The 287,161-nt window shown below is 47.1% G+C and overlaps 1 protein-coding gene across 3 annotated transcripts; it reads left to right on the forward strand.

The window, feature by feature from the left end:
* The first annotated feature begins 5,290 nt into the window (after positions 1-5,290).
* Positions 5,291-223,988, forward strand: NTRK3 (neurotrophic receptor tyrosine kinase 3). Of its 3 annotated transcripts, XM_075100594.1 has the most exons (18): positions 5,291-5,644; positions 38,547-38,621; positions 39,958-40,029; positions 58,872-58,940; positions 66,390-66,547; positions 68,845-68,987; positions 69,570-69,711; positions 71,919-72,215; positions 75,722-75,745; positions 76,628-76,698; positions 78,447-78,549; positions 124,252-124,440; positions 178,740-178,870; positions 182,906-183,078; positions 188,726-188,969; positions 201,142-201,216; positions 220,425-220,583; positions 223,519-223,832. In XM_075100594.1, the coding sequence occupies exons 1-18, from the start codon at positions 5,397-5,399 to the stop codon at positions 223,702-223,704; spliced, it is 2,559 nt and encodes an 852-aa protein (XP_074956695.1). In that variant the 5' UTR covers positions 5,291-5,396; the 3' UTR covers positions 223,705-223,832. The 3 variants fall into 3 exon arrangements, with proteins under 3 accessions (XP_074956695.1, XP_074956696.1, XP_074956697.1); XM_075100595.1 differs by lacking the exon at positions 201,142-201,216 and having other exon boundaries at positions 223,519-223,988; XM_075100596.1 differs by lacking the exons at positions 178,740-178,870; positions 182,906-183,078; positions 188,726-188,969; ... (1 more) ...; positions 220,425-220,583; positions 223,519-223,832 and adding an exon at positions 150,119-152,153 and having other exon boundaries at positions 5,294-5,644.
* Positions 223,989-287,161: the final 63,173 nt, after the last annotated feature.

The raw sequence follows: 287,161 nt of genomic DNA on the forward strand, positions 1-287,161 counted from the left end.
CTTGATTTCTTGACAATGGCTATAATCTGCTCCACATTGTTCTTCCTATTTCTTGGGCTTTCCAAGTCCTTCGTTTCAGTCTTTCTTTTTTTTACCATTGCAGACGTCCTCTGTGGACCATCTCTTGGATATTTCAGCCATGACCAGACCTTTTCCCTGGCTACACACATTAATTCAGGAGCTGCCTAGGTGGGAGAGTGGTTCAGGTCCTAGTGATGAATGCAAGCACAGCAATATTTGTTATCTTCATGACAGGGCTGTTTCTTTAGACCTCACTTGAATATGTTTTCTCCTGAATGTTTTGTTCCTGTTTATTTGAGCAAATGGTTGCTGGTTAGATGCTTTTCCCTACACTTTCTTAGCAGCCTTGGAGCGTTTATGAACAGGACATCCACTGGAATGGTTTCAGCCTGCCCTAACCCCACATGCCCACAGCATGGGCAAGGACTAACCACGGATGGAGTCTCCTACCACTGGCTGCTCTCCAGTCACCTCCCCCACCTGAGACCTTCACCTTTCATCACATGGCTGTTGCTGCCCAAATGTGATTACCCCATGTGCCTCTCCCTCCCCCTGCAGGTTCCGGGGGCCAGGCTGACTCATGTGCAGGATGCGACCTTCCCTGCTGCACAGGGGCTCCTCCTGCCAAGCACCTGAGAAGCGGTACGGCCATCAGATCAAAAGCTGCTTCCAAGCTCTTCCCAGGGTGATGGGAGTGAGGAGCTCTGCTTCAGGGAACAACGCTTTTGATGCTCATGGCTCAGGAGAGAGGCAAGTGCCTCTTGGCTCTGCAGGGGCTGATATTTTCCTCCTGCAGCCCATGCCAGTGATGCTGTGGGAGATGCTGTGCTCCCAAACCAGCCCTGACCCCCTCCCCAAAAGCTGACAGCAGCTTTTACCCTGCAAGATGGACCCTCTCAAAAACTACACTTCTTGGGGTCTCTGCAAAGTGGCATGTGAACCTGCAGCTGAATTCCGAACTCAGGGAATGAAACCCTTCTCTCTGCCTCTCCCGTCAGAGCTCACACCCTGTGCTGCTGCCCGGCATTGTTGTATGCTGCCAAACAGCAGCTCTGCCCGCCCTGGGGCTGGCTGCGTTTCAGAGGTGTGCAAGTGGTCCTGCTGTAGGCAGATTTGCAGATCCTTATGGATGAGAGAGGGGCTAGAAAAATGTCAGCTCATCATTTTCAGTGAGAGGCGAGTGCTGTTCTGGTAATAGGGAGCGGGGCGGTGCATGCCTCAGCGCGGGCCTGCCTGATCAATATAGAGATCAGAGGCAGGAGTGGACGTCGGAGCTTATGATGACTGAGCAGATATTGGACCATGGATCTCTTTCTGGTCATGTGCCAAAGGGCTGTGATATTTGCTGGCCCCAGGAGATAAGCAGTGCATTGGGGAGCCTTTACCTGGGAAGCAGGGTGGCAGGAGGAAAGATTGTCCCTGAGGGATGAGCAGCCCGAGAGTGTGATGCTAAAGGCAGCCATGTAGGTGGGAAGAGCAGAAATGCAAACAAAACAGCTGCCTTTACCTCTTGTCCATGGCCAGGAGCCCCCCGGGTATCTCCCAGCCCTACTCCTTCTTCTGGGCTGGATGTTTCAGTAGCAACTTGTGTCCCCGTGAAAAGGTCAGCTGGGATGGGGTGATGGGGAACTCTCTGCAGAGCAATTGGGCTTTAGTCTCGGCCAAGTGCATCCCATGGAATTTCTGGAGGCCGTCAAAGGCCAGAGGGAACCCAGCCTCTGAGCTCCTGTGGGGCAGAGTTCTTGCAGGAGGCACTGATTTCATCCTTCATGGAGATGCTTCTTGAAAGAGCAATTTGCCAGTATCCCTCACAGCAATAACAGCAAGGCCTCTGCTCGAGATACCATCTCTGCGCTCTGACAGCCCCATCACTCATGCCCTGCTCCTGCCTCCCCCTTCCACAGGGACAGGAGTGAGGGATGGAGGCAGGGATGGCACGTTCCCACCACTGGCAGCTCCCAAATACTCCAGTCCCCTTTTGGGTCTGGGTGTGCTGCCCTGCTGAGCATCATCTTCTGTCTGTCCGTGGACCAGTGAGGGGTGGTGGGTTCAGGCGGGGGAAGCAGGACCAGGGGCTGCCCAACTCTCGTGCTGGGTGAAGGTTGGTGGCCTGTCTGTTCTCTGCAGCAGGGACTTTGCTGTCGCTGCAGTCTCTTCTGCCAGCAAATCGCCAATCCCCCCTGGCAGCCTGCAATGGGGAAGATGAACAGCCCCCTGGTTTCTTTCTTTCCCTGCCTACCTTCCGCCTGCCCTCTGGTCACCCAGCTGGATGCTCCCGCTCCTCCCATTCCCCTGCTTTGCCTGGCCACGTTTCCTCTGCGAGCAGCGGCTTTATCTATTAGTGGCAGAGGAAGCCGTGGCTTGGCACAAAACCTCTTCATCAGCTGCTGAAGTGGGGCCCGCCTGGCACCGTGTGGCAGAGTGGGGTGTGCATGTCGTGGGGGCAAGGGGGCTCCTGCCTCCCCCCACCTGGGACAGCCGACCTGAGACCTCCCCAACTTCCTGTGGGTTAAACTGTGTCTTTGCAAGGAGACTACAAAGCATGTAACTTCCTTGGGTTACAGAGGAGGACCAGAAAGCCTCTCTGGGTGTTTTGTGGTTCGTTAGCTGTTGTGCTCTGCTCCAGGCCAGGAGTCAACCCCATGCCCTGCATGATGGAGGGACACAAGGCAGGGTGCCAGCCAGGTGGGTGAGGAGGGTGCAGTGTGATCATGCACGCAGCCTTGCACAAAGCAGTGCCACCCTGGCACCTCCAGGTGACAGTGGCTTCCCCCAGGTCTTGGCACCGACCTGCCCGAGGAGAACCTTGCTGTGCTGTGGAACTGCAGTAGGTCCCCAGGCGAGTGTGTGTCCCCTGAATGCGTTCCCACCCTGTGACTGGCCCCGCAGTGGCACACCAGGGTAGGCTGATGGCCTCACACTGGTTTCAAGCATGATAGCATGATTGATGTCAAGTGCTATGAGGAGGCTGTGACCTTGCACCAGCTTCAGTATAAAGGAAGCCCTGGTTTCACCCCAGGCACTGGTTTTGCAGGTAGTGTGACATCCCTGTTGTCTATGCTGCTGAGGGATGAGCCCATATGCTGGCTGGGCATTGCAGGGTGACTGGTGTTCCCTATGGGCAGGGACATATGACATGGTGTCCTTCATCAATGTCTTCTCCAGTCCAAGTGCAGTGCTGAGCCACAAGAATGGTATCTGACACTAGTGGGGAAACTGAGGCAGGGAGTAAAAAATATGCCTGGGTGTTTTTCTCTCTGGTGCCTTCCCAGCCATGGTCTCTGTACAGGTGCTTGAGGATGGGAGCTGCTTCTCATGGGGGTGGGGACCCACCACCCCCTCCCCTTCCTTGCAGTGCCAGGCACTCCAGTGACCTCTTTGGATCCAGGTGTCTCACTTCAGTAATTTGCAAGCAGGTGGGGCTCCGGGAGAAACCACCCTTCCCACTTTGGTATTTATTCACTAGATGAGTGCCTCCAGTTCTCCTAGGGAGCCCTGATGAAGCCCCCTGGCACCCCAGAAGCCCCTGCAGGAGCAGGACTGATACCCCAAGTATGTGCAGCCCCTTGCACATCACTGCTGTTCCCAGGGCCTGCAATGTGGCTGTGCAGCAGTGGGTAAGGAGTTACCCAAGTGCAAGCCCTGCTTGTGCCTCACTGGGATGGTGTAAGTGTGTGTGTCGGCAGCCTGCTCCCCACTGAGGGGTGTGGGTGTGTGAATCACGGTTGTCAATCCTCCCTGCAGCCCCTTTTGCCCACTCCCCCCCCTTTTTTACCCCCAAATGCTGTTACTCCTTCTGACTAGTATGGTTTGGGGTGCATAGCAGAGCCTGGAGGTGTTGGTTCAGCCTGCGCAGAGATCCCTCTGCCTGGCAGAAGCAGACCCTTGAAATATTCAGAGTCCTACACCTGTAATTCCTCCCTTCACCCGTGCTCCTGCCTGCAGAACCGTCCCTTTACCACCGTGTCTCTGTGCAGAGGAGCAGAGACGCAAAACTATTGGGGGGGGGGGGGGGGGGGGGAGGCATGCAGAAAAGTGCTGTAGAAAAGCAGAGCAAATTAAGCAGAGCTCTGATCTGCTTGGGTTTGTGCTTGCCAAAAATGCACCATGCATCTTAATTCGCTCGGCTGTTCAGCTCGCACTCACTGCTCTCCTGATGCCATTTCGGTGCTCTGAGCTCAGCCTTTTCAACACTTCAGTCTTCCTCTTCCAGGATTTTTTTTTTTTTGCATGTCTGATTGCAGAATCTGCTGCAGGAGGGAAGGGGGAAGCCAGGGGAGGGAGGACGGGAGCCCCGACCCTGGGTGTTTCTGCCTGCGCTTCCTGGCAGCCGGCTGAGTCCCCGTTGCATTTTGGAGGGGGATGTGTGCATGTATGTCTTTTCTAGAAAGTCCTTCCTGGGTGCTCTCCAGTCGCTTTTTTCCCACCCAGCCGTCTGATCTGCTTCTCGCTAGGATCTTCTAAAGAAAAAAAAAATTAAATTGCTGTAATCCACACTGGCGCTTATTCTCTTCCAGTTCAGTTTAATCTTTGTTTCCTCTCCACCCTTCTGTCCGGGTCGCGGGGGGGGAACCCATCCAAAAACCAAGCGAAAGGCAGCATCGTCCTCCTCCAAAAGACGAAAGAGCCTGAGAAAGCAGGAGCCGAGCCAGAGCCCCTCTGCTCTCCCCCAGCACAAATTTAATCCCAGCTGCAACTTTTCCTTCGCTGGTGGGGCTGCGCTGGGGCTCCAGCAGTGCTGGGGTGTGTTTTCCCCCTCTCTCCCCCCTCCCCTAGATTGATTTTAGCGGAGAGGGAGGGGGGGTGGGGAATCCTTTTTATTGCAGAGCCCGGCTCGCTTTGCAAGCCTTCCTCCTCCTCCTCCTCCCCTGCTTTTTGTGCCCGCCGCAGCAGGGCTGGCCAGGCCGGGGGAGGGAAGCGATGGGAAGGGGAGGTCGCCCCCTCCTCTCCTTCTGTGTGTTTTTTTTGCAGGTGTGTCAATTTTAATTCTGCCCAGTAGGTGGGACTTGGTGACTTTCGCACCGTTTTTTGTTATTTATTTATTTCGCCGGCTGCCTCCCCAGCCTCCCGTTGCAATCCTCCGGAGCGGCTGGCGGGGAGCGGCGGGCGGCGGGCGCAGGCGGCCGGGCCGGCATGCATCCCCGCCCGCTGCCGCTGCCCCTGCCCTAGCGGGAATTACAGCCTCTCCGAGCCAGCTGCCAGCATGATTTCATCTGCTGGAGGATTTTTGCATCTGATCGCTTGAGGTTTTGTCGTGTTTTTATTTTTTATTTTTTTTCTCCCTCTGTCTTTGTTTCCTTCCCCCTTTCCCCCCCTTCCCCTCCCTCCATCCCCCCTTTCCTCCTCCTCCTCTTTTTTAGAAACAGCAATCGGAGATGGATGTCTCTCTTTGCCCTACCAAGTGCACTTTCTGGAGGGTATTTTTGCTCTGGAGCATTTGGGGAGACTATCTGCTTTCGGTGCTGGCTTGCCCTGCTAATTGTCTTTGCAGCAAGACAGACATCAATTGCAAGAAGCCGGATGATGGGAACCTCTTCCCTCTCTTGGAAGGGCAGGATTCAGGCAGCAGCAATGGCAACACGAGCATCAATATCACGGACATCTCAAGGAACATCACTTCCATGTAAGTGGGGGTCCCCCCGGGCTCTCCCGGGGCGCCGTCCCCTCCCGGCGCAGGGTGCGGGCTGGGCTGGGCTGCCTGTGCCGGGCTCAGGTGCCCTCGGCATTGCTGCGCTGCCTGGCAGGGCTCAGCCCTGCTTCCCGTGCAGAGGACGCAGATCCGGCTTTCCCCCTTCCCCCCCCGCACCCCTCCCCCCCCCCAAAAAAAAAAAGGCAAAAAAATAAAGCCCAGCAACAGTTTGGCCAAGGCTTAAGTGGAATAAAGTAAATGAGATCTGCTTCCTTAGGAGGAGAGAGAGCAGCAGGCAAAGATGCTGAAGCTGCTGCTGTTTGCTTCTGCAAGGCGGGGGGGGGGGGGGGGGAGGAGACGGGACGGACCCCACAGCCACATATATACCCAAATTGGGCAAGAAAAGCAAGTTGCGAGCTGCTTGTTCTTTTTCGAGACTTTGGATCCGATGAGAATGTCATTTATTTTTCATCCGCACAACAGAAAATGCTCCCTTCCCTGCCCTGGCTGAGTGTATCTGGGGATCTGCGGTTTCGCCTTTTTAATGGGAAAAAAAAAAAAAAAGGACAGTGAGATGCCCCTTAAGTAGCTTATTTAACTCGCATTGTTATAATTCTGCAACTCGCTGTGGTGCTGCGATAGGATTTGTGTGTTTTCCTCACGGGGTGGTGGCGGTCGGGAGAAGCATCGGAGCAGGGAGATATTTTTAGTTGAGCACTTTGCGTTTGTTTGCATGCTTGTTTATCTGGAAAATCAACTTGAAGTTGCATTATCCTTGTTTGGAGAGGCAGTTAGCAAAGCCTGTGTTAATCTCATCAGCGTGGAGTCGAGAAAGGAATATATTTCCTTCTCCTGAATCCATCATGCTGTGTGTGTGAAAAAAAAAGATTCTCATCTCTTCCAATCTCTGCTTTTTATTTTCCAGTACATTTTTGGGTGAGATGAACTCTGAGCCATTTCATTATTCTAATGCTAATTGAAATGTGAGCATTTAGGGAAATGTAGCCCCCAGAGCAAGTTGCCAGTGGGAGTTGAGCAGAGAAGAGGTGGAATCCTTTATTCTGGCAGTTAAATGAAGCAAGGTTTGAAATGAGTAATGGAGGGTTATTTATTTATTTTTTTTTTTCGCCTCGATCACACAGTTGCACGGAGGGAGAGAGCTTTTCTGGGGCTCTTCCTGAGGCTGTTTTTTTTGGTCACAGTGCAATTGCAGCAGAGCCGTGGAGTAATTGCAGTGCTGCTTTTGCAGCTCTGCTTGTCACCTTTGCTGGGTAAAGATGAGGAGAACCACTTTCCCCACTTGCTTACAGGTTCATGTGATGGCCAGGCAGGTCTTCAGCAGGCATCACTGGCCCTGAGCCCCCAGCCCTGCTTTTGCCTTGAAAGAAAACCTCTGCAAACCCAGCAGGAATGGGGAAAGTATAGGGGGAAACTAATGCAACGTTCCCCTTCCTATTGCCCTATCTTTATCCAGTGTCGCGGTGCTGGAGGGACGTGGGTGATGCTGGGGAAGTCAGAGAAACTCGTGGTTTTTTCCTGCGATTGCTGTTTGTTGTGGTTTGGTTTTAACCCTTTGGGGGGCGGGGAGCAGCAGGAAATGCTGGGAAGGATTTGGAAGCTGCCAGCGTGAGCGAGTATGCGTTCTCAGATGCACAGACACGTCTGAACTGCTGTGAGAGGTAGTATTACGCGAGTCCTTTGTGCCCAGAAAATGCCTTTTCTGCTTTGAAATTGAAAATGCTGATAAGCAGTCTGTAACAAAGGGGGGGAAGATTCAACTCCAGAAACAGAGATGTTGGGTAATTTTTTTGGAGAGGAGCTTCTTTTAAGTTGGGGAAGGAGAAGGTGCCAGTTTTTGCTGGATGTTGTATGCATCTCTGCTCCACACTGAGCAAAGCATGTTCCCTCGACCCCTGCATTGCTGCTGGCCCCACACCTTCCTCCCTGGGCTTCAGGGCCAAGGCACAGGACTGGGGTGAACCCCAAAATGCTGTGAGGGGCTGAGGCTGAGTATGAGGGAAAACTTTCCCCAGGGGTCTGTGCTTCCTGGGGAGGTGGTAGTGGTTCACAGAGAGTGCTTATGGGAGCAGAGGGATGGTTTGGGTGGTGGGGCTGCTTTCTAGCAAAGGAGTCACTACTGGCAGCCAGAGTTGACCCTGTTTCGTGCTCCTGCATGGGAAGCATTGTGTCCTGCACCCTCTCAGCTCAGTGTCAGGCCTCTCCTTGCGAGCTTCCGTATAGTAGGTGCTGGGGCGAGGGGTGTGTTGAAGCCCAGCCTGGTCATCGCTGAATCACTCCTGGCATGTGGGTCTGATTCAGCTGGGCACTGAATGATGCTCCCCCTGCTTGCCAGGCTCACCAGGAGCTTGGCTTCTTCAGGTAGCTTGCCTTGTTTGTGAGCAGCGAGTGGGCACTGGGCTGGGGGGTCAGTAGGGGAGGCTTAGCCCTGTCCCTGCGGCTGGGGGATTCCATGTTCCAGCTGGGTCTTCCCCACAGGTGCTGGGGAAGGTGGTGATGGTGTCTGCTCCCTCCTGCTGCTGGTGAAAAGGTGATGGGATATGGGGCCGTGAAACCACCCTGGGGCCAAGCTGGGCCTTATTCATGTCTGAAAGACGAGCTCAGCTTGGCAATCTGAGCTTGGGTGGTGCTGATGAAAGGCTGCCAGGGCCCATTCGGAGAGCTGGAGAAAGCAAGCAGTGTGAGCTGGCTTGTTAGTCTCATCTGTCTTATCCCCCCCCAAGCCAGGGCAAAGGCCCCTCCATGCCAGCCCACCTCACCCAAGGCAGGTTCCCTAGCACTGGGGGCCAAGCCATCAGGAGCTTTTTTCACATTTCAGCAGCTGATGAGACCCCCTAAGGCAAGGATGACAGAAGGACGACAGGAGATGCCCGGCCTGTAGTGCTGCCCATGGAGGCTAGCAGGGTGGTACCCTATCATCGAGCCTCCTGTTGCACCCCTCAAATGAATGGTCTTTGCTCCATTTGCTGCCACTTCTGGTTTCCCATCCATCCCCCTTCTTTTCAGGGAGAGCAGAGCAGCTGCAGCCAGGGCTGGGTGGCTCCTGCTCCAGCTGGACTGGGGAAATGGTGGCACACAACCTTTGTGCATATCTAGTGGGATCCAGGTCAGTGGTGGAGCAGGGAAAGGGCAGGAGGTTCTTCTCCTGAGATGGAGGAGAAGGTTGGGTTGGCTGCTGTCCCTCTGCCCTTTCCCAGCCTGCCCAGAAACTTATCCAATTTCAGATCACGTCCCTGGGGATGTGGCTCTGCACAGAGATCCCTGTGAGAGCTGCCAAGGGTCCTGTCTAGCTGAGGGGCTGGCTTGACCCCTGGTTGAGATGGCTTTGGTTTGGAGTCATGCTGCTGGACTTCCCCTTCCCAATTCAGGGAGAGGATGACTGTGGGGCTTGGGTATGTTCATGCCATTGCTTTTTCTTGTGCAGCGTAGTAGCCATTGCTATGTTCCCAGCCGGGAGTGACTTGTGGGGATGTTCAAGGTTCCCCTAACACAGCCTCACCCCTGTGGCATGGGGCTCCATCCTTTGGAAGACCTCCCTAAAAAGACCAGATGCACAGGGAGAACTTCAGTCCTGGGGGTCCTGCAGGACAAAACCTCTTCTGCCCCCATGTGTCCAGCAGTTGGGGCATTTTGCCGCTTTGGGTCCTCATCCATGGTACCATGGGGGGTCTGGCCAGTACACAGTGTGGCTGGGCTCACCTGTGCTGCCACATGTCGGGGCGATGGCAGGCACTGCATGCTGGGGGTGGGCCGGGGAGTTACCCTTCTGGCAGCGTGGGCAGCGCCTGTGTGCGCCGGCACGGCGCGTGGGGAAGGACGGATGGAGGAGTTTGCCATCTGGGCCTCCCTACTTCTCAGCTGTTGCTATGGCACTGCAGAGATGCTGCCAGGCAGGCGGCAGTGGCCTGCACTTGTCACCCCTGGGCTCCCTCGAGGTAGGGAGATGTCCCCAGTATATAAAGCCTTGCTCCCTTACACAACCTCACCAGGGGAGAATGCGGCTTCTCATGACAAAATACCCAAATGGGTGGGTTTGCAGGGTTTATTTGTGCAGCTCGTAGCTGCCTTCAACCAGGTGAGATTAATTCAGAGCAACTCAAGAGGAGGTGGGTTGTTGCAGAGCACCATGGGCTGCAGGACTTTGGGCTCTCACAGGGCCAAGAGGAAGCATCTTTTTCCCCCCATGGACAAGAAGAGCAGTCCCACCCTTTCCGGCTGGGCTGTCCCTCAAGCCCATGGCAGCATCTGCTCCATCCTGTGGGCCTGGCCGGGGGTGGGAGAGCCACGTCAGAGCCGGGCACTGTGGGGGGCGAGCGGCAGTGCAGCCCCCACTTGCTGCACGATAGCTGGGACCACGTGGCGTGGGGGAAGAGTGAGGGGGTGCACAGAGCGGCAGCACCCCTTCACTGCTGGTGCTGGGAAAGGCAAGGCACCAGTGATGCCCATGTGCACCTGATTCTGGGAAGGAGGGAAGAAAGAAAGGGCAAGTATCTTCCTGGAAGGTCTGGAGGGAGCAGAACTTGCTTTGGTGGCTCAAACGGCTGGGAAAGGGGCTCCTGTGATGCTCAAGTTGGTGATTGCTCTGCTTTTGACAACAGGGCACAAACTTTCCCCCCACTCTGTGAATCAGTCACAGTGTGCCCAGTGTGTCTTGTGTGCTGCTGCTTTCTGGAGATGAAGGGCTCTGCATTTCCAAAGCCTCCCATCCTGTTGTTCCTCCCCTCTCCTGGTCCCAGAGGCTTTGGCTGCTGCAGGCACCATTCAAAAGGTCCCTAATTCAATCCAGCTTTCTTTTTCAGGGCTCTTGTTTATGCAGATCGGCTCTCCTGAAGCATGTTAGAAGGGGGAGGTGGGTGCAGCATGAGGCTGTGAGGACACAAGAGGGTGCAGAGATGTTTGCGACAAGGAGGTGGGCTGAGATGTGGCCTTGAAGCTCTAGCGGTACCTTAAGCTGTGAGCACTGGTCCTCACTGTCCCTGTATCATCCCGCTTGCATCAGGGGATCAAGTCCACAGTGGATGCTGCCCTGTGCACCAAAGTAGCTAAACCGGCACGAGGGGCACCCAGGGCTGGGTGCATCCCCTGGGCTGGCTGCTGGCTCCTTTCCTGCTCTTATGACCGTTCTCCCTGCTGACCAGTTGTGGAGGGAGGCACTTGCTTGGCACGGGCAATGTCTGGGACCTCCAGTACTTTTACAGCCCTCCAGGTCATGTGTGGGAGCAGAGAGGAAGGACCTGGGGTAGATGTGCTATAAAACGTGGTTTTTGGAGGAGTCAGCCCTCAGGACCAGGTCTCAGCTCTGATTTCCCAGCAGTGGCTGAGATAAGACTGAGCAGAGGACACCAGGCACCTGAGGGTTACAGCCCTGGTTTGTCTGGGACATGGGATTCCTTCTGGGTTGAGTCACCTGTCTTTTCATGCCAGAGTCTGCTGGTGTCTCTGCCTCTCTTGTGCCTATCCCACTGCGGTCCCCAAGTGCTCCCTAGCCATTTCTTCATTGCCTGACTGCAGAGGGCCCATACCAGCTATTTCTCCAGGGAGGATACAATTTTGGTGCCTGCCAAGACCTCCCAGGGATTTTATGAGCTGAATGTGGGACCTGAGACAGGAGGGGCTGGTGACCTGGATGTTTTCAGGGTGCATGTGATGTCTTTCCAGCCCTCATCTCCAGCAGGGTTTGGGGTGGTCTGCATCAGCTCTGCCTGCTGGCTTGTCTCCCTGGGCTTGGAGAGGTGATATGGGGATGCTTCAGGTCTAAGACAGGTGTTTCATGGCAGGGAGAAGCAGAGATGGAGGAGAAGAGACTGGGGAAGGACATACCTTCCTGCCCTTGGAGGCTTGGAGATGTGTTGCCTCTTGATAGGGGCTTTTATAGACCTTAGTTAGGGAAAGCTCTCTGGGTCTGCTCTACCCCATCAGCTCACCCCTGTGGGGCTGACACCCTCATGTGCTTTGGTATGAGGCTGCTCATGGTCTCCCAAAAGCCTGTTACCATCCATGCACCTAGCAATGCTGGGTTCTTTTAGTGAACACCCGGAGCAGGCCATGGGATGTCCCATGGGATCACCCTTGAGGAGTCCTGCAGGTAGGTTGTGCTCAGGATGCTACCCTGGCACACTAGCATGTCCTGCTCAATGCAGTGGCCGTGCTAGGTGTTGCCCATGAGTTCATGGTTGGATTTGGTGCATCCCATTCAAGGGGGGCTGCAGCCAAGCATGGAGTGAACCAACCCCTGAGCCTGCCAGGCTTCCAAAAGTGAGTGTTAATAATGCTTGTAACTCAGTGTATTATTTACTAGGCACTGTGCCATGGCAGTAATTTTGAGCTTTGGGTTTCCTGCAGTGGTTGTTTCAGCAGGTTGTGTAGGCGCTTTCTAAGCAGGTGTGTCTGACAGCAGCATGTGGGCTCTGGTCTCACCCAAATTCTCTTGCCTCTGCACCAAGGGGTGAACAGCAAAACCCCTGCTGAGGCAGTGCTGCGAGGTGAGTTTCTTGTTCCGAGGCTGCAGTTTGTGCAGGCACTTTGTGCCCCATATGAAGAGATGGGGAGCAGCAGCCCCACTTGCCCCATGCGATGCTCCACGTCCTGGAGGACTGTGCACAGGGCACCAGGACCACAGCTGCACTGTGCTAGTCTGCATGTTTTATCTCCCAGTGTTGTGAGGCTGCTCCAGACAGAGGCTATTTGTGCGGGGGTGCTTGTGCATGAGCAGCTCCGTGGATGTGCCATAACCCCCAGCCCCAACCAAGCCTCTGCCCTGCGCCCCCCTCCCCGGGCAGCCGGAGCCTGGCTCGCCCTGGGCACCCTCTGCCCGGCTCAGCTCTGGCTCATCCTCTCCCCGGTTTGAGAGTGGCTGTGCCGCTAGAGGGCAAGCGGCAGCATGAGACAGCTCAGCTCACGGCTCCGCTGGCACGGGCGAGTAGGACGATGGAGCCATGAGCCAGCGGGGCTGGTGGTATCAGGGGCAGCGTGGGGTGCAGGAGCGGCCAGGGGCTGCTGGGGCTGAGGGGTCAAGTAGCCGCTTGCTTGCTGTCAGGCTGATGCATGCCACGCGGGAGAGGAGCCTTTGCTCTGGGGTGTCTGTGCTGCCATACCCCTCTTGGTAGGCTCCCGCCTGCTCCCTAGCTTGGCATACTGGTCCCCAGGTAAGCACCCCACAGGGTCAGATGGTCCCCTGGGATCTGGCTGGGTGCTGGGTCATGGCTTTCTCCTCTGTGCTGCTGCAGGAGGATGCAGTCAGTGCATCCCCATGTACCAATAGCTCTTAACCAGTGCTGCAAGTGGTGCAGCCCCAGCCCATCTGTGAACTGGGGTGATTTGCAGATTTTGTGAAGGTGTTGTGGGGCGGTGTTTCTGGGCTGTTTGAAGTGCTGGACAATAGGTGTCTGATCCAGGTGGTGCACTGCCATCTGCGCCTGGCTTGTGGCTGTGCGGGTCCACAAGGAAGTTCCTTACAGCTCTGCCCATTTTACTGATGGGGAAACTGAGGCACAGAGTAGCAGTGCAACTGGCCTGCAAGCCGCAGAGTGGGGATGGAGGCTCTTCAGCCCAACACTGGCCAAGGTTTAAGGAAAGGCCAAGTGTGGAGGGGGACAAACAGGGCTGTTATATTGGTCCTCCTGTATTGAACATCCATGGGAAGCGTCCTCAGATGAATGTGGAGGCAAGAGGGCACAGGCTGAGCTACCTCTGGATGTTTCCAGGGTGGCTTTGATGCTATTTGCTTCTCTGATTAACCCTTTACTGCAGGAGTAGGATGGAGGACTGGTTGGAGAGCTAAAGAGGCCATGTGCTCTTCCCCAAGTGGGGAAAGGCTGAGAAGAGCCTGTTGTGAGATGGGGAAAGGCCTAGTGGTGGTAGAAAACTGGTTTTGACCCTGCAGTATCCTCCATGTGCAGCTCCTGAGGGATATCTCGTTCTCGCTGGCAGCTGGGTCCAAGATGGGCTAGTTATTTCCTTGCTGGTGATTGCCATGTGCAGCATGGTGGAAGGGCTATTACACCCAGTGGTCCTGCAACGCAACAGCAAATGTGTCCCCAGCATCATGGTATTGGGGTGGATGTGTGAGGGGAGTGGGTGATGGGTGTGGGTTAGAGCAGTGATGTTGCTTGGGGCTTGGGCCAAGAAAAGGAGATTAAAATCTCTCTGGTCCACTTAGAAGGCTGCACTGGAGTCAGTGTCCAGCTAGCAGGGCTTCTCCATGAGCCCTGCTGCATGTGCCCTTGTGCATCTCCATCCTCCATGTACCACTCTGTTTCTAGACCCTATGCGGCTGGGTGTCCTGCCCTGTTGCCCTCTGTGTGAGACCTAGCCCCTGCTTGCCTTGAAGTGTAGCACCAGGAAAATATGTGCTGTATTTTTGGCTTGTTTTCATGGGACATAGCAGCTGGGGAGCTGAAGGAGAAGCCAGAACCTGGCTGCATGCGTGCAGCCAGCTTTCCTCCAGCTGTCACCCAATGCTCCGGTGTAGGAGGTAATGGAGCCTCTTAGAGACCATCCCCATCCTGTATCCCCCCTCCAGCATGTGCCATCACTTCCATCTTTCCCTTCTTCCAGCTTCAATCTGCCTAAATGGAAAGGAAAACAGCTTATTTAATTAAAAATGGAAGTCCCAGCAGTGGAGCAGAGAGGTCAGGAAGGATTCCTAAGGGAGTGTGATGGTGTGATAGCACAGATGGGTGGCTTGGGGTGCTTGTCCTTGACCTTGGTGCTTGTTGAAACGACAACTAAATGGCCTTAGGATCCCAGGGCTCCAGGGAAGGATGCAGAGAGATGCTGAGCACAGGTGCCATCTCCCATGCAGCCCCTTCCCTGCAGCTCTCCTATAGCTCCATGCTGGATTTGGTTGTGCTGGGGAGGGCACAGGACACTGGTGCCTTTGGCTGCCCCATACTGTCCCTGAGGGACTGAGAAGTGGGTAGCAGCAGATTTGAGCATGGTGAAGTCCCCATCCTCCTGGGCTGTGCAAGGCTGTCCTTTAACTGGCTTTCCCTGAGCTTTCCCCAGGCAGTTCCCACTAGGAAATGTTAATTGGGAAAGCTCAGACAGATGCTGGGCATCTGGGTGCTGCTGAGGACCTTGCATGCGCAGGGTTTTGCCAGGACAGATTAGGAATGAGTGCTCAGCTGAGCCACAGTGATGCTGGGCTATAACTCCTGACCTTGCTGGGACATGAAGCCACATGGGGGAGAGCCTGGGTGCCTCCAGCTGCTCACCTTCTTTCTGCTCCTGGAGCAGCTCTAGCCTCATCCCCCATCCCATACTTCCCATGGAAATGCTGTGCAGTGACCTGGGTTGGGAACCAGGAGTCCTGGCTCTTTGGTCTGTGATCTAGCTGTGCAAGTGTTCCCTTGGGCTGCCTGCCCTTGTCGTGGACCACAGCTCTCCTTCTGCCTGCATCTAACCCAGATAGGCAAGACCAGCTTGGGCATACCTCGTGTCCATCCCAGTACAAAATGGATTGCCTCTGGGGAGCTCTGGTGACTTGTGTGGCTGGAAAGATCTCTCTTGCTCACCAAACTTCTTGCCTCTGGAATGTGCCTGGGTGCTCCTGGGGCAAAGATGTGTGTCCTGGTTTTGGATGTCTCCTGCCTTGCCTGTGCTCTTCCAGCCAAAATATATCACAGGAAAAGTGAGCTGAAAACCATTGAGTCACTTGGTGGCTGGTGCCGAGCAGCCTGGGAAGCAAGCAAAGTTCAGTGGGACAAGGATGCTGTTTATTCCTGGCTCCCTGGCCTGCAGAGAGCACCCTTGTCCTCCTGGGGCTCTCCTCTTGCCAGTTCAGAGAAGCTGGCTGTTACTGGAGACTGTTTCCTAGTTTGAGCCTCACATGGGTTTGGACACATCTGTACTGCTGGCAGTCTCACGGGCTGTTCAGGCTCTGCAGTGGGGAGGGAAAAGTAGCACAGAGCCAGGTCAGGATCAGGGCGGCAGCCTGGTGCTCCCTTGGCAAGGGCTGTGCCCCTTACTTCAGGTTGGGGCAGATGCTAGAGGGTGTCCGTGGGAGCATCAGAGCAAAACCTGAGCTTGGGGAGTCCATGCAGGGCTCTGATGTGGCACAGGGATGCTGGCTGGGCAGAGAGGGAGCCTGCGTGACAGGGAGCCCTGTGGGGCCTGTCACCCCGGGGGTTTAAGAGCAAGGTGCATAGTACATCTGGAGTGGATTTGGGAGAAGCAGAGTCTAATGAGGCTGAAGAGGCATCAGGTGGAAGAGCTGAGGTGTGGGCACTGAGGGATGTTGGGGTCTGTGGGTGAGGAAGGCAGGCAGTTGTAGTGTTCCTTACAAGACACTGCAGCAGTGGTTTTGGGAAGAGGAGCTGAAGCTGGGATGCTCTCATTTCGAAGCTGTGTGCATTGCCTGCCTTGGCTCTGGGCAGGGGGTCAGCTGGGAGGGAGGAGGGTGTCTGTAGCTTGTTCCCAGAGCAGCCTTGGCTGTCTGCTTGGTGGTGAGCTGCGGTGATGTGTGTTGCTGCCTGTCTTTGTGTCCTCCCAGCACTCTGCGGGTTGATCCTCTGGCCCTCGGAAGCACAAGCACTTGGCTGCTTGGTTGAAGCTGAGATTCCATCTTGTGGCCAAGAGGCACTGCTTTGGGCAACCCTGCCAGGAAACCCTCATCTCTGTGCTTTGCCCTGCCAGTGTTCTCCTCTGGGTCTTAATGGCCAGAGTCCCCAGTGTCCTCTGCCTGAGTTGTGCCTGATGTTGCTTTGTGTTGCAGATAAGCTCTCCCTTCCAGAAGGTATTTTGGTGGGATCCTCAGGCTTTGGCCCAGGCTTGTCCCCAGCCCCAGCAGGCTGCCCAGCACCCAGTGTGCTCCAGGCTGCCCTGGCCCTGGGGGAAGGATCCCAGCCTTCCAAAAGGCACGGGTAACATAGATTTATTTATTCAGAGCCTTAATTAACATCTTTAAATATTAAATAGTAAACAAACTGTGTCTAGTGGGATCAACATTTACAAACAGGGATTTCCTCCCCGCCCTCTCTGGGATGTGCGCTTGTTTTTTAAGTGTTTGGGGAGGAGCAGCTTCGTGTGGGCTCTGGTTCATGGGCAAGGGAACAACCCCCAGTGCTGCTGGTGAAAGGGGGAGAGAAGACAGGAGTGAAGGGGTATGAACAGACAGGAGGGCTGTGAGAAAGGAAGCAGAGAAGCAAGGATGTGTGCTTAGAGCATGGGTGTTGAGGAACTGTAAAGCTAAGTGCTGGATTTAGGTAATTCTCTGCAGGGTGTGCCATCCCCCTCCTGCCTGGGCAGGTGGAAGGGGACAGGCAGGAGATGGAAGTTCCTGCCATGGCACAGCTAATTGCAATCAAAAGGTGGTGGTCCCTGCAAGGGAAGGTGGTTTGCAACTGGTCTGCATCCTATTATCTCTGCAAATGGAGGCCTGCCTGGTAACGGATTACACTGGGGGTTATTTATTGGCAAAGCACTGTACAGTTTTAATTTTTCCTTTTTGCTTATTCAGGCTTTAGCTCCAGAGGAAAATAGCCTGGGGTGGCTTTGAAATGGATTCTCTCTGCCCCATTAACTTATTCAGTGAGTTTAATGGGCCTTTTTTCTCTGAGCCTTGAAGCCATCGTTAAAAGGCAGAGATTTATAAAAGCAAAGACACTCCTGAGCTTTAGTCAAACTTTGGGGTAGAGGGGTGGGGACAATGGCGTTGCTGCTGCTTGTGGTTTGGGTGAAGATGGACGGGTTTTTGTTCAGGGATATTGTGAGGGTTGGATGCTGCTGTCATACCTCTCTGGAAGTTCTACACAGGGAAGAGAAGCAGGTTGCTATGGGTGCTGCCCTGGTGCTGGTGTGTGCCAGTGTTCCTCTGCTGGGGAGATGCCCCTGAGGAGCTGCAGGATCAGCTGGGTTGTGCTGGGAGTGAGCCCTCACCTATGAGCAATGGGATGTTATCTGGGCTCTTATGCACTGGGACATTGCCCAGTATGACTAGTAACCTGCCTGCACTGCAAAGCTACTGTTTCTCCAAAATGAAAGTAAGAAACTTTTTCTCTTGCCTGTGCAGGCTGCTCACGACTTTATTTTCATCATGTTTATGCTGTGCTGGGCAGTGCTTGATGCTTTCATGGGTGTCTGTGGTCAATACTTGGAGCCTTTCCCCTCTCTCTATTAGTGGCAGCTGGCCCTATTGCACCCCAGAGCCGAGCAACCCAATGCTGTGAGAAATTGTGTGTCCCCTGCAGGGATTGTCCTTGCTGAGCACGTGGTCTCTCGGTGTCTGCTGCAAAATAGGGTCTGGGGAGTGTCTGGAGAATGAGGCAGATGAAATGTCTGAGTGAATTCCCTTTTTCTTGGGCTCCACTAGGACCAAATTCTCCATGTTTTATGTTGTGAACCAGACCTGGTGTCTTTTTGGGGAGCAAATGTAGAGGCATGTAAGAATCAGGTGGCATGTCATCTAGGGGCACCCTCCTGCTGGCACGGTTGAATTTTTGGTCCCTAGGCCATGATGTGTTGCAAACATCACTTCTGCATAGGCAGCCCTCAGCCTGTACCACTGACAGAGAGTAGTGGCAGGGAAGGGCTGGGGGCGACAGGCTTTCCTGGCTCGCTCCAGAACATTAAGTTGAGCTGGTCCTAGCACCTCCTGGGGTGGCAGAGGCCAGCATGGCACCTATCACACTTCCCTGAGTGTCCCACACAGTGCGGTGTGTGCTGATGGGAGGAAGTCACAACGTGGCAGAGTGGAAACCAGAGTCTCGGTGCTGGGACAACTTTTCCTATATATTTCTTTACTTTTCTTACTCCATGTGCAACTCTTGAGATTAACCCCTAGCAGTGTGAGCAGACCAGGCATCACCTGCATGTCTTTGTGCCCAGCCTGGCACCTTCCAGTTCAGGATGCTGGCTGGGGGGTTTGTGACAGCTGGAGACCCAAACATGCTGCCACCCTTCACTTTTGCACTATGCACTCGAGCTGCGCGTACCCCACCAGCCCTGCTGCAGTTCAGGAGTTGGGGGGAAGATGTGGTGGGAGAGGGAAAGGACCTGCTTGCCCAAACCGATGTGCTCAGGTTGCTCATGTAGGGCTGACCCCAAACCCTGGCTCCTGCTGGGTGGCAGAAACAGCTGGAAAATGGGACTGGAGACTGGATGATGTTACTTGTGTGTGTCTGCTGGCAGCGCTGGGATGGATGGATGGCAGACTGTGACCCCTGCCTGCCTGTTGCCAGCCTGGCAGGCCCATCCCGGCGGCGGTGAGGAGCCTTGGCATCAGGAGAAATGCTGCCTCATTGCCAGCAGATGGGCTGGCAGGGAGGGGCTGTGGGGCTTGCCAGGAGGAAGGGCCTCCAGCCTGAGGACACGTCTGAGGATTTGCTATTTGTAGGCTCCCTGGAGGGACTGACCACCAAGCTGGGCCTTGGAGTGCTGTCTTGGGGCGGTGGCAGGACAGGGATGCACTGAAATGACCTTGAGGGTACCGTGTTCAAGCAGAAGCCAGCTGCAGCCACACTGAGACGGGGAGGGTCCCAGATGCTGGCCTATCCATGACCTCTGGAGCAAGGGGGAGGCTTGTTGTAAATCCATCTGCTCCTGTGCCCCTCCCTGGGTCACAGCGGTCAGGGGAAGGAGACACTCATTTCCTAATAAACACCCATAAAAGTATGTCTCCCCTGGCCCAGTAAATCCTTGCCTCCTCAGTGCTACCTGCTGTGTAAATTGCTGCTGACCCTGTAAATCACAGTCTGCTTCACTCTACCTCCCCTGAAACTGGCACTTCCCTGTAAATCCTCTGTCCCATCATTTTTCTGCTGCCAACCCTCTTGCTCTGCCTGTGCTGTAAATCCTGAGCCCTCATGAGGATGGGGGGGATGTAAGGTACAGTGATGGGTTGATGGAGGGCAGCTGCCCCAGGATGGGTTAATCCCTCCTAACAGTGCCCTGGGACTCACTTGCCATGCCAGCGGGAGCTGGTGGAGGACGTTCTGTCTGGCTGCCCGCGGGGAAGGTCATCCTTGTGCTGGAAGCAGGACAGGGCTGGGCTGTCATCTTCAGCCCCTGGGCTGCAGCCAGCTGGGTGCAAACCGGAGGGTGTTGGTGGAGTCTGTGCCTGACCACAGGCATCCCAGCCTTCAAGAGGGCTCCTGGAAAGTGCTGCTCTCCCAGGGCATGTTTCTGAGATGTAAAAATAGCCAGCGTAAAGAGAAAAATCTTCATTTATCCCTTGAGTGCTTGGGGTCATGCTGTAGCTTAGCTTTGCTGTGCCCCTATCTGAGCTTCTTCAGTGAACACTGAAGGAGCTGTGAGCAGCAGAGGTTCCTTGCAGTAATGGAGAACCATCTCCTGAGCTTCTGCTGGATGCTGCTGCCCTGTTTCTGATCCCTGAGTTTCTGGGATGACCATGCTGTGTTTTTTCACCTTATGAAAATGCTGGGACAGCATATAGGAGCTGAGGCAAGGGCTGTGGCAGGGATGTGATCCAGGGGAGGTGTAGGAATCCAAGAATGGGGGCATCAGCCCAGTGCCATGAGCTGTGTCTGTAACCCTGGCCTCACTCCTCAGGCTGGGCATGCTGGGCTGTGCCAGGGAGTGCAAGAGGAGGTGTTTGTGTCTTTGTGGGAAAGGTTGTGGCTAGAGCCGATGGCTTGGCCCGTGTGGGAGGCTCGGCCTTGATCCAGGCTGGTAGTGCTGCTGTTTTGCTGTGGCTGGATAGGACATCCTGAGGGTGTAAACCCACCTGGCACCAAGACAGGGTGTTATTTGGAGTGCAAAATACTAAGCCTTTCTACATCTAAGGACTTAGTGAGCAGAAACCGATTATGCTCCGACACAGCTGCCTTTTTCTGTCTAACGAGCAGGAGTGAGCATTACCCTGAAATACGTGAGCAGCTCTGCCCTGCTCCCATGGAGGTCAGTGGAGCACACAGCAGAAGATGCACAGTCAAAGCCAGGATGGGATCACCATCGTGTTCTGGGATGGTGCTCTCTGCAAAGCTGCTGTGTGCACAAAGTTTAGAGACTTCTGCTTGGCTCCCTGTAGAGAAAAATATTGCAGGAGGTCTGAGTGCCTTGTGATGTGGCTTTCCAGGTGTCCCAAATCCCCAAGGTAAGAGTGGGAAGCTGTCACACCATCCTAGGGCAGGGGAGCACAGCCCTTCCTGACTCTGTCTGTAAGCCCCAAGCCTGGAGGAGCTCCTCAACCACTCAAGTAATTCAGGGTTCGGTTTATAGACGTGCTGGTCCTGACCCACCACGGGCCATGTGTGTCCTCTGGAAAGGCACTGACTGGTGTCTTTTGTGGCTTAACTCTGCCTGATTGCCCAGAGGGTTGTTGCCAGAAGACTTGCAAGAAAAATGAGGTGATGCTCTGTGATGGCTGATTCAGGCATTAATATTAACTGCTCACATTGCTGGCAGTGCTCTGCAATGGACCTGGGCTTGACCCAGCTGGGTGTTTCCTTTAGGGCTTTCTCCTGCTGCCAAACAGCTTTTTTTTTGTTTTTAATTGGTTTTTCTTCTGTATCTTGTGTCTGAGGCGAGTTGTGTATTAACACTGGGGTTATGATACCACTGTGCTCTGGCTTTGGGAGGAGGACAGAGGAAGAGATGTATATGGTGGCAGCACAGGGATGCTAACAGCAATGGGGAAGGCAGGGGGCAGCGGAGGAGAGCAGAGGCAGATTTTCAAAATCCATATAAATAGCAAAAATAAATTTCCAGCAAATGCTTCCAGTCCTTCAGTATTAAGAAAGTGAAGCACTACAGGATAAGGAAAGCATGAGCAATAACAGCAGGGATTTAGAAAGAATAAATCTCGCCAGACAAACCTGATTGCTTTTTCTTTTTGATGGAATCGCAAAATTAGTGGCTGAGCAGAACGTGGAAATCCTAATATATTTGGATTTAGCAAAGCATTTGATATAGTGTCTCGCCAAATCTTACTCTTAAAATTAGTTCAGTTTGCCTTGGATATGACGCTGCCAAATGGACTGAGAACTGGCTTAGGGCCCTAAACAAATAGCAATGGGCTGCGTCTGGGGAGAGGGGGAGCTGCGGGAGCAGAGCTACAAGCTGGCTTTTCTTATTAAACCCAAACATGACAGAGCCCCCCAAAATAATAATAATAAAACCCAGGAACACAGCTTCAGTTTGAGGCACCTTATTACAGGAACATTGACAAACTGGAGAGAGTTCAGAGGCAAACAAGGGGGAAAAAAACACCATCAGAGGGGTCAAATTACCCTTGGAAGAAGGCTGGGGGCTGAGAAAGTCCCAGGACTGGAGATGTTTTTGGGGAGGAGCAGGTGGTGGCCTGTGGGGCCAGGATGAATATTTGGGCTGTTGTTGGGACCTGGCAGAGAGCACCTCAGCCTTCACCCCCATGCAGTGGAGAATTGCTAAGCTGCCCATTTCATGGCCCTTTCCAGATATTATCAAATAAGCAGGGGAAAATATTCACCGTGACTGTCAGAAAGAACATCCCTGACTGGGGGAGCTGGGCACGTTTCCCAAGCACAAGGAGATGGCCCTGGGTGATTTCGGTCTGTAGATGGGGATTTTCCTGGATCACATGCTTGGTTGGGAAGTTGAGAGGTGATTATAGGTACTTCGAGGTGCTGCCTCCTGCAGTATCTCCCTGCACCCTGCAGGCATTTATTTATCAGGAAAAAGGCTGGGAAACTGCTGGTGGGAGCTGGAGTACAGATGTGTCCCCAAGGGAAGATGCCTGAGTCCCTGTATGTGTAGAGGCTTGTGGAGAGGTGGTGGCCCACTGGTTATTTTGCAGAGGTTGGGAAGGATAGCTTGATGCCTCTTGCCGGGTTTTATATGAGGGCTTGATCCCTGTTGGTAGACGTCAGGAAGAGTGAGGTCTTCCAGCAAGTTCATCCATGAAGGGGTCTGTCTGGCATGCTGAGCTCTTGGAGTGCTTTACCACTTGTCTGGGTCCGGGAAGAGATGCTGGGTGTGTGGAGGCGCTTGGTGTAACTGTAATGTTACCAAAAGGCAAGGAAACATGTGTCATTCAGCAATGGTTATCTCAGATCAGTGGGGTGCTAGCAGGGCCATTGCCTCCCGCTCCAGCAGGATGGCTTGGGTGAGCCAGGCCTTTCCAGTTGCCTTTTAAAGCAAATCTGTGCCGTTGGATACAATTGCAAAGAAACTTTCGGTATGGAAAAGGCAGCTTGCTAGAGGGGACGTTGCTTTGTGTAGGGAGCAGCTTGCTTGTACCAGTGAGCCAGTGTGGCAGGGCAGGAATTAGCTGGGCTGAACCAGAGCTAGGGAGAAAGCCATGGAACAGAGCTGGGAACGTCTCCTAGAAGATGGGGTGGCCTTGTGTTGATGTCCTGGTCTCCCTGGGGGAGCACAGGATTTCTTCACCCCTGCCATGGTCCTTCAAGTGGTCCCCCCATTGCATTGCTCCCTGCCCAAGGTTGAGCCTGCTGGGGGGGGGGTGGTGGGATGGGGCTGAACCAGGCAAGGTTCCGGAGGTATTTTTAGCTGTTCTAATTGTGGCAAATAAATGCCATTCTTACTTGTTGGGATTGAGCTACGGCTAAATCACAACTAGTTCTAATGATGATAATTACCGGATTTCAATATTTTTAGAAACGGGCGCTTCCTTCGTATCGGCGGCTGCCGCTGTGCTCTCACCTTCACAGATCGAAACCTTGGCTCATTATCGCTGCAGCTATTTATTTACTTACACATTTTTAACCCAGCAATGGCAATGTATGAGAGATCTGAAATGACTGGGCTCACTAGAGGAGATGTAGTCTTTGGGCAGAAGATGCAAGATGAATAGGAAAGCATCTCCCAAGGACCTACCAGTTGGATTGTTGCATTTTGGACACCCTTGAGAGACGTTCTGAGGTCTGCAAGCTTGCCCATGTCTGCCAGGGCTTAGCCCCCAAAGGGTGGAAGTGGCTGTGCATATTTTTGCATGCGTTATCGTGGTGGATCGCTGCCTCTGATTGCTGTGCATGCCAAAACATGTACACGCTGTAACTGGGACAGAGCTTAAAGGTGAGATGACAAACGGCATGAGTCCTGTAATGCTGGACTTGGAGGAGCTTGTAGAGAGAGGTATGGGAAGTTCCTGCCCATAGCAGCAGCTTCTGGACATCTTGATTTAGCAACATCCCTCTCCAGCCTGGTACTGCAGAAGGGTGGGCACCTTTTGGAGTGTGTGGGTGCAGAGCCATGCACATGGGTGGCATGCATGTCTGTCCCTGATGCCTGGGATGGGAGTGCAGACACCCTGGGCTGTATCAAACCAGCCCTATTGGACCGAGCCCAGACTGTGGATCCTCACGGGCATCCAGACCCATGCGCCCATCAGGTCTGAGACTCCCTCCTTGTGCAAGGTGTAGAAAAGATTCACTTATTCAATTTGCTATCTCTCCAGTGCCACATAAGCTGTATTGATAAATTAATCTTATATTGTTGTGACTAAACAGCCCTGCAATTTTTTACACTGTGCAGTCTAATCTGTCTTGACAGCTGTATCATTAGTTTATATTTGTTGTAATCTTATTCGCTGTGTTGGCTGTGGGGAGTTCTTATTTGAGGCGCTGTGCTGCTATGCAGGCACTGGGCACAGCCAGCAGCTCTCTGCTGGGCAACTTGGGGTGCTGTGGGATGCACCCAGGGTGCACCCAAGCAGCCACCTGGAAACCCTCCCCAGGAGCCAGCCCCAAAATGCTGCTGTGCCACCTGGTAGTAGCATCCCTAGGGCTGACCTGGCCTTGCCAAAGCATCCCTCCTACTGAGGCTTTTTGATGGGGACCCCTGGGTTAGGGTAAAGATGGTGGAAAAGGTGGATTTTGGGAGATTTGCATCTTAAGGTGTCCTGAAAAGTTTGCTATATGATGAGGGATAAGTTGTTTTCTCAGCCTGTGCTTTAGTTTTCTGTGGTATGGGATGACCACAGGTTGCTGTGGTCATCTTTTGGTCATGGGGGGGAAAAGGGCTGCAGGAGTGTGAACTGCACAGCATGTCGCCCGGGCCGTTGGGGATGTTGCATGAGGGATAGTGACGCTCACTGGCGTAGTATCATGAGATGGAGGTGGCAGTGTTACAGTGCCATGAGTGGCTGGCTACACCACCCAGCTCAAGCCTGCATTTGCTGTCCCTGGTTTGAGTGGGGCCAATTCAGGCATCTCTGCTTTCACAGAGAGACCCTTTGCTTTGCAGGGAGCTTTGTATGCAGCTTCTTTGAAAAACAACTCTCCAAAACCATGGAGCAAAATGCTGTGGGCTGTTGCAATGAGATTTCTGCCAGCAGGGAGCAAAAGAGACTGTGTGTTCCCTGGGTATGGGACAAAATGGTGGGAGTGGGAAACATTTTGGCTGCTACTTCATGCTTTAGGTCTTGAATTTGCTAAATCTGAATGGGAAAGGACAGTTGCTAGAGTGCAGGCTCCTGTTCGCAGTATCTCTGACCAAGCCTGTAAGGCTCAGTAACAGCTCAAGCTTGTCGTTCTCTCTTGAGTACATCTTTTTGGGAAAGCATTAAGGTTCTGGCAAGACTGAAGATGTGGATGGCTCCTGAGGTAGATGTGCCCCTTGTAGGCTAATGATGCAAACTGTTATTTAGACCTTTAATTAAGCTTGTGCACCTGTAAGGACTGGCAGGGTCCAACAATGCTTTGTGCTGTGCTCAGATACACCCTGGCACCAGTAACATGTCAGCCCAATGGATGGATGTTCTGTAGTGCCTCATGGTGCCGTGGCGGTGCTGCCTATATACTTCCCCCTTTGCAGGCAGGACAGAGAGTAGAGGGTGGGATGTACTGTGTGACAGCCACAGCAGCTTCGTGTAGGGCTGGTAGAGGGAGGATGGTGAAGCTTAGTGAGATCTGCACAGTGACATCAACGTTGAATGTAGGAAAAACCCTGCTCTAGGAGACAAATGGTTGGGGAAACATACGTAGCCCGCTCATTGCTGCCGCATGCAGTGATGCTTTGAAAGGAGTTTCATGTGTGGTGGTCCACAATGGTGAGGCAAGGGTTTAGTGATGTAACGGTCAACCACACAGCTCAGAAGCTCATTGCTGTGGCACCCGGATGCATTAAGGTTAAACTGCCATTTGAAGTGATCTCATGTCGGGGATGGCTGGGAACAGCCCTCGGTAGTGGCAGAGACCTGTGTTTGCATCCTGCAGCTGAGAGCCTCTTGCTGTCATTGCTAGGGGAGCTGCCATTTGTCATGGGCTGCAGGTGACAACGTGATGGACATCAGCAGCTTGAATATGCCTACTCAGCATGGCTAGAGGTAGGAGGTGGTGTGTACATCCTGGCTGGGCTCCATAGTGTTCACAGGGTGTCATGTTTTCTCTCCCAGCCATGTGGGGTGATGGAGACGGGGGTCCACTTACCCTAAGACCGGGGTTAATCACAGATGTGCTACCTCTGCCAGCATGGCAGTGGCACCTCTGTGTGCACTGAGCACAGCTGGCCTGCTGCCTACTCCCATGAAGAAGATGCGTTTCCCATTCAGCTGGTCTCCAGTTCCTGGGGACCTTGCTTCAAGCTCTAGTGGTAAAGGATGATCCGTTGTCTGCAAAGACCCTGGCAGTGTTTTCAGCAAGGAATCAGCTTGTGTAAAATCTGGATGGTCTGCAGCTGTGACTCTTGGATGGGAGGGGGAGATTCAGGGGGTGAAGAGGGTCCATTGGGTCACATAGTGCTGCCCAACATGCTGGCCTCTTTGTGAATGATTTTTGCTCTGCTCTCCAATCCTTTCCACAGCACTTGACAGTTGCTGTTTGCACCCTGCTTGCTCATTAGCTTCCTATCAGAGGTGGGGGAGGTAGGAGTACAGAGAGGGGGGCAGAAGCCTCCCTGGAGGTCTGCATTGAACTGGTTGCAGGGCCAGTGACAAAGCTCAGCTCTGCTGCTGCTGCCCTTGTCTGTGGCCACCTCCTGCTCATGGCAAGGGTATTGCTGGGGGAGACTGTGGCTTTTTGCTGTTTATAAGCCTCTTGTCCTTTAGCCAGCATGAGGATGTCTCAATTATTATGTTTGGGTTTTTCTCCTGGTTTATCCCTGGGTGAATTGCAGGTCCCTGCTCTTGACTCCCAGATGGGTCTCACCCATCAGTGCCAAGTGCTGCTTTAAGCCCTGGGTATCCCCTGTGCAGCTTGGGATAACCTCCAGTGCTGCCAGTTCCTAGGCACTGGTGTCAACTGGGAGCCACAGGGAGTTTTGGCTGGTACTGCTACGCTCCACCCATACTGATGAGACTATTTCCATAGCAACTACAGGCTTTTTCAAAGGGGAGATAGGGGAAAGATGTGAAAAACCAAAAACAACCCAGCTGAAAACTGTCATGGGCAGAAGCCCTGAGCCCTGGGGGAGGGAGCTGCCCTTGAGCATCCCAACACTGCTTTGGCTCTGAGCTCTACCCTCCCCTCTGGCTTCATCCTGCTTCCTCCTCCTCTGCCTCCTGCCTTTGCTGGGAGCCAGGGAAACAGCTAGAAAGGCTGTTAAATGATGCTTCTGGGGCAGAAAGCTTTGTGAATGTGGTGACAGGCACAAGCCTGGGAGAGTAACCTTGTGTGTGCTGTCCCAGAGGCTGAATCTGAGCCCTGACATTGCAGCAGGAGAGACTGGAGAGTGGCTTGACCCAGTGCTGTTGGTGGGCACCTCTGCGTTGATAGTGGCTTGGGGGCTGCCAGTGGGGCTTTGGGCAGGCCTGCTGGCTGTCTGGTGAGCCCAAAGGTGCCTGGTGGGAATGGTGCAAGGCTGGTGTGGAAAGGCTGTGGATGAGGACATATTGGTGGGTTGAGGCCAACTGTGTAGGTTGGTGACACCTGGTCCCAGCCCTCCTGCTGCAGAGGAGGAGGGAGGACGAAGGCAGCCCTTATCCATCCCATTGCAATATCCATAGAGGGAGAAGGAGCTGGCATGCAGAAGGGCTGTCCGCCTCCAGCTGCTGACCCTGGTAAGCCCCAGCCTGGCACATGGCACCAGGTCTTTGGCCCCAGCTGCTGCAGGCTCAAGCGAGCCAGCCCGCTCCCTGGAGGGCTGCTGGGGGCTGGCGGCAGACAATGTCTGTATTCTTTCTGTAGAATGAACTTCTCTTCACTGATAACACTCTGGGCTCACGTAGTTTGTTCTGAGGTTGGGCTGGTGCTGGGACCCTCCTGTGTCTCCAGCTACCCAGGAGCAGAAGAAAAGTTTGTGTGATTCTTTGCAAAAGAACCAACCAAACAAAAAAAACTAACCAGAAAACAACCTATAAATCCGACAGCAGCAACAACAACAAAATAATCTTGCTGGAAGGGCTTCGTCTGATGATCTGCTTTCTGGCTTTGAAATTGCTCTGTGACACTGAACAGTACCAAAAAGACATGTATCCCATTAGATACATCTTCAACCCAAGTGGTGAAAAGGCAGGCACCATCAGGAGGTGCAACCTGGCTTCCTTGCTCGCTGCATCTCCACAATTACAACTGAGCAGGACCTCTGGATCCCTCAAATGCTCCTGTGAGATTTTAGACCTGTCAGTGTAACACCAGCTTTTGGGAATGCTTCAGAAATAGGAGGTTTGTTTTCAGGAGCACCAAGCTATTAGGCTCATCATGTCTATGCTCACGTCTCCTACAAGGGCATGTGGCCTTGGGCTATGGAGAGGGGCATGCATGGGCTGCCATGGCCTGCCGGGGGCTGGGTGTCATTAATTCTTACCACTGTGGCTTTAAACCTCTGTGCAAACCCCCAAGCCTGGGTGACGAAGATGATCTTCAAACGGTGCGAGGAGAGCCTGCTAGCGAAGGGTGGGGATGTCAGCATCAGGTTAATGAGTTGCCATGTGTTGGCCAAACTGCAGTAACTCACATTTTATGCTCCTGCCTTGCTGCTGGCGTGAAGCAAAATGTAATTGCTTAACAGCCAGTGCAGCCTAACAGCAGTGTGTTTGGATAGCATGAGCTCAAGTGTTTCACCCCACCTTTGGCCCTGGTGAAGGAGGTGCCTGTGGTGAATGAAGGGCAGGGGTGGCTGGTTTTGGAGTGCTGGTAAGCCCTGGCTATGAGTGCTGCTCTCTGCCAAGGAGCTGGGTGAGCAGAGGCTTCTCCATAATTCAGTTATTCCTTTATCTAGAGCAACGGCAGACTGAGCTGCGATATGAAATAGAAACCATCCCCAGATTTGCTGTTTTCCTAGCTGGATCAGCTCAAACATAGCAGCCTGAATAGCAGTGTCTCTGGCTGTCAGTGTCTTCTATAACATTTTTGCAAGGCACTTTTTTTTCACGTTTATAAGAACAAAGTAAAGCACTGGGAGAGGGGCTTTTAAAGTGTCTGTTCCCTCCTTGCTCTCCTTTCTTCCCTTCCCTGCCTCCTCCTGCCTGTGTCATGTTAATGGGTGTGTTGGTTAGCTTTTCCTTTTCAGAGCCTGCTGACTTCCCACAAAATATCTGCAATCCTGGGAAACCTAGAGCTCCGAGTCACCATGTCTTTAATGTGTGCATCCCCCTGCTTGTGAGTGATACTTTTGCTCTTACACCTCTGCAACAACAGCGACCCAGTGTGTAGGAAAAACTGGAGTGGGAGGAAAAGATGTGGGGAGGGGCCTTGGCTGGGGAAAATGCGACAGAGCCCTTCTCATGGGTGATGGAGAAGCCCCTTCATTGCAGCTGGGGTGGGTGGGCAGAGCTGACTGTAATGTATTTGCAATGCAGATGCAAGCTTGGATGGGTTGTGGTAGTTGGCTCAAAATAAACTCTGTGGAGAGCTTGCCTGGTCCTTTGGCTTTAAGGGGAGAAGCTGGTGTGCTGGGTAGGCAGATCTGAGGTGCTGTGAAGGTAACAGGGATCCCAGCAAGTTGTCTTGCAGGTTGGAGCTGTTCTGCCTGTGGCCATCCTGAGCGGAGCGGCTGGGAGCCTGGCCTGTGGCCAGCCCAGCTGGGCATTGCTGCCCACTTGTTTGAGCTTCATAAACATCTGAGGAGCCAAAATGCTGGTGGATCAAAGTTCAGGCTCCTTGGGAGCCTTTTGGGAAAACAAATGCTTCGTGGGAGCGGGATACGAGTCCAAGAAAGATTGGCTCTTCTCTCCCCTTGCTTGGGCAGCAGCTTTCCCTGTGTTCAGGGTGTGTGGGAAAGCTGGAAATGGGATGAGTCGTGCTATGAGGGTGGTGGAGTTGTGGGGGAGCGGAGGAGGATAAAGTGGGATGGGGGACTGAGGGATAGTGTTGGATTCAGCTGCTAAACAGCCATAACCATGCAGAAGGAGAGAGACCCAAATGGCACCTGCAGTTTGCATCTCTGAGCTCTGGTTTCCATGCTGCTTTTGGGATCCAGGCATGGGAGCAGTGGGAAGGATCTGCCTGACAATGTGCAGCTACATTGAAACAGTATTTGGGATGAAAGATGATGTGGATGTTAAAAGCTCCCAAATTTAGACTCCCATAGATGCTGTGGTTTTAGAAAGCGTGTCTGCAGGCTTGCGTGGGTGGGTGGCAGCGGGCAGGGCCAAAAAAAGCAGCAGGTCTGGATTAAGGACTGCGACCCCCATCCATTGTGGCACTTGTATGTCCCTGTCTCTTGCATCTGCTCTTGCTGGAATCCTACTCCTGCCTCCTTATTCCCAGTGCCGTATATCACAGTAACAGCCAGTTTGTGGAAGATTTTTTCTCCTTTTCCTGCTTTGTCCATTTTCCTGTCTTTAAGCACAGCATGAAGTGCAATGCATGCATGTGTCTGGCAGTGCTGCCCTTTGGGTCCTAGATGAGCTAACATGGTCTATCAGGACATTGTCTTGCCCATCACCAAAGCCCCATACCTTTTTGAGGGGGCTCCTTTCCACCACATGTTCTTTGGCACTGTACCGTACCAAGAGTTATTCCTGCCAAGCTGAACTCCAGTGATCCCGTACCTTTAGTACATCTCCTTGTCTTGCTATTGTCTGTAGGCACTGTGCTCCCCAGGAGAGAAACACAGCTGCCTTGGAGCAGACCTTGGAAGCTCTGTCTGCCTGTATTAATTTATATATATATTTTAATTTCTGAAAAGCCCCAGACCTGTTCAGAGATGGGAGTGTGATGGAATCTGACCTTCAGTTTGAAGTTGCAGGGAGGGTTTAACTGGGCAGAATACTGAAGCCAATTTTGACCAGGGTGCTGCTTCCTCTATAAAATGCCATTTGATCTTTGAGGACCACAAGATGCTACACACTGCTGGATCTCACTACATATGAAATCCTATGGATAAAAACATCCTTTCCTTTGACAGGACAGGTGCCTGGGGAGCTGCTTAAAAACAGGAGCTCTTTTGGTCTCCTGCACCTCATAAAGCAAAGGGTGCTGCCTCCCTCTAAGATTTGTACTCAGTGTAAAACTCTTGGGGGAATTGTTTATTCTCCCTTTGGATTGCCTTCTCATTCCAGACAGCTGCATGGCTGTTTTGGAGCAGTGGTGTGATTAGATGAATGCAGGTTGATGTTAGCAGTCCTGAGCAGGAGCCTCTGCTCCATGTACCCCAGATGCATGTCTAACGGTGGGAAGCACCTCTCCAGGCACAGGGGACTGGCTTTGCAGGCTGTCCTGCTGGAGAGTAACAAAAGAAAAGCCCTTTTGGAGAAGTAACATTTTTTTGAGTCTGCCACCCAGAGGAAAACAGGAGCAAGCTAGGGCTGATGCTGCAGGTAGGGGCTGAGCTCTTGCCCTTACTGATGCTTCACTCTGCTGGTTGCATTTGTGTATTTATGTCCATGCCTGTGGGACTAAGGTTCTCCTCTCGTCTCGTTCTCTCTGACTGTGGGTGGTGTCCGAGATTGTGTAAGGGTCAAATAGTGATAGGCAATAAATAAGAGGTGGGGAGAGAGCCTGCAGCAGCTGGGAGGTGTTGAGATGGCAGGCAAGGAGCCAGGGCAAAGCCAGGAAGCCCAGCCTGTACACAGAGGGATTCAGCATCACGGTCCCCCAAACCCTGCTTCCTGTGCAGGAGGTGTTGCAGCTCTTAAGAATTTCCTCCTGAAGCTTTTGCACTGTTGCTCATCTCTGATAAATGAGGTTTCTTCAGCTCTGGGGTGATTTTGGACACCTCAGTTCTTGCTCAGGACCACAGTGCTGGCTTCTCCCAGCACTAGTTGAGTAATAGTGATGGGATATTAAGGAGAGTAATTGTTGTGATGGCAGTAGCACTGCTCCCCACAGAACTTCAGCTCTGCTGTCCCACTTGCACCTATTTCTTGCTTTCTGGAAACAAGTGACTGGGTATAAGCCTTCCTGCACTGAAAAACATTGGATGTAGTTTACAATAACAGGAACATACTGCTAACCGTGTGCTGCAGCAATCTGTCCATGCTGGGTCCAGGCAGCCCACTGTCCTCTAGTAATGCTGACACATTGTCCCTGGAAGGGATGCTCTCTGCTCCGTAAGTCACCAGCCAGAGCTGGTGTGGGATGTAGCGGCTGCCCCGGGGTGAGCTGGAGGCTTGTGGAGATCATAGAGGGGAAATGGGTGAACACATAAACATGGGGCACAGTGCACCCTGTGCCTGAAAGGATCTCATGTCCTCAGGGATAAAAGCAAAGGGTGCGATCCTGGTCCTGTTGGCAGTGCTGTCTGATTTTTTTTAAACCACAGGTCCTTTCCCTATCTGCTTTAGGTACAGCTCCTATACTTCCTTATGGGTGCCAGGCAGCATTGCCTAATTGCAGTGCCTGGAAAAAACATGCGTTTCAACAGAGCTTGAAGCTGTTTCTCAGGGTATCTTCCACAGTAGATGTCTTTATATGCAAATCTTGTTAGATATTGCAGCTGTAGTAGCTCTTCTGCACCTAGTGGTTGCTCCTAGCCAGCCTGGGGCCAGGCAGATGCTGTCAGGGTGAGAGGGAAACTTGTCTGGCCTCATCTGAAAGATGTCCTGCAGGGTAGTCTTATTCTGAACTCCTGGTGCCCTGTGAGGTGCTTGTGGTGTATAGCAGTTGGGTTTCTTCAGGAAGACTGTTGAGACACCACGCTGTAGTGGCTTGTACATGGCTATATTGTTCCCGCAGTCTCCCCAGCCAGCAAGGGATCAGGGCTTTTTCCTTTGCCCAGCTGTTCTGGAGGTGTCTGTTTGGATTTTTGGGTTGGATGTGGCCAGGTCCATGGGATGGGGACTGGGTATATCCCCCTCACATCTGCCACAGCACCTGCATATCTCTACATGGCCTCGGCAAGAGGAGCAGATCTGCTAGTGCAGAGGGAGCTGTGTTGCAGTAGTGTGTTTTATGATTGTTACCATGACGAATCACAATTACACTGTGGGGTTATGCTCGTAATTGTTTCTACAAAGACGGATTTGCTTTCTCCCCCTGCCCCTCCCCCCCCCCATCCCACTGACCTCAAATTATCCTTAACGATGCAAAGTTATCTGCTACTGGGTGACTTCCATGCGCTTTTGGGAAGGGGAAGCCCACATGTTAAATGGGGAAAATATTGCCCTCGTAAGTCTTTATTCAGTTTCCCTTGCCTTTAATGTTTAGTTACCAATTCACTTTTATAACTTCCATATTGAGGGAATCAAGTCCTTCGTGCCTCTGGTTATTAAATGTATGAGAAAAGTACCTTATAATACTGTGAAAGATGGCTGATTCCTTTATGGCTTCCTCAGCCCCACGTGGGGTGCGAGGGATGGATAAAAGGAGCCGCAGTCCCCACTGGGGCTGTGGTTTGCACTGGGGTGTGCCATGGGGTTCCCAGCCTCCAGGGTGTCCCATCAACATCTGCAGCACCTCTGCTTGGAGGAGGCAGGACTTGCTGGTCAAGGGTTTTAAGACACATCTTCCCTCTCTTTGCCCCCTGCAATCAAATTCATATTTGCATGGTCTGGAACTGGTGCGCCAGGAGGTTTGTTTATAATGCTAAACATATCAGGTAATTGAAAGCTAATGCTTCCGTCTGGATTGCGAGGTATAATATGCTTGGATGATGAATCAATTTTCCTGTTGCCCTACAAGAGAGAGGAGAGAAATGCTCTGCTTGCCTTTTATATATATATTTTTATGTAAAATTATGTGTGTCGGGGTGCTGCCTGCTTGTTGGCACACAATTTATTCATCTGCCCAGCACCCAAACATGAGCGATGGCTCTAACAGGGATGTGTCGTCTGCTCTGGCAGTGAATGGAGCTTATGACATCCTGGTGAAAAGTTGCTCCCCTCTGGTGTGGGCTAGATGTAGATTTGGGTAGCATGTGTACACACATGCTATATAATACTTGGTGCTTATCGAGTGCCTTGTTTAGCTATTGACTGGGGTGCTTGAAAAGCTGAGAGAGATTAGATAAATATTATCCCTGTTGTATGAGGAGGGTGAAGGAAGGCCAGACACACTAAGTAGCCTCAAGCTAATCACTTGGTAAATTGGTATTAAGAGGCTATTTTTCACCTCTATTTCATACACGTGGGCTGAAATGAGCCTGGCTGTGTTTAAATCCAGTGCATATTCTAGTCTCCCTTGCTGCATTGGCCCTGGGCTGGAAGGGGAGCATGTGGAGCTGGGCAGGTTTGCTGTGTGGTCTCAAGGTTATACCAGCCTGTGTTGTCAAACACTTCCTTGCATGTTGTCCTTCTGGGAATGAAAGGAACTGCCATTCCCATGGAGATGGTTCTGCTCACCTTCTAGCAAGTGGGGCAAGGTCCTGGCACTTCTGGAGACCAGCTGAAACCTAAACCCTTGACTTGGTGACCATATGGTCACCAGCAAGATCACTGATCTCCGTGTGATGCAGGGGCAAAGACACCTGCCTGTTTACTGGCTTCACACTGTGCCCTGGGATCTGGGAGTGAGACGTGGTGCCCGTGAGCTGCGGAGCTGGCAAACAGCTGTCTGTCACAGTGGTGGTTCTTGCATAGGACACCAATTGTGAGTGTCAGTTGTGCTGGGTCTGAAACCACAAGCAAAATAACCTCGCTACCGGGGCTCTGCCTGAGCAATATATCTCTATCACTTCTGGGACTTGAGTTAGTATCTCTTCAAGGCACTTGAGACAATTTGCCTTGCACTTCACTGCTTGGTACAGACACACTGCCTTAGAAGAGCTGGCCTCATGTAACCTATAAATGATAGCTCGGTAGGTCTGGCTCTTGTAAAGGAGAGAGGAGGAAATTCTGGGAAAGGAAAAAAGCTGCTTTAGCAAAGACACTTTTGACGCAAGAGAAAATGGATGTAAAATGCTTGTAAGTACATTTGGGTAAGAAACGAGGAGAGCAGGGGAATTCTAGTGCAGTGTTTCAGTATGAGCTGGGAGGCAAAGCCCTAGCTACTCCGAAGGTGGACTTTAATCGGTCTGTAGAAGGCACGGTGTAATAGCAGCTCTGCAGTGCAAGGACATCTGGACTAGCAGGACCCTCCAAACAGACAAGAAGTAGGAGAAAGAAATGAATATTTAAACAAACACCCCCTTCTGTCCACTCTTCATCCCCCTCCCCCCCCAAAAAAAAAATAGTGGGCAATCTCACGTGTTAGTGATGCATCTCATATGGTCTCAGTTAGAAGCTGGAATGTGTGGTTGTGCACATGGTGAGCACTTCAGGATTTGTGAAGTGTGGTATTGGTCCTGAAGCTATTGTCTTGCAGAAGAGCAGCTTACCTTAGTAATAAGTGAGGAATGCCACAGGAATATATATTTAGAGATGTTTGCAGGCAGGAGGGAGTAACCCACTGACTGTAATTCATACCTCAATGCCTGATTGTAGAGACCAGGGCAGGGCTGGGAGTTGTCACATCTGTATATGGTGTGAATGCAGCACCTGTGTTCCTGCCAGGTTAATGAATTGAGACAGAGGAGAAGGGAAGGTCTCAGCCTTCAGCAGCAATTGGGAGGATAGAAGATTTCTAGGGCAAGAAAAATCTTTGAAGGAAAAGGGGGGGGGGGAGCTAGTTGAGATGCTGAAGGACATGAAGAGGGACTTAAGTCTTACAGGTGGAGTTTCTTTGCTTGGTTAATTTGCTTTCCTGTGCAACCACTGCCAATTTTGCAATCACAGCTTTACTCCTTGAGCTTTCAGAATATGATGCATTTTTGTTTTCAAAGTGGATTCAGATGAACCCAGTCAGCGTAAAGTTACACTATTCATAAGATCATATAGAATCATTAAGGTTGGAAAAGACCTCTAAGATAATAAATCAATCAATCAACTGTTAACCCAGCACCCCTGTGCCTACATGTCTTTCCAAAGCAATAAGGAACCAAAGCAAATGGTTTTCCTGGTGTATCTTTGAGCTGCCTGTGAGCCAAGACTGATTTGCCACTTCTAGGAGCAAGGGTGTAACTCCCTAAGTTAAAAAATCAGAGGAAAAATGCAAAGAGCCATTTCTGGGAGTCCCTGAGAAGGGAAGTGTCTGTGTAGCTTTAAGGGCTCAAAGTTGCTTGCTGATCTGTGCACCTACTTCAGGATGATGCTATTTCCCTGTATTGCACTCCATGTAAATCAGCTGCTGGGTTGGGGGATTATCCTATAAGTAAGTGTATGTATTTATTTCCACTGTAGATTCTCTCGGCTCTCCCTTTATGGATGTTGCATGTCTCTGTTAACATACCAAAGCATATCTGGCTCAGCAAGCTCATGGGCTTTGTTTGGGAGGCTGAAATGCAGGTTGTGGAGTGGTATTTACAGTCCAGTGTAATGTCACATCTGGGGGGCTTGGCCGTCGGGGGCCCCCAGGTGCCTTGTAGTCCATTGCTGAGTGATCAGCAAGTCATGCCTGTGCATGTTGCTGGGAACAAGCTTGGGTATTTTTCTGCCTCTTCTAGAATGTTGCCCACATGGCTTTGAGTGTCAGGTCAAAAATAGCCTTGACTTTTTTTAGCAAACACAATCAATAAAACAAGAGCCAATCTGGCTGCTGCCTCCTTCCCAGCTGTGGTTGTTCCATAGCTCATGGCTCAGGTCTTGTCTGTTCCTCCCCAAAGGTCATTGTTTGGATGCTGTAGCTTCAGCATGTCCTGGTGGTAAATCCCCATCATCCCATTCCTGCTTTTTCCCATGCTCACTCTTTCTTTTGGAGGACCCTCTCATTTGGTTTGTAAGGATTTGCAGGTGGGAAATGCCTTCAACCTATGTTTCTAGCCTTGCCCAGTGTGGCCAAGCTGTTTGGTGACAAGTCCCAATAACTCAGTCCTGCAATCTTGTGGCCCAGGACCTGAACTTGCAGCCCTGCCCTGTCTCGGAAGGATTTCAGTGAGCTGTTGCATCTCTTGACTGATTCTTCCCAGTCTGTTTTGTTCTGCAAATGTTCGCAGAGGCCTTAGATGTTGGCAGGGAATACGAAATGACTGTAGTAATGTGCTGTTTCTCATTCTGTTGGGGACACAGACAATCCAAGCCAACGAGCAGGTCATTGAGGATGAACTGTAACTTACACTGTCATGCGGCAGCAGGTTGGGAGCTTATGCAGCATCCTTATGCTAACCCCTCTGGGTATGCAGGCAATTATGGAACATGTGGAAAGCAGAGGTGACTCTTGTGGGTCTCTGCTTTTCTTGGATCTGCATGGTGAGCAGAGAAATATGGTTAGATTTAGTCCAGGCTTTGTATTTTTCTTTCTTGAGCTGGATGGTATTTGGGGTATGGCTCAAATAGGTCTGTATCTTCTCTCACACTAATTCATCTGTTCTCGTGCAAGCACAAGGTGTAGTGAGTGCTGGAGGAGGAATGTGTGGCTCCTGTGACTGCTCTGGAAGTCGTCAAAGGTCTCTCTTCCGCTTGCTCAACCTCTGAACCACCACGTGGGGTCCTGCAACCTTCTTGCCTAGAATCATAAAATCATGGGATGGTTCTGTTGGCACAATCCTGCATCACTTGGAAATATTTCCCCTTTCCAGGGCCAAGTCCAAAGCCAACAATTGCATCAAGGCAGATGTGAGCTTGAGTGTGCATGTTCATAAACTAAGACGTTGGGCTTCTTTCACGTATTGTGTGAGGGGACCAGCCAGATATTTTTCCCCCCTTCTTGGTTCACTTTGAGAGATGACCACCTCCACCTGCTTGGCAAAAACCCTCTAGAAAATGTGCTTTCTGGTGGTAGGGTGTCCAGGTTTAATCAGGGAGAAAGCCTGAACTGGCAAAGGACTGCATGGGGGGATGAGGACTGAGCCCCTTCCCCACCACAAAGTACTGCAGCTTGTTAGGAGAGGCCCGTGGCCGTAGCCAGCTGGCCACACTGCTGCCAGCATCACTCCTGTGCTGCCAGTAGCAGGGGACCCTGTTCTCTGGGGCTGTTGATTTGTCACCTTCCCCTGGCTCTAATATTTACTGACTAACAATCCTGCAGTGACAGATGTATTTATGTTTTTGTTCTCTGTAACATACCTGCCAGAGCACCCCAGGCGACTGAGGAATTTATTATAAAGTCAGGGTTTCCAAACTAAGTTTGGTACTCACCTGCCAGGGGCATTTCCAGCCAGCAAAGAATAGGACCCCATTTGTCCACCCCAGTAAGGGACTGGATAAATATATGACTTTTTCTTTTTTTCCCCCCCATTTAGGCCCCAAATTTTTGCTGAGGTTTTATTTACATTCACTCCTCCTGCATGAGCTGTCTCAAGCATATCTTTGTTCTACCGATGAGCAGGGAGGGGCAATGACTTGGGCAAGGATGTTCAATGGATTGGTTGCACTTGTCACCCTCTGAACTGTTGGTAAAACCATGTTCTTTGGCTTTCCCAAAGCACTAGGAAAATAGAATGAAAAGCAGCGTGAGAAAGTACTTGTTTCGGCAGCGTGGTGCATACTGTATGTGTCTGAGGGTGTACATGCTGAAACCTGAGCAGGTCCAATCCCCAGAACTGTTGAAAGAATGTTGTGGCTGAAGGCAGGTGGGAAGAGGTGTGGGGCTGGGTGGTAGAGCATGATGAGCTCTTCCAGTGCTCTGTTCCCTGCATGGGCAGAGAGGCCATCTGGTTGTGCCACAGCTGAGCCTTTCCTTCTTCTCCACAGACACATAGAGAACTGGAAGAACTTGCAGACGCTGAATGCTGTCGACATGGAGCTGTACACGGGACTCCAGAGGCTGTGAGTATGTCCTGAGTGTCTTGGAGGAGAACAGCACTGGGCAGCCCTTTCCTTCCAGCAAACAGCTACAGCTTCCCTCCATCTGCAGTCTCCATGCCGTGATGTTTGGAGCCTGTTTAAGCTACTGGCTCTGCTGTACTTTGCCACAAGACTCTGCAAAATGGAGATGAATTGCTTTTTGGCCTTTGCTGGGTCTGTGAGAGGGAAGATTGTTAGCTCCTGACAGCTCTGTCAACGCACGTCAGCCCTGACCTCGCTTCTCCCCCGCAGTTCTGGTTCTGGGCTTGTGCATTGTTCTGACTCATTTTAGACCCACGATGCAAAATTCCAACTGTTTTCATCCTTTACTGCTGAGCTGTTGGTGCTCATTTAGTGCAGTCACCATCATAGTGCACAATAAGGGAATTGCATGTCCCTGCACAACGCTCTGAGCACCAGGAAAGGTTGATTTTGTGCATCAAGGAGGGGAAACTGAGGTCCATGAGATTGAACGGACTTGTCAGGTGCTTGAGAAGCCTGGCTGAGTAAGGATACCACTCATTCTCTTAATTCCCCCTCCTGGATCTGGGTGTGCCATGGTGCTGCTTGCATGAGATCCACAGCATTTCTCAGGGTTAATAGGGGAGACTGTTAATATTTTTCACTGGGAATTTTACATTATGTACAGCTTGCCTGCAGGCTGGAGGAGAGGTGTACGTTGCTGAGCACTCGATAACCAGCCCCCAGCAAGCTGTACTTTTAATACACTCACCTTGTAAGCAGGCTGGCTGCTGTTGTCATGTCACCTAAGAAAGCAGCAATGGAGTTGGGCATGCTTTTGTCTGCAGCCAATATTAACAAACCCTGGTCATCATGCTGATATGGCTTCTCCAGATCAGGGTGGGAAGAGGATTCCCCCTTCAATGTCCATAACTCTCTATGCAAAACACTTACCCCTCCTTATCAGAGCTGCAAGCAGAAGGGTCTTCTCCTGGGTCTGAGGGAGGGAAGATGGTGGCGCTGGGGGTTTGGTTTGCTGTGTGGCCAGGCAGTGCTGCTCATGAAGATGGAGGGAGAAGAGAGGAGCAGGAGGTGCTCTGGGCCACCCCAGCAAGCCTTGATGGGTGTGTGTGGAGGTCCTCACCCAGCAGCCTCTCTGCACTGAGACTGTGCTGTCACCTTATCAGATGAAGCTGAAAAGGCCAATTTGCTTATAACTCATAGGTGCTGTCTGGGGTGAGATGTGCCTCCTGGCAGGGCATTGCAGGGCTCCCAGTGTACCTCGGGTGCTGAGTGCAGGGTTTTAGAGCAGTCGTCACCCTTGACTCCATCACTGCCCTTCTGTATCCCTTTGCAGGACAATCAGGAACTCAGGACTACGAAACATCCAGCCACGCGCCTTTGCCAAGAACCCTCACCTGCGCTACATGTGAGTGCTAGTGGCTCCTGCCCCCTTTTCCCTCTGCTCCCTGTGGAAAGGCAATCCTGAAAGCAGATCCCCAAAGTGCCCATTGGGGAGAGCAGCTGGAGGGAAGGGGGATGCTGATTGGAAAAGGCAGGGAGAGGCAGTAAAGGGCTGGAGAAGGAAAAGTGAAGGTGCAGGGAAGTGCGATGGGCTGTGATGTGGGATGGGGTGAGCTCCTGCTGGGCAGCTGATGGGTTTTGGTTTCTAGTAACTGCACTGGCTTTGACCGCTGCTCTAATGAACACGTGCGTCATTACCAGCCTTGCAGTGGCGAGAGCACTTTTCTCTTTCTGCAGAGTTTGGGGGGTGGCCATGCACCCCAGCACACAGCTGGAGACTACCCTGCTATTAGCTAAAGCTGTTAGCTTTTAAGCAAAGGGCGGTTTTCCAGCACAAATCCTGGGCTGTGGGGCTGCCAGCTCTGCTTCTAATTATTGACTTCTTAAACTGGTGTCTGCAATGGGCCTGGGGTAGGGATGTTTTGTGCCAGAGAGGCTGGAGTCCTGATATTATGGGATGTTGCACAAGTGTCCAGCTGCTGGGGTACTGTTAGACAGTGGTAGGGTGTCCCAGGGAATTCCCGCATCCTTGAGGCCAAGGGCACGATTTATTTTTCTAGATATGTATTACTTTTCCCAAGGTGATAAAGGAAAGCCTGAATTTCAGGCCAGTGTGCAAGGTGCTCCGTGGGCTTGAAATATCTTGTCAAAGGGACTGTGTCCAGGATCAAACCCCTCTCAGCTCTGGTATAGATATAAAAGGTAAAAAGGGGTTGGTGGAAGGCCACTGGCCTTGGGCATGAGCTGATGCATTGGATGGAGAGCATGTGTATCCCTGCTTTTTGGAAACCAATGCTAGTGGCTTCTTCCAAGAAAAACTGATGTAGTGCTCGTTTGTTTGAGTCTGCAGATGCATGCAGACATTGATATGGGCATGTTCCAGGTGGAGGGAGATAGATGTGACCTGCAGAGCAGGGTAGATTTGTCTTTTGATGTCTGCTTGGAAATTATGTGAACTGGAAAAATCCCCAAAGCTTCCATTTTTGAAAACCAGTTACAGTCGCTATGTGATGGTAAAGAACGTGCTAACTAGGAGATCTGCAGTACCAAAGGGCATGAATAGTTAAGGGTGTGGAGAACAAGCATGGAGTCTTTTTGAGCTTAAAGTCCTTATTTTGTCGTCATAAACCCTCCTTAATGCTGACCACTGGGATTTTCCTGATTTCTGCGCTTTGTTATTTTGATTGGTAGAGTTTGTTTTGTGTTTTCTGTAGTTGTTTTTTACTGGGAAGTGTACTTTCTGAATACTGCTCCCAGTTGATTTTTTTTTTTTTTGGGGGTGGTGGTGGGTGGTGGTGTTTGTCAATTGTGCAGTTGCTGTTTATGCATCTAGCAGATAAAATGTAGAGCATTTGATTCCTTATGAAATTAGGTTGGATATGGTAGGAGTTTAGAAGGCCACGTGTGCTCATTTTGAGGCTGAATATGTTGTTAGTGTGTACACATGCAATTGTTGCTGTTTTTTCCAAAAGCGTTTGTTTTTGTCTTTTGAGATTACTTTTGAGATGGAAAAAACCCACATCCATCTTATGTCAAGAGTTAAGGTTGGTATGTGGTGATGAAATATGTGTTTGTTTACTGCTTGGACCACGTAAGATTGATCATGTTCTTAACATCTTTCTTTCCTTGCCTTTTGAAGCTCGAGGCAAGTAAGTATGTTATTTGGTTAGTGTTTGACAGTGGGTTTTGATGCTGTTCCTGGGATCTGGCAGTGTGGATGCTTGCAAGGTGGATGTCCCTCATAGTGGATGCTGGGTACCCAGGGATGGAGAGCTGGTACTTTCAGGGACGGTGGCTCCCTCTTGCTCCCCAGAGGCTCTCAGGCCATGGTGCCGCGGCTCCCTTGAGCCAGGCTGCTGTTTCTGGGCTTCTCTCTCCCTGACGGGGGGAGCGTGGTGGCTCCCGAGGCTTTGTGCAGCCTGTCAGGCACCTGGTGCTGCCCAGGCTCCCCTCCATGGCCATGGCACTGTGCAAGCGCATCGGGGTGCCTCCTCAGCTGCTCCACAGCTGCTGCCTCCCAGGAAGCTCAGCTTGCTGGGGGACTGACATTTTCTACAGCTGCTGCATGTAGGAGCCAGGGATAAAAAGATTAATAGAAATGCCACTCTGCTGTAAGTCTTGGGCTGCTGTACCCAGGTACAGTAGCTGACAGGAGCAAAGGATACTGTCCCAATCCCCTTGCGGCAAGGCTGGCTGCAGCTGGATGGTTGCAGGCCTGGGGACTGTGGGATGGTGTGCTTAAGACTGATGAGTTACTGCTACATATTATCGCTGCTGCCCTGGTTTTCCTTCTCCTTTGCTGGCTGTTTGGATGGTTGCAGGTGGAGTTGAGTCAATAAGATGGCAAATGTGTATAATAAATGACAGGGATTTCACTGTCAGGGAGGGCTGGCACAGGCTGGTGGGGACCCTGGGCTGGACCTTTGCAGGGTGCTACAAGCTGGGTCTGAGCAGCAGCAGGCACATCTCCACATGAAGCTCATGCACAAATTGTGAGGACTCAAAAACTGGTGTGGTTTCCCCCCCACCCCTCCCTCCCCATCCTGGGTTAAATCCCAACCTCCTGCTGGAGCGAGTTTTTTCCCAGTGCCTTTCATCAAGGTTTCCTCCTCTCAGATGGGCCAGTTAGCTCTGCCTTCTCCCAGCAGCTTCTATTTCTGGCCCTTCCTCTGCATGCACTTGTCTTCAGACCCCAGCTGTGCAATCACAAGCAGATCACTTATCCCAGCTCTAATTGCAGCAGCTCAAGTTTGTGGGGGTTTGTTTAATATAATGGTTCTGGATGAGGTTTGGCTTCCCCACCCCCCCTTCCCCATCACAGAGTCTGGGAGGAAAGGTGAGAAACCCATGAAGGGGATTTCCATCATTCAGCTGCCTGAGTGGTAGACCTCAAAAGTGTAGCCTGGCAGGGTCATGCCTGTCCTTTAAGGTTTGAAATCAGCTGTGTAAATGTAAGGGCCTTGAGGCCAACCTAATCAGTGGAGCAGCAGTGGGTGACTGTGAGCCAGAGGTGTGTATCTAGAAATAGCTTTGGATTGCTCTCCCTTCTCCTAGAATGAGGAGAGTTAGGGCTCAATGGCTTGTCTTAGCAGTGACAAGCTTCACAGCACCGACCTTACAGAGGCAGTTGATCCAAAATATAACAGTGGGTTTTTCAGTGTGGATCTACCTGTTCTGCTGGTAGTTGGGCTGAGGCAGTTGACTCCTTCCAGAACAATGCTGGCTGGATGTTGAATGGTGGTGGATGTGGGTCTGATCTAAACAGGATATTATTCAGTGTCATTTTGTGCTCTCACTGAGGTAGTCTTGCTGGGTAAAGTTGCATTTGTGGGTTCTGTGTTGCATTTCTGTGCAGCTTTGACAGCCTGTTGGCTAATGCAGGGATGGTCCTGAAGAACACCATGCGCTGGTTGCGGGGACCAGCAGGTCTAGGCTGTGGGAAACTGAGCCCTTGTAGCCAAGATTTGTGGAAGTTAGTGTTAGCAGGCGAGGCAGGTGACCATAGGAAATGTTTGGTGTTGACAGATAACCTCAGTCTTTGGCTTGAGGCTGTACAAGAAAACTTTAGGATGATATAGCTCCTAAATTTGAGACACATGAACCATGTGAATATGTATTTACTATGTTGCTGTGTTTAGACAGCTTACTGAGGAAACAGCCTTGTATGCTCTCACTCTCTGTCCTTCTAATAACACTGGAATGCTTTGGCCAACTTATTTGAACTAGATAGAGGATTACAAGTTAAGGATATTGAGTTCCCACATGTATCATGAAAATAGGCAGAGGAATAGTAGAGAGAGGTGGTTGTAGTGCTTTGTGGGGAATGATACAACATTATCACATTCCTTATTAGGCACTGGAAAGTCCTCAGTTTCACAGTGCATCAGGAATCAGTGCACAGGAGAGGACAGGGTCTGATTGCTGCTGGCTGAAGTGTCCAGCCTTTGCTGGCTGTGGGACAGTAGAGCTGTGCATGTAGGAGAGTAGGCTCCCAGCAGGTTGTGTCTAGAGCTAGACAAGTTGACATTTGCAATGCCTGAGTTCCCCTTTTCTGAGAATCAGGTACTTAAGAGACTGTGATTCCCTCTAAATGCTTTCCTGGGCGGCTGCGTACTCAGCCAGCCAGTCAGGAGGCACTTCCTTGTATTTGCAGAGTGTAATTGTGCACACCTTATTTATTGTGTAGCAAAGAAAACAAATTAAGGCTGTGTAATTATAGAGACAGGCACACTTTTAAATAAGGCTTAAGTAGTCAGATTTCTATTTAGAAAATTAATAATTGCTATTTCTGTCTGCATTCAGAGGCTACTCTTAAACTATCTTCTGGAGGTTTATACATGCTTTAAATTGGTTTGTGGGCTGGCCAAGACTGTCTCTCAGTGCTGTCTGCCAGAGTGAAGATCGGGCTGAGGATCAAGCTTTCCCTTCCAGAGTTCATGCAAGGGTCTTAAAGATGGAGACCTTGGAGTGCTTTGCGCTGACTGTTACTGTTTTTTGAGTACAGTATGGTCAGGTCACCTTCTGCTCCACAGGCATTTTTATCTGCGTGATCCTGTCAGTCTTTTTCTCCCAAAAATGAGAATTGAGCAAGATCTGGAAGGTGCTGGCAGGAATGTGTAGGGACCTGCTTTGTCTGGTGAAAGACTGAGCTGGCTTGATCTATGGGCTTGTTTTCATAGGAAAACCTGAGTTGTGATTAATTTGGAGCCTCCCAGAACCTCCTCTGTAGGTTGTGTTGTTTTCTGAGGATGGGGTTAGTTTTGGTGTCCTGGCTGGGTTCATGGCAGTTGTGCAGTGTCATATGAACTGGTACTGGATGTAGTTTGTAGCTTTGACATGGGAATTCCCAGACACGTGTTATGGTTTTAGGCTTTGATAGGAAAGAAACTGGGCTGCACCCCCTGAAAATTGAGGTGGCTGAGGCAGCACAAGGTTGGTGAGTTGCTCTCTGCCCTCTTCAGTGCTGTTTCAGGACAGCACTTGAAGCCCTCCAGCGGATGAGGCCCGTGCACTTTTGAAGGGCTGCAGGCAGCTGTCTTGTAAGGCTGGTAAGGTTCATCTTCTTTACTCTGTGTGTCTGGGAGCTTGATCAAGATCTTAAGATAAAATAAACAAGATATCAGATGCTGAATTACTGCAAGTATAGCACTGTTCCCTCTTGGTCATGGCTTGAGGGTAATTTTCCCCTGCTTTGTAGTTAATGTCCTGAAAGCGCCATTCTTATAAATGAAGCAGGGTTAAACTCTCTCTTCTTGTAACCAGGTCCAGGCCCTGTGACTGCCTGCAACCCTCCTATTGATTCTTGATGTCCTATTACCCTTCCTCCTCCCTCCTGATGATTTCTCCCTGCTTTGTCCTTTCATCACTACACTGCTGTCACACCCATCCTGGCAGTCTCCTCCTAATCCAAACTGTCATGTGTTAATTGCTCTTGATTTCCTGTCCACATTCTTGAGTAAGTGCAGCCTAACAAGTCTGTGTGTATTAGCTGGGTCACAGTATATGACTATATGTAAGCTCTTAGCTCACTGGGAGGGTGAAGTAAAAGGAATTTACCTAAACAACCTACCTGACAGTTTGATGTGTTTTATTTTGTATTTGCAAAGGACTAAATACGAACTGAATTTCTCCATGAGTACAGGCAATATAAGTATGAGAAAGATTTAAACAGCCTCTAATTTCTGTTAGGTGAATGTTCCTTTACTATCCCTAATTGGGCAGGCAGCTTGGGTACCCTTTGATTCCCATTTGTACTGTAAGGATATTCCTATTCCAGCCCCTTCTAGGAGTAAACCTCTGTGCTGTGATTTACTCAGGGAAGCATTTTCACCCATGTGTCTATAGTTCTATAAAATGCTGGGCATGCTTATATCACAGTCACTAAAATAAACAGCAGTAACATCTCCTCTGCTTCCATAAACATTCCTGTTCTGTCCCTGGGATGCCAGTGTAGCGCAGGTCCTTGCTGATATGCTAATCAGCAGCAGTGGTTTGATGGCTTGTTTATTACCGCAGGTGGCTGATAAGCAGTTTACTGCAGCTATTCCTTTTTCTGCAGTGGCAGATGTAGGTCCTGTTTTACCAGCCATTGTGCACAAGGCAGAGGAGAGACCAGTTCCCTGCAGGACTATGCCTTTCCTTCAGGCTGAGTCAAAATCACTTGACCTGCATTCAGAGGGCTGGGTAACTAATTCCTGGCTGCAGGCTGCTTTGCTTGGCTGTGGAGAGGGTTTATAGTATTGTAATAGGAGGTGGAGTGGTGAGTTTGACTGATGTACTCTAGTGGAACCTGAGAAATTAAGTTTCCAACTCAAGCACTGTGCACTATGCAGCAAAACTAGTCCTGCCTCAGTTCCCCATCTGAACACCTGGAATAACATTTGTTTTTTCTGCTTTTATTTGATCTATTTGCAACATAACACCTTGTACAGTTTCTAGTGAAACCTGACCTTGAATTGCGGGATGCTGTTGCAATATAAGATGAGTTATAATAATGCTATCACAAATACTTGTTGCCTGCTTGAATTCTTATGTTATGCCTGTCACTCTGGTACCTGGCTCTCAGGATTTTGCTGTGGCTTTGTCTCTTCTTCCTTAATTTGAAATGAAGAAGTTCTTTGCAGCTGCATTGTGTGCTTATGAGACTTATTTCCTTTTCTGAAGTTTGATCAATTTTCTTTTGGCAGACATGTGCAATGGGCAACTGTGGCTTTGTGAAGGTCGTGGGTTTTCCCATTCCCCCTTTAAAAAAGGCTGCAGACAATGCTGGGGACATTTTGAATGAGGTTGTTCCTACATGTATGTGTGTGTTTGTCTTTTTACAAGCCTTATTTCAGAACTGGGGTAAAATGTGAACTTCAGACAAGCTGGGTTTTTTGGAGGGCTCATCCTCTGTGACATAGTCCTTGCTGTGCAACAACAGCCTGATGAATGTCTTGTGTGAGTTTCCCTTCAAAAAGAGGCCAAGCATTCCTCTAGGATGTGATCCTGAAGATGACGTGTAGTTGTGTCTTGGTTAAACCTCACAACATCTCTGAGATAGCCAGCAGCACAGAATGAGCTGATTTCTGGAGATATGGGCATGACAAGGACTGAATCTTGTTCCTAGGCTTCTGAAGTCACTGCAGCATAGAGGTACTCGAGAAACAATCTCTGTCTGTCTCTTTTCCTTGCTCTCCAAACCCTGTGGCTCAGTTTGTTAGATGTGGTGCAAGGCATGTCCTACTTGAATATGCCAGTGTGAGAGGTGCTGCACAGGGAGGAGGACCCTCCCCAGGAAGGACCGGAGGTCAAGGAAACCTGCTTGAGAGCTGCTGGGAGAAAGTGTGAGCAATCATGACAGGACAAGTGAATTTTAAGTGACTGCAGAAGTTCTCACCTGTCATCTTTCTTTCCATGATACTGGTTTACCAACAGTGTGATTGTAGGGCTGATTTTCCCTTTTTGATGTACAGGCAATAAACACCAGGGCAGAAAAATAGAAACATTAAAATCATATGTTATTTGAGCAATAAGGTATGACAGGACATGAAGGATGGGACATTAATTCATGATGCTGTGTGACTAGGCAAGAATTTAAATGTCGTAAGTTAAGCAGTCATGTGTTTTGTTGGAATTATAAAATTTTATTAGAAAACTGAGTGAGGGGGTGGAGTTTCTCACCATACCCCTCCCCTCATTTGTATTTGTGAAGGGATGAGCTGTGTATTATGTCAGATGCAAGAGACCATGGATTACTTACAAGGCTGCTGGTAAAAGCCAAAGGTTTTTCTTCCCCAGGAGATGTGGGTAACTGTGTCTGTAGACTTGCCTAGTGACTGAGGATGAGTATGTTTCATGTCTTCTGTCCTCTGGCGTGCCGTGAAGTTATGCATGGCAGCTCTACTGGTGCCCACGGGTGTCCCGTCGGGTGGGGCCGTGCCTGGCGCCCCGCGCGGCCGCTCTTCAGCACCACGGACAGGGCCGGCAGGCTCCGTTCTGCCCGCGCCCCCCTTGCCCGCAGCCACCAGCCTCCTGCTTCCAACCCAGATGCTGACCTTCCTGCCTTCCCTGCTTCCCGGCCTCCAGCCCAGACCTAGCCTTCCTGCCTCAGACTGGGCCTCTCTGCTTCCCACCCTCCAGATTTCCAGGCCTCCCTTCCTCCAACTCAGTTCTCCAACCTCCTGTTTTCTCTGCCTGCATCTGGGCGTCCTTGCTGCCAAATCAGCTCTGACCTCTCTGTAGCCTAGAACCAGCCCCAGCCACCCTGCCTACAGCATGGGCACTGGCTTCATCCAGGCCTCTGCCCTCCTTGCATCTCTGCTTGCAGCCTGGCCTCTGACAGGGCAGGCCTCTGGCAGGGAGGCTGCTCCCTGCCTGCACTGAAGCTTCCCAGCTTCCCTGCCTCTTGCTCAGCTCTAACCTGCAGCTTGGCCTCCCTGCCTGCTGCCCCTGCCTCCTTTGCCCTTCTCTTGGAACAACCTCATTCCCCTTCCAGCCCCAGCCAAGCACCCTAGGCCAGTGAGTGGAGCAGTGGCTGTGCACACCTGACTGCAGGTACAAGATGGATCAATCCATCAGGTGTGAGCCCACCTGAGTGATGGCCAGCCTGGTTTCACTGCCAGCTGCACCTTTATTCTTCCATCTCCCCTGCTATGAAGCCAGTCTGCTGAGATGCCTGTTTGACAGATGCAATATAAACTTTCTGAACTGCAGTGGCTCCTGGCACTGGCTTTGTTCTGCAGAGTGAACGAAATTGTCTTGCAGCACTGCTACCCTGCTGCTTGCTGTCTGTGGGTTTCTCACATGAGTAGTTCTCTGGGAGGACTGCTGTCCAACCTCACTGCAACCGCAACCTGTGGGCTTTGGCAAAACGTTTGTTGTATTCAGTTGTGCATGTTGATAATTGCGGGCAATTTGCTGTCTCAGAATAATGAAGGAATGCCTGCTGCAGACTGAAGCACTCAGTGCTTCATGGTGATTAGTCTTTTAATTTGAAAATATTCCTCACAGTGACCAATATCTGAAGATAATGGGCAGGTAAAAGAGACTTCTGTTTAAGTACAACAGGTACTAAGAAGAGCAGGAAACATGTAACTACTGTGTCCAGATATTCTTGTCCTTTTTTGACAGAGCTAATTGTGAAAGACAAAACATGTTTCTGCTTTTGGAATAGTTAAAAGTGAGGAGTGTAGCAAGCAAGCTTTGCTGGACTTTGACTGTATTAAGTCACCAACAGTTCCCTGTCCCCCTCAGCCAAGTGTTCCTGGGGCTGTGATGAGGCACATCATAGCATGGCTCAGGTGTAGCTGCAGGCAGGTCTCTGTTTGGAACGTTACTCTTCTTTGTGTGCTCAGCTACTGCAAATAGGAACATTTCTGCCCAAAAGGCTATGCCCATGCTCAAGTGTGCTCCCAGGTATCTGCTGCCTCCTTACTCTGCATTCCAACCCCATGGGCGCCTGGAGGCAAGCAGCAGCCTGGTGCAAGGCAGCTCCCTGCTTAATGCTGTCTGTCTCCTAAGCCGAGTGTTTTTCTTGCTGTTTGATGAGGTGTAGCTGGAGCACATCAGCCTCACCTCCTGTGGCGGACAGGAGCCTCTGCACAGCATGGGAGATGGCAGCTGCCATCTCCACTGGCTCACGGTGTGGTCTCTATGGTCTGCCATTCCCCATGTGTGCACCTCCCCATGCCTACCCACTGCCCCTGCATGCCTCCCAGTTCTGTTCTCTCGTAGTATCCAGCTGCTGCTCCTGGGCCCCTGTGCTGTGGGTGCAAGTAGCTCTGTTCCCCGCTGAGGTGGGGTGAGTGCTGTAGGCTAATGGCAGGCTTTCTTTTCATTAGCTGGTGTAAACACAGCTCTTTGGCAGGAGCCTGATTTTCTGAGCCCAGGAAGACCATTTTTCCTTTTATCTATAATTTAGTGAAGTGTCAAGCCACAAAAGTTTTAACGATAATAAGCAGCAGAGGAAACTTATTTATTCACTGCAAAAGGTGGGTTTCATTCCAGGGCTATGTGGTTTGTGATTTTTTTTTTTTTTTTTTGTACTCTTCCATCACAAGAAATGTTGGCTGCTCATGCAACCTTCCTTCCAGTGTGTTCAAGTGACCTTCTCTGGGAAGCTCACCACTGCAGTTCCTGCTTGGCTCAGTGGCTTTCCAGCCCTTCTCCCATGCAGGACCTGTGGGCCAAGCAAACTGGGAAAGAAGTAAGGAAAAATATAGCGAGGTGGGAGTATCCATGTGCTTGGTGAGGTATGACTCCCTTTTCTCCTATTGTGAGTTCCCCATCTTTCACTTTCTCCTGCTGCTGTGCATCTTTTGCATCTGCTTCCCAGACCAGCCTTTGTGATGGATTTGACTGCTAAGGAAAAGCAGGGAAGGCCTTTTCTGGGATTATGTGTAGCGCTTGCCTTCTGTCAGCCTATGAAGCTACCAGTGGTGACTAGAGAATAAAAAGTGGATCCATGTCATATGGAAGGACCAGGGCTCCTTCCTGAAGTGCAGAAAGGCAGAGAGTGGAGCTTGGGGCTGGTCAAAGATGAGCAGGGATGGGATGTGGCTGTGGGAGGGACAGGGACCAGTCTGGAGAGAGACAGTTGCAAGAAAGGATTAGAGCAAGAAGTCGTTAGGAAAGAAGGTTGAAACGGAGCAGAAAGGGGATGGTGTGTAGAAAAGGTGATGGGGAGAATGGATCTGGGGAGGGAGGGTTGACTGGGGAAAGGAAGAAGCATGTGTTGGGGGAGCTCTGCAGGAGGAAGCAAGTGTAAGGGAGAAATGGATTTGCTAGAAAATACTTGGGATTGTGCCTTTGAATTAACCAGAACCTTCCTCTCCCCCTTCAATGTGGCTTTGCAGGCAATATTAGAATCTTCCTAATTATTTTTCTTGGACGAGTTTTGCGATCCTGATGATATTAATTATTCTTAAAGGTCAACAGCACTCACTTGAATCCCCTTCTGTTCTATCATGTAATCAGTTAATTAATTGGAAACCATTTAGCAGTGTCTGCCGAGAGCTTAGCCTGCCTTATGCCCTGCTGTTTTGCTATTGCTGGGAGATATATATGTGTGTGTGTATATATATATATTCATATTTGTATCCCTTCCTTTCTTTAGAGGCTCTGCAGAGCTGTTGGTACCATACCAGCCCATTGCAGCCCCTGGCACCCCTCCCAAGGCAGGCAAATCGGAGCTCAGGCACAGCTGTTACTTTTCTCTTTACTACCCCCCTGCAAGAGCAATGTTTGAGATTATTCAGGGCTCATTGATTTCTGGGCATCCAAGTAGGTGGGGATTTTTTTTCCCAACACAAATTTGATGCAAGAGCCCTCTAAAAGCTGAGAGTACAGTTCTAGTTCTGGAGGTAGCAGGAGGACCAGTCCCTGTCCCAGCAGCACTGTGCTTAATGTGTTGAAGTTGAGGCTCCTTTGTGGACCTTGTTCAGCTCTCCCAGTGCCTCCCTGCACATTTGGGGTGATGTCCCAGCTGGAGTGGTACCTCCTGAGCACCTGTCCTTGCTGCTTCAGTGTATTCAAGGTGGAGGTGGTAGGAAACACTCAGAGGCCTGGAAGGGCACGTCTTTGGGTTCTGGTGTCACTGTGTACTTGGAGACGCTGGGAAATGCCCCTTGGACACATCCCTGCACTGTGTCCTTGAGCTGTGCCTCGCTGCAGCACAGAACTCTCTTCTCGTGCATGGAGTGATTTGGTTTGCTCTGGGTCCACTGGAAACCTGTGAGTAAGAGGCATTCCGCAGTCATTCTCTGTTCCTAGCTCAAAGAAACATGCATCTTGAAGCAAACAGGCAGGATAAACCCAATCCCTCACTGGAGATATCAGCCGGCAACCCTTATTCTCAATCGGCATGCATCTCCAGTATTATTTCTGCATGCTGAAGCAGGAGAAAAGCCCAGCATACAGTTATATTCCAGGCCTAATGGATCTAAAATTACTACAGTTTCAGAGAGAAGAGATGGGGTGGGGGCAGAGCAGCCCTGAGGATGTCTCAGCTGGAGGAGGGCAGCCCTGGGGAAGGGCTCTTGCCAGTTGCAGGTTGACTTTTCTTTTTCTTTGAGCAGAAGACTGGCATGTTCCATGGATGCTGCTGGATTCTGCCCTGCAGGGAAGCTGGCAGGCAAAGAGAAAGCAACTGCAGGGCTGACCCAGCTTTTAACCTTTCCTTGGGTCCTCTGAGGGCCCAGATGTCTTTGGATAAGAGCAGTGGAAACTGCACACAACAAGGGAGAGATGAATGTAGTCCAGAGGGCCAGAGCCCTGCATCTGATCCACCTCGGAGCATAGGGGACAATATTACCCACATCTGCTTATGGCTTCCCATCTGTACCATGTGCTGAATTAAAACTGTGAGCAACAGTAAGCTCTGAGGGATGATTTGTCTCCAAACAAAGCTTCATGCAGCTGGAGATGCCTCAGAAGAGATGAATTTGAGGGTGTGGAAGCATCATGGGGTAGGAGATGGACTTTAAAATGGCCTTTAAAGTGTTTCAGGATGGGCTGTGATGAAGGCAGCAGCAGGACATGACTTGTTTCATTGGCAAAGGTAGTGGGAGGAGAGGCGTGGGGCAGATGTGCTGCTGGCGCCGGCTGCGGGAGCCCTGTGATGGAGGCGTGGTGCCTTACGCCTTCCCACTTGTTCTGCAACTTCTGTTTTGTAATGCTACTTTTTAAAGAATAATGCAGGAGACCAGCCCCTTCCACCTCCTTTAGTCCTCTTTCAGTGACAGCTGGGATTTTACAAATTAAGATTGTGCAGCTGGCGAATAGAGAGGGGTTGGTGGTTCTTCCTCCTGCATTGCAATTCCAGGACTAGCGGGTGTGCATGTGGAGTGTCAGGGTCTCTTCTTGCACATCACTGATGATGGTCTCTTGCTCTCCTCTAATGCAGGACGCTCTGAATTTGGGAAATTATTGCAAATTCTGGCTCTAGCCCTGGAACAAGAAGTAATTTGAGGGGATGAGATAATGTGATGGGACATGCTGTGTGACAGATACCTTACAAGGCGCAGGACAGTACCTGTGGACATGAGAAAATAATTACTCTGTCCATACTTACAAAGGAAGATTGGACCTTGTAGGCTTTTTTTTTTTTATTCTGTTGTGTTTGCAGCCAGTAGACCTGGGCATTGCTAAGGGGTTGCCCAAGAAGCAGAACTGGACTGCAGGAAATGCCGAGCCATGGCTGGAAGACCTCTGTAAACTGTCTTACCCTCCATAGCACCAATACACATGTCCTGGTGCTGAGCCTGGACAGGGAGCTAGCAAAAACTGCTAGCAGCTATGAAATCTCAGGCTGACCAACTTAACACCGTGTCCCATTCTGCTAACTCTTTGTGGGCATGCGAGGCTTGCAGGTGCTTGTCATTGCCCGGTGCTTTTGCAGGCTCTATCTCATGCCTGTCCTGTTGGGGTTTTGTGCTGAGCTATCAGAGATTTCAACTGAGTCTAATATTCGCAGATCCTAATTTGTGGGAAGGCCTATGCTGCCATAGCTTCTGGGACTCACTGGGGTAATTTTAGCACATTCATTAAGGGAGGATAGTACATTTTTTCCCTTAATGAGCAAAGCTGCTTACTAAACAGGAAAAGGAGGGGAGAGGGAAGAGGAGGGCAGGGCACGTAATGGGGAGTGTAACATTGCTTTTAGAGGTCACTGGAGTTATCTGGCAGGGACAAGCAAGCTCCAGAGTGACTTTCCAGCATTTCTCTAGTTCAAACCCAAAGTTTTAGCTGCTTTTGCTGCAGAAATGAAGCCTGCATGGAGCTACCTCTACACCTACAGCAGCATGTGAGGCTGCCTGCATCGCTCTGTCCTGCTGCCACCAGCACCCGGTCAAGGCAGCAGTGAGCTGTGAGATGATGGGAAGCACCCATTGTGCCTAGAGCACAGGGGGTATCAATGGAGACCCACGCGGTGCCACCAGGGTATCCAGTGCTGGGAGCTGCAGCTGAGGACGTGTATCTCTCCTCATTTCTGCTAGGCAGTTGCTCATGCTCTCTCAGTCCCAGCTGTTCTACGCAGTTAATCCCTCCCACCCCGACCAGGATTTTCAGAGTGGCACTGTGTTATTAAAACGTGTGAAAAACTTCTGTCATGCAGAACTAAATGTGTCAGGTTGGAAATAAGGGTGAGTGGGGGACGGAGATGTGTGGAGGAGGGACAGGCAAGGGGGGTCCCTCCCCAGCAGCAGTGTTTCTACCATTGCATTGGGCTGAACAGCATAATATAGCTTACAGTTTAATTACAGGGGCTCCTGCTTGTTGGTGTCATTAATGAGGCATCTGGCTTAATTTAGCTGAATAAAAATGGCTTTAATAGTGGAAACACTTTTGGCTGCTGGGTAATTGAGGGAAGAAAAAACATGCTGTCTCCTTTTGCACTAAAGTCCATTTGTTCTGGGCTGCATGGATCCAGACCCCTCTCTTGTCTCATGTCCACTCACCTCTTTTCAAGAGCAGGAGGAGGATGGATGGAGGGAGAGAGCAGGAACCAGGACTTTGCTGTCACTCAGTGATAATGTTCCACCTTTGAGGTGTGTGTGGGCTTGCTGGTGGAGAAGGCTGGTTAGGGATATGGTATGACAAGCTGCCTGCAAAGCAGAAGGCTTAGGAGCATGGGTGCTGTAGCAGGAGGAGAACGGAGTGGTGTTGAGCCTGTGTCACAAGTGGGTTGGGTGTCTGCTGCCCTGGACCTGGTCCAGGCGAGCTTCATCCAACACCTTCTCCCTACCCAACCCCTTTGAAACCTGCTCCAGAGGCAAAAAGGAGCCTGGCAGCTATTTCTAAAGACTGCCTTAGTGGAAAATAGTGTCTTGTGAGTGATGGAGAAAATGTCCTATGGCAAAGCAGTACTTTGAGTGTGCTCCAGTAGCGCTGTTGGCAGGTCTGTCCTGAGAGAGACAGGCTGCTGTTTGCCACTGAGAAATACGCAGGGAAGGTGTTTTGCTTCCCTCATCCTGTGTTTCCTCGACACGTGATGTGCCGTATTTTATTATAGGTGGAGCTGATGCACAGGCTGGTATAAAGGTTGTCTGGCATGCTTTGCTACAGGACTGCTTCCACTTTCTTATAACTCTGCCCAGTTATGATTGATCAGGCTGAAGTTTTCTGTGTTTGGTGTCTGCTCCTGGCTGAATGACTTTTTTTTGTTGTTTTTTTTTTTTTAAATGATTTCTTCCTAGTTTCAGATAAAGTCCTGTTCACATGTTTGACATGGTGGATGGGAGAGGGGGAAAGGGGTTGTTTTGCTTGTGGTTGGAAATACTGGTGATGTTTCTGTTACAAAGCACCTGCATCCTCCTTTTGTGGAGGGGAAGAAACTTTGTCAAAGGGCAGATTTTGCTTGGAAGACTTGATTTTGCTCTGGGATGTTTCCTTACATTGGGACAATGGCTCTTGATCCAGCTGGAGGGGATAAGTTTTGCAAAGAATATTTGAGAGCATATAGGGGAGACAAGGAGTGGCAGCTCTTGTTGGGACACTGGGGGATGAGAAGATGTAGAGGCAGGGAAGTTGATAGGAAATTTGGGCATGGATAAGGAAATTGGTCTGAGAAGTATTTGGGAGTGGCTGGAGAGTGATAAGTAGTGTGACTCAGTGTGCTGGGGAGAAGCAGCTGGATGAGGGGGAAGGCAAATGGATCGGAAAGGAGAGACCTGGGTGCAGGAGGGTGGGGGTTCAGGTAGCTGCAAACAATGGGGATCTGGAGGTGACAATGGACTTCCAGCCTTGGAGACAGTGGCAGGAAGGCAGAATGGACAGCTGGAGCTGGAAGACATTTAGTCCTGGCTGGGAGGGCCTTGATTTTTGCCAGTTCTCTCTATTTATACTCTACAAAATATCGGGAAACTCATTTTCTGGTAAAAGCTGAGGTTTGAGCATGGGGGGAACCTCACAAGTGCTGAACAGGAGTTACAGAGCACTGGAGCTCAGAGGTTCACCCGTGGAGCCGTAATTTAATCTTCTCATGTGCATACGGCCTCTAATTACGCAGTCACACGCTATCTTCCCTGGGAAACCTCCCCCATCCGGCGCACGGGATGGATCTATTCTGGGGAAAAAATCAGTGCTGTGCAGTGAGGTTTTTCCATAGCAGCTCCATATCTTTTGCAGCAGGGGTCGGCAGATATACCCTTTGGATGTGGAAACCCAATCCTGACATCTCTGATTTTTGGCGCATTGGCTTTGTGACTGAAATTGTGTATTTTTAATGTATGTTCATGTGTGCACCCCTTTCTGTCTCTGTTCTGAGATCAGGGACCTTTGCAAGGGTCCATTGCAAGGACCCTTCTGACATTTTAAAGTGTCCAAGATGTCTGTTTCCAATGACAAACATGTTCCTCCCCGTGTGTGTCCTGGTTCATCTGAAACAGACGTTGGTGTCTGTCCCTGACCAGCTCTGCAGGGGTTGATGGTCAGGCTGGATCAGATGCCAGCTTTGCCCTTTGAGAGCATAGTCTCCTGCCAGATGTGTGTGAGTGAAGACCCATCTCCTCTTTTCTTAATACTTGCTGTGGCTGTCTGGGGGAGGAAGAAGGTGGTAGGAGTTGGTTTCCAGGGATATAGTAGATGAGAAGCGGAGCACATCTGCCTGGCAAAGCTCCTTGCATCAGTGGCGATGTTTCCTTTCTCCATCTCTCTGTCCTAAATTGTAATAACACGATCATGCTATTTTTGATTCCCTTATTTGCGTGGAAAGCCTGTTGTTTTTTCTCTTCTCTTTCAGAATCCAATTTTCTCTTGACATTTCTGCCTAATGTAGCAAAACATGACCTTTGAGAAAGGACATTCCATCAAGATTCACTCCCTCCTCTGCATCTCTGCCTCTCTCCCACATCTTGCTGTCTCTCATGCATCCCCCTTTACGGTTCCTTCTTCTCCCTGGGTTGGGGGAGGGAGTTTACTGTCTCATTTTTCAGTAGCAGGGAGCTGCTCCTTCCCCTCCTACTTTTCATCTGTCTTTGCAAAGTTTCCAGGTGCTCAGCGCTCTGGGGTGGATAAGAGAGGGAGTTTCGCAGTATTTTTTTTCCCCCTGCTTATCTTCACCTGCTATTTTTGCTGCCTTTCTAAACTTTATCAGAGGCTGGAAGCAGTTTGTCTACAGCCATAGGAATGGTGGGATCTTAGTCATGTGAAATGAGGTACCTGTGGTTTGCCATGGTTTCCGCAGCAGGATAGTCTGATGTGAAGCAGAGCCAGAATTTAATGATGCAGCACTGTGCCATCGTGGTGTTTAGGCTTATTCTTCTGCCAGGCTTGTGGAGAGCCTTTGGGATGATGGTTTGCTGTGTGAGCGGCAGCGGCTTCCCCACTCCTAATTGCAGGGTTTTGGGCTTTGCCGTATTGCTTGGTGTCAGGTGGGACAGGACCAGAGTTGCTTTTTTCTTGTCGATCCCTGGGCTGTGCCCTCTCTGCATTTGCCCAACATGTGTCTGCCCTTGCTGCAACCCTGTAAGGTGACAAATTAATATCTCATCCAATATCCTCATGCATCAGACCTGTGCTGGCAGGACCCATTCCAGGATTTGTTCTCTTGGTTTTTGCATGTTTCTGCAAATTAAACAGGGATTGTGGGTTGAGCCTGGGATGGCTGGCCTGCCTATTGTCACCTCTGTGCCACCTTGTTCCCTACCTTCTCTCTGGCCTGCTGAGGGTTTAATGAACCTCTAGGTGGTTCATGCCTCTGGCACTTCAACATCCTTTCCAGTGAGCAGGGCTGAGGCAGGAGGGCTCCCGCAGCCTTGCACTGAGCTGCCTTACCTTCCTGCAGCCCACTTGGTGGCTTGCAATGGAGAGGGAGGTGGTGGGGACAACGTTGGATTCGGCAAAGGATGCGAGGCAGCACCTCCTGTGTTTTCTGGAGGCCAGCATAGATAAGGGGGGGTTTGGGTTTCTGCCAGAGCCTGTGACCACCCATTCCTCTGCTCACCCTATGCATTGGTGCCTCGGTTGGCAGCTCTCAGGCTGGCTGGGCATCTCCAGGAAGACTTCCCACTACAGAAAGCATTTTGTTACCATCTTCTCCTGTTATTAGAAACCTGGGGTTTTTCTCTTTCTGCTTAGTCTACCCCAAACACATTTCTTCCTTTTGTTTTTAGTACTTTGGTTGCTTTTATACTCTCTTATCCTCTCTGGCTTTCAGCTGAAGAGGTGATATCTGCTGGGTTGCAAAGCTTTCCCAGGTAGATGAGATTTGTTTTTTGCAAGTTTGGGCAGATGGAGAGAGGGATGGGGAGCTGTTGGTGGCTGTAGCAGGGGTACCCCTGGATGCAAACAACATGTAGCCATACCAGGACACTTCAGGCACACAAATAGTGCAGATCATATGATAACACCTTGGGTAATCATCGTGCTGTCAGTTTAACCTGGCTGTTACTATTTTTAACATGATGTTTGTACTTAATTTTTTTTGTTCAAGGTGTGAAATTAGACTTGTTCTTTCTGCTTATGGTTGGTTGAGCTCCAGATTTATGGGCAAGAATCAGACACATCTTGCTCTGTTTGGATTCTTTTTTTTTTTTTTTACATGGCAGCAGGATAAAAACAATTTTCCCCCTTGGTAAAAATTAAGTAAAATAAGAAACTTCCAATTGGGTTTGTACTCATTAAAATAGCTCATTATGAAATCTAAACTTGGGTCCTAAACTACTTGACAACCTCCCTGTAGAGGAGGACGATGAGCTCTGAGGAGGGCCATGTGCAGGAGAAATTATTTACCATGACTACTACTTTTTTTTTCTTGTTAATTTTCAGAGACCTCTCTGGGAACCGGCTCACCACTCTGTCATGGCAACTCTTCCAGACCCTGCGACTCTTTGAACTGTAAGTCCCACCCTGGAGGTATCTCCTGGGAGAAGAGGGGAGGCTGAGTGGAGGAATGATTTCAAAATAGAGCTATTTTGAAGCCTGTGAATAATTACCTATAACTCCACCAGGCAGCACCATTCTTGGGAGGGTTTCCGGGGTATGAGAGTATGAGAGCACCAGAGCAGAACTGCTTCTCTTTTAACTCTCCAGCACCCGGCTAATTAACGTCAGGATGATGAACAAGTCATGCTTGGGGTAGTAACCGGTTGACTAACTCTTGGAACACATTAGAAATACTTACTAAGCCAAATTTTGAGTGAATCTTCTCAAATACTTGATCCTCATCTGTTGTAGGGTAGGGCTAACTGTTTTTTCCTTAGCTCATGGACATGCTTTGTAAGACACCCCTGCTTTTTAGGTGAATGACTCCCTTGGTCTCTAGCAATTGAAGCACCTCCCAGCTCCAATGTGGGAGATGAGATAGTGTCTCTCCTGGGGCACCGGTGGCCTTCAGCCTGCTGAATTATTGATAGAGCATTCAGCGCTGTGCTTGAAGAATAAGTGGACACAAAATCAATGGAGTGTTGCCCTGATGACCTGTTTTGTTGAATTTTAGAAATAGTTGTTTGGTGGGAATAAAAAAATATATATATGTAGGATTTGTCCCAGAGGATCCTGGGAAGCTCCATTCATCCTCACTGATGATCAATAGAGCTGTAAGCTAGAAGTGACTTATGAAAGAATAAAGACAGTCTTTCAAGTGGGAGTAAGTGTGTTATCACCGGTGTTACTGCAGTGTATTTTATTTCTGTCAAATTGTTAAATGAAAAATACTAATAGTGATATTAGAAAACAGAGAAACGCCCTTCTGATGGGGAATCTGGCTTGCAGAGTTAAAATGCTGAATTTGGAATATGTGTCCTCACTGATTACAGCTCTAAATATTTTTCAAGCCTTGGCTCAGGTTTCAAGTTTAATAGCATGAGTCATTTGTATTCTTAGACCTTTACTTATTGTCATTGCACCGTCTGGCAAAACTCAGATTGATGGTTGTTACCCAAGAGAGACCCAAGAGTGGAGGAGCAAATGGGGCTGCAGTCCTGAACTAGAGGCACTGGCAGAGCCTGGGGTAATAGTGAGCCTGCAGATTAATAGGTATACTTCCACTGGAGCTCGTTTTTATGTGGCTTTGTTCCATTTGGTCATATTTTGTTTCTTCAGGCATGTCCCAGGTCTGCTAGCCCAAGTCTGGCTCAAAAGACCAATACCAAATGCAAAGGGAATTGAGATGCTGCTATTTGGGCAGCAAAGTGAGCTTATCCCCACCTGATGAAGAATGCATCCGTGTTGTCCTGCTTTGGTTATACTGACTGGGAAGCTGGTGTGCTTGGGTGGCTTTGGTGGGTGTCAGCAAAGTCACTTGGGACCAGCGCTCTGCAGCCTGGCAAATGGGAAGGATCTGAATTACTTGGCTCCAGCTGGAGCTGTGCTCAGAGTGGTTTTCTCATAGATAACAAGCCCTGATTGACGAAAGAAGTAACACAGATAGAAATGTGGGAGATCATGGGGCTGGTGGGTAGGGGGATTTGGTGGGGTGGGAGTGCAGCACTGATGTGATGCGTGGTGGCCACAGTGTCCTGTCATAAGGCTTGGCACTATGGGGCTGGAGCCTGGGGCAGACGTCTCCTGCCACTCTGGTGTGAAAGGAGTCTTGGCAAACAACCCCATGGAGAGAGCTCCAGTGATCAACTTAAACCTATGAATGCGCATGCCTGCAGGATCTGGATTACTGTTGGCTGGCCTGGAGTAAAAGCCTGGTCAAGTTTACTTTTTCCTAAGAATTGCTTTGTCACTGGTGCTTCCTGACAAATTCTCCCTTGTCACTAAGGTCCTTCCATCCATGTGAGCACAGGTAGAACAGTCGGTACCAGAACAACAGGATGATGCTGTTCCCTAAAGCGTGACAGGAGAAGGATATTTTAGATGATACCTGCTGGGTTGTAGGTGTTAATTGGGCAGGGGGATGTGCCTGCAGTGTCCTCCCTGGGGCCACGAAACTGTCCTGCTGAGCTTCGGATTTGCTTCAGAGAAGACAGCATGGATGTGTACTCTGAGCTATGGGCTCTGAATAATCATTCACATAAAGATCTTGGGAATTAAGGTGAAGACATATGTTATCTACTTTGGGGTGGTCATGGTCCTGAGTGCTAGAAGGATGGGACCTGTTGATGAGGAAAAGCAAATCCCCAAGATGAGGAGAAATTAGAAATGGATGCAAAAAAGTGGGAAATATTGTATTTCTTTTTTTTTTTTAGAAATGCAGAGGATGGGTGAGTAGAAGACAGATTTTTGGCATGCTGAGCTCCAAGGAGGCTTCCAGAATCTGGGAGGGAGACAGAATACATGGCCCACATAAAGTGAGCGTGAAGCACTGGTGAAAGCTAGTAAGGGAGCTGCAGACTGACATCAGCCAAGGACTTGAAGTTGAGCCAAAACTCTCTGGAAAGGGAGAAGGTGGTGAGCAGCAGAGACCGATGCAGAGGCAGCAAGCCTGAGGAAGGCAGGCTGAGCAGCAGCACTTGTATATGGCCATGGAGAGGCCAGAAGTCCCTAGGGACAGAGATGCTAGCAAGGGTCTGATCTTCTTGAGAGGGTTAGGTCTACAGGGAGGGTTGGTAGGACAAGCAGACGCAGGTCTGCAGTGGTTCTCCAGAGGCACCCTGTTGAGTACCAGTGGCCCAGTGCTATCAGGCAATCATGCATCCAGAGGGAGTACAGTCATTGAAGGCAAAACCACGATGTGCAGCAAGGCAGCTTGGAGCAGCGGAGCAAGTGGGCAGGGAAGTGATGGAAGGATCACCTCTGGGAGAGCGTTCAGAGGAGAGAAACTACAATTGATGTGACATGGAGATTGCCAGGGAACATGAGACCTGACAAAGCCACTCACGGTGAACACAGAAGGAAAGAGCAGAAGACTGATGTGAAGATAGTGCCACGCTATGAAAGCAGGCAGGTGGATAGGAACGTGTGGCTTGAAACAGCTGCCTGGCTGCATTCAGGGCATCTCAAGCTTGGGAAGATGGTATTGCTTTAAAGCAGAGTTTCTTTTCTTGTCAAACAGAGCTGAGCTTTTCCTCTGCTGACTCACTGAAGAAAGGATGGCAATAATGAGGGACACTTCCAAATAATATTATCTCTTTCTTCTCCTGGCCAGAAGCAAGGTTTGGAATGGTTTCCAGTAACTCCAGCCCTAATTCCCACAGCACAGGCTGACCTTGACCAGCAGGGCTCGAGCTAATGTGTGCACAGCTCTCCTCAGTCTGAAGCTGAGTGTGCACAGGGAAGCATCTGACACATGCAACAGCTCATAAACATCGGACATAGAGCCTTTCTTATCCAGAAGTCACAGCTGGTTTCCTCTGTCATGTCCTTGGCTTCCTTTGTCATGTCCTCAGAGAGCTTAGGGCTGATATTTCAAGAAATTCCTTCCCAGAAAGACATAAGACTCTGGATCCAATTACATCTTCGGTTGTATAAAACCTTGTAGTCTTGAACATCTTGCCACTCTGCTGGGCCTATCAGCACTTCTAATACCAGCAGTCCCTGCCAGCTTGCCCTGCAGTAGATTTCTGCAATGCTACAGCAAGAGGCTTTGGTTGGGATGGGGCACAGCAGCATCTCTGTTAATGTTATGAGTCCAACTTAACATCCTCTGAGCCTCTAGCTTAAAAACTTATTTCCACCAACAGTCACACTAATAGAGTTGTAGCTAGACAGTGGGTACTTGCCTGCTCTCTGCATTAGCGTGGCGTGTAACTGCTGGATTAGCATTGCTCCCTGTCTGAGTTCCTCCTTCTCTATCCCATCCCTTTCTGGCAGGGGTTCGGGAACAACAATTCTGGCTGGACTGCCAAGAGAAGCCCTGGTTCTGGGAAATAAATAGAAATGAAAAACAAAAATAGGTTTTGTTCTGTCTCTGTTGGGTGCTTTTTGGTTCTCAGGCTTAGGGAAGTGGTCTGAGTCCCAAGGTAGGAGAGTGTTTTAATTGCAAGTGTAGGAAGCCTCAGCAGCAGTTTTATGTGAATCAAAACAGACAGGGTAAGTGTGGCAAGGATCTCCACTGCCCTCTGAGAGGCTTTAGCTGCAGACAGCTTTGTTTTAGCTGACGAGTGAGGAAGCATGGGACAAAGCATGCATCTTATCTAGCTGCCTAGCCTTAAGAAAAAAAAAAACCTGCTCTGTTAGTATGAGATGTCCTGGCTATCGCAGTACATATTGAGATGCTGATGGTATCCCTCTTCCACCCTGGTGTAGGCTGTCCAGGCAGTTCTGGGAGGTGATGGGTACAGCTTTCTGTGGGGAGCAAAGTTGAGCTCAGCCAGGCGCTTGAAACATCACTGTCTCTGAAAAGTTAACTTGGTTCCTGGGTGGCTCTGGGGTTTCAGCTGTCATCATCCCCTTGAATGACAGTGCAGGGCATGATTGTCCCATGTTTCCTCTGTCCTGAACATGAGTGCCCACTGTGTGAAGGGACTGTGCCTGGAGCATGCCCTGCTGCAAGCCTGTGCTTTACACAGGGGTTGGTGGACAGCTCTGGGTCATGTGTGGGTTTGGTCCCTTTTTGGGCCAACTCCTCAGTGCAGAAAGCAGCTGCTTTTGTACAGAGAGACCCTGGCTTGTTTGTGGCTCTGGTACTTGCTATTTCTCATGGGCATTTCCATTTTTAACAAGGCCTTCAAAGTTGTGGGAGTGTGCACAGCTCCTGAGTGCCTGTAACCAAGTGATGCTTTGGCAACATTTCCAGGCTAAGTCTATATGTGAAAAATGCCCTTTGGGTTTACTTGTCATCTTTGGGAGTAAGCTGTGCTGGATACGTCTTATGAAAGGGAGCCCCTTGCCTTAATTCTCACTGTGGCCCTGCTGTACCCATTAAGCACGTGACAAGAATGAAGACCTTGTGGCTGCCCTGCTGTGCCTTTCAGCACCAGTTTTTATCCTTCCCACTGTGATGGGAGAGATCTCTGCAGCACATGGCGATGCCTTCTGGCCCAACAGTGGGTTTTGGCAAAAAAGTACTTCATGCTTCTCCTTGGAGAGAAGGGAAGCAGAGGGTCATAGGGGGCACATTACAGAAGTCATGGGAGGAAAGGCTGGAAGGAGCTGCAGCTCCCAGTCATCCCTGCAAAACCCCAAGGCTTTGGGACATTGACGGAATCTGAGGAGAGAGTTTAAGTTTCAGGTTTTTGGGCAGGTGCAGGACAACTGTAAGCATGGAAATCCCTGTGCACCTCTCTGGAGAGCTGGCTGGCATGGCAGGGCAGGCAGCAAGTGAGAAGGGAGGGCATCCCCTCTGTGTCAAGAGTGCTTTTGCCGTGCGTGTTAGCGAAAATGGGTTCACACATCTGTACCCCTTCTACCTGCTGTGCCATGCTAGCTGCCGGTGGCACTCAGCACATCCAGCCAGTGATGAGAGTTAATTTGTGCAAAAGCCCCTGTGGGGGTCTCGATTAGAATGAGTAACATCCATGATGTTGGGGCAGGTCGTGGGTAAGTTCTGCCCTGAAGCCTGCTGCTCCTGTATTATTCATGAACCTTCATGAATTAGCAATGGGCCAGGAAGGCTGCTGTCTATTACTTACAGAGCTGCCCTTAAGTGCAAGGACAGCGGCTCTCCCCAGCAGCCTCATTTCATAAGGATATTTGCAATGGAGCAGAATTTGTCTCCCCTTGCTTCTGCGCTCCCCCAGCTCCCTGCCAGGTCCCAGGGTACAACTCCAGTTAACCTGATCTGCTGTTAGCCGAGACCATGGCTCTTATTCATGTGCCATCCTATGTCCTGCTGACAGTAGTGACCTTGGGGGAATCCCGAGGAGAACATGGATTTGTGGCAATGCTGAAGAGGATGCAAAGCCTGTGCGAGGCACTGGCAGTACCTGTTGTAGAGTGCAGGGAATGCCTGGTCATTTGAATCCCACCAAATCACTGTGCTAATCTGCTCTGGTCTGTTATTTAAGGCTTTGGAGTTTGAGTCGCTTGTCTCAGCCTTGTACCTGTCTTAGAAAGGTTTAGGTGTTTTGATGGAAAAGGAATAAACTAATGAAAAGCCATGGAGTGAAGTTTAACTCAGTGTTTGTTCTTCAAATCAAACAAACAAAAAAACCCCCAAACAAAACAGCATGTTGTTCTATGAGAAGATTCAAAGGGGCATCATTAGGGCTCAGGTTTAACACCCCTGGGTGGGTGGTACCAGAAGATCCCTTTTCCTCCTCCTCCTTTTGCAGTACTGTATGGATGAAACAGCAGCTGTACATGTTTGGAAGGTTGTTTCCAAATCCTGTTAGACAGTGGAATTAATTTTATAAAGCAAGCATGAATTTTGCAGTAACACATGGAGCAGACCAGAAAAACAGCTTCCCCCTGTATGACAGGGAAATCTAGTTGTCACATGAAGCAACAGTTTGACCTTTGGAGATACCTTTCTGCTTTGGGGTGACTGGAGTTCACCTTTTGCACTCTTGTGCTCCCTTCTTTCTTTTGGTTCACAGTTATGTAGGGAGATATTTTGTTTGTTCAGACTGTATCTCCTGTTTTGCTTAAGTTACCATTGCAACCCACGTTGGTAGTTTGGTCTGTCCTGGCTGAGCACTGGGCTCTCCTCCCTGCTGGGACCTGTCCTCCTTGCATCTCCACAGGGAGCTGCAGGACTTTAAGAATGTAAATGAAATTGTTAATAGGTTGGAAAATCAATTATAATAAACATTCCTGGTATATAAACTATGTGTAAGTGTGTTTTAAATGAAGTACATTAAAGCCAGTGCTTTCTTCCTTTTCTCCTGGCCAGGTCAGCAGGGTCTCAGTTCAGTGCTATTTGATTTGATTAAAATGCATGATACCCTGCCCATTAGCTCGTGTCCTGGGTGACCAGGAGGCTGTGTTTGTACAAGGTACTCAGAAGAATATCTGCCAGCTTCACTTGAGCACTTGTGGGGACTGGGGGTATGCTTTACCCAGCAGCATCTTGGATCCCCACTGAAGTGGGATTGAAGATATGAATCAGTACTTTAGGGCACTGGGGAGCTGCCTGCGCCTTTGCTGAGGGATGAATGTTTTGGCTGTCTGGACAGCACTGCTGTGGAACTGAGCTGCAGATGTGCAGATCTTGTGGTGAAAGACATTGCATGTATCTGTACTGCCCTGGGAGATGTAAAACCTTGTGTGCGTGCATGAAGGAGACTGTGTGAACGTGTGGATGTGTAACTTTGGTCTCTCTGGAGTTGGGAGAGGCATGAACAACGTTTGCCAGAAGACCTCAGGCAAATAATGTGGAGGAGGTTCTCCCCTAGCTCAAAAGAGCCCCTTGCACCTGCATGGTGGCTGTTCTCCTGGGGGAGCCGGGAGCCAGATGATGACCCTGCTCATCCTTCCCCACCCCACTGTCCTTTCTCATGTTCTCTCTGCCCATAGGAGACTAGAGAGGAATCTGTTCAACTGCAGCTGTGACATCCGCTGGATCCAACTCTGGCAGGAGAAGGGTGAGGCGAACCTGCAATACCAGGAGCTCTACTGCATGAACATAGATGCTGCCATCATCCCTTTGCAGGAGATGAACATCACCCAGTGCGGTAAGACGCAGCCTGTGCCAGGCTCCTGGGGCTGGGTGCAGGGGAGGCCAGCGGGGTGCCAGGAGTGACAGGGATAGGACCCCTGCCCTGTCCAGCACCTCTGGTTCAGCCACTTGCTTGGGGAACCTGGTGTTGCTGGATCCCACCATGTGGTCAAGGACAAAACAATTGAAGCTAATTGGGGCAATTTGTGGATTAAGAATAGAGTACCTGTGTAACGGTGGGGCTGGTGTTGCTCTATGAGTGAAGGTATCAGGTGATTTGGGACACTTCCTTCACTGTAATGCTGTTCCTTGACAAAGTCTGTGTGATGAGTCTACGTGATGTCTTGAAAAAGGGTATGTTTCATGTTGGTCTTCCTCTGTTTAACATCCTAGAAACAGTATATTGTTAAAAGACACTGCTACCTTATCTTTCATAGTTAATCTTAGGAAATACACATCTATATTAATTTTCATTATATTCTTTGACTGAAAGCCTATGTGTGGAGGGAAGAGGCAGCAGTGATTTTATATCTCTTTCTGCTTCCTGCTGATGTTTAAGAGCCCAGTGGCCCCAGGAGTAACATGAGGCATGTTCAATAGTTATCCCTTTTTCCTTCACCTTGTTCACATATCAGCTGCCTGTTTGGTGTCAGTTTTTGCTCTGCTGTTGCCATTGCTAGAAAGCATCCCTTGCAGAGTAAGGGGAAGGAGGTGTACCTTCAACAGAACAATTAAGCTGTCTATACATAAGGAGCTGTCAAAATCACAGGCTGAAAAAAGGAGGAAAACCAGAGGTTTTCTTCTTGTGATGATCGTTCTCTGTTCTAGGGATTTGGGTGTGTTTCTTATAGCAGTAGTAGACAAGCAAGCATGCATACTTGGATTTGCATGATTTATTTTTTTTTTCAAGTTCACAGTGTCCCTTTATTTAGCCCTGGAATTTGGCCAAAGTGTGCCTGCATGTGGATGAAATAAAAAGATTTGAGAGACTGCGGTAATTTTCTTTCCACATGGGAAGAGTAATCTGCAAGGATTAGGGGGTGAAAAAACAATCCTTAGGGATCAGGGACAGGAGAAGGTGATTCCATCAATGGTGGTATTAGACTTGAGGTGACAGCAGGGTGCCGATTTGGGAATATAAATGTGCTGGAGTGCAGGATGAACACCTCCTCTGACCTCGCAATCTCCTGGAAGGGAAGGGAGCCACGCTGATTTGCTTTCCTCCAGAGGAGAGTCTTTCTGTTCAGTATTAAGATCACTCAAGGGATGTTGTAACAACACCTAAGTTGTCTTTGCCCTTCGTTGTTGAGGGCTGGCATGGCTAAGTATGATCATGTTTGATATCACCTTGGCCTGGGGAGACCATGTGTGTCCTTCCCATCTACCTCTCTGATGATTCCTGCCATCTATGCAACTTTGCGAGGCCTTAACCACTTGTCTCCTTTCTTCTGGCATCCCCCCAGATCAGTGCAATGTTGCTTCCCTCCTGGTGTCACTCCCTGATGGTAATGAAAGGGTGTGTATTCTGCATCCATGGCTTTGGGTTGGCGTGATGGATGCTGCTGCCCTACGATGGGAGGGGACCACTGGTCAGTTCTGCCTTGCTCTTCCTACCCAGTTTACCTCTACAATGAGCCTAGAAAGCGTTCTCCATGCAAGAAGGCTCTTTGCCCTTCTTGCAACCAGCACTGTTTTGTTTCATGTTGCAAGGATATTTGCTGCCTGTGGCAGCAAGAAAGGAAGCAGTGTAAATCAGAGCCACCATAAATCAGTGAATCTCTCTGCCACCACCAAGGAAAACAAGGGCACCTTTTGTTGGGAGAGCTGCAGTTAATATGAGGACACATCCTTGGTCATCTTCTCTTGATTGTTATATATTAGAGGGAGACTCTCCTCACCTGGAGTACTAGTCACTCTGTCCCTTGTCCATAGAGATGGGAACGCTTTGGATCCTCTCCCAGCACACACAGCATTTCCATCCTGGGTGACTGCCCTCAAGAGCAGCTTCTGTGGGAGTAGAAGGGAAGGGGAACGGGTGGGTTGTGTGAAGGGAAGGGCAGCCAGAACTGGACACAATTTGGGATTTGAATGCGATGGGAGAGTCTGTTCAGCTGCAGTGTCCATACTTTCCCTTGTCTCCATGCCGCATCCTTCCCTCAATAGAGCAAGGCTATGCCGTTGCCTCCTGCTTCTTGCTGGAAGCTGATTTTGGGAAACAGCTTGGCAGGATCTGGATCCACATGTGTGCACCCTTCAGCTGGCTGTAGCAAATGCTGCTCCACATCTGAGTGTCTTGGTGTCTGGCTCTCCTAGACCTCCCTGAGATCAGCGTGAGCCACGTGAACCTGACGGTGCGGGAAGGGGAGAATGCTGTCATCACCTGCAATGGCTCAGGCTCGCCACTGCCCGACGTCGACTGGACGGTGGCTGATCTCCACTCCATCAACACGCACCAGGTAGGGCCCGTGGGACCTCAGTGCTGCCTGTGCTCGATGTGGCAAGGGCAAGGCAGCTGCCACAGGTTCCCCAGGTCTGTACGTGCAAGGCGGTGGGTCAGGTGGAGACTGCTATGAGAAATGTGAAAGGGCTGTATCCAAAGGAAAATTGAGGCTATACCATATCCATGTGAGAAGCGAACCTGGGAACTACCTGAAGGCAACAAAACCTTTCCTCTGTATGGCTGGAAAGTAAAGATGAGACAGCTTCATATCTCAGTACTCCCTAATTGAATTAATTCATGTCTCCTCTACTGAAACTATGTGTTTACAGAGGTGTCTGCAATAGCTGTAGGTGAAATAGACAACTAAGCAAGCTTTTCTAGAGGCAACCTATGTTTATCAGTGCTACAGTGCTGCAGCTCTCCCCTTCCCCTTATAGGAAACACTCCCCCACACTCTGACCTTAGTTGTCCTTGGATTTTGGAGACCTTCTCACATCTTATGTGGAAACTGAGATCCTATACTTCTGGGGGCAGAAGTGGGGAGGAGAGAAGTCAACAGACACTAATTTCTGTCTGTTTTTCTCTCTGGGATTTTTAGACCAACCTCAACTGGACCAATGTTCATGCCATCAATTTGACCTTGGTGAATGTCACCAGTGAGGACAACGGTTTCCTGCTTACCTGCATTGCCGAGAACGTGGTGGGGATGAGCAATGCCAGTGTGCTGCTCACAGTCTACTGTAAGTAGCAGTGGAGAGACCCTGACCATATAGAGGCTGGAGGGCTGCCCTGGGAGCTATGTGAATGCATGGCCACTTGCTCTCTGTGACATACTGGTTTTGTGGGTGAAGATTAGGAGCTAAGCATGGTGAGGAGGAGTTGGATCCTTGCACAGCTGTCTCTTAAGTGTCTGTATTTTCACTTTCCTGCTACTTTCATTAATGCAGAAATGAGCAGTAGAGCAGGGGAGGAGGAGCAGTGCCACACTGGTGGTGGATATCTCTCCACCCATCTCTTGGAAGATCCAGCAGAGTAAGAAAAAAGGGGTAGAGGGGCTAAAACTGTTTACAGTCAGAGTTGCTCACCCTATTGCCTTGTGAGAGGTTAAATGTCACCCTTGATAAAGCTGGTGTAAATCTTGCTGCTGGTTTCAAGGCTGCTAGCACTTCCTCCTAGATCTGCTCCTACAAAGTTAAACTGCAAACACCATGTAAACATGTCAAATTTCAACTGTTCGCATTTAGCTGCAAGTAGCTAAACTTTCTCTGTGTTTCTAATATAACTTAACACAAACCTGACCTTAAGAGGAAGTTTACACAGCTTTGTTCTTTCAAGCAGCTGAGATTTACTATATGTTGCTGTGTCTGTAATATTTGCCCTTACTCTGTAGTTTGAAAAATCTGCCCCCACCCCCAACCCTGCCAGGTAGAGCAGAGACCCGTGTGGGATTCTGGCTACCGGTGGTGAACCCACGCATGTTGCATGTCCAGTGCAGTGCAGGAGTCACTGTAAAGACAGGGGGTTACAGGGGACTGGAAAGAGGAGAGCAGATGCTTTACTGCTTTCATCTTCCTCCCAATAAGTGCTATTGATGGATTGGAGAATGGAGGTAATTGAAGTCTGTATCAGCTCAGAGGTGATGGTCAGCAGTAAGGGGTTTTTGCACTGTGTTTTAACATTTTTTTCCTCCACACCTTAAACAGCACTATGCCAATGCCTATTTTCACCTGTGTAATCCTCTAAGCTGCTGACAGTTTCTGCTACCCCTGCTCTTGCTGCCCAGACCCATCACTCAGTCTGTAACTTCATGCTGAAAAGAGCTGGGTTTGTGCATGTGTAGGTGGCTGTCTGTTCTGAATCCTCCTTGCCAGGAAGATGTGAACAAGCCACGTGCGGATCTAGGCTTGCGAGTGAAAGGAGGTGGCTGGGACGCGGCTATGTGGTTCAGGGTAGCTGGGTGCTGGTGGGAGAATTTTGCTCAACTCCAACCAGCTCTGCACCTTATTTTCTTCTACCACCTTCACTGCTTGAAAAATTCACAACCTTTTTTCCAAAAGATGGATCAAAGTTGGTGCGTTGTTTCTATTTCTTGTGGATGCCCCATGGATTGTTTTTGCAGCTGTATGGTACCAGGAAAAGGAGAGTTTTAGGAAAGACTTAAATTTTTTTTGTCATTTACCTTTGCACAAAACTCTGTTATTCTAGTTCAGACCTTGCCAGCCTTGGGGTTTGGGACTTCACATGTAGGCATTGCAAATGGGGTTTTAGAAGTGATGGCAGAGCAATATTTGAATTCTTGTGGTGTCCTGGGGGGAAGACAATGCATATGCAATAAATTGCAGGTGGAGTGTCTGCTTTTCTTTTCCCTCTCCAACTGTACTCACTTTAATTAAAACACCCCTGGAGGGTGCTCGGTGGGTGAGACCTCCTTTGGGATATTCAGGCAGTCAAAACCCCCAAGGACAGGCAGTCGCTGAGGGATGTTTGCTTCCACAGCTATGCAATCCAAAATTGCTCAGTGCGACTGGAGAGCCCCCAAGGGGCACCTTACACATGTGTAATGTAACAGTGCTACGTCGCAGTGTCCTCCTTAAAAGAGACTGGAAGCATCCCCATGATCCCTTGAGGGAAGGAGAGCAGCAGTAGGTGTGTGGACTGGGGAAACTCCAAGCTTAAGTGTTTCTGGGCTGGTGAAAGAACCATCTCTGTGGCTAATTTTACCCCATCACAAGCCCAAGAGAGCTGGCTGTGGTTCAGATCCACCCTCTGGGGAGCGTGGAGTGGTTCTTGTGACTTAGCACTGCTTCTTTGCAGATGTCCATAGGAAGAGTAGAAGGAACAAGGGATTTCGGAGATTGCATTTTTCAATAATCTTAATTTCCATGGTGCACAGAGACGTGACGTGGGAGAAGGTGTGCTGTGAACCTGCCATGTTTCTCTCTGTTAGATCCCCCTCGCATCCTAACCCTGGAGGAGCCGGTGTTACACCTGGAGCACTGCATTGCGTTTGCAGTGCATGGGAACCCAGCTCCCACCCTTCACTGGCTGCACAATGGCCAGGTCCTCCGTGAGACAGAGATCATCCATATGGAGTTTTACCAACAAGGGGAAGTGTCTGAGGGTTGCCTGCTCTTCAACAAACCCACTCACTACAACAATGGCAACTACACGATTGTGGCCACCAACCAGCTGGGCTCAGCCAACCAAACCATCAAAGGACACTTCCTTGAAAAGCCCTTTCCAGGTAGGATATTCAGTTTACCTCATTAGGGTTGCTTGCAATCCAAAGGTCTTACTATGGTGCCACCAGTAATCCTTGCACCTAGACAGGCTTTGACAGCCCAAGTTGGCCTTTGAATAGTGGGTTGGAAGAGGTGACTTCTGGAGGCCTCTTCTGACCAGTGTGATTCTCCTACTCAAGTGTGCTTTGGTGTCGTATGACTTTTTAATGCAGAGACAGAGACTAACTGGTTTAGATATTTTTCTTGTGTAATATATTCTGCAGCATTTTGGGTTGTTTTTTTTAAGATCGTCAGGGATTTCAGTGGGAATAAGATGTAAGTTTGATCAATTATTTTGGATATCCTCTGGGGTGCTCCAAAGAGGTTGCCCAATTTTTTGAGAGAAAACATTCTTCTATGTGATTGTTAGTTATAAGCTAAAGAAAGGAAAGGTCTTTAAAGTGATGCAGCCCTTTCTTTTTTTCTTCTAGTTGCATTTGTGAAATGATTATAGCTGGATGCAGCAGTGTCAGGATTGTTTTCTTTCTAAATGAGACATGTGCAATTCCAGAATGACAGGTCTGCAAAAGATGCAACAGCTCAGTTAGTCACTTTGCATCAGTTTGCTGGGATTCCTTATCTGATTGTTTGGAATTCCCTGTTGTACTCCCTAGTTACGCAGGGCTTAACTGCCCCACCCCCCCCCCCCCCCCCCCCCCAAAAAAAAAAAAAAAAAAAAAAAAAAAAGAAAAAACCAGGCATTTGAGGATGTAAACATCCAGCTCTGGGGAGTGCAGTAGAGACTTTTGTGGTGACATGTCTGCTCTATAGGAAGGTGAAGTGTCTTGGTCTCCAGTCTGTCATTGCAACACCATGCTGGCTATCATGGAGTTAAGATCCACACATGCTGCTGCCTTCAGGAATGATGCCATGAGAAAGTGGCAGCTCTAAATTGGCCTCTGCAGCCCAAGAAAATCCAACAAAATAGGGCATTAGCTAAATATAGAAAAATACCAACAGTACTCTCATTTATTATTTATATCACACCATATATGTACACAGAGTTTTCCCGCAGGTCAAATATCGTAAGTGCAAACCCAGATCTCTGCCTTGAAGATCTGGCAATTGAACAAATGAGCTGATATGGATGGGAGTGGAAAATTTGTATTCTGGCTTCAAGGATGACGCCCTGTTTGCCTATCTGACCTATTTATGTCTCCTTCTGTCCGGGTAGAAGAACAGCTTGTCAAATGTAGGTGGGTGAGGAGAGGCACAGGTTTGAAGTCTCAGCACTGTCAGGTCCCACCTTTGTGACTCAGTTTCCCCATCTGTGAAATGGGGGCAGCTCTTAAGTAGGTGCTGGACCTCCAGAAAAGGGAACAGATCTACTGTTCCAGAGAGCTGATTTTGGAAATGGATCTGAGCCATCTGAGTGATGTGGGAAGGCATGTTGATGTTTGAAGAGCCACTTGTGTCAAAGGCTCTGTGAGAATCCATTTGTGCAAAATATATGTAAAATATTGCCCTTGTGAGTGCATCTTCGCCCACGCCTTGTATGTGTTGTTAGTGTGGGGTACTTACAGACCCTGAAACACCTCTCAGCAGGAACGGACCCATTTCTTTTATTTCTTCTGATCCGAAGTCCGAAGCTATTCCTCACCCTGGCAGACCCTGTCAGCCCAATGCAGAATGTAATTTACTTTCCCTGAAGTTTGTTGCTCTGTCCACTGCCACAACTGACATTACCACTCAATGCAGCTGACTTTTATAATTTCTCGTATGAAGGTAAATTCCTCCAGAAAATGCCACAAATTGAAGGTTCCACAGTGTGGTTCATTCAAGAAACTTATTGCCTGTAGATGTCCACACGTGCAAGGGTTTTGCTGTCTCTACCCAGGATGAGATTATTAGTCTTAATTAACGAAAGCATAGTGCCTGGAAAACTTCCTGTCAGTGCATAAAAGGACCTGTGACCATGTTTTTTAGAAAAACCTGGTCTGCAATCTCTTATTGGTACTGTGCCAGATCGTGCTTCCCAGGTTGAGAGGAGAAAGGTGCTGTCAGAAGCTGGATGGGAGCTGAGAGATATGCCCCATGCCATACCCTGTTTCTCTGCGATGCTGTGGCTCTAGGAGCTGGGGCAGTGGCTCCCAGGACAGACTTGTGTCATGTACTGATAAAAATCTCTTTGCATGTTGTCACTGGCATCTCTACCATAGGTTACCGTCTCCTTATTCAATCCACAAAAGTTAATGTATCTACCTCCCATGCTTCATGACTGTTCAGTTCTTTGGAAAGTTCTCACTGAACTCATGTTGGCTGAAATGTCTTGGCTATGTTTTATGCTTTGAAAATAGGGGTTTAGTGGGAAAAACTTTTTGTGGGTTTCTGTTGAATTTGCTTAGTACAGCAGAGAAAATGGAAAAGGGAAAATGTAGAAGCAGCAAGAGTTTTATGACTAGACTATGTCTGCTTTAATAGGGGAAAAAAAGGTCTCCAAATGAATATTTCCTCCTCTTCTTTTTTTTTTTTTTTTTTTTTTTTTCCTTCTCCTTCTTCTCCTCTTGTTAGAAAAAGCCAAGGAAAGTTACTCATCTGCTTGACTTGAAACAAAAATATTTTTTCAGGTTTTGTTCCCCTGGTTTGGAAAGCCATCCAGGGGTTACTTTACACTTTCCTTCCAAACCTCACCCGTACTTCAGTGTGAATGTTTCAGCATCCTTCCAGGAGCCCTCTGCCAGCAAAGCTGTGTAAACTCCAGTTAATATCAGGCTCAATTTCTTACATGGGCGAGTGAATTGAAAGCTGACGTTGTTCTCATGCTATGTAAACTGAGTGTCACTGAGAGCTTTAGACCTTGTCGTCTGGGGCCTTGGTCACCTTCGGAGCTGAAGGAGCTTTAACTGAATAGACTGGAGCAGTCAAGTCACTGACAGGAGGGACTGGTGCAGCTATCTTGGGCAAGAGGCAGCTCTAGGACAGCTACAGCTTCCGCATCCAGTTCAGATGCTATTCGCTTTCATGAGTGGCTCAGTAGGCTATTGAGGGAGCCCAGAGGAGGTCTCTAATCCCCTGCCCCAGCACGGACTGTCCTTCCTGGCAGCTGGTCTTTGCCCCATAGGACTTTCTTCATGGGCAAAATCTGCTTCTTTCCCATTCACCTCCATCCTGCTGAGCCTGTGTATCTGCTTTGCTCTCCTGCTGAAAGCAGGGTAGTTTAACAACCATTCAAAAGTCTCCATATAGGGTGCTGCTAATTTTTCTCTGTTTTGGCAGTAGCATCCCTCCCCTCCTGTTTTAGCCCCACACTGTTATTCCTGTGCTCTCTGTCCTGACCCTCCAGCATGTCCTGCTGGCACATGTGCAGCAATTTCCAGTTATGGTTGCCCATACAGGACAAAATAAGAAAAGTTTTTGTTTCCTGGGCTATTTGGGGTGGTGGAGTGTGTCTGAGGTGGGTTGGGAATGAGACTACTCTCCCTTTTTTATGCTGCTAACTGTGTTGCTTCTCTCTTTGTCCTTTCCACAGAGAGTACGGACAACTTTGTCTCAAGTAAGTGTCTCCTTGCCTTTCACATACTGTAGGGGCTTTGTTTTTCTGGTTCCCACTGACTGTCTGTGACTTACATGCTCCTGGAGTAAAAATCAGGAAGCCGAAAGCAAGTTGGCGGAAGTTGCACAAAGCCCTGGCGTCCCCGTGCATGGGCAAGATGGCTGGGGAGCTTTTGGTCAGCTGGGCAATCTGTAGAGCCCAGGAGATGCTCATTTCCCTCTAGTGACGTCCTGAAGAAGGTCCTATAGTGGAAATGACAGGGTTTTGACATCTTAAATGGCAGGGCAGGAGGTAAATATCACTGAAACTCTAACTGGTTGGTTGTGGTGTAGTGGAAGGGGTCTTAACTAGGTGTAGGAAGGCCAATCCCCAAAGCAGTGCTGTGTCATGGCCCATTTACAACATGCTCTCTAGTGTGGACTGCGATGAGAAGCACGACAGCTTCTGTAGTGTCTCCTCAACAGATTCTTTCTTCCCTCCACCCTCCCCTCCAAAAAACATCCAAGCAACTGTTTCTTTGGATCAAGTTCTGCTGGAGTCGGTCTCATGTTTTAACCCTACTTAGCCCAGTAGATTTCTGAAAACTCTAGGAGATGGCTCAGGGGTGAAGACTACCTACTCTAGGACACCAGGTATCCAAATGCTTCTCATTTGTAAGGCTGGAGTGACATCAGCGTTGTCCTGGCCTGTGTTTTCTCTGCTGATGTGCACAGGAAAACACTGATGGTTGATTTTGGCGCCTTCTGAAATAGAAGGTTGCAGCCTCTGTTGGGGGCGAACTGGATCTCATTAGGTCAGGCACTGCCATTGGGGATGTGCTGGTGCCTGGGGAGTCCTATGGGAGCCACGTTGAATCTTCGGTCTTTGGTGTTTTGGTTTCAGTTGGTGATTATGAAGTGAGTCCCACCCCACCGATCACTGTGACCCACAAACCAGAGGAGGACACTTTTGGGGTGAGTCCTGTCCTCTTCTCTACAGAACTGTTTTGCATGCATTTCTTGTTATTGATGACCCAGTGTTTACACTCCTGTGCTGTTTTGAGTTGTTTGCAAGGAAAATCTCTTCCTTTATGACTCAAGACAACAATCAGAAGGATTTTGTATCTTGTGTCAGGCAAGTAAAATACTGACATGAACCATCTGATCCTCTTGGGTCTGCAGAATGGAACCAGGGAGCCCTTTGAAAATAAGGCATCCTGTGAAGTTGCTGCTGGCAGGGTCAGAAATTCTTATTCTAAAAAAGTAGCACCCAGAGAACAAACAAACAGGCAAGTGTGTGTTTCAGACTGTCACTGAGCTGTTAAGTTTAGCCCTGTGAGGGACTTAGATTTAGCCTGGTTCAGTTCTGTCAATGCCAGTTTGCCCTCTCTCCTGCTCTGCAGGGCATGCCAAAAATGAAAAAGGAAAGAAAGCCTATGGCTTATCAGATCTCAACATTGTCTTTCTTCTGCAGAATCCGAGTAGAAAAAGAAAAAAATATTTGTGTATAAGTATTGGGGAAAAAGTGCTCTAATTCCATGAAAGTTTTAAGATCTTCAAACCCACAAGGTGTTAACAGAATGAACGAAACTTGATCCACCTTGGTCTCAGTTCTCATCCAACTGAAAATCTCCTATAACGGAAGTGAAAGCTTTGAACAGTGAGACTGGAGTAATAATGTGCACTGATTATTAAATATAAAGCACAGAAAACAAGCTGGGGGATGAAAATAGAGCATGGTAAAATAAAAAAAAATTAAAAAATATTGTAGCTAATATTTCAAGAGCAGGGAAAAGGGTTGCAAAATGAAATTACTTTTTCTTGGTTAAGTGATGTATTTTCTATTATAGCAGAATACAGTTTTGTAAAAGGAGGCGAAGTCTAAATGCATCACAAGACCCAGTACAGGAGAACAATTGGACAAATGCCTAAGAAATTGTTGTTTACATCAATGCAATAAAAGTATCTCAAGCAAAGGCTTGAAGGAATAAATATTCATAAATATTAAAATAAGCCAGGGATTGTAAACCCTTTAGGGCAAGGAGGTTTTCTTTCTTCTGCTTGTACAGTGACACAGTGGAACTACTGTTCCAGTGAAGGACTTTGGACACTGTTGTAGTATAAATATCTACTGCTGAAATTACAGTAAATAGGGAACCATTAAAGGCTTTAGTAAAACCAAATGTTTTTGGGGAAAAAAGCCCAGTTCTACTTAATTTCTTCTATTTTCTTTTTGTGATGTGTTATTTTCCCTTATTTTTGTCCTGAGGGATATTTGGATAGAGACAGAGTTGCTCTTTCTAAATAATTTTCTGCTGCTCTTGTGCGTTCCCAGCTCAGGTTAGTATAGCTTTGGTGTTGTGACGTCATGGCACAGTGGTGATGTTACATGATGTGGTGCAGTGAAGGGAGAGCCCAGACGCTGGAGCAGAGGTCCTCCTTCCCTGCAGGCGTATGGAGTGAGAGGCTGGGGAGAACTGATGCCAGAATAGCATCGCCGATAGGGAGATCCCAAACCTCCCTGTCCTGCAAACAGCCTCTGATGCTCCCAGGCTGTGACAGAGCACTTTGCTTTCACTTGTGTTTTCTTCCACAGCTCATATCCATGAGGCTGTAGCAGATGGTATGAGCCTACAGAAAGACTAACTGGTCAAGGAGGTGCAGTATTTCCAATCTAGATTCCTAAATTCCTCTGTCTTGACTCTAAGGCTTTTTCCTTTCAGGTTTCCATAGCAGTTGGGCTGGCAGCTTTTGCTTGTGTCCTCTTGGTCGTCCTCTTTATTATGATCAACAAGTATGGCCGGCGGTCCAAGTTCGGGATGAAAGGTAGGTGCAGTTGCTTTCCTCTAGCAGGAGGCACCTTCCAGGATTGCCCGGCTCTTATAGCACACATGGAAAGGTGTTGTGGTTTTATTCCTACATTGTCAGTATTGGTGCAAAGCCTTCTAAAGAGAATGTCATCCAGACCTCTTCTGTTTGTTAGAAGAGTAATGCAGATATACAGGTTGGTGGTTCTCACCTGTATGTGCTTCTGTGGGGCAGAAGTATGCATGTGTTTTCCTTATTAGTACATAACTGCATCTACAGGTTGCCCAGAAGAGCTCTGAGCCTGCTCCCTCCAGCCATGGTTGAGGGAGTTGTACTCAGAAGACCATGTTCTTGGATGAAATCTTTTTTGCAGACCTGATGATGCATGGGTTTCCACATGTATCGCACTGGGTCCAGAGCGCAGGGTGTGAAGGGGGAACAGAAGGATGTGAAATTGGTTTCGGTTCTGTTGGAAAGGCAGGTGCACCTATTCTGTGCCTGTCTGTGAATGGGGACCAAGACACTGCTCTAAGTTTTTAAGGTCCGTGCCAGGAAAGCAATTTCTGACTATTTCAAGTGTCCTTGGTAGTAATTGGAAAGCAAGAAGGTGTCTGATGTTTGCCAGGCAGAATTGGTCTCTCTGTCCTACCAACACCGGTGCTGTGACGTGACAGAGCTAATGCCAGAAGAAAGCAGATGGCTCTGTGACATCTGCTTTTTGAGGCTTTGCTGGTGTCTCAAGTTGGGAAGTGTTGGTGGTGCTCAGTGAAGGCTGGAGGAAGAGCCTTTACATGACAAAGTAGTTCCCAGCCTAATTGGTGGCTCATGCATACACCATTTGAAGCCAGACTTTGACAAACATGAGCTTCTTCCAAGGCTCCTGAGCTGCAGCCTATTTCCTGGCCTGGCTGGGGTCTGCATTGCAGGGCAGGTCAATAGGTTTGGGAACATTTCTTGTGCTTGCCTAAGGCTTTCTTTGCTTTATGGAGACATTTCCTGAGTGGGTCCAGATGGGATTCTGGCTGGAGTTTCCCCTTTGCATCCTATGGATATGGAAGACAGGACATTTAATTAAATAGCAAATTTTGTACACCAACTTAGCAATATTTAGTCCATATGTCCAATGATAAGAACCATCTGGTAGGGTGTACTGACTGGTGGGTGGAGTAGTGGAATGGAAGACATGGTTCCTGGGATCAATTCCCAGCTCTTCTACTGACTCAGTGTCCGTAGGCAATTAGCTGTCTTAACCTCTGTCTCTGCTTTAATTTCCCCATCTGTAAAATTGGGATGATGTTACGTGTCTTCTGGACGGATATGGCAGAACACTTTGGAAGTGCTTGGGTATTTGCCACTGATGGGCTTTAGAGATACAAATATAAAAAGGAAACGTAACTTCTGACCCTAATTGAAGAATCAAAGAGGAGTGAACCTTATGTGAGTAACCAGTCTTGGTGCACAGACTGGTGTGTACTTGTTCAGAGGTGTTTGGATAAGTGTGTTAGTGGATATTCTGCATTCCCAGAAACCAGAGGGATGCTGTGATGGGCCCTTGTTCGTGCAGTTTTTGGAAGGCAAAAATGTTTAGCCAGAAAAGCCTACTTTTTATCCTTATTGTGCTCTCTTACTTCCAACTCTGATAAGAAACCACAGCCCCAAAGAGTTTCTAAAAGTTTTATTGATGAGATTGGTTGGAGAGATGGAGTTGACAGAAATAAAGATATATCTTTACAGCCAGGGAGATAGCTCTTTAATGAGTCACAGGTGTCACAGGCACCACTGTAGTCAGCCTACACATACTGCCTAAGCTTTGCTCCCTGTTGGAGGCTGCAGGTCCTCCTGCCCTGTGGACAGTCTCCCTAGCACATGGCCTCACCTGCTCTGAGCCTCCTGCTTTTCCCCAGTGTCTCTTCTGCCTACACTTTTTCCTTACCCGTAACGCCATTGTCAACTGCCATGCCACCCGGCTTTGCACCTTTAGCCTATAACTCCCTTCTTTGCATCAGACTTGCTACCAAACCTCACCACTTTCATCCACAACACAAAGGCAACTCTTCCATTCACCTGCAGTGCCTGGGATGCTTGGTGGTGCCCTGGCTATGGCCTGCCATGGCAGCTGCAGCTGATTTATTTCTCACCCCCTCAAGAAATGTCCCAGTCCCCTACACACTTTCCAAAATGCACTTTCTAAATTCTCCACCCATGAGCCCAGAGCCTTACTCTCACCTTTGGTTGCTTTAGAATCTCAGCTGAGCTGTTGCAGTTGGTCCCACTCTGGCAATGATATCTTGAAGCTTGTGTTTGTGCTTGATGTCTCTTTCCCCGGTGTCTCCTCTCTCACTCCACTAACGGACTGCTGTTTCTTTCCTCCTTCCTGGAGGTTTTGTGCTCATGAGTTGATGCCCTTGTCCAAATCATCAAATTACTGAGTGGCCCTGAGCTGCTTTTCCAGGGGCTCACAAAAAAGTCCTACCTTATTCTGACACCCTGTATGGGATAGTGCAGCTGGCAACCACCTCCAAATCTCTTTCAGCAGGCACTTTCCTCTGGGTCCCTCATTATCAGATAATTGTTGGACAGGAGCCATCCTCTATGGCAATGAGCACGTTATCATTTACTAAGAAAAAAAATCCAAACCCTGACTCTTTTTGGGAAAGTGCATCATTCCCTGAATCAGGAGCTGCTTGCTGCCAGCTGATATGTTGCCACTTGTTGTTGAAATCCCGGCTTGGCAGGCCTGCAGGAGCAGGTTTTTCCTGTTGTTTTTGTCACGGATGCAGAACATTGTGTGCTCATGTGGGACACGTTACCCAAAGCACCTCGTGAGTCTCTCTGAGCACATCTTTTTCCTTCTGTGTCTCCTAGTGTTAGGCAGATGGTTTATCTCCTAGAAAGAGAGGTGGACTTGGACTGACAAGATTGGATGCCACTCAGGGCTGGAAAGTCCCCCTGGGCCAGCCTGCTGGGTTGTCCACTAATTTAAAAGTAGACTAATTGCCTGTGAAGTGTCCAAGATCCCAGTTGCCTTTGCAGTAAAGATAGCTGCATCTTGAGGCACGTGGCTGGGGGAGGACTGTGAGAGGATGGTGCGTCCACATTTGTCCTCTTCTGGCTGGTATTACACCCGTGGAGCATTGCACAAGAGTGCTGGCAGAGCCACCGCTCTGGTTACGACCCGGTCACTGATACAGCCAACCGCCAAGTGGTGGAAAAGCCTGTGCTGCCAAGTGCGCCGTCGATGGGCTAGAGCAGTGGCATCAACAAAAGCTTCTTATGAAGGGGGCTCTGACGTGCTGTGCTCCCGGCTCCTTGGCATCCCTCAGCTGAGCTCACAGGGGCTGGCTCCATGCCATACCCCTCGCCTTTCCCTGCTCCCTCCAGAGAGGGCATTCATTAACATGGGATGGCGGAGTTCAGATCCCCTTTCTGGCCGCCTGTCGACTTTGGCTCCCATAGCTGGGGGGGATAGGGGTGGGCTGAAGCAGCTGGGGGGGGGCTGGGGGATCACCAGGGCTGGGGGGGTGCGGTGGCAGCAGGAAAATAGCAAACAAAGCGCCTTTTAGTGAAATGCGGTATTGCACAGGCAACACAGAGGCAGTGGAGGGGAAATCGCTGGGAAAAGTGAATGCAAAAACTGAGAAGCGTTGAAGTTGCAGACTTGGGCTGCAACCGTTTGCTAAAGGGTGATGTATCCAGAGAGGGAGCTGAGGTGCTTTTTAAAGTCTTATATTAGTGTGGGAAGAACAACGGGATCTAACAGAGCAGGGGACTGGGAGCTGGAGCACTTTGCTGTATTGTCGGGTCCTAGGGGAGTGGGTTTTACAGGTGGGAGAGACCGTATGGGAATGAGGAGTCTGGCATCCTGCGCTCAGTTGTCCTGTGTTCCCTGACCGCCTGCCGGAGGTACAGGGTTTTTACACCTCACCTTCTGGGGTCAGGCTTGTCACCGCAAGCCTCATAAACCTGAGTCTTCCCATCAAAGTTTAATCCCAGCAGATGACAGGAAATGAAATTTCATAGTATAATAAAAAAGCCACACGCAAGTCCTGGGACTAACAAAAATGAAATTTCATAAAACAATAATAACGGCATAGAAAAATCCTGGGACTAACAAAATATTCGGATGGCACAGCGATGTAGGCCGTGTAAATGCTTAGGTCGATGGACTGAAATATATGCTTCTTTTGCTTGTTTTCTATTACACTTGCAAGTGCCTAGGGATAAAGAATGTGTGCTCATGCATATTTGTGTGACGTATTCCTGGTGCTGCACAACTTTTTAAAAAAAAAAATTAAAAAAATTGAGTTTGTAGAGATATGGGGAGAAAGATGCTAGAGAAAATCTAGGGACAAGACCACTTGTTGTTTTGCTGAGATGAACTGTTTTCCAGGCTCTTAGATTAAAACCTACTTGCATTCTCCAAATGAGGTTTTCTTCCTTGGGTAGAGATAGTGCCAGCTAATGGTTCAGACTTGGTTACAGTTGGCAAAGTGTTGATTGCTTTTTAATCTGATTTCCTAAAGAAATAAGGCATATGATCGTGCTGCCTCTCTGCGCGTGTGCAAGCATGTGCCTACAGCTCTGCCTGCCTGGTTTTTCCCTTTCCCTGCTGCAGCTTTTTATATCTCTACCCAGAGGAGAGGAGGGGATGGACTTAAAGTTGCCTTTACAGGCATCATGGAAATAGTGGGGCTAAGTAGAGCATGACAACTTGGGTGATATCCCACTGATGGAAATGCCTTAAGCTTTTCTGGGCATCAGAGAATTCATATGGAAACTCAGCATTGGACAGAAAAACTAAACACAGGGGACCAGGCTTTCACAGGGTCTGCTGTGGTGGGTGGTGTGTATGTCTGTACACAGGCACATACATATTTTCTTTCTGAACAGGCAGAAGAAACAAGGAGGTGGGGGAGAAATGAAAGAACAGTAAATAAATACAGCCCACACTTTCTGCAGTGTTTGAGGAATCGCATTGCTATCAGTTCATTCGGTATTTGTTCTAATAGTCCTGATCAAAGTGCTGGCACTGCTGATGTGCATGTGGATGTCAGAAGTACTTGCAGAGCTGTTCCATTGTAATTTAGCATTAGTTAATAGGTACTTAAAGTAAAGTGGTTGCCTATTTGATTATGATTGGGGGTTGTTAACATTTTTTTCCATAAACAGATGGTAACTGTCTGCTGAGTCGATTGCAGAACAATTTCAGGGTTCTGATTCAAGAGGACCAGCTCCTGCAAAGATATCTGGGGTGCCTGGCTTTTCCCTTTTGTTGATTCGGTATTCTGTTTCTCTTTTTTTTTTTTTCTTTCCCCCTTCATCGTGTAATTATTTCTGCAGCTTTAAAAGGGGGAAAAAATACACAAGAGCCATGACCTACTTTTCAGATGAGGCTCAATTCTGACCCATGTTGCCTTGGCCAAGTTTGGCTATAATCATGTACTTGTTGTCTTTCCCTGATTATTTGTTTGCAGCTGTATAGGAATGAACAAACATGCTGTAGCTTGGAGAGCCTTCACCTTAAGGGTTAGTTGCTTACGAGAAATCCGTGATCAGGCCCTTTTCAATTCATCCTCCTGGGAGCCTGCCATGTAGTGGGAGCAGGAAGAAAAAGAGAACAAAGTAATATCAGCCAGCCTGGCACAGCTACAGAAGAGAAACAGCCATACATTAAAAGCCACCGCTAACTCTGGTGGCTCAGGGATGTACAGTGCGCCACGCTAATGAACTGGAAAGGGGAACTGATTTCTGTTGCTTTCTTTGAGCCCTGGTGTGCGATGCACAGAGCCCAGCGGTGCCCAGGGGCTGGGCACCTGAAACACGCAGGCAGAACGACCGTGTGGAGCTGTTGGAGGTCGGGGCTTTCCCTTGTTGGTTCTGTTTGTTTGAAAAGCTCCCTGATATACTTCTTGCACTCGATATTACTTGCTTTTATTTGCCTGGGAAGTGGATTGAAAGGGCATGTGGTTTCACTGCAGCTTCTTTCTATAAATGCCTGTTTATACTCTGCTGAAGTGCAAGCTGTGCTATTTATTTATTTAGTGCCTTCAAGGTGATAAAGCATAAAGCTCTTCAAACTGATAAGTGCCTCACCCTCTGCTAAGCCATGCAGTCCATAACTGGTATGGTGGCAGCAAGGGAAAGCTGCTGTGCAGCCCTGGGCTCCTTGGCAAACCTTGGGAGATCCCACCTCTCCCCTGGGGTGCTGTAACAAGGCACCTGCTTCTGCCTCTCCTCTCTGTGAGAGCAGATCCGCTCTCACGCCAGCAGTTAATGCTCACACCCCTTGTCCTTTGGTCCCAGGTGGTGTTAGTGAAGGTTTTGAAAGATGAGGTGGTGTTGTCACTTGTTGCTGCCTAGGGAGCCACCTTGGCTGGAGAGATGCGTCTGGGGTGCTGGTGAGATGCGTCAAATGACTGTGCAGGAGAAATGGTTAGCAGAAGATGAAGATTTATTTAGATCTAGAAATAAAACATTTTCCCACTCCCAGCAGTATTAATAGGTTATTTATAAAGGCAATGCACTGACCAGCCATTTTCTATTTCTGTTGCTTTTACAAAACGAAAGTGTCTATTTTAGGCAACTACTAAAAGCAGTTTAAAAAAAAAAAAGTCAGATCAGTAGTTTTCAGGTGACCTGAGAAGCTCCAGGCCTCCTTCACGCCATGTTCTCGCAGGTTCTTCCTCCTCATGCATGACCTCCCTCTCACAGGTGCACACATTTGTTTTGGTCACCAGTGGGGTGCTGGAACCTGGATGCAGTGCTCGCCATGAAGGGACCCTACTGCACGGTTGGCGTTTGCCTGGTGCAGTTCTGTGTTAGCAGGTGTCTCACTGATGACTTTCACAAGCAGTTCTCACATCGCAATGTCAAAAGCTGTGCGAGTGACCCTCATCTTACCTGTGATCTGACATGATGTGAACTCCCAGCTGAAGTGGTGGAAAGATGATGACTTATATTTTTAATATTCTTTTTGAAGCTGTCCCTGTTCCAGGCTCAGAGTGTTGGCTTTTCCACCAGCAAAGCATTAACAAGTGGCAGTGCTGGGGACCCTGCTGCCTGTGGCACTGTGCTTGCTTCTGCCTCTGCGTACATGGTGGGCACAACCTTGAGGAGGGAAAGGATGAGAATAAGACACGGCTGCTTCCCTCACACAGCAGGGTTGGGAAGATGTCCTTCATCCCCTTGCTATTCAGGAGCAACTGGGTCAATCCAATTCCTCATCCAACTGCTTGCATGAATCTTTTCCACAGCTGTGAAATTGTCTGGGCTCAGTCACCTGAGCAGCCTCCCTCAAGAACCTTGCAGAAGATGCTAATCCTCAGGGGGGTCCCCTCCATGGCAGTGATGCTCCTGCCTGCCTGTTCCTTGCCTCCATGGCTCCAACCTGTGTCTGCTCCTTGGTCTGATGGTCTGTGTCTGTCTGTCTTTCCATGGCTTTGCTTTAGCAAAAGATGCTGGATTGACAGTACAGAGCCAGAATAATTCTGTTTATCTCCAGAACAGGTACCATAAACAGCAGCAGGAGAGGCTACTTTTTTTTTTTTTAACCTTATATAACTAATCTGATGAAGAGGTATCATCTCCACAAGCCTGTGTCCTGTGCACTCTCCTGCGCCTCTCTGAAGGCATCCAACAACCAGACAACTAAGTGTCGACTTTGATGTGGCTTCAATAAGGTGCAGGGCAGTGTGGGAAGAAGCAAAGGACTCTAATTAATATTTTAATTGTAGTTTGTACTGCAGCTGTCCAATTATTCTTTGAAAAATATTTTGCTACTGTTAATGCTCATAAATGGTCTTCTGGGAGAATGTCCCTGGTGAGTTCATCACCTCTTCCTCCTTGTGACTTGCTGTAGGATTGTTGTTCATTTATGTGGTGTTCAGCCAGGGATGCTGAGATCTGGCACTCTGTCCTTAAACCCTGGAGCAGGAGAGCTTTGCTGTTTGTCAAGTGATGGGTAACTGTGGTTTAAACAGCAGGATTGACAAGAGAAGTGTCTGTGAGCTGTGACAGTGAATGTACAAAGGAAGAGAACGGTTTTGAACCTGGGCTGAATGTGCTTGAAGGAGTGCCTAGAAATGTGGAGACAGCAGAATAAGGGAATGGATAGACTGTCACTTGGGCTGCTCAAGCTTCAACTGGTAAAAGCACTGAGGAAGCAAATTGTAGAGAGCACTGGAGCATTTGATGATCTAATGGGCTTGTTCCATCTCCAACTTCTAATTCTTGTGGTACAATAACAAGCCTGCCTGTGTCCTGGACAGCCCCAAGAAACTCCGTCATCAGCACCAGTGGTTAGCGTCTGTTGATGAAGGTGGGAGCGGTGCAGAACCCCATGTGATGCTCAGACATCTCATTTTGATCTACAACTATGCTATTAAAAGTCAATGGACCAGAAGATAATGCCTGTACACAAGGCAGCTGGGTAGTGTTTTGTGCACAGTAAGAATAAATCAGATTTGGATTCTCATATTTTGTCTGAGGGGCAGGGTTATAATCCAGTTTCTATTTGGGACAGTGGTCTTCACTTGGTGCCATGGCCCTGGCTGGTGAAGCAGGGTAGAGGATGGAATGCTCTGTTACATGAACCTGGCTTGTGGTTCAGGAAGAGGACTGAGGACATCTCATTGCCTGAGGCCATGCAAACTGGCCACAGGTCTCCCTTTGGGCTCTGTGTGTGAGATACTGCTGCCATCGGGGTGCACTGAGGGGCACCGAGTGGATGAGGGCCATGCTGAGAATGGTGCTCAGTACACCTATGAAAACTCGTTCTGGCCTTCAGCATGCTCTGCTCCACACTCAGGGCCATATTGCAGGATGTCCCCTCTGCCCTCAGGCTTGCGGTGAGAGAAAAGCATGGAGCTGGTGCTCATGGCCATCTTCTCTGTCTCACAAACTCTTTGCTCCCTGTATCTGCCAGAACCTGCTATCTGCAGAAAAGTTCTTCGTTGTTATTTTACGTCACCTCATCCTGGTATCTGCAGGAGTTACCAGCCTCTTCTGGAAGTGACTGTTTCACATCAGGACCCTTAAGCTGCAACCCAGCATCCTATGCACCCTGGTTTTGGGGTGGTTTTGTGGCTCTGCTGGATAGTCTCTGATCTTGCTGAAAGACCTCACTTTGTGACCAGCGAGGAGTTTTCCCTGCAGAAAAGAAAAAAGCCAGGTTTGATCAGAGCCCTGAGTAGAAGTACAGCCTCCGGCAAGGTGGTTTTGCCACATCTGCCTCTGACGCCATCCAAGCCAAAGCAGTGCGGCAGTTTCAAAAACTGCAGAGGGTGAAAAACCATACAATTATGGTAGAGAAAATGGATGGGTCTGCTTAGATTTTGGATTTAAAACTCCTTGGCTTGCTTTTCATTGCACCTGAGCCAGCTATAGGAGGAGCCGTGCCAGTGAACCTGCATCTCCATCTTCTCTCTGTCCCAGGCTGTGCTTCATCCTCCCCAGCGAACAGCAAGTTCTTCCCAGCCTAACACAGTCAAGAGTCAGACAAGAGGCTGTGAATTAGTGTGAAGGGAAAAACCATGTTTTCCTTCACCCTTGTTTTCCTTTAGAGTGAGATTCACGAGCTGAGATGCTGGTGCCACAGTAGGTCCGGGGCGGGTAGCGTGCCGTGCCAGCAAGGCTCCACGGTGCCATCGGTGCCCTGATGCAATGCTGGCTGCTTGCGCAGAAGCCTGCGGCACTGAAGGCTGCTGGGACTGGGGCAGGGGACAACTGGCCCTTTTGTCGCTGATGAGCCAATTTCATCTTGATGCTCTAAAAACTTTTGTGACATCCGCAATTTTCCAGATGGGTAACGAAAAACTGTGAGCAGGGATGTCTCGGCGGTTTTCAAAATGCTTGCCTGTGGAGCTGTGTCCATTGGTTTCATATCTGCTGACGGGGCTTAATAATCATTACACTAAGTGGAGCTGGCACCTGGGGAGGCAGGTAAAGCTGCTGCTGCCCTTGGGCTGAGATGCGTTTCTCACTATACAGTGCAGAGATGCGGATCGTGGATGCAAAGCCGTGTCCCGATGGGCTGATTTCTGCCTCTTTTCCTCCCAGGCTGCAGGGCTCTGTGGGAGCTGCTGGCTGGGTCAGCTCACCTCTTGCTCAAGAGCCCCTTGGCACCCTCTCATGGCATCCAGGGATGCTCCTGGATCTGGCCCAGGGGCTGCAGTGCTTCTGCAGGGCTCCAGCTTCAGTCTTGCTTTGGGAAGAGGAAAACAGATCCAGAGTTTCCTACAGTCAGCATGTGCATGGTCTGCGCAAATAAGCAAAGCATGTCTTCATCCAAGGTGCTTGTAGCAATGATGTGCTCTTTTTCTGACTCATGTTGGGGGTAATAATTAGCATGGTCTTACTCATTGAGCTATGACATATTTTTTGTGAAGGAGAGATACCTGTTGTTATAAAAAGGAAAGAAAACCCCTATAATTTTGAAGTAACAGTGGTTGAGGACCAATAATTATTCTTGTAGGTTTCTCAATTGATTTCTTTGACTTTTTTTCATTTGGGTGTTGGGTAAATTCCCATGTCATCCCTGTGCCCACAGCAGTGGGATGCTGCAGCAGGGCTGTGTAGCTGGTGAGGGGCTCTGGGGCAGCAGGACAGGGCAGGCACCCCTTCCAGTGTTGGGGTGTAATGCTGGGAAACTGGCTACTAAGAGCTGTAAGGAGGATGCATGACATGTAGGGTTCCCGTCCTGCTCCATGCTGGTCACTAAAGGTGCTCTGGGGCTGGACCCAAGGGCAGGGCAGTTTGCTGCCAGGGAACTACTCAGTATCTGTTTATTTAAGTTAATTCATTGCGTGTTTTTACACCCCATCCCCCTGGCTTCAGCATGGCTGGTTGTCCCCAGGGCTGTTGGAGCTGTCTCTTTCCGTAGCGCTAAGCAAGGGCAGGGATGCAAACCCTCTTTCGATCCAGCTCAGTCCTTCCAGCATCATCATTGTATTTTTTTGTTGTTGCCCTTCGAGTTTTCTTGGTGTGCAGGAGGCTCCTGGCCCCACACCCAGCAGGGCTGAGGGTTACCCCAGGTTGGCTCCCCTGGTGTTCGATGGGGACATCTCCTCCCTGTGCAGAGTGTGGTCCTGCTGTCCCACTCCCTTGCAGCCCCATAACCTGTCTGCACCCTGCTTTCACCTCCAGCCCCTTTGGATGTTAACTGTTTTCCATGTTTCTGCTTCCCTGTAAATTGGTGATTTATCTCCAAAACTTGTTTTTCTTTAATATTTTTGAAGTTTGCATCTTGGTTTTCTTCTGCCTATGTTTGCTGGCTAAGGGATGTGGTGCCTGTGTGACTTTGTGCTTTTGGTGCTACTAGACTTATCAGAAGATCACAGAGCTGCTGAGAAGGAACCAGCTCTGCTCAGTCATTGAGCTGCCATATCAGTGGTGGCTTTTGAAATTATTACAGTCCCGATCTGTCCCCTAAACAGACACATATCAACAGCTTAGCTAATTCACTGGGTTTGTTTCATTTCCAGATAACTAATAAAGATGTAGATAAACACAGCCTTAACACCAGTCCCTGTGGCAAAGCCTCTCTGGCTTAAAGCTTTGCCATATTTGTGCCACCCAGACCAGCACTAGCAGGGAAAAGCCATGTAAATCAAATTTACTGTTGTTATTAATACTGTTGTATGGCAGTGCTCATATCCAAGCTGGTTTGAATTTATATTTCAAGGAAGTTTTTTTCTGAGACACCACCAAATATTTTACTAAGCCCGAATATATTACAGCCTTCATTGACTAATTTTGTAATTCAATCAGGGGAAAATAAGGCATTGAAGGTAGTTCAGCATGATTTGTTTTTATAGACCAACTGCTTCATCCTCTCGATTCCACTATCATTTAGGCTCTCAGATAATTTTTTCTTACTATTTCCTGTGATTTTTAACTATAAATTTAAAGTTAAGCTTATTAATTTCTTCTGCATATCAGCTGGGAGAACAAATGCAAGTTGTGTGCATATGCGTGCATACATGTGTATATAAAGGAAAATGTCTTTACAGATTTACAGTACATCTGCCTTCCTGACAAGTTTCTCTGCTTGGAATTAAATTGGTAGCAGCATCTGGTAATGAGACATCATGCCTGTTGGGCTGCTGAGTGCTTTTGCTGAGTATCCTGCTATAGACTGCTGCAGGTCTGTCCCCTCGGTGTGTGGGACTGAGAGCGGAAATATTGCTGAATTTTCCAATGGGACTTGGTGTAGCTGTTTTGACCATTATTTAATTTTCTCTTTCTCTCTGGTGGTTTTGGTTTTCTTTGTTTTTGTTTCTTTCTGAGTATTAATTCTTCTATCTCCTGCTTGGTCTCAATCTCCTTTTGTCTAAAGTGTCGTGATAGAAACTGAAATTAGATACAGCCTGATTTCATTTCTGGGTGTCTGCAGAAATCTCCTTCCACTCTGCTGCTGTAGGACAGCTGGATTTTAGATTTTTCTCCCTTTTTGTTACTTAGCTCTTAATAACAAAACATATGGTCTTCACTGTGTTTCTTTTCTATCTAAGGTTATTATGCTACTGATGTATTTAGGAGTGATTTGGGCTTATTCTCTCTGCTTAAAGATTTTAAGTAATGCTTCTTGGCTGCTACTGTCTATTAACATGTACTGGAGTTAATGGGATGTCAGCGTGTGCCAAAACCCCTCATCAGCAAAGCACATGTATTCCACTGTGACATACTAAAACCGAAGTTGTAAAGGTAAAGCAGGGCACTGTCCTACCTTTTGATATGTATAGGTAAATGCATTCATTTCAGTTCTACTGAACTTGCTGTGATCAGGTCACACCAAAGAAAGTTCCTTCCTCTTAAGTGCATCCCAACAGAACCTAAAATCTGTGTTGGGTTTAGGAATGCTTCAGCAGAGGATGTCTCACTTGGGTGTGCTCCTGCCAGAGTTTTGCCAAGGTTTCAGCCAGTGGTTTTGGGACCAGTCCTATGGATAGACTTTTTGTTAATCTGCCAAAAAGGAATGAGGTTCTGATTTCTTGTTAAAAGAGGAGAGGTGTTATTAAATTTTGTTGACTGAGTCTTTTACTAAAACGTGCTACTGGGCCTTTGAATGCCTGCCAGATACCTCGCTTTTTTTCTTTTAATTATTTGGATGAGTCCAAAACAGGCATTTATTTACCTGCCACTAGACAGTTTGCAGAAAACAGTGTAAGATCTCTTTTTGCAGAAGGTACCTTAGTTCAAATTCCTGTTTGCTCTGGTGACCTGTGGTGCAGCAACCTGCTTTGATACTGGCCTTTTAAAACTCTCCTGGATGCAGGCAAGGAGGCAGTGTGCTGCCTGAAACTGTGCCTTGAGGTTAAATCCTGTTTTCCAATGAGTGTCAAAAAACTCTACATTTTCCCTAGATCAGGCTTTACCCTTAGATTTATTTTTTTTTTAACTCACAGGTGATTCTTAAAGCCTTTTGTGCAGATTTATGATAACTTACAGGTCCTTTAACATCCTCCGTTCTTAGCAGAAAAACCTTCAGTCTTGAACCCAGTGCTTGAGAGCTTTTTCCAGGAGCCATTTCCAAGTGTTTTACGTTCAGATATCAGTGCTAAGCTGGCACGTACGTACAAAGCTCCACAAGCTTCGGGACCTCCAAGCTCTTTTCTATGGCACATGTGTCTTCTGAAGTCTCTATAATAGAATCATAGAATGGTTTGGGTTAGAAGGAATGTTTAAAGGTCACCTAGTCCAAGCTCCCTGCAACGAGCAGGGACTTCTACTAGATCAGCCCCGTCCAATCTGACCTTGAATGTTTCCAGGGATGGGACATCTACCACCTCTCTGGGCAACCTGTGCCAGTGTTTCACCACCATCATCATAAAAAGTTTCTTCCTTATATTTAGTCTGAATCTACCCTCCCTTAGTTTAAAACCATTACCCCTGCACCATCACTACAGCGCATTTTGGACTGTATGGCACTTTGCAACTTGCAAAGGCATTGTGAAGTTTGCAGTAGGAAGATGAGAAGAAATCAAGATGCAGAAGCAGGAAGGAGAGGTGATGCAGCATCCCAGGCACTTACTTGATAGACTAATGCTTCATGTCACCCTTACCAAAGCAGGTAGGGAAGAAGGAAACACCTCTCTGAGTGCTTTGCGTGCGCGGAGTGCAAGCAGGTGTGTGCACATGCGTGCATGCAGGCATAGCGGGGGAATAAAGGTAGGAAGATGCTTAATAAAGTTGTTGGTAGCTGGCAATAAGTGCTTATTTATCTGCACTGAGCTGTGGAGCCCAGGAGTGGCTGGGGGGAGATTTGCTGTCGGGCAGCCTCTTTAAGGATAAATAGTCTTGGCTGGATTTTGTGCTAATGATTTCCTAAGCATGCTGGCTCATCTTGAGCTGTGGAGAGTGAAGGAAAGCAGTGCTTGCATCTTTTTTTGGGGTGTGAGTGGGGAAGGTGGGAGGAGGGTGAAGGGAGCAGCAAGTGTTCCCCATTTTGGTTAGCGATGTGGGAGATGGAAAGTTGGTGGTTGAATCTTGATTTCTTTTATTTGTCTGGTAAGGACAGTAGCTATGGGAGATGTGTGACCCATGGCTATGGCTCTACTGAACATACTGCAGTCCTTCAGACTTTCTACTGAAGGATGTTGCCTTGACGAAGAGGTTTGGTTGACAGAGAGTCAAGCACAGCTCTGTCAGTTTAAATAATTGAGAAGGTACATGCCACTGTCTCCATCAGGTAGCGATAAAACCAAAGCAAAATATACAAAGCCATGTCTCTGGAGCCAAAGGCTGTCTTACGTTAGTGCAGAGCAGGGAGAACTGTGTGGCAGCCTGCAGTCATTAACCTCGTGTCTCCATCTTGCTCAGATCAGGTTCAACAAAATTATCTTGGCATCTTCCTGAATTACTACAGGACTGAAGATTTGGAACTCATCAGTCCCGAAATGGGAAATAGGTGTGCATATACTTGTGTTTTGAGCGAGCAGGAGCACTGCTGGCAGCGTTGCCCACGTTCATGCCTTGTGCTGCAACAGTTGAGGCACAGGGGTCAAACATGTCATGGTACCAAAGAAAGTCTTCAGGATATCAAGACGTAATCTCATGGAAGTTGTAGGCTGAGGAAAGCATTTCTGGTATATATTGGCTCCTAGAGGATAAAGAAATGATCAGTCCTCATCTGTTTGAGGTAGTTTATCGCTGTTTCTAAGGAGTATCACAATTGCACGCATCAGGTTTTTGCTGCGGTTGTGCCTTTCTCTGTGCCGCAGACACAAGAAATGTGGGCTGGGAGGCTGGGGGTGCTGTGTGTGCACTTCTGGAGGAGTGAGGACCTGGTGATGCACCTCTGCTCCAGCCTTCACCAGCTGTGACAGAAGCTCCATGCCCCACCGTCTTGGCAGTACGTTTATTGGGGTGCTTCTCTTACCAGATCAGCTGAGCTTTACTGAATAAGCAGCTGGTGGATAATTTCATTAGTGGCTATCTGTTGAGAAAGACACGCATGCCTGCATTTTTCTAAGCATGGGAGTTTAAAAAGTAGTGAAAGGAAATGATAGACAAATCCGAATGAAATTCTTCTAACATCCTTTGCCATTCCTGGGTTTAATGTCTAACAAGTGCTGAGGTATGTGTGATGGGAGCAGGGGATGGTACTCAATAAAATATTTTATTTATTAGAGGAAAAGGGCTTTGCTCACAGTAACTCAGAGCAGGTAAGTTTGTATGATCTTGATGAGAAGACTGGGACAGAGACAGGCTCCCTGCTGTGACTGGCAGCTGAATGAGCCATCCAGAGCATGAAAGGGTTAAGGGCCATGCAAGTAGAAATGACACCTTGTAGACTGTTAAAATACCAAGGTTGGATTTTCATTTACCCTCTGTGAATAAGTTTGCCTTGGATAGTTCATGAGTGTGATGTTGGAGTACCTTTTGCAGAGGCTTAATGAGACTCATCACTGCAGACACCCTCCACTGCCATCCAGGAAGGGTGGGTTCCCCATTAGGCAGATGCTGAAGCACTTAGAGCTGTGTCTGTCTCACCACTGACTGCAGAGTGAGCCTCAGTGACATTCATCAGACTTGGTTAAAGGCTGTGAGACTCAAAGATGAAAGCATGCTTAGGGTGAAAGCATCCTTGTGGCCTTTGTTCAGCATGGGCTTGCCACAGAGTGGCATGTGTGAGTTTTGGAAGAAGTCTAAGCGTATGCCCAGTGTCTTTTGAGATGCATGTTTGTGGCAGATCTCTCTGGTATCTGTCAATGAGAGGTGCTTCCCGCGCTCTTTCACTGTGCTCTTTGTTGGAGATTGTTATTATTAAACATTTTTGTTATTGTGTCAGCTAGAAGAGGTGTAAAGGAGGATACATTATCACAGACTTCTGAAGGCAGCAAAAGGAGAAAAAAAAGGAGATTAGACATGTTTTTAGAAGGTTAATAGACAAAGAGCAATGGCTTGAACTCCAGGAACATTTGGAGAGTGATTAGGAAAGTTTTGGGAGAGTGGAGGAGAGGATGGTGTCGAGCATGGAGGGGATTCAAGGCTTGGACTGGAGAAGCAGAGCCAGATTTCCAAAAGGTGACCCTGAGAGCCCAACTCTCTAAAGATTTCTCTGCTCTGAAGGATGTACTCCGTGGAGAAGCTGGCAGAAGGCTTGTGCAGACCGGTATTGCTGGCCACGGGGCAGAGGGGCCATGGTGGCCCCTGCCCATGCTATCCTCCATCCTGTCTCTCGGGAGCTTGCTTTGCTGGCTGCTTCCCCCTCCCTCCCTGCTTTCCTCCTGGTGTTAAGCACTTGCTTCAGCTTTTCTCTTAATGACCTTGTCCCTTGCCTGGGGAATTGGCAAATACCCTTTAGCACAAGCACTGAGCTGCATCCCTGGCACCAGGAGGCTCGCGCAGTGTGTTGTTGGCAGCTGAGTTACGTGCCACTTGGATATTTTTCTCCCAACAACAGCAGCATGTACGGATTTTCCACTTACTGCCCTGCGTGCTCTGTTTTTTCCCAGAGCCTGAGTTAGTTACGGCAGCTTTCAGCACATCCTGCGTTGATCATCATGCTGGCGGATGCGTGTATTTCATGCAGGAAAAGTTTGGTTTTTTTTTACTGGAGAATGAGTGAATTAAGCCATGTGTTTACTGCCACTTGAGCAAAACGGTCCCAGGCTGGGCCACAAGATGCATGGCTGGTGTTTAAAATTAAGAGAGCGAACATCAACATAGAAACTAAGAGAGGGAGGAGGAGTCTGGGTAATGGGATTACATTACTTCCACACTAATTTGACCTTGGAGATGGTCTGCTGCTCTGCAGACGTGGGGAGTAGTGCATTTGATAGCATCATCTGAGAAGGTGTGCATTTATCTATGTATATTTATATCCAAGCTTAAATATTTGTCTGTATGGGCATGGTGTTTTTTCTTTCAGTTTATCCTGCTGTGTTTTATCTATTCATCATCAGCTCTGCGTGACACAGGGATGTGTTGCAGGCGATGCTGTGGGGTCCTCCTGCAGTAGGTTCAGCTGCTGTGCAAGGGGTTAATGCCTTCTCCTTTGAACTGCCACCTAAAAAGTGAAAATAAAAAGCATGGCACCCCTAAAAGTCAGTACACAGTGGCAACCCCCGCCCAGGGACTAGATCTTCAATCCTTAGTCTCTGTTGGAGCCAGGAGGGAAGGGAAATTTCAAAGGAAGGAGCTGCTGTCTGCTAATGTGCCCTTTCTGTGGCATTATTGGTGTGGAGAAGAGCAGCAGCATCTCTTTTTATCTCGGCTCTTCGGGTACCACACTGAGACACATCGATTGCTGAAGTATCTGAGGCCCTGGCTCTGAATGGAGATATTTCCAGATCAGAACAAGCGTTTTGGATACCTGTCGCTGGTCAGAGTTCTGTGGTGCTGGGCAGGCTATAAATTATTAAAATCAATTTTTTATAATTGGCAGCCACTGTAGAAGTGAATTATAATGAAATGGATTTAGCAGTTTTCAGACAGGCAGTGTAGGACCTGGTGGGAGAAGAGCAGGTGTTTCCCAGTACAAAAGCATCCATGGGGAGTTGCTTCTCTAGGTCAGGATATCCAGAAATGTGTGTGTTGGGGGGAGCCCACCATTCCCTCTGGACTCTGCAGGGGTTAGCCTTGTTTTAGGTAATAACAGTAGGTGTTTTGCCTTTCCCCCTTTTCTTTGAGGTCACTTTCCTTTCTGGAAGATGCGTGCAGATAGCCTTTATGTATCAAAAGGAAAGAGACAAGTTCTTGGTTTAGGGGGAGGCACAGCCTTGGGTCACGTGGGAGCTTTCTGTGTGAGGGTGGCATTTGCTCAAGGACAGAAGGCAGCCCTTCCCAGTCTTCCTTGGAAATAAAAGCGGTGTGAAGGGAATGGGCTGACAATGAGAATGAGTGCTTTGGGGGCTTACATGGCTGTTGAAGCTGTGGAGTGGGTGTGGTTTCCATTGAGGCTGCTGTAGCTACCTTAAGGCACCCTCTGATGATGGAGAACATTGCTGGAGAGCAGCCAGCTAGCCCCCACCCAGCATCCTCACTGCAGCTAGTTTCTCTCCAGTCCCTCATCACCACTGCATACCACAACCCCCCTGGCTGGATCTGAGCTCCATGGGTCTTTTCTTGTGAAATGCAGCTTTTTTTCCTTTTGCTTTGACAGAGTTTGGATGAGAGAAGGTTGTGTATCTAATATGATGCTTAATGCTGATGGTCTATTGCAATGTGTGCTTCCTTCATGTCCCGAATCCTCTGGCAATGGTACCACCTGCACCAGGCAGGTCATTTTGCCTGTGCTGCCGAAATGTGGCAGATGGAGATATCTTACCCCCCCTTAACAGCAGAGGTGGCCCTAGTTCAGTGAGATAAACCTTGGTCTCCCTGCTGTTTCCCTAATCACCATGCCGTGTACCTGGGCTGCTGATGCTGGGGGAAGACACTGTTGTTTTGTGGGGTAACGCAACCTCCCTGAGCTGAGCTGGCTTGGGTTTGAACTACCATCTCTCAGAAGGCAGCAGCCCCAATAAGCACCTCTCAGTGATCACGGGGTGACAACATTGAGGGTTGGGCCCCACTGCCCTCTGAAGAAGGGGCTTTGAAGGAGCTGTTTTGGGGCTGCTGGATAATCCCTCACACGCTGGGCTCTGCTCTGGACTGGCTGCACCTTCCTAGAGGCAGATTGAAGGCAGCACATAGAAATGGATCTTTGCTTGTGGTCTGTAAAACATGCAATAGAAGTTGCTTTTCAAATACATACAATTGAAATGTCTACTCTGTGCATTAAAAGTCTAATAATAGTAATAATGATGAAGTTAATGAGATTTCAGATATCTTTGCAAACTGGCCTAGGTTTTGTAAATTCAAAGATGTGTCGTGTTGTAGCCCCTGTGAATTGGGGAGTTTTCTTCCCCCTAGACCTTCAGGCTGTAATGAAGGTTGAGCATCCCCAATCAGGCAGACTGCGTGGGGTATGTCTCATCCCAAGGGAAATAGGAATTAGTCAAAATGCAGTCCGGAAGGGACGAGAGCAAATTTGCAAAACATTCTGCCTGATGCCTTTTGGAAGGAATTCAGAGAAGAGCAACTAAAATGATTAAGGTTCTGCAGGGAATGTATTGTTGGAAAAGATTAAGAAAAGCTAAATATATAAAATGCAGCTAGACCAGAGTGAAGGGGAAGTGATCCCCAGCGATGCATATTTAGAAGAGTTGAACAATGGTAAAGTAAAAAGACTGTTTAGGATGCTAGAAGAAGAACATGGGGTGTATAGAATCAAATAAGTGATCAAAAACCTGTGGGCTGCCTATCTAGATCCCTTTTCCAAAAGAAAGAAGAGGGGTGTGGAAGAGTCTCTGAAATGGATGCCTCAGCCTTTGGAATCTTTTGAGCTGGGCTGAGCTGGGCAGACGATGAGCGTTCACCCTATGGTGCTTGGGTAGAGGTGTCCTCACCGAGGTCCCTGTGTGGTGACTTGGGGGTATGGAAACCTCCTGGCCTTGTTGGGCTTCTGCTATCTCGTTAGAAAATGTAGAAGGGTGGCTGGGTATCCCCCCCGGACACAACCCTGGACTGTCTTCTCCCTTCTCTGCTGCTGTGCTGGTGGATGAAATAGCAACCTGGAAGGCGTGATAGGGATGCCTGGCTGCAGTCTCCATGCCTTGGCTGATTAATTAACTCTTCAGATTAATTTCCTTTCTGATTACCGCTTGATTAATTCCTCCTAACTCTGTGAGACCTCCTCACCACTTAATCCTCTTTATAAGCCCTCAGAGTGTGATGCTTGAAGTAAACATCAGGCAAAAAAAAAAAGCAAACACTCTGAAATGCAAACATAACAATGCTGCCAGTGGGACTCCCTCTTGCACCAGGACCTGGCACCTGTGGGGCTGCCCCAGAGCACCCTGCCCAAAGGGCTCCTCCACGCTCCTCACACCTCCTTGAGCTGTGCCCCCCTTCCTGCGCTGGTTCTCCAGCGTGTCTGTAGCAAATTGCACAATTTCACTTGTTGAGCCTTATAATTAGCGACAATATCCCAGTAATTTGCAGGGGGGGCAGGAGGAGGGAGCTGTGTTCAGCAGCATGAGAAGAGTTTTTTTTTCCCCCCATTGCTTCATTAAAGGGAGCATCTGAACTCATAAAGCAGCTTTTGATATATGCACGAGCACAAGATGCTGCTGGCACGGCAGGTTGAGCCAGGCGTAAGGGCTTGCACTGTCTCACCACTCAGACCAGCGTTGTGGGAAGGGTCTGAGAGGAGTCAGATGGCAGAAGCCACCATCTCTGGAGGACGGGGCAGTGGGTGAGTGGGGACATCAGTATGCAGGTAGCTGGTCATTAAGGTGAAGGTGTTGAGGTTGGAGTGAGCAGGGTGATCAGGCTGAGCCTTGTGTTGAGTCTGGAGAAAATCTGCATGCAGAAAGCAGTAATCCTCATCCCACTGGGGTTTTTTAATTTCATTTTATTTTTTTTTTTATTCCTGGGCATCCATTCCCAAAGGCCTCTAGATGCTTTAATAAAATATAAGTAAAAACATAATTTATGATGAGAAAAGAAATGCAGCCAAATGAATCCCCAAACAGGAACAAAAGCTTTCCCCCTATCTTCCCTACGTTCAATAACCCAATGTGTACCCCCTGGGAAACATAATGTTTAAAGAGCAACAGCACTTTCTTGGCCATTGTTTTTGAGGGATGTTTTGTGGTTGGAAACAAAGCTGCAATATGCACCAGCTAAGTCCTAGTGAATTTGTTTTTCTAGTGATCTCAGTTGCAATGGACACAGCAAGAATATTTTGCACCCAAGAGCCAAGCTTGTTTCATGGCTGTACAGCCTGTGTCATCCATAAACATGACCTAAACTAATGAATTTGGCTGAGTTTGAACTGCCAAGTGGAAGAAAATAAGAAATATGGTATGTGGATGGAGGCACAGGCTATGATTTATTTCTGTGTTGACGGACAATGCAAGCAGCTCTTGGAGGGTTTTGGAGCTGATACTGTTCCCAGCCTTCAGCCTTCGCTGTGATAGCCTTGTGCAGCCCTGCCCTGCACTCCCCTGGTGTAATAATATGGTTGTGATATTTGAATTGGTTTTTGGATCTGCTGGAACCAAATGACTCTGATAAAGGAGATTGAACTGCACACAGAGAATATGCCGTTCTCGTATACTTGGCATTAAGTGCAACCCTCCAAGATTACCAAGGTACAACGCATAGACTGGGGCGGGCTGCAGCTGGTAATCTCTGGCTGTGAAGTCATTTGGGCCTGAGCTTGTTTCCTCTATGTCATTGCCTATAAAAAAGTATTCAATTTGGCTGTGTGAGCTGTGTTCTAGGTGGCGTATGACAAATTACATCTGTGCTTTGCTGTGTTAGCTTGGACACGCATAAGTCCACAAAGCAGCCTGGAGTTTCTTTGAGTCCAATATCCCAGCTCCTGAATTTCAGGAACAGATGAAGGGTCCACTTTGACTATTTCTGAACTTGTGTGATGATATTCCTGCCCTGCTGGGGTGGGGTGAGGAAGGGATGGAGTCCTCCGGGTAGCCCATATCCATGGGAGTCAGCAGGACTGGGAGCTGTGCGTGGCTGAGGTTTCTTGCCAGGTAAGTCCTGTGTCTGAGCACATGTGGGTAGTTGGGGGATTACGGGACCTGAACTTCACCCCTGGCTCTGCAGCTGACCCTGGCTTCAAGCCTTCTTATCCCTCTTGTAGTAGAAGCAAAGCAAAGGGCATCTACAGCCCCTGCAAAGCTCCCTGGTTTCTGGGCACTGGAGGTTGCTATCAGGGCATGGGAAGTGATTTGTTCTCATGTCTGAGATCTGCAGAAACTTCCTTTTGGGTGTCAACAAGGCAGGGTCCTGATTTTTGCAGATTAATCACATCTTTCATTAGGAAAAAAATTCCCTTTATGTTCCTTTTCATCTCTATTATTAGTGCTTCACTGCTGACCAATATTCAATTCCTGCAAGGAATGGGGAGGAGTAAATTGGAATCTTAGATCTCCTTTGCTCCACCTCCCCTGTCCTTGCATCATCTTTAGGGCTGTATATCCTTGGCTACAAAAAAAGTCAATATAAAAGGAAGAGGGTAGGAATAAAAAACCCCGGGATTTATTTTTTGTAGTGGTGAAGGGAGCATGCATACCAGCAACAATAACAGGATTGCATTAAAAAGTCGTGCAGCTGTCTGTGGATGAGGGATGTTGCCAATTGCACGAGGAGCAAGGGCTGTTTCCTCCTGGCATCTGTGGCATCCACTGCATGTTGGACTGGGAGCGGAGACATTTGTGGGGCTGTATGGGTACAGGTCAATATAGGATTGCAGACTGTGCCTGTGGACATGCCACTGTTGAAAATGTGGGAAGCCTCTTCTAAACCTGTTTGGCGCCTTGGCATCACCCCAGCAGACGTGATAAGTCATGCCCTGAGTCCAGAGCAGTTTGCTGAGACCTTTGGAGGAGCAGCACCTGTGTCAGAGCCTCCCAGGAGAGGGCTGGCTCCCCCAGGCTGGCAGGGAATGGATGGTCATTGCTGGAGGGTGACAGAGGAGCTCTGGGGTCACACCTTTGGACCTTGTACCGTGGCTCATTCTGGGTTTGGCACTCGTGTGCAGGCGTTAGTGCATGAGGAGCTTGGCTGGGTTTTGGACTGCTTTAGAGGGAGCCTGTCCTAAATCATGGCAAGCGTTAAGCCTGGAGGTGGGCAGCTAATGGTGGGAAGTTCCCCAGGAGTTTGTCTGGGCTCAGTGTTTCATCTGGATCAGAGGAAATTAACTTCTGAAAAGGGGAAGAACTTGGAAAAACTTGGATATTCTGACTCTATCCTGAAAATCTATCTTGAAGCAGCCAGAACAGGGCGTGGTGGAGCTGGCATGCTTTTTTGGTTTCCTACACAGCTTGGAAACCAGTGCAAGAAAGATGAAAGGCAGATTTGCAAGGAAGGTGGTAAGTCTGGGGGAGAAGGGGGAAATAACAGACTGAAAAGGATGGATGGATTTCCAGCTCATGCAAAGGATCCAAATATGCACATAAATTATTTTGGAGGGGTGGAACTGTAGTTCTAAAAAGACATTGGTGCCAAAATCCCTGGAAAAGGTGCTTCAGAGTCCCAGGAAACTTCCCATTTTGTAAGATGACCAGAGGGTGAATGAATGATCCTTTTGGTATCACATTGTATCAGAGCTTCCCTTGTGCCCCCACCCCCCCCCCAATCCCTTGCCCTCAGGCGACAGCAACTCTGTAAAGATGGCTTAGCGCGTGAAGGATGTGGTAGAATTGGATCCTAATCAGATCATTACTGCAGCAGTGAAGGAATATAATTTCCCATCTGTGAACCACCACCTCTTTCAGCATCTTCTTACTTTATTTCTAAATAATATATATACTTTTTTTTTATGTGTTGTCAAAAATGAAACCAGTCTGTGTAAAAGGCAGGAGGAGAAGTAAGCCTGCTTTAGACAGTGTGGAAAATGCTCTATTCTTCAGAACAGAAGGCAGGGATGGAGAGCAGAATAAACCCCCCATAATCCAGGAGGGCACAGTTTATGACCTGCTGCTCCACCTGGACACTCACAAGTCCATGGGGCCAGACGGGATCTGCCCGAGAGTAGAGGGAGCTGGCAGAGTTGCTTGCCAAGCCTCTCCCCATCATTTACCAGCAGTCCTGGTTAACAGGGAGGTCCCAGATGACTGGAGGCTTGCTGATGTGACGCCCATCTACGTGAAGGGACAGAAGGAGGATCTGGGGAAACTACCAAGGCCTACAGTGTGGCCTTGGTACAGGTGAAGATTATGGAGCGATACATCTTGAGTGTTCTCACTAGGCAAGTGCAGGACAACCAGGGGATTAGGCCCAGTCAGCATGGCTTCATGAAAGGCAGGTCCTGCCTGACCAACCTGATCTTCTATGATCAGGCGACCCACCTAGCGGATGAGGGAAAGGCTGTGGATTTTGTCTACCTGAACTTTAGTAAAGCCTTTGACACTGCCTCCCACCGTATCCTCCTAGAGAAGCTGGAGGCTCATGGCTTAGACAGTTGTACACTTTGCTGGGTAAAAAACGGTCTGGATGGCCGAGCCCAGAGAGTTGTGGTCAATGGAGCCAAATCCATTTGGCAGCCAGCCATGAGCGGGGTTCCCCAGGGCTCAGTATTGGATCCAGCCTTGTTTCCTATCTTTATCAATGATCTGGATTGAGGGGGTTGAGTTTGCAGATTTTGCCAAAGTGGACGGGAGTGTCTATGTGGTTGAGGGTAGGAAGGTTCTGCAGAGGGATCAGGACAGGGTGGATTGATGGGTGGAGGTCAATTATATGAAGCAAGTACTGGGTCCTGCACTTTGGTCACAATGACCCCATGCAATGCTACAGGCTTGGGGAAGAGTGGCTGGAAAGCTGCCCATTTGAGAAGGACGTAGGGGTGTTGGTCGACAGCTGGCTAAACATGAGCCAGCAGTGTGCCCAGGTGGCCAAGAAGGCCAACAGCATCCTGGCTTGTATCAGGAATAGTGTGGCCAGCAGGAGCAGGGCAGTGATTGTGCCCCTGTACTTGGCAGTGGTGAGGCCACACCTCAAATCCTGTGTTCAGTTTTGGGACCCTCATTACTAGAAGGACATTGAGGTGTTGGAGCATGCCCAGAGAGGGGCAATGAAGGTGGTGAAGGGTCTGGAGAACAAGTCTGATGAGGAGCGGCTGAGGGAACTGGGGTTGTTTAGTCTGGAGGAGGCTGAAGGGAGACTTCATCACTCTCTACAACTACCTGAAAGGTGGTTGTAACAAGGTAGGTGTTGGTCTCTTCTCCCAAGTAACAAGTGAGAGGATGAGACGGAATGGCTTCAAGCTGCATCAGGGGAGGTTTAGATTGGATATTAGGAAAAATTTCTTTACTGAAGGAGTGGTCAGGCATTGGAACAGGCTGCCCAGAGAGGTGGCGGAGTCACCATCCCTGGAGGTGTTCAAAAAACATGTAGACATGGTTCTTAAGGACATGGTTTAGAAGGCGTGGTGGTGGGTTGATGGTTGGACTTGATGATCTTAGAGGTCTTTTCCAACCCTAATGATTCCATGATTCTATGAATTAAACCCAAGTAAAGACCCCAGGTGATTTGAAATCCAATGCTGAGATAGACATATGCACAAACATCTTCATTACCAACCAAATAATATTCCCCTTCATCCAGAATCCAGCTACTGGACTTGTATGTCTGTTTAGCATAGTGGGCTCTTGTGGCCAAAGGCTGCAGAATGGAAGCAATGGGAAGAAGTTAATGTATCTAAAAAACCTCCAAAATGTATCAAAAAAGAACACTTGTTGCTGTAACAGTGTGTAGTGTCTGGTCTAGTGCTGGATTTCAGCCCGTGGTCTGCAGTGCGCTGGATGTCTCAGTCCCCAGATATCAGCTCTTTGAGGAATGTAGGGTTGTTTGTTTTATTCTCTCCTGCCTCTGACTTTGCAGGTAATCCCTGTGTAGTTTTATCAGCTACCTTGGAAAGCATTTTAACTACAATATACTAATTCCATAAACAGTTCTGGAAACATTGTATGGTGTCATTTGTAGTCTTGATGAAACGGTTGAACCGTGGCACGTGCAGCCTTTTAGCAGACAGTGGAATGCTGCTATCACTAATTTTTTGGGAAAACCTGTAATTTCCCGCATAGACTCAGCAAAGAAGGTTCGCATGTGATGCTGAATGTGACTCTAGCGCTCTGAATGCTTGGCAAAACTCTCTTTTTTTGAGGGGAGTCCGCAGACGGAAAAGGGCTCCAAACTATCTGCTAGTATGCAGCTACGTGTGAACAGGAAAACCACAGTTGCATGAACCATCTGCAGTGGCAAGTTGTTGATGCAGACTGATTTAACAGACCTGTTCTTAATAGCCTCGCCTAGCTTGTGTGGCATGTTTTGGGGTGGAAATTGTAGTCTTTTATGCAGAAGTCTTGCTCTGCTGCAGGTAAGCACCCAGGCTGTGGGTCAGTCCTGGACCATCACACCACAGGATCTTCTTGGTGGAAGCCTGTGTGCATTGATCTGCGTTCATGTGTGTGCACCCTCAGATAACTGGGTTGGAAGGGGACTGTCCTGCTAATGAAAATACAGGGTTCTGTGTTTTAAGGCAGCTGCTAGAAAAGGTTATGGGTTTGCTTGTCTGTTTTCAAAGGGCAGGAGGAAGAGACTGGAGTGGGGAGATCCTGCTGGGTGGCTCAGAAGTGCTCTGCCTATGTAGAGCTGTCTCAGCAGCATCACTGTTCCCCACTTGAAATGCTAAATTATTCTTCTCTGTTTGCTTTTCTCAGCAAAATCAATCAAGAATTGATAATTTATAAGCTCTTGTTTGCTTTTTTCACTCTTCAAGGAGAAAAAAGATAAGGATAAAGCAGAAGGCAATGCCACAGGGAAAGGAGCATGGGGAATGCAGAGCTGACCACCACCTCCCTTGTCTGTGGGGTCTGAGGGTGCTCATTGCTTATGCTGGTGGGGGGGCTGGTCTCTGCTGCTGACTCCATAAGGGTCTGCCCTTGCTGTCTGCTCAAAGAGTGATGATACGAGCTGCAAACATGCCTGTATGAAAAACAGGGGCTCAACCTTGAGAGGTACCAGGCATGGTCATCCCCAGCAAAATTATCCAAGTGTGAGTGTGAGCAAAGCATTGCCAGGTTTGTGCATTTCTGCATGTAGAGTGCTGTGGAAAGAGGGAGATTCGACTAGGCAGGTAGAAGGAGAAAGCTGGGTCAGCTGCCATCCTGGTTTACACTGAAAAAGAAATACCCTGTGGCAGCATATTCCACACTTCTAAGCTTGAACCCTGCCTGCATGCCTGCTGTCACGTGTTCCCCCATGCACACAGGGATGCGTCTGCCTGCCTGCCTGCCCGCCCACCTTCCCCCAGCTGCTGCTGCCCTGTGGGCACACATCCTCCCTTCATCCCACCCCATCACCTCCACATGATCCTCCCTGAATTGCAGTGAGGACATGGGAGGAAGGAGCCATGTCCCCTGGGAACTGCCCTACTTTGGGAATTTTGGGGAAAAAGAAGTGCTACTGTCTTAAAATAAAAACAAATGGTACAGTTTTATAGAAAGATAAATAAAATGAGACACTGCTTAGACAAATAAGTGCTGTGGGTAAATACTTAGGTACTGTAAATAATTATGTAGACAGATGGGTGCATAACCAGTCCACAGAAATGGATGTCAGGATGCTCTTGTAGAATAGGAGAGACTGCACACTAGTTATATTGTCCTGATCCTGCTCTGAACTGTTTGTCCCCTTTACTGATGCTCCTGCCAAGGCAGTCATTTGCATAGTGCTTTTTCTTGGGAAGGCTTGATTTCTAGTTTCTGTACTCTGTAGCTTTCCAAGTACTGCATCTCTAATATGGAGAGCAACCTTGGAAGAGAGAGCTTAATAAAGCCAGAAAAACCCATTTATGAAAACAGCCTGACTTGTACCTGCCTCCAGTTCTGCTCCTGTGGGTTCCCGATCCAGCAGGTTGAGGGGAGCTGAGCTGCAGGGAAAACAGCCTCGGTGGCTGCCTGCACCCCTCCAGTGCTTGGGTACCTGCTGGAAGCTATGGCATCTGTTGTGCTGCCTCCTTTGCCTAGTGGGGTTTCATCCTTTAGCAGATGGTCTAGAAATGCAAAGCAAAGTATCAGAGTGGACTGTTGAGATTTTCCTTTGTAGGCTGTTCGGAATTTGATTCAAATAGTCTATATTTGTCTTGGGTGTTTCAAACCATTGCTTTGGAGGATTTGGCAGGGAAGGTCTGGAGAACTGGCTGGCTCCCAAAGCTTTCCTGTTCCAGATATTCTTGCCTCAGTTTTCAGCTCTTATGCTTCTACTCATGACCTGAAGCAGAAGTGCAATTGTTGCTTAAATGGAGGGATATGAGATCTTTGTGGTTTCCTAGAAAGACTCGGGTGTTCAACTTCGTTCTAGAAATCGTAAGAGTTGGTGTGGGTGACACTTCTTCAAAGCAGTTATCTTCTTTCTGGCAATAACTTTTTACTTTCTTCCTGGCTTCCTGGTATAAACCAACACTGGTCTATCCCATTTGACTCAATCTCTTGAAAAATAAGTGTTACTAGATGGGTCAATAGCTGATATGGTTCAAATTGTAGCCCATGGTGGGCTGAGTGACTCTAAAGGCTTCTCTTTACCTCTTTGGTTAAATTGCAAAAAGAAAGATAATAAAGATATTGCTCAGTAAATTATTTTGTTATGTACCAGTCTCTTCTTGTGCAAGAAACTTTCTTTTCTCACCCACTGATGTCCTCTTTAAAGGAAAGCCAGCAAGATTTCAATACCACTTTACCAACCACTTGCTGGTTAGCAGAGGAGGTCCAAGACTTGACCGTGCTACCAAGAACAGACTCTGCTCCCACCTTCAAAGTTGTGACCGGTTGTGAGTAAAGGGTGAAAAATACTCCAGAGCCCTCCACTCCAAGCCTTCCTATGACAGGCTACTGGCAAAGGAATGCTGTTTCATAGCACTACCAGAGACTGTACTGAGAGCTATGTTAAAAATAGCAGAGCTGTACAACGCTCCCACATGCTGGACGTTCTGTCTGTTCCTCACTGTGTGTTGAATGACAAACACGGCGATTGCCGCTGTTAGGCAGAAGATGCTCGCTATCTTTCTGTGTCATCCTTGCGAGAAGTATGTTTGGGCTGGACAGCATGCTTCCATCCCCTGGTGAAGATTCATCTTAGCCACGGAAGAAAATACTGGGCTGATTTGTTGGGCAGATGGGCACTGGCCAGCAGAAGTTCCTCTGGTTCCATGTCTTGGTTTATGCCTGTTCTTTAGCCATTCTCATTGGAAAATATGCTTTGGAAGAACTCAGTGCTTCCAGCAATATCTGTTGAGGGTCTTCTGGTCCCATCTTACTATGACTTATCTCCCCGGCATCCCATCCTTCTCCCATCTCTCATTGTGCCATGGCTGCAAAAGAAACGAGCAGCTCCCTGCACTGTGTTGCTAATGGGGCTGCAGATTAATAGCTCCTGATTGCAGAAACACTTGTCACAGGCTTGACAAGCTGCTCAAGGTTGCCTGATGTTGCAGGGTGGAGGTGGAGGAAGGGAGCTGGTGAGCTGCGTGCTTGCGCTTTATGGCCATCCTGGTGGGACTGGTAGGCGGTCTGGCACAGCAACTGCTCAGGGCATTTACTAAGAGATTTATGAGTTTGTAATTTTCAGAGGCCCTGAAGCAAAAGCATCTTTAATTAAATTTTGATTCTTTCTCCTCTTCCCCCCCCCCCCCCCCCCCTTCCTAGCTGCTCCCCACTCTCATACCTGCCTGTGGTTTGTTTACTGAGACCCAGCAAAGATTTTGGAGAACAGGTAGGGATCTTTGAGCGTAGCCAGGAAGAGGAGAGGATTGCAAAGCAAACAAGCAGATGGCAGATATGATAAAGCAGCCCCCGGCTGGCTCTGCCAAACTCAGAGAGGGCTCTGTGATGCAGTTCAAGGGTCCCACAGTAAGAGCTTCCTGCATCCTTCTGCTCCGGACAAAGATTTGGCAAGGTGTCTGAGAGACTGATGGCCAAGCTGTGTCCCTGTGCTCTCATTTGCCTGGTGCTTGGATCCTGGCATTGCTTAGGGCTACCTGGAGAGTGGGGGTGTTGGGGACGAGACAGCCTTATGTTGCTCTGCGGTGTCCTGCTGTGGCTGACATGAATGTGCAGCCATCCATCTCTGAGTGGTGGTCCCCTCTAGAGGGGGAGCACAAACCCAAAGGAAAACAGGCAGCCCACATGTATTATTATTTTGTTCTTCTTTAAAAGGAAGTTGTAGAAGAATAAGATGAGAAATTGGCCTGGCCTTTGTGGTATATTGTCAAGGGTGTAGGGATGGGTCCCCCCAGGAGATGCTGCTTTGGCGTTGCTTAGGACTTCCCTCATTGTGAGTTTTATTTTGTGATCCCTCCCCAGCCCCTGACTCGGTGACAGTGTCCCTACCCAGCCAAGTGATGTCAGCCCTGTGAATAGATTTCTATCAACCCACTCAGCCCTAAAGATCTGCATTTAAAAGGCTCTGGAGACATAATGGTATCTGCGTAACAGCAGCGATGATTTCCCTGAGAGGTAGGATGAAAGGTGGCTTCGTTCCACTACTTCTGCAGAGACTTGATAGCTGCTTCTGGAAAGCAGCTTGGTTGTGGTCCAGGTGCCTCTGCCACTGCATCTCTCCCTGCCTCCTGCTTCTTTCTGGTCGCATGCCTGAGCTGCCTGTGCGCTCGAGCCATGGTCCATAGGGTACTACCTGCCCGATAGGTGCCTCAAGGCAGGTGAATTTGGGAGTGGGTTTGGCAGGGTCTGCTGCAAGATACTCTGGCCGCCTGCAGTGGGCTTTGTGCAAGGGACATTTGGTCTGATGCTCAGCAGATATATGCTACTCCCAGTTAGAAAGCCACCGGCCTTGTGCAAGCTGCAAGTGCTCTTTTTCTTTTTTTTTTTCTCCTTTTCCCTCTCATCACCATGCTGTGGGTGAGGATGTTGTTTATCCCACTTACTCCTTCAATGGCGCAGATGGAGAAGTGAAATGATCTCTGCATGTCTTCAGGTCTGGCTTGCCAGTGTGGATGTGTTGTTGTGTCTCTTGTCATGAGCTACAAAGACATCAAGCAAGGCGTGTGTTTTGGGGGTATGGGGTGTGGGGCTGGGAGGCAGCACTTAGTCACGGAGGTAAATACCGAACGCCCCATCTTTCTCTCCCGTTGTGGCTTGTAGGCTAATGCGAAGCAGCTTCCCTCCCACCTGCCTTCAGGATGTTGATGAAGTAGCTTCAGGGTAGGATGTGGAATATGTGTAGGGAGACAGGGATTTGGCTGGTGATGGCTCTTATGCTCTTATGCTTTAAAAGCTGATGACTGAGGTTGCAAGAACCAGCAGAATCAGAAAGAGACGCTGAAGATCCTGCCTTAATGTCCCTTCATATTGTCAGGCCATTGTTTGTGCCAGCCATGCCTGGGGCAAGTATTCTGATGCCCAGTCTCTTGTGTCCTTTCAATAGTAATTTTTAATAGGGGTTTCCTCTTCTTCATGCCTCTCTCCTGGCCATAGGAAGATTGTTGTGATTCCGCAGCTTCCAGGGCTGGTGCCATGTTCAGGTGCCTCTGGTCTCATGTGGAGCTTCATATGACTTGTCCCCATTCCCCGGCCACCTGCTGCAGCCTGTCCATCTGGTTAACGCCCACCCTTCATTTCTTTTCTGAAGCTGATCTGTTTGTATGGCTTCTTCACTGGTGTGTTCCAGCCAGAGGCCAGCGCCCTGGTTAGCTCCTGGTATGGTAAAGGACAGAGGTGGAACTGGGGGTGATTCCTGCAGGGGAGTGGGGAGATATGTGCTCTGCCCTGACCTCCATGGTCACATTGGGCACCAGCTGCTTGTTTCTTGACTGAAATCAGTAGATGCTGCATTTCTGCAGACCAGCCTGCTTTAATTGCCAATTTACACCCTTGCTGCATAAAAGCTCTTGTCTTGAAAAGCTTTGGTGTCAGGCTGATAGGGTGGCAAGTGTCTGAGCATTTCTAGCTGGGAGCTGGACTTGCAGAGTGGGAAGGTGCTGGGAGGTGCAAGGCAAGCTCCTTGCAAGGCCTATGGCAGAGCCTCCGCCTGGGGACTGCCAGCCCAGTGATGCGGTGACAGGTGATGTATTTGCTAGTGCCTGTATTTAAATGCAAGCAGCGTTCCTCGCTGACCTCCAATGGGAGCTGCATCCATGCCTGTAGCTCACCATTGAGGAGGGAGCGTGCTGTGCTGTTTAGAAAGGGAAATTTCCTCAGGCCTTGGAGGAATTAATCATTTTATATGCTGGACTCTTGCCTTCTGACTGATCTATCTGAATTACAGATTAACTGGCAGCATGGGTACAGAGGAAGCCATTTCAATGAATAGCTCTCTAATTTATTAAAGGGGTTGTTTGGGCTGGTGGATTGGCAGTGCAGCAAGTTCTCTGAGTGGGGAGTTGTTTCTCGTCCCCCTCTGCATCTCCCAACCTTTTATCCCATTTGTTTTACCTCCCTGTTCACAGGACCCCTCTCAAATTTGATGAGAGTCCCAGCGAGGCAGATGGAATCCCCAAAACAGTGATACTCATAGCAAATGAGTTGTCAGTTCCCAGAAAGCTGTAATTTTGGAGTCTTTCTCTAGGGGCCATTTCTGTAATTTTTAAGCAAAACTATCACCTTTATGACAAAGGAGTATAAATTTTGTAGTAAAGTATGACACCAGTGTATTGGTGCTGCAGTTGGTATTAGCTGACCCAAAAAGCATTGGTCCCTTTCCAATCAGTTCTGCCTTCAGAATGTCAAGGGCTTCTTCCCTACCTGTAAGTCTACAACAGGCTCTTGAAAACCTGCAAACCCTCATTTATTTAATGATTTTCCCTTTAGAACATGCTCATCCCTGGACTTGCAGCAAAGCTTGGCAACTCCAGTGCCATTGTTGATGGGCTGGGGAGCACCAGGGCTGCCCAAACCCTGGCCCCACTTTCTGTCCCAATTGCTCAGCATGAAGGGAAAAAGGATTTGTTTGTTTGTTTGTGGATATTTCTGACATGGACTTCATATTCCAGAAGAGTCTCATAATATTGTGGGAATAGATTCAGGATTTTAACCATTACACAAGTTAAATACATTTTGATTCTGTAAGCAACACACTATTTATCTTGGGGTAGAATAAATCTGAGAGGCTGATATCACTGCTGGAGATCATCTCAAGGACTGAGGAGGGAAAAAAAAAATCAACTTTCTAAGAGGCAGAAGTTTTAAGTTTTCATTGCCCTCATGCATGAACTAAGCCAAACTGTGGTTGCAAGGATTTTTTTATTATTTTTTGGCTATGTAAGGATTTATCTTTTGGCCTGGAAGTAAACAACACTGGTGTGATTTTAAGTTTGGATCTACAAATGCGCACCCTGAGAGAATGCAGTTGCTTGCTTGCTGGCAGGGACTGGCCACATGGGGCGTCTGCTGGAAGTAAATCCAGTCCATTGGCATCTGCAGCCTCGACAGCTTCTTGATGTTTTCATAAAAAATCCCTTTAAAAACAAAAAGGTTAAAAGTTGACCAAAAAAGCAACAACCAAAAAGTATTTCTGTTTGAAAAATTACAAGCACTATTAATTACTGCATGAGAACCAGATGGTGATACTGGCCAGTTTAGTTTCATCGTCCAAGCAGGATCTTGAAAGAAACCCAAGAAGAAAAACACAGAGCAAAGACAAACCATGTGTTGCACCAGGTACTTTACAATTTTAGTGCTCCTTCCATTTGAAATCTCTGAGCAATGCAGAGCAGGGTATTTATTTTTATTAATGTGTGATTTTATTTTTATCTTGACGTATTATTAAACCAAAATAAGGAAGCTTGAGAATTAATGTCCTGTAATGACAGCAAAATCCGTTGGTGTCTTGGGAGTGTTATAAATTGGATATTTGGAGAGGGGACGCACAGCTCCCTGGGCTCAGAGAGGCTCCAGTTACTACTGGAGAAAATAAACCTTTCGGCACAGGGGCGCTGGGTACTGGGGAGAAGGCACTGGTGTCAGCACGAAGTGATGTGGCTGGAAGATAGCCTTGTCAGGCTAATTGATCTGGAGCCTTTGCCCTTCCTGCCAGGGCTGCCTGTTTCCTTACCCATAATCCCCACCCCTCTGATGGCCCATCAGGAATAAGGGACTTGGCCCAGTTTTACATCCATCCAATAACATTATGAAATTGATAGTGACACTTCCATTGGCACTAATTTCAGTAAGAGATTGGAGCCAGAGGACTAGAGGTTTGCTTTCATGGCGGCTAAGCTTTCCAAGTAGATCAAGACGACCCAGGACTGATCTTGCAGTGGCCAAGGTGCAGGAAGGAGAGTGGGAGGGGGTGACAGAGGTGGCTGGTGGAGCCGGGCAAGGAGCTAATGAGAAACATGCCCAAGCTTGTGCTTGCCTTCAGTGTGGAACAGTTCTGGCTGGTGGGAAGTGTGTGCTGCAGAGCTGCTTCTGGCAGGGCTTTCTCTCCATGGATGGTGTTTATTAAGCAACATTGGGTGCTAGGCTCAGCAAAGGTCAGGAAAAACCTTGGGCAGGAGGGTAGTAGTGGTCCCAGCTGTTGCCTCTGAGATGTCACTGTTTTAGGTATTTTGTGGCACAGACATAGGTTCCTGCAGCATTGTGCTCTTGGCTTAGGTCGGCAATCTAGCAGCAGGCTGGATATGCTGACGGTGGAGCCGTGGATGGAGCCCCTCACCAAGACATCACTGGTGACCTCCTTGTATTAAGGTTCCTCCACACTGAGCAGGTTAGATACCACATCCCAAAGCTTTCACCCAATGCTGGCCACAGTGTTGCTGTGGCTGCAACCTTAATGCACATCGTGTGCATGGTCTTTGCTGGCTGAACTGCAGGATAAGGCTGAGGCACAGCTTAAACTACCTCTGCTTTCCTCTCCATCTTGTAGCTGTTCAGTCAAGGCCTGGTTTGAGGTGGGGTAGAACATTGCCTTGGTGCTGAGATGGAGTTTGCAGAAGATGGCCCCTTGACACCTCGCCAGGCAGCCCTTTCTCCAGCCTCACACTGTGTTTGCACATTCACCTGAGCAATGGCTCGGGGAAAATATTTATCAGTTTGTCACAGTCTCACCCTGTGGTGGCTGGGGGCCAAGAGAGAAGATAAAAGCCTTGGGCTGATGATAAATAGGAAATGTGGAAAGGAAATGTGTCTACTTAGTGCTGAGCAGGCAGCCCTGCTCCAGGCTTGGGTGTTTGCATGGGATCACTCAGCCCCTGGCTATTGGATGCTCGTGAGGAGGTGAAATGCCATCAGGGCCATGTGCACGCCCCTAGGTGAATATAGCCATAGGGTCCTAAAGGTGCGAGGAAAGCAAATGCTGCTGCTGCCTTGCCTGTGTCCCTGCGTTGGTGGGACTGTCCCCCTCGGTGTGCTTGGCAGCACATCTGAGCACGCCTGGATGCCCATCAACCCTGAGCAAGCCACTATCCGCTCGGGAAGGGGTGTGAGTGACCGAGCATCTCCCTTTTAGCAAGTGTGAACATGACCCAGGGCTCAGCAAGTGCGTGTTAGTGCTGCTTTTATGTGGACGAAGCGCATTGCTTTGGGAGACCTCTCAGCTCCTCCTGCATACAGCAGGGGAAGGGCCATGGTTTGGATCTGCAGATCCTGAAGCTTTTCTTTGGAGGGGCCAGGAGTGAGTAAGCTGCTGCACATAGTTGGGTTGGGGGATGTGGAAATGCCAGGGCCTCCTGTAGACAAGCTGTAGGAAACGCCGCAGTATATAAAGTGCGTCTTGCAAACAGAAGAGATTAGAAAGCTGATATGATGTTATTCCGATTGATTTTGCTGTTGTATTTATACCTGGAGGTAAAGAGCAGACATACTGGAAATCAATCGGCCCCGTGCTCTTCCCCACTCCCTCTGCAGCGCCGTTTGAATGAAATGCTTATATCATTTTTACGGTGTGTCTGTGATAGGGATGAGTGAGCCAAGCGATTAATAGGCGCTGCTGAGGCCTTTACCCAGCCACTGCCCGGATCTCGCCTCGTAAAGCCTCCGTTGCTCTAGAGTTCAAGGTGCCCGTGAGGTGACAGCTTGGTGACTTTGTTTAGAAAAACCAAGACACAACTCTCTAGTCAAGAGGAAGAAGGGGAAAAAAAAAGATAAATGGCAATAAGCAGAGGATTTGGGGCAGGCGGGATGGTGCAGTGGGATGGTGGAGACCCAGGTGAAGAAAATGAGGTTTGGCTTCAAATGGAGCAAAACCCATAAAGAGGGATGGAAATGATGACCTTGTGCATAGGAGATAAGGTGATGGGGACCTTGTTTTGATGTCTCGTTGCACATCTGGTACCCAATAGACCAAATGCTCCACCAGCCCTTTCTGAGCTTTGACCCTGGGTCTGGGGCAGGAGAGCTGCAGCAGACCCACGCAGGGAGTTTGGCTGTGCACAGATACCATGTCTCTGGGTGCCCCTGTTCACTCCTTCTGCCTCATCCAGGTGTGTTTTTCTCTGGGAGTTGCTGGTACTGGCTCTGCCACACCAAGATACCATCTCAGGATCTTCCTCTGCAAGGATGGATGTGTTGGACCCTGGCTGGCTCTTCACATCCCATGGGAAGCATGCATGCCCAGCAGTGGGAAAAACTGGTGTGTGACCAGCAAACTGGGGAAGCCAGCTGGGAGGAATTGCGGAAGGTGACTGGGGATGGCCTGAATGCCAGCACTGGTACTGCCAGGCAAAATACTGTCTTCCTCCCTGCAGCAACAATTGAATAAAACCCACTTTTCTTCCTCTCCTTTTGTCCGTATTGCTAGCTAGTTGTTTCACCTGACCTCAGCGGTGAAAACCTTTTCCTATTGGCAAATGAAGTGGCTTCCCAGTATCCACCCGCTATTACGTAGGAAAAGGTGTTGGCTTCTCAATACATAGAGTCAGCAGATCCTTGTATTGCAGGATCTAAAATATTCTCCTGGTTAACCCCATGCCTTGTTTGCAGTCCCTTTCCTGGTTTTATTCTTTCTGAGCTGAAGACGTTTGGTACCGCTGGGCTGGGAGTTTTAAGCCTAGACATAAAAATTCCTGCTCCGCCTTCCTGTGGGTGCTGGCTGACTTTACTGTCATGCATGGCCCTGGCTTGTCAGATCCCTCCCTTTTTAATTATCAGATTGTCTCGTCATTTTACTGTAAGCATTTTCTGTTGCTTGTTCTGCTGGATTTATGCATTTGTGCTGTCATATGCGTTGACTTTATATTTTATACGATTTGATCTTAATGTTTCTGTTCCTGAGTGTGAGTGCTTATAGGATTCATGTCTAAGCTCAATAAATAAACCTGAGAAAGGCAGGGAAGGGAAAGGACGTTGGGAGGATTGGGAGAGGTTTGGAGATCCTTTACCCACTGATGGGCCTGGAATGATGCTCCATGCTGGGACTGCCTGGGTGGCTGGAGGCTGGCATGGGCAAGGGGAGGAATGTGCAGGGCAGCCGTGTCCTTTTGTAGCAAGAGCCACCTTCTTTCCCTGTAAACACATGAAAAAAATCAGAGAGAGAAGGAAATGTCCATATGTAAAGAGGAAAAGGGGATTTCATAAACGGCAGCATTTTGGCAGACTGTTTCATTGGGAAAGGTCTTGAAGTGCTTTAAGGATCACTTATGATTGTCAGCGTTAGCCACTGACAAAGGATCTGACAGCCCGTTTTTATACAATAATGCATCTGCAATTTCTAAGAGGTGGAAGGTGGCAACAGGGTGGGGGAAGAGCCACGTGTCGAACCCAAGCACCGGTGAGTGCAGGGCACCCAGGCCCGCACCCTTGTTCCCTTTCACCCTGAAGTGCAGTGGTATTTTCAGCTCCTTGAGATGGTTGGGGCCATGAACCCATCATCTTGTGCAGGAGCTGGATTGCTGCTTGTCCATTTTCTCCTGCTTTGCTGCTGGAGAGGCTGGGAGCCAGGGATTTGGACTAGACCCCTTTGAGAGCTCAAATTTATGTTCTTGGAGTCTTCATCTGTCTGCAAATCTTGAGAATATGACCTTTTATATGTGCTGTTTCCCCAAAAAGCCCATGAGAGAGTCTGTGCCCTGTGGGCCGTGGCAGAGGAGGGGTCAGCACCTTTGCAGGCTCTGCAGCTGGTCATGGTGTGGTTCAAGCCAGAGCTGTGCTGTATGGGCCAGCCTCTCTAGCAGTGCCTCCAGCTCCTGTGGCACGTTGCAGGGGTGGTGCAATGATGTGAGGATGTCCCAGGGTGAATCTGGGGCAGGGAGACAGAACTGAGCTGTATGGGTGTGGGAAAAGCCTCTTGGACCTTGTTGAGGTGGTGGTAACAAAACAAGAGCACAGGGAGCTGGAATTAGGGGGGTGTCTGGGTTAAAGCCCAGTGTTTTGTACAAGTTGACGGATCTGCTGTGGCTCAGAGGAAGAGGCGCCACATGATGAACCATCCTGTGGTTGGGACTGGTGACCCCGGGGATGAGGAGAAGCGGCTGCGGGAGGGCAGGGGATGGGCTGGAGCCCATGACAGTCTGGCTCCAAGCAGGTTCCACACAGGCACCAAGCACTGACTTGGCCCCCTGCCCACATCTGCCAATAAAAATTAAGAAATTGATTTTCTTTTGTTTGCCTGACAGGACAAGGCGCTCTTTATGAGACAGTAAATGCAATCTCACTCTGAGCACGTCTAGATTTTTAATTGTATTTGTTGTGCTTGTGCTTATTGTTTTATGAGTTTCAGTTCCCTTCCTTGCTGGTGCAGAGATCAGCCCTGGGGGATGGTTTGATTTCAGCTCCAGCAAAAGGTTGGAATTTTTTTTAAACATTTTTTTATTTGCTTTCCTGATGAACTGAAGTTTGGGATTAGTTTTCTATCTGTGTTAAAAATAAATGCGTATGTGTGCATGCATAGCTTTGAGTTGTAAAGCTAGGTTGAAAGATCCTGTCTTGGAATTACCTGCTTGACAGTTGGTCCTGTGGCCCTTTGAAGAAGAGCATTTAAGATTAAGATCAGGGAAATATGGAAGTGCCAACAGAGGTTTGAAATCTGAGGAGGAGGGGATATTATATACAATATATATTGGATTTTAATGAGGTCTGCTTGATATACAATGCATGGTGACCCACTTTACTAGGAGAGCATTTTTTCTAGTTATGGGTCATATGCAGATTCTAATTAAGTAGGTTAATTATATAGCTCCTTTATATTACACAGGCAAATGTGGATGGCACAATTAGCTCTCACAGTGATCATTTTTGATCAAAAAATGATGTTCTGAGTGACAGCTCCTGGAGGCATGAGTGGTAAGAGGGTGGTTGCCCTGTGGCCCTGAGCACTTGCCTCATTGCTCTCTGCTTCAGCAACCTCAGTTTCTGTCCTGAGCATGTGGCCTGGCATGTGGATGGAGTTGTCCTTTCTGAAATCATGTTGGAGAGACTATGGCCCCATCCCCATCCAATGCTGCACCCACGGTGCTTCAGATGCTGCCCAAACCTGGTCTGCAGCATGGGCAAGGTCCTTGGAATTTCTCTGGAAGTGTCAAAAAGGGAAGAGCACTCCTTGCTGAGGGCTGTTTGGTTGCAGGTGAAAAGTGCTGCAGCCTGGGAGAGCTCTAAGCAGTGTCAGGCCTGTAGCTAAACCGTCCTTGAAAGAAGTTTCTTTAACCTCACCTTTCCCGGCCTGGCAGTGGTTGAGCCCCCCCAGCATCCCTGGGTTATCTGTTCCACTGCTCAACCATCCGTACTGCTAGGCATTAGGTAAAACCTTCAAACCCCCATCTCCCTCAGTGCAATTTAAACATATTATTTCTTGTTTTATCCCCAGTGGACATGGAGAACAGCTATTATATTTCTCTTTGCTGCAACCTTCTACGTATTTGAAGGCTGTTATCATGTGCCCCTTCAGTCTTCTCTCAGCACAAAGCATAGTCTGTTCAGTTTTCTCTTGGAGGTCATGTTTTCTACACCCTTGATCATTTTTGTTGTTTTGGAGAGGTTACTGTTACATTAAGCTGGAGTTTTTGTTATTTCTTCACCTGTCTGCCTTGGAGCATTCATTATGTTATGGATGCATATGAAGTGACCATTATCTTCTCTAATCTGTGGTTATTTATAAAGTACCCTATATTTCTGAGCCTATGTTTTATCAGAAAGTATAGCTCTTAGCCTTGATAAATAATTTACCTTTATGATATGATAATGCAAACAGGGGTTCCCTAAGCTATTTATTATTATTTGCTTTATTTTTCTTAAGTAACAAGTTGTCCATATAACATTGTGAATGAATCAGGCAATTCACAGACATGGGCTAAAAGGTATATCCTATTTCACAGAGCTGCCAGATAAACAAGGCAAAGAAGGACAACACCAAGCCAAACTCCAGTTTAGCCACAGGGAAGAGTGCTGAATAGAGAACAATAAGAGATTTCTGAAAAGCAGAGATTTTAAGGAATCTGGAAGAGCATTTGCTCAGTATTTGCAGAGATTATAATATCGCAATAGATGCAAAGCAAGAAGAGCTTGAATGTTGCTGGGATGGATGGGAGCATAGCCTGACTGGGAGGCTGGGAGAGAAAATAGGGTGGAGGTGAGGTGGAGAATGGTGGTGTTTGAATGAGGCATCTTTCCTCATAGAGAGGAGTTGGCTGTAGAGATGTGGGAGGGAAGGGAGAACAGCATTGCTCCTCGTGACTTCTCCAAAAGCAACGTTTTCAAGCTGCTTTGCTGATCTTTGGTTAACATCAGATTAATTTTTATCCTAATTTTCTGGTTGTCATGGGTGACTCTTCTGCTGGTTGAACCTGCCTTTGCATTGCAAAGGGGCAGGTTGGCAGTGGCTGTACTGTGGGGCTGGAGCAGGGGCTGACAGCCTCTTTGGACAGGGATAGCCTTGGGGCATCCTTAATATCTCCATGGCCGTTCCCTGCAGCTCTGTGGCTCAGTCACTGCTGCTGTGACATTGCTTCCCTGGCAGGAAAACTGCCTGGGCTTAGTATGGAGAACAGCTAAACTCTGTCCTTGCAGGCAGCATGGATGCTGCTGGAGGTAAAACCCCTGCTTGGATGGAAGGAGAGCCATAGAAAGCCTTTCATAGTACAGACGTGACACATTTGATGCTCAGAACAAACAAAGGCTTCTTAAAGTATCAACAAATAAAGTCCTTTTGTAGTTAATATCCACAGTATGTTTGTCCATAGCACAGGCTGAGTTATTCACAGAAACAGCTACTGCATCACTGTTTAGATTTTAAGTTTCAGAGGACCTACAAAATATTTTATATTGTGTTTTAAGATCATAGGATGGTACATCAGGAGTTACCCTAGGCTACACTTGACTATTATTCTGCATTTTTACAGTACAAAACTGGCTTCTTTTCTATGCCTCTGCCCATTTCTCTGTCAAGTAGAAGGCAAACCTACATCTTAAAATCTGTACTCTCTCTTTTTATTCCACTTTTTTCTTTAACCTTACCTGGAAAATGCATTGCTGAAGCTGGTGAGAATTCTTCCAAATACAGCCATTCATCAGCATTACACATCAGAAACTCTACCTCTTTACCTACTTAACAGCAAAAAAACCCATGCTATTGCCAAAATAGATTAAAAAAGCTGAAGTCTAGGTAGCTGCTTTATTTCCAGGAGTTACTAATGGCAGTATATATTTTGAGTGTCAGAGCAATAGTCAAACGTTTAAATGTGATGGGTGACTGCTTGATATCAATGATGTTTTTAAAGGTTGCGCCAGTGAGTCCTGCACTTGTCTGAGTCTCAGAGGGGCGACAGAGTGATTGTGTGCTTAGAGGGAACTGGATCTCAGCTCTGACCAGCCAGAAGAGATGGGAACAAAAGAATGAAAGTGATAAAGGCCCATGACTGTGTTATAGGAGTTAACGTTGTCCAGATTTCTACACCCCATCCTCCCACCCCCACCCCAGAATTTAATAGGAGAAACTTGGAGAAGTCTTCAACTGTAAATTATGTCTTTAATCCAATTATATCCTGTGGAGGATATTGGGATTAATCAGATGAATGATATGTTATAGTCCATGCCAGCTCAGTGCCTACTGTCATCAGAAACGTTTCTGAAAGCTTGGAAGCTAGTGCATTGTGTCCATCGGATATGTTCCTTAGGGCTCTTGAGAATATAATTTATTTTTTTTTCTTTTCAAGACCTGGAAATACAATCAGAGGCCGTAACTGTCCCTGGATTATTGCTAGGATAGAATATACTTTGTGATGTACTCTCCCTGTGGTGTCAGGACTGCAACTGCCTTGGCAGTTCTTAGGGTTTCCCACTTTTGCAGAAATGGGAAGGGGTTAAGATGGTCATGGAGCATCAGAGTTTGGCTCTGAGGCTTTTGAGGGTTGGTAGGTCTTGTAAAGGTCTAAGTTTGGCAGCATCGACTTGAACTGGATGATTAAGAGGCTGAGTCCATTCACAGGACCCAGTGTTTGCTGGGGAATGGGAGTGAAACTGTAGATCAGCTGAGACATGAAACTGTAGATCAGCTGAGACATGGTTACTTCTTACCCCATAGATTTTGGACAGGTTTGAGGCATGAAACTAGGGATAACACATGCAGAAAGTCCTCCTAAGAAGTGAGCTGCAGAAAAAAAAACTGTGGAGTGTAAAGAAGGTCAGACTCTGGATCTGTTTATTGGCAAGGAAATTGTCATCAGAACATTGGGTATAGATGCTGGCCATGCTTAGTTTCACAAGTACCCAACTTTCTTGATCATCCCCTACTCTTCTAGATGTAGCCATGTTGTTCTAACCTGCTTATGCCAGAGGGACACTGCCGTGATCTGCATTCCTTAAAAATGAGGAGGTGCTGTGCAAATGAGGACAGCAAGGGTTAAGTGCTGTCAGGGCTTCATGAGCCCCCGAGAATGTCCCCAGCAGGGTCTGTGCCAGACTGGTGTACGTACCATGGTTGGTTATGAAATCAACCATCTTCCTCCAGTACTAATGCTGTAGATGTCCTGGTCACAAAGGTATGATTTCTGCTCTCAAAGCAGAGGACAATTAATACTTTCTTCCTATCATTCACTAGAGAAACCGTTCACATCCCACGGCCTGATCAGGTACCTTCCTTTGAGCAACACGTTGGCTGCTTAGGCAAAGCATTAAGCCCTCAAAAGCCTCTCCCACCACTCCACTGCAAGAGACAGCTTTATGGTCTGTCCTCAAATTATTTGCACCAGTCTATACCAGCTGATATTTTTATGACTTGTTTTGTGAACTGCACCTTGAAATGCAGAGGTGTCCACTTCCCACCGCATCTGGGCTGGCCAGAAGTGCAGGGTATGGCCAAAGGAACCTGCATGCCACGCAAACGCCAATCCCCCTGGTTTGCATGCAAAGAATTGACATTGCAAAAGGACAAAAGCCGTTCAAACCAAAATCGCCTGTTTGCTTTTTGTGTTTGGAGAAATACAGTGAGTGTAGTCCCAACAACAGAGGCATCTTGCGGCAAGAGCTGAATTTTGCCTTTGTGTCTCAAAAGCTGGAAGTCACGTGGGCCTGGGGAGTAGCGTAAAAAAAAAAAGCCAGAACCTGCCAGAAGGAATTGACAATAAAGGGAGAGACTTTTTTTCCTTGTGACTAAAACACCTGTCACGGCTGCCAGGACTCCACTAATTACACAATAACTTTATTATATCCCACTTGGAAGAACAAACATTACTTGGAAGGTCCAAAAATGAGCAGCCTTTAGACTAGATTAATGCAGGCAGAATGACTGCATGGAGCCACTGTTTGCCCTGTCCTCCCAGAAGCTCCAGAGAGTTAAATGGCATGAAGACTCCCCTTTTGGTTGCTAGTGCTACATAATAAAGTAATTGTGCAGTTAGAAGTAAGTTACTGATGGGGGAGAGTAATTTTCTGTGTGATGTAGGTAAAAGACTGGCCTCTCTGCATAGGTTTGAAGCCTCAATGCAGCGTCTCCACTTGATTTTGGTTGAGCTTCTTGTAGGCCCTAGTAGCACCCAGACAAGAGAAAAGGAGCATTTCTAATTTAGTGTGTGTTTTCTTGCCATGTGAATATATAAGGGAGGTCCTCATGGAAGGTTGCGTGCAGTCCCCACATTACCCAGCTCCTCAGGATCCTGTGTTTACGCAGCATGAAGGTCTGCAGCATGGATTAGAGGGTTTCACCTCATGATGGAGGTATTTGTGATGTTGGTTTGCAGGTTGGGTGAGAACAGATAGAAGTGGGGAATATTGTAGTAAGGCCTTATGTCCCCTGAGGTTTCCAGCTTTGGCAGCTGATGGCAGAGCCTGAAGTCAAGTTAGAAGGTCTAAAAATAAAATAAAGCTTAAGTCAAAAATTGGGGTACAGCTGAATATTTTGAAACAGCTCTGGGTGGGAAGAAGGCCTTGGCTCAGGTATGGATGCTCTTTCCTTCATCACTTTTTACCTATGAGAACAAGCCTGCCACTGGGTAAGGCAAGATTAGAGCAGTGATGCTCTTGGGTGCAGGCACTTGAGTGTAAGGAGTCATGGCTGCAGCAGGAGGCTGAAGGAGCTGGAGCATGGTTGCTGGCTGGCCATCTGCAGGAAGGAAATCAGTGTGGCTGTATTTGGGCATGTGGATGTTTTGCAGACCTCTGTGGAGGTAGACAAGGATGTGTAAGTGGGTGTTGGGGGACTTGGGGAAGGCACATGGACCATGCTGAGGGCTCCTTCATCATGGAGCAGCAACTTCAGGACTTTGCATGGGCATCAGTGCAGAGGGACTACCTCGATATCATGCCAGGATCCTCTCAGCCTGGCAGGGATTGAGAACAGGTCCCATCAGCAAGCAGAAGATGGGGAATTGGGAGTTAAGAAGTACTTGAGATGGTGGCAGACCAATTAGAGAAGACAAGGAGGAGGGAATCTTCTGGGTTTGTTGCAGCTCAGCCTAAAGTTTGTGGTGCTGTCTTCTCCATACCTTGCTGGGGGCTCTCCTCTCTGTCATCCTTGGGCCTCCAACAGGTGCCAGCATGGGAGAGGGGTCCTCCCATGGGAAACTGCCTCTGTGCTCTTTCTCCAGTGAGAGCAGTTAATAAACACCAGAGAGGCTGTGCAGGGATAGGAGGCTTCCATTGCTCCCATCTTGGGGGTCTGACTACTTTGCCTCATTTCCTTGCCTGTTTAATGGTGCAGTGAGCTTTTCAGGGTAAGGGGGAGATGTTGCCATTCATGGTGGTGATGGGAGGCAGGATGAGCTGAGTGGGATCTGCTCCAGTGCATCGTGGGTATCGGCTTGACTGAAGGGCTCTGTGTGTGTGCCAGGGTCAAACCGGAGGAGGGAAAACAAAATGTGCAACAAATTGGGCAAGAGAAATTATATTACTATGGGTTCGGGGTGAAATAGATCTTCTTTGAGGGTGATGTTTCTCCAGTCTAAGCTTGGTTATGTATTCCGCCAAGCTCATGATGCCAGGATACAGTCACCACAGTGACTGATCTGTCTTGTGACAGCTCTAGGAGAGGACTTTATGCAGGACTCACCTCTGATGTGGTGTCACCTGTAGCTACTTTAACCCCTGCAGGACTGTTAGCCTAGTACTGCAAAACCAGGAAAGAAAACTTGAGGTGTCTTCCCTGCCCTGTGGACTCCCTGGAGAAACTAGCCCTGGGGATGGGACAGCTGCTGGGAGTGCTAGGACAGACATCCTGTCCAGGGGCTGATAGTGATCCACTGCTGACCCACAGATATCCATACCCACGTGGTCAGCAGGTGTCGCGGGTCCCCTTTCGCCTGTTGTGCCTGATGGATGTGCATGGTGTTTGCAGGTCCCGTGGCAGTGATCAGCGGAGAGGAAGATTCAGCCAGTCCCCTCCACCACATCAACCATGGCATCACGACGCCCTCATCCCTGGATGCTGGCCCGGACACGGTGGTGATCGGCATGACCCGCATTCCTGTCATCGAGAATCCCCAGTACTTCCGACAAGGTCACAACTGCCACAAGCCAGACACGTGTGAGTGCCCGATCCGGCTGGAGCCCCCTGCGAGGAGCAGGGGATGGGTTGAAGGGATGGGGGAAGGAGGGCAAGGAAGAAGTTAAGAGGATGAGGAAGAAGAGAAGAGGGTTTTTGAGGAGAGTGGGTCTTCGTATGGTCCAGAAACCAAAGTGAATCTCAGGTCTCAGAAATCACAACATACATGTAGATGCTTCCAGAGAAGACTTTCCACTCTCACCTTCACCTCCCTTCACCCTCCCTCCGCCACCCACCAGTCACCTTCCTCCCTTGCCTGAAAGTGCCATTTGAAGCCAGGCTCTGCCTTGTTGGCTCTGAGCGTGAGGTCCTGGGTGTGAGCAAGAGCCACCTGGGAGTGCAGGGATGGAAGTGACCCCTGCCTGGCTGGGGAAAGAACCTGCCTCCCCTTCCTCCTCCAGCAGTTTCCCAGCCATGGGGGTGCCTCCTTGGCTCCCCACTGAGCCAGCGAGAAGCTCAGGACACATGGCCATAGACGGAGCAGATGCATGGAGATAAAGAACAGGAGGCTTAGATGCTAGTTGTCTTGCTTTCATGGGCTTTTGCAAAGCTTTTGCAGCTTCCCCTTATAAATCTGGATTGTGAACTGGGCTTGTTAGACTAGCAGGTGGTGATCAAGTGGTCCTCTCTGTTTTGTGCTCCTAAATTTTGAGCTTAAAAGAAAAGCGCTGGGTAAAAGGATTCAGGGAGTGCTGCACTGAAGTTCCCTTTGCTCTCCCTTTGTCTGCTGCTGACTCATGAGTGCAGGAAACATAACTCAGCCCCTGGAAACAGGGAGGAGGCCGATCTCCCAACCTGCAGAAAATCATTCAGCATTAAGTATTCAGCAGGAGCGCGTTGCTCCTCGACCACCACTCCTCCCATTGGGATGGGGAGCTGCAGCCACTGCTCCCATGGAAGAATCCCTGGGGCAGCCCCTCTTGGGCACTGCGAGCCAGTGTCTGAGCTGTTATTGCTGTGCTTCCCGTGGCAGAGCGATGGGGTGTACCCAATGAATGCGCCTGGCTTTCCCTTTGATTTTCATTTTAATGTGCTAAATTTGGTCTGTTTGTGGAGGGGGGAGGAGGAGGGTGGTGATTAGGCAGGAGTGGAGAAGCTGAATGTAGCGTGGTTTTTCTGTGCCGTTAATTATATGTTTTACATTTCTTATAGCACCTCATCTCAGAATGATTTACAAACTCTGATGGCTTGGGAGGGGGGGCTGCCCCACTTTATTGTTTTCCTTCCCCTCCTGTGCTCTCTCAAATCTCTTTAATCTATGCGCCGACCATTGCAAGATGTGGGTGCTGTTGCAGCTGTGCAGTAGCAGAGCTTAAACCTCAAAGGATTAAGTTTTGCTCTGAGCTTTTGCCCCATGGATCTTGTCAGAGCTGGGCTGGTTGCAGAGGAAGTCACTTGCAGCAGGGTTTGGCCTCAGATTAGGATCTGAAGAGTTCACAGAGATGCTTGGGGGTGGCGTCTGGAGCCACTTCTCCCGTGGAAGGTGCCATGGGGGTGAAATTCAGTACTAGTGACAACTCTGCATACTTGGAAATCCATGGCAAGTTGCCATCTCCAAGCTCCAGGTTTCCTGGGGCTGTGAGGCAGCGGGGCTGAAACCAAACCCCCCCTCCCCCAGGCACTCCCTTTGGGTGGTAACACCACAGCTGGATGCCAGCAGGCTGAAAGCTGTTAATTTTTTGTTAGATTTTCTTGTCATTCATGAGGCAAACCCTAGGTTTTGAGACCTCAGGCAGGGTTAGATTTGGTGTGTGTATTGTATTTTAGTCCCCAGGACTTCGCTTGGGCAAAACTTCTGACTTTACTGGTGGCTTTGCTTGAGGCTGGAAAGTTTCATAAATCACCTTTTAAATTAACCATACTTTGGGGAGCTTTTGCTCTAAGGTTTTTGTTTGATCTGATGTGCTCTGCTTGACTTAAACCTGAACTGGAGAATATTTGTTGCTCCTATTCTCCTTGTGGTTCTCATACTGGAGGGTTTTTCTTTCCCCTTGTCCAGAGCTTGGACGTGAACACTTCTTATTTGCTGTCAGCTATAGACAGAGGAACTCCTTTGGTCTGGGGAGTGCCCCAATACCCAGCTAAGTCTATACTGATGCAAGCTGTCACCTCCCTCCTGCAGAGCCCCCAGTCAGTGGTGAGCAAAGGTGCTCTGTGGCATCTAGTGTCTCATTTGCACAGAGGTGTTGCTTAGAGCAACATCTTCAGCAAGTAATTTCTCTCTCCATCATGAAGCTTTTCTTCCTTCCTTCCTCCTGCAAGCATCCCTGTGCTCTTGGATGTTTTCTGGGTTGAGGACATGCCGATACCCATTACCGTGCTGCAATGAGGAGCGCAAACTCTATATGCTTAATGCAGTATTAATAGTACATTGATGTGATATAGATTTCTGTCACCCTCTATACTAGCAAACATCGCTTATCACGCAGGGATGACAGATGTTTATTCCCAGACACTTAGCTCTGCATAATGGAATTGCAGCTGAAATATGGAGAGCAGGTCCCTGCCTGCAGAGCTGCAGCCCCTCGCTCCTGCTGTGCAGTGCTGTCCTGTGGGCTCTTCTTGTTAACATGTCCTCAAGGAGACAGAGATGTGTTCCTCACTGGTGACGTGCTATCCTCGCATCGATGGGATGAAGGGTGTAGGAGCCAGCTCTCACCTCTGACTTTCTGGGATTTTTGCAGTTGTCTCTTACCCCCTTTCTGCTGCTGCCTGACTTAGAGGAGGGACAAGCTTGGCTCAGGGTCCTCTTTCCCTTCCTGGCTGAGGGCTTCTCAAAGAGCCGTGGAAGAAACTGCACCACCCTGTTGTTTTCATGATGAAGCACTGAGTCTTTGAGAAGATGCTCCCCCCATCCTTAAGCTGTAACTAACTCCATGGCATGCCAGGCAGCACTAGGGTTTGCAACCAATCCTTGTTTCAGCCATCCTCAGCCCTACCTGGAGGATTAAGCAAAGAGCTTGGTAGTGGGGACAGTCTAACCACAAATCGTTTTCAGGAGAATAAGCTGAAATTGAAATTGTTTTTTTTTTTTTGCTCCTGATCTTTTGCACAGGGAAGAGAAACCAAGTGGTGTATCTGCTTGGCAGATGTCTGCAGGAGGAGCGACAGGTTGTGATGAGTTAGCACCTCTCTATATTTGGAAATAAACAGATGAGAGAAGAATGGGCCTGGTAGAGCAAGCACTGTGGACAGAATACGTGATGAGGAGATGAGGTGTAGAACCATATAGCTTCAATCTGTGGTCAGGGGTTTTGGTAATGCAAAACATGATCCAGTCTACCCTCATTTGTGTCCAGAAAATGGCTATCAGTCCTGGGCAGGAAAAGTCGGCTCATTACAATGGATAGCTCCTGATCAATGGAAAACAAGGGAGCATCAGCTTGAAATAAGTTCATGAGGCTGTTGGTAGGACATCATTTTCATACATGTGCTCTTGGCAGTAACAGCAACTTTTAACCTTAGCTCCATCTCCTGATGTTCAGGATTTGAGTTTGCAAAATTGGTAGTTATGAGTAGCTGGAAATTTTTGTGGAGAAAGACTGCTAATCTTTCAGAAGAAATATTTTGGAAGATTGTTTTACTTTATAGTAGTAATTTATTATCAGCGCAATGCTTCAGATGGGTATTAGTTCCTGGATCTGATCTCTCAAGCTTTACTCAAATGCCACAGAGCAGTTTTGCTGTTGCTCTGTTCCCTTGTATTTCTTGTCTGACCAAAGAGGTCTTCTTGAGAACAACACAAATCAGAGAAAAAAATCCAAACCTCTATGGAGAAAATTAATCTGGGGGCAGATCCTTTGCAGATCCCTGTCCATCTCCCATCAGTGGGTGTTCAGTTCCCACCAGTGCTGTGAAGCTAGACTTCTGGGGCAAGTGGATTGATTTTGGTGAAGGTTGTTGCCAGACATAAGCGGAGCTGCCTGTGTTTTCCTCTTCCAGGACCAGCACAGTCTGGGGACTGGGTTGCATTCTCCACTCCGGTGGAGCAGCCATCCTTCCGTAGAGTCCTAATGAGGGTTTTTTTCAACCTCATTTATTACAGACTGCCCTGACATAATTACATATTTGAAGTTAGTAATTACACGTATTCATGCTAATTAAGTAATTAGATATAATTACACTAACTGTAAATACATGGTAATCGGCTAAAAAGAAGTACTTCAGAAAAAAACAAGGCAAATCACACAATAAAAGCATCATCAGCACTCTTTCACTCAGTACCCTGTCTTCCTCTTGTATTTCAGTGCAGTTTAAAGGGAACATTGTGGTCATTTAAAATATAATTTTTTAAAAAACAAATAGCTTCCCTTACCTTTGTTTCTAATAGATCTTAAAAATGGGAATGATATTTACCCTTACCACTGTACATTCTTTTAGTTTGCCTATTGTGTTTTATTCATCCTGGGCATGGGAAGCTAACAAGTATCCACCATTTCTATTTTGGGTCAGTTCATGTTCCCATTTTTGCCAAAAACTACAACACAAAAAATATAACCATAAATGCTTGCAGTTTCATTTGGCTAAAAGGGAAAACTGAACTTGTTGGTAGGGGGGAAGAGAAATTTCCCCCCAACCCCTGCCAGGGATAAGAGGATTTGTCAAATATTATTTTCATGCAGTATAAAAGTGGAGCCCCCTGTGAAGTGACAGCAGCACGCTGCAGCCAAGTGCCCAGCCTGGGGCCAAGCTGTAGAGGTCTCAGTTACTCCCACAGGTCTCTGCTGTTTCTCCAAACTTCTCTTTTCTCTCCTCAAACATGAAAGCCCCAGGCTTCTTTTCAGCAGGACCCAATGCTCATTACTTCTCTGAAATAGGCATTTGTGGGTCGAGACTCTTCTGCATTGGGGCTCCTCCCTGTCTTGTGGTCTTGTCCTTCTCAGTCAACCTGCATGAGATACTTTTAGAGGATTTAACAAGGACCTATGAGTAGCTGTATTGTCATTTATGTGTGTTTTGCTACTCTATTCTGTGTCTCATCGTTTGACCTAGTAAAGCCTGGGTTTCTGGCTTGGGTCTGTGGAAAAACCCTGACCTCAACCCTCATCTGCCAGCAGGTGGAAGGCATTGGAAGTTGCTGCAATGACCTTCTGCCTCCAAATTTCCCTGTCCCGCTTTGCCGTTGTCTCTCATAGAAACTATTCTGAGCTGCAAGTGCTGATGTAAATGTTCTGCAAAAGATTTAGAAGTTGAAGAAACCCCGGAGGCTCTGGCTGGCTGCTTCCAGGGCAGATGTTGTATCTGAAGAAAAGTGTAAGCAACAAATATTACTGCTTCTGTCACTCCCCAGATCAAGAATGAACTACTTCTGCACCCAGCATCGCCTTCTTGTCCCCTTTTCGAGGCTGCAACATCGGACTAACAGGAGAGATCCCATGGCCAGTGGGACTGAATCCAACCTGCTCAGCTCTTCCCAGCCCTCTCAGCTGGTTTTCCTTACCTGTGGCTATTTTTTGCTCTGCGTCATTTCATCCAGCTCTGAAAGAGCAAGTGGAAGAAATACTCACATTTTCCAGAAGTCAGAAGTCCAACCTGTGTTTGCAGAGGCAGAGTGTCCATCCCACCTATTGCACCTGTACTTTGAGTTGCAACCTCATGCTCAGACAGCTGATCATCAAACCTTCCTGCCATGATGGTGCTACAGAAATGGGAGCTTTTCAGGTGTTTTGGAAAGACCAGCAAAGTCTGTTGCTTATGCCTTGCCCCTCAGCCAGCTCTGCAGGTGTTGGCTGGGTGGTTGTATTGAGAGAAAAAAAAAGCAGCATGGGAGGGTGGGCAATGTGGCTCTGCCTGGCCCCCCGCCTGCTTTAGAAGGAGCTGCTATAGCCAGCAGTGCAGCCCTGCCTTGCTCCAGATGTGATGTGCACCTGACTTGGTTTGCATACAAGCTGATCACCGCCTGCAGCAGCTGGGGTTTAGATCCTATCTCGGTTACTTTAGTGTGTGTTTACTGAAGATGTTTGTGGCAATACCTGAGATCAAAGGGGGCTGAGCAGGCTCCAGCTCTGGCATGGGGAAGTGATGCTGGAAGCACAGCTGTAGAGGGTGATGGTGCATTGGGCAGGGATGTTCCTGGTGACGGGGATCCATCAGCAAGAGAAACCCCTAAATCAAGGTGAACATGGCTTTGAGCTGCTAACATTGACCTGCCTCCAGAGAGGTTGGCCTGTTCATGGAAATACTCCTGGATACAGACATCAAGGAGTGGACAGGGAAGTGTTTTCTTATGCAGAACAGCCTGCTTCTCTGGCCTGAAAGTGCCTCCTCTGGACTGTTTGATCCTGATGTCTGCAGTGGTGGCAGCAGGGTTGGCTCACCTGGGGTGGTTTTGGAAAAGGAGCTTGTGATGTGTGAACTGTCAAGCACTTAACAAGCCAGGAGAGGGGATGCCCTGAGCTGGTTTGCTCCTGGATTTGGAGAGGCTCTAGCACAACAGGCTGCTTGTGCTGCCTGGCAGCCTCATCCCTGTATCAAATGGGTTTGACCGGACTGCCCAAGTCATGCACCATCTCATGGAGGATGTGTATGTGCATTCCTGATACTGTCTTGCATCCAGCCCCCTGCTCATCTCATTCGAGGGGCTCATGCACCCCTCCACAGCTCTTCAACATCACCTGGCCCCCACGCACGCACCACTCTCCTTGCATATGTGGGCATGTGCTCCCCACCTGCTCACCCATGCACCATGGGATGAGCATGATATAAACCCCCCGCTGAATCAGGTCTTCTTCATTCCCCATGGCTCAGCTTCCTGCACAGTGACACCTACACACCCCTCACTTCTGCCTCACCACTGATGCTGCTGAAGCACACGTGAATTTCTGCTGAGCACCCTCACAGCTCTGCCTTTCCTCAGCGAAGCGGGGGACGCCACAATGCTCTCGACCAGGCAGTTCCCCTGCCAAGGATTTTCCAAAGCCATCAAAGATGGTTGCACCTCCAATTTCTAGTGGTGTTCAGAGCTTAGCAGCACAGGGATGCTTTTCACCTGTGGTCCGGCATGAGTCAAGGCTCGTCATAGCCGGGTAAGAGAAGAGGATTGGAATGAAATGGGGATAAAGCAGGTTTTCATTCCCTATGTTATTGGCTGCATGCCCAGGTATTGGTGCTTCTCCCTATTCAGTTGTGCCTGTAATGCTCTTGACCCCATGGTGCTCTTAGACCTGAAGGAGGTGTCCATGCCAAAGGAAGGAGGGGTCTGTTCATCAGACAATGCTCCTCGTGCCCAGGGCTTCTTCCCTGAAAGAGAAGAGTTAGCGACACGGTGCATGACCTGAAGATATTGCAAACTCAGGCAGCCCTGATGTCAGGGGTAACGAAGGGGGTTCTAGAGTATTCTCTTGATGGCTCATTGATTGTGTGAATTTTGCTGTGGATCCCTTTAAAAATAGCTGTTGCCTGTATGTGTGTGTGGGTAGAGTTGTGGTACTGACGTCTTTTGGCCATCAGTTAAATATTTGTCTTGATTTTTAATTAGTTTACTGCGGCTTATAATGCTTGGTTCTTGGGAAAGTATCTGGAGGCTGGGGTACCTCTGCGTTCCAGGGACAAGGGGGATGTGCCCACGGTACCTGGCTGTGGGGTACCTCTGAAGGCACTGGGAGCTCCCAGACTTTGCAAGGACAATGTGTTGTGACTTTTTAGTCTAACCAGGCTGGTTTTCAGGTTTGAAATCTAGCTCTCAGAAGTGTGGGGGGACTCATCGTGGTCAGACAGGAGCTGTCTCTCTGGTTAGAAGATTTCAGGCTTTCATTGTTTGTTCATTGTCCAGTTAAATTACAATTCCTAATTAAAAATAGCTGCTATTGTTTAGGAGTTGGAGCAGTTTTGCATGACTGCACACACAGCAGGAACATTATTAGTAGCACTGCCCTGTGGGACAAGAAGTACAGCCCAAGATCCAGCAATGAAACTGTATGTCAGGTTAAAACAAAACCTACCTTGAGTGCTGCTTTTGGGCTAGACAGCTCAAAATACCCCATTCAGTCCTGGAAGCTGGGGAAAGACCCATGTAAAAAGATATTCTGTCTAAAGAGCTTCTTATGTCAAAGGGGGCTTTTGTTTCCCAGCCTAGGGCGGTGACTGGCTCTGGAGAGATGGTGTGCATAGGCAGTGATGGTTCATGCCTCCCGGCAGCATGGGGCAGGCGGAGCAGTGCTGCTCTTTGTAGAGCAGAGCTCAGCTGCTTCATGTATAATATAACAAAAAAGCAGAAATTGTTGTTCTTGGTTGCTGAACATTTCCAGTCTGCCTCAACATACTTCTGCCTGTCTTGGTCTTGTTGTTCATGGATGTGGGCAGGGAGTGGGTTCACTGCCAGTGGGGTTGATGGGATGGAGGAAGATGCTGCTAATGGAAGCACCACTTACGCTGGTGTGCTCCTGAAGCCCTGACCTGAAGAAGCTGTCTTGCACCATGGTTACGTGTAAAGCACTAGCCTTGTTGAACTCTGCATGATTTACTGAAGTGAACAGACCCAGCTGAGAACTCAGGAAACCCATTTCCATGTGTAGCTGATGTAAGATTTGTGTGTAAGTGTCTTGAGGTGAAAAGTAGTTTGAATTCACAGCATGTAAGGATTGCTCTTGATGCCCGGACTTGTCTCCCATTAAGGCAGGGTTTATTGCATAATCCATTTTTAGATTCCTGCATGCTCATTCCCAAACAGACCACAAGTTACCTAATGCTGAACCCTGCTTGAATCTTTTTGGGCCCTCACTCTCTATCCCTACCTGGACAGATCTGTTTAAGAGACAGAAACAAATTGAGTCTCAGTGAAAGCATGAAAATTTCTGTATGCACATCAATGATCAGGCTGTCCTGCTGCCTGCAGCTAAGCGTGGTCGATAAGGGATGCAGTACTCAAACTGAGCGTTGACTTACAGCTTCATGTAGACTCAGCTTTTCCTGATGTTAGTTCCAAGCTCCTATTTGCTGCTGATGTTGCAGCAGTAGTTGCAGTTCTGTCACAGTTGTGGGTCTGCAAAGATGTCACACCTTTCTTTCAGCCCTACTAACCTACTTTTCCTCAGTGAATTGGAGCACGGAGTCTGAAGGTTACTATACCTACCTTTTATATATATCTCATAGATAGATATGTTTGATCTATCCAAAATGTACTGTTTTATGTTTGGACACCTGTTCTGATCTTGCTAATACATTTTAACAGGTTTTACATCATCCTCCCCTGTCCCACCGCTATATCATCTTTTTTCTTTTCCCTTTGTGAGGGAAAAGGAGTCTATTTTTTTTTTCTTCTTTTCCCTACAAGCATCTCTAAAATTCAGGATGAGCAGTTTCTCTGGTTCCTATAAGTGTGACTAGGACTAAGGCAGCCAAGTCTCCTAAGTATATATGGCAAATATGCAATTAGAAGAAAACACTGGAACAAAATTACTTCAGTCCTTGTCTCCCTTCCCCCAGCCCTTCCCACCCCTCCACCTCCCTCTTGCAGGATTAAGATGAGCTAATCCTCAGATGAGGAAGATCTTTGGGAAAGCAAAGAAGCAAAGTAAAACCAGGGGAAGAGAAAGAAAAATCCTTCACACTCAACACTAATAAGGAAATTACTGGCGTCCTACATTATGAATTGGATGAATTTTTAATGGTTAGAAGTGCAGTTGATTTATAATGCGTCCGTCCTGGACTGCAGGGCCTGTCGCCGGCTAATAAATAAATGACAGGCCCTTTGTATTAAAAGTATCAGTCATTTTACATCTCTGCACTGTAATTGATGTGGAGTACTGAGTGAGGCGAGATAGTGGCCATCAGGTGTATACCTAAGCAAAGGACTTCATGCTTCAAGCCATACCTGAGGTCTTGATATACCAGAAAGTAGCAGCCCAATCTTCAAGGCTTCTCTCAAATAAGCCACAGCTTCTGCTCTATCCCATTGCTAACAATCCAAAACAAAAAAAGAAATAGAGCTTGGTAAAGGGGCTCTGTGGTTTAGAAAGGCCTTTTTAAGCCCAGTTTAGGGCCCTATTTGGTGTGTCTTATGCTCTAGGACAAGTTAGTTGCACCCAGGCAGCAGGAGAAGCTTTATCAGAGGTGGTTGCCCAAAGCTTCCTTACCACATGTGGAAGGAGATGGGTTGCTTTGGGTCTGCCCTGTGTTAGGCACCCTGTTCAGGATGGGGGAGACTGTGCTGTCTGTTCTCTCAGTGGTCCTCGCTATCGGTGCAGCTGGGGGTGAGGCTAGCTCAGAGTCAGAGACCAGCATAAATTCATACGAATCCCACCACAAATGTTCACACTGAGGGCTGTGTTAAAAATGAATTCTGGGCAAATTCCAGAGATGGGGTGGGTGAGACTGTCCTGTTCTCATGCCAGATCCCAGCAGAGCCCAAATGTCAGGGGAACCTTACTGAGAGCACAGTAGGCAGCTGAGTATTTGAGGGATGGGGTATATTTTATCCTCCTCTTAACTAGAAGTAACCTGGCATCTTGCACCTCCACTATTTCCTGGAAAGAGGCATTTCTCCTTCCAGCCCATCAAGGGGCTGCCAAGCATCTTCATCTCCTTTCTATGGATGGGGGGAGGCAACTGGAAAGACATCAGTTTGCTCAAGGTAACACCAGGTTGCTGACAGCTAGCAGTCTGGCCAATGTTCAGCCCACTGGACCGTGTTTATGAGTTGCCATCTGAAGTTCTTTCACAGATAGTCTTTTGGACTCAGGAGTTTAGATGGACAAACAAGTTCTTGGAGCTGTCAGCTGTATATTGGTGATCCCACAAAACTGCAGTTCTGAGATTTTCCTGCTCCTTTCCAGATAGGTTAGATCAGATTCTCCCTTTCCACCTTCATTGGGGCTATCCTACAGTCTAACAGGTTTCTGCTTTGCTCTCTTGACTAATTCTGAAGAGACCTTTCCTTGCCAACCTCCTAGGAGCTCTGCCGACCTCATTCCACCTAGACATTGCCTCCTGGCCTGCTTGGTTGGAGTTGGAGTTCATTGGAGGCAGAGTGCTGGGCTCGGAGGAAGAACAGTTATTTTTTACCTTGGCTTTAGTTCCTGGCTGAAGGAATTGAGTGGGGAGCCTGGGATATGAGCCTTGCTGCCCAAGGAAAGTGCCGCTCTCCAAGATGCAGGCTTTCATCTTGACCTGGAGGAAGGAAGTGCTTATTGCCTTATTTATTGCATTTCCCTATAGCAGTGTAAATACTATGTCCATGATAGGTATGGATCTTATGAACAGTATAGAGATTTGAACTAAGTAATTGCAGTGCTTTTTTAACACAAAAGATTCTCCGCGTCAAATAGTATTAATGATCTGTCTTGACCCAGTCTCTGCAGAGGGCAATTGCAAACCCCAGTTCCGTGAGAATTTGAGAAATCGGGGGAGAAATCCTAACGTGCTGTTCATCCCTTCTGTTCCCTTTGGGACACTCCAGAAAGAGTATCCTGTCTGCTAGTTTTTTCTCAGCTTTCCCTAGACCCTCCAAGGACGGGAAGGCTAAGTGAGTTTTGGGAAAACAAATCCCTTTCGTGGGCCGGCTGGGCTGGGCTGTCAGAAGAGGCAACTTTGGGAGGAAATGTAATACAAAGATCCTAGCAGTTCCCTGTGGTCACTAACAGTTCTCTGGACATTTCTGGAAGAGTAAAATGATTAGTTAAAATAAAATAGCTAAATTCAGACAGAGGTAATGATATTCTATGTCTCTGGCAATGTGAGTCTTGTCTCTTCTCTGTAGCTTTAATTTGAAGCTCTCCTTTCCACTTGCTCTCTGAAACCCTTGTGCAGCCTTGGTATTAAGCAGGTGGCTACATTATTATGAGATATTCTCTATAAAGTCCACTCTTTAATGCCTTAGAATCTTTGGGGATGAATTTAAGATATTAATAAGTATTAAGATTTAACACCTAATACTTCTTTACAGTGACATCACTGTGGGGGAAGGGATAACGGGATAGTAACTGTGGGATGTGCTGTGGTTTATTTTGTGCCTTGCATCACTGGTTGGAGAGAGCTGGTAGCCCGGATGGCTTCACTGTTTGTAGAGAGCTTGTAGCCTGTCTGTCTGGTCCTTCTTGCTCCCTGCTGGAGGTGTGCTAGGTGCCAGTGTTACAGCTGCAGAGCTCTAAGGCCTCTTTAAATTCATGGAGCTGTCCAAGAAGGTTATGAATGCTTTCAATTTATTTTTTTTCCCCAAACATGGCATCTCAATCCTTGAATCATCCTGTTAACTTTTTTCATTCCTCTTCTTCTAGCCATGTTCCTTGTTAAGGGTTATTTCTTTCCTTTTTCCACCATTGCCCTTTTAACAGGAATGAGGGCAGGTGAGACCTGTGGACTCCGTGGCCCATGTTCTCATGTTGTTAGTCCTAGAGGAGCAGGTCTTGCTGACCTCTGTGGTCTGTGTTGAGTGGGGAGCGTGGGCTCAGGTGTTTCTTTGCTACAGGAATGGTAGCTCATTAACACTCTGTGCCCTGCAGATAACTTCTATTGATCATCAGCTGCTTAATCAAAAACTCTATCACTGTTTGCTTCGATTATTCTTTTCCATCTCTTTATCTCTGGAGAATCAGCTTAGCTAAAGTTAATGTACTTATTATGCAGTTGGGAAACCACTGCCGCAGACTGCCATGTAAATCATTGGTTTTAGGATGGTTTGTGTCCTTCCTGCATGTGGTAGGATGAATACATTGGGTGCATATTCCTCCACTTGATGGGGTAAAATAGGCACTTGGGGAGTTGTGCTGGGCTGGGTTTTGACCTGCCTGGGGTAGCAGCACTCACCTCCCAGCTGAAGCAGAACCCAGGCTCCACACCTAGATCTTCACAGTCCCAGTATAGTGGTGAACAGCACTACTGCTACACCTAGTGCTAACCCACCCTCACCTTTTCAGAGGCATGTGGTGGCCTCCACATCACCATAAATAACTACCAACATGTGCACTTGGGATGTTGGAGATCTCTCTTCCCTCTCATAGAGGGATGTTTGGGTTGAAGCAGCTTTATAGATTTGTCTCTGCTGGTGATTGCTCAGCAGCTGGGTGATGAGGGCTTTCCTATGGGAGACCAAGTGTTCAGGAGAAGGTATGAGAGAGCTGGGATGGGGAGACCTATGTAGGGATATGCCAAAGAAGAAGGCATGGACAGGGGATATTTGAGAGATGTGAGGTGGAGGAGGGAGGTGGGAGGAGAGCTGAGTTCCAAGCCATGATGGTGAAAGTCTGCACAGCTGGACCATGCATTTGGTTTTTATTTTCTGATGATCTGTGTGCAGTGTGTATATAGACACAAAAATGGTGACTTACAGCAAAACTAGGATGTTAAGTCCCCTATCTAAACAGATCCCAGCAGTCCTGAAATCAGCACCTTGTGTGTGTTGCTGTTGGGTATTTTGCTGACAGAGTAAGGGCCACGGCTGGAAACCTGCTCTGTGAATAGTGCCTTTACTCTTTTGGAAACCATCAAAGCCCTGGGGTTGGGGAAGTGAGGAAGCTGTGCAGGAAGTGGCAAAGATATTTCCCAGCACTTGCCATGATTTTAATGGGGACACAGGAAGGGCTTGGGAGGGAAACCCTGAGCCACGAATGCTGCTTGTTCCTGCTGCTCCAAACTTATGTCACACTCTGGTTTTGCTTGATGTCCTGATATAATTCATTTTCCTTTCGTCTTTTAATGTTTGCTGCACAAAATCATTCTCCTTGATCCTATAGCTATCAGGGCTACATATTCCGTGCTGGTTATGATGTTGCAATGACCTAATTTGATTGTAGAGGGTCGTGTCCTGTATAATGTTGTCTCGTTTTCTCAGTAGTCGATACAAACTCAATTTTATTTTCTTTGAAAAGAAAGGAAGTGGGGGCAGGAGCCCAGCATCCACGGCCAAGCTTTTACCTGCAGCTCTTACCTTGCTGCCTGGCTTTGAGGCTGCGATGGCACACGTAGTTCAGTCTGAATGGGACCTGCAGGCTCTTTTTTTTTTTTTCCTGCTGGTATTGAAGGGAATAAAGGATGGAAGATACAGCACAGAAAGGCCCTCATTTGTAGCTGCTGGCACCTCTGATTTGCCTCAAGGAGTCATTATTCCAACAGGCTGGACGCCCTCTTGATGGAGCTTATCTCCGGAGGGGAGGGTTAGCTGTGTCTCCCCGTGGGACCTGGGTGAGTGTTTAGTTTTCTCCTTTTGTCTCCAATTAGATGCTCAGTCCTTTGTACCTCTGTGTTTCACCTGCCTCAAAGACCCTTCACCTGCCTTACGCCTCCGTTATTTATGAGTAGCTCAGAGGGGAAAAGGAGGGTCTGGTCTCAATTTGTGTAGCTCATTTGCATGTGAAATAAGCATGTTGTTTCAGAAGTGGTGGCAGCAGCCCGGGTCTCCTGGCCCTGCTGGACTCGTTCAGGGCGGCTTCGACAGCTACAAGGCTGTGGCTTGGTGAGTGGTGGCAGGGCTTGCTCATAAACTGGAATTGTCACTGTGTCTTTGCAGAGCTTATTCAGAAGACAGTGTTTTTTCAGTAGCTCATAAAGGAGGTGTCAGCCCAGCGTTTGGTCTGTGGAAAAAAGAACCTGCTTTTGCAAACCAAAAATTGCAGTAAGCACTTACCTCTGGCTTGTGGGCCATCTCTGCCAGCTGGGATTGCTGGTGTGCCATTTTCCTTATGGGTCCTGGACTTTCTTCTTTTGTTCCTCATTCTCAGCCCTGCCTCCTCCTATTCTGTTGGGTGTTCAGTGGGCTTTTGATTAAAAATGGATTCACTGTGGTGACAGAGCAGGTGTCAGAGAAACACTGGCAGGCAAAACAGACCATGATTTTACAGCTTTAGCTGCAGGTAGGAATTCAATAAATGAGTCAACAGGTCTGTGTTCCGGTGTGCCATCAAGCAGACGCCCTTGCCTTGGGTCAAGGATTTAGTGATGGCAGGAAAAGGCTAGGCAGCAGAGCGGCAGTGATCTGTGTGGCCAGGCAAGGCCCAAGGGAATGGGATCCTGAGCCTTGAGGACTGGAAGAGAGGGAGCAGGTTGGACATTGGCCACTCATGTGATCCTCCTTGGCAGGGTACCAGGTATCCATGAGCCAAGTGCCTGGCACAGTCAAGCCAATGTCCCTGATTTGTTCTCGGTTTCAAAATATTTAATCAGAGAATCAAATATGAAGTCTCTTTAAGAAGAGACTGGCACACAGCAGCTGGCTGAGTGTTGTAATCGATGTATCCGCTGTGGAATGTTTCCTGCAGAAATATTACATCCTTTCTCATTTACTTGATGATCTTTAGGGTGAATCAATCAAAAGATGCCGCACACAAATAGTTCAGCCTGTGATCCTGTGGGTGTCCATTAGAGAGGCATTTGCTCCGTGTTAATGGACCTGTTGATTAACAAACAAACCATTGCTTTTTAAATAGAAAGCTGTTACTTGATGGCAATTGTTAGCATTCACTTTTCTGCTGCCCCACCTCCCCTACGCACAGCTCTTGCTCTGTGCCAAGACAGGGGACTGCTGCAATAAAACCCAGGTCTGCACTGCTGGAGAGACAAGTGCTCATATCTCACCCAAGCAGTTATCGGAGGTGGACCTTGTCCTGGGGGTTGGAAAGTACAGTGAGAGTCTTCTCTGCACTCAGTGTGTGATTTCACCACTCTGTGTGTTGTTCTGTTAATCATGTTTTCTGCACCCATCTGCCTTAGCAAGTAATGCCCTGTAGGAGTCCAGCAACGTCCGAGGAAGATCTTCCCTTGACATCCCCAACAGGTCAAGGCTTAGCAGCTCCTTGAGGAGTCTGTCTTGAGTTTTACACCAGGCTGGGTGCATGGGAGTTTTCATTTGCATCTGTAAAGCCTCCACTCTGTTGGAGCAATATTGTGATAATTTCCTTTCCCTACAACATGGACATTGTCCTAGTTTCTGCTTTTTCTGGGTGAAAATTTTCCCATGTTGCGGTGTTAGTTCTTGCTTTCCTGTTACTAGCATGGCATGAACCCCAGCTAGGATTTTAAGCAGTAGAAAATCGGGATGATGCCCACTGCATAGAAGATGTCATTACCTTTGAAAGCCCCTGCACCAACCTGAGTGGACCCAGCACAGTGATGACCAAAGCTGTGTAGACAAGGAATCAGCATGTTCAGTACTGCTAGAGCTCTGTTGTGGAACTGGAAACGTGCTCCCTGGGCACAGCCCAGGACAGACCACCGTGCTGAGGCTTGTCACACAGCTAATTGCAGAGGCAGTCACACAGCAGGGCTGACTGGCCTGAAAGGGTTGTGACTGTGGGTTGTGTTTAGCCTCGTGTGCTGGTAGTTGCCAGCAGCTGTTCTGCTTTCTGGGAGGTGTGTTTGGATCCTTGCTTCTCAGCTGGAGGCTGTGGGGACATTTGGTGTACCCCTGGGCTGCTGGTGCAAAGCAGCCACTGTTCAGTCTGGCAAGCCAAGCACCACTTTAGCCCACTGCAGAGGAGACCAACCCCCCCATGTCACTTGTTTAGCTCCATCCTTTATTGCTACAAACCGACTCACCCAGAGCCGTCCTTCCCACAGCTGGTGGGAGTCAAAGTGACAAGGCAGTTAGTGGATTAGGGCAGCAGAGTGAAAACCATTTGGTGTTTCTATCCTGATTCTTCTGGGTGCCTTTAATTAGCATGATTGCTCAGCACGCGATTTTGCCATGTTCTTTAGCTCCCCTGGTTAAAATAATTATTCCCCCAGCTCCTTTTGTTCCAATTCCTGATCGCTTACAAAGTCTCCTGTTAAAAGCCATTAAATCCGTAATGTAAAGTGAGAGTAAATGTTGGGCAGCGTTTTACTCTCAGCCCCACACGTGTGCACTCATGCACTCCTCTGCTCCCCGCCTCGTGCTCTGCACTGCAGCGTCGCTCTCTGTTCTCTTGCACGCTTCCCCACTGGCCGTCCCACGTGTCTGACAAACAGCAGGTTGTGTGCACGCTCTCCCTGCTTTCTGCTGGCAATTTTGATATTGCTCAGCTCAGTTTCTTCTCTGAACAGGCTGGTTTTGACACTGAGGTTGAATTCATGGGGGTGTGGGCTGTGATCTGGAACATTTAGTTGCATGTGCAAATATGAAAGTGCCATTAGAAGTGCATGCTTTTGCCCCAGTGTGGGTAGAACTTGCTTCAAGGGGCAGCGTACGTAGAGGAGGACACGTCCTGGCTGTGGTGGCAGGCAGGATTTCTGATGATGGAGAAGAGGAAAGAACTTATTTTTTAAGCAAAGCTGTTCCCTTTTTCTCAAGCGTGGAATCCTCTGGTGAAGGGAAAATGGGTTTTGGGTAGTCAGTGGTCTGGGAGTTTCCGTGTTGCAGTGCCTCCCCATCCAGAGATCTGAGAGCTCAGCCCCTTCCCTGTCCCTCATCTCTGCTGATATTTGGTCAGCACATGCCAATGACACAAGGGCTTGCACAGAATTATATGGCGTGAAATAAGATCGGGCTGAAGTGCTTTAAATGTCTTGTGCATTTAGGTGACTTGATGTGAGAGGGAGAGAAGGAGACTTATTTTCAGACCCAAAATGAAACTGGGTCAGAGAAGGGTCTGGCAGTCATTTGGTCTGTTAAGCTGACTGCTAGAGCAAAAATTCACAGCTAGACCACTTGCTGAAAAAAACTTATAAGAAAGAAGCCCTGGTCCTCCCTCCTCCCTCCCTGCTTTGAATGAAGGCTCCTGGCTGAAAACAGGCATGTGTTTTGGGCTTAGGTCTTCATTTGCTGCCCTGCTGTGATGTGCCAGACCTTCTCCACTCTGCAAAGCTCACCCACCACTGTGGCGTGGAGTGAAGGTCTCCTTGCAAGGCAGCTGCCCTACCAGTGCACTGCGGGGGATGTTATTCCCCACCCACCTCATCTCTGCTTTGCTGGCTGCAAGGACCTTTCCAGGCATTTCATAACTTCTCTTGCAAAAACATATTATGTTTCATGTGTGTTTTGTGGGAGCAAAGGCCTTTCTACCCTCCTGGAGAATAAAAATACCTGCCACTCATTTGGTTGGCACTACCCAAATTGTTCCCTATGAGCTCCATGATCCTAGTGCAAACCTATGTTCCTCTGCTTGCTGTCCCCTCTTCCCCTGGGGCAAGCATGACTCTCCCTGTGGCCTGGGTGTGTGTTTTAGAGCTTGCCACATAGTGGCAGGTAGCAGAACATGGTCTTGAAACAAGATCTGGAGCTGGGAGCTCTCCCCTGGGAAGATTAATGATAGTCTTCTGATATATTTCTGTGCAGAAGGCAACTTATTTCAAGAACCATCTAGTGGGTCAGTTATGAAGAGGAGCTGTGGTGGCATCCTTCATTTCCAAAACAATCAGCAGAGTGGGAGTGCTGGAGAGACACAGACGAAAGACGATAATTCCAGACAATGCAGCATCCAAACAGCCTAAAAAAAAAATCAACAAATCCTTGTTCCTCAAGGCTCCTGGCTTCTCTCACTGTGTTTTTGCCCTCAGCTCTTCCTGTTCCCATTTACAACTTCTCTGTACTGTTTGGTGCCTCCTTGCCTGCCAAGATCCTCCTGCGCTCCTCACTTTCTATCCTCAGCTTGTAAACTCCATGAAATGACATTTCCCCACAGGACGTTCCTCCTGACACTTCAGGCTCTTGGGCTTGTACCGCTCCTGGGCTTCCTGGAGGGCAGTTCTGGCCTTTCTACATGATGTAGGGTATTGCTGGAGCAGATGGCAGAGTAAAGAGACTTGAGCAAGCAAGGATCATTGGTGCTGCCTGGGCAGGGAAGGCCCCACCTACAGACCGCAGCAGTTGTGTGTTTTCCTATCCACTGTGTGCATCTGCTCTCATATCCAGCCATCTGGCGCTACCAAGCGCTTCTGTTCCCTTCAAGACCCCAGAGCTCCTGGAGAGGACAGGAGTCTGAGAGTTGGGGCTATTCCCTGTTGAGTGCCCACAACCGGTGTCAGTTCTTTCAGGGACCTTGGAGAAACTGTGGTCCTGCTCTGTGCCACTGTTTTGCCATCTGCGTAATGAATATAACAGCTCCTGCCTCCCCAGGGAATGAACGAGGCGTAACCAATTAATGTTTATGAAGCGCTCTCTGGCTGAAAAGAAGTTTGCAACAGAGCTGTTGCTGTTCTAACTTAGGGGCTTCCTTTGCTGGTTGGCTCTTTGATGTGGCAATCTGTGGTACTGGTGGATCAGCTGCACCATAATTGGAATTAATCAGCAATTAAGGAACACAAGCCCAACCAGGTTCTTTCCCAGTGGATATTCATTTCTGGGCAGATTAGTCAGTGGTTTCAATAACTCTGTAAAACGCTTAGGGTAACTATCGCTATCTGAAGCGGCTGGGGAACAGAGGCGGTGTCAGAGGGATGCAGGTACCTGTCAGGCAAAGTGGAAATGAGAAGCGCTTGTAACACTGTGTACAGTGCTTAAATTGGCAGCACTCTGAGGGCTGACTTGGAAAAAAAAAATAAATTAAAATTTGACAAAAGAATATATTTGAAAACCAAAGTGATGGAAATGATGTATTACTTGTTGGGATGGGATCTTTCATACCGCAACCTGCGGGCTTTGTGGAGTGCAGAGGCAGAGAGAGTGCGCGGTGGTGAGAAATGGGGACTCGCGGAGGCAGGGAGATGCTGCTGTTCCTCCAGGCAGTGAGAACTACAGAGGAGAAGGCTCCTGGGTGTAGTGGTGCAAGCGCACAAACGGACAGAGACAGGGCACAGCTTGATTGTGCCCAGGATGTCAGCTACCATCGAACTCTCAGGCATTTTGCAAAGGTTTTCCTGCAGCTTGTTCTCATGGCTGACCTGTAAACCCCAAGAGTTTTTCCACGCACCTTTGCATGGCTGTGGGTGTTGTGAGGTGCAAAACAGCCATCCTCTTCAATCAGGTACCTTCTCTCTGACCCAGTACGATTTAAATGAGGCAGTGACTAAGCTCTGCATGTTGTGGGTGAAACTGCTGGGTGCCCAGTCCTTCCCCCTTCCCAGGTCCTCTTACAAGTCATTTCACATACTCTGGCTTCAATCTAACGAAAACAAAACCGATGAGGCCCAACTGATCTGGCTGCTTTCCATGATGCAGTGGGCCTCTGAGTGGCTTTAAATAGCTGCACCTCTGTGCAGTCTGGAGAAAATCATTGGCTGTGCCTCTGGATAGCGAGGGTAGATTTGACTCAACTCATAGGGCATCTCAGACCTGAAAATAGCCTTTTTATTTTGTCCTTGGTCTTAAATAGATTTTGTATTATTTTTTTTCCTCCTTAGACTTTATTTTATACCCTGGTATGTGCTTTCCTACTTTGGGGCTTTTCCTAAGGGGGATCGGTGGGGAATCTTGGAGCTCTGCCTCCTGAGCTATCAGACTACATCATTTAGTATCTTGGAACTACTCCATCAATGAAAGAGTTCCAGAGAAAACAAACTTGTGATCCTGGCTAGCAGGGACATGGTCCGCATTAATGGCGGCAACAGTAGAAATGCAACAGATACCAGAGTTCCTCCGACTAAAGGTTTAATGAATCTTACGTAGTCTGAAAGAGTTCACTGCGTGGAAAGCTGTGAATGCTGCCCTTTTCTCAAGGAACATCATTCAGCTGTTGAGGGCTTGTGGTATTCTCTTACCACTTCCTTTGCTCTAGTTAAGCATGAGAGAACTTTGTGTGGAAATGGGATCTTCTGGACCTATTTGCTTCTGCTGTTTCTCTTGCGCTCAGCCTGTATCTTCCCTTTCCTGCCCTCAAAAACACATGCAGTGCTGCGATCCCCTGCTCGTGATTTTGGGTTGTGGAGATGCTACAAGCTGTAGCTAGACTTTCATCTAGCACATTCCCAGGAGGTTTCCAGTGACGTCAAGTCTCACTGACTAAAGTGGGAGACTCTTATGGCTGAGCTTAAACCACGGAAAATGAACAAAGATACAAGGTGAGCTGCTGTGGAGGGGTATAAGTACCCTGTTTCCATGAAAATGAACAATCATAAGCATTTCTGAAGCTCTTCGAGCCTTCCTGTGGATCTTAAAAGAGCTGTTATCTACTTGAAGATCTGCTTGAGGTCTGTGTATTGGTGTGAAATTCATCTGTGGGATGAATTTTCTTGCAGTTCTCCATTGTGGTCTACAATGTTGGACTGATGTAAACGAGAGGAGGTCTAGGCTCTTTGACTTTACCTTGGATGGTAGAGGAGATGATGGGCTTATCTGCAGCTGAAAGCATCAGGGAGAACCTCATGGTGTGCTTCTGCTCAGCTTCTGTGACCTGCTTTGTTGTGGCAAGTGAGGCCTCAGGCTGGGTTGCATCTTGCACTCCTATATGCGGGGAGGGGGGGGGGGAAGAAAAAAAAGAGGGTTTTGCTTCATAGCCCTGCAGATGAACCCATCCATGACAGGAAACCTGTGTTGCTGTGTTGCTTTCCCCTCAGATAGACACATCACTCCTGGCTTTGACTAGACGGATGGCTATTTCCTTTGGTCTGGATGTGGGCCAGGCCTGATGGTTTTCATGCCTTCTTTGATGCTATTCATACTTCATATCTGTGCATAGAGAAAGATAAAATGTACACTGTTGTTGGAGTCTCCTATTGCTTTTCCTTTATATCATAAATTCTGCTGTAACACAGAAGAGAGATCAAAGCTCTGTTGCTTAATGTAGGCTGTGTGGATAGCAGTGTTATGTTTGGCCAGCTCGTTGCCCCTAATTTGCTATTTTTGTTTAACCCATTTTTGCCAGGCGTTACATGGCATACCATTGCTTTTCTCATCCATTCCCAAAGCAGTTTATGCTGCTGTTTTAGAAGCAATTTAATTCCCTGGGTTTCAAAACTGGGCTGCACCACTCCTGCTGTGGCAGGTGGGACTGCCATGAGTTGTGCAGTTTTCTGTGTCGTTCCGTCGCCTCCCTACGTCATGTTTCCTGCTGCTCTTCTTAGGTGACCTGGAGCAGCCTCAGATCTCAAAAGCCCTAGAAGCATGGTATATTTGAATGGTAGGAATTTTACGAGAAGGCAAACAGTGAAGGTGATGTGAAATTATCTGGTTTATTTCCTTAGTCTTGCTCTCAGTCAGTGGAGGAACAGTGTTCCTTGCAGGGCACTGTCTGTAGGCTCGATTGGGTACGTGTACGGGGCAGCATGGTTGAGACCCATGAGCCAGGGTATAGGGAAATGCAAGACAGCTCTGGAGGACTAAGTGGATGGCCAGGGTTGAGGACAAAAACTAATTGCATGGTTCGGTTGCCTTCAGTTTTCTTGTCCCTTCATTGCCACATCCTTCCAGCCTGCTTAGAGAAATGCCCCAGCTGCCCCCTCCATCTCAAGCTGTTAGAGCTGCACAGCAAATCTGAGCTCATTCCTCCTTCCCTATTCTCCAATGTTCTCCATACATTTATTCCACTACCATACCATGGCTATTAGTAGAGACAGTATCATGTTTTAATTTAAAAAGTGATCTCACTAGGACAGGGAGAAACACAAAGTTTAGTTTGTCAGACCCTTCCCAGTTTTGTAGGTCTTCAGAGATGCTTTTGATTTTAACCTACAGGGTGGGGTTTTTTATCTCCTTACTATTTTCAGGCTTGTATATTCAGGTTTCCCCTCCAAATCTACAACTACTCTCAAAGATAGTATTTTTCCTCCCATTTTGCAGCTATCACTGACAAATGTGTAACTCCACGAAAGGGATTGTGTTTAAAATTTCTCCAACTCCTTCTAAGAAGGTGAACAACTTTCTTTCTCCTTTTTTTTTTTCTTTTGGGGATAAAAAAAGTAAAAGAAACCCCCGTACCTTCTTTAAGACATTTCCAAGCTAGTTTTTCAGGACCTAATAGCTTTGATGGTAGAAAGATGACATTTGTCATAGCAGCATCCAAAATCTGAACCTGTTGAGATTCACCCATTTTGACCCTGGACATCTCAGTGAACATCATCCATCTCACATCGAAGTGAACATCTCACAGTGAAGACATAAACCTAGCAAGAGCCTTGTTGGTTTCTGCTCCATACAAGAGAATGGGGTTGAAGATAGTAGTACAATATGGGGAACAGCAGTGAGGAAAGGGAGAAAACCAGTCAAGAGAGAAGCATGTTTTTTTTCAGATTCTTTGGGGACTTTAATAAATCAGAAGGAGAGGATGCCAAAATGACCGATGCTGCATTGCTTTCCCAAATCAGCGGTACGTGTGTTCAGCCCCTAAGCTTCAGAAACATAGGCTGTCCTCCTGCCACATTCCTCATTGTCCCTCAGTAGTTGACTGCGTGTCAGTTATGGGGTAACCCCCACTGCAGTCCCATTCGGCAAAGAGTCGCGGGAGATACCTGCAGCTGGACTTCACGGCATAGTGCTGGTGACAAAGAGCAAAGCCCTCAGCATCCCCAGCCTTAAGTCTTGCTGATCTTTCACATGTCCCTTTGCTAAGGCTGTGTGTCCCCAGTGGGTTTTTAGGTCTGTTGGATGTGGTCCGACAGAAGTGGAATTGCCTTAATTTAGCAGAGCTAAGAAATGCAAAGAAAATAAAGCAGACAGGAGTGCTCCTTGGAGATACTTGGTATTGTTGAGTGTAGACTTTCCCAGCTATCCTTTGGTGGCCATAAAATATATTTATATTATGAAAAACAAAACACGATAAATAGCGATGTTCAGGGATGCCGTGTTTATTTGTCTCCCAGTGACTCTGATAAGAAATGGACTTAGTTTACATACACATTTCCAAGCATCAGCACTTTAAACTGTGCTTTAGCTGTGAGAGTTGAGCTAGGCTCTTTCTCACTACTAATGATATTTCAACACTTGGAATTTGTCTATGAATTTTGTTTATGACACATGAACTGAAGCTGAGCCTGGCTTACTCTCCCATGTGGATCAGCCCTTCAGGGCCACAGAAAATAACAGATAGTTTCCCCCAAACAAGTTTAAACAGTTCCAAACCAAACAGCTTTTGTCTGCATCCTCAGGTTCATCAAAAGAGGCATGCTTTTTTGATGAGCAGATGGAATAAGATAGTGCAGGGAAGAAATATAAATATAAAAGAAAAAATAGAAGAAATAGGGCAAAAAAAAATCTTCTGGCTGCTGTAGATTCGGTATGAGAAACTTTCTGTTCCCAGCCTAATGGAAAGCACCTTTCCTATTGAGATAAATTCACAAGGCCATCCAAACTGCTCCATGCTGCTCTAATGATGCCAGATTTGGGCTAACTTACCTGATTTGTTGAGGATCCTGTGACTGTATGAGGAGCAGGAGTATTTTCCAGACCTTAGAGCAATTGTGTAGCTAAGACATCCCAGTAATTTTCTTGGAAAAACCCTTTGGGCCCGTGAGAAGTTGAGACAGATTACAGCAGTCCCCAGGATCCTGCCACACACGTCTTGGTCTTGGCAACTCAGTGGATCTGTACTGGGGTTTTTGGTAAGCTGGTGCAGAAGCCTCTTACATCTGCATACTTGATCTGAACCAAGAGCAACTTCACCGCAGTCTTAGCAGCTACCTTCAGTGACATATGCCTATTCCTGCCATGTCTTTTTCCAGTCCACTGGGATGGCCTCAGCTGTAGAAATACTGTTACAAACGGGTGTCTGAGAAAGTAATGTAAAAAATTATAAGCTGATGCCTGAAGACAAATGCATAGGTCTTTTCTGCAGGACTTAGCAAAAAAAAGATGATAGAAAACAGGGGTTCAAGTCAGGAAGAAGGGAAATGTAGGCTAAACATCAGGATGTGTCCTAACAGTGAACCAGAATGTGCCTTCCTTCAGTCAGACCTTGAGGAGAGGGCTGTGGGACTGGATGTCTCAGCAGAAGAACTCCCTCCTGGAGCTCCCATCCAGTGCTCCACAACAGGTTTTCTCCCTCCAGTCCAGGGGACTATTCTCTGACAAGTCCTGAATATTTGCATTTATCTAGCTTCAGAGAATAATATTAATCTTTAATAGTAATTACCATCTAAACATTTCTATATTAGAAACACACTAGTAGTGGGTTTCCCTGGCTGAGGCATTCCAAGGCAGGAGCATTATGAAAAGATGGTTATTACAACCCTTGAAAATGTTATATTTGCCCAGTAAGTTCATTGGGACTGGAGAAAGGAGCATGCCTATGTTCTCTGCTCCACTTATTTTTCTTTTTCATCTGGCCAATATTTCTGGCAAATCCTAAACCTTCAAATTACTTTTAAAGAGGTGAGGTTGTGCAAGGAGAAGATGCATCCACCGTGCAGGTTTTGGTGTAGATGGGACAGCCGGCGCTAAGGAAGACTATGAGAGTCAGGTCTCCCCAGTCTTGCAATGGTACTCTTCAGCTTCAGAAATGTTAAGCCAGGCTAAATAAATCATGAGATAAAAGCAGACATAGGGAGGATTCTCCATTTTCCTCACTCCCTGCCTAGGGGAAAGATGAGCTAGGTAGGAATTGGGGCTTTTCCACCCCTGATTAGTGGGAACCTCTGCAAGAGAGTTGTTCCCGGTTCTCCATCCAGACTGCTTGCATGCCCCTTGTCCTCGGAGCACTTGGACCTGCACACACCACATGAAAAGATAGCCTGTTCTTTATGGAAAGACAGAGCGAGGTAGCCCTGCCTGGAGAGGGTGTTTTGGCTTTAATTTAATGGCAGCCGTTTGCTGGTTATTCATTTGGTTCTTTTTTAATAATTACATGTGTGTCGATATCTCTCTCTTTTTTTCTAGTTTTGCTCTTTTTTGTTTTTTCGTTTACTTTATTTTGCTTTTTTCTTTTTTCTGTTTTTTTTCCCCCTTTAGGTTTCAGAGAAATTATGTTGAATCCAATAAGCCTCCCTGGACATTCCAAACCTCTTAACCAAGGCATTTATGTTGAGGATGTCAGTGTTTATTTCAGCAAAGGACGTCATGGCTTTTAAAAACTCCTTAAAAGTCCCTGTTCTGATGTCAAGTTTATAGGCTGTGCCCTCAAAATGGTGGGAAGCAGTAAGCGTGGTCTGTATGGATTGAGGTCTCCTCCTAATAGGACTCTACAGCCCTGCCTGTACACACGTTAAAGCCAACTGAAACTGTGGTTTTCTGTCACCAGATGACAGGGTTGTTCTTTTCCTCCAATGGTCGCTGTGTTCGTTAAATATTCCTGCAAGGCACAACAGCAGCAATGAGAGCAAATAAAGAGAATTAAAACCCAATTGAAAGGAGTCATCCTAATAACACAGTAAATGATTGTACTTTTGCTTTAAAATAAAACACAAAACAAAACCAACCAAGCCAACCAAACTGACATCTTTAGTCATGTCCTCCCTGCTTGGAGTTTTCCTTGTAAGCTTGTGTCTTCGCAACACCCAGTGAATGCCACCATCACCTCTTACGTGGCACCGCCATGGGAGGTCTCCCAGAGCCAGCCGAGGTGGGGAGCCTGGAAGAAACTAAAGCAGAACGAAGACTTTTGGTAAGAACAAAGGCAGCCGCGCTCCCAGTTCTTGCACAGAAAATAATGTTGGAAGGAATAATAACGGGAAGAAAAAAAGAAATATTACTTCTCTGACAGGAAGAGAATGTGGTTATCTTTGAAGTGCACATATTCTAGGAGGCTTTTTTTGTTTGTCTGTCTGTCTCTGTTGGAGCGGCTTGTTGGATCTGACTATATCGTTGTCGTACTCTGGTCTTTCACTGCTGCTTGAATGATGAGCTTTATCTGAGGAGTTGCCTAGACTTCCTGCATGGATGGAGAATCCATAGTGCAGGAGGGTCTGTGTCCTTGCCAGGACTAGGGCAGTAAGCAAAGTGGAAAAGCATATCAGAAGCACGCAGGTCCCAGTTGCTGGGCCTTTCCCAGCCCTCTTTAGCTTTCCCCTGTATTCCCACCCAACTAGAGATTTATTGTAACCCAGTCATGTACCCAGAACCATCAGCTCGAGGCAGACTGACTGAAGAGGAGGAAAAAAAAGTATTCTGTTGCTTCTTCTCTGGCATAAATAGGAATATCGATCATGTTCTCTGGCTGATATTCGTATTCTCTCCTCCTCTCCCATCTCACTTTTGTCTTACTTCATCCAAAGCCTCTCAGATGGAAAAATAAACCCTTTGGTCCCGTCCTCAAGAGAAGCCAGCTGCCCTTGCAGCAACTTGCAGGGCTTTCCTTGGACTCCCTGGATGTCATGTGTACAGGAAATACAGATTTGCTCACACATGTCAGTGATGACCTATAAGCAAGACAGATTTTCTCTAGAGGAAAAAAAAAACCTTCCAAAAGCTTCAGGTGTGGCCAGATCCTTTTCTGAGAGGAGTATTGAACCAGGGGCTTGCTCACCAGCCACTCAGCTTTGCTTGCCTTCTTGGTGGCCTAAGATGACCTTATCACATCAGGGATGTCTCTAAATCACCAGCCCTGAAGGGTCGCTGCCACTGGAAAGAGTCAGGGTCCCTCTTTGCCAGAACTGGGCAGAAGCCTCAGAATGGGATTTTATGCTTCATCCTGCCTTTATGGGTGACCTCCATGAAGCACCCTGGAGAATACCAGGCGGTTTTTTTTAATCAGCTTTCCCATAGGGATGTCCTTGGGAATATTCCATTCTCTCGCTTCTTCTCCTGGTTCACTTGTATAAAAAGGTAAAGTGCAATAGAAGAGTATAGGAGAAATGGTAGCAGATTGCTTTAAGTTAACAGGCATGCCTTAGGAGAGCATCTGCGCTAGGATGAGGAGGCCTGGCTCAGGTTGGATGGCTTCAGAAACTATGACCAAAACTCCCAACAATGTTTCCTGCCCACATCGGAGCTGGAAATACAAGAGGTGCACCACCAGAAAGGACCTGCGGCCATGTGTTATTGACACCTTAATTCTGCAGATTCACAGAGTGAGAAGGAGCTTCACCAAGCGTGTGAATCACTGGGTGCTTGTCTGAACTGAATTTCCCCATCTCCTGGAAACTGCCCACCTGACCTGGGGATGTCTTGTCCGTCTGAACTGTCTCCTCTCCCTAGCACTGTTCAGGGGACTCTGCTCTCAACTGTGTGTATCAGTCATAGAGATACATCTGTGGGCCTGGACCAGAAGCCTATATCCAAACACCCTAGCAGAGGAAGGGTTGAATTTTGCAGCTCAGGTCCATCTCTGCTTTGAAGAAATCCTCCGGACCGTACAGCATAATTTAAAGCAGTTCTCCCCACTGTGATCGATGTCTCAATTTGTTTAACACCAGTTAAAGTCTCTGGTTCCTCACTGCTGAAAATGAAAGCCAGTCATGGCTGTTTGCAATTGGTGGCTTTAAGTAGCAAGTCTAAGGATGTTTTGGTTTTTTTTTATTATTTTATTTTATTTTTAATTATTGTAAATCATTACCTCATTTTCTGTCAATGAGACTCCTCCATCTTTGAGCATTCTTATCTTGCCATAACTATCATCCTGTGCTAATGGGAAATGGGACGGTCCCTTTTCACAGAGACTATAGGGGTGTTCAATGTCTAGTTTCTTAATAAACACTTTATTTTCTAACGAAACAGCTGCATCAGGCCTCTTCTTTGAAGACAAAATAAATAAACATTCAGAATGAGACGTCCTATAGTCTACTTCTTCATGAGATGATCCATGTGGGGAGTCTGGTTTGTTTGCTTCTTTGGGGAATGTGGAGGGTGGGATTTACAGTTGTGATGTGAACACTGCTCAGGTGTAGCTCTTGCTTCTGTCACTCTCATCAGGCACAAAGACTTTTTCTTGCCTGAGAGCTTAGCTGCTGATGATCTCTGTTGACAACCTGTGTTTTTTTGTAGCTCAGAATGGTCATATTCTCAGGGACAAGGCAGTACTGCTGGGAGATGGTGTCAGGATTTGCCAAGACAAGTTTCAACACTTAGTGGAAGGAGTTTTATTAGAAGTCTTGTCTTTCAGGGAGCTTGACACTAAAAGATTGTTCTGGCTGCAGTGTTTTTGTTTCAGGACATGCTGTTGCTGCAGGTGTCTCCACTTGGCTGTGCAAATTGCTCTCCTTTTGGGGGTTGAACTGTTGTCCCTTCATCGGGGACAATTAGCCTCCTACTAAGCCAGCAAGGATGTGTTTGATATAAAGGTGGTGGGGTACAAGTTGAGTGCTGCACTTGGGTTCCTTATCAGGAGTTCATCTAAGGTTGGTTGGTTGCTCCAAGAGGAGAGAGGAACCACTCTGCAGTGTGTGGGGCTTGGCACGAGGATGTGTCTTAGTATCATTAATGGGAGACGTAATTTATGTGTCTTAAAGCTGCTGTGCCAACCTACAGGTGACTGTCAGCATGAGGCTGGGGATGTGTTTGAGCTGATATTGGTGAATGGTGTTGAAACCCTCTTAGAAAACCTGGTGAGAGTTTTGATGAGCAAAATAGAAACATGTTTTCCAGCCTCCCTCTGTTCCTATAACTCCCTGGCATGAGTTTCAAGCAACTGTCTCAAAACAATGCTATGAGTGAATTTCTGCCTGCTGTTCCCTTCTAATGAGTATGCCTCTAGAAGTGAGTGGGTGCTGTGGTTTACAGGATTAGTTGATGGCTGAGATCTTTGCCTTTCCAGGGATGTCTGCAATGCCTGAGACAAATGGTTGTCCCTGACATATAACCTTACACACAGGATGAGCTGCTGACCTGCATCAAATTTCATCCCTATTTCCCTTTCCTTTCTGAGGTGTGGGAAACAAACATGGGTGTTGGAAGCTCTCTTTTCCTCCCCACTACTCCAGGGTCTGTTATCAGGTTTCACAGCCCAGAAACATTGCAAACAAGGGGCTGATTAGCCATTTACTTAGGCTGCTGGTATTGTCAGCCTTAGTTCACTTTGCTTTGTATTTCAAGGCAACTGATTCCTTGCATATAAGGTCCCACAATGTATTTGGTGCTGCCAGTTCCCAAGTAGCTAGCTTAACTATGCCTGCAGGTTCTGACATGCATTGCAGGGGGGTTGGGCACTTGTTTCTCCTTGTGTTTGCTTCTTGGTCACGCCTGTTGCCTGACATACCCATGTGAAGGCTCCATGCTCTTCGAGATAGCTAGTCTGTGAGTTGATATTGCTGTCCTGCTCTTCCTCCCCTACTGGCTTCAAATGACTCTTGAGCTGTTTATAGAGCTTATTACTGAAGGAGCTTGGGACAATGGCTTGGTAGGGTGCAGGCAGTGTATGAATCAGCTCCTCCTGAAAATCACAACCCTGCCTTCTCGGTTCTTGTAGGGTGTGGAGCCTGCCTGTGAACAAGCAGAGAAACAAAGTTTTGTTTCCTGGGTTTTGACCCTAAAAAGGTGGAGTCACGTTTGTTTTAGTTCATACCTTCAGTGAGTGTGATGGCATGGTATGATTCTGGCACAATACCTCTCTGCATGATGGAAGAAACGCATAGCCTGGTGGGACCTTGGACTTGGACTTGCTGCAGGTGGGCGTTTGATGTGTGAGATGCTGTAGATCATGATTGGGGTATATTGAGTCTCCATAGCTATTTATCCAAGTTGCACCGGCTGAGTCTTGATGTTCTTTGCTGCTCTTTTTTTTTTTATTTAGATGTGCTTTTAAGGAGTCAGTCTTTCTTTCTCAAGAGGCTGGAGCTTCTTCTAAGGTGGTAATTTTCTCTACCACCAGGTCTTTGGCCTTTCCAGCATGTGTCTGTGGCCGGGATGGTGGGGCAGAAGTCCCAGGAGCTGTGGACAGTCAGAGGGAGGTGCTTCTGCTGTTTCAGCAAACTGTAGCTGCGCATCCCCACTCTGCTCTGATTTGTACCCAGAACAAGCTGCAGATCCTGAGGGTTAAGCCCTGGCATTAGAAGAGGATAAAGAGGCCTAGACACAGTAGTAAAGCTAAAAGCTACAGGTTTGGAGGAGCAGCAGGAAGAGAGCATGCAAGCAATCAATGCTGGGTGACTTAATTTTTTCTTAAGGTTTTGAAGCACTTCTGGTGCAGTTTATACAATGAGTCAAAGAGTCCTTATTAAGTGTGTATTTACCAGTACCTGCAGACCCTGATCAATTGGCTGAAAAGTTTAACAAGCTGCGGGAAAGAGCATACAACAGCTTTGGAGGGGAAAGAGTGTGACAGGAGAATGACACACATACAGCTGGAAAAGGTGCTTTACCCAGTGAAGCAACAGCCTATCATCCTCTGCTGTAGTGGTACATTTTGTTTTGCCTATATCTTTTGTGGTTTCCCTGTTCTGTTGTGTGTCCCCCTGCACTGTCCTCATGACAGGAAGGCTTCTTGGTGGTGCCAGCATGTGGTCTGATGCCACAGAGCATCAGCCACCGACTCCACATCTCTGGTGGCCTAAGCCTGCTGTGTCACAGGGGTGCACTGCAGGCTGTAGGACATCCTACTCCGTGTCCACACCATAGGGGATCACATAGATGCTGCTATGCCTTGACCTCTAAAAAACAACATAGGAAACCCAATGGTAAAAATAAGCTACTTTGCCCAGTGTGGCTTCCTTTGTGTTTCCTGTAAACTGACATATGAGGAAGACACAGAGGGCTTAGGGGTGCAGCTATGATACCTTTCTGCTTCTGCTGGGAGCTCAGTTTGGTTGTGTCACTTCCTGACATCATTCTTCAGTTCCAAATTTCACTTCCTTGGATGCACCATTGGAGTTTTCGGAGTTGTTTGTCCATCTTCCTTACTGGGATTTAGTAGTTGGTTTCCAGAGAAGTGGTAAGTGCCTGTTCTTACTGAAATCAAGTACAGAAATTCAAAAGTGTTAACTGAGCTTTTGCCAGACAGCACTCTGAAGTAGAGTTCAGGCTTTGATTTCATCAAGTTAAGAGATAGAATAAATCCCAACCTATGCTCCCAGACCCTGGTAAACAAATGTGGGATGATCCCTTCGCTAAGTGAAGATGATGGTCTCTCCAGCACTAAAGCAGAGTGCAAGTACAAGAAAATTACCTTTGAACTTTGATATTAATTTTGAACTTGTGAGTATAACTGCTGACTAATCAGCAGGAATAAATTTTGGTTGTTCTCTACAAAATGGAGAGATTCGTTCCAAGCGCTGGTTAAATGATTTGCTCCGCTGTTGGTGAGTCATTTGTGACCTGTGCCCAATTCCTGCACGAGTTGACTTTTTATAAGGATTTGCCTATTATTTCAAACTATTTGGCCTTTTTGCTCCAAGGGTTTGCTTCAAATATTCATGTGTGTGACTGGCTGACTGGTGCTGCTTTTGCTCTCTGTTGGGTGGGTGAATGTTTCAGACAGGGAGCCAGAAATGTAATATGCAGAGGTGCTCTTCAGTAATTTGCTATTTGGGGTTGTCCTTAACCCCATGTTTCTGTTTTGGACCTTGGGACTGGTACCACCCCACCAGGTCTGGCTGCGGGCAAGAAAAACTGCTGTTCCACAGGCCTTTGGAGTAGTTAAGAGCTTGTTTTCAGAGCAAGTGACCTTCACGGCTCCAGCCTGAATTTTGGGATCAGCCTGTGTCTGCTCTGTATGTGGGTCTCCATCCGCTGATTGCTGTGCAGCTGCTGCTAGAGGTCAGCCTCTTTCATGAGAAGTCAGAAAGAGCCAGACTGGAGTCGCATTAGGCTCGGTAAACTGCCAGGATGTCTGAATAAGCTAATCATGGCCAGGTCATCATTATCTTAAGTGAGTCAGAGATGTGTCCAGGCTGTTTATTAAGATAATTGGGAGAGAGAGGGAGGGATGTTTGCAGTCTGTGGACTAGACCGGTGAGATGGTGGAGTGCATTGCAACATCTCACACAAGAGAGAAGGAGCTCATGGTTTTGCAAGTTGATGTTCTTTATGTGTCCAGGGCCTGGTCCTGTCAGGATTCAGTTTCTGGTGCCAATAACACGGATGTAAGGTGGCATTATGACAATGCAGTATGCGCATTTCAAGCACCACCAATGTGAACTCACCTTGCCAGGCAAAAGTGTTGTACCTATGCTCAGGTTTCCTCGTGAGGCCTTGTGTCCTGGTAATTTTAGAGATATTCTGGATCAACAGAGCATTTTGGCTTTGCTGCATCAGTGCCAAGCAATATTTGGGGATGACAGAAGCAGCTGTGCACAGTCACTCCTTTGGTAGTGCCTGGTCCAAACCCACGTAGACTGCTGAAGGTGGCTGCAGGTTTGCTTTGTGTTTCCTGAGACATATTTGTTCATCAAATGGCACCAGAGGGGGTTGCAAGTTTAAGAGTGTTTAAGCTCCAGTCATACGCTCAGCACTGCTAGAACAACTCCAGAGGTACACGTCCCCCAAAGCCATCACATCTCACTGTGCGCAGACGTTGCAGGTGACTGAGAAATGGCACAGGTAAGTGTCATTTTTCTCCTTCCAGGCAGCTATTGTATGTAATATGCTGAATTCAGACCCCTAGCAGGAATTATTTTGATGGATCTGCTCTAAATGCATAAAGAATAACTGACTGCATTAGACAGTATCAGTAAGAAACTGTCAGTGCCTGCTCAGGAACTAGCAGGGGCCCTTCTGGCTGGAAATGCTGCAGGTCTGGCACTGTGTGAGAGCCAAAAACCAGAAGACCCAAGTGCTGCTGGAGACTGGGGTTAACCCCCACCGTTGCTCCTGTTTGATCACCCAGGTCAGGGCTGGGGCCTGGGAGATGCAGCTGGGGTGCCAGCAGGTATGGAAGAGCTGTGGGAGGTGTTTGGCACAGTTGTTCACTCCCTTAGAAAGCTCAGGAGCACAGAACTGCAAGGGTGGCTACTTGGTGGTAGCACCAGTCTTTCATTTCCATTGGCAGTAAGTAAAAAAGGCTCTGGTGTGCCTTAACCCTTCTGTCTGGTGCCAGCAGAGCGTGTATTTCAGATGGATCGCCTCTTTTGCAGCCACATGAAACACTTGGCACTCGATCCCAGCAGAAGATCTGTAGCCATGGCTTCAGAATAAGGCAGCAAAGTCCCTGACAGTGCATCTTGGATGAAAATACTGTCCAGAGACTAGACTGAAAGTTCAGTTTAATCCTGTTAACCTCAGAGGGGACTCCTGGGAGTTGGGCACTGTCCTATGTGGGTCCTTAAGCTCCTCTGCAAGACTGTAATGCATGAAACATCTAATCTTGTGCCAAATTTCCTTCCCTGGATTCAGTGGTGCTGGCCTAATCCTCAAAGAAAATGGGCTGATTGATATCAATAGCAGTCTTACAAGGGAATGAGAATATCTTTTGCCAAAACACCAGAGTCACCCTTAGGAAATAAAGAAGACTCCTGAGCATAAAAGATATCATCGCGTACATCCAAATGGGTAAGGATCAACAATATCCCTTCTAAGGAAGAAGATCTCTATGGCTCCAGAAAGCAAGGATATGTGGTGATCATGAGCTGTAGATACAGCATAGACTGAAACCTGGCTCTTTGATCCTGAAAGGACCACTGAAAGTAAATTTGCTACACAGGGATATATTTGGGTTATCCCTTGAAAGGATGGTTCAACCTTTTGGGGTGTGTCTGTGCCATTAGTTTGTGGCACTGTGAAGCTCAGGTTTGTTGGCCACCTGGGCTGTCGGCCTGCCAGCACAGGGAGGGAGGCATCCCATAGCTTGGTGGACACAAGCCACGGAGGACTTTGCTGCCAAGCCTGCCCTGTCTGAGGCCTCTCCATCTCTTGCCTGTGGTTTTGCCTGTGCTCCCTTCTGAGTAAGGATGGATCCTCATGGGACTGGAGCCTTCACCAGATCTTACCCAGGCCTGTGCTTAGGTTCCCCAACATGAAATCAGAGACTGGCAATCTCTTCGGTCGGAAAAGAGGTTACTTTGACATACATCCTTGGAATTGCCTGAAGTGATGTTCTTGTCTGGAGAAGTGAGTAGATGTTTGCTGATCATGGTGCAGGGATATTGGGTGTGTATATTTGTGTTATATGCACAGTAGGAATCAAAATTGATGGTGAAAAGGAGTTGGATTTCCAAGGGAAAAGGCACAATCCTTAAATGTGATCTACTACCCAAGGCAGAGAACTGGAAGTTGGGGTAATAAAGTCCTCAGTGGATTAGAATCTGACATGGAGGTAAGTTTATGCTGCAGTTTCCCCATCTGTAATTCTGCATAAATTATTTAAGTCCCCTGCAGTGCACTGGTGGTATTTGGACTCTCCAGCTGCCAGGGATGGATGAGAACAGCCTGGCTTAGAGGTAGTCCTGGGTGTGATTGAAGAAAGCAATTCTAGAGACCCTCAGCAGCAAGCACGTCTCTGTGCTGTAGAGACTAAGCTGGGGTCTCCTGCAGAGCTGAGCTTCAGCTCAGAACAGCTTCTGGGTCTGGAAAGAAGTGGGAAGCCACAAGGGTCCTTTCCCAAGGGTCATCCCAGCCCAAGTGCAGGCATCTCACATGCTGCTCCCTGCTCTCTCACAACCCCTGAATAAAGACTCTTTGTTCTAGGAGATATAGGCTATATATATTTTAAGGCTCCATGAATCATTCATAGCCCAAAGATGAAACCGAGCATCAGAGCTAAGGAAAGGCTGAGGGTGTGAGGTGAGGAACCTTCCATTATTTATTGTACTAAATCTTAACCTGGCAGCACCTTCTCCTTCCAATCCTGCCTTTGGGAAGCCCTCTTTTCTCCTAAAAAGCTGAAGTACTCTCCTACTTTCAGTAGGTAATTGTAGCAAGATCCTAATCAGCTGCTTCACTTGTTGTGCAGATTGATGGCTGGCCTTTAAAGGAGTAAAGGGTATGTCCTAGTAAGCTTGTGAGAGCACTGGAGAATGACAGAGTCCTAGGTATGCTCTGGGGTCAAGCAGGGTTGAAGGGTTAATACTGGGTCTGGCAAACAGCTGCAGGGGAAAATATAATTGAATGGTTTGGAAAGAGAGGCTGGCTGCTTTCTGACTGAGCCAGGCACTTCCAGGCTCAGCGTGGCACAAGCCAGTTGTGAGTAAGGGCTCCTGCTCATTTGTGGTCACTTGGTGGTCAGCATGAAATGGGTTTGTGGGTGTCAGCCTTGTTCCTGGCAGCCAGCCGTCCATAGCACAGAAAATGTCTACGGTTTCTGGGGTGGATGCTGATGCTGATGACTAAATCGAGAGTATGGCTGCATGGCACTGCTTTGTGGTGTCCTCACCTCTTGGCAAAAAAAAGCAGTATTCAACATAACCAGTCTGGATAACACCAGACCACATAGTCAAAAAAGTGAAAACACTGGTGGAAGAGAGGTTGGTTGTTTGTTTTTTCTTTGCGGTTTTCTTTTTGGTCTGATTCTGTAATCTAAGAGAAGGGCTGGAAGTTCAACTTTCATTTTATAAAATCATACTTTTCTTTCTTATTTCAGTTGTATTACAGCACAAATTCAGGTCCTGCCTGTCCTGATTAAATAGCAAAATGTTATTCCACAACAGCAGGTAACTATCGTGTTGCTTTGTTACTGCCTTTTTAATTACTGTGACCAATTCATTGGCAAGAGTAATATTATTATTGCTAAGGGCTGGAGACACCTTCTCTTTCCATTGCTATATGGCCCCAGGGCTTGTAAGATACAGCTTTGGCAGTAAGGTGAGATAAAGAGAACTTAATTTATTTGCAACTTTTCATTTGTGCCAGCACAAGAGCTTATGGAGGCCACAGTGTAACCCAGGTGTCTAGAATGATCCCAGTTAAAAATAACCCCACTTCCACCCCTGCTCCCTCAAAGGTTATTTTTCACACAGAACATTTCAGGGCACTGCTTTGTCAAAGAGCAGCAACAGCACGAGGGGCAGGGGGGAAGCCTGTAGTGAGGTGGGGATGGCAGGCACCCGTGGGTATAGAAGGAAACCAAACAGCCAAGCAGGTTTCGCCATCAGAGCTGGCAGCTGATGGTTTGCAGCAAGCAAGTGCCGTGAAACCTAAGGAGGCTACTGCAAAAACTGGCAGAGAAATTATTTGGAAACATGCTCTTTCTAAAGTTTTTATTTTTTAATAGAGACAGCTTTCAGGTCCCTTTTTAATTCATAATAAAGAGCAGGTTGAAAAGAAGGAGAGGGCAAATGAAGACAGTGAGGCTCGCTAACTTCCTTTAAAGTTGGAAGGTCATCTTTAAAAATGGATGAATGCAGCGTTTGGAGGAAGCTCCAAGGCAGCAGGCCTGGGGTTCAGCACTAGAATAGCAGGCAGAGCAAAGATGAAAAGAAGAATCCAGTGGGGATCTAGGAACAGCTGCAGAGCCGCAAGTGCCCGTGCTGGACTTGGGTGGAGGCAGTGTTTAAGGGAGCGTCTCTGCCCGCTCTCTGAAAGCGGCTGTTGTGCATGGTGATGTGCTGGTGAAAGTTAAGTCAGGTGCTGGACAGCCAGCTGGACTGCATAGGAGCATGTGGATTGGTGGTATCATTGTGGGTGTAAGCTGGAATTTGGGATAAAATTAAGGCACTGCCTGCCCATTCCATATTCAGGGATGCTGAGTAACCCTAGAGGTGTCTTGCCTGCTCTTGTGTTTGTGCTGACTTTCCCCTTTCCTGGGACTCTCAGGGAGTGAGAAAAGGGTGATCACAGCATGCATCCTGCTAGTGGCTCACTGGACAGAAAGCTTTTGGGCTGTGTTTTGGATGATTTCCTGGCTCTTGCTACTTTGGTTCACTTTGTGAGCTGGCAAAAGTAAGGTAGAACCACTGTGTTGTATGTTGGCATATTCCCTTCACCACACCCCATCCAAATCAACATCCCGGAAGCTCAGATACTGCCAGATGCTTGACACTTCTCAGTTACCAGGATCAGAAACAGTTTTTAGGTTTTTCCTCCCCAGAATACCCAGAAGATGAGATACTGCAAGAAGCCCAACATTTGAAAAGGTAAACCCCTCTGTGTCTGACACAGTGCTTTTTTCCCCCATGCTCCCAGTGCCTGACCTTCCCACCTTTCCTTGGAAAGTGCTGGACACAGCCTGCGAGCCACCTGATTGTGGAAGGCGTGTATGGCAGCTCTTTTCTCTAACAGGATCAGGCGTATCCTCAGGGAGCTTCGTGCAGTCCAGTTCAGATTTGGTCCCAGATAAAGGGCCTGGGTAAAGACAGGGAAATGCATTTCCCCCCACCCCCTTCAAGTCAGTGGTGAAGGGTGAGATTGCTCCTGTGAAACTGTTGTGTAGTGAGTTGAGAGGACAGGACTGCAAAGGAAAAAGGACTCCTATGAACCTACAGGTAGTCTGTAAATCTTTGGGATCTGTTGAGAAATGCTCTCTACGTAGTGTTTTGTCCTGTTGTGTTGCTTCCCTTTTTCTGTATCTCTCCGTCCTATTTGAAGGTTTTTAGAGCACTTTTACAATCAATAGTTGGTAAGACTTGCTAAGGGTATAGTTTGGAGGCCATTTTCAGGAAGGGAAACTGAGGCTACTGTGTTGCCTTCCCCAGGCTGATGCAGTTCCTGCAGAAGCACATGGGAATGCGTGGCCAGACAGGGAACAGGACCCCAGGAGAAGTATGGGGACTGTGACCAGAGAAACCTGTGACCCTGGCACTGGTCTCAGCTGTGTGTGCCCTGGGCAGAAGCTCCCTGTGACAGGGAATGAAATGATATTTCTTAAGGGTTCACCGAAGGACTGAACTTATTTCATATTTGAGCACTTGTGTGTCTCTCCCACTGAGCCAAGGTGCGGGGGCATTAGACACATGCTATCTATTGCTTATTAAGTGGTTTAACAAGCCCAGCTAATTACAATGTACTCAAGGATTTTGTAGCTTGTGAAAGCAGTCCCTGTTTGTTTGTGTCAGTGCTTTAATACATTAATACACCAATTAAACCTTGCAGTGTGTGCGTGCTCACACAGCTTAACATACAGGAAGGCATGTTGATGTCTTTCATGTCAGCTGGGGCTTCTCTGCCTGTTTAAGCTCCAGCTCTGAAGGGATGTTTGTGGTTTTATGTTCAACCTTGTCACCGAAGGGACATACATCCTCTACATAAAAATGTAGTTCAACCCCCCCGCCCCCGAAATATGTTGTTTTACAAGACTCTGACAGACATGGGCTTTCTGTTGTTAAGGTCTCCTCTCAGACAGGCCTGGGAGAGTTTCTCAATCTTTATTTCCATCTCGGTGCTGATGATACAGGCAATTTGTGCATGAAAGTGTTGTCTTCTCTCCCTCAATTAGTCCCGAGGGGTCACCAGTGGGAGCATGCTGTCTCTGACATTTGCACTTGTTTGCAAAGGGCCTGCCACATTCGCAGAGCCACAGGGGTAATGAGTGATAATCAGTGCACAAGGCACCCAGCCTGAAGTCAGTGCAGTGATGGGCCTGGAGCAGGCAGCAAGGGTCAGAGGTGAAAGTCTCCTTCAGTGCACTTATGGTTCAGTGAAAAGAAGGCAATTGTGGGGGGAGAAGAAGGAGAAATGACAGATTAAAGGAAACTGAGCAGCTGTAATAAATACACTTGAAATTGAAGAGCATCTAGGATTCAGTGATTATATTCCCTGCAGAGCTGAAGTGCTGAGAAGGGCCTGCAGAAAGGGTGGCTGTACAAAACCACTGGCCTTTCGGTGAGCAAGCTTTCAGGGAATGCAAAATGAGTTGAAGAAAGGTGTGCTGGGATTTAATGCAGGTCTTTAAGATTCAGTTGGGAAGGCTGTCCTAAACACTTGTTCTAGTAAAAGTAAAGACAATAGAACAAGGGATGAAAGAACTGACGTACGTCAGGCTGGCTAAGCAAGAGAGAGACATGCCTTGATGGGGCACTGCTGAAGTATCACAGTGAAAGGAGAGGGGAGGAAGAAGAAAGCAGGAATAAAAAAAGGGGTGGAAAGCAGCAGCCATATGGGATGCTGAGAATGTATTTCAGACAACAAGGTCCTTTTGCATGTAAGTATCTCTGAGAGACAATGAAACTGGGCTCACAGAAAGGAGGGGTTTGGAGTTTTGAGAACAGTGACCTGGTATAGAGGATATAGAAGAGAAAGTGCTTATCTTAAGAGTGATATATGGAGAACTTAGATTGGCAACAGAGAACGAAAGCCAGCTTATATTAATGATAAGAGGAGAGTATGATTATTAAATATTTTTCATCTGCCAAAATTGCATCCAACTTTATAGAGGGTGAAGAGAAAGATCTCCCCATATCAGTGGCCAGCTGTTCAGGGGCACAGGACCAGGTAAGGAGCCTCTATGGATGGAGAGCACACCTGTAGGCATGCACATGATTTGCCAAGCTCTTCACTGACATTTTAAATTGCCTGTCTAAAATGGGGCAGATGTACGAAAGTTGTAAAGTGGGTGGACATAATGGGGACAAGAGACAGACCAGTAAGTTTAATGTTTGCTCTGAGCAATTCTTGGAAATCTTAAACTTTAAGGGATGTTGTGGGAGAACACCTGGAAAAGCAACGCTCTATGAAGGCCAGACTTGTGTGGCTTGAAGTCATGGGAGGTCACACCCAACTAATCTGCTGGTGTTCCCCAAGGGTCTAACTGCCACTATATATAAAGGAAATTCAGAGGATATAGTACACTGAGATTTTCAGCAAGTATTTGACAAGGACCAGCGTCAGAGATTAATGACTGGGGGTAGAAGCATTGGTGTAGGATTTAAAATAAAAGCCTGTGTAGAAATCCACCCTAAGAGCATGAGACGGAAAGGAGCTATTGCTGAAAGTGTTTCCAATTGGAAAGAGGTTGAAAGTGATGTGTCCTGGAAGTCAGTCTTAATCACCTGTGTTTTTCATAATGTCTGCCAACGATCTGCAAGGAAACACTGAAAGCAGGAGCCAGAGTCAACCCCACTGTAACACTACAGAAGCAAGTGATTTTTCACCGGTGCTGACTATGGCCAAGGTCCCAAACAAGCCCAGTACCTCTCCTGATTTGGGATGTGTTTGAGGGAGGAATCCCAAGCGAGAGAAGAAAAGCAGAGAGAGGAAGAAGGCATTTTTGACCCTCCTGCAATACTGTGAGCAGCACTGGGAATATACCCGCACTGGAGGAGACGTGGCATGGGGATACTGCATTTTATGCAATGGAGACACGGCGCTATCTATGAAGAAAGGATAAATGAAGCAAGCTGGACAGAATAGGAATCTTCCTTCACTGAACTCCTTCCAGAAATGAAGATGTGATTTTGAACAGCTCGGTAATTATTTTTCCTTCATTGTTTTTTCATTTTGTCTGCTTTCTCTACAATTCCAGTTTCTAGTCTGGAGACCTTGGATGACTTGATGTGAGCTCTGTTTGCAGGAGAAGCACAGTCTGACTGCATAAATGCAAGAAGTCTGAGTGCAGTTTTGAACTTTGGGTGCTCATCTGCACTCAGATATTGATCTGGGTAGGTTTGCCTATTACCTGCTTGAAAAATCTCTGCCCTGGGAAAAGGTTAAGGGACTTGATTTAAACTCTGATTGATAAAGAAATGACATCAAGGTGACCTTTATAATACCAGCTGAATTTGGGGTCACTTTCCAAGCCCAGATTGCAATAATGAAACAGGATTTGCAGGCAGACTGATGGATTAGATCGGTGGAAACTGGCCTCTGATTTTTCCACGTTACCATCCCAATATCTGACGCCGGCCCTCCAATTAAGACAATTCAGAAAAGAAACATATATAGTCTTGTTCAAGACATTTTCTGTTTAAATGAGACCTGTCCTAAGCTAGTGAGGAGAAACAGCTAATGGCATATTAGAGATCTTTCCATCATTATACCTCATTCCGTGCTCTGCAGCATCACCCATGTATATTCATCTAGAGATTGCTATTGCCAGCTTTGGGAGGTCCTTTTTATGCCTCTGCATTCTCAGCTAACTGCAAAACATTATTTCCCTTTCCCTCCTTTCTCAGCAATCTTGCTCATTTTGGTCCTTTCCACTAGCAGTATGTTCTTGCCGTAAAACTCCAGTATACACATTTAAATTGAAGCTGTTAAGCCATACATGATATATATATATATAAATATATAATCTTGTTTTTGTAGCTGAAGATCCTAGTAGGTTGCCTTCCCCATGTGTCTTGAATACCAACTTAGCAATCATCCAGTACTCACACATAGTTTGGTTAAAGCTGAACATGCACCTTTTCACCATCTGCAATTAATCATGTCTTCTGAGGCTACCAGCACTGCAGAATGTTTTCTCAAGTCTCACCAGGGCCCTTAAGAAGAATTAACTGGGTATTTTTCCCCTGGTGCAGACACTGATGTTTTGCCACAAGAGAAAACTGTAGGAGGTTTTTTTTTTCCCCCTCTTGCACACATTTAAGTTTTTGATGTTTTTCTGTGAAAATTCACCCCATCCATCTGGCTCATAATGGCATGGGACATCACTGAAAGATGACAGACAAATGGAAAAATATAGTGTTTTATTATCCTATGTTCCCCCCATGCTGGGAGTGTCAGAGACAATAAACCAAGATGGTTTCTTATTTATAATCATAATAAAGGCAGGACATGGCAGGGGTACAATAAAGCAGTACCATCAAGGAAAGAAAAGCAGTGTCCTAACAAGAGTATGTAGTTCCTTAAATAGTCCTGATGAAGGATTTCCAAAGGCTTGTCCAAGGAGAACTTTTTCTGGTTCACTTCTCACACCTCAAAGTGCTCTGTTTCTGCCAAGGAGGCAAGACAGTGCCTCCTCTCAGCCAGTCTCTGCAAAACAAGTTGAGTCCCATTGTGGAGCAGCTCTGGAGTTAACATATGGCTGAGCCACTGTCTTGCAGAGGTCCTCTTCTGCAGGGTGGACCCAGTGTACTGGTGGGCTCCTTTCTCTCATCTAGAGCTGTCCTGCCATTACCCTGTTCATTTTTCAGCAGCAAGGGGGACCTAAGACGAAAGGGCGATTTCTCTTTGTGTGAAGCATCACAGGAGCATCAGTCCAATATCCATTGCAGCCTACTTGTGACTCAGATGTAGACCAATGGAGTACAGGAAGCTCCAGCTATGCACAGACCTGGAGAGCTAGACAAGGACCAGCTGCTATCCCCATCAGATTAGCTAATTCCTCTGTATGATCCGTCCTTCTCTTTATTCCTTTTATTCCTCTCTGCATAATTTGCTGCCTCATAACAATTGCTGAAATCACCCAAACCACAGTAATTTTAGAGCCCAGCAGGCAGGGTTGTCTCACATTACTCCTCCTTCAGGGATTTCCTTCTACAGAAGTTGGCAAGATGAAAAGAGGGATGGGGTTGTGCAGACAGAACAAGTAGGGAGAAAGCCAAGGAAACCTCAGGCAGAAACAAAGACAGAGCAAGGTCCATTTGGGGTGTTAGGAAAACATGAGTCCAAGGGAACACCTCATCAAGCCATAGACATAAGCGCACCTCCTGTGTCGGCCCTGTGAGAAAGGGAGTCGGAGGAGGTGGGAAGGAAGGCAAGAGATGTAAATTGGGCAAACTGGAGAGAAATTTTCTAATGAAATCATAACTTGAGCCTGAGATCTGTCTTTCAACACATCGTGTTTTTATTCCATATGGCCTCACTTCTGGAATTTTCTTGTTCCGTGAGTTTGGCTGCATTAGCCACTCATTTAATGACCACCAAAGTAAGCTGGTGGAAGAATGACTGGGCATGGGGAAAGAAAAGACATAGGTCCCAGAAGAAAAGAAAAAAAGGGGTGTGTGTGGAAGAACAGAAGATGCTGTTTTGTCTAAAATTGTCCTTTTCCTTTGTGGTGGTGGTGAGGCTGGCAACAATCAGAAGCATTTCCAACCTGCTTAGAGCTCTAGCTGGAAAATGCAGAAGAGCAGACACTCTCACCAAATTTCCTGCTTTGAGACAGTCCAGGAATTCTGTCACAACAGGTTTTTCTGGAAGTCTTTTCACACTTACACATCTGGAGGGAACTGTGCTTCTTCTAAAAATACTTCTTCATTTTGCACCCAACTTTGGGGCCAGTTCTTACCCTGTTCAGAATAGGTTCTGCACTCAAACCTCTTTCTTTAATGCCACCCTTCTAATAGTCGCATAGTCCTCAGAACATAATCAATATATCTGGAATTTTTTAGCATTTATAGTGGGGGTACATTAAGATCAGAAGTCATTAAGAAGACAATGACAGCAGAGTCAGACTAGGCATAAGCAGCACACATCTGTGGCTACATCCTTCAAACCATGGATCAGGCCAGAGACTGAACAACATTGAAACAGTAGTATCAAAACCCCATAAAACCTCAAAATTGCAAGGAAAAGCTTAGCACTGTGATCTGAACCCAGTGCTGCAATATCTGCCTGGTTGTGCAAGCAAACTGCAGCATGCCTCTGAGGGTGACTACTGGGACCGGGATGGCGCTAGTGGGATCTGGCTGGTGAGGCCAAGAAGGGCAATAGATTAACTATGGGACATCTGTTGGCAGGAGACGTACCCTGCTGTGGGGTTAAGTACTAGCTGGGCTGAGCTCTCCTGTTATCTGTTGGTGGGAGCACTGGGTGCTGGCAGTGGTGATGCATGGCACCTTTTCTTTCTGCCTGTCACACCAGGTGGGGAGTGCAGTCTAATCAAAGCAGTTGTGAAGATGAGGGTGATTTTTGTGTTGTTCCCAAATTAAGGAGTGGAGGAAGACCCAGCACAGGGATGAGGTTTGGTAGAAAGACTCATGGCATGGCATGGGCCAGTTAACCCAGCCCTGAGTGACGTCCTACTGCTGGGATGCTGCAGGGGTGCCAAAACCCAGATGACAGCAAAGGCAAAAGCTCAGGCTGAGTTTACTGAGAAAAACTCCTTCCTACACAGGACCCGGCAGCTCTTTCTGGCTTTGGAGCAGCTCAGCATGATTCACACGCAGCCAAGGAGGGGCTGCTGCCTGTGCCAGGTACTGGAGTCTGTCGCCATGTCTCTGCAGTGGAGCTTTGACTGGGGAAATATAAGGCTTGACGTTGCCTCAAAGCAGGCACTGCTGGGCTTCTGGCCCCGCTGGAGCAGGCAGAGCCATGGCAGTGCAGTCACAGGCTTTGGAAGCCGATAGCCAAGAGCCTCTGAGACCTTGGGGGCAGAAGGTAAGCTTCTGTTTTCCTAGTGGGAGATGGTCTCAAAGCTGCGAGACTGCTGCTGAGACCAGGTTGCTTCCAGCTTTCTTGTGATTATCCATCTCGGCAATAGGATGCTGTTAAGTGTCTGATTACTGCACTGTTAAAGCCTTAAGCCTGAAATCTGATTACTGCATGGTCCCTTGAGGGGCAGCTGATCCTCCTCCATCCCTCCACCAGTAATCCCTCCCTTCCCTTGGAAAAATAATAAAAAAGAAAGACAAGTGATATCTGTCTGCAGCAGCGCTTTCCAATCAAGTGAAAACTAGCTGGAAAATCAAATCAGCCGGTAAGTTCCTGCAAAACACAACTCTATCTCTTTAAATCTCCCCTTTTGAAGGGATGAACTGAACGGCAATAGCTGCTGATGTAAAACAAACCATTATTCCTCCTATCTCCTCTCCAAGCCCCTTCCCTGCAGACGCATGAGTCTGAGGGAGGCAGATGCTCTCTGAAGACTATTTTCCTCCGTTAAATAAATTCACTTTCAAATAATGTGTAATTAAATGTGTGGTATTGAATTAATGTTTTATTCTGAGTGCTTTGGCAGCAGGGGACCTAGGGGCCTGGCTGGTGGAAAGAAAACATGTTCACCAGAAAGACTCTTTTCCCCTCTTTCCTTCCCTTTTCCTCCCACCCTGCCAAGAATCCCAAAACCCTGTTTCCAAGAGCCGCTGGAGTGTACCAGTGAGTTGGTGAGGACAATGCTTTGTGTAAGGTCCCTTTTATGATACATTGCCATGGGGCTTTTGGGCATTTCACCCAATGCAAAGACCTCTGAAGCCCACTCCAGTCCCTCCTCTACTTGCCTTCTTCTGGGCTTAATCTTCCTCCTCAGAAGAGCCTAGTTGTGTAGTTAACACTTGTATACAAAAGGCAGAGCCTGAGTGTCCCCTCGGGGTATGAAGTTGGTGCTGGATGTCTACGGAGACAGGCTGCTGAAGCTGGAGAGGCAGTTTGGCTTTACAGCCAGAAATTATTTGAGATGGTGTGGGAGAAAATGGGAATCATTGGTTGGTTTTTAAGTCTTTAAGGGCCAGGGTTTCTGTCCTAACCTGAGGGATCTTGACATGTGCCTTGGGCACAAGCAGGTTGGACAGAGGCAGAGACTGGGTTGAGGCACAAGCGGGAACCCGCTCACAGGTGTGTGCGTGCTCCCTAACCCTGACACCAGTGGCTGCAGGGAGCCTTGCAAGCATTAGATTTCTTTTGGGAAGTCTTCCAGGTATCCATACTAAAGGACATTTTAACCATTGACAACAGCAAAGGTGAAGGGATTGACCTTGTTGGATCAAGGAAGGGTCCTGTCAATATGTTGAGCTCTTGCTTGAGTAATTTCAGTAAGTCACAAATCTGCAGAAATAAGAGGAGGTAGCTTCTGTCTTAAAGGCACGCTGCTGTGCAAGGCCCAGATGTGCTGGAGGCTCCCTTTCTTTGTTGCTGTAGTCAGTCAAACATTTGCTGGGGGTGATGCGCAGGAGCCCTCCCCTGCTGTAACTCCTTTGCATTGGGATCTCCCTAGGATGGCTGTGTTTCTGCAGGACTACGTGGTGGTGTGCATCCCAGCTGGGACTGCTCAGCACCCAATAGCCATGGAATACTTCATATTGTTATCTTTATAAGATGATTACTAAGTGGTTAGTACTCAGATTTATGAGACTGAAATGGATGTGAAGAGCTTGAAATCACATTTTGTTTTTATAGGAGTGTCCAGTGGTTTAAGCTGGGACAGAAGTTTTTGCTCAAAAAGTGTTTGTAGAGTGGTGCCAAGCGTGTTCTAATGTTATTATTTTTCAGATTTTTTTCATGAAGAAAATGGGAGTTTAATTTGGTTTGGGTTAAGCTTTGCAGCTATGTCACGCCAGGTAATGTCACCTGCTTCCAAATGTTTTTTGGCGTGATGTGGTGAGGGACTCTGTCAGACTCTGGGCTTGCATCTGATGAGCTGTTTGTTTAAGGGTTGATTGTGCTTTGCCTTTCTGTCAGCTGCTTTACACACACTCCATTTACACCTACCTTTAGCTCTGAGAGCACTGTACGTGTAGACTGTTGCTGTTGGTGGTTGCTGTGTGGCTGCTATCGGAGCTGGTGCTGCAGCGGAGATGCAGCAGCTCAAGTTACAGCAGCTCAGCGGGTGCTAATCCAGTCGCTCAGTGCCGCTAATCAAATCACTCTGTGGAGCTTGAGGGCTGTTCTGCCGAAACATGGCTCTCCCTCTCCCTCACACTGAGGCTGGCTGGAGTTAGCTGGTGAGTGAAAGGAAGACCTTTGGGTCAGGGCTTCATCTCCACCTGTTTTTGCAACAGCAAAAGCCAGAGGAGCTGGTGATGTCCTAATCGCTTGAGGTATTCTTGGAAGTGGTAGATGTAAGGTACTTTCAAAGCATCAGAGATGTGGCTTGCAGAGGTTGATTTTCTGTTATGTTTTCTTAAGCTTGCTTACAATGAACATCAGCTCCCGGTGCAGATGGGTATTCTTGGATATTTTTTTTTAGCCCAGATTGTCCAGCTAAATGCATCAAGGCTGGCTATTTTTTACCAAGGCCCATTTAGCAGCATGTACTGCATTAGCTCTGGGTCTGCTGGGTCAGCTGGGCAATAACGTCTCCTTCATATCTGGGACCTGCACTCATACCTTGCAGCTGCTCCCAAGGAATTAAGGGAACAGTAAGAAAATGCAAAGAACTGCAGAAACATAAAACCATTGCCTTTAAGGTCTTTATGAAGTAGTATGATCATGACTGTTTGATTACATAATATATAGAGAGGCACCAGGGGCTGCCTGCAAGCCAGTTACCAGCACCTTGATAAGATACAAGTCATGAAAAACAGTCTAAAGAAAGAGAGGCTGTGAAGCCAATGATGTATATTGGTTTGCTGGAGATTGAAAAGCCTGAGAAGGGATGCAAAGAGAGGGGTAACACTGTGAAAGGGAGAGCATCCTTTGTATTGCAGGTTGTTTCCTGAAGGTTGTTTCCTGCAGGTTGTTTCAGCCTTAATAGGCTGAAGGAGAGAGATGGAAGACGTGAGAAACTCTCTGTTTTTCTGTGTGGGCACACAAAAACGGGTATAAGAGTGGTCATGTAGAATTAGTAAGATTGAAATATTGCCCCCAAAGTTAAGAGAAAGGTCTGAGCGAGGTGGTCTTGTCCACAGGGCCTGCAAAGAAAGGGGTGGGAAGGTGCATCCTTGTGTTGGAAGCCCAGGTGGCTCAGTCAAGGACTGTGCCTGTTCCGCAAAGTTCCCAGAGATTCAGATATGCTTTACATAAAGCTCCATGATCTGGGGTCTCTTTGAAAGGACTGTCAGAACTGTTTGGTGCTTATAATCATGACTCTCTTAAAGCTGAGTCCTTGAAGGGTGCCTTAACAGAGGAACTTGGCAAAGAGACAGCATCTGGGCACAGTGCCGAGTTGCCGAAGCATGTATCCAGGCATTTTCCCAGAGGTGGCTCATGTCAGAGCTGACAGAGAAGCCACCAGAAGTGGAGGGCTACCTTCTCAGAGTCCATACAGAGATAAGAAACAGTCTGTTTATGTCTCTATTTTTTTAAATGATGTGGGATGATTCTCCCTTTTTTTACATGTACTTCACAGCAGTCCATGATTGAAATCAATATCCTTCATTGACTTTGATGGATTTGCACCAGGCCAGGAGGGAGACTCAGACTCTGTGCAGCTAACCTATGCATTATCTTCTCTCACTATGAGACAGGTCTGTGAGAGAATGACTTATCAGCCCTCCAGTGGCAAGGCTTTTCGATCTGGTCCTACCCGATCTGCACACTTTGCACTGATCAGGCACATTGGGTAACTCATCAGCACATTTGGTTGACATCCAGATTGCAATTGACTGCCTGACACGAAAAGCACTCTGTTTGGTAGTTATGTGTCTTAATGACAAGACTTCCAGTGTAAATTTTAAGCTTTGTTTGTTTGATTTTAATTGTCACGGAGCAGGGAAGCTATGCAGGGTTTATTCATAAGAATTATTTTAGCAGTGAGTCAAGAAAGAAGTGAATGAATCATATTGACTAACTAAGAACTTTGCTACCTTTTTGTGGACAACTTATGTATGAAGAAAAAAAGAGATATCTCTTGGCATAAATTAGTTGTTACAGCAAATGACTCAGCCGCTACTGAAAAATGTCGTTGTTATCATTTATAAAGTGCTGTTGATGCAAATGAGGCTTTAGAAGCTTATGAAAACCAAGGCCATTACCACAAAAAGCCCAGATCAGACTCAAATCAGGATACCCTAGGAACACATCTAAAAAAAGTCAGTTTTAAAACAGGGATTGAACAGCAAGAAGGGCAAGAAACAGAGAAGAAAAAGAGAGAAGAAATGGCATGAAATGACAAAGCTAAGCAAGGGCAGAGCTGGTGATGGAGAGGTGCAGGAAAAGACCTACCACTAGGGAAAGCGGGTCCACATATGCAGAGGAGAAAAGAATTTGATAGAAAATGGTTACTGGTCTTTTCTAGGCTAAGAGAGAAAGCTGCTGTTAAAGAGGGTGGCAAAAGTAAAAGGAAAGATTTCCATGTTTTCTCGGTTTCATCAGTGAGCTACACGTTCATGAATTAAGAGTCCAAGGACAGGAAACCCACTAGAAATACAGCAACCAGATAGACTGCTGTTTGGGAGTTTGAAAGAAGGAGATGTGAGAATTAATTTCAGACCTGATGTAAATGAACCAGCTTAAGAAGTAGGTTTGCATTTTGCTGTAACTTAAGTACTGGCGGTGCTCATGGGTTACTCTGTTTGGAGTTTGATTTGTCCATTTACCTCCCACTGTAGTCATCTCTGCCCAAACACTTCATTGTTTACATCGAGGCTTCAAGAGTATTATCAAACCGTAGTTTTAAGGAAGTTGGCTTGTGATGGGAATCTGAAATGCAGAATTTGCAGTGGCACTGAACCCACCTCTTCCTCACCTGACTCCCAGGACTGATTTGAAAATGAGACAATAATTTGAAAATTATATTCATGAAAGGTACCCATGCAGCTTCCCAATTTCTGCTCATGTGATTGAAATGTGGTGGTTATTAGAAAAAGAGAGTTTTCATCGCACACAGTCTGTTGCCAGCTCTGTATGCTCTACCTGGGATTTGGAGGTTGAATCGGTGTTTTTGCCTTGACCTTGTCACAGGCAAGAGAAATTCTACAGTATGAGTGTAAAAGATGGGGGAAGAGTCATTGAATCAGTGATTTAAAATAAAAAGTTCTGACTTTTCCAGGCTCCATCTCAGGAGCCAGCACAGAAGTGACCCATCAGGACATGGTAGATTGATTTATGAGAAAAATAGAATTAATCTTGTTCCCTTTTCTTATTCCCCTCTATCCCATGGCTGTGCTGGGTTCACAAGGTTAGCAAACTAGAATATGTTTGTGTCGAGAGGAGGAGCAGACATGACTAAGGGACACATGAGAGCGAATACAGGAAGGAAGAAGTTGCTGGTTTTAGACAGCCACTTTTCTGACTGAGTGCACTTTAAGCACAGATCAAGTCAGCCATCCTGTGAAAGGTTCAGAGGAGGTTAGGTAAGATCCCATCACAGATCCAAAGCTGCAACCCTTCTGCCTTGACTCTTCCAGAGAAAAGGAAAACTTTCTGCTCTGGAGACAATTTGTAAATGTGGGCGCAGTGTCCCAGACTTACCCTCTTGCTGAAACTTTTGCTTATCTACATGCTACCATCATTGAACTGAAGTTGTGGGGCATTTCCAACAGCTGCAGGTCGAGTGTTTTCTCGTGGGGTTCACATGTTATTCAGAACAACAATGAAGGCAAGAGCTTGAAACATATTCTCCATGTGTAAAATCTTGATGGACAAGAAGGAAGGTGGGGAATCTGTCCAACTCTCTTTCTGTGTCATGCAGCAAAGTAGTAGTCCCGAAACAAGGATTGTAAGGTTTCATTTAAAACTGGAATTACTTCAGTGTTGTGCACTCACATTCTTCCTGTAGGTACAGCACAGCCTTGATGACTTCCATCATGCTGTCAAGTCTGGTTATTTTCCTGTCAGGTCTTACTGTGGCTCCTGCATAGATTCTTCTTTTGAATTGTCTGTTTGGCTTGTTTTTGTAAGTTAATGGTACAGGGGGAGAGAAAAAAAAAAAGAGTGGTACTTACGGGAAGACAGTTTGCATACACCTTGTTGGCAGGGCTGACTGCAACACAGCCGAGACAGATTAGCACACCACTGCCTGCCTAAAACAAATAAACACCAGCTGTTTATCAGACAGGGCTCAGCTTTCTCCAGGAGGAGGTAAACAGATTTATGCAGATGAACCTCCCGGGTGCCCTTGCAGCACAGCATCTTTCATGGCTACTCGGCCTTCCTTATGAGTTACAGCCAGGACAAATGAGCAAAGATATGCAAGGTTAGCACAATAACACAGCCATTCGTACAGTGCCAGGGCGGTTTGTCATTGCTTTCTGTTTAAAGCCCATATTTAATAATAATGTAAAATTAATCATAGTGCTGATCTCACCATGAATGGAAGAATTTGATGTAAACTTCAGTATTTTAAGCCTATAGCATGTAAAAAAGCAATTTATTATAACTCACTTATTATTCCATTTGTGCCTAAAATACTACGAAGCAAAATTTATGGCCATTTGAGGTTGAAAGAAATTGTGATCAGCAAAAGTACTTTTCTGACTCTACATTGAGATTGTCCAGCTGCTGTCAAACTGCTTAACTTCGTGAACCTTTGTTTTTATAACCGTCCAAGTTTACTTTAAATCCAGCAGTGCTACCTGGGTCCACTACTTTAAAAGGATTGCTTCTCCCTCAGTTCAACTCTGTCTGCCACAATATATCCTTAAAATCTTCATATAAATTTTCTCTGAAGCTTCTTAGGTGACCCTAATAACTTGCTGTGAAATCGGGTCTTGAAGACAGATGGGATATTATTTTAATAATGTAGGCATAATTACACAGTCTGGATGCCAGCTCTCAGAAATGTATGATCATTTATTAAGATGTTGTTGGGAAGAAAAATTGGGAGCTGAAAATTTTGGGCAAGACCCTGGGGAGTTCAGAAAGACAGGTTTGCTTCAGTTCTCATGTAACCGCTTACTTATCAGAGGTGTAAATAATCTCAAATAGTATTACTGGTTATTCTGAGACAGTTTTCTTTTAAACTCTTTCTCACATCAAATGGGGCAGTTGGATTGCACTTCTGCTGGGATTCTGAGTTTTTTGAACTGACCTTGGTCTGCTCTTAATACAAGATCATTTCGTAACAGCTTCCTTGACTGCTACTATTCAGGAGACCAAGAATGCAAATACCTGGTTTGTCAATACAGCAAATCCTAGGTACTGTAGTGACGAGTGCTGTAGAATACTTGCCAAGAGAAAGAGGGGAAAAAAAACCCTTTTCCTCTACTCTATTAAGTAAATTGGTGCCATCTGAGCTTTTCTTAGATTAGGACTTTCCTCACCCAAGTGCATCACTTAACATTTCAACACATAATACTTCCGAGTTCTCAAGGTACTCCTTAAACAGTCAGCTTAACCAGGTGGAGAAGGCAATGTCCACATGTGATTTGTTCTCCTTGGCTGTCACTGCAGGTTTAAAACCAAAGTCATTTTGGATGTGCCTACCATCTTGTGCCTTAATGCTACTAATATTATTAATATTGGTAACTAACTGTTTTCAGTTTATTGAACAATTAATGAAAAGGTCAATGGGAATTCTCTATAGAGGCATCGTTCATTACAAGGCCCATTGCTTATGCAATCTCACAGCATCCATCTTCCCAGACAAGCAAAAGGGCCAGAGATGGAAGCTCCTTAAACCTGCCTGTGAGCTCCTAATTAAAAAGCTTAATTGTATGAAAACCATGAAGGTGTTAGTCTTTCAATCCATTGGCTTTTTGATGCATTAAGTGGACCTATGTTGTTGTGGGGCATATGCTCCCTCGGGTCAATGCGGGTTCCTACTCAGGTGGGTGGTAAGAGCTGGTGGCAGACTGTGATCGCTGTTAATGATTCTTCCCTGCAGCAGTTTGAAACCTGGTGTTAGTCACCTTCACCTCCTGCATCTACAGTGCTCCAAGGGAAGTGCATCTGAGCTAAGGGGTGCATATCTGTACAGCTCCTGTGGCACATGAAAGAGATGGAAAAAACTCAGAAGCAATCCAGTTTGCGAGCAAGCAGATACAAGGCCAAGTTATGAATGCCCCAGGCTAGGATTGGAAAGCGGGCACTGTCCTATCCAATGCCTTTACTTAAGGAAACCTCTAATGCATCAGCTTTTGCTCACCAAGCACTGGAGAAGAGTGTGTAGCTCTCACTGTCCTGCCATGACCATCAGGCTGAGGCTGGTCTGTGCTGCCACAGTTCTTAAGGGAGGCAGTAAGCTCCAGCGAAGTGCAGTTTAGAGAGATGAAGTTTTGGGTACTGTATCTCCAGAAAATGCTATGGTGGCTGTGCATCTCTCGCTGCCTCCACGGTTCATTCCAGGCATTAAAAAAAGCCTCTCATATCACCAGAGGATATTTATGGGTGCTGTGATGCCAGAAAGCTACTTAAAGTTTTGGCAGCAAGTAGCTGTGCCCTAGTGTCATCCCCAAAAGAGAGTATGGAGACCCCAAGATCTCCCAGCAACCAGTGGCATTTAATCATGACCCATCATTTGTGGAGATCCTGCAAGTCACTTATTTACCCTTGTAGGTGCTTAGTATGTGGGTAGATCTAGCCCTTATGAATGACCCTGTTAGCTGAGCAGACCAATCTTCATAGGCTTCTGTACATTTTTTAAATAAATACCTATTGCTCTTTTGATTCTTCTTGAAACCTCAGTTGCTATTCTGTCAGTCTGCGTCGTCCTAAATATCAGTGGAAAGGATCACTGAAACTAACGGGTTGAGTTTGTCTGTCGTGCCAGTGACTTTATTCTGGGATGACCTTGTTTCTGAGGCACAGTCTTGAAGGAGGTGGCTGCAGGGTCAGGGCCTTGCTGCGGGGCAGTTCTTGGCATGTCCACCCGGCTCCTGCTCATGCCCTAGGGTGCATAGGGGTCAGTGGTTCTCCCCCCCCTTGGGAGCGCTTTGACTTGCCAAGGTTCAGCCTCAAAAATCTGTGCCTGATTTTGGGTTTAAACTGACCCCAATTGAAATGCAAAACTCAATAAGACCTTCTTATCTCTCCTGGCCTGTCATCGGAAGTACGTGACCTTTGCTATGACTCGCAGGAGATGAATTATTTCCAGGAACATTCCAAAGAGATTCAGGTCTTTGTAGCAGATTTTGCCCCAAAGGTTTCTCTCCCTGAGGACAAGCTTGCCTCGAGCTTATAGTGAAAAATGTGATAAACCTCAAGTACTTTCCTCACAGATGTTTTGCATGAGACTAGTTCCATCCCAGAGAAGGCTGTGTTCTGTGGGTGGGTAAAAAGATCCCTGTAGATATTTTTGCAAAGCAATTTCAGATCCTTTGCAACTTGCTAGAAAATTGAATTAGTTGTTTTCCATTCCCTGAATTAACCCTGATTCATTCTCCCCTCAACCCTTTCCTTCTTCCTCCCCTCCCTCCAACAGATGTCCAGCATATTAAGAGGAGAGACATCGTTTTGAAGAGGGAGCTGGGAGAAGGTGCCTTTGGGAAGGTGTTCTTGGCCGAGTGTTACAACCTCAGCCCCACCAACGACAAAATGCTGGTGGCAGTGAAGGTAAATCCCAAGGGTGAATGGCAGAGAGTAGGGCAGGGGCTGGCCTGCGAAGCAAGGCTGGATGAGCCTGCGTGGGAAAGGGAAGCAGGAGAGGGCTGGGGGCCAGGGGCAGAGATTTATCTGATGCCGGAGATTGTGGTAAATCCACTTAGTCACACAAAGTTTCAGTGTTTTGCTTCAAGGACGTCTATTCTCACCAATGCCAAAGCCTCTCTTCCTGCCGATGTGGCCAGGAGACAGACGGGGAGGAGAAGCTGGTCTGGAAGCTGTAAGCCCCCGTGCAGCTGCAGCAGCGCAGTATGGAGTCCACCTTCCCTCTGCAAGGGAATGGGGCTTTTGTCTTTCCAGATTTTATCTCTTTGTGGAACATAAAGAAGCTGAAACAAAAAAAAACCCTCAGCAAAAATAAGCACTTAAAAGATAAGCATGACAAACCAATTTGCTGGGATCAATTTGCTGCAAGATGAGCGAAGCAACCCAGCTCGGCTCCACTCAGCTCCTGCTTGCCTAGCCACAGGTCGCTCCTGTTTCGGTGATTTTCTGTCAACACAAGTTCAGCTTGGCTTGCGCTGTGCTGTTTGTATGCTTGTGAGGGTCCTCCCCATCAGTGTGGCTCTGGGCAGAGGAGACCACTCAGTGCAGAAATGTGCTCTCCTCTCAAGTGTCACCAGTTGGCAGATGTGCATAGGCTAATCCCTGGGAGTTAATTGATGCCTCCTATCTCCTTGGAAGAAGATTTGCATTTGAACTGATGTTCTACAGGGAGAAAGGTTCCATTGCGTTCTCCAGTGTGCTGGAGGCATCCAGTTACTTGAGAGTTGTTTTAATCTTTGGCAGTTCAAGCCTTTTTCTTTGTCCCCTTGTGCTCCCACCGTGAACTGCAAGATTGCACCTTTCACCTCTGAGACTGGTTAAAGCCAAGGTAGCACAGCTACCCATATGATTAATTGCCTGATTATATGGCTGGTACCTGCCTATCAGTGTTAGCCATCCTTTATGCGATCCTGTCTCTCAAGGCTTTACTTGAGTTTCATCTGCATGTAGGCAGAAGCAGCATCCAAACTTGTTCCTGTTAATTGCTACTATGAGCTTCCATCCCCAGAGTGCCTTTCATCCTGTAAGATCATACAGATCCAGCTTTAGAGCAGGGTCTTGAAACCTGGCTTCTTGCCAGCTCGGGGCGGGTCAGGAAAAAATCCCTCTAATTTGGGTCACGTTATAAGTCTTAGGGGAAAAAAGGAAAGGAAAAAAAAAATGGCTTTACGTATTAAGTTGAGATTTGGCTGCATTTCCTGAGGATCTCATGCTCCCAACAGAGGCTGAGAACTACCTCTCCGGTCACTGCAGCTCAGGGCAGCAGCAGGGCACGCTGGTCAGGGCAGCTGAGTCCACAGCCCAGAGTCTGCCTCTGCTGTGCTCTCAGGGCCAAAGAAAGTGGCTGTGTTACTCACTTGGTTAAATGGACTCAGATTTTCAGCAGATCTAAAGGTCGCAGCCCCGCACATAAGCTGAGTTTTGATGTGATGGCATGGACAAGCTTCCTGTTTTATTCAGCTTGCTTCTAAAAGCATCCTAAGAGATGCACAAAAACTACACACAGCAAAGAGTGTTGAGGTTACAAAGTCAAGTACTAGAAATGCTGGAGGGGCTGGTATTCAGGGCATGTCCTCCAAACACATATTTTTCACTTCTCTATGGACTGCTTCACTGAGAGCTCCCTAGATGTGAGCATACTCATTTTCACAGCCTCCCAGCAAGATGCTGGGGTTGTATCATCCCCATTTTGCAGAGGGAAGATGGATAAGCAGGGAAACTGAGCTGAAAGGATCCACTTAGGTGGAGGATAGAGTTACTAACCTGCCTTTCCAGCCCTGTGGACAGCAGGGGCCAGATCCCCATTGACCCCTGCTGCTTCAGTAAACACGTGGAACTTGTGCACACCTGGCCCTGATGCTGCATGACAGGGGATTTCCCAGGTAATATTGGAACAGCTGACACTTTGTGACAATGGCTGCAACCTGCAGATGCTGAGTGACTTGCCAGATGTCACGTAGACATTGTGTGATGGAGGCACAACTACAGTCCACCCCAAACCTTTCTAGGAGAGGCATTTCAGTGGTTTTGCTGAGACATCCCTTCTCTTTCTCTGGTCTGGTCTTTCTCTGTTCCACAACTTCCAGCTCCTGTTTCCCTCCTTTTTTCTAAATGCTTGGCTGTGCAACCTTAGTAATGTGGTTTTTTAATATTTTTTTTTTTTTTTGGTGGTGTGTGATATTTACACAGTTACAGTCCTAACACCTTGTAGAAATGATTGCATGTGAAGGAGGAGAAACATAAACTCACTGCAGCTTGAAATATTGTATGAAACTACAGGAAAAAGGGAGAGAAAAGAGTAATGGGGGAGAGGGACTGTTTTCCTGGGGAAAAATAGGGTAGCCTTAACATTATGAAAATATTAAATGACTATAAGTAATTGGGTGCCTGAAATAAGGATGGATGCTTTGCCATCTGCACAGTGTAAGTAACATCCATCTAAATATCCCTAGTCAAGCTATCCCAGAGGATGTAGAATTAAAATAATATTATGCCATGTGACTAGCAGTTTGGGGGCAGAAGAAGAATAAGCAGCGTCCTAAGGCTTGGGTAAAACCCTCACAGGAGGTCTGCTCCAAGGGAAAAAGCAGCTGCTCTGGAGGACTCACTGCTTCGCTGTGCATGGCATTGCACCCAGCAGTGCCGTGGACCAGTTGGAAGTGCATTAGCAGCATATTTGACCCCTTTCTCTATGCAGTTTTTCTGATGCTTAACATCCCTTTTTGCACATAAATTGGAGCCTGCACCTGCTGATGCCACCTCTCCTATCAGCGTGGGTAGATTCAAAGCATGGGGAAAAAGGGGCAAGTGTATGTGTGAGGGACCTACCTATGTTCCCCACCACTGAGGGAGAACCAGTGCACATCAGATTGAATCTGGGGGTAACTAAAGCAAGTTGCCTTGAATCCTTTTCAACTCCCATTAGGCTGCACGGTTAAAGCCAGGACTGGTACTAAACAGTCCTGGCATGTAGAGGATGGGGAGAATATAACAGACCTAGCAACTCGAAACCAGAATCATCTCTTCATTTCTTTAAATGTTTGCAAAGACTGTGCTGATTCTCATGGCCGTCCCATCTTATCAAATGTTCTGAACTTCAACTTTTTTACTAAGTGCTCATGGAAAAGCCCTCCCTTGATACGCTGGGATGACAACTTGCTGCCTTCAAACTAGCTCTCTGATGCAACTCCATGAAAATGCATGAACAAGTGGCCTCCAACCCTGGGGAACCCTCCCCGATCACCAGCTGCACCCACAGCAACATCTGCATAGCAACCCTGCGATGTCAGGCTGGCCCACACAGCTTGGAACCTGCAAGCTACCCTGCAGTGGCAAAGTGGTGTGCTCAAATGTGGAAGATGAGATATTCTCAATAAGGATACCGATTTCAGCATCAGTCTGCCAGGGGAGCTGTTATAAACAGCAGGGAATAAAAACATGATTTTAAAAATTATGAGAAAAGACTTGACAGTGTCCTTCTTCAGAGGCAGTTTGAAAAATCCACACAATAACTGCACAGCCAGGCAAATCCATCTTCTGAATAAAGGCAGTGTAGTCAGCTATTTCAAAATAAAAGACAGATAGCAAGGACTGGCTGGCTCAGGAATTTAATAATAATGAGATATGAAGCCATTCATCCCTAGGTCACCAGTACAAATCCTGCCCAAGCTGGGAATAATAGGAAGCTATTACCCTCTGAGGTATGTTTGCTGCTGCCTGGGAAATGAGTTTGGGAACCTGCTGGCCTGGTTACTACATGAACAAAATGCTGAGGTGGTGCCATTGGCACCTACTGCCAGCCCTCACAGTGCAACTGGGCTGGTGGCAGTGGTTCCTCTCCCCTCCCTTCCTCATCAGCTCCTCTGTGATACTGCGACCTATTTGTTTTGGCTTTGCCCCTGCCTGAGCCCACCCTGTGCGTATCTGTGTCCCTTCTTTCAGGCGCTGAAAGACCCCACGTTGGCAGCCCGCAAGGATTTCCAGAGGGAGGCAGAGCTGCTCACCAACCTGCAGCACGAACACATCGTCAAGTTCTACGGGGTGTGTGGTGACGGCGACCCCCTCATCATGGTCTTTGAGTACATGAAACACGGGGACCTGAACAAGTTCCTGAGGTATGTGCAAAGGAGAGCATGGCTGATGCCATACATCTGCTCCGCAACTTCGGTGTGGCTTGTTATAGATCTGTGGTGTACCAGTGACACCACCGCCATGTGGATGCTCATGGGCTGGGTAATGTGAGCCAGTTGTTCCAAGGACAACTTGTAGGAGATGATGGTCCTCACCAGACTGGGTGCTTTATTAACCCTAGCCCAACATTTTCTCATAGGTAGTCCCGGGGTGGTCCCAGTGCTATGGAAACCAGACTTATCTTCTCCCACCCCAGCAAGTTGAAGCTGCAGGAAGCAAGGCTGCAATTCCTCTCTGTCCTGTGGGGGTATGATGTGAAGCCATGGCTGTCAGCAGCTCCAAGTCCCATCCACCTAGCAAAGACATGCCCTGCTGAAGCAGGAAGGTCGCTAGCCATCACTCCCCATGTCACCCAGCTCCTGGTTCAATAACATTATTACCAAAATAATCCTTTGAGAAACTTGCTGGAGTCCTTGGTCTGATTGGTATCCTGGGCATTTACTGATCTCTAGTTCTTATTCCTATACTCAGAAAAGAGCTGAGAAATGCTGGAGGGGCCTCAGCCAGTGCCTGTGGTGTCCACCCTTTGTCCTTGTTCCCTAAGCCTCATCAGACAGATCCTGAGGTAAAAACTATCCTAACCTGTGGCACCATGCTATTCAAGAAGCCAGGCAAGGCCTGCTGAAGTGCTGTAATTGCCTTCCCTGCCTCTAGAGAGAGGTAAATTGCTGGACACCCCAACCCCACCCCTCAGTTATCATTCAACCATTTCATCAGTGTGAGGCAGATCATTTGTGTGCCCTGAGTCTGCCAGCAATGAGGGGAAGGGAGCACTGTGGGAGGATGTTGTAGTGCTGTTCTCCCACGATACAGAAATTATGCTCTGAAACCTGCATGCGAGTGGAGTGGTACTTACCTCTTGAAATAATTAGTAGTTTTATTTCCCAGTATTTAGAAAATTGGACCCTTGATATTTTCGTGTTTTGACTGCTAAGTGTGAACATGATTACAGCGGGAACAAGAAGCTTGAGCACGGCAGGTCTAGACCTGGGATTGGGATACACTCGGTGATTTTTTTTCCACCATCACACTTAGTGTCCAACTGGAAACCCAGGTTGTTCCCTGAGGTTTTACTTTCTAAGCGATCACCTACACCAGAAGAGCTAGGGGGAAGGACCTCAAAGGTTTCTTTCCTCTGCCAAGTAGTGTCAATCTGTCTGCGTCTCCCTTGGGGCATTCACAGGGAAGTGGCTGGGCTGGGAACATCCCTGCATTGGTTTCCTTCCTTATTTCGGCATAGTTGTGGGTAGATTGAATGTGATATGATTTTGTAGCTCAGTCCCTGTCTCAGGGTCTGGACAGACGACATCCTTGACAAGGCAAGATGAGTGAGGGCTGATGTTACACTAGCTTTGCAGAGCTCCTCAGGCCCATGTTCAAAGGTGAGCTGCCTTGGTTACCCTGGGACCCTCTCTTCTGGTACCCTGTCTTGCAGGTGCTCAACAACCTCCCAGCAGCAGTGGACTGAACTCTGCCTACTGGCATGAAACTGTGCATTGGGCTGAGATGGTGTCTTAGCACAGAGTGGAGAGGCAGTGTTAAGGACAGTGCCTTAGTCACGTGACTGGAGGAAAGCAGTCTAGCATAGAGCATAAGAGACCGTGTTCTTAGAGTACTTCACAAGGAAGAGCAGAAAATTGACCATTTCTTTTCCTGGCAGAATTACCAACCTTATTCTCCATAGAGGAGGCAGACATTACAGCTGAGGCATACCCTCCTTCACTGTTCTAACTGACCTCCCAAACAGTCTGCTCCAAAACAGGCACTCCTGCTGTCTCAGGGGGATGTCTTAAGCCCACTGCCAATGCTCTGTGTAATTGCTTCACACAATAGTGTGGTCCTAAGGCTGATATTGTGCTGAAGCCATGTGCCCCCCCATCCCCACATCCCAGACCTGTCCTGGGACATGTCTGAGAAATGCTCATGCGCTGGGAGGCTAGGGCCTCCTGTCCCAGTGTTGCTGGAAAAGAAAGCTCACTGTATCATCTTTTGCCTTTATGAAGGAAAACAAAATTTCCAGATGTGTGGTCCCCAGGACTGTAGCCTCACATCTTCCAGCCGCATTTAGCTGCCAGCTTTCCCTTCTCATACAACAGTGGAGCAAACATCTATGGAGCAAGCAGCTGCGAGTTCCCTTCTCTGCAGGTTGGTGTGTGATAGGCAGTGAAATCCCTTTGTGTCCCAAGAGAACCTGGCTTTTGGGACACGGGAGCTTATCCTCAGCAAAATGCCTAAGGTGTCATACAGAGAGAGAGCCTTGGGCTTTGTCTTGTCAGCTATCTACTATCCTCACAGCAGCAATGGTGAGGGATGGGAGCTGCAAGGGAGTCAGAGAAGGTCGCTGGTGCAGGAGTGCCTGGCATCCCTGGAAAGTAGCAGTTTTTATTGTGGCATGATTCACCCAGCCCATAGCAGGAGATGGTTCCTTCCAGGCACTGGAGGCCAGAGGTGCTGAGAGTCTGTAAGAAACACTCAGATGGACTTTTCCCAGTTTAACTGCAGAAATTGAAAAAGCAGTAAAATGGAAGAGGCTCACTTTAGACCCAGTTTCCTAGAGAAAAGCACTATAAATAAATTCCCCTAAGTGTTGTTAGACCTTTGTGGGCTTCCCAAAAAAAGACAGATAATTTTACTGTCTGTAAAATAAACTGGCATGGCAAGGAGAAGCACTAGGATCAACACCTACCAGCTTGGTTAGAGGTGTGGGTGGCATGTATTGGGGTGGCTCTACATGCCTCCCGAGGCCCCTTTGTGTAAGACCATTGCTGATGGTGCAACCACTTACTCTGCTTTCCACACCAGGGGAGACTGAGATCATGGTGTCCTGACTAATAGAAAAGGGGTAGTGAAAAGACCCTGCCATGAGAAAATACAGGCATTGCTCTCCAGGGAGCATGGCATCCCTAGGGCTGGTGTACACAGGGGCTGGAGACTGCCCGCAGGCTGTGTGCGTGGCAAGGCTGGGTGCTCCCCAGCACACAGACCCACTGCTCAGGGGTCTGCAGCAACCACCTCCCCTCACTGCTCACCGAATATCTCCACCACTGCCTCTCCTTCCTTCTGCCACTGGTTTTCTAGCTTTTGTTTTCTGTCTGTGGCAGCAACACATTTGAGGTAGGGATGGCAGGTTGCCACTCTAAACCTTCTTTGCAGTCTATAGTAAGTTGTTGCCATTTGCTGTTAACTCAAAAAGGCAATAGATTTTGTTAGAAAAGTTGCATAATTCTGATGGTTTTGTGTCAGTCCTTCCTGTGGAGCAGCTCCCACAGTTGGACTGTCTTGGGGCAGAAAGAGGCATTTCAGCAGAGGAAGCCAGAGGGATGATTTTCTTCCCAATATTGGCAAAAGCCTCCATCACTCCATAATAGAAAAAAAACCCAGCAGTTCTTTAACAGGGATCCACCCAATCCTATGGCCTTTCTGTAAAGCCGAATTAAACCCCTTTCCCCAAGAAGAGATGAGCAAGACCCCTCTTGTATTCCCTGCAGGCTTCTTGACATAACTAAATGTACTAATATCCCTCGTGTTAATCTCATAAATGTGTTGATACTTCTTTCTTCTGGACTATACCCACATGGGATGGAGAAAGGGAGGTGTATATATTATATAGGACGTACCAAGATGTGTCCTATATAGTAGGATGTAAAAAGAGCCAGTGAAATAATGGTGTTGGCTGACCATTTTTTAAACATCACCTGTTCCCTTCAGACACAGATGTTTCTTTGTGGGCCAGTACTGAATTTGAAAAAGGTGGCAGTAATGAGATACTGATTTATCCTTCACTTCTCACCTAGGAATATTTACTTTTGATGACAACAGGTATCAGCTGCAGCTAAATATTGGTGTAACTGCAAGGCATGACTGGTACAAACTGTCCAGCACAGTTTTAGAAGCTATTGTTTGTCCTGCTTTGCTGGTTTTAGCTAACCTGCTCAGTCCTAGCTCAGCTTCACCTGCTGTTGACATCTGTTGTCACCACCAGGTAACTTCCTGGGGTAAACCCACCTGTGGGCTGTTTAAATAAGACATCAAGCAGTCATTTCTGCATACAGTCTTCTGCTGCTCCTCCTTGCCCCCAGCAGTTCTTCCAGTGTGCTGCTGCTCTCACCATGCCTGCGAGCCTTCGAGATTCCCCCGGCAGCCCCAGCCCTGCCTACTGCAGTGCAGCTCCCAGCCAGCTCATCCCACATTCATTGCAGCATCACCCACTCGTAGCTCCTAAAAAACACTCCTGGCTTGTCAGCACTCATTTCTGGAGTTCCTCTCCTCTTCCAGCTGTCCTTTCTGCCAGGAGGGGACCTTCAGAGCCATGTTCCCAGTGGCAGGGCAGCAGGAGGTAGCTCAGGACAAGGGCATTTGAAAAAACTCATTTGAGCCCCAAATGCCTGGATGCTAATCCCTTCGGTGCAGCCTCAAGCCCAACAGAGCAATTAGGGAACAGGGACGAAGGAGGGAAACAGTTTGGATCTTGTGGGTTATTCAGTCCCATGTCAAGAAGGAGGGAAAGCTCTGTATGTGTAATTTCAATTTGCTAGCGCTCCATGGGGTTTCTGCTGATGACAGGGGTGAAACGCCAAGAATCATTTCAAAGAGAACAGTATGAAAGCCTTGGAGGAAATGCTGTACTGTATCTTAGTCACAAGAAGGAAGGTCACCGCAAAATCTCCTGCTTTTCCCTAAATATGAGGGCTTTTGTTATTCCACCTTCACACTGGCTACCACAGGGTGAGCTCTACCAGGGGAAGAGACTTCAGAAGGAGCACAGCAAAGACAGGCTTGGTACACAGCGAGGAAGGGGACTAAAAAGGGGACAGGACAGGAATGAGGCTGACCTTCAGTCCTGCATTTGCAGTGCACTTGGTTCAGCAAAATATTTCCTTTTGTTGCTCAGGATGTTCTCTGTATCTGCCGACATTCAGGTGTAACCTTTGTACCTCTGCTCATGCCTGCACACTTTACAGTACCTGTGTTACATCTGGGATAGCTTAGGGTATGAAAGGTATTTTCCAGGGATGAAGTTGCTGGAGTTCCTCTGAAATCTTTTATGTGATCACTGGTTGTTTAGTATAGAACAGGGGGAGGTCATTTGGTGATATGGTGTTTGCAGAAAACAGAGGCGGCTGTTTGGGATTAATAAAGAGAGTAGGTACAAAGAATGTGATGGCTGTGGAAGAAAAGAGGGTGATACCTTTACCTCTGAGGAGGTTTCCAAGGTATAAGAGTTAACTGGACCACACATGTAAATACCTGGACACTCATTAGTTTTGCATAGCTCTTGCCAGAGTACAATGTCCACGTTGCATCAAGCCAACGGTCCCTCTGCCCTGGTAGTCTGTCTCCATCAGTAGCTGTAAGAGGTTGCTTGTGGAAGAGTAAGGATAGGAGGATGTATGGCACCTGCTCACCCACCAAATGTTCCCCCAACCTCCTGTTCTCTTAAGCTTTTCTTTTTTTTCTTCCTACTGGAGCTGTGTGTACCCACCCCAGTAGGAACAGCGACTGTGTGGGATTCCTATCTCCTGGTCAGTTTTGAGACCCAACTCTATGCTTTTTGCTTCTTCCTCCCTATAGGGCACATGGCCCAGATGCTATGATCCTCGTGGATGGGCAGCCTCGACAAGCCAAAGGGGAGCTAGGGCTATCCCAGATGCTCCACATCGCTAGCCAGATCGCCTCTGGAATGGTGTACCTTGCCTCCCAGCACTTTGTCCATAGAGACCTGGCCACCAGGAACTGCTTGGTCGGAGCCAACCTGCTGGTGAAGATTGGAGACTTTGGGATGTCAAGAGATGTCTACAGCACTGATTACTACAGGGTAAGGCAGCTCCAGCAGCAGTCTGGTGCTCAGAGCAAAGGGAGACTAGGAAACGTTACAAGAAATCAGTTTTTGGAGCTCTTGGGCTCACTTTCTTGGTTATTCCCTCACTGAAACATGTACACAGGTGTTGATCAGGCATCCCTGAACCACTGCCCTCACTCCTTTTCAGTCCTGTGCATACTTGCAATTCAGACACCCATGCAGATGCCTACACACAGAGCTCTCTGTGATACTGCAGCACACAGTCACATGCTTTGGGTTGGCTCTGAAGTCATCCCATTCTTACTTCCTTCCTATTTTTTCTCCCTCTTTTATGAAGACATTGATAAATTAAAGGTATTTCAAAGAGATGACAAAGTCTACAGGCTGTGACCTCTGGTGTTAGATTAAAGAAACTTAATACAGAGACCTAGAGAAAAGGCAACTGAGAGACTGACGGATAAATGCATAAAATATGGAAGAGGAAATAATAGGCAATTTAGGTTCGACCTCAAAACACTTTTTTCCATCAGGGTCATCATTTAGACAATGAAATAATTTGCCAGTGGTAGGTTGCTCAGGGCCTGTCATTAAAGAAGTTCAGGAAGCAACTAGACAAAAATACCTGGGTTTAGGGCAGAGGCTAATCCTGCACTTGTCTCTGGGGACAGACTCAATGAGTCAGGAATGCCTTTCCAGCCTTTTCTTCTGTGGTATGTGCTCGCACTCTTCCTTGTCTTGCACAGTCCCTATGTACCTGTCTGCACTGCCCTATCTGCCCTGGATGGCAGCCTCCCTGGGGGAGCAGCGTGTTTCTCACCCTTCCTCAGCTACAGGAGAAGCTGTGATGTACAGAGTTTGAAGCACACTGGAGCAGGCATTTGTCGCCAGCCCATCCACCAGCAGAGGAAGGCTTTTTAGGCTAGGGAGCAGTGGTTTCTAAACTGATGCTTGGTCTAATGCTGGTTTATTTCTGGTTACAACATGAACGTTTGGCTTTGAGAATGATTTCCGTCAGCTACCCAAGAAAGGGTTGACCTGTGGTCTTGATCTGATTCAGGTGGTTTTCTTTATGTGATAGGCAGATGGCAAGTGGAGTTACTGTGTTGCGGAGGGCAAAAAATGTAATCAGATCCCTGAGACATATCACCTCTCCCAGCCCAGGACATTGGGTTATCACTAAGTTTAATTACCAGTGAGAGAACGAATCTTCACTGTGCAGCACAAAAGCCCACATTGGGAAAAAGGTCTCGGTGCAGTTACTGGGCAGTGATGAGGGAAGAGAGGTGGCTACAGTCCCATTACTGCAGAATCATCAGAAGGCAGCAAGTAGGGAAGAGAAAATCCAGGAGAGGATGAGAAGCAGCCTGTGTGATTACACGTGTTCTTGCCTGGCTCCTTTCTTCAGCTGTGTTAGACCTACCTCAACCACAGTCAGTGTTACGCTGCTTGAGACTATCCCAGCCAAACTCATGTTCCTGCAGCACTGAGAGGTCTCTCTTCAATGGGAGAATTTGCTGCTATTGCCACGTGAAGGCTGGGAGAGCCTCCAGAAAGTGAGAATTGAGAAGGTCTCCATAGGTCGGTTCACTGTTGTGGGTTTTTTTGTCTTCTCTGTGGTGGTGTCCTGTAGACCTCATCCTGTCTGTGCAAAACGCTTTGCTGAGAACTGCTCTATGCTAAATTGTACAGTGCTGTAAGGCTTTTCTGGTGGACTTTTCTCTGCTAACACAAATTGCCCTGCAGACCAAAGTAATAACTAGTTATCATCTGTTTACCAGTGTAAGAGCTGAGCTTCAGACCAGCACAGCCTTTTGTTCTTAGTTGATTTTCCTTTCTCTGTTTTCACTGACTTTTGGTACTTCAAAAACTCTTGATCAGTAAGTCCATGCTCTGCATGCACAGAGACCTTTTCCTGTTACAGTCCAAACAGGGGTCCTAGCAAATTAAGGTTTTGATTGCCCATATTTACATCGGTGGCATGAGGGGCAGAGGGTTTTAATGAGTTGCCCAAGGCCAAAGCAGGATTCAGTGGCAGAGCTGGGAAGACCATCCAGGCCATATATTCCCCCCAGCAAAAAGCAGAAGTGTCCTCCTTCCTTCCTCCAGCCACAGCCTAGCCACACTTCTCCCAGCATATTAGAAGAACCCAGACAGGTTCATTTCTCAATATCCTGCTCTAATCACTAGCATGTGGGACATGTTTACCAGGAGAGCACATGGAGGTGATCTTATTATTCACCCTTCTGGTGCACAATGTGACAATCTCTGTCCTTCCCCATCCACCACTATCTCATACTGGTCATCTCCTCTCCCTCTGTCTTTGCGCAGCACCACTGCATTCACACTCTGCAAGAACTGTGTGAGCCTTGTCGTCTCTGGACTGGGAAATCTATTTAGTTTCTATGTGGCAACCTGCACTTCTAAGCTCCCTATGAACAAGAGTAGTCAACCCTTTGAACAGAAACCTGGTTATGACACTACTGAAGCCACATGGAGCTCATGAATTGACTCTATTAGGCTTGACTTTAACTCTGGTAAGAAGAAGCATTCAGTTTCTCCTGCAAACATAGGTGAGAAAAACAATATGGCTTCACAACAGTTGTGCATTTGTGCTCTATTTTCCTTGCATTTTTAATTCCTAACAATTCTTGCATGAAAACCAGCTCTTCAAGGATCCTGAGACAAACCTTTCTAGTGCACAGACCTATCATAAAATCCTCTAAGGTAACCCAAGTGAGAGCATTTGAATTGATACAGACAGAGAGTAAATGAGCTCAAGTGTGAGAACCAAACAGCTCCTGGGTCTCACTTAAGGAAGGTGGAGATGTGGCTGAAGAGTTTAACTTTGAAACTCTTTGGTGCTGCCCCTGGTCACATATACAGCCTGCCTGGTTATATTCCCAAGCCTGATTCTCACTGTTTCTGCAGCAGCTCTCCCCAGTTGACAGGCTGCCATTCCCACCAGTAGAACCTGGAGCAAAGTTCTGCTTTAGGTGGTTTCTAGAAAATATTGCTTTGTATGTCCAAGCTGCAGCTCAGGGAGAATTGTCATTTTCTGGAAAAACAGTGAAGGATTTGGAGAATAAGTCTTATGAGGAGCAGCTGAGGGAACTCAGGTTGTTTAGTCTGGAGAAGAGGAGGCTGAGGGGAGACCTTATTGCTCTCTGCAACTGCCTGAAAGGAGGCTGTAGTGGGGTGGGTGTTGGTCTCTTCTCCCAAGTTACTAGTGACAGGACAAGAGGGAATGGCCTCAAGCTGCATCAGGGGAGGTTTAGATTTGGATATTAGGAAAAATTTCTTTACTGAAAGAGTGGTCGGGCACTGGAACAGGCTGCCCAGAGAGGTGGTGGAGTCACAATCCCTGCTGGTGTTCCAAAACATATGCAGACATGGTGCTGAAGCACACGTGAAGGACATGGTTTAGAAGGCATGGTGGTGTTGGACTGATGCTTAAACTTGATGATTCTAGAGGTCTTTCCTGACCTTAATTATTTTATGATTCCAGCTTGAAGCTGACAGAAAGTGACAGGTCTGGAGCTCTCTGCAAGGAAATGTAATTCAGTCCATTGGGTCCCCGTGTTTGCTCCTGCCCAGGCCCCATGAGCGCGGATAACTGGGCATGTGGATATGTGTGTTCCAGGCTGAAGCTTAGCCCCTAGCCATTTCCTTTCTTTCCCATTTTTAATCTTTTAAAACAAAGAAAGAACACCATCTGGCTCCTGCATTTGTGGGATGCAAAAGTGCTTTAACAAAGGTGAACTGCTTAATTTCCTGTTACACATTTGGATACAGAAAACAAACATTTGTGTAACAAAAGCAGCAGAGAGGCTTGTTTCCCCTCTCCGCAAGGCTCTCCATGTTCTGCCTGAAGACAGATGCGTCCTTTTCCTTGTGCATCACAGAGGGATCCTGTCAGCTGGTGCCTTTAAACCTTCTTTCAACAAGACAGGATAGAAAGATGATGACTGTGGAGGTGTAGGTAGTGGGGAGAGGTGAAACAGCATCTGATTAGAAAGTGGAGGAAAGTGGAGGGACTGGGGAGACGTAGCCCAGCATCTGTGTGAAGAGTAAAGGCGGGGATGCTGAAGAAGCATTTCTGTGGTGTGTTGTGTAATGTGCTGTGTAGTCTTTGGTGTGGGTCTCTGTGGGAAGGCAGGATGGAATATATCCATATTGGAGAGAAAAGATTTGGGCGGATTTAGTTTTCCTTGTTGTTTTCTTTAAAAAAAAATGTGTGAGTAGGCGATTTTTTTAGGTATGACTCAGGACTGTGACAGCAGGTGGTGGGATGTTGCAGGTCAGGGACGTTGTGCCTCAGCTGAGTGTGGCATTGAGGCTGCAGAAAGTCAGCCACACGGTGCCTGCCCCCCACTGCCTGGGGAGCTGGAGGCTGCCACAGTGGCTGGGAGGTTTGTGCAGAGGTGGGGGCATTACCAGGCTGGGCTTAGGACCCCCAGCTGCTCTTTAACCCAGCAGACAGGGGTTTGGTTGCTCCAAGAGCCCTTCTGTGGCTCTGAACTCACCTGTGCTCCAGTAAAATCCAGGTAATTTTCCTTTCTTCCCCCAAAATGTTTAATTCCATTCCAAAACAAAATCATGTGGCAGCTGCCCAGGAAAAGGGCAGTATTTCTTCATCTTTAGAAAAGAATATAGTCCTAACTCATAGTCAACAGTCCTTAATAACTTCCAAGGTAATGTCCTGACATGGGTGGGAACCCAGCAGTGAAGACATATGTCGAGTAGAGGTGGAATTTATGTACGCATTAAACCTCATTAAAATATCCCTCTGTCCAGATCTCCTATGTCTTACCCTTCTGGCGTCCTGCCCCAAATCCTGTGCTGGGCTTGAAGCCTCTAGGGGATTCACCTCCATCCTTTCCCCAAGGTCTGTCCTGAGTGTACTCTAGGTCACAGTTCATCACACAGAGGACACCTGCTTGTCAAAAAAAAAGACGTGCAGGATTTGCAAAGGGCTCTGAAAATACATTTCTATTTCTAGCAACACAGAGCTAAACATAATAACAACAAACACTCCCTGCTTCTGTGTCCTTACTGCTCTGGAGCATTGTTTGGATTTGGGAGAGAGAGAAGGTTTGCAGGAGGAAGTAATATCTTTTATTAGAACATACAATATTGTTGGAGGGGAAAAAAAGAATGAATTTTAGACACACAAACCTTCTCTGAGCTCTTTTTTTTTTTTCAGTAGTATCAGTTGGTTTAATAAAAGATTAATATCTATTCCTATGAACCTTGGCTCTCACATCCTTAGACCATTAGAATCAAAACAACATTTTTGCTATGTCTTTGGCCTTAGGTCAGTATTCTTTAAAACACTGGATCCCTCTGGCAGATGCCTCCTCCTCTGAAACATAAAGGTTTACTGTGTAAACATTTTCTTTCTTCTCTTTCTTTAAAATGGCTAGAGAAAACCTCATATTCTTTATAATTTTCAGTACCCATTGTCAGGTTGCTTCCTGATGACCATCTCCCACCTAGACCATCTCTTACTTTAGTTCTTCTCTGGAGTTCAAAATTGTTTTCTTTCTCCTGGGTACAGTCAGTTATTTTTCCAGTGAAGCTTCCACGCAAGTAATAGATCACCAAGGTTTAGCAGCTGCCTGGGTCATGCTCGTTTGGAGGCTCATTCAGCACGGTAGATAAGACTAATAGACAAGCCTTACACTGAAAGTAAATTTAGTCTGACCCACATTCTCCCAGATAGAGGGTCCCTAAATGATCACACCATCATTGAACGGTGCTCTGTTCCCAGCAGCTTTGAACTTCCTGCAGAGGTTTAGCTCTACTCTCCCACTGGCATTTTTGTGCATCCTTGCCAGGGCTCCTTAATACCCCTGTGTATCCTTCAGCTGTACAACACCTGCTTTTCTGTCCCCCGATGATCTCTTTGCTGCTTTGCTGTCCAACCCATGCAGCACATCTACAGCATGGGAGATTGAGCCTAGTAGAGGGAAACTGCTGCCCAGCCCTGTTAGCACCAGGAAGAAGCCCTGTGATGAGTGCACTAGGGGTCTGCACCATCACCTACCAAGGAGAATGCCAACAGGAAGAGGGGAAGAAGACTCCCTCTGAATTTCTATCTGGGATATGGTACTGACTCACTTTGGGGGACAAAAAAAGCTGCCACTCTCAGGTTTTACTGTAGACCTGGTGTATGCTGGCAAGATTGGTCAGCTCTGGACAGAGTGTGAGCCAGGCTCTGTGCACCCAGACTCTGTGCTTAGACTCCATTTCAATGTTGATGGGTGGGGGAAAGAAAGTCCAGCCCATGGCTGTGTTGCCTGTTGTGTGTAATCCTGTGTAGATGGTACAATGTGTGTGTCACATTCAGGTTCCAGCATCAGTACCATTTCCAGCACCTAAGTGCGGTGCAGACACTAAGCAGCTGAGCGTTGCCTTTTGTCTCTTCTACCCTTTCTCTGATGTCAAAAATATAATGTGCTACTCTTTCTCTATCCTGTCTGCCAGGGTATTTAGAAGATTTCATATCTGTAAATATATGTTGCGTTAAGAAAAGGAACTTAGAAGTGAAAAGTACTTTAATTTTTCTCCTGTATTAAATGGGAACCTGGAGAATATGTCTTGCTTTGTCATAAGTAAGGGCAGGAAAGTCTCATGGTCACCTGGAGATGTGACCTGGAGACCCCTAGTACTGATACAGATGAGCCAGCCAGGCAGAGATTGTCTTGCTATGTGCAGGAGCCTGTGCCTGCTGTTGAAAGTATTACATGCCCTTCTCAGCATCTGTTTACCCCATGTGTCCCATTCACCCCAACCCCTGACTTGTTATTTCTTTCCTTGTTTTCGTTGCCGTTGTTCCCCCTAGATGACACCTCTATGCGTCATGAGGTGGGAACAGCTCATGCCATGGTGCCCCACAACTACTCTGACTGGTGGTTTGGGGACAAAAGGACAGATTTTCCCCTAACTTGTAGTAGAGCTGGAAACAGGGAAGGTGAGGGAACTGCTGAATGTGGGTGTCTGGGTTAAGTGTCTCAGTTCCTGTCCTGGTGTGTTCTGTGTGCAGGAAAAGTCAGTGTGATATTGAACATGCTGGTCTTTGATATCTCTGTGGCTCCTATAAATACCTCTGCAAATTGAATTTGCGGCACAGTTCCTTATCTCCTGAAAGGAAGACGTAACAGCATCATCTTGTGTTTTAGCCAGACATTTTTCCCCAACACTTCCCCATTCCTACACTGAGGGAAAAACAGATGTTGAGTCTTTTATTTTTTTTCCCCTCCCTCCTGTTTGAAACAGTAAGAGCCCTTCACACAAAGTAGCTTGAGTGCAGAGGAATTATTTGGAGAAATTAGGTTGTGTTGTATTTCTGGCATTTTCTCAGAAATGATAATTTCCCTAAGTCTCTACCCTGCCAAGACCTCCACCCATACCCTGTTTTCCCCCTCCCCTTTTCCTCACTGTCTACCTGTCTTCCTCCTGCTTGAGTTGCTGTTTTCACGCTGTTGCCATTTATTTCATTTCAGTAATGAGAGGGATGTGGCAGGTGAAGAGCTCTCACAATCTGATGACATCTTTGAAGCACAGGCACAAAAAAGCAGTTTGTTTTGGGAAACAAAAAATCCCTGCTATGGTACTTGACCTCAGCGCTCACCTCTTCCTCTGCTCAGGATAAGTTGCTGCTGCATTGCAAGTCATTTGGCTCAGATTTTTGTTAATATACTCTCGATATTCACCCAAACACTGACGTCCACGCTTAACGCCTCTATGTTCCCCCCAAACCACCCAAACCCTCACATACTTACTGGGAGCTAATCAAGCTTATGATCTTTCAATCAAAGTTCAGCCCCATTCCCAGACATTTGAATTGAGGCTTTTGCTTTCTCCCAACCATTGGACTGAGCTCTGGAGAGCTGCGAGTTCAAAGCCTTTCAGTTTAGCTTCCTGATGGTTTTTAACTCCTGACCTTCCATTTGCAGAGATCATGGATGTAGTCAGATAGGAAGGAATTGTTTGTTGTTCAGTATTTCCTCACCTAAAAGACCTGGTGATGTTCATGGCAGGTTCAGACCCAGCAGAGATGCTACAGCAGGTAGTAAAGTGTTGGGACTCCTTGTCTCAGGAGGTGGTAAGTTCCAAGAGTTGAGATGGGTTGAAAAAGTGATTAAACAGATTTGTAGAAGCAAAGTAATCTATCGGGGCTACCAGACACCAAATACCTCCCCTGTTTCAGGAAATCCCTATGCCATTGATTACTGAGAACTGGAAGATATTGTGGGACATATGCTGCAAGCTCTTTCATTTCCATGCTCTCCCCTATGCATCTCTGGCTGAGGTCAGGGTCCCAGCTGACTGGACTTTGGCTGCTCTTAAAAGCTGTCCAGCTGATCTCTGCTTTACTTGGAGCTGGGGAAAGTGCTGGGAGTAACCAGTCATATGCTGGACCCAGCTGAGGGGTGGTGACACTGTCCCCAGGAAGTCAGAGATTCACTTCAGTTCAGAAAGCTGGGATTGTTTCTCAATATAACCAAACTACCCACGCCCGTTCACCTCTGCTGTGAAAACTTGAGACAGAAAGTTTCCCACAGGGATTTAAGTATTTCCTTCAAAGGAATTCCCTTCCCAGAAAACTTAACTAGTCAGGGCAGGATACTTTTCTATTTTCAGTGTTCCCTGGGTGCAGCCAACAGATCCAGAAAGGGTGATCCCCACCCATCCTTGCGTAGTTCCCCCACCTCTCTTGACTGTGAAACTGTTTTTTCCCCTGTTCTAATTTGTATTGTCCAAGTGTGGTCCTCACCACGTGCTAGAGGCTGCCTGCATGCAATGTGTTCCCTTCCTCCCACTGTTCCCACTCTGAATGTCCCATTAACCAGAAAGCTGTGCGATACATGGAAAAGAGCACAGTGCCTAGTTTTGAGCCAGAGAGACTCTCCCATGGTGCAGATCCAGCCAATGCATGTTCTTCTGTGGTGTCACCAGAAAGAAGGAAGGATTTTGTACAGAGCAGGCCAGAGGAGCTGATGGTTCCTAGGTTTTACCAACATGGCCTGATTTAAACAGTAGCTAGAGCAGAAGGAGGTGGAGAATCATATGCCAGTGAGCTTCATTATTTTAGCCCCAGGTGGACCAGAAACATAGTATGTGTTCCTGAGCATATGGAAATGAACCATTCACTCTTGGGAAGGAGCACTGCTACTTACAACTGAGGTAGACTTGGATGTGTAAAACCCTCCCCTCTCATCTCCTTTACATTGTTGGACCCATTTTCCCACTGCATCCCAGCTGGCCAGTGGCTTTCCCCTGCCTTCCCATCTGCAGAACCATGATCTCAGCTCTCCTTTACCATGGGGACAGCCATGAGATCATACATTGGTCAGGAAAGGTGGGGAGCAACCCCAAACCTCAGTATGATCAGCAAAAGCAAAAGAACTGGAGGCAGCAAAGTAATAAGCCAGTTTAGTGGGAGCATGGATAAAGTATGACTTGGCTTGCTTTTTCTTTATCTGATTTTGGGGTGGGGTAGTGACTTTTTGAGTGAGAGAGATAAAGGTTTTCCCCAGTGTGAAAAGCCTTGCTTCAAGACAAACTGAAGACCTTCCTAGAAAAATTAAGATGCAAATATCTTCATTATCCTCCTTAATTAAGATTTTTGCATGGAGAGAAACCATTACCTTTATTTATTCCTCCTGATTCCTGCATGGTCAGAGTTTCTGCAGGCTTTCCCCTCTTGATCCACTCCCCCCAGTTTCATAGTCCTGCCTCTCTCAGCCACAGCGAGCTCCTTCTCCACGCCAGCTGGATGGAGAAAGCCCCTCTTTGCAAGCAGCTGTCTTTAATAAACAGGCTGTTTAGGGCTAGGCTGTCAAAAAGAGCATGTTCAATGTACAATCAAGGGGCAACGATGCACAAAATTGCACACACACACAAAACAGGAATCTTCTTAGTGTGTGTTGAACTTGGAACGCTTAAGTGATTCTACCTCTCTCTTCCCCATCCAGTTATGTGGTCAACACATTATAAGATTGGTAAAGGAATTAGTGAGGGAAATCTTTGCACCACCTAATCAATACTGTTCTGCTCAGTAAAAGGCATCTCCCCTCCTCTGGCCCCAGTCATGTTCTCATTTGCCCTCTGAAAACAGAAGTTCACCTTCTTGCTATTTAGGCTGTGGTGACCAAGAGGAAAAGCAGCAGCATGCCTGTTGAAAATGTTTGTTGTTACAGAGTGCGCTGTAACTACCAAAAAAAAAAAAAAAGTAATAAAGCCCCACCAACGCCACATTTCATGGTTTTAAAGAGGCTTCCTGTGCAGGCCAGAAAGACCTTTCCTTTGTTACAATTATATGGCCAGCAACCTTATAAGCAAAGACACTGGATGATAATTTTTCTGAGCATCACTGAGGCAAGATGCCAGATTTTATGGGCCACTAGACTGATCCAATATAGCAAATCCTGTGTTCCACTGTGGATTCTGAGACCAAATTATCAATTAATGTGAAGCATTAAAAAATCCAAATCCCTTTTAGTTCCCTGCAGTCATTAGTGACAAGATACAATATCTATAGCTCAAATGCTTTGCCAGCATCCCCTGGCAGCAAGGCAGAAACTGCACTCCTATTTTTTCCAATACATACAAGGAAAACATATGAGATCAGTGGTTTTTACAGTCAGATTCAGCTGCCTCTTCATATTTACTTAGATGGAGGAATAAATCAGGTTTGGGTTACTCTCTGGGTTAGTTATTTGTTATTGGAATAAATGCATGGTAATAGATCTGACAGAGGAAGATGTTTCTCTATCAGCTCTGTGTTTGAGGTAGAATTTGCTTTGTTCTGCACTATATTATATTGATGTTTTTTTCCACTGCTGGATGACTTCATTTGCTCTACTTCTTTCCAATGTCCATACCTCTGCCACAGCTGGCTTTAGAGTGCTGCTTTATGTGATAGACCTCTCTTTTCTTTTTCCCTAACTGTAACATTGCAATGCAGAGGCAATTTAAACAACCATCATGAAACAATTTTCTAAGCCTTTCCCCCACCCATTTCCTACCTCAACTTTTGGGGAAAGGAGGTGAGTCAGTCATTCATGGGGCAATTCCCAAAGCAGAATGAGCTGTCAGCTACATTTAGCATCTCAGTTTTCAGCTCTGGTGTGGGGTGGGAAGGCGCCCAGGGTGATGACTCGCTGGACACACCCTGAGGCCATATTTTTGGTATTCCCTGGGAAGCTGTCAGCCTAATCTCCTAAGTAACACAGCCAGAAGTCTCCCCCCAAACCACCATGCTCACCAACTGCCCCTTGGGATTGTGTCTCCTTTTAGTGCTATTGGAACACCTTACTAGAAAGTCAGCGGATCTTATGCTCATCATTTACTCTTAATTTGCACACTGAGATCCCTACCCCTTCTACTCCCTCCCATTCACCAAATCCCTCCTACTTTGATACACAGGGAAAAGTAGCGCTGTATTTCCTGCTCCATCATTTTGCTCCCTTTGTCCCCTCCTAAGGTTCAGTTTTGCAAGTGCTGGCATGTTTGTGGGTGATTGGAAGCTGTGGGATGAGTTTCTTTCTTCCTCCCCCAATCTATGACAGTACTGATGGTACAAAGACTTTTGAGGAAGCGCAGGGTGATGTACCAGGTTCTTCACTGGAACATCTGGCCAATGATGCCCTTAACTCTGGCCAACTCAAGCTTTCTTGGGTAAAGCCATCAGGCCTGGGTCTTGTTCTGCTGACAGAGCCAGATGGGTCCCTGCACTGTGCCCAGGAGGGCTGGCAATGGCCAAGGAGCAGGATGCTTAATTACAGGTACAGAGGAACTGCTCAAGCCTCCTAAAACTTCTCCTGTCAGAGAGGGACTCTGGGTCCCCCAAGGGATGAGGCTTCACAGTCCAAGGAGAAGTTACAGGAAGGCAGAGCACCATGTGACTCGCCCAGCACCAGTGCTCACCCCTTGCCCTCCCTCTATACTGGTGCAGGTGCTGGTGACCAGGGCCAGGGGGTCTCACCTGCCCCATGCCCTCGCAGCAAGGGTTGTGTAGCGTTGGGATGTTGTAGCCAGTGAAAGACGTACGGTTTGGTTAAAGACATACCCTTTACCTTCTTGTCCCCTTGCTTCATCTCCCCCATCCCTCCCTCCCTCTCTCACCCTTCCCTTCTCTTTTGTTTGTCTCCTTCCCTTGTTTTCACCCATTCACTGTCAGGAAGGGCCGCGTCCGAAGGGCCAGTTCAGCGCAGCGTGGCAGCGACAGAGACTGGCACCACCGGCAGCTGCAACAGTGAGTGGATCTCGACCCCTGGGGCAGCTGGAAGAGGGGGACTGGTGCCACTTGAGCATGAAATGACACGTGGGGTTGAGTGGCTTTGGGACTAAGTCGGGTCTAGTGCATTTGGCAGAGAAGGGACTCTTGTGTATGATGGAAACTGCACATGTTTCTACTATAGCAACTCTCTGGGGTTTGTCTGTACAGTGATATAATATGGGAAGAGTGCAAAAGTCCTTAGTGCAATCTTCCTCCGTGGGTGTTCAGGCTGTGTCTGTACTAGTGGACAGCACAGGCTGTCCTCTGGCTCTGATGGCAGCGAGCGCAGCATGGTTTGTCTCCATACAGCTAAATCACTCTGTGCCTCCAAGGAGGGTGGCATTTGCACTGCTCACCAGGAACTGTCCTTGGCTTGTCCTCTCAACAGTTGTTTGGACACTGTCAAATTGGCATGGACTAAAACCAGACCATTTGAACAGTTGGACTGCCACATGCCAGCCCTGATGCCTTTTGTCTGCTAGTCTAGACACAGCCTCGGTGTCTGACCAGTTGGGTGCTTGCAGCTGCGATTGAGTGCTTGTGAACCATCATTGCCTCAGCGCTCCTCCCATCCCTTGCCCAGTGGAGTGGCAGTGAGAGATCGGTGTGGGTTCAATGCTCTGGCAGTGCAAAGGAATTTGGGTTTGCCAAGGCGGTGGCTGATGGGAGCCGTGTGAACCAGCTGAGGGCTGGTAACACCTCTGTTCACCCTGCCCTCCCTCCCATAGAGGCGAGCCATCATCCCGTTGTGCTTGCTGCATGCTGGAGCCTCTGTGTAGGGATGCTCAGCCCAGTGGATCCCCAGCTGTCACAGCATCCCAGAAGCTACTGCCAGCAAGTTGCAAGGCTACTGGAGGTGAGCTGCAAAAGCCTGTGAGAGGGGCAAACACTGAACTTGATTGCCCTGTGTAGTTTTGCTGCTGGAACACAAGGAAGTGCTCTGTCGTTCCAGAAAGTTGGGGAGCCTTTGCTTGAGTCCATTATGGAAGTGAATTATCCTAATCCACCCAAAGACACTGTCTGTGCAGAGCAGTTATTACCCCTCATAAGTTAAGGCAGTAAAGTGATGGCTTTCACACTTTATTTCTCCATAGCTTTCCTGTGCCAGCAAGCCCAGAGAGATTGACATAAATATTTGCAAAGTAGCCGTGACAAATTACTGGGGTCCAATTACCCAAACCTCCCTGTGACGTTGCTAGGCGAGGTATATGCTCCTGGCCAGGTGATGAAGGACTGGTCCAGCCTCCTCCCAGTGTCACCACCACTTCTCCTGCCCAGACAGGGACAGGGATTAAGCAAGTGCCTACCTGGTGTTAAGCAGCTGAGTGGATCTCACAAAGCCCTCCCGGGATCTGTGGTGGAGCAGAGCTCTGGCAGTTCCTGTTGCCAGAATCACATGGGAGTGTGAGTTTAGATATTGCTGATTTTACAGGGGATATGTCAGCAGATAAGAAGATGTGCCACTGAAAGGTGATTTTGTTACATTTATGCCTTTCTGAGCCAAAATTAAATTGCGGGGTGTGGATGGGAATTTAGTTCTAAGCACTGATGTAATTTTGTATCCTCAGCCCTGAAGGCATTTTAAAAAATATTATTTTCCCCTGTGCCCTGACACTATTTTTTTGCCTTTCAATCATGTCCTTATGACAGAACAAATACTGGGGTTGACCTTTTCAATGTGACGTAATAATATGTGACTTCTTTATAGCTCTTTTAATCCAAAATGCTTGGCACACTATGAATCTGATCCTGCAACTGCTTACCACTGGGCTTAGCACTCACTGCTCCAAGCAATCTCTGGGAAGCCAGAGGAGCAATCACACACAGAAGTGCTACACCTGGTATTATTTGCAGGATCAGGCCCTGGAGAAATGTAGCACGTGTCTGTGAATAGCCACATTTTGGAGAGACAAAGGCTTGTCCTCTCATTTATAATTTTTATTCACTATCAGAGTGCTATGCCCAACACTAACATGACAGCCTCCCCTTGGCTAAAATGTTATGGCAGGTAATGCTTTAGGCATATTTATAGCTATCATCTACATGTTGCTTCTTTTTTTTTTTTTTTTCCCAGCCCTGAAAGCATGCTAATTAATAAAATCCCTTAGCTTATCCTGCACCATTTGATCCTGCAAAAATCACAGCATTTTATCTTATTAGTGAGTAGGAATTAAAGAATTAAGACTACTCGGGGGGGCGAGAAGGAACATGAACACTTTCCCTGTGCATCCCTTCTGAAACAACCTTGCACCACGCCCTCAGAAGCCCCAAGCTCAGCCCCCTTGGCTGGACAGCAGATGGGAATCCTAGACCAGTGAATGTCTTGGACTGAAAAGCACTTTCTGCTCTGTTATTTGTGTTCTGAAAGGGAAAGCTCAGTTAGGTATATGGAGAAGAAGAGTCCAGCAGTGAGATCCCAGCCATGGACTGGACTGCAGATCCCTTCCATGCTACTGATGTCCTCTGTTGCTGTAGGAAATTCAGTTAGTCCTTCTGTGCCTCAGTTTCCCATTTTTAAAAGGTGATCCCTGCTCATCTTCACTGAAAAGAGTCACATGAAAGAAAGATTGCAAGGGACACAGTCTTTATGGTGTTGGGGGACAGGTAAGTACCTTAGAAATACACAGGGAACCTGTGAGCTGAGATACTTGTGGTACTGGTTCAAGGAGAGTGAAATTTGTCCTCAGTAGTTGGAAAATGCAAAGAGGGAAGCAGGTAGGATCCTTGTGCCCATCTCTGTTTGGTATGTTCAGATGGGCAGAACCAGGAGAGAGACCTGCTCCGCCTTCTTGGTGATGGGAAGTGGTTAAATCTAGGGATGGAGACCCACTACCCATCAGCAGGTATCTACATGCTTTGCTGCTGTTTGCCATCAATAGAGCACTGCATCCCCCCTCCCCACCCTTAAAAAATAAATTCATTAGGAGTAAAGAGGGCTGGAAGGGATTCCCTGGATCATCAAATCCTATCCTCTGTTGCATCAATCACATCAGATTTATCCTCTTCATAATCAAGCACCACTATTAAATGTGCTCCTAAGGGAAGACAGTCCCAGAATCTCATTGCTTTAACTTCTAATTTCCAGTCTATGCTTAGTCATGGCCCGTTTGTTAAACAGCAGGTACCTGGCACAGAAGCAAGAAATTTAACACAGTTTTCCCAAAATAACCACCCAGAAATCCTCTCCACAAAAAATTGTTGAGGTTTCAAAAGGGAATGTGTAAGGGCAGGCAATGATAATGGGGAGGCCCGAGTTCACACTTACCTCTGCCTTGTAGTATAGACTTTACATAATCACCTGCCGTTAATCTTACATGATCTAGTTTAGGTACAAGGCAAAAGTACTCTCAGGACACAGGAACTTCTTTGTCATTCTTCTTCATAACATTCATTGTGTAACCCTGTTTCTTTTGCCAGGTATAACTAACCCTGAGCTAAACATTTGACTATTTTTCCCTTTCTTGGCAGGCTTTCCATGCCATTTATTACTTTACTGTACAAGTCATTACATGCACAGCATCTTTGAGAAGTCACTGAGTTCCATTGCCCCATTTTACAGGTTAGGAAACAAAGCACAGCTATCAGCCATATCAACCCATATTGCTGCTAGGCAAATTTCCTCCTCCAAAATGCCCCTGCTTTATTCAGTGCAGCCTTACTCACTCCAAATCAAGCAATTGTTACCCAGCCAGAGGAAAGGGGCCGGAGTGTGCCTGCCTTGCAGCACACAGTGTATGTTGCATGCCATGGAAATGATGGGATGCTCCAGACCCGTGACTTGCTTGCTTTACAGTCTTGTCCAGTTAGTTAATCAGAGCGTGCATTGAATGAGGGGGGGAAAGAAATAGGCGAGTACAGGCAGGGGTGCAAAACTTCTATGTTACCCATTGCAGCACCCATTAGTTGTGACCCAGCTCGTAGAGGGCGACGGCACACGGAGTCGTACACACTTACATCAGGCCACTGCTGCGCGGTGTAATTGGCCGGAGTGACTAAGGAGGAAGGTTCGCTTGACAAAAACAAGTTTGCAACTAGGATGCCGAAATTCCATGTTTGCTTATTTAACTTGGCAGGCATTCAAGTGAAACAGGCACGGAGGGGAGGTGTCAGAGCTGATCTTGGTACCAGCATGTGGGATTTTGACTTTCTATTTCAGTGCTCCTTTTTGGAAAAGAAATGCGCTCAGAAACCCCACCACCACCTTTTTAAGCGCTATTTAAATGTCATAAGAATTTTACAGTGCCCACCTTAATGTTCCTAACAAATTAAAATATTTTATTAGTCTATAATCTGAAAATCATTACAGTGGTTACTATAAAAACCCAAAGCTCTCCAGAGGGAATGATGTCAGCAGGTCTAAAATGTGTGCAAATATATTTCATTGCCACAAAGGTACCAGGGGTCCGACAGGCAGCCCCCAGCCCTGGGGCGACAGGCTGTCAGCATGGGAAGGCATGAAGTGCATCTCGCAGTGGGGAGGGAGATGGCTGGCTGGTTTTCCAGGAATTTTGCAGGGAGAATGCGTGGGGCTGCGCCTGGCTGGTTTGGATGGTTTCAGAGGAAAGCGTTGGTGGCATTATTACACACCTCCCTTGCAGTGGGGGTAAAAAAGTGCTCCAGACGGCTCACCCCATCATGGATGAGCTGCTCTGAACCTCTGCTAATGCAGACAGGGTGGGTGCCTGTTCCCCTCAGGCATCCACACGCCCCTGATGCACTCTTCTGCCTGCAGATGACCCTGGATGTGTCCCTCCAAGTAAGCGATGCAGGAGACAGATACATCCAGCTCTAAGAAAGCAGCTCATACCCATTGCCCCAGGCAGTCAACACCCAGAGAGGCTGGGTGACAAAGTAGCCCCTGCTTTGGCCAGATGACACCAGAGACTCCCAGAGTGGTGGTTCCTGAGCTGGTCCCTTGCTCTGTGCAGAGCCAGTGGGCTTCTGCTGGTTACTCCTCACTGGCTTGGGCAAGTGTCAAATGATTCAAAGATTAATTACCATTTAACCAGCTGTATTTCCATCTCTGCAGAAGGCTGCAGTGGAAAAGACAGAAGTACTGGGATAATTTACACTGGTATTATACAGCAGATTACTCTGTACTTACAAGGTCACCAGTTACCATGTAATTAGACCTCCAATGCAAGCAAGTCCACGGAAGGTTTCCAAACCACTCTTCTTCCCAGTGTCAGAGAAGCAGAGGGATGGCAGCAAAGTGCAGACTGAAACCTCATTAGGTGCATTTAAAGCTGTTAAATAGTTTAAAAGTCAAGCTGGGGGAGGCGGAATGAGAAGGCAGCAAGGCCACCCATACCTGTCAGTGAGAGGGAGGAAAGAAACCAGAGCAGTTTGTCTAGGAAATGTGGGAAAGCCAAAATGGAAAGGAGGGCTTTGAGGGAGTTATGTGTGCCAGGTGGCTGGGGGCTGAATGGCAGCAATGGCTGCTGCTCTTCAAGCTTCATCAGGGAAAGCTTTGCCAGTGGTGGAGGACTCTGCTGAGCCACAGAGCCACGCGGCTGCTGGGTCCTGCCCTGTGGGGTGGTGTCCATAGGGCCATGTGGATGCCACAATGAGGATGCCTCGTGGGTCAGAACGAGGAGTGGGCAGCAGGACACCCTACCTGTGCCCGCTGCCTCCCTGCATCTTGCTCTGGATTGCTGTCCTCCGTTTTTCACATGCACCCAAATCAAACACCTACTCATTGAGCTTTTCGGAGAATGACAAATGCCTTTGATTATCAAGCACAAATTCCAGTAGCAGCTCATTGCACCTCTCGGGTGGCTAATAAAGCACCGAGCCGGTTCTGATCAATATACAGCTAGTATCGCTGTAAAGTGAGATTGTGCCTGCCCCAGGCCACGTAGCATTTTGTCTTTATAAACCCTGTTCTCTTTGAATCAAACACAGTCCCTTGTGGGGTGGCAGCTCCCCAGCAAGCTTGTGGCTTTCAGTGTGCCAGTGAAACAAATGCTTTCCCGAAGCCATCCATGTAAAGAACGCAAGTCAAGGAGCAACGTGTGTGCCTCTACAGCATTGTTATTTTAAATACTTTCTTATTACACCACCACATGTCCCTGACTTAGCCCCACAAAGAGTATCCATAAGGTCAACAGCTTCTGGAGAGGTGCGGCAGAAACAAAGACAGTGTGAAGCAATTGATTGCTGAGGATAGAAAGAGCTGTATGTAAGTAGTTTGTCTAAAGAATGACCAGAGTGAGGAGATGTGCTACCTGATTGCAAATATTTATAAACTTGTGAGCTTAAAGGTTAGAAAATATTGAGAGAAGTATATAGAAGTTAGTACAGGGATAATGTGATAAGGATGAGGCTGGGGAAAATCAGTGTGGCAAGCAGGAAATTTCCATCATGTAGACAAGGTTTGCTTGTGATTTCCTGAGGGAGGCTGTGGGTTGCCCACTGGGATATATGGATTGGCACCCATCAATACCTTAGCAAATCCTTTAGGGCCCTGTCTCACAAAGGAAAGAGGGCAGAATGAAATTTAATAGGGTTGTTTGGGGGTCTTTTCAGCTCTATTCTTTGGGCTGTAAAGCTGTTTCATACACAGCCATGCATGTCATTGCCTGTGCATGCTGCACACACATACCTAACGCTCTTGGACTAGAGCGGCTTATCCAGAGGCAGTGAAATCAGTCAAGGCTTTAAGCCCAGCATTTGTAGTCACGTTTCTCCTTGAAGTAAATGCTCCAGCAATGACATAATTGAGGACGGTCCTGCCTGCTCAGCATATGTCTGCAGGGGTCATTCATCCTATCAGACACTGCAGAACATTAGTGGTTTCTTTAGACTCACTTTCTCCTTCCGTCCTTCCTCTTGTGGCTAACCCTAATGGAGGGGTGGTGGCTAGAGACTCCTCTAGGAAAACTCACCTAGTTTGGAGGGCTGGCCATCTAGAAGCTGTACTATATTATGGCAAAAACAGTCAGATGTGTCCTACCACACGCTGGCTTTGTCAAACGGTCCCAGTGGCGCTCACTGGGGTGGAGCATCTGGCTGGCAGCAGGAAGGGGAGCAGAAAGCAACTAACACTCTCTGTAATGGCCACTTATGCTTGAAGGCTCTAATGGCATCTGGGAACCAGGTTTCCTGTGTTTGTGGGTTTCTTATTTATTTACGTTCCTGGGTAAATAAAGTAGGGAGGAAGAATTTTAACACAGTGGTTAAAATGCATGGGAATCCAGAAACTCTGTCCTACTCGATGGCATCTGGAAAATTTGATAAAGAATGGAGAAAACCGCAATGGGCAGAAGGTGTCAGGTGGAAAAATAGAGTAGAAGAGGATGCAATGCTTGATTCCTTCAACTTTTCAAATTTAGCTTGATTTCCAGCAGAATCCTGCAGCAAACACGAGCCTCACCTTCTGCATATACCACCATTTTGGCTATTGCTGGTTGTAGTTCTGCCACTTCCCAGTGCTGCTGCTGCTCCTCCTTCGCAGCTGTGCCCAGATTGGTGCAGTCTCTCTTTTCTGTGCCTGTCCCTCTTTGGCTGTTGTCACCATCTGCAGCCTCTCCCCTGTGTGCTGCGCCACCTTTTGACAGGGATGCTTCAGGCAGGTATGAGAAGGGCATGTCGAGGGTAACCTCCTGTATTTTAGGTCTCTGGAAGTTTAGCTATTAGCATCATATATCCCATGTGTTTCTATAGTGGCCTAACTCATGATAGGGGCGAGAGGTCGGTGTTTGCCTCTGCCATGAAATACAGCTCTCCATTCAGCAGTACCAGAGCTGGCACAGCTTTCCCACCAGCACTGATGAGTTTAATCACATCATTAGTAGGTGTGACACTGCAGCCTCCAATGATGAGCTCTTTATTTTAACAACGTGTTTGTCTGAGATGCCATCTGTGCCTGCACTGCTTTCATTAGGAGAGAACGCGTATCTGTCTTCTGAAGTTGTTCTATATTTCTGTGATGTTTCCCTGCTGAGAAACCACTGTTCAACTAGAGGGTGAGAACCTGTATCTGAAGGAAAGCACTGTCACCCAAAATGCTTAAATAGGCCAAATAAACCATTAAGAAGTGCACCATTGTGAACTGTCCTCAATTGGCCGACAGGAAACTGGCTAGAAGGAGCAATCCAGCTATTTTATTGCTGAAAGATTTTCATCCTGGTAAAGCATTAAGACCCCGTCCTCTAATCTAAAGTACTAGAAGTCTTCAGGAAAGCACGGAACGAATTTCTATTTTAAAAAGACTTTCTATTTTTTGTACCTCTGTACCATGAATGCGCATAAAAGTCTCTGGGTTGCCTGCCCGGTTTTTAGATATGAAAGACACTATTAAGATTTGGAGGTGCAGATCTGAGCATCTAACCTTCCCCCTTAAAAACTCCATGCTCAGCTATAGATTTCTATAGATGCCCCTTGATCAACCAACAGGCAGCATGCTTACAGTGTTTCATTGCTACTTAAGAAGACTCACAAATGACAAACCAAGCAGGAGCTGCCAGATCGTGGTCCAGCAGCACGTAAAGAAAGGGACTGCTTCTATAGGGAGTTCCCGTACCCTGCATTGTGTTAAATTTCTGCCTTTATGCTGCCAGGCCTATGCTCAGTGAATCTGACTTTAACAAGAAATAGATTTCCAAACAATCTAGCCTAATGAATTTTGAATATTATTATGATTAATGCCAAGGCAGTTGAACTGATTATCCAGCATCCAGAAGTTAAGTAATGGAGCCTTATCTAAATCATGTATAGTCGTCAGTCAGGAACAGCTCTGGCTGCAGACAAAGATGGAGCATTATTGGTTACCCAGAGGGGAGTCACTGTCAGGACAGAGAGAGAGGCACGATGGAAGGGGAGATTATGAGATACCAGTCTGAAAGCATTTTAGAACAGAGTGATCACACATGCAAGTCCTTTATGGGTCCTATTTCCTAAGCTGCATTTCTCAGGCCATTTTGAGCCTTTGCTTTTATATCGCGAGGTTAAGATTTATTGGGCAAATCTTCCTACTTTCCAAAGCCAGAAACTGAGCTGATTTTCATTCTCTGCATCACCAAAAGGATGGAATCCTGATGGACGCGTTTCTTGCATCATGATGGTGTAACTTAGTCGCTATCTGATTAACTTTTGAGCTATTAAACACTTCATGTAGTATTACCAGCTCACTGCAAAATGATAATGCAGATCAGTCATGGACAATTTCTGTTGGCACATGCAGTCTTTGCAGACTACAGATCCCCTTTGAAGTTGGAACTAGCTGACAGCTGTACTGTTTCATAGGTATTGCATATCTCTGAGCAGGCCTGTCCTAAAAAATTATGTGGTGTGGTGCAAGCACCTCCAGCCTGGTGGAGACTAATTGGTAAATCCATATAGTGCCTGACAAACTATCTGATGGCTGTAGTTTGACTAGGTTTCGTGGCCTTCCCACCCTCTGCTGTTATCTGGTCAGTGACCAGGAGAAAGATGGCTTAGTTGGTAGCTTTTGAACGGCCCAGATGTGGTGCCCATCTTGTGGCTGTGCTGCAGAAGACCACAGAGGCCGTCTGCACGCACCCCTCTGCACAGCTGCCCAGTGCCAACCCACAGCTAAGAAGTGGGACTCCTGGGAAGCCACTGGATCTTCCACCAGTGAATCCTTTCCCAGTGTTACTACTTTCCTCGACTGTCTGACATCCCAGTATGGGGTCTTGTTGTTATGGGCCACAAGAAGCTTTCAGTAGGTGGCCCACGGGATCAGGAGGCTGGTCACCATTCCTTCACCTAGAAAGGCTCTAGCAGCAACTGTTAGGACAGGGGTTTAGGACCTGCTAGGAACTGGTGGTGGCCTTGCTGACCTCTTTACTAGGTGCTTTGCAAACTACAGCTGCTCTGCTCCCACATCTCCCCAGCTGAATGAGGCATGGCTGGGGTTTCTCACAGTTTACGTCCCAGTGTTGGAGATCATGGCTTTTGGAGCATTTACTTATATGAAAATGAGAAACTGGCCTTTGTTCCTCTGCAGGCTGGTTGTGCAGCCCTTTCCTAGCAGTGGGTGCTGCTGCTTTGAGTTCTGGGAAGAAAAGGGGAGGGGTGAACTGTGGTAAGGAGCACACCAAATAGATTATTGGCAAACATAATTAAAAATATATGGGCGATTACTCCTCTGTTTCCCTTTTCTTAACCATCCTCTGCGTTACCTCTGGCATTTTCAGATGGCAGATAATATAACTGAGAGGACTCTTGGGTGCAGGCAGCTCTTAGAGCAGCAGTGATTTATCTCAGGCGGTTTTGAGGTAGCAGAATTTACCTCTAGCTACAACCACCCCTCCATGTCTGCCCCCTCTCATTTGCATAAGTAATTGGCAGCTTGTTAATGGCTCATTAGGAATGCTGAAAACCGTGGGATTAAAACACACTCAGTGGAGCAGGGATGAGGGGAAGGGGGAGAAAGGTTGCTGTCCCTGCTTGCAAATTACACTGCTTGATTCAATGTGATTCAGAATTACAGGTCATAAAGCAACTAGATTGTTAAATGAAGTAAGGGAAAACAATGTCAATGGCAGACTTTATTTTTAGACTCATGTTGAAACACAGTATGTGCATCTGGGGGGAACAAACAGTCCCTTGCCAAACAGTCTTACTGACAGCAGGAAGGTCTCACCCCCTTCTCAGTTTCAGGGACCCTGCCTGGTCCCTTTCCTGGTCCTGAGCAAGTCCATCTGGCTCCTTACATCACCTTAAAACAGGAACATTTGGTTCCTTTCCCTATGCTCTCTCTGGGTAAGTCCAACCTGCTCCCCTCTGCCAGCAGGTAACCTGCATCTCCTCTGCTTTGGGCAATGCTGGGACATCCAGCAGAGCTGCTTACAAGTAGGAGAAACAGCTACATGTTGCTTTGTGCATTCTGTAAATGTCCAAAAACCTTCTGTGTCCCTTGCAAATTGCTGTCAGGTGTCTTCAGTCACTGGCATGCAGGGGAGCAACAAGCCCTGTGTTGCAGCACTGCCAGAGCCTGCAATGGAGGAGGTGTTTAGCTGCAGGGAGTGAGGACTAGGAGATTATCAGATCTGCCAGTCCCAGAAAGTGGGGTAGGGAAATATTGAGTGCTGCTTGGCGAGGACACAAGAAGTCAAGTGTGTCAAAAATGTTTGTTGGAAGCTTTTTGGATTTTGTTGACTGGTTTTAAACTCACATTCAGCACTGGCTAAGGCAGCAGGGACAGTAAAGGCATAAGACCTGAAGGCAAGGACAGGGCTAGGCTGAGTGGTTGTAGTGATTGCTTTTGAGTCACTTGGAAGAGGCTCAGCCTGGGGTGGTATGGCCATAACAGGATGCCTTTCAGTCAGGGGAACACCTTGGGGATTTTTTTGAGGCCAGAGTAGTTCTGGCAATGGTGCCATCTCAGAGCTATCACCCTTCTTTCTGGATAAAATGAAATGAAATTACAGATAAAGTACTTGGGATTTGCATCCAGTCACAACTTGCACTTAAATTCAGCTACCTGTGATGTAAACTACTTGGGTACTTAAGAGCCTAGTAAGGTTGCAGTTAAAACTATGAAGTGCGGGACAGCTAATATTCAGCAAAGCTCAGCTCTATCTGGCACATCAAACTCAATCCCTCTGCTTTGCAAGAGGTGCCCAGGAATCTGTCAGGACTCACACAGACAAAATACTGGCACATCTGATAAAGAAATGTCTCTCAGTGCTGCTGGATCCAGCACTGAAGGCAGGGAAGAAGCATCTCCTCCTGGAAAGCCAGCCATGAGCACGTACTGCCCTTACCCCTGAGCAGCCACCTTTGCATGCCCCAACCAGATCTGACAAACTTTGATTCACAAAGGTGTGACCTACAGCAGTTTTGTTTGTTGTTTTTCTCCAAGAGTTCAACTTAGCCAAACAGAGAAGCTTTTCCTGCTTCTTGCTTGCATTGCTTTTTTTTTTTTTTTGTCCTTGTGCCCCCTCAGGTGACCCAACCACCTGTGGTTCTTATTCATACAAGGCTGCCCAGAACTGCTGAATAACACATCCTGCCTGCAGCAGGAATTAATGTGCCATTATGGGGACATACATCTGGCTGCTGGGAGAAGGTTCACGGCTAAGTATCTTCCAGGGATGAATCAGCGCCTAGAGCTGATGTCTAAAGGACCTATGTTCTGGTGCAGCCCACCCTGGGATGAGAGCCAGGTCTGCAATTAAAGAAGATCCCAGGTCATCCCTACCTACAGCAGCTATCAGAGAATGTGTGTCTTACCACTAGGTCATGTGGATTGAGTGTTGAATAGATTTTCCTGGAGAGAAATGGTGCCAAGGCTCCACTACTGCTATGTGATTCTGTACAGACTCAAATGTCTCAGCTTCCTGCACATAAAAGGGAAGTTCAGATAGTGCTGCACCATATGAAGACACCTACAGTGGTTCTTGTGACTTTCCAAGGCAGGAGCAGGAGCAGAGCCTCCCTGAAGTATGCCAGGAACAGGAAGAAAAAGCTGTCAAATGACCTTGGAAAGAAAATGTCAAACGACCAAGGGAAACAAAAGCACTGATTTATTTTGTATTTTATTTCAAAGTTGGGAAGGAAACTGCACAAAAGGAAAATAAAATGCAGCCTTAGAGTATGCCAGAGACCAAATTCCATTCTTAGATGAGATCCATGAAGCAACCTTCAGCTGTGAACATGGAGGGGACAGCTCAGTAGCTCCCCTCTGAATGCTACTTTGGGCTACAGCCCTGGAGCTCGTATGTGAGCCAGGAGGGGGAATACAGGAGTGCGCACCAAGACCTTTAACATGTTAGGCTCTGGATTCCCATGAGTCCAAAGTTCTCATGAGGGTTTTTCAGCCCTACTCCGGTTTTGATTTCCATGGTATCTCTGTTATTGGCCCAAACTGTGGATATATTGCATGGTCTTTGCTGAACACTGCTGCTCCACTACCTGCTGCTGTACTGTTGAACTCATTGGGGATAACATGTCATCTTTTCCCTTCCTAATCAGCTGGATGTCATTCAGAAAGCTGGGACAAGGAGAATCTTTTCCCCAGACACCAGCTTTCCTTGGTAGCAGACAAACCTCAAGCCTTATAATACTACTTGTACATAGCACTTATATAGCTTTACATCAGCAAAGTGCTGTACTAGTATTAAGTATTATCTCTCTCCCTAATGGCCATTAATGCTGGCCTTTCACAAACCTCCCCCAGCTCCCCAAGGTTCATAGCTAATACAGCAATAAGCTGCTCAAAGGGAGCGGCTGGTTATCTTGCAAGTCTGCGGGTTTGGATGTATAATGAGGCTTCAGAGCAGAGGCCTGGTGCCCTGGAGTATCAGAAACATGTGGCTGTAGACCATGTCATGCACTTGGGAGTATCCATTAGAAAGGGAGGGAAATGAGTAGGTGATACTGTGATCTTGAAATGGAGACAGAAGAAGGAAACTTTCGCTGCTCAGAGGATATGCACTGATTGCTCTATTTATTACCAGGATAGCACTGCAAACTGAAAGAGCAAGTAGTGGGAATAACATGTTAATGTGTGTATCATGGTTTAACCCCAGCTGGCAACTAAGCACCACACAGCCACTCACTCACTCCCCACCCCAGTGGCATGGAGGGGAGAATCGGAAGAGTAAAAATGAGAAAACTCATGATTTGAGATAAGAACAGTTTAATAATTGAAATAAACTATAATAATAATAATGATAATAATGATAAGAATAACAGGAAAATAACAAAAAGAGAGTAAAATAAGACCCAAGAAACACAAGTGATGCAAATGAAAACAATTGCTCACTGCCCACAGACTGATACCCAGCCTGTCCCCAAGCAGCAACCCCTGGCCAGCTTTCCCCCTATTTTATATGCTGAGCATGACATCATATCATAGAATGTCCTGAGTTGGAAGGGACCCGCAAGGATCATTGAGTCCAACTCCTGTGTCTGCATAGGAAACCGCAAAATTCACATCATATGTCTGAGGGGATTGTCCAAGTGCTTCCTGAACATTGCCAGGCTTGGTGCCGTGACTGCCTCCCTGGGCAGCCTGTTCCAGGGCTCCACCACCCTCTGAGTGAAGAACCTTTCCCTAAAACACACCCTAAACCTTCACTGGCACATCTTCCTGCCATTCCCTTGGGCCCTGTCATTGTTTGCCAGAGAGGAGATCAGCACCTTCCCCTCCTCTTCCCCATGTGAGGAAGCTGCAGAATACAATGAGGTCTGCCCTCAGTCTCCTCCAGGGTGAACAAACCAGGTGACTCTAGCCGCTCCTCATACCACTTCCCCTCTAAACCCTTCACCAACTTTGTGGTCCATAGCTTTGTATCCTTAATGTACTGTGGTGCTCAAAACTGCACAAAGTACTCGAGGTGAGGCCGCACCAGTGAGAGCAGAGCGGGACAATCACCTCCCTCAACCGGCTGCAATGCAGTGCTTGATGCACCCCAGGACTCAGTTGGCCCTGTTGGCTGCCAGGGCACGCTGTTGGCTCATGTTCAGCTTGCTGTCAACCAGAACCCCCAGGTCCCTCTCTGCAGAGCTGCTCTCCAGCCTCTCGTTCCCCAGTCTGTCTGTACATCCAGGGTTGCTGTGCCCCAGGTGCAAAATCCGGCACTTGCCCTTGTCAAACTTCATACAGTTGGTGATTGCCCAGCTCTCTGATTCATCTAGATCTCTCAGTAGGGTGTCCCTTCCTTCGAGAGTGTCAATAGTGCCTCCGAATTATGTGTCATCAGCATACTTAATTAGTATTCCTTCAAGTCCTGCATCCAAGTCATTTATGAATACACTAGAGTACTGGCCCCAAGATGAATCTCAGTGGAAACCCACTAGCAACTGGTCGCCAGCCTAATATAACCCTATTTACTATAACCCTTTGAGCCTGACCCATCAGCCAACTGCTCACCCACTGCATTACATGTTTATCCAGCTGTGTCTGGACAATTTGTCCAGGATACGGTGAGAGACAGTATCAAAAGCTTTACTGAAATCCAAAAAGATTACATCAGCTGGCTTCCCTTGTTCAACTACATAGGTAACCTTGTCAGAAAACGATGAAGTTTGGTAAGCAGGACTTTTCCCTTGTTAACCCATGCTGGCTGGGACCAGTGACTGCGTTTTCCTTTAGTGTTTTTCAGTTAGTCCCAGAATAATCTTCTCCACAATTTTGCCAGGCACAGGAGTGAGACTGACAGGCCTCTAGTAATTGGGGTCATCCCTGCTGCCCTTCTTGAGGACTGGGACAATGTTTGCCAGCTTCCAGTCAAATGGGACCTCTCCAGATTCCCAAGAGCATTGAAAAATCCCTTTGGTCTGTTGGGGTCAGCTGTGTCCCCTCCCAACTTTTTGTGCACCCCCAGCCTATTCCCTGTCAGGGCAGTACAAGGAGCAGAAAAGGCCTTGACTCTGTGTAAGCACTGCTCAGCAGTAACAAAAGCATTCCTGAATTGTCAACACTCTTCAATATAAATCCAAAATATAGTCTCATACTAGCTACTATGAAGAAAATTAATTCTATCCCAGCCAAAACCAGCACAATGGGCATGGGGAGTTGACCTAGGGAGAGAAAGTTAAAGAGTTAAAAAAGTCAAGCAAAGCCAGACAGCCATGACAATGGGCTAAAGAGGCCAGTCTGCAGGTCTATGAAGCATCAAAATAACAAGGAGAAAGGGCAAGCTTGGGAGCATCATAAGATTAAAAGGGAGGAACAGAAGAGGATTTACTTGCCTCATTTGCTTGAAAGTAAATCCCTCTTCCAGGTTGTGGGGTATCTCCAGGGGAGATGTTGCAATGCCACTTTTTGAGGACTTGTCACCCTGAGGGGCTTTTAGAAGACGATCCTGCACAATGGGTGAGTTCCCTCATCCCTGGCTGCCAAGGAGGAAGGTGGGGTTGGAAGAATACATGACTGTTTTAGAAAAGATTCACAAGTAGCATGCCCCTGACAGCATCAGTACTGCATGGTCACTTATTGCTGAAACCTGCCAGGCCCTGCTCTGAGCAAACAGAAGGTTGACTGAAGCAAACTCTCAGCTTCTCTCTAAAGACACAATAACGATTCTTTCCAGAGCCAAGGAGATGCCATGTAAACTAGCTTTGCAAAAGAAAATATATCCGGCATCTTTTTTTTTTTTTTTTTTTTTTTTTGCTTTTAAGCTTTTGGCAACAGGTGGTCCTGTAAAAAAAGTATATAGCTGTTGGAATCACGTGCAAGTCTACACTGAGCACAGACACTACATGTTATGCAAAGGATTTCTGTCACCGTGGACACACTCTGCTTCCTGTGGCATCAGCAGCAAAATCCCTCTGTGCTCAGCTCTAAACAATTTTACTACATCAGCAAATAACAGGGTACAGTTGACTGCAGACCAGGAAGACTCAACTAAGTGTTCACTTACTATACAGCTTCAGAGCAGGGCCTTTCCCAGCCTTCCTGCATCTCTTTTCTCATCTGTCAGATAGGAAATTGAATCCTAATCTGTTTGGAAGGGGAGCAGCACAGGATAGTCAAAGGTGATGCTTTAAAATGTAATAGTTAGCCTGATGTGCTAAGATAAATATTGGAGTGGTTTAACAGTTTAATCTATGCCTGTTCTGCTTATAGCTAGCTAGTAAGTGCAAGACTTAACTTTTTGTCTCCAAAATGTGGCACCTTGTTTGCGATGCAAAGAATAATTCTGCAAAGAATGCTGCCTTGTCTATGAGCACAGCTGAGCCATATTTTGGGATCCATACATTCCTGGGCTTTGCTTGGGGTTTTTCCCCCCAATATTAGTTTGATTAGTAATTATTACTGGATTAATTTTTAGTAAAATATATATCTCACATGACATACAGGGCTGAGATGAATGCTTTGGCAGTCCCTGGACTTTACCATACAAACTAAACCAAGACTGTGTCGTCACATTCTTGGGACAACCATTGACTGTGTATCACTTGACTGGCAGTTCTTCACCAGGATGTATCTAGAGGGGACCAAAGACCTCGACTTTATTTTAGCTTATTAAAACTGAGATGGGACTACTGTCTTCTCTGTTCTGCTTTCAGATCCAGATTCTCAAGTGGTGTAAATCAGGGCCCTCCCATTCAAACAAAACAGCTGTAAAACTGTTTGTGTAAGCGGAGTACCTGGTTCATAGATTTTGAACTGCTGTAAGGCCTGTTCAAAAGGGAGGGCTCAATATGTTGTACTACCAGTAATCTCAAACAATCCTGCAAGATTCAGAATATTGCAAATATAGAGAGCTTTGCAATAAGAATTCATTTTGAGATCACTGGAAAACGGAAGAGTGAGTTAGTGCTACTTAAAGGAGAACAAACTAAGCATTAGCACAGAACAGTTTTTGCAACAATCAAGTTTGATGTATGTCCTTTTCTGTCCATAATGTTTCCTCAGAGCCCATCACAAGAAGGGAAAGGAACTTGTAAAAGCTGGGAATACAGGAAAGAGCTACAATTGCAGCCAAGGTTCAAAGAGACAAAAAAAAGCCTGTTACCATTTCCATTATGGGAGAATATTCTTGGGAGTTCAGAGCAGTAAGCTGAGAACATGCCAGCCAAGCCATTTCTAAATAGGAGGTGTAGAACTGCAATGAGCTTTTGACCTTCATGCATTGCCATTCTGAGCACCTCTGCACTTAGGAAAGAAAGATATTCCTGGGACCTTTAAAATCCCTTCTTTTTTTTGTAGGTAGAGGCTGTTTCAGAGTTAGAAGAAGCGCTGGTTTGCAGATCTCTTGAGTACTTCACTGCAAGCCCGGGTCTGAAGTCTGTCAAACCCCAGAGAAGTCTGACTCGCACCCTCCACGCAGAAAGCCTGCTAAGCATCATACCCATTTCACACCCTATTCCAACACACCTTCCCAGCACCATCCCTCTTGCTTCCAAGCACTGCAACATGTGCTGACCCTTCCCCACGTTAGTTCTGCTTTAATCAGTCAAATAAACTTCTGGCAGCTTGGGAAAACTGGCAGCTCGGAGAAGAGCTTTTGTTTGTATAAGAAACATTTTCATCCAAGTAAGAGCAACAATCTCATTATTTTGAATAGCCATACATATGCTGAAAACCTAGATATGAGATACCTTCTCTCCTGATCCGCCATAGGCCCAGAGAGATTTCTGTCTGCTTGATTCAGTTGCAGTGCTACAAAGTTATTACTATTATTGCTTTTTTGGTGTCCATAATGAGACAAGCAGTCTTCCAAGCAGTTCCAAAAAATGTCTCTTTCTCATCACCACTAAAACCTCACGCACTTTACCCTCAGCAAAAACGAGTGCTGGTGACTTGCAGCCATACTGCTTCCAGCACCGGCTGGTCTTATCAATTAGCTATTTCCCCACAGATGGTGCTTCTTATGTAGAAGGACAGAGCAGAGACAAACTTGTCCTGCTCAGAGGCACTTGTTTAGAAATCTCTAGTGAATCTGAAGGTAAATCCATCTGCTTTCAAACTGTTTGCATGTATCCTACAAACCTGCTGTATACATGCTAGATTCGCGTGCCCTAGAGAACGGTAAACCCTGACAAAGAAAGGGCCTTTCCCTGGCTTGGCATACCCTAATGGGACTTCACCCATGGGCTCTCCCATTTCCAGTCTCTCCAAAGGGGTTGGCTTTCCTGCTTCCATTAAATGCTGGGCATATCCCTGCCTGTAAGAGCCTGTTCTTTACAAACAGACTGCCTTTTTGCAGTGCGGTCCTGCAGTCATTTACATATTCAAAGCACTCTTTGAAAAGGCCTGTAGCACAGTTTTATGAGCACAAACTCTTTCATGCAATTAAGTGATGTGCAGATGACTGTGCATGGCTTTTAAAAAACCTTACTGAAGAGGGACAAACCTCATGCTGTATTTCTGGTGGATGCCTCAGAGCACTGAGGCCCTGCAAAACTCAATGCAATAATTTGCTGAACACTGTTTCTTGCCTTGCCTCATGGTTCATCTGACTGTAGGGTTGGAGTATGCTCTTGGCACTTCGTCATTTGATTTCTTTACAATCCCATTTTGGGAGGAGAGGACATCATTTATCTTGATACATTTCACACCCTATCCATCATGTTAACCAGGTGGGATTGGCGGGTAAGCCTGTGGGCGGTTGGGGAGGCAGTAGCCAGCCCAGTTTTTTTTAATAGCTCCTCATTGATGTAGCTCAAAGGGAGGCCCTGAGATTGCCCACATCACAACAGGGCTGACCCCCTCCTCAGGGGGCTCATCACTCAGGTTTCCTTGTGCCTTTACCCTCACCCAGGTTGGAGGACACACCATGCTGCCTATCCGCTGGATGCCTCCGGAGAGCATCATGTACAGGAAGTTCACAACAGAGAGTGACGTCTGGAGCTTCGGGGTGATCCTCTGGGAGATCTTCACATATGGGAAGCAGCCATGGTTTCAGCTCTCAAACACAGAGGTATAACAGTGCTGAGACACCTCAGCTGGAAACTCTACTTTCTACCATCTCTCCTTTCCAGATTGCTTGCAAAGCAGTTAATACATAAATGGTCCCCTCCTTGGCACTCCCATGGCTTCACCATGGGAGAAGTGTCATTATCTCTGTTCAAGAGCTGGGGAAACGGAGGCATGCAGGAATCAAAGGGCCTTGCCAAAGCCATGTACTGGCTCATCCTCAGTCTCTCCCTTCTAAGTTCCTGACATACCTCCATAACATCTGATAAACTCTTGGGGTGATGCCAGAACTGAGGATACCCAAAGTACTGCTGTGATCTAAGTTATTGTCATGCCCTGCATTTCCTCTGCTCTCTTTCTCCTTACTTTATAGCTGAGGCTCTTACTGCAGTCTTCCGTTCATGAGAAAGTGTTTGAAGGCTGTTATATAGCATGTGGCACATTTCTGTGGGATTTTTTCCCATAGGGATATCTGTTATACAGTTTGCCCTAATTTATTGAGGGTGGGACCCAAGGAGCTGGTTTGTCCTTGTTATTTCTTTGAATAGCAAAAGTTGCAGCCCATCAGTATAGGGCTATACTGTAAAAATGTTGAGGGAAGGCTGGCGGGGATTAGCAGAGTGTCAGAGCTGAGGTTTGAGGCACATCAGCAGAAATGCCTTGGAAGATTTTTGCTCAGAATAGTAGAGGTATTATAGAAGAGGAACAAGCTGCATTGACATAGGAGTGTGTGGGAACCTTGCACATTTTTATCCTACTGTGTATCTAATGGATTTCAGAAATTTCACCTTTTGTAATGAGAAATGTGCATTTTCTGCTTTCTGGATACAGATCCCTTAATTAAGTGAGTTGCAGAGATGGCAAATCCAAGGTTTTGCTTTACAGCTCTAATACTTGCCCGTTTGTGTGCTCAATGGGGCCTGATTGTATATCCCAAAGTAGCACACGCAAACATTTTAGAGACACAAACAATGGAATCGACAGCGACAGAAGTTATTTGTCACGCTATTTAATGAGCTGCTCTTGCATTTCCCTGGGAGGGGAAATACAAACACACACAAATGAGTACATGTAACTTGTACATGGATGATAGGCACGCTGGAATATGACAACTCAGCTAACCCCATGCTTTCTGCTTCAGTTTCCTTTGCAGGGCAGTAGGACTGAGAATAGTCACCCCTAACCTTGAGGGAGGAGGGCTGGTTAAAATCTGCACAGATACAGCTGTATAGGCTTTGCTACCAGCCGTGGAAAAATCTTTTCCTTTCCTTTCCTATTCCTGTATCCACTTCTTTCTGAGAGCTGAGGACTCCCATCCCAGACCACACTATCCTGGTGGGAGGAAGCCACATTAGCTCTCATCTGGCTCATTTTTTCACAGTTTGTGGCGAAGTGGGCAGAACCTGCGTGGTTGCAGAGGACTGACACCTCCACCAGCTCCTGGATGGTGAGGCATCAGAGCAAGTCTCAGCAGCAGCCTGGCCACAGCTGCAGAGCCCCGTGGAGAGGCAGGTTAACTGTTCGTGTGCCAAGTTTCAGGCTGCCAGGACTGGACAGCGAGCAATCACCAGGCTGGTGGGGCATCGCCGCTGCTGGTTGTGGGCATGAGCAAGGCTGGGATGCCTGCTCCCTCCTGGGGCATCCACACAGCCTCATACCCCTAGAGCATTTTTAACAGGTGTTTTCAAGGCTGGAAGAGACCCTGCCTGAGCAGAGGAATGAGGCAGGGCACCACCTCATCTGAAAGCCTCAGCCAGTCCATTAGCTTCTGTCTATGCCCTTCCTTTGCCCTGGAGAGAAAGGGCCCATCAGAGGGTTCTTGTGCATGGACAGGATGTCCTGTCAGAAACCATAACTCACCTCCTCCCACAAGTCACTGCTGCCAGCAGCTTTATGGCAGTGCAGGCTTCTCTGCATGCTGCATCTTCCTCACCCTGCCTTCAGCAGGTCCTAATCTCTCCCCTCTGTATTTATATGCAAACAGCAAAACGATAAGTATCTGTTGAGCTGTGTGGCAGGTCCATTACTATTCATAAATGATAAATTCCAAACACCCCTTGCTGGGTGGCTTCCCTCAACACACTGCTTGGGATCTGTGTTTATCTGCACAGCGTGGCAGGTCACTCGCACACTGCAATGCTGGGACTCATCAACTCCAACCAAGGAGGCCAGACGGTAATAGCAGCTTTCTGACAAATCACACATCCCTTCCCTTTGCATCCATTCCTCCAGAGAACAAAACACAAACAGACACTTAGGGAGTACTTTCCAATGGCATCCCTCTGAAGAGACTTTAATGCTATCCAAGAGCTCACATTTCTTTCATTAGCAGCACCGACCTGACCCAGAACAGTGTTAGCTCTGCAAACTCTTTTTCTCCATTACAGATGTGATTTGAGATGAAATTTCATTCTTTCAGCTGCTTCTCTATTTCAAAATGAGGCAAAGCTGTCCTTGGAGGTGGAGGTACGAAAACATGTTCTGATCTTTGCCGTGTAGGACTCTCCTGGGCTTTGCAATGGAAAGGACTCTTGATTTTCAGGGAACAAAAATATAATTTCAGCTGTGCAAAATATTACTTTAGTTTGGGGATTTTAAGGCTTTTTTTCTTTCTTCGGTTATCAGGAGAAACTGACGCTATAAATTAAAACTTCATTTCATTTTCTTGTGACCTCCTGTTTGGAGAGTACGTTGAGGTAGGCAGGTGTCAAATGGGGAAGGTTATCAGGAATTGCAAGACTGCAGCTGGAGACAAACTCTTCACTGTAAAATTATAATTAACAACACACAAACAGGTGAACTCTGAGAATCTTCAGACCTCTTGGCTTTTCAGATCTTCCATTCACTAAATGATACCACATCAGCCAAGAAGTAGTTGGGACGAGACATCCTCCAGGTATGGTCTGAGTGGTGTTCAACATCTCTTTTCTTTCTTTTAGGTCATTGAGTGCATTACCCAAGGCCGAGTTTTGGAAAGGCCTCGAGTCTGCCCCAAGGAGGTTTATGACATCATGTTGGGCTGCTGGCAGAGAGAACCTCAGCAACGGCTCAACATCAAGGAGATCTACAAGATCCTTCATGCTCTGGGCAAGGCCACACCAATCTACCTGGACATCCTTGGCTAGCAGTGGCCACTTGTCAAAAATCCCTGCTCCTTCCTTCCACCCTTCCTTCCCTCTCCCCCTCCCAAGTCCTTTGCCCCTCAGCTCCCAAGCAAACATCTACATATAAACTCAAGTGCCTGCTACACATACAACACTGAAAAAAACAAAACAAAAAGCAAACCAACAAAAATCCCAGAAAACAACCTGTAAGGCAGTTTGGCTTATATATATTTATAGATATCTCTCTATATATAACTTCCACACCAATACAGAAAGAAGCTGCTGTTACAGAAAATTATGACTTTAAAAAAAAAAAAAAAAGAAACAAAAAAGGGAGAAAAAAGTACTTAAAAGATATATATAATTAAAAAAAAAAAAGAAAGAAAGGAGAAGGTATCTTTCCCCGAACAATGAAGCAGTGAATTGTAACCCTGCTGGGAGTATGGTTCGGGCTGCTGGGCAGGGCTCTACAGTGGCTACAGCAGCTATGCCATCCTGGGTAGGAGCCCCAGGAGGAAAGCCTTGCCCTGGTTGTATGATATGCACTGAATGTGTGAAATCAGTCCTCCCCTTTCGTCCTTGCCTCCTTCCCTCCTTCCTAGCCCACAGGTGATGGGCACAAACCCAGGGCAGTGCCCCTGGATGAACTCTCTTTTACCAAGCCCTTTACTCCCTCCAAGTCCTTCCCCATCCCTCTCTGCCTTCCTGCCTTTTTCCTCCCTCCAACATTTCAGGACAATTTTTCTAATTTGCTGATTCTTAAATGTATAGACTCAAGGCTTTCAAACACACAGTCAAAGGATTGTGGCACCTACGGGTAAACACACACCGGGAACCAGCTGCCCTCCTGCAGACAGTGAGCCAGCCGGACCCAGACCTCCCTCCTGCCCCATGCTGGCTGCTGCCAGGGCTGGGACAGTAGTGGGACCAAAGCAGCTGCGCGAGGGGGTCGAGGAAGGGTCCTGGAGACCTGGTCCTGAATCATCCCCAATCCATTTCAGTGTGCAAGACAGGAGTGCTGTTCGTCCAGGATGCCCAGCACAGGCGGCAACTTTGGGAGGAACAACCCCCACCTCCACCCCTCCTTTTGCTCCCCACCCTTCACATTTGCTAGCAGCCATGGGGATGTCCCCCCTCCCTCAGCTGTCTGCACCAGGGCCAAATTGGTCCCTGGTGTAAATGTTCAGTGGACAGGGTTGGACTGTGCTCCCCGCATGGGAGAAAAGCTGCAGTGTGCAGACAGCTGGGAGCATGCCTGCATCCTGGCTGGGCATGCTTATGGGGTCAGCAGATGCCAGTACTCTTCCTCCCCATCCTTTTCCCTTCCCCATCCCTGCCCCATGCCTCAGTCCAAGCCTCAGGCATAAGCCAGTGGGGGACAGGGAGGGCGACAAGGCTTGCGAGATGGCTGGGAACCTACTAACACCTGCCTGCAGCCCCCTTGCCATTCTCCTCACGTCCCCATCCCCTGAAAGGATTGATGCATCTGCCTTTGAGCTGTTGTGAAATGCAGAGGCTGAAGAATAGCTCCACAGGCAGCCCCGGGAGAAGGGGGGGGAAGGAGGGGAAGGTGCCTTCAGGAGCAGACGGCTCAGCGGATGGCCAGAGCAGCCAGCCTTGCATCTCAATGAGGAGAAAGGCCTGACAGGCAGCGACAGGGGGTGGTGGGGACAGCAAGGGAGAGACAGAAGCACCCTCCCTATAGCCCATCTCCCTTGAGCAGGAAATAATCCTGACCTGGGGAAAGGCCGAGTGAGAAGCTGAATCCTGTGTGTCCAGACTGGGCTGAGAATACAAAACCTTTCTGGGTCTTTTTTTATTGTGGCTAATGGCCGATGAGGGGGAACCTCAGCTTGGCAGCTGCTCTCAGGAGGCAGGGAGTGGCTGCCACAGGCATTGTAAGGGAAATTTTGCGAAGGCAACAACCGCTGGCATAAAAATAGCCTGCTTGGCTGTGGTGCTTGCCTGGAAGGGAATGCAGATGGGGGAAGAGGAGATGCAGCAGGGATCTTGGCTCCTTCCCTGTGGCCAGGGTAGTATGCATGGCCAGGATGCAAGGGGGGGGGTGGGTGACTCTGACTGCAACCTGGTTATGGCCAGCTACTGAAAGGGGAAGATTTTGCATCCTTTCCTCATCACACCTTGTATCTTGCCATTCTCTACTTCCCACCCATGGCTCTGGCATGACCTGGCTTATGGTTTCAGCCAGGGGCAAGGGACACTGCTACAAGGATGTTTGTGTTGGAAGCAGTGGCTGTGGGTTTATTCTGTGCTTGTGTAAAGAGCAGTGCAAGCTTCATGTGGGAGATGATGGGTGGCAGTAGCCATGTGGGAGTAAGAATGTAACCTTCCTCTGCGTGTTAGAGAGATCTGGTGAAGTGGGACAGGCTCATGCCAATGGAGGCTGGACGGACTGATGCTGAACAGGCATGGACACCAAAGATAGCATGGTCAGGGACAAGGGTGTGGACCAGTGCCAGGAGTCTGCACACAGAAACAGCATACCATGCCACCTCTCAATAGCAGGATCTCCCTCCTTTGGGAGAGGACATCTAGTTTTCCTCATCTGCCTACTTATGTCCACCTTTGGGAGTGAAAGATTCATTGGAAGATTGCTAGCCCTGGCCTGGCTCCCTTTGTATGCAGCCTACTTTGGCTGAAAGGACTGGAGATTCTGTACAAGGGGAGAACAAGTTAATGGCCCAGTGTCTCCAAAAGAAAACCCTTCCCTCAGGCTGCCTGTCTCTTCCCCCAAATGACTTCTTGCTCTTGTGGCTCCCAGGCACTATGCCAGATTGCGCAAGTCCACCATTTTGTCCACCTCTTGCTTTCATGCTGTCATTTATCTTTTGGCCAATGTGAGGGCCCTTACACTATAAAATCACCTACAGACATTGTGTTCCCATGTTTGATGAGATTTCCACGTCATCATTCTGCACAGCAGCTACACCCTCCTTTCCTTCCTTTCCTCCTTCCCCTCCTCCCCAGCACCACCACCCTGTTCCTTCTGTCACCCTTTTGTATGGTCACAACAGCAAGGCAAGCTCAGAAACTGAGCATGACACTGAGCCTTGGTGCCACATGGTTAGAAATAAGTGGTCTATGAGAGGCAAGGAGATGGGTCCCCAGAAGATGTGAAGTGGCTGAGACAAAGTTTCAGGCTGTCTGACTGCTTTACTGTTAGCCCCACCAAATGCAGCGACTGCCTCAGAAAAAGGTCCTTTTGTCAAACTTAATTGTGAACAATTGCTTAGAAGAGCAGGATAAGCTGCAGTTCTGCAGTATGACTTCTCCCTGGCTGCTACTGCTTCTTTATGCCCCTTGGCCTGTTGGTGCTGGATGGAGGTTTGTTGAGGGGGAGAAGGAGGTTGTTTTATGTTCAAAGACATGATGGAAACTGCTACATCCCTTTTTGGCATGACAGTTTTGGAGGGGAAGAGCTAAAGCAGCTGTGCTGAATTCCTGGTGAACATCCTGAGACCTCATTTCCAGAATCACCTTCCCTGGACCAGAAGCGGAACTGCCCATCTGCACGGGTGATGGTGCTTTTCACTGTAGGAAGAAGGCTCTGGGGTGGCCCTGCCACCACCCTACAGCATGTGAGAGGAGGAGGAAGAGCAAGTTTGGGAGGAAAATCTCACCAAGTGCCATAAATCTGAGTGTGGGGACTGTTTGTAGGCAAAGGGAAATGAATTCATGCTCCTTCTCCATTTCCAGGAGAGATACTTATTGTTGCCTTGCCTCCGCTAAGAGGAGTTATCCCTGCTGCCTGGGAACACCTGCAGGTCTCACCCAGCTCTTGAGCAAACCAGACCTAATGCCCAGGCAGATGTTGCCACCACCCAACCTCTTCCATCTGCATTTTTCTCAAAAGGTTTGTGAAAGGGAGCTGTGAGGAACCCTGGTCTGAGCAGTGCTGAGAAGGAGCCATGGAGTCCTCCCTGTCACAGCTGCATCCTGCTCTGTGAAAATTAAAATTGTTAGCACCAACTCAGTCACCCAAGGGTGTCACTGAAATTATGCTTTCTTGGACGTGAAGCTGTTATTTTGGTGCATGGTACCGATGGCAATCACATGACAAAGCTGCAAACTATGGACGGTATAGGTGGCTCCAGCCTTAGGGGCTCATCAGTGACCTGTCTTGTCTTCTCCAGCTGTTACTTCTCCTTCCACCCTAGCCTGTCAGGTTGCAAGATGAAAATTGAAATGTAGCTGAGGGAAGACACGCAACAATCTGCCAGACTGAAAGTCCACCCTGTCTCCCACAAAGCTTGCCCATTTGGTCCTTTTAAATGTCCCTCAATGCATGAATTTTGGGGTTGAAAAAGAGCCTGGGTTGCCTCATTTCAGGTCTGCCCTTGGGTCCACAGGCTGTTGAATTGCAGACAGGTGACTCTGGGAACATGTGCTGCACAGACAAATGTGAAAAATCTGGAATGTCTTTAGAGAGGCTGCTTGCTTGCGACACGTTAGCTTTGAGCTCTCTGCTTGTCCCCTGGAGTGGGTGTACAAGGTGAGAAAATATGTGGGGAAATAAAAAAGCCAAGGAAAGAGAAAGGCTGGTTTTAGAAGGCAAGTGAGTATCTTGGGTTTGGAAATTGAGACTGGTTTCTGGAGTGTGGCACAGAATTTTAAGTAGCACAGTGGATACAAGCAAAAAAAAAAAACAAAAGAAAAAGCCACATATTAAAGCTCCAGGAAAAGTTAGCTATAATGCTGGGTAAATTCTGGTTTAAAAAGGAGACAGAAACCAATAAAAGCAAGGGACCATTTATCCAGGCAGAAAACAAAATTTCTAGGGTTTGTGCTTCTTTGTGATTTTTTCTTTTCTATAAGAAAATACAGCTAAAAGAAGGCCTGAGAAAGTTGTGTTTTTTCAGGGCCACAGACGGAAGTATGATACAACATGATCTGTTTTCTTTCATGTGAAAGGCTCTTATTTCCCAGAACTCAAATGTATGAGTTTCCCTGACGTCAGGAAATGGGTTAAGGAATGCAGACCTTGGTCACTGCAAGCCCATGAAACCAGAAGTAGTTCTGAACACTGGATCAGCAGGCATTCATGTGCCAATCTGCGTGGAGAGAGTATTTTGTTCAGCAATGTTAACATCTTAAGAAGTTTTGTTTAATCTTTCTCATTTACTCCCCTCTCCTCCCGAGAGTGTCTACATCCTTTGCCCAACTGTACTCCCAATGGTTAATGTGAGTGTCTGATTTTTTGGCACATCATATGTCCACCTTTGCTGATCTGACCAGGAATCAGCTAAAACACTACAACCATGGCTCATATCCTATGTTTCTGTAACAGCTGTATGTGTGTTCTCTGGTCGTAAGATAGTAGTGAGGATCAGCAAGCTGAATAAATGGGATCCTGGCTGTGGTGCCACACTATAGTGGCTCTGCTGATGGCTGGAAGGCTACAGGCATCCACAGGGCTCCTCTGCTATGGGACTGAGCAGGCATGGGCATGCTTTAACACAGTCCAAAATGCTTATTCTCAATTCAGATGCAGTGGCTTTCTGATGAATGGTAGGGTCATGGAGCCATGGCATAACAATGCTGTCTCCAAATGAACACCAAAGACAGAAAAAGAGAAAGTTTGCCTCTTGGCACAGCTTTCCAGGAGCAGACAAACTTGCTTAACTCTAATGTGCCTTCCCAACCCCCACCCTGAAGCACCTCTTACATCAGTATGCATTTAATGTTTCTTTAAGTAGCTGCTAAGTCCTAAAAATATCTTTTCCCTTTGCTACTCTCCCTGCAATCAGGGATATTATGTTTCAAGCCTGGAGAAAGTAGGTGTATTCAAAACATCCGTTCTGGCTGGCAGTGTCAGAAATGACACAGGCAGAGACATTAGTTGCTGCTCCAGGAGGAATGCAGGAGCATTCCTTCTCTCCTGTACCTCTAATTCCTTTCCAGTACATTACTGAGCCATGAAACAGCTCCCAGAGAGAAGTGATAGGAGTCCAATTGCTTGCAGCTTTGAAAAACTGAACTGGAGAAAGTGATAAGAGACCAAAGAGAAAGAAGGACACGGCTTTCTTCAGGGGCTGAGCTAAGATAGGTTGACTTCATCGTGATGGCTTGAGTTTCTCACAGACCCAATCTGACAGGTCAGACTAAAGGAATGACCATTGGCTCCTCCTTCCACATTTTTAGCATGTCTCCAAGAGGAAAAGTGGCACAACAAATATAACCACCACTTCCTCACGCTTTTAGGAGTCCTCTATGGTAACTGGTCTCCCGCTCAGCACAAGCAACTGATCCTACAGCTGAAAACTTGAGCAGTTGTTCTGAGGGAGTGTTTAACTGCTGAACTACTGGCTTCTTAGGACAAGGTCCCAGCAGGGAAGGACTGAAATACCTCTAAAGAAAATCATAGCTCTAGGAGGCCCGAATGCCTTCTTGCATGCTTTCTCTCGCTCTCTGCTGGCTTCCAACCTCCTCAGTCTTTGCTCCTTGATACTTAGGTAGCTGAGTTTCTGCATTCACTCCCTTTTCAGAGCACAGAGAGCTGGCGAAGCTGTTTGATTTCGATGTGGTAGGTGAGGTAAGATTTCTCCCCCCTGCCCTCTTCTTTTTCTTCCTGTGCGGCTCCTGTCCTTGCAGTTCTCAGGACTTGACTAGCAGAGTTTTTAAATGAAGTGGAAGTCTTAATGTGAGGTGAATCCCAAGACCACAAACAGTTTGGACTTCAAACAGTGAGAAAATTGGCGCCGAATGATTCCGCACACAAAGCAGAAAACTTTCATTTCCTGCAGGCAGGATGGAATTGACTGTTATATTAAGACTTCAGAAGGAACACTGCCCCGGAGTAATTTCACTGCTGTCAGGCAGTGTTGACATCTAGATTAACCTCTGTGCAGTGAATTTTACAGCAAAGCTCATTGTAATGCATGTGGGGTATCTCCTGTAAATCCCAGCTGAAGCCCATATTGTCCCACCCTTCTGCAGAGGAGAAAGGGTCGGGGAGCAGCCACTACCATTTTTGACCCCAGCAGAGTGTGACTCTAACCTCATCCAGGCCAGTTCTGCTGAAACTGATTTTCTACTGTGCTAAAGTGACAGTAGCTCCATCCTGGTTTTTTTTTTTTTAATTCCCCAAAGAGGTTTATATCACAAAGCTGACATTTTTTCCTAGTGACAAAGAACTCCCTTCACCTATCCACCCAGCAACCCAGTCCTAATTATAAGGCACTAGTTAACCAGTGGCAATTAGCTGCTTGCACTGATTAACTCCAGCACATACAATCCCTACACAAAATGCTGTGATCAGATGCTATCCAGGACTAAATGGTAGACAAACTCCCAGCTGATGTGAGACAATGGCATCCAGTTCTACCCACCAGCCCACAGGCACACTATCAACTCTGTCTACCAAACCAAAACTGCATGAATTAAAGTAGTTCACATAGTTCATTCAGTGCAAGTCAGAGGACATTGCAAAAGAAGTCTCTTGACTTCTGAACTGAATGCTCCCCCTGTTAAGTTGGAAGCAGAGGCCAGACCCCAAGTCCTTTTGTCTTTTGCTGTAAGAGTAGGTCAAGCAGCAAGATTTCCCAGGCAGGAGCATGACAACTTCTTCACTCTTATGTGGGTAGAGACAATCCTGTCTGTGGTTCTCAATATGCATCTCTGAGATGCATTTCTTTGTAAAATAAAACACCATAAGCAACTAAAAAGAAATGGAAGAGGGAAGGAAGGTGTTTTTTGTTTGTGTGTTTTTCCTACACCTTCTTATTCACATACTTATTTTCATACTCAGACATTGCTCTGCAGTCATCTGCAGGAGGTTCTAGGCAAGAGACAAGCTATCAGGTGCGGAACAGATTAGCTACTAACCCTAAGGGCAAATCTCAACAGTACTAGAAGTCTCTTTCAGGGCCCACCCACTCTCTCACCCACAGCTTTTCATAGGAGTTACTGTTGCATTTGTCAAAGTCTTTGGATAACCTATGAAGAGAGGACATGCCTGTAGTTCCCCCTCATCCTCATAGAGTTTTGTGCCCCTGGCATTTCTGTAATCAAGCCCATCAGGAAGATTGCTTCAAACTAACATTTACTATCCCCAATCAGAATACAACTGCAAAGGCTACCCAAGGTTATAGAGAAGGTCAAGCTGTTGCTTTGGACTGGAATTTGCTTTGGAAGGAATTTGATGGACCAATTTAACCACCACAGCACATCAAAACCTGGTGGCTTCATTTAAAAAGTAATCAGTATTGTATTTCGCTTTAGACATCCGTGCATTAGTGTTCTGCAAATATGATTTCCTCTTTGTTTGCATTATTGATGCCATAAAATGTCAGACACATTAAAGAAAAAAAAAAAAAAGAGGCCAACCTTTGGGGTTTGGAATGATTCTGGCTGAATTGCAGTTGGGTTACTTTTCTTTTTATTTCCCATGGTGGCGATGCACTGTTACTCATTCTGCTATTGCTTTACAAAGGGTTGTCTTTAAGCGTATTTATTCAGCCAACCACATTTCAGGAAACACATAACCTTGATATTTTTTTCTGTTTGTGGCAGTGTGTGTGTATGTGTGTTGGTGGGGAAGGGAGGTGGAGCTTTTTACAAGAACCCTCCCATGTCTAGTAGCATGTTGGCTTTGTGCAGTGCTGGTGACACCCTTCTGCTCAGGTAGTTGGTTTGATTTAATCTCAAGAACTGGCTTTTGTGATCAGGATTTGAGGTCTTCTGGTTTTGCACTGCCCAGAATCTCAGTCATCTGCTTTCACCATTCAGCAGCCATCTGCTATCCACTATGGTTCCTAGATGTCTATGCCACAGACATCACACAGTGCTTGAGTCTCAGGCATGCAACAGAGGAGTTTCAGCATCTTCCAGTCATGGACCAATGGCAAGTGTGTTGATTTAACTTGGTTCCTATACTCCTCCCCACCTGAGGCATACTGACTACTGTTCCCAAGGAAAATACTATTAGCTGCTCAGTGCTTTTTTCTCCCAGACCATTAACAAGCACTCGCTTTGGCAGCTATGTGCTTTCTGCCTCACCTCTCTTAACGAATGCTGATCCATTGCTCAATTTTCCTGTGAACCTTTTGGAAGACTATTGTCCCTCCTAAAATCTTAAAGTTTAAAAAATTATCTTCCCAAGTCTTCTGTCTTCTTGAAAGTAAAAGTGAAAAAATAGGGTGGAATTATCTCCCTTATGTAGGGATTTTAATGAGTTGTTAGATTTCTTTTCAGTGTTTCCTTCCAGTGAGAGAAAGACTTGGGAGCAGGGGGAGAGGAATACAGTGGAGCAGTGTAAGGAAGGGACTCAACTAGGACTACCTGGACTGCAAGGTCATCTGTTCACCTACTAGGCCCTTTCCAGCTTCATACATCAAGAAACCTCCAGCTTCTCATGAGTAACTTCCTGGTCAGCTCTCTTGTTCCTACTCTAGTTCCAAGGAATGACCTTTGGATGACCTTCAGATCCATCTTGTGTTCACAGATTCATCTCAGGTGTATCCAAACAGCCCAAAGAAGAGATGGCAGGGGCTGAATGGGTGTGCAATTCAGTGTCTTTCTCCCCCTTTCTTATCGGGGCAAAGACAGTGAAAGTGACAGAACAGAAAAATTACTTTTCTCAACAGGAGTGATCCAGTTATTTTTTAAACTCAGATATTTAAGATGCCAGCAGCAGTACCTATAAATATGCCTTGAAATGTTGAATGAGCACAAGGAGTCTATGTGATTTTGGTTTTATGCCTGTAATTTCTCTCACCAAGAATTCAGCTGTTACTCAGCTCCCAGCAGGTTGTTTTGATTGCTGGAGCGATGGTTGGGATTGATTCTGGCTGTGTTCTGTTCAAGTCCAGCCTCATTCTTATGTAGCTAGATTGAGACAATAGAAATAATCAGCAAGGGACTGAATTGTTGTTCCTGTGTAACTAAACTTTCTTGTGCAATACCAGGATAAACCTTGAAGGGGTTGAACACCCACAACTTTGTCTGAAGTCAGTAAAGGATGTGGATACTGAAAGGCACTGAAGATCACTATGATGTTAGGAACAGAACAGCAGGAGAGAGGAAGAGAAATGCTACAAGAAAAAAAACCCAAATATGATATCAGAAAAGACATTGGTTGGTTGATAAGTCAAGCAAATCCATCGCAGTACATGAGAAAAGACTCAGAATATTCACCCCGGCAACCAAGAACATTGGCCATCAGGACAGGAGCAGCTCTCTATCCTACAAACCTCCTCCCACTTTTAATTTCCTTTTTCTATTTCTTCCGCTAATACAGAACAAATCCTGGTTTATGGCTTTCTTGAAAACTGAAATTAAGATAAGAGACAGATTTGGGAGACGAAGACCAGATCCTGCTGGATGATATAACAGCTTTGTAGCCCAGCACCTTTTCAGTAGCAAGTGTCTGGTGTGTCCCCTTTTGTTTTTTTTTGTTTTGTTTTGGGTTTTTTTTGTTCTTTTTTTTTTTTTTTTAATACAACCCCTATTTGATGCCAGCAGGATAAACCGGTTCAGTCCCCAAGAGTAACGATTAAAAAAGCCCCAAGTAAGCTGGAGGCTGTAGCGGAGCGGCAGCTGCGGAGCCGCGCCCCGGCGGATCAGCACCGCGGACAGCGCCGCCGCCCCGCGCCGCTCCCCCCCGGAGCCCTGCCCGCTCCCGGGGGAGCCCTGCCCGCTCCCGGGGGAGCCCTGCCCGCTCCCGGGGGAGCCCTGCCTCCGGGGGAGCCCTGCCTCCGGGGGAGCCCCGCCTCCGGGGGAGCCCTGCTTCTGGGGGAGCCCTGCCTCCGGGGGAGTCCCGCTCCCGGGGGAGCCCCGCCTCCGGGGGAGCCCTGCCTCCGGGGGAGCCCCGCTTCTGGGGGAGCCCTGCCTCCGGGGGAGTCCCGCTCCCGGGGGAGCCCCGCCTCCGGGGGAGCCCCGCTTCTGGGGGAGCCCCGCTTCTGGGGGAGCCCTGCCTCCGGGGGAGCCCTGCTTCTGGGGGAGCCCTGCCTCCGGGGGAGTCCCGCTCCCGGGGGAGCCCCGCCTCCGGGGGAGCCCTGCCTCCGGGGGAGCCCCGCTTCTGGGGGAGCCCTGCCTCCGGGGGAGTCCCGCTCCCGGGGGAGCCCCGCCTCCGGGGGAGCCCCGCTTCTGGGGGAGCCCCGCTTCTGGGGGAGCCCTGCCTCCGGGGGAGCCCTGCCTCCGGGGGAGTCCCGCTCCCGGGGGAGCCCTGTTTCTGGGTGAGCCCCGCTCCTGGGGTCCCCTGCCTCTGGGGGTACCCTGCTTCTGGGGGAGCTCTGCCTCCAGGGGAGCCCTGCTTCTGGGGGACTCCCACTTCTGCTGAGCCCCGCTCCTGGGGAAGCCCTGCTCCTCGGGGAGGAACACCACTTCTGAAGGAACAGGGGAACCTCCTGCCCACAGCGGTCAGGGCACAGTTGTCTCCTCCTTCGTTCTTGTCTCCCATCTATTTTTCTAGTATGAAACCGTTAGCTGGGATCTTGCTCTCAAGTGACAGAGGTGGGATGGTGTAAAATGCAAAACAATCAATCCGATGTGGGAGAGAGCCATTTCCCCCCCCGAGTTAAATTCTCTGTCCCACTTCTTCCTGCACTGGTGTTCCACCTGTGAAGGCTCCATCTCCAGTTTGGACTGTGAAAGGTTCCTATCTCCTAATTTACTGGGATATTTGACAAATGGAGAGATACTATACTGCTAGCCCTTTAGAAACAGAGTATTTATTTTATTGGCAGCGTCATGTGATTCAGCTTTGGCTATCAACTAAATTTACTGTTGGTAACGGGTAAACAAACAAATCTCTTGAAAAATTCAAAGTAAGGGACATATAAATGACAGTGTGGTCCCTGAAAGTTATTTTGACATCAATCCATAAAAAAGCCACATTATTGTGTAATTGAGAGTTGTCAGAAAAGAGTCAGCCAAAGATGAAGAGCCATGCAGGGAAAAGCAGGCATCGACAGGCAAGGCTCCAAATGGAGAAGCAGTCATATTTCACATACAAAAAAAGGCAGGACTTTAGTATCCAGCTTGCTCAGCCTGCACACTTGGGATTTCATCCCACTTGTTTTTCTGGACCACACTGAGGAAGATACACCCTCAAATTAGAACTGAACATCTGAACCTCATAACCATAGTAAGAAGCTATTGGGCAGGAGTATGCAGGCCTATTCCACCCTTGAAAAACTTACAGTGAGGAATAAAAGCCAGAAAAGTGGACCAGAAAGTTGGGCTCTCCCCCCTCCTCCCCATGCTGTTTCCTAGAAGCAATTTTTTCTGTATCCCAAATCCCACGTACTCCCCAGCTGCCATTGGCGGTTACTACTATGGGACATTTGGACTTGCGTTCAGAGACAGTGAGGGCTGGGAAGTGCCTGAGACACAGGATCTCAAAACTTGCAAGTGGCAATACTGAAAATGAGGAATTGAGGCCAAATTTGTGATGCTTAAGGCCATCTGGAAGTCAGAAAGGATGAGCTTGCAGGGGGTGACAAAGATGATTTAATAAGGAGCTCAGAGAGCAAATGGTGCTAAGGGAGCAAAGAAGCCTACTGGGACACAGGAAGAGGGATGAAATGGCAAGGACTTCATTCCCAGTGAGGGGTCAGTGATCACAACGGTAGTAAAAGTCAGATGTGAGCTGTGGTGAGGCAGAAGATAGCCTTGCTCAGGGAAGAGCTGTGGATGTGAGGAAGCAGTTGCTACAAAATGTTGTGTCCTCATTTAAATGAGTCCTAAGGGTTTCTCCAAACCTTCAGCCTCGGTGGGCTTCTCCCAGGCCCACCTTCTCTGCTTCAAACCCTTACAAATACAATAATTTTCACTGCATTTATTCTGCTCTCTGATGGTTCTGGTTTCGGTACAAGCAGTCTAGATTGTCCCCCTGCTCAGCACCTGCACCCAGACAATTCCCTGTGTGAAGGAGAATTGCCCTTTTATATTTTTTTCTTCTGAAGCATCCTTTAAATTTTCAGCTAAACTGGGAGGCAATTTCTTGCATGAGAGCTTCATATAGATAGGCTTAAAGCAGAACAAAAATAAATAAATAAATACACTAAATTACCTTTCCCTCCCCCGCCTTGTCTTAATGAAGTGCTATCTTACATAAGTTATTTCAATAGAAATGAAGGATTTTTGTGCAGGCAAATGATTGACATTGATTTAGCTTTCAGTGAGTGTTACAGCTCCCCCTGCCTCTTTTGGGTCAGGCAAGAAAGCAAGGTTTCCCCAGGTAAAGGTTGAGGATACACAACCTTCTTGGGTGAAGGCTGTCTTGGGGCCTTCAGGCTCAACTCCAGGTGTTTGGGGTGTTGTTTAGGGGGTGCATTGTGCTCTTGCCTCCGGTGATTTCTCCAAGACATTTGTGTTGAAGAAGTATTGTCCACCAGTGGCTTGTGTGGCAGTGTGATGACCTAGGCACAGAAACTGCTGTTTCCTATGCTGGCATCCCTGTGACAAGGAGAAACACCCACCCTCCAGAAACTGCAAGGATAGGCTTAACTTCCAGGAAACTATTCCTCCTCTCAGCTGAACTGCCCTTCAACGATGCAGGGAGGCTTGGTCTCCACAAGGTGCTGGCCCACAGCTCACTCTGGCAAGCGAGTTGACACTGAGAGGAGGATGGGGCTACGTCTCAGATGAAAGACATTTTGATGGCATTTTTGTTGTTACTATTATTTAAACCAGCTTATTTTAACATTAGTTAACATCAGTGAAAGTCTGTATGAGCAGAAAACAAATTCTCTGGTGATGTTTGCTGAATTGATCTTTTTGTTTTGGCAATTTTTTTTTTTATCCCATGCACCAATCCACATGTTTTCTTAGTTTGGGTCTTCTTTGCATACTTTGAATCCTATTTGCCATTTTGCAACTGAATTGCCGGTTCTCAACCTTTTCCATCCTGCAGTGTCCCCTTCTCCAAATCAAAACTCACCATTTTCCCCTGCTGGGAACAACCAGGTTACTCCTTAAGGGAGAACCTGGCAAGAGCAAGGTGGTTGTGATCTCTGCCTGCCTATCCCACCTCCACTGGCTCCAACTCAGAGGATGAGGAACCCTGATCTGGGTATTGGCCAAAGTAGGGTCCCTGCTTCTCCCCTACTTGTCACATCATGTGCATTGAGCATGCTGCTGCCCTGGAAGGGGACGACTGATACAGTGTTAGTCAGACTTACAAGAAGACTTTTTAAATTAAGGATTTGCAGTGAGGTCAAGGGACCTTTTAAAGTGCTGAGGTATTCACCCTCCCCAGACCTTCCCCTCCTTCCTGCCCCTCTTTGTCCTTTCCTCTCTCCCCAGCCTTGAAATGAAACAGAAAATTATTTTTTTAAAACTGTGTCAATAATTTATGTTTAGTATAAAGGATGATTTAATGGCATCACCAAAGGTCATTTTTGTCATCTCTGTGTTACTGCCCCAGCCCCAGAGGCTGTGCATCCCCTCTTCCCCATAACTCCACTGCCCTCCCTTTCATTCACCTCACGCATCTCTCCGTCACCACCCACCACAGCGTACCACACACCAGAAACCTGCTTCAGGTTCAGCCAACGACCATTGAAGAACAGAGATTTCAAACCGAAACCTCCACTCCAGACCACCACAAACTAGAACCATTTCCACCTTGAAAATAGTCAGTTGCTGCAAATGAAAGGCAGACTCATTTCTTGAATTACGTAAGTTTTTTTTTAAAGCCTTTTATACCTATTTACGTGTGCGTGCATCATATGTACACAGTGGTATCTGTGTGCATAGATACACACGAACCCCTCTCTCTCAAATATAAATATATTGTATGTTAGAGCTGTAAATATTCCTTGGTCATGTGTCTATGTCTTCTTCAAAGTATCATATCCTCAGTGTTATGTTAACAACTCCATTTATTGATTGATGAAACTGTGTGTAGACCTGTACCCTCCTGACATAGTTTATGTAGCTCTCTTCTCAAATAAAGTACAAAACTACCACTAGCATGTCCTACTCTCCTTTTTGTTCCATGCTGGACATTCAGCTTTAATTCATAAAAGTCTATGTTGAAAATTAATGCAGTTTCCAGCTATCCCAATAGTGCAGATCCAGCTGATACTGCAGGACTTGTGTATTGCTGGTCAGGCCAGCAAGTGTAATAGTTGTTAGTGAAAGGTAATAATCTGTAGGTAAAATGTTGTCCCAACAGCAGTAAATGAGGGTCTCGCTATTCGCCTGATTCATTCTTTCCACCTACCCCCAGGTACAGCGTACACCAACCATAGCTCACATCATGCTGGTAGAGACGACAGGAGCCCTTGCTGTTCTTCCCTTCTGTCAGTGGGTCTCCACATCATTACATCAAGCAACACTCCCACAGTGCAGGAAGTTATCCATGACTTAAAAGGATCCAGTCATTTCCCTATCTTGTTGGTTTGTTGTTGCCTGCATCACTCAGCACCTAAACTCAACTCTCCCGAGTAAATCTCAGGGCTGGGAACAAGGTTCAGGATTATGGCAAAAACCACTGATGTCACTTGCTTCACCCTGACTCTCGACACCCTGACACCACTGTCTTCATACTGAAATCACAGGGACCAGAGGATATTTACCACTGCAAATTGGAAAAAAACCTTTGCACCGATACACTTACTGGGCAAATCCATAAAGGTGATTTGTGAAGTAACACTTAATTTACTGCAGCTGACACCAGACTCTGGCTGCCAGGAATTTGACTGACAATTTCTATTTATTTATATCCTGCTATACAATATCTGCCTTAATGCTGTAAATTTTTCTGATTGGAATTTCACAGTGTCTGCCTGGATATTTATTGATCATAAAATAATCTGAACAACCCGTTAAAGTCAAGGCAGGGACAACAGATGCCACAGAAATCACTCCACAGGATCTGGGTACCAGTGCCTAGGTAACAGAAGATGCTCAGATGCTATTTTTACAGCATTATGTATTACTGAAAGCCAACCTTTTGAACTGCTTTTCTGCTGTTTCCCAAAAGCCTCTTCTGAAATGCTTCCAAGAGCCTGGTGTTGAGTTTCTACCAGCAACTCCATATGCACCCTGCATCATGCCTCATTTGCAGCTCCTCACCATTGAGAAATCCCACCTTTACAATGAAATCTGATGTTTTCACAACTGTTCACTGAGACAACCCATGAGGGAAATGTTTGGCTCTTTCTGCAGCAGTAAGACCACTTTTTCTTTTTAATTATTATTTTTGGCAGGCAAAGACAGAAGCATAAAATTTCTGCCCACAGGGGAAAATTTGTGAAACTTGGTCCCAGCTGGGAGTTCCCGTCTTGCCCAGTGAAGAGAGTCTTTTATTTCATTCACAGATTCGACTACACAGCTTTCCAATTTCTCCAATGGATTTTGCCTCCTTAGTTTGGGCTTTTTTTGTTGTTGGTTGGTTGGTTTTGGGTTTTTTGGGGTTTGTTTTGTTTTGTTTTTGCTATGGGAGACCTTTGCTCCCCCATGGAAATTAGAGTTGTGTGCTCTCCTCCAGTGTGTGCACAAACAAACATACCTGCCTCCCTGCAAGGGATGCTTTTGGTCTTGTATGCTCTTGGTCATCACCAAACCCACCCTTTCTCCTAGGAGTCTGCAAATCCCAACCCCAATCCAGCGCACACCCACCTTATCACCAACAGCCTCCCAGCGTGACATCCCTCCCAACCCAGTGCACACATATACCCCATTACTCCAACCCACCACTCTTCTGCTTACTCCTGCTCTTGTTCAACAGGAGCCTGTTCTTCTCCTCATAAATGCTGCACTAGCTAGTAATTCCTGCTGCTTTCTGAGACCCAAAACCAGGCTGCACACTCACCCCTCATCAAACATAGCTCTCTTTCCTTTCTCTTCATCAGAATAATAACCCAGAAGCTGATGATTTGTGTGTTAGCCATATTGGTTCTGACCAGGCAGCCTGATGGGCAGGGTTCCCTTTTATTATGGATTTAAGGCATTTATGTGATAGAGACCTTTGGAAACTCATTAAAAATACAATAAAGAATAAAAAAAACCTCACAATTTGACCAAGTTCCTTAGGAGGCACCTTGTTCTACACCCTCCTGGAACCTGTTGCTATTTGTCTTTTCCTGAGACTAGGTGATTACACGAACATGCAGTGGCTGGTGGAGCATCTAATGGGCTGGGAATAAAACCACGCCAAAATAAACAGCAGCTGAGGCTGCCTACAACTGGGCTGTCAGTCTACAGGCACATGCCTGGACCAGACAGCATCCCTTGTGGGAAGGTGGGCAAAGGAAGGACTGGATTCGCTCAGGGCTCCCTGTACTTCATTCCTGCCATGGCCACCCTGAATTGGCTCAGGAGCACACAGTAACCTTTTCAAGCTCCATAAAACCCTTCACAGATTACCCTTTAGAAAGCAGGAAAAGCAAGCAGACCCCTGCATCCCCTCTGGGTGGAGGGAAGAGGTCCTGGCCTTCCCCCAGGTTACAGAGAGCCAGATGAAAGGTTGACAGCACGATGTAATCACAAGGTAAAGGTGCAGGGCAGGGGCAAGGGGAATTTTTCCTGTTGAATTGTGGCTGCTGTTACTCCCAGAGAAAAGCAGCAGCTTCTCATTAGGCAGCATGATTTCCATTAGGCTGTCTATTAACATTTTGTGGCCGTAATAAACACCCACATAATTAACACAAAAAAAGGACCCCTCTCTAGGCTAACAGAAGTGGCCAAATCAAGCTGCGAATAGCCCAGGCAGGCCAGATCCTGCCTGGAAATTTCTGTCTGCAAAGGAATTGCTCCTTCCATCCTCCTGGGATAAATTCTTTTACAAAGAGTTAAATTTTAATATTTCTGTCCTCCTGGCTTAGTCTAGGAGGACACCTACCTCTACTTTGCAGCTGGAAAAAAAAAATGTTACAGAGCAGGGTAGAAACTGTCCGTGCAAGTTCCCCAGGGGAGATTCAGGACACCCCAGTATTCCCTAGCCCTCTCCCATACCTCTGAGGTGCCTTTTCCTGCTAAAAACTGTCAGGGAAAGAAATCCCTTAGGAATACATGCTTGATGCCAGCTAGTAGACAAGCCCCAGGAGCTCATACAAAGTCCCCATGGAAAGAAGATGGGGTTTATTATAACTTGGGCTTGTTTATAACCATGAAGTACTCTAGCACTTCAAGTCCACTGAGAACTGATGAATGATGAGAGAAAACAGATACAGAGGTAAAGCATGACCTTCCCAATGCCTCAATGACAAGCTTCCGTGCTTTCTCCATCCTGCTAAGGGCATGAACAGCATTTCTGAGTATAGTACTCATAGCGAGAGCTTACAGGTAGCTGTGGATCCTCCACAGCCCTTGCCCTCCTCCCCACCAATTGCCAATGGTGTCGCTGCTAAGCCTGTGCACAGGAGATTGAGGACATGTCATTTTGATTGTGCTGCCTGTCCCATCGCCCCTCTCATTTCAGACTGCTGCTGTTTAGAATATGTGTGCCCTTTATCATAGCTTTGAAATAGAGACACACACTTTGGAATTCAATTAGTCAAACAGTTGCCACAGCAACAAAAACATATAAACTTAAATGATTTATACTCGCAGACACCACTTCAAATAGGAATAAATTTAATACAGCAGCTGGGAATGAAATGCATTGTACAATAAGAAAATTGTATTTTTTCTCTCCCTGATGATAGGCCTCAAGGTCTTAATGCAATATAGATGAAGAAAGATATTTGGGCAGAAGGAAGCAGAATACATTGTGCTGTAGGTACAATGCCTGCTTGGAGAGCACAACATATAACGAGCATGTACATCTAATCACAGAGCTGCGATTCTGTTTGCAGACAGCCACAGATCAAAGATTGCGTCTAGCAAATTGACTGCTTGGTTTCACTTTCTTTCTTCAGCTCTCCTCCATCTCATGAAACCTTTCCTGTCGGCCCCCACCCAGGAGAAAACCAAATCTACCCTTATTCCAGCAGCTTCTCCATCCACTATGGAGCCAGGTCCCAGCCTAGTAAAGTGAGATTTGTGTTTCTTTTTTTTCTAGCAGAAATGCTTTGATTCAAACATAGTTCTAGGACTCAAAGTGGAAATAAATTCCAAGAAATGTGCACGAAAATTTTTCCTCTGCAGGAAAATTGCAAAAGCTTGCAAGAATATCTAGAATAGTCTATTAAAGTGACAATTATCTGCAATTTTTTTACCCATGAATGGCTGAACATGCAGTGAATGCCACCCTCCCTACAGATCTCCTTTGACTCTGAGACTCCCTGGAGAGAACCTCAGGTACATGGGCTGTGAGATTGCACAGAAAATAAGGTACGTACAGACCACTGGCATTAGCACATCTTCGTGCATCCTCAATTCAGTACATACAAATATATCCTTTTCAACCAGAAAAGGTTTCCTGGATGAAAAAGGGATGTCGGGACATACGGGAGTCTTATGTTAGTTTCCAGTAAATAGGAATCATCCACAATTTGTGCATAAACTTCCTCTTTCCTTTCCAAAGCAACACCAGCTGGTTCAACCCAGAATTGTGGAAGGTTATGTGCTCTCAGCTCATCTGCCTGTTTGTTGAAGTGCCAAAACCAGCTGCTGTCAGACCTTGGCAGTACCTGTACCATAAACAGCCAAAGCAGTGCCTAGAGTGCAAAAGAAAGTGGAGATCCAACCACCGGCTCTTCATTTTTCCCTAAGTAGAAGTTAGCCTGATGTCCTAGGAGGCATTCTGGAAGCCATCACCTGCACCCACAAAGCCTTATCAGCACAGGCACCCACTACTGTCAACGGGAACTGAGATTGCTAACACCCTTGGAGGGCCAATACAACGTTATGAGCCATCATATGATATCTTTCATTTGACCTGCTCAAATAGACAGCATTTATAGTGGGAATAAGACTTTTATTTCCTGTCCAGATCATGCTCATAACACCTTCCCCTGCACTGCACAAGAACTTAAACAAGGTCAGTTCCACATACTTTGGGTCCCTTTGTGTAAAGGCAACTTCTCTGGCTTAGACTGGGTATTGGACTAAACATCACAGGTCTAAGTACAAGAGGAAAAGGCAGAAAAGTACCTCTGAGAGAAACTGGATACTTTCTTCTAAGTATAAACAAACAAAACCACAGGCTGTAGCTCTAACAGAAGTTATTGGTTCCTCAATGTAAAAAAGATATTGGGGTGAATTTTTATGGTTTGTTTTAGGTAGGAGGTCAAGAGTGCTGCTCATTATCATTGTTGGCAGGTGGGGTAGAGAGTTCAGGATGTTTTGGGCGCAAATTGAGATCGACACCTGCAATTCTCTTTGGCAGCTTTAGAAAGGAAAGCACGCAGATGCAGAACAACAACTAAACAAAGCTAATAATGAAATCATATTTATGTAGGCAGGAAGGAAGCTCAATTGCCAGGAGAGTACTAAAGTCTACAAGTGTAAATACATACCAAATAAGTCAACTTGACGAGATGCCAAGTTTGTTCAGTGGAGTATGGCACTTTACTGCTGAAGTGCTCCTGCAGGAGGGGAACCAGGAAAATGTCAAAAAGGTCAATGGGTGAAATGTGTAGCTCCATTAGGAAACTATGCAAACAAGCTCATGCCAGTAGGATTTGGCACTGTCTTGCAAAGTGCCTGTTGGTCCTGTCACATTAAAGCACAAACATTTTGCTCCAGAACTCTGTGTATTACCAATGTAGAGCTCACTGCTCTCTTCACATGGCAGAGCAGAAAACGCCACAATTTATAAATGAAGGAGCTGATGTACTGAGTTTACCCACTTGAAGGCTCTGGATTTCAAGCACAAACTTAGAGAAACAAAATTCTGTCAGTTGGCAATACTGACACCATGAGGGATGTGGCGGGGCAAGTGCGTGAGGATTTGTAGGACTTGTATAACCAACATTTGACTATTAAGAATTCAAGGCAATAAAAGAAATGAGTAGCTTTACAATGTATCTGAGCTTCACTCTCAGACCAAATTATTCACAGACTCTGAATCAAAGGTGGAAAAAAACCTACAAAACAAGAACAAATATTACAAAGTATCTCTAGAGATGTTTGGAGTGGAAATCAGAGCCATCACATTATTTAGACCCAGGATCAACCTTCCACTGAGGTTGCAAAAGGCCAGATCCTAAACGTCTGAGAGATGGAGCTGAGCCAAAAGTATTCAGCCTGTGACAGCAAAAGTCTTGACTCAGCTGGGAAGTCCCCTTCATCTTCCTGTTCCTATGAAGGTAACATCTGTTCTACTCTTTCCCTGCTCCATCCCTCTTTGGTATGACGGCACAGGGAACAGCAGGCTGGCGTGTCCATCCCTGCTCCGCTCCTTCTGGATTAGGGGATGGAGCAGTTCAGCAGCTGGCTCCCCAAGCCACAAACTACATTTATCATCATCTTTACACGCCTTTACACAGCTGGCTCTCCTGATAATAATGTGTTCTACAGTTTCCCTTGCTGGCGTGGCTTATGTTAATACTCCATTAACATTGCTAATCAGAGACAGACTTCTGGCAGCATCTCCAGGGGATGAGCAAATGTTGTCCTATGCCTTTTAGTTTAGGATATCAGACTTTCAGATGAAATCCTTTCCCAACATCTCTGATTTCAGCAATTAAATGAAGCTGCAACATCTGGGAGCTGTTCAATGCTGGATGCATGTGGTTCCTACTGCTCCAAAATAGGTCCTTTTAAACCCCTTTTTATGCCAATCCTCAGATATATGACATTTGGAACTTTAATTCACTTGGGAAATCAAAGGCTGCTAGAAAGATGAGATGGAATCATATCAAAGATAAAAGGTACAGAAGGTCCTGAAGGTCTAAAAGTGCAAGCAGCTTCATCCCAAGAGATGAAAACCTCAGTATGGCAAACCTTAGTCACAAGAGATGAAAACCGAGACATGTGACGCACATCATCCATTAGAGCCTCTGTTCTAATTGCAGTGTGGCTACTGTATTTCTTATTCCCCTGAAGTCCTGCCTTCTGCAGAAGCCTCTGGAAGGGGACCAGCTGCCAGTTTTTGAGCTTTCTTCACTGTCTTTTGGCACTGCTTCTTTGCCCTCCCCTGCTCCAGCATGTTCCCAGTTCAGCTTACCCCATCCAGAAATCTAGATTTTAGTTTGATCTATTCCTTCTTACATTTCAGGAATAATTCCAAACCCCCTTTACTTTGCAAAAGGAATCTACTTTTATTTGGATTAAGTAGAATCAGGCACCGTGATATATATGTTCTAAAGAAATTGTCTGGACGTTGTAGCTGCATAGGTAAAAGGAAGGCAACCGTTCATTAACGCAATTTTCAAGTCACCTCACATTTTAGGTGGACTGCCATTCTCCACAGGATTCAGAGGGAGTATAAAATTAATGTTTGTTAAACAGAGAAGGCAAAAGCAAAAGCCTACGCAATGGAAATAACTTTACTTCCAAGGAAAATGTCATAAATGTGGCAGAATGAAACACGAATATTGAAAGGAGATGTAATGACTATGAACCCCCCCCAACTCCCTCAGCAACTCGCAGCAGCTGAGCAGGAGGATGATGCAGTTAAACTAGTGAAATAGTGAGTCTGATCAGCAAATTTATGCTCTCATTCAAACAGATGCATAAATCCATTTACCAGCCAAAATTAGGACATGCTTCCTCTCTACTTTTGCCTTTCCTCTCCCCTCGCAATCTCCCTACACCTCATGACTTCTTGTCTTAAATGGAAGGCACTTCCATCGCAGGAAGCAATGCTTACCAATGATTCTCAATGGTACAGACACAAGGAAGAACAGCTTGGCTTTAACAAGCAGGTGCAGACCAGTTACATCTCACAGCAAAGCCAACACTTGCCTTTCCCAAAAAAGCCAACTCAATTTACAAACTCACAAACAAACAATCTTCATCAGTATCTAAATGATTAAGTGGTATATGACTCATATCCATTTGGAAAGGCTTCTCCAAAGCCCTAGAGGCCTCACCAGAACCTATTTAGATGCACAGCTCAGACATACAGTAGCTGCAGATTTTATTTCAAACACTTCAGGAGTGTGGTTTCTATGCTCACTCATTTTAAAGGTCTGAATTCCAATTTCAGCTAAGGATGTGCCATGTTCACTGAGGATGGGGAAAACTGCGTGCATATATGCAACATATATGTAGATATATACATACATATATGTAGATGCAACATATATGTAGATGCAACCTTCAGTCACTGGTTGGAAGCGATTTCTAATATATCAGCTCATTGCCACGGTAATGTGTTTTGGAGCCATTAATTAACTTGCAGCTTTCTGAGGAAATGCTTGGTCCCTCCGTCATTCATGTCTACTTAGAAGAACTGCAGACCTGCAAAAGCTATGTATGAAAGTGAGATTTCTGGGGGATGTAGCTGAGCAGACTGTGGGCAGGTGCTATGAAAACTTCCTCACACAGAGCTTCAGTGCAGCTCTGTCACATCCTACGGTACCAGACCAATGCTGATAGAGCAACACCCTCTTGCTATGCCGGACTTACTTCAAATGCCTGCCCCCAAAACCACTGCCACCAGGACATCCCAAATCTCAGGTCCATGGTCGTCTTTGGGTCTCCAACCTCATAGTCTACCTTAGTGGAAAATGCCAATTAAGAGGAGATGAGCAATTGTGTAGTGAAAAAAAATTTTCTCGCTCCTCCTTGACATAAATTGCCATCTCTTTCCTATTTATTCATTATTCAAATGTTTTCACCAGCCTGTTTATGAATTTTTACCTTCTTGGACTGGAGCTTGTTTGCAAGTAGTTTATTACATGTCCTTCGTATTTAGTGCCAGGGCAGGAATGAATAGCTAGTTCACAGATACTGCAACTCTTCCCTGGCTGGATGAGTGTTAACTGCCTTGAGCAAGGACTGAGACCTAAGAACTAAAGATGATGTGTGCCTCCTATGCTGTTCTGCAATACTAACTATTCTGCAATTCACTTTTGTTTTGTTTCAGCAGCTTCCCTCACCGAATTATCAGAGAGCAAAATTGCTTCAAAATAATAACCAGCTACGTGGAGGGTTATTTGGAGAGGGAAAGAGAAGGGTTTTACTCTAGATTTACATAACTCTCAAGTCACACATTTCGCTTGCAGAATAAAGTGTGCCTACACCACCTCTTCAGAGCCAGCATGTCGGGAGCCCACCCTCTCAGCCTGACCTTTGCTTCTGATCTTTCTGGATGAAACACCCTCCTTTATGTAACACAGATATCACTTCTGCAAAGACTTTCAGCTCAGGAAGGGAATTTTTCCAGGTTAGGGACACTAATGAATGGATTTTAGGCAAACTCAGGCCCCACACACCCCATCTAATATTGTGGGGCTGCTGCAGGTTAGTACTTCTGAAATCCGTAATAGACTAGTCTTGTCAAAGCATATAACATCTCTGGCTTTGACTGACACCACTGCACACTCTGTAGCAGCTATATCCAGCAGACAGAAAGTACACTTGTAAGATTTCTATTGCACTTGTCTCCCTCTTTCACTCACACAAATGAATCTTAAAGTAGAGATTAATATTTAAACAATCAGGGCTACAAATATGTTCCAACCTTCCTGGACAAGAAAGCTTTTGTATGGAAAAACAGTGGGGAAAATGCACAGGGGAAAAAAACTCTTTTCAAATGGGAATTTACTTTTCATTTCCGCTCCCTTTGATATAACCAGGATTAACTGCATTTCATCCCCTTCTAAAGGACACGTTGGGTCCCCAGCTGTTTTCCCACTATCAATCCCTGGAGAACAAGGCTTAGGAAGTTAAATGAGTTTGGGAATCTCATCCTCACTTTTAATTAATTCGTAATGAATGTATGCTAATGACAGCACCACAGCAAGATTGCCAAAACTTTCCCCATCTGCATAAGGAAGCGGTGAACACTGAAGAGCTTGGGATCTCACCAACAGCTTTAACTCTTGATACAGCTACAGCCAGAACCTTGGGGTGGAATAAGGTCTGAAGGGTTCAGCAGTTGTCATATCCATACACACCATGGAGACATCCTCACTACCTCTGCTCCAAGGAGAGGGGGGAGTTTGCCCTTTAAACCCTGTCCTGCTGGCTCTCAGAGTCCTTGCAAGAACAACAATCAGAAATGCATCTTGCTTGGTTCAGACTGGGAGGAGCCAAACTGCTGATTCCCTGTTCAGAGCCACACTTCCAGATCTTCCTCTTTTATTTTTTTACCTGAATTATAAAACTATAAATGCACTTCAAGTCCCTCATATGGAAAAAATTACAGAAAACAGCCTGGTAATCTTATTTTCCTACCATTAGCTTCACTCTTGGGTGGCAGCACCAGTGGCATCTTAGAAAGTTACTGGTTTGTTGGTTTTTAAAGGCAGAGTGGGGTCAGACTGAGACAATAAGCTGAGTGTTAGGTTGCTTCTGGTGCTGACAAGGTAAGCTATGGCAGGAATGGGTGCTGTGCCAGGGATACTGAAGATCTGTGTCTGGAACTGGCGGCTGTTAAATCTGAGGACAGCTAACTCTAATTTTGGCAGAGAGCTTACAGAGGTTGGGGAAGCCATTCGGCAGAGACCACAACCCTGGCTGTCAGAAGTAATAAAATCTCAGCTGAAACCACAATATAGAAATGGTTGAAGGAAAGGACAAGCAGCAAAGTGGACTGGATTTGCTGATCTTACAAGGAGATTTACTTATAGTCACTCCTGGTAAATGGAAAATAGAATGGGGAGCTGCATCTGTACTGGAAATTAAGCCAAATGAGAAGAGAGGGTAATGTGAGAGAAAGGATTTGTACCCATCAATCTATGTTAAGGGTTTTCTGCAGAGACCTTAAGAACACTGTGGAGGGGAAAGAATGAGTTTAAAAAGAGCAGCTCCCACTGCCCTAATTCACTGGGAACCATTCATCCATCACAACTCTGGTTGGCATCCCTCATTCTGAGCCTACAGCTTTGCAGGAATTAGGCTCAGGGCATCTGTCCCAGCAGTGTCTCCTTGCTTCCCTGCAGAGCTTCTGCCTCCAACCTCCTGAGGCTTCCAGTTTGCCCATCCTCTCAGTGCAAATGTAACTATAGAGCACTCCTTGCTGTCCTACAAAGGAAGGTGCTTGCTGCTAAAATGACAAGGTTCAGCACAGGAACATGGGCTGCAGAGGTGAAGATGACCACAAATGTGAAAGGGGAGAACTAATTCCCCAAATGAGCTACTTTGGACTCTGTGTCTGGCTATGCAGTCAAGGTGCCAGATACTTGCGGATATATATAAGCACAGGCTGTAACTACAAACATTTAAAAAGACCATGCCCAGAGGAAGCTTTTGTTCAGTTAAGACCTAAGGCATTAGTACCTGCCTGGCTATGATCTGAATTTGTTTGTGCAGGTAACCAGCCTGCAGTCTGAGGTTAACATTAGAGTGCCTTTATAGATGCAGAAAACGATTACCTTATTTAAATTAAACAAAGATTCCTATAGCTGCTGTTGTGCAGTCGCTTCTCCTCTGTAATTGAGCACCAGCATATTTATATGGGGGCTTTTGTGGCTGGGTGTAAGTCGTTTGCAAGATATTTTTACTGCTTGCAAGGGAATCTCTGAAAAAGGATGAGGCAGAATGTTTTGGAATGCAAAGTACTGAGCTGGATTTTAACCACTGCACAACAGCAAATGGGTTATGCTTGGCTTTTTACTATTCAGCTGGTAGCAATAAAACAGTGCTTGGCTTACTCCTTTACAGAGCCAAGTTCTTTATCTTGAAAGAACAATAGTGAAAAAAGGCCTGTAAAGGAAGGAGGCAGCCTTCTGAAAAGTCCCCTTAAGACTGCCTCAGAGCTGAACATAGGAGACTTAACTCCTATGCCTCTAGCCCCGCAGTGGCAGCTCTCTCCCCGGTTTCTCAATGCTCCTAGGGTTAGAAAAGCTAGAGTTCAGCCTTGTCTCTGGTTAGTGAGATAAGGATGAACATGCCATTTACAGCTACCAATCTTAAGGGGCAAGGAAGACAACTTCAGCTGCTTCTTAAGGCAGTGCTCCCCAATAAAGTGCAAAGTCCTTCCAGGCAGTAACAGTGTGCAGCTTTGTTTCTGCATTCTGGGAGCTTTCCACTAATGTCTGCAGAAGTACCTGACTGCATTGTTGGCAGCACGGGTATCTGGAAGGATGATGTTCACCCAGAGGCTCCTAATCTTAGCATCCACTTAAGGCCGAGAAGAGACAGACCTCAACAGCAATGAATAGAAAAGGCTTCTTAAGTAAGACTGATGAGCACAGACAGATCCTCTGATGCTCTGCTTCACCAGCTCCCAGATCTGTATCAGCATCACATACATTATATGGTTGTCTTAGTCTTTGGCTATGGACACAGTCATGGTTCAGTGTTTTAATTAGCCTACTCCAGGCTATCTTGGCCATAAAGGCTCACAGAGAGAAAGATAAACACTATGCAGAAATCATGTTAAATAAAATATTCGGTTAAAGAAAACAAACAGCATAAACTAAGATCATCAGAGCTAGATAGCAGGGAAACCACCCTGCTGGGAGTCAGCTGCCTCTGGCCTTGGGCAGGCTAACATCTTTCTCCTCTGCACTTCTTGTACCAGGAGGGGTCAGGGAGAACAGGACCACCTGGGAGGTGAAGTTACAGGATAGGTTCTGCAGCAAGTGGTTTTGGCAGCTCAGTCCAGGGCCCTTTCACCCCCACAGGGATCAAAACACTAGCCTTCACCTCAAGTTTCTTGCAAAGCAAGGAGAGGCACAGTCCATCCCAAGTTCATTAACATGCAGCAAAATTCTGTTTCTTTAAAGCCCAGTCCCACCATTTGCAGTTCAGATATCTGTAAAATGCTGAAGTATAAAACTCACTTTCAGAGGCCTCTTTTGCACCCACACCAAACTGGGGCTCTCGAGCCCTGCTGAGGAAGGACTACTTTCTAATAGGATGTGTGAAATGGGAGGAGAGATGATGCTGGGAGCGAGAGCAGCAGCATTTTCTGCCCCCAAGGTTGGGCACACAGCTGCGGGAGAAGCAACTACATTCAGGGCTGGACCTCATAAAGGAAATGAGGAGTGAAGAAAATCACAGTGTTTAGGGATGGAAAGGTCCATTTGCTCTCTCTCCTAGCCCACCAGTAACAGACTGCTCCCCTGCACTTTGTCCTATGTTTAATGACCCAAGCAACCAGGGCTTCTATTTACTCTCTCAGGGAATGACTCTACAGCTTCAGGAATCTCCATGGGAGGAATTCTTAGAGGCATGGCCTGTGTTTGTTCCAGTTAACCAAATGGAGTGGAAAGTGGGGATATTGCCTTTAGCCTCTAGCATACTTGGGGCAGGCTTGTATCAGACGTCCCACCATCAGTGCTTCAGCAACGTCCTTCTTGCCAGTGTGAGTCCCATCTGAGAGGTCAGCATCCAGGCTACAGGGTCTTGCATCCTTCCCTGCCAGCCTGTGAAAACAGAGTCCCTTTGCAAGTGCCCCAGGCAGCTACAAAGCAGCAAGCAGAGAGCCACCTGTGCTGCTGGCCCTTGGCATTTCTTCCACACCTCTTTTCTGCAGGGCCAGTGTTGCTTTCAGAGAGGGAAAGGAAGCGTTGACCCTGTGAGTATTACAAACCACTAAGCCTCTCTCTGGGGAACGGAGAGACAGGACTGCTCTGGCCTCAGTAAGTTGCACATTGTGTTACTATCTGAGATTCTCATTATCTCCAGTGGAAGCTGTGATTTGTTTCTCAGTTCTCATTTCTCTTTGTACACAGTTGCCTCTCCTTTTAAATGAAGCTTTTTCTAGGAGCTCTGGCCTCAAAGGTTCCTTTTTCTTCATGTGTGAATTACAGATGTCACAAACACCTCCGACATGGTGCATGATTCCTCATTCAGATGCAGACTAGCTGAGGGGGAAAACAAGTCTTTAGATCTATAGCATCCCCTGGGGATATCAGCATAGGACACATGCACGCCAGTGATAAGCCAAACTAGACACTGGATGTCACCAGTACTCCACTGGAAACACAGAGAAGGGAGCAGGTATCTGGCAGTAAAAACCTCCACTCTTAAAGCAAGCATCTGGTTCGCTAAAAGAAGTGGTGTTGGCTGGACATGAATTAACAAGGAACATCTAACGTATTATAGAACCAGAATAAATCCAGCAAAAGGGACTCAGGTGACGAGGTGAAGGAAAGGATTAAAGGAGATTGCTATCCTAGCTTGGAGGGAAAAGCAAGACTAAGGATGGTGTAAGAATCTCCCAGATATCCAACAGTCCACAAGCCTTGACAACTACCAAAGAAAATATGTGGTGGGACAGAGGAGGCCACCCCTCCCCCTGAAAATCCTGCACACTAACATGCCTTAAGGGCCATCCAGAAGTCAGTACAAAAGAGAAATTCCTGCCACCATAATGCGACATCTCCATGTGAAGAAAGCCTACCAATGCACATCAGCACCTTGACTTCCATGCTCACAGAAGCCTTTCACTTCCTTTCACCTTACCAAACACTCTTCTACCCCAAAGCCCTAGGCCACTATAAGAGAAGAGCAACCTTCTCAAGATCTCAACCTGGCTGCTGTTCAGATCTCAGCATAGGAGAAGAGGAGGAGAAGACTTTAGGCAAAGCCCCAGATCACTGTCAATGAGATCCATGCACTGAGGGACAGAGAGGCAAGGTGCTTGAGGAAGAGAGGCTGCTACAGATGTAGCCTGTATACACACAACCAGCTGTTCAGTCCATGGTAGCACAGATGCTTTCTGGAAGGGTTCCCACCTCACAAACACATTACACAGCTGACGTGCTTCCTTCCTGCAGAAAAGGCTGAGATTACAGTGTGTGCAGCAGCTTGGGTTAACATGATCCACACTGGGCTGCCAGATATGTGGAGCTCCTGGACAGATGCAAAAACGTAGATCTCAAAGCCCTCTTAGACTGCAGGCAGATTCCTCTGATGCTGGAGAGCTTAATATCCCAAAATGCTTTGTAAAAACAAGGATTCACACCTTTGTGTGTGCACTGCAAACATTTCCTTCTGGATGGAAAGAAACAGCTCAACTGCCTGTTGTAGACTCAGCCCTGCCAACAACCAGAGTGGAGTCCCTTGTGAGTGGGCTGTATTTTGGCAGCAAAAGGTGAGATTTTGACACACACCTCACTCCCAGCTCTGCAGCAAAGATTTGGGAGGGGGCTGTGAAATACAACATGAAGCTCAGGACCAGCCATGGCTTTATTCCAGTTCAGGAGGTGAAGGCTCCCACCACGCTTTTCCTAACATGAAGGGCCTCCTACCTGACTGTATAATTATGTTTCTGTGTCCAGCTGCTTTATTTGGTTGCTTGTTTTAAGCACTCCTCTGTTTAATAACCTGGCTTTGCTGAAGCACTGAGGGAGACAGGCACTTGAACCGACTGCCACCCTGCTTTCTCTCTCCGTAAATGAAAGCATGGGAGTGCTTCACGGACCTTCTAAATACAGAGGCTTCAAATTAAATTATAACATTGCTGATAATCAGCAGACCAGGGATTAAACTGATTGGGGCCCTGCCAGACCAGATTTAGCTTTCATTAAGTTCTGCCCACAAATCAGGCCTGCCCATACCCTTACTCTCAAAGTTATAATGTGCACAAACGCACAGAGGGAGGGCAAAAACCAAAGTACTTTACTATTTAAAATTTTAATCCTTTCAAGGTCTAGAAATACCTGGGGTCTAGCTACCACGCCGTCTATGCAACATCTGCCGTTAGAAGTAAGAACCTGAAAGCAAGTAATTTACATGAGGGTTTAAGAGGGATGCAGAGAAACTACAAGAGCAGGGATGTAATCAGTAGCACAGAGAAAGTCTGAAAGCAGCTTGTTGATCCCTATGAAACAGAGCAAGAGGCTTATTTAATTTTTTTCTTGTGTGTGTAAATTTCCTAAACAGCTGACCTAAATGAGTTCTTACCACGATCAGATAGCCTAGGACAACAGAGTAATCCTTCTAATAGGATTACAGGCTGTGCTAAAGGAGACTTCAGGCTTTTCTGTCCTGCATTGTAATACATACATATGCACACAGATTTGTGCCTGGTACCTGCAAACCCGGCATTTTCCCCATTCCCCATTTATTCCCCTCATTACCCAGCCCTTCTAACCCCACTTCTTATTTTCTCCACAATTGCTATAAAGTAGTCATCAATCTCAGATTGAGGAAGGAAGAGGGAATAAATCAAAGAGCTGAAATCATAAAACTGGACAGATGGAAGTGTGTGGAAATTAGCATCCGAAAAGCCTGGTTCCAGTAGGGTTCCAGGGGGACCAGTATTACGCAATGCCAGTCAGTCTTTCCAGTGCTGTTCAGGAAGGCAGCATAAAATCCCTGCCACTAAGATTTGCAGGCAACACAAAAGCTGGCAGAGCAACATACAACAATTCAGAGAAGGTCCCACAGAGCTTTGCAGACCTCCTGGTATGCTGGACCTGTGCAAACCAAACACCTTAATAGAGGCAAACGAAGAGGTATGCATCAGATAACAAACAAAGCGGGACAGATCTACCTACCAGCTGTGGGTGAAAAGCTGCAGGGAAGTGAGAGAGTCTCTGTGAAGTGAGAACAATAAAAGAATGCAATACACACACAAAAGAGGAGTTCTTTCCTCATAAAGAAGTAACTGACTGAGCTCCCAGAGAAGGATATAGTCAGTAGTGTCTAATACAGTCTTTAGTCACATGCAAAGGGATGGAGAAGGTGGCTTGTAACTTCAGACTTTGTGAGTGAGACTAATGCTAGTGTGCTGATAACAGCTTTCACAAATTTTTCAAAGGTTGCTAAGAAGCACTTAGAGATGGTGCTGAAGAGAATTACAAAAACCACCAGATGTAGTGGGGAAAACGCCTTGCTGCGAGGGACTAAGAGGAGCTCAATACACTTTATCAAGAAAGATAGTTGGGGATAGTTGCAACTTAGCAACTTCCAGCAGCAAAGATCTCAAATATTAGAGAGGTTTCTGCTCACACACAGAAAGACATAGTAAGACCAATAGCAGCTGAAAGATAAAGCTAGATGAACCCAAATGGGAAATTAAGGATACATTTACAATAAGGAGGAATAGGAAGAAAGGACAGGTTTGTTAGTTTTTTGGGGGATTTTTTTAATGCCTTCAAATTAAAACTTGGAAGACACTTGGAAGTATGCCTGGGAAGCATCCTTTAGCCAAACACATTCCTGCATTTAATGCAGGAGAAAGCAAATAAAACGCATTGCCCTGCAGTACTTCAAAGTGCAGCCTAGATCAGGTGGTGGTCTGCAGACAGGTCTCTGCTGGAGGATGACTCCGTCCTGACTGCCTTTTCCTGGGGATACTGGGCACAGCTGATCCACCAGTCAAAAAAAAACAGCAAAACACCCTACTAAAACAAATGTCTTCTCTTGTATTCATGCATGGACAGACACAGAGCAGTCCAACCTCTTTTGAAGAGTCCATCTGTTTTAAACATATGCAGTCCTGCATCTGAGAACATTCCCCTTCAACACACACTAGCTCTCATGTTTATAGCTTTGAGCAAGTGTCCCAGGTCTACTCCTAGTCCTGAAGGAGCACTGAAGTGATGACGCTTCACAGTGCTGAAGACTCACTTGAAGACCTGGGTCAGTTCACTATTTTGTTTTGGGCTCTCTCTGGCAGGACATGTGCCAGTCTTCCAAGAACATGTGGTCATCAACCATATCATCTTCAAAGGGCTGTCTGCCCAGCTCCCAGACACTACCGCCTTACCCAAGGACAGAGGAGCTGAGGTCCTCCACCCGTTACCTACCTACCAAAACTGGTTCTACAGAGAGGCTGATTTTTAATTTTCTTTTATTTATTTTTAAAAAGACAGTTGATGAAAAGCACCAGAATAGACACCGCATTTCTTTTGGCATAATGGTCTTCACTTAGCAGGAACCAAAATGAGATCTCACAGCACAGTAAAGGGCTGTCAGATGAGAATTTAATCCCCAAACCAACTGGAAAAAGGGAAAGAGGTTTGAAAGATTTAGAAGTGACTTGTTGCTTGTCCTGGAAAGAAGATGCTGGAGTGCTGAGTCAGCAGCTTTCCTGTGCCTGTGATTGAGTAGGTGACATAATATAGATGACTGTGGCTGCAAATTAATTGATGCTACATACCTTATAAATCTGGACTACCTGGCCAGAGCATAATGCTCTCAGAGTGACTGAGAACTGCTGAAATATTTATAAGAATGAGATATTACTTTGGACTAGCTGAAACAGAGGATTGACTCTATCACCTCCCCCACCCCCTGCCAAAACTATGAAAGCTGCCTCAAAAGAAGGAAGTAAAACTGTTCCGTTTCTACTTTAACAAAATGTTATTTTGAAATCAGAATTAATTTCACTTTTTTGAAGTATGTAATCCCTGCAGGCTGTATAGCCTCATAAGTGTGCCTCCAATGTATTACACAACTAATACACAGGCTAGCACCCCTCAAGTCCCCCGCAGAACCATACACCCACCCCAGCAGCTGGACCATATTACAGAATTACTTTTGAAGGGGAAGACAAGATGAAGGCATGGTATCCCTTTTGAGATGCTGCAATAAACCATTAAATATACTCACATGGTAGAGGTTTACTCTTAAAACTATCACATACACAGCAGTGGGAAGCTTGTCCCTGAAGCTCATCCATGCTTTGGGAAGGGGAAATGGAGCAAGAGGAGATTCATTGCTGCCAAGAGAAGAAAGCACTACTGGAGACCTGTCCTTTCTGCAGCCCATCTCCTAGGTGAAGTGAGGGTCTAAAAAAGATGAAAACAGCACAGAAATCCCTGCAGGGATCTAGGCCTTTCTTGTATAGATCTTCATGATGGGAGGGGATGGAACGGGAAAAGCTAGGGGAGCTGCAGTGATAACCAATCTGAGGAGGAAGAAATGAGAAGTACAGAGGAAATGAAGAGAGAAGAACACAGCTGAGGTGCTGAATGAAGAAAATCCAGGCAGAAGCAGGAGCCTTCCCATATGCACTTGGTGTGGTCCAGCATCTTAACCAACATCTCCCCAAGCTGGTCCCCACTTAATGTGCCTCCTTTGCGCAACAGACCTGAAGTGTCTATCCATCTATTACTTGTCCAACCAGCCAGGTGTCCCCATGCTTAGCAGCACTTACTTGCTCACACAAGCCATGTTTCTCTTAGGTCACAACACTAGTTACTAAAATGTCTATAGATTATATTATTTGTAAGATATTTTATGATTTTATTAATAATGAAACAAGAATCTTATCTGTCTTCTTCCTGCTACCCTGCTCTCCCCAGCACAACCACAGTATGCCTTGCATTGTCCATGTGGGGAGCATCTTGCAGGCTGGCCAAAGGCTGCCTCTGCACTGGTGTCTTTGAACCCTGACAAGATAGCATCTCACCTTAGAGCTTGCTTGCTTCACAAGAGCTGTTTTTCACCCTTCAGACATTCAGAACTGCAGCCAATTTCTTCACCAGTTGCCTAATAGCTATGGCAGGGTAGGGAAAAGTGGGATATTTTTGCCTGTGGACCAGGGAAAAAGAAACAAGAGTAGTTGCCCAGAATCAAATACACAGCTGGGTCCCCAAACCAGGCTGCATTAAGTGTCTACGTCCATCACCTACATGGTGGTAACAGCTGTGGCAAGTGCACTAAGGAATATCTAATGCCCCACTTTTGGCTCAGACTTATCCCACTAGGCTGTTGGCATCTACTACATCTACATGAGCCACTACTCTGAGCTAAATGAAGGTTTAGCCCATGTTTGTTAACAGGCCCAAGGTCTGGGCATGATCCCACTGCCTCCTTCTTCATCAATGACAAGGGCTAAACTCAGCACAAGGAAAGACCCAATCTCATTTCTTTCCATCCCATTTGGGTAACTGGGGAAAGAGTCTTGTAGCCTCTCACTCACATGATCAATATTAATTTTCCCCAAGTCCAGGTCTGCCCCTCTTCCTCATTCCCCAGCTTCTTCTATCCCCTGCCAAGCATAATTTTCAATGAGCAGGACTTGCCATGCAACCAAGATCCAGGACAAACCTGGTCCTTTTCCAGCCCTAAGCCCCAGGGCCCTTCCTGGTGGCTCCTGTCAGCAGCAGGTTGATAACAGAAAGGGTTATTATTAAAACATCCCTTTCACCATTGTTTGGGACTCTACCACAGCTCTGAGCCACACAAAAGCTGCTGGCTGCAAGAATGACAGCACTAGGTGAAAAGCTCTCCCTGCTCTGCTGTGTGATGGGTCGTGCGTCCGGCAGGACCGGCACTACAATAGCAGCGCAGAGAGTTTTTAAAGGCATTTGTTTATCACAGCCATATGCCACCATTTGATTGCCTGAAAAGCCCAGGAGGGCACCTAAACACAGTATCTCCTAAAGAGTGACAGTCAGGGCAGTCATCACTTGGTATTAAACAGACACCTTCAATACAGATGGAAAAGACTACAAAAGAAGCATTAAAACAGCAGTTACATCCCTCTCTTACCCCTGGTGCCTGTTTCAACTTCTCAGCCTGTCATTAGGGGCTGCCACAGGGGACTGTATCACAAATGAGCAGCACAAACACACAGAGGCAGAGAGCAGCCCCTGCTCCCCCAGAGAGAAAAGCCTCCACAAAAGCACAGGGCAGTGGGGTACAGCTACCAGTACCCCTGCATTGGTCAGAGACATCCTTTTCCCCTAAAGATGATGATAAAACATGGGGAAGGCAGTTTCTCAGTGCAAGAGAAAAACATTATTATAAGTTTTCTTTTGGATCTCTTGTACAATTCTGCAAACCCATCAGTTCCCAGTTGTTCATGCTGGGAAAGACATCATGATGGTCTCACCTTCCATGGGCTTGCTTCCAACCATGGCTTTTAAAGCTGGTAGAAATTTTTTAAACCCCACCCTGCCTCTCCAGAGGGCTCTCCACCTGTTCCACCCTAACTTTATGGTATTGTTTTCCAAGAGAGTCCAAAGACAGAAAAATGATTTTACACTAAGTTTGAGGTTTTTCCCTCCTCCTTTGCTGCTTGGATGGAGATGCAAACCCCAGAAAATTCTGAACCGTCCAAATAAAAAAAGCATATTCCTCATATGAACACTCTGGGATGGTTTAAAGCAGAGAAAAATTCTTCCTGTTCAAACCTGCAGACTATCAAAACTCCTCACAGACCCATTTTGACAAGCTCAAACTATAAACCCTGTAACGTTTGCTGCCCATTAATATTCTTGGATGATTCCTTCCTCTATTTGATTGTCACCAATGCAAATATCAGTCTTCCAGACATTCTTATGTCTTCTAATGAATGAAAAAGGAAGTCAGAAAAATAATCTGAATATCCAAGATCTTGCAAACGAGCCCTCAGTCTACCTGTAACTAGGATGCCTGAGTTCACCATCCTCCCTGACAACTCTGTATGGGTAAAGAAAATGTATTTTTACTCTGTTTTGTATAACCAGTTTTGCACAGAGTGAAACAGGGGCATCTCCCCCTCCAGCTTCCAGCATACACACCTAGGCTTGCCCAACCAAAACGGACAGGGAACTAATATCTGTGCAGCACAGTCATGGGGATTCCACATAGGGATCTTCATACCCAGGCTGGCTGGGTAAGGAAATATCAACAATATCAGCAAGATCTACCAGCTAATCTGATCCCACAAGTGCTCCTGGAAGGAGCCCACAGGCCCCACTTTGTGCACAGCCCTATCATATCACCTAGGAATATTTATGGAGAAGAACAGCATTTTTTCCATATGCCATGAGGCACTGTGAAGATCTATACTTTGCACTCTAAGTATTTTTATTCAGTGTGGATGTCTGCAAGATGGACCAGAAGTACCACACATCCCTCCTTACCCAACAGCCTGTGCTTCATAGTGAGATTTGGTTGACAGATTAGACAACAGCATAGATCAGCAAAGCTCTGCACTCCTGTGAAACTGCAGCGATAAACATACAGCCAAGACAAGGGAGTGTGGGGACATAAATACGTATGATTAGATTCCCATTGGCTTGAAAGTTTCCCCACACAGTCTGCCTCTGGGCTGCATCTTCCCAGCTGAATTGAAGCAACAGTTATATACTCTGTTAGAGCTTTGGTATATTAAAAAAAGGAGGTGTCTGAGTCCACTCTAATCTGCTTCATGTGGCTCATTTTTAACCAGCCTCTCTCACAGGGGCCATCCCAGGAACACCTCCTCGAGCTGAGTAGGAGGATTGGCATGTCAGCTATGCATCAATGACTGAAAAATAAGGGAAATGTGCAGGAAAAGGCCTTTTTCTCTCTCTTGTCTCCCAAACATTGAGCGTGACTGACTGCTGCCGCTGTGCCTCCAATCCCACTGTGCAAACACCAGTCCCTGTGCTAGCTGGGATGAGCCATTGCCTGGATCTGCAGGAACAAATGGAAAATTCACCTGGAAGAGAAGTGCATAAATAAAACTGATAAAAAGTTTCAGGACTCATAGGATGTGCATAATGCGCTTTATCATAGATATCAGCTCCTATACTTAAACACTCCCAGTGGCTGCCAGGGAAAGAAAAATAAAAGGTCTCTCATAAAATTATTACCCTGTCACTTAAGTCAACAACAGTGATACTATGATAGAAGCCAGCAGTTATGTCACATTGTTTTATCACTATAATTACATCAAGAACACTAGCTGTCTGTGAAAGATAAGATGAGGAAAGCAGCTTCTGAAGCTTCTGTTCACAGCACTGGGATTTGCAGGCTGGGTTGGGGTTTGGACATTACATTCAATTACTGTCCTTGAGCTCTGAAGAGCCACGTCACCAGAGAAATACAACCAGAGGGCTCCCCCGACTCCTGCTGCAAGTGGGTTTGTAGGAGTTATCAAGGTCAGTCCTTAGGATCACAAAGGACCAAATTAATGGAAATTGGCATCTAGAGGCTTCCTGGGCTTCACAGGCAGCCCAAGCTCCTAAAAGTCCACAGCAGGGTGGCATGAACACTCCCACAAGGTGGTGGAGGAGAGCAAGTAGCCAAGTTTGCTGAGTAGGAATCGACCTCCCCCCAGGCAAAGAGGTATATACCTGGGACTATACCCATTTCGTAGGCCAAGAAAGGACTTGGGGTGAAAGAGAAAAGCAATTCTGTGCAGCTTGTGAAGTCACAGGGAATGGTACTAAAATCTCTTCACCCCAAAATGACCTGTAGTCCTCTATCTCACACTCATGCACCCAAAGCTCTTCTTACACCACACCATGCAAAGTGGCACAATCCCTGCAGACCCTGCTAACTCCCCAACAAACCTGACATCCTCCAAATGCTTCCTTCAGGTGGGAAAATCCCTAACGCATCATGAGGTTGTCACAATTTGCTGTTTTCTCATCCCATGTTTCCCCTTTGTTTGGGAATTCACTGCAATGAAGTTCCTTCAGAAACCTAGCAAACTCTCTGCTCCTATATCATGCTGACAACTCATCTGTTTTTATTCCTCTTTCCCATGGATCCCTCTATTTATTGTAAATTGTTCTGAGGCACCACAGCATACAGCATGCAGTACAATGGAGCCTGGAAAGCTGCAATTGCTACAGCTTTTAGTTGTCAAGTGAGACTGTGAAAACAAATAGTAAAAATGAGTTTCAGATAGCAAGTAGTTGTTTGGGGTTTTTTTTAAGTAGCAAAAGACAAGCTAGGTCACAGACTATTGTAAAAAGAGAGAAGGTGCCAAGCTGGCTAAAAACATGTTTTTCTACCACCCCCTTTACTCAGAAATTCATTGAATCATACGGTTATTAGGCCTTGCCACACTTGGACAAACAGGATTCAGGCAACAGGTACATGCAAGACTCTCCTGCATTCTGATCAGCAAGTGTGTTTTCATTGCAATTTGTTGTCCTCTGCTCATAGCAAGGAGAAAGCCTCACAACAATGTTACCCTTTTCATCCCAGAGTCACCGCTTTTCAGGCTTGGGTGGACGCTGCCCCACAGAGTCCAACACACAGACACTGACACCCTCAGCGGGAACACTGATGGGATGGGAGGGACAGCCATCAGCATGGTGGGCACATGCCTGGAAGGACTAGGGTGACACCTAACTCAGAGTAGAATATTTTCAGCTGGAAGAGACCTACAATGATCATCTAGTCCAGTATCTTACAGAAGATGCTGTCCACCTTTCAGTGCTTCATTAGTATTATTCTAGGCTGCAGAGAAGTCCCAAGGGAACCTCAGCACTGTGGAAGACAGATGAAGGGACCATCTTCTCCACCATACATAACACAGAGGAAGATGGTGCTGGGGAAACCACCTGTTTACTGTTGTATTGGGTTTGCATGGCAAGGTTTTGGTAGTGGAGGGCTAAAGGGGTGGCTTTTGTGAGAAGCTGCTAGAAGCTTCCCCTATGTCCAACAGAGCCAATGCCAACCAGCTCCCAAGATGGACCCACTGCTGGCCAAGGCCGAGCCTATCAGTGGTGGTGGCAGCACCTCTAGGACAACGTATTTAAGAAGGGGAAAAAAAAACCTTGCACAACTGCAGCCAGAGAAAGGAGTGAGAATAAGTGAGAGGAACACCTCTGCAGACACCAAGGTCAGTGAAGAAGGAAGGGGAGGAGGTGCCCCAGGCACCAGAGCAGACATTCCCCTGAAGCCTGTTGTGAAGACCCTGGTGAGGCAGGCTGTGCCCCTGCAGCCCGTAACGGTTAACAATGGAGCAGATATCCACCTGCGGCCCATGAAGGACAGCATGCTGGTGCAGGTGGATGTCTGAAGGAGGCTGTGACCTAATGGGAAGCCTGTACTGGATCAGGACTTGTGACCCTGTGGGGGACCCACGCTGGAGCAGTCTGTTCCTGAAGGATGGCACCCTGTGGAAGGGACCCACGCTGGAGCAGTTTGTGAAGAACTGTAGCCTGTGGGAAAGATCCACTTTGGAGAAGTTTGTGGAGGTCTGTCTCCCATGGGAAGGGCCCTACACTGGAGCAGGGGAAGGGTGTGAAGAGTCCTTCTCCTGAGGAAGAAGGAGTGGCAGAGAGGGCATGTGATGAACTGATTACAACCCCCATTCGCCATCCCCCTGTGCTGCTTGCAGGGGGGGAAAGGTAGGGAAATGGAGAGTAAAGTTAATCCCAGGAAGAAGGGAGGGGTGAAGATGTTTTAAGATTTAGTTTTTATTTTCTCATTACCCTACTCTGATTTGATTGGCAATAAATTAAACTAATTTCCCCAAGTCAAGTCTGTTTTGCTCATGACAGTAATTGGTGAATGATCTCTTCCTGCCCTTATCTCGACCCACGAGCCTTTCGTTATATTTTTTCTCCCTGTCCAGCTGAGGAGAGAAGTGATAGAGTGGCTTTGGTGGGCACCTCATGTCCAGCCATGATCAACCTACCACAATTGTTTACCACCCTTTCCACAGAAGTTTGAAATAAAATATCTTGTCTGAAGTCAAGAGCAACCGTGCTTTTAAGGATGATCCGTCATGCCACAGAACTTTATCACAGTAATTACATACGGAACAAGTTTACCATGTGAAAAAAGAAGAAAGATTACAAGAAGAAATCCACCAAAACAGCAGCAGTGTCACAGCTGAGAGATATGCAGAGAAATGCATTACATGGGAGCAGTTGAGAACAAATTTAATGTGGCAAGGGCTACATGTTGCTAAATTGTGTTTGGAGCACTGGTAAGCATGTCTGCTTACAAGCATGCAATCAAATAGTTCTGCAAGTACAAGATTTCCATTAGCATCCATATGTGCACTTTCCCTAGTTATGCAGATAGATTTCCAGAGGGTCTTCAGAAAAATACAGAACCATCCAGAGATTTTCCAAGATTACCAATGAAATTAGCCTAATCAAAATCCCTGACAGCTACACAGGCTGAAACTGTCATGCATCAAGAAAAGATTGTGCTTGCATGTCCCTTGACAACTCAGATTAACAGCACAACCATCAGACTGAATGCTTGACCTGTCAGCAGCTCAGGGAAGGGACCTCCGTGGTTTTAAAACCTTGTGCAAACACACAGGGGATGCTGAACTGGGATCTTGTATTGAGTCTGTTCCCAGTAAGGCAGGAGCAGACACCAGTGAGACAACATGCTTTCTTGCCTGCAGAGCAAGGGTCATGAGTCACTGAAAGAAAATTTTTTTTCTTTTCTCTTTGACTCAGCAAAGTCTTGAGGGAGAGAACCACAGCCCTTCTGAGATAAAAGGAAGGTCATTACAGCCAACCCAGTGGTAAGCTCCTGGCAGCAATATCATTTAAAGCTATTTCTTCTGCCCTGGAGTCACCCTGGTGTCTTGCTCATCATGGAAACCATCACTGCTCACCTTGTGTGACCCACCAAGCATCTGCTGAAGGGGGCATATGTGGGAGACAGATTTGGAGGGAATGGCTAGCAGGGAAACCACATGGATCACAATGATCCAAAGGAGATGTAGAACAGGGAATACAGAAGGAAGGAACATTCAAGGCAGCACAGCTTGCTACAGGCTGATAGAGGTACTAAGGTTTTCTGCTTGTCAAAGTCAGGCTCTGCAAAATTGCCGCACACAGCAAAGTGTTTGACAAACCTGGTTATTTCCACACAACTTTCACTGAGGCCTAGCCCTGGTATGTCTTAGGAGGTCACCATGCACAGCTGAGCAAGAGCAGGATGAGAGAAGCACGAATCAGTGTTCTCATAAGGAGCTATCCATCCATACAGGTCATGAGTTTGACAGTCATTTGCAGGGCATGTTCTGCAGCTGTGCCTTCACCTTCTTTGGACAGGAAACACAGAATGAAGACCTGAAAAACAGGCTATTGGCTTTTTTCAGGCCTGGAGCAAGTTACCAAGCAGCCTGTAACAAATCCTCAGCCCAGTAATAGATTACCCTCTTCTCTTTGTACAAGAACCTGATCTTATTCTAAGCAACTCTAAACGGCACACATCAGTTAGCAGACTCCAGTCTCACCTCCTGGCTGCCATGATCCTGGATCCTTTCCAGACCAGCCCCAGGCCATAGCACAATACAGAGAAAACACCCATTGCTGAGGAAATTGTCTTATTATGACAGATGGGTTCACTCATAACCCTCCAGTTTGATATTTCCATGGAATCGCTAAACACTTGGTCAACCAAGGATTCCCAGCCCCTCTGTACTCAACACCCAGGAAAGCTCCCTGCCATGGGATACATCCTAATCAGAGCTCCAAAGGCCCAGCCCCTGCAATCTCTAAGGTGCTTTATTTCAGTGCCTAAACAGAGCTCAGGGGTGCAGAATGCAGACATTTACTTTTGCAAGCTGCAGCTGGAGGAAGGCACAGAAACATGGAGTTCATATGTGAGTAGAAATGTCATTAAACTAGAAGTAGAGCAGGAGCCCAGTTTGCCCAGGAAAAGACCCCAACAGCCAATTCATCCCCTCACTGAAAAGTTTTTGTTCATGCTGTTCCAGACAACATTTTAAAGGTTATGAGAAAGCCCTTCAAAGGTACCATAATTAGTGACAATAACTTTTAAGCACCCAAAGAAGCTGGTAGAGAAACAAGCAGATTAGGAATGAAGTCAGGACAGGTGGGGGAAAAGTTTTAGGAACAATTTGCAAAGGATAAACACTGATTTTGTTGTTGTCCAACCTCCTGTTTTAAAAATCATCAGAGCAGGAAAAAAACATTTAGTGTGTGTGCAATTGCAGAGGGCAGGGGGTGTAGGAAGTTAGCTTTCTAGCAGAATAGCTGCATTATTTATTAAACACATGGTAAACTGAAATAGGATTTATGATACAAGATGTCAAGTAAGTTGGGAATGTAAACAACTAGCCAGCCTTCAAAATACTTTTTTAAAAAAGTACCCTCCCTAATAACAATAAAATACAGATGAGAGACCAATTCTCTAGTAAGCCAGCTTCAGTTATGAGACCCTGCCCCAAAATGTCTTGAGATATGGTGTGGGTAATTCCCCCCACCTCCATGAACGGGACACTGCTGGGTTCAGGTTCAGGTTCGGGCTGGAGCTCTTCCAAAATCCTACTGCACCCTGAGAGCCAGAACAAGGGCTGGTGTCAGGATGGAGCTTTATCCATGTGCCTGTATTTCACAGCAGAATGCGCATCACTGTTGCTAAGGTCTCATCACTTCCTGAACAGGGCTGTTAAAGCATTGGGCAGGTACTGTTTGCTAGGGCAGAGGGGAGAGCAAGTTCTCCACAGAGTTTTTTTGAGAGGCAAGAGAATCACTGGCTTACCTAGCTACCACGTATGTTTTTAAAGCCACCAGTATGCTAACCCTAGCATTCAGACGGGTGAATGCTAAGGGGACAGACTCTCCAGGTCTGCACCTGCCACAAGAATGGTTTCTGCTTCGTCCCAAAATCAGACCTTCTCTAACACAGCAGACACCAGGTTGTAGCCTAAGTTACAGCTAGCTCCAGGACAGCTGGGTGCCTTTTCTGCCTGCACCTGGCTTTGAAGAATAGTTTCAAAGCCTATGAAGTCTTTCTGGTCTTCAGTGCTTTACAGCTCAAGCACTTAGCTTCTGTGGTCCACTGAGTTTGTAAAAACACTGTTACATCCCCCATGATAACATCACTTGGACTAACCAACACCATCCTGACAGCCTTTGGTCAGGGCCCGGACAGGTTGACAATATGCTTCCCATGCACATTCTCTGACAAAAACAGAAGCTCGCGGTACCCAGGGCTTTCAAGCCAATACTTTTACTCGGGCTTTAATCTCCAAAATCAATTAAAAGCAAAACAAATAAACCCAAGAGATCCTCTCCCCTGTGTTTCTTTCAGCTTCACAGGCAGTAGAAAAATTATCCTTCATAATACCACATTGAAAACACGTACTGCAGATGGCTGTCACTCAGTCATTAAGTGCAGTTTTGCAATTCCACCTATCACTCCACAAACCAGGAAGATTTGTGCATACTCAATGCACGAGTAATGTACTGCAGCATTCTGCATCCCTTATGAAAAGCCATTATAGATAAAATAGCCAGATCCCTGATAAGGCTTCAAAAGTCCTGGAAGCGTATTGCCTTCAAAAACACTGCCAGTCCCTTCCCAAGATAAGTCCCACTCAAACTTGACTCACACCCAAACTCAGCCAAGCTCGCTTTCACATGCCAGAGCTCTGCTTCTCATTGCTGTGACTAAACACATCATCTTGTCTGCAAAGCAAGGATCTAAGAACAGGAAAGAGGTAGAACCCAGCTCTTACAGTAAAATGCCTCCTTAGTCACAAACCAAGCAAACTTTTGTGACTGCCACATGCAAGGCATAAGCTGTCAGACCTGGCGGGTTTTCACATGACACTAAGCTGAATCATAATGGAAATTTTAACTCAAACCTTCACCTTTTGGTGCTGCCAGGTGTCACCTCCCAGGTATTTTGCATGCAACACTGCAAGACAGCAGTGTTGAGTCATCCCATTCATTGTATATCATGCTGTGACCAGTCTGCTGAAATTACTTGTGTGGATGTATGTCCAATTAGTTTGTGAGTCACCATTCACAGATAGCTGCTAGCCTCAGCTATGAGGGAATATCGGTCCACCTCTCATCTGAAAAGTTAGTGCCTATTTCTTGCTGCAAGTGAATGGTCAATTAAGCCACATTGCATGCCAAGGACTGGAGGAGAGAGGAGCATAACCCATGAAGGTTGATAGCAAGACTTGTATTTCATTGGCACATTTTATAAGGAAGGATCATTATTCAATAATGATATCTGATGATTCCGTGAAAGGAACCACTAGGGCTTCATAAACACTGCTACAGTAACACAGCTCCCATGCTCCTTAACACATCCATAACACATTTCTGAGCACTCCCTTCAACTAGAGCTGCAGAGACACCAGTTTGTTAATTATGCTAAGATAAAGGGGAAATCTGGCAAACTCCCATTTTTCTGCATATGTCCCTGGTAGGCTTTTGATAACGCTGTATGCTGCCTAAACATTCCCCCACACAAGGTCTCCTGGAGACCCGCTGCTACGACTAAGCCTTCCATCACTGCTGTGTAATCATGGGCTCACACCAGGAGGTAATGCTGCTCAGACTGTGGCAGCCATTGTGACTTGAACTTTCCTCACAGAGCATCTTAGGCTGAGTTTCTCTAGCTGCTGGAAGCTCAGCAAAGCAGCTTTTAATGACTCTCAGCAGGAGCTGGTGGAATTTTTTGCCCCTTCACCTAAGGTAGGTGAATCTCAAGGACCTATATTTGTGTGTTGCCTCTGGTGGTTACTAAGGTTTGATGACTGGAAAAGGAGAGGGCGTGGAAAAGAGCAAAGCTGATAATTTCAGTCTGCTCATATGCACACCAAGCCTCCCCAAGCACACACAAACATGCAGATAACCGTACAGCACAAGCTGATTCCACTTCTTGCCAGTCTGTCTTTATTCAAGTGACATCAGAGGCCATCAGGGTGACCTGGGTACAGTATTTAAGTACTGCTGTACTTTTGCCAGCAAAGAGCAGCCAAGCACATAGGACAATATGAGAACAGAAAGAACAGAAGACAATATGGAGTATTTTGCTACCACATTTCCACTTCTGGTTCAACAGTTGCTGCAGCTCAGAGGGTTTCATTCTGGATGTCAATAACCCTCGTGAAACAGCTGTTTTGTGCTACTGATAGTAACAAGACACAGCAAAAACCTCACCCCGTTCCTAGTCCCTAGCATGTGCTTCCCTGTAAAATAAAGTAAACTCTGAACTGAGGCAACAGGATATTAGTGAAATCTAAGGCAAAGAACAATTAAATCTCTCCACATCTCAGTGGCACTAAAGATCTGTTGACTGTGTAGTCCTACAAAAAGTTTGATAGTAAAAGCATAAGCAGTGTGGCTTGTTCCACCAGCCCAGCAAAGCAAAGACATGTTCCTTGGTTTGTTACCTCTACCCAAGTGCCAGCCTTTACCAATAGCTCAGAGACAAGTGAAAGGTTCCTTTCATGATTACTGCAGAGTATTCCCCCATACTGGCCCTCATCACTAGGGCAGCCATGGCTCTGAGGGCAGGAACAGAGACAGATTCTTGCTTGGGGCCATTAAGTAACAACACATGGAGGACAGTTTGAGGAGAAGGACAGTGTTCAAGGGAAACACTGTATTTTATTTAACTTCTCAAATAGAGTAGTACTCAGAGTTTAAACAGTGGGTGGACAAACACATTGCCTTACCTCAAACATTATTTAAGTATTTAGCTAGTTTCATCCCTTGTCTGCCTGTGGAATATTGACTTTTCTTCTACTTAGCTAAATTAAAGGGCTTTTGCTCTTCCTCCTGTCCTCCAACTCCTCACCAAGCAAACAAGCAGTTTTCTGAAAAGACAGTATCTTCTGTTGGTCTCACCTGAACAAATTCTGAAGTTTGAAGTTTCTTCTGCTTCCATCAAATCTGACCTCAGAGACAAGTAGTAAGTTGGGGTTGAGGGGAATGGAGGGAAAACATGCTTAATTAAATTAACTTAGAAACATCAACCACCATTCTTAAAAGGTGGGTTTATTGTTTTATAAAGATCAGAAGAAAGAGGATGGAGGAAGTGAAAGAAGGGATAAAGGCCTTTGGTATTGCACAATGTGGTCATCAAGAGGCCCAACTAAATTTTCATTATATCCTGATAGTTACTATAAAAGGAGCGGGCAATTCACCGCCTCAGAATAATGAGGAAAAACACTCAATTTGAATTGTTCATAAATAGCCTGTACTTCTAGGCTTTGCACTGCTCAACATTTAAATGGCACTTTAAAAAGAAAATAAAGACATGAAGGAGAAGGGAAGATGTACCCTTAGGGGTAAATACAGCACACCTCAGGATAGGCAAGGAAACAAAAAATCGTTGTGTCCATTCAACTCCATGCAAGCATTTACCCTCTCAAGAACTAATTAGCAATGTAAAAAATAACATTTCTTACTGCTGGAACGTCTGTAAAAGGTGGTTTGTTACAGGCAGCACTTGCTACCGTGAGATTCGCCTACATTACAGTGACAAGCACATGCCTAATCCATAACCTTCATTAGTGCTACACAGGCTGCTGCTTCCACAAGGGTTCAGACATCTCTGTGCTCGCTCTAACGTGGCAGCACTTGAAAGCCCCCTGCTGTGATCAGGGGTCTGTTGTACAAAGCACTGTACAAATACTCAATAAGAAATACTCCTTGTTCTATGAGCAACCAGCCAAATGGGCAAGACAGACAAAGGCAGGAGGGAAAGTATCATGATCCCTCTTTTTTGTACAAGAAGCTGAGCCACAGAGAAGTGAGTGTGTACTTAGAGCTAATCTGCTGTGCTAGTGAAATAATCAGCATGGCTTTCTTGTTTACCTATACATGCTAGGAGGTCCCGATGCCTTTGTGATTCCCAGAGTTAACTGCACAGGCTCCCAGCCTTGTATTTATTCAGATCTGACAACAAGCTGCAAACCCAGCCACCTCACCAGTAACCATTAGAAAGCCAGCTAAATGAAAACTGAAACACACCAATGATATTTAAACAAATGTTCAAGGCCTTGAGTCAGAGAAGTAATAAATCCTTAAATTGATCTCCAATTCTGTCTACCCTAAAGCTTTCTTTGAAAGACAGCTCTTACATCCTGCCCTGATGGGCAACAAAATTGGGCAGTTCTGGGATGTGCTGAGTGGAGATTTTGCAGCAGTATCACCTACCAGATCCCTGCCATGGGATCACACAATCCCAGTCTAAGCATCCCTTGGGGAGCACTACAGAGTGGGACATGGTCTGTTAGCAGGAGGTTTCAGGATATTTGCTGCATCACAGGTCACACACACTGAGACCTGCACCTTGTCTATGAAGTAGGATGCTCCCTGCAGAGACATACCCTGGTATGAAGCAGCTTCAAATTTAATGCATGAGAATGTCCTGCTCAGCTTGCCTGAAGCAAAAGCCCCACCTGCCTCATCTAAGGACATGGGGTGTTACTTGGCACTTGTAGGATGACCTTCTATAAATCAGGCTTTAGCTGACTTGTGTGGTGCAAACAGGCTTTCTAGCCATGACTTGAAATGGGGCCGAAGACATCAGACTTAAAAGGGATGAAAAGCACACCCTGTGTAGTAAACATTATTATTGCTTTATCTCCCCACAACTTTCCCTTTTATTATATTTGCACAAGCAGTTCTTCCTCAGCCTGACCCAGTACCAACAAATGCTGGAAAAATATCTGAGCTGCATAATCAATGTTAGAAAACAAACCAGTCACTGGAGGCACCTTAACATGTGCTTCCCACTAACTCCTCCTTCCTCTCCCGTATCATACACGTAGTCCAAGGGAAAGTAAAATGGATCCCTTGAGATCTGAGGCACATTTCCCCCTATGAAAAGAAAGGGAACTGTTCAATACAGTTCAGCCCAGGATATAGGAACCAGCCTTCCTGCTCTACCTAGCCCTTCCTCCACAGCCTCTAACCACATCAATAGCTTCATTCTCCTGGGAATATCCAGGAGAGCAGATAGGTCTAATAATATCAGTTTTACCTTTCTTACAATTACTGAAGGAATCAGGGGCTCTTATCAAACTCTGCTCTACCTTAACACCTCCTCACTCCTTCCCTTTTGCTTCTGATGTCCTCTCCTGTAGGTGTTTTGCTGTCAGCTTTGCACAGCAAGATGCAGACCTAATAAGAGCAGACAAACAACATCTATGTCTGAATGATTAGCTGATAATCACAAACGTGGTCTTTGCCAAGTTTTTTTGAACACAGAAGCCCAGTTCAGCCTTCCTTCACCCCAGTGTCCCATTGCCAAAGCCCACAAATCACATCAGTGTAAGGAACGGGTGAAAAACAAAATCCAGCTCATATTGTCTGCCATCAAATGCCTGCTAAATAATGCAAAGAAATGAAAACAATTTGGTTTGGATGATTGATTATAGGGAAATTGCTCATACCTCCAAAGCGTGGCACTTCCAATCACATCTTTGTTTCATTTGTCAGCAAAGAAATTAAGTTCCTCTTCTGGCACAGAGCCTGTGCTGTCCTGTTAGCTATGTTTGGCACACTGTGTTGCTTTGCAGCAGTTTCTTGCCCCAGTTTGACACCTCACCTTGCCCCACCAGAGCTGCCAAGTAGTGACCGCCGGAGACACGAGGTTCAGCTCCAGCTTAGCAGACTGCAGTGTCTCACCTCTACCCTGAGGCAGCTCTCCCAGCTGCATGCATTAACCCCAAAGGACACTCACTCCAAACAGCACAGTGTTTGCAGCCTTGTTAAAATCAAGAGGATACCCCGCACCTGAGGATTTGCAGTCCCCTTCAAGAAGGTCTGCCCAAACTTGGATTTTCCTCCTTCATCTCAGTGTAATTATGAAATTATAAACAGAGTTGTGACCTTCAGATCTTAAAAGGAATATCAGTAACTGCCTCACACATGAAAAAACACAGGGATGAAAGAGGTACATTTATGTCAATAAAGAGCAGAACACAGTCCCACTGGCATAAAAATACTCCTCTTCCCCTCCGCTCCTAAAATTCAGCAACAAAAGGAATCTCCTAGTCCTGGACTCACTATGACAGGCAGTAGTTCTCTATAATCCTTTGAATTAATTTAACAAGCTCCATTTTAAAAACAAGTTCTGATTTTTGCCCCCAGCATTCCCATTATGAAAGGCTGTTTCAGAACATCACTGTTCTGACAGTTTGAAACTTTCTTTCAATTTTCTGCCTAATTTATGCCTGGCCAGTTTTATACTCATGTTGTTACACCATTGCTGTTCTTTAGTTTAAAGAGTTCCTTTTCCTCCTGATGTTTGCTCCACAATGATATGTTAATAGAGCTGTCACATAAGGCACGTTTAACCTAATTTTACCATTAAAAGATAAAGACTTTATCTAATAATATATGAGTTTTTAACTCTTCAAGGAAGACTGTGTTTTTACATTGTCCTTAATTATAGATATGTAGGGCAGAAAGGCATTTCATGGGATCAGAGGCAGGATCAAATACACTTAACTATTTGTCCTAATAGTAGTGTGTCTAGCCCATTCCTAAAATTCACTAAGAAAAGGGATGTTGCATCTTTCCTAGACAGCCTGCTTCAGTGTTTAACCCCTTTAGGGATCAGAAGGGTTTTCCTAATAAACATCCTAAATAAAATTAATTATGACTTCAAGTACTTTCTTTTTCTTACACCAGTGACCATGGAAAACAGCTCATCACCAGCATTTTTATGAGTACTATTCATGTGTAGGAAGACTTAGTGCATTCCATGTTCATTATTTCTCTCCTAAAATGAACAAATGCAGTGCCTTCAATCTTTGCTTATAGGTCTTGCTTGCCTAACCTCTTATTATTCATTGTTTTGTGGTTGGGTTTTTTTCACCCTGGACCTTCTCTTTGAATTTCTTAATGGGTGCAGACAAAGTTACACATCAGTTCTGGACATCCACACTTGGCTGAAGCTCTGCCAGCCCCAAGCAGTTTGTAATAATTGCCTTGCATATCTGGCAAAGAGCACTCTTGTTAATACAGTAGTGGATACAATGAGCTGTTTTGTAGCAGCGTTGTGGGCTTGATTCGTATTCTACTTGTGAACCAGCACAACTCTGGTCATCTCCTGCTGTTCTGCTGCCTCATTGCATATTCCCTGTTTTGTGTTTGTGTATTCTGCTTTGCCTGCCTAAGAGGAGTGCTTTGCACTTGTCTTAATTTCATCTCTTTTGCTTTCAGGCAAGATCTCTCATTTGTGAAGATTGTTGTAAATGCTGAGCCTTTCTAGCAGGGTCCTATATTTACCTGCTACAATGGCAGGCAATGTTTAAGACCTCCAGACAATCAGGTTATGATGTACCTGTTGCAGAAGCACGTTGCCCTCCAGCACAGCTGAGCCAGGATATGAATGCAGTCTCCACTCCCAGTTACTTTGCTCTTCCAACTAATATTCAGGTCAAGTTCTCATAGTCTTGATTTTTAGAGACTATTTCCCCCAAAAGGTATCACATACCTTCTCCTGAACAATTTTCTACCACACCATCATCCAATGACATTCCACAAGATCCACCTTTCAGATCTCTTCTCCAATGACCTAAACCTTCTCATCCACCACATGACACTTCTTCCCTACTCTATGCCTCTACTCACCCCTGCCAACACCCTAAAATCAGCCACTACCTAGAGGTGGGACCTCCACTTTCCTTGAAGCAGCCACATGGCAATATCCAAAGCTGGAATACACTGACATAAACTTTGACATGAGTTCATTTAAGGACACTTAAATACGGAGACAGAAAAACTTACCATCTGGTTATTGTGTCTCCGCAGCACAAGGTACTCTTCTGTTTTGCTTCCTAGCAGCCTTCGGTAGCTTTGCACTCTAGTGTCCTACCTCCCATCTCCACAAAGGTTGGCCAGGGCATTGAAAAGGTCTCAGGAGTCTCCCAGTCATCACTGTCCCTGGCTGAGTATGCTCAAGAACCAGATGGCCAAAAAATATCTCCATAACAGAAGGTAATCTGAGAGAGAGCACCCTGTGCCCCAGCAAGTGCCCTTTAGCAGAATAATTCCTCTTCATGATCCCAGTGGTTGGGGAACAAGCAAACTGAATGCTTTCACCACTACCACTCACCCACTTTTGTTTTGACATAGTTCCAGTTCTCCCCTTCCACCAGCTCACAGCTCAATTATGGTAGGAAGGGCAGGGGTTTTTAAAGCTGGTGGCTTGTGAAGAGCAAAGCCTTCTTATTTACATTTCCCTGAAGGACATGGCACTGTCCTGGCATACTTTCACCTGAAGATTTCAAAGCACATCCCAGGACTGTTACCTTCCTTGGCATTGCACTGAAGGTGCAGTATATGAAGCATGGAGAGGTTTCCTCAAGTCATTCCTTTTGAAGGTGATAAGACTAATAGAAAGCTTCTGAGTGCCCAGCTTACAAATGGCGTTAAACTCAGAACCAGAACTAGCCTGGTGGCAGTCAAAGAGAAACATAAAACAGGTTAAGACTTGGACTTGGCTTGTCAGTCCTCTCAGGGATGACCGTGTCTGCTCAAGTGGTAAGTAAATTAAAGGCTGGGCAATTGCGTTCTTGCACCTCTTGGAGAGGCCTTCACCACACAATGAGAGCCACAGTCCTTCCCTAGAGGCTATCAGATGGTTATCAACCAGATGATAAAAAAAAAAAAATCTTAGGGAAGCTTGATTCCTATAACAAGGGAAAGCAAGCAGTGTATCAGCAAAAGCACTAGGCTAAATGGAGCAAAATGAAATCAGGTAGCACTGCTGCTCCTTGTAAGAGAGTGATCCTTCAGGATTTGGCTGGAAAGCTGCTTTGAACTGCTGCCGTGGCCAGAATGCTGATTCCAAGCCCAGCTCTCTCACCCATCGGCATTTTCCAAATGGCATTTTCTTGTGCTTGCTCAAGCATGGAGCAAGCCTTCCTCCTTTCCCCCCGGTGCTGCCTGCTCTCGTTCTCATGTCTGCTCCCCATGCATGCTAACGTAGGGCAGGATCTTTCCTGCTTGCCAGAGGTGTGAAGTCAATGTAAATTACTTTCCCTTTTGCATTGAGGGAAAGTCTTATTATCAACCTGTCAGATCTAGACAGCTGCCAAGATGTTTTATAAGAAGAATTAAATCAGGCTCAATCTCAGAGAGATTCTTGTCCTCTTCGGGGGCCCCATGCAGGGCTCTGGCCTTTGCCGGCAGCAGCAATGTAGATCAGCATTTTTTTTCTTTCTCTGCTGAGCTTTATCAGTCAAAGCCAAGCATGTGGGAGAGACTGCAGCAGCATAAAGCAGTCCACTATCATCAAAGAGTAGGTCATAAGAAATTTGTTTCCCAGGCTTTTAGCCATAGACATCTCACAACAAGCTGACAAAGGAATTACTTGATTTCATCCTTGAAATGCAGCCCTCTCCAATATTAGAACCTGGTGCTGAGTAGAGACCAGCATGGCCCCCAGAGCGGTTGGCATGCCAGAAGAGGAGACAGTACCCCTCACAGATAAAAGAAATGAAAAGGGAATTTTGCACGACAGAACAAGATTATCTACTTTGCAATCCAGCCAAGACACTGGAAGGAAACACATTGTCCCCACTCTGGATTGGTAGGTTCCCTCCTGGAACTCCACTTCAAAGTGAAAGTGGTGGTTCTGGCACTGCTGTGGCAGTGGTCATGTAAGTTATAACCACTGTTTCTGTGGGATGCTCATTTGCTCAGTTGACTTCTCCAGCACTGTGTATCAACATGTTTACTTCTGTTACGAGGCCTGGTGTGTTCCCAGGCCACAGTTATGAGGCTGGCATTGAAATCCATGTGAAATTCAGCAACATCAGGCTTCATAAGCTATGTGCATTTTGTCTTTCCTTACAGGGGTGGAAAAGAAATACTTACTGCACACAAATAAAATTAATAGCACTTCAGGACCCTTCTCACCTTGCTCCCCCATCCTCCAAAGCCTCTACAGCCTGCATGCTACCATAAATTAGCTGTGTTGAGGGTTTGATTTAGTATGGTAACAAAGCACTTTGCTCCCTAAGTCTGGAGCCCCCGAGTATTCTCTGCTCTGCAAGGTTGCACCTACTTTGCATTAGCTTTGACCTAATTCTCAATGAGGTCATGCTGGTGGATCAGAGGTTGTGCAAGAGCAAATCTACTGCTCTTCCTTTTGAAAAGTTGGCCTGAAATTTAGGGCTTAGGAAAGAGGGATAAAGGTTGGTAGCCATCCAACCCCTTCAAAAGAGACAGGCCCAAGGATGGCAATGTTGGTCTCACAACCAACAGCAATAGACCCTGCATGATCCCACCTGTTTGGCAGATGGCAGCAGTCATGTTCACAAGAGCGGATCTAGAGCAGAAGAGAAGAGAAGATCTAGACATGAGTGCAGAACTCATGTCTAGATCTTCAACAAGATCCTACTCCAAATCCTAAAGGAAAAGGTTTCCAAATAGGATGTGTGAGTTTTTTCACAAACACCTGGCCAGGATCTAAACACAAAGGGAGAGGAAATGGATCCTGAGCCAGCTCTCACCAAGCATAAAAGAAAAGAAAGGATCAATGACTTACAGGATTTTGGATACTCCATGTATCCAATATTGAGAAGACTGAAGGGGAAAAGTGAGAAGAGTTTAGAAGGTAAAATTATGTAAAGCAAACCACAATTTTTTGCCATAGATCTTGGAAAGAACCAAAGATGTCAGCAAATCATCCTCTCCACTGCCTTGATTGATTCAGTCCTGAGAAGGTGGAGATGACAAGCAGGGGAAATTTCCTCAGCTATTACTGGTCTGCAGAAGACAGATATGACCAGCTGAGATTGCTTGCCATGGTGCCCCTGCATAACATGGGTGCATGGATGCACAGAGAAAGCATGGCTTCAGCACACTGCAATGGTTCAGACCAGCAAATCCACTTCATGTGATCATCCCTCCTTTCCCTGCCTCTACAGTCATCCCTGGCCACCTCAACACCTCCTCTTCCCTAGGAGGAACAGCATCCTCACTCCTCAGAGCACAAAAACTTTTGAGGCAAGAGATGTGGCAGAAACAGAAACAATACAGACGTAACATTTTTCTTCTCTCAAAACACTCAAATAGCAATTTATAGCCAACAGCTTTTCTGACGGGAGAGGAAAGCTGTTATTTGAATACCCTTGTACCCCAGCTGTGCTCCTCACTGCCTTTACAGCAGCAATGCTGGCTGCAGCTCTGTGGGAGAAGGTTTTATGAAAGTCAGAAGTGGTGAAGACAGTAGAAATTAGGAGGCAGCAACAGTTCCTCCTTCTCTCATCATTTCCATCCCACTCCTATAGTCTACAAACTGAGATACGGCTATGCAGGGTCACAGCTGCATTAGCTAGCTCTTGCGCAAATCACACAGACATACACATGCTCACACTCCCATGGAAACATGCTCCTGGCCTATGCCGATGACTTGTCTCATGCAGAACTGACACATTTTAAGATCTAATTATTATCGCAAAGCCCTAAACATCATGGAGCAGACTCTCGGCCTTTGCTCATCAATGCCCAACTGCTCCCACTGATCTCTTCTCTTGGAGCAACAGTTCGTTAGCTGCAGGAACCGTCTGTCATTTTGAGCTCAGAAACTAACAAACCAGAAGAGGTTCAGCTGAGGATTTGACATCTCTCTGCCAGAGGCTCAGATTGGATGTCCAAATCTGAGTCTGTGACATTCTCGGTATTTGGATTCTAGTCCCATGTAAACCATGACAGACTGTAGCTCTTGCAAGTAGGTTCATGGTCTAGAGGGTTACAGTTTCTGCTGCAGATCAATGGTGTTTGAAATGGGATCTGGTAGCTGCATGCAGACAAAATAAATCCCACCTTGCTTCCTTCCTTGCTTTTGTACGTAAATAGCCGCTGTCCCATAAGCCCTGATGCCAGAGTTCCTTCCTCTTGGAAGGAAGCATACTCAGTTTGTCATCAAGAAAAGAAGCCAAGGCATCTTGGATTTCTCCAGAGTTGCTGCTCCCTTTGGGCTGGCTGGATTAGGACTGTCTGTAAAAGGAACAGTTTGGCTATAGTTTTTACAGCCCAAGTCTAGTAGGAAGTCCCCTGTTGCCAGTGTGGTCTCAGGAGTCTGCAAGAGATAAGCCTCTATGAAAGCTGGCTGGATGCTTCTCCAAATCAGCCTACACACCTTGGCAGCTCAGCATGTCACTAATCCCTAGAAAAAAGAAAACCCTTTGAGAGCTAAAAATAGACTCTGATTTTGAAAGAACAAATTAATTATCCCTAAGTTTCTGCATATTAGAACTATTAAATCTCTGCTTCGCAGCTACCCTCAAATTGGATTTTTACCTTCATTTACCTGTTTCCACACACACCAATGGTGGCAGAGACTGGCATATCCAGACAGTGCCTGCAAATTAAGTGGGCTGTGAACCTTCTTGAGCCACAGATGGAAAAGCATGAAGGTAGTGTGCAGATAGTTGTGCCATCAGTTTGTTGCTCACAGATGAGCAACCCTGGCTGGAACAAAAGCATTCAGCATAACCAAACACCAAAGAATAAGTATTTGGGTATTCCAGCAAGGCAAATTCACATTCCTCTTCCTTGTTAAATCTGTCCTTCCCAATGGCCATGGGCAGCCCTGAGGTCTTCATAGCAGTTTTTAAACACAGCAGAATTTCATGCCCTGGAACTCTGGAGAGGAAAGGCAAAATAAAAAATAAAATCGATCTTTCAGCAAAACACACTAGTAGTACCTAGCAATATGGCTGTTTTGAATAGAATTCTTGCCCGTTAATTACCTTCCATACTTTTACCAAAAGCATTCTTATTTTCAGAAGCATGAAACTAATTTTCTTCCTCTACTATTTTCAGTTTAACTTTTGTAGCATGGAAAAGGAATGAGACCTAAAAGCCAGGGATGTTTCAACTGAAATCAGTGTGTTTGCCCCAGTGAGAGACCACATTGGATCAACTAATGTTGAGTCTACCAATCACATTGAAAAGAATATTTTGTGAGCACCATCTCCATTAGGGTCACGTCAGCTTCCACTGAACTTAAATGAAAAGATATCTGTGATTTCACCAGAATCTGGATCTAGTCTACAGCAAAAACCTCTTCCCATCCGGCTGCAGGAATACAAGTAAAACATCTGGGACCTTATAATCATGTTGCAAAATATCATTTTACCTGTTATACATCCTCCCTTACCTTGATGTGCTTAGAGCCTACCCCTGCCAAAGATGTCAGCTAGAACAGCCTTATACTTGTTTGACATTTCTGAGCTAGGTTGGAGCTCAAAGGCCAGGAAGAAAAAAAAAAAAAAAAAAGGAAAATAACTTTTTGAACTTCAGCTCTGGTTCAATTATAGCCTGGAGCAAAAGCTCAGGTTGATTGCATTTTATCCCAATGACCTATTTCCTCTTTAATCTGCCCCCCTGTCCTTGCACCTGTTATATAGACATACAGAAATCAAGAATGCCTTAAATCTGCAGTCCCTCATTAAACAAGACTCAGAGGCTTTCAGGCCAAACACAGATATGGCTTTATTTCATTTCATCCATGTATAGTTGGGCCTTCAGTGACTTTAATCAGCACCATGACACTACAATAGAGATTATAAATTAAAGAGTGCTTTTGAAACCTGGACTGGTTTCCTTATGATAAAAAAGCATAAGTTTAGAAAGGTGAAGAAACACTCACTGCACTGTGTTGCTATCAACAGACAATCCCTCTAGCTCAGCAGTCTTGGGCTTTATCACACACACACAGAGCTCATGAGATAGTAATCAATTAATCATTCTGCTAGAGCACTTAGAATTAGAACATCTGGAGCTGAGATTCAATTGTCCAGAACTAGCTGCTTGATAATTAATATTCCTTCAAATGGCTTTTCTGTCAAGGTGTCCCTCCTGTTTCACCAGCCATTCCCCTGTGGCTTGGATAGGCTGCTGAGTAGTTGCTCATCTCCCAGCCCAAGCCTTGTAGAAAAACAATGGGGACAGACAAGCTGGAGAACTTATGTTTCAGCATTGCCTCAGGCACATCCACCAAGACTATGTGTGAAAAACATCACTTCACTTAAACGGCAACAGAAGAAAAACCCCACTTGAGGAAATGTTCTAGTAAGTTATTTATATTGCCTTCATAGGACAAGTACAAGGAGGAATGATTCACAATCATAAGAACTCATGGATATTCACCTCCAGTTCCAATATCTGCATTTTACAACTCTAAAGGTTCGCATTCTTCAACAGCTTTTGGACTGTGCTGTGGTGCAACCCAGACATGCATCTTTTGCCATCACTAGTCAGGCCAAGCCCTGTATCTCTGCCCAGCTTACATGTGCATGTTCAAGCTCTTCAAGCATAAACTGACATCTATATAATTGTTCCACACTTACATAGTGGCTGCTGCTTCTTAATGCAGCCCTAAAAGCATGTCCAATTGAATTGCAAATATTTCACTCTCACCCTGAGTGCTGGGCAGCAAAGGAATCCCTTCAGCTGTCTGAAAAATGCCTTGTTTCAAAGAAACCTTGCTTTCTGGTTGTAGGGAAACAAGATAACTAGACTGGAGGGAATGTACAGACCCTACATCAAGCAGGGGTGCGTCCATAAATGTTGACAGATCATAGGTTAAATACTGATAATGAGCAGCTGGATACCTTCACCCAAGAAACTCTTGGTAGTTCTCAACTTTAACTGAGTTTGTCCACTATTTTCTTACCTTTGTTTTACCTCAAACCATCGCCCCCGCAGGTCTGCATACTGGTTTAGAGTCCACTCCTATCTTCATGAGTCAGTCTCAGGGCATCTTTGGTGCTCTTTTCATGGAGCTCTGCCCTCAGGAAGAGCAAGAAAAGTCAAGATGCCCACACAGTCTGCAAATCCAGCTACATCTATTTGGTTTCAAGTGTATTTCCAATCTCTTTAAGCTTCGAACAGGGAGAAAGGGATCTGATTCTATACAATCTCATTCACACCTCTTCTCTTACCACTGTGGAAGCATGATGTTGACTTCTCAAACATAGCCCCATTCCTCAGGGTCTCTGCACTGCTTGCTCAGCTGAGCCCCATCAAATTATGTTCAAATCACACTAAGACAAGAGAAAAATCCAGAATGTGCCCCTTTCATACCTGGCTTTTTATTTATTTGCTTCTAATAGAATTTATTATCCAGAGGAATTTGAGTTTTTACAGAGCTGCTTCTTTTTCCCTCTGTAATTTGAGTCAAATCCTGTCGCTGAGCTCTACTAAATTTGTTGCAATATTAGTATTGCTGTCCCCAGCCTGGTGGGGATGTGTCAAGTAAACATTGCTGAGCTATGCCCCAAATCCAAGCTGAGAACACCAAAAGGGCTGTGGAAAAGAGCTGAAGCATCCTAGCCTAGCTGGCTCCAAGGAGTCTGAGGCTGGACAAGGATGAGACAGGCACAAAGCAAGTACTACCCAGGCCCTTCATGGGGAAGGAGGGCTGGAACAGCCCTGAAAATGCCATATTTCTGGGTGCTGATGAACAGACTCTTCAGTGTCCTGCTCCCTATGTTGAGAGATATGCTGGAACCATCGGTCTCTAAGTCACAGCAGACATAGGGCCAGAAAGAAATAAAAGGATGGCAATGGAAGGTCAAATTGACAGGGGAAGTAAAATCACAAGGAAAAAGAGAAATGGGGCTTTTTATTGGGCCCATTCTGATGATGCACAGGTGGGAACATGACAAGGGTTGCTCTGACATGTAATTCAGGCTGACTGTTGCTGAGAAATGGCTGCATTTCTCCAAAAAGAAAGCTGCTCTCCTCATTTCTCTCTGGCTGGAAAAAAAGGTGGTGTGAAGGAAAAAGTAACCAGGAGGCATTACCTACATGGGCCAAGAACTTGGACATTTGGAAAAGCTCAGGTCGCCTCAGGGGACAAGTTTGTGGCCAACGGCACACTTTAGGAACTTCTACCCCCTACTTAATTCAGAGCAACTACAGTTTTAAATAAGCATCTTCAGCATGGAAAAAGGACTCTTTCAAGTTTACTAACCACAAAGGACACATCAGGCAGCTAGTGGGAAGGAAACATTTCCCTGCAGTAAGGACACCACCCTCCCTTTCACCTCATCTCATTCCCACCTCTCCTTCCCTCCCTATCTCCAAACTCAAGAGGAAGAAATGAGCTAACAAGCCTCCTATTCCTGCTGCTCGGGGCTCCCTGCAAGGTTCAGCCCTCTTGTTCCTTTATTATGCTTGCCATCTTTCTCATTATTATCTCAGTGCCTCAGAATCTGTGTGGAACCTTGAGGACAGATCCCATATGGAAAATATAAAATGGCTCTGTCAATACATGGAGGGCATACACCTTGGAACATATGGCACATGTGCTGACTAACACTGTAGATAATGTCAATAATAATGCTCTACAGCACACGTGAGCTGGGCTGCTCAGCCTTCCAACTGAGGTGTTCAATGCAGGCCTGGCTGCTGTGTCGTATTTTTAATGCGTGACATAAAAATAGAGGAGAGGTAATGGGTTTATGTTTCAAATGGGCTTCCAACTGCACCACCTGTAAGTCAAGGAGATGTGGGAGGACAAAAACCAAACCATTGTGTCATAAAAGCTCCAGGAGGAAGCCAGCCAGCATTTGATAACCCAAGGTGCTGGTGCTCAGAGCACCCTGCAATCTATGAAAGTGTTCACAGTTTATTCCTGCAAATTGCTAGCCAGTGAGTTTCATGCTTTTTAAGTAAGCTCAACAAATTGCCTCTTGGTAGAGAATAATAAGTCCTGAAGACAAACCAATAACTACCCAATATCTAACCCTGACTGTATATATTTTCCATATCAGTTCTAGAGTTGAGTCTCACTGGCTTCCTGCCCCTACAACAGTCTCACCCTGGAGGTGTTTTTTATCTCAAACACAAGGGATACCTGAGCTGCTAGGGTTTTGTAGTCTGTAGTAGAAAGACACTTTTGGAAGATACTTGGCAAAGTAAATAGTACAGAACAGCCAACAGATAGTCTTCTCCCTTTCACAGCCTCTAATGAGCCCTTTGCTTCTTATCAGAACAGCAAGGGAACAGACACCTCTCCAGTACATAACTGGCCCCTCTCTGAGAACCAGGAGATGAAACCATAAGCAATGAGTTACAAACATGGAGTATTTCTGAACCCATTTCTGCTGATAGGATTCAGGCCTCATTCCAACCTGCAAATGGGATGTGCTTCACTAGTTTTAAATCACTCAGCAGGTGATAAGTGGTTAACGCCTAGAGCCCTGAGGTGCCTTGCTTATTAAATAAAACAATAATTAAGTGGAAGACAGAACCTTGTGATTTCTGAAAACAGGATCATTTTTTATAATGAAGGTTTGAGGCTGGGAGCAGACAAGATGTAGCCACAAAACAAGGGAGAAAGGCTGGGTGAGACCTGAGGGCGCGCACTGCCCTGGCAGCTGAGGAAGGGAAGAAGTGGCAGGATTTGAAAGCACCCACAGAAAAGATGTTCCAGGATGCCACCACAGAAAGGTCATAGCTGCATTTGATGAGAAGGGAGCCATTCAGGTTTGCATGGAGGGGGACAAACCTCAGGCTCAAAAGGTACAACACCAAGAAAAGATGGCATCTTTTCAAAGTGCTGGGGGAAGAGGAAGGGATTTTCTTGGTGACACAAATCCTGGCTTATGGTGTGGTCATGGCCTTAATAATATGGATGGAGTGTCACACCTTCTCAGTTCCCTTCAGGTTCCAATTGAACTGTCTCAATAACTGGCACCTAGCTCAGGCTCTTCTACAGCCAGTGTAAATCAAATTTCTCATCCCCCTAGCTATTTCCATCAATGATTGATCTTGTCTGTGTGGGGATCTTAATGCCAGAAACTCAAACAGGACATCCCTCACAGAGTTTCTGTTATCTGAGGTGCCATCTCTTCTTCAGGCAGGATCTGCCAAACCCCACCCACCTCAAGAGCTTTGATTAGTCAGAGCAAAAACCACTGCATTAAGAGTTCAGTAAGTAAATAGCTGGTTGTTTTCATCCTCTTCACTACGCGTGAGCTACCTCGTTTTAATCATGCCTTTGGGTTTAATTCTGATTATTTCATTGCAAACTGCAAGAACATATTATTTACTGTGCTATTCTAGGCTATTACTCAGTCCTTCAGGTCAGCAAGTGATGAGGGAATCCTCCTGTGTTACTAGCTTTCTGCACCCCTTCTTCTCATATGGTGACAAACTCCTGCAAGCTCTGAGCTGAGAATTAATGAGAAAGCATCAGCATAATTTAGGTACTAAACATGCATCCCTTCCAGTTTTGCACACTCCTTGCACGTATAATCCCACAGGAGAGGAGCAGGGATAGACAAAGTGTTACCATATCCCCTCCAAACACTCGCCTTGTTTTACAAGGTCACCATAGACATTAACATAGAGTGGGTGTCACACACAGGGGACTGTCCCATATCCCAGTGTCATGGTTTAGCCCCAGTCAGAAACCAAGCACCACACAGCTGCTTGCTCACCCTCCATCCCAGTGGGATGGGGGAGAGAATCTGGACAGCAAAAATAAGAAAAGTTGTGGGTTGAGGTAAGAACAGTTTAATAATTGAAATAAAATAGTAATAAATTGTAATGAAAGCTGAAAACAATGAGGAAGAGGAACAAAACCCAGGAAAAACAAGTGACGCAAGTGCTTACCACTCGCCAACCAGTGCCCAGCCCAGTCCTGAGCAGCGATCCCTGACCCCTGGCTAACTACCCCACTTTATATACTGAGCATGACATCATATGGTATGGAATATTCTTTTGGCTGGTTTGAATCAGCTGTGCAGGCTATGCCCCCTCCCATCTTCTCATGCACCTGGCAGAGCATGGGAAGCTGAAAAAGGTCCTTGACTAGTGTAAGCACTACTTAGCAACAACTAAAACATCAGTGTGTTATCAACATTATTCTCACACTAAATCCAAAACACAGCACTATACCAGCTACTAGGAAGAAAATTAACTCTACCCCAGCCAAAACCATGACAACCAGGCAGAGTGTCAAGCTCGGTTTCTCTGTGTAGCAGCTTTAAGGTATCTGAATCCAACCCCAGATACCACATTACAAAACCACCTAGTGTTAATTGGCCCTTTGTTAACAACCTCAGCACAGGGTCAAGGCTAGAATGGGCAAAGGAGAAGTTGTCTCCAGAGTGAACTTCTTACTCTCCCCTTCCAGGCCAGGGTAAAGAGAAAACCAGACTCCATTTTCTGCCCTACAGCTGTCCCCAGAGCTCCCCATATTGGCAAGAGATGCCAGACAATTTTGGCTTCTAAAGATCTCCACATTAAAAATGACTGCCAGCGCTTCAACAGATCCCTGGCCTCAGCAAGCAGGAAGGAGGCAGCAAGCAGCTAAATGCAGAGGCTATTTTTAACCTGGGATCATTTCTTAGGGAAGAAATTATTCATAACCTGTAAGCATGCAGTGCATTGGATACAAGACAGGCTTGGCTGCAAATGCTCATTAATGGAGCTGCCAGCTCCCTCCTTTCTGCAAGGGCTCCTCTTGCTGTCTTACAAGGGATTGCAGGGAAACACATGAGATTACCTGTCTCATGCCCACCTACATGGTGGCTGCTGCTGTAGGAGAGGAAGCAGGGGCTTTGAGGCACATTGTAACTTTGGCAGTAGCTGCCCATCTCCCATTTCATCTCCATCCATGCTCAGAGCCACCCTTGTGGCTTTCTTGCAGCTCACACTTCTGTTCCCTGCAGCCACACTGTGAACACACTGGGTCCTACGCCCTTCTAGGAGATCCTCTTCTGAAACATGGACATTGCCTTAGGCTAAAGCAATACACATTTGCCTCCAATCTTTTCTCCACATAGGAAGAGTGCAGGTTTCCTGCACTTGGAAACCCTCCCTTTTCTTGCAACCCTCTTACTTCTCCTAGCACTTACATCCTTTGCCACAATCAGTGGTCAAATGCTTCTGGCCCAGCAAGGACACAGATCACTTTGAACTGCAGTCCTGGTAACTGGGTTTATTCAGCTTTAACACTTTTCTCATCTTTTTGTTCTCACATCTATAAAGCACATGCTCAGGGACTTCAACTCTAAAGGTGAGAAATCCTGTGGGTGTAAAAATTAACACAGTGGTCCTTTACCAATCTCAGGAACTTCTAGTTGAGCTGCACTGCCTCCTTCAGAAAAGTGATCTGAACTTGATATATTGGATTTAAGTAACAGACAGCTTACCACATC

This window comes from Phalacrocorax aristotelis, chromosome 7, assembly GCF_949628215.1.
Source record: "Phalacrocorax aristotelis chromosome 7, bGulAri2.1, whole genome shotgun sequence".
Classification (NCBI taxonomy): domain Eukaryota; kingdom Metazoa; phylum Chordata; class Aves; order Suliformes; family Phalacrocoracidae; genus Phalacrocorax; species Phalacrocorax aristotelis.

Excerpts from the sequence above, each read along its gene's own strand:
- NTRK3 (XM_075100594.1), top strand. The coding sequence starts at position 5,397 with ATGGATGTCTCTCTTTGCCCTACCAAGTGCACTTTCTGGAGGGTATTT. Across the intron at positions 38,622-39,957 it reads TACACGGGACTCCAGAGGCT|GACAATCAGGAACTCAGGAC; the intron begins GTGAGTATGTCC and ends ATCCCTTTGCAG. Across the intron at positions 75,746-76,627 it reads TACGGACAACTTTGTCTCAA|TTGGTGATTATGAAGTGAGT; the intron begins GTAAGTGTCTCC and ends TTTTGGTTTCAG.